At 40.0% G+C, this 238761-nt stretch overlaps 5 protein-coding genes across 13 annotated transcripts in view; 3 read left to right on the forward strand and 2 right to left on the reverse strand.

Annotated features, from left to right (window-relative positions):
• Positions 1–20169, forward strand: part of BLNK (B cell linker) — a 128700-nt gene extending 108531 nt beyond the window's left edge. For 3 of the 4 annotated variants that reach the window (XM_081954003.1, XM_081954000.1, XM_081954002.1), the window contains 13 exons: positions 295–320; positions 1184–1294; positions 2187–2229; positions 5050–5083; positions 6817–6889; positions 8769–8799; positions 11349–11391; positions 13690–13768; positions 15366–15397; positions 15975–16036; positions 16752–16835; positions 17759–17914; positions 19501–20169. In XM_081954003.1, the coding sequence (XP_081810129.1) occupies positions 295–320; positions 1184–1294; positions 2187–2229; positions 5050–5083; positions 6817–6889; positions 8769–8799; positions 11349–11391; positions 13690–13768; positions 15366–15397; positions 15975–16036; positions 16752–16835; positions 17759–17914; positions 19501–19620 (894 nt within the window). In that variant the 3' untranslated portion in view covers positions 19621–20169. The remainder of the gene's footprint in view (positions 1–294; positions 321–1183; positions 1295–2186; positions 2230–5049; positions 5084–6816; positions 6890–8768; positions 8800–11348; positions 11392–13689; positions 13769–15365; positions 15398–15974; positions 16037–16751; positions 16836–17758; positions 17915–19500) is intronic. The other variant, XM_081954001.1, reaches the window with a different exon arrangement.
• Positions 20170–20322: 153 nt separating this feature from the next.
• ZNF518A (zinc finger protein 518A) lies at positions 20323–33695 on the reverse strand. Of its 2 annotated transcripts, XM_081953995.1 has the most exons (4): positions 32746–33013; positions 32028–32213; positions 30284–30382; positions 20323–28248 (listed from the first exon to the last, which is right to left on the reverse strand). In XM_081953995.1, the coding sequence occupies exon 4, from the start codon at positions 28152–28154 to the stop codon at positions 23718–23720; it is 4437 nt and encodes a 1478-aa protein (XP_081810121.1). In that variant the 5' UTR covers positions 28155–28248; positions 30284–30382; positions 32028–32213; positions 32746–33013; the 3' UTR covers positions 20323–23717. The 2 variants fall into 2 exon arrangements, with proteins under 2 accessions (XP_081810121.1, XP_081810120.1); XM_081953994.1 differs by lacking the exons at positions 32028–32213; positions 32746–33013 and adding an exon at positions 33336–33695.
• Positions 33696–81096: 47401 nt separating this feature from the next.
• On the forward strand, positions 81097–100719 carry CCNJ (cyclin J). 2 transcript variants are annotated; one of them, XM_081955986.1, is made up of 6 exons: positions 81097–81349; positions 81881–81988; positions 89750–89960; positions 92716–93015; positions 93127–93286; positions 97953–100719. In XM_081955986.1, exons 2-6 carry the CDS (start codon positions 81920–81922, stop codon positions 98344–98346), a joined length of 1134 nt encoding a protein of 377 aa, XP_081812112.1. In that variant the 5' UTR covers positions 81097–81349; positions 81881–81919; the 3' UTR covers positions 98347–100719. The 2 variants fall into 2 exon arrangements, with proteins under 2 accessions (XP_081812112.1, XP_081812113.1); XM_081955987.1 differs by lacking the exon at positions 81881–81988 and having other exon boundaries at positions 81098–81349.
• A 7403-nt stretch (positions 100720–108122) lies between these two features.
• On the reverse strand, positions 108123–198747 carry CC2D2B (coiled-coil and C2 domain containing 2B). Its single transcript, XM_081954079.1, has 37 exons — positions 198385–198747; positions 188442–188502; positions 188170–188238; positions 186821–186887; positions 176979–177058; positions 176675–176752; positions 173362–173454; positions 171702–171879; positions 170690–170823; positions 170444–170569; positions 169549–169749; positions 168527–168624; positions 165379–165519; positions 164435–164498; positions 164172–164293; positions 163690–163774; positions 162218–162385; positions 160770–160917; positions 159713–159860; positions 156931–157069; positions 155780–155980; positions 154885–154977; positions 150837–150931; positions 150087–150257; positions 147607–147709; positions 145078–145187; positions 143118–143214; positions 142548–142646; positions 142245–142427; positions 141614–141817; positions 141268–141357; positions 129313–129426; positions 127412–127546; positions 125806–125928; positions 114254–114312; positions 112153–112330; positions 108123–108369 (listed from the first exon to the last, which is right to left on the reverse strand). Exons 2-37 carry the CDS (start codon positions 188487–188489, stop codon positions 108181–108183), a joined length of 4431 nt encoding a protein of 1476 aa, XP_081810205.1. The 5' UTR covers positions 188490–188502; positions 198385–198747; the 3' UTR covers positions 108123–108180.
• A 124-nt stretch (positions 198748–198871) lies between these two features.
• LOC309392590 (uncharacterized protein) lies at positions 198872–231887 on the forward strand. 4 transcript variants are annotated; one of them, XM_081953996.1, is made up of 12 exons: positions 198872–198997; positions 200017–200097; positions 210733–210808; positions 212693–212824; positions 215591–215714; positions 217177–217237; positions 217324–217370; positions 223623–223698; positions 224079–224180; positions 225484–226335; positions 229917–230012; positions 231167–231887. In XM_081953996.1, the coding sequence occupies exons 2-12, from the start codon at positions 200069–200071 to the stop codon at positions 231477–231479; spliced, it is 1908 nt and encodes a 635-aa protein (XP_081810122.1). In that variant the 5' UTR covers positions 198872–198997; positions 200017–200068; the 3' UTR covers positions 231480–231887. The 4 variants fall into 4 exon arrangements, with proteins under 4 accessions (XP_081810122.1, XP_081810125.1, XP_081810124.1 ...); XM_081953997.1 differs by lacking the exon at positions 198872–198997 and adding an exon at positions 199530–199823; XM_081953999.1 differs by lacking the exons at positions 229917–230012; positions 231167–231887 and adding an exon at positions 227900–229902.
• Positions 231888–238761: the final 6874 nt, after the last annotated feature.

Genomic DNA, 238761 nt, shown 5'->3' on the forward strand with positions numbered 1-238761 from the left:
TTAAATCTTACCTGTTTTGCAATAATAATTTAAAGAAAAATATGTGAAGAATATTTATTAGTTTTCTAGGGTAAAATATTAGTAGCAAAAGCTTGGCTCAGCAAATTTGACATGTTTATTTGATCTGCTTTTGAAATTCACTACAGAAGAGACATTATATTTCAGTTATATGAAGTACTTGTCGCAGTATCTCCTACAAAATTGACAAGAGCTGGCATTTTAGGGGAAATGTTCCTTAAGAAAATTAAAAACCTAATGCAATTTGTGAATACTAATTAATTCATTTTTTTCCAGCAGGAGTCATCACCTCCATTACTCAGGTAACTTACTGTTCGCTCTGAAATTACAGGTAAACGTTGCTACATAATAGAGGTTATTTCCCCAATTTATTTTCTCCTTTAAAAAAGTCTTAATCTAAGGTAGAGAATTGTAATTTTACGACACAGCAGAATTTTAGTACAATGATGTATTGCAAAATAGCTGATGTGAGGTCAAGCAAGAGGTAATTATGCTAGAATTCGAATATGGCTATAACCTTCTTTGATAAGCCCAGCTTTTTCCATGTGCTGCTTCTATGTCTCAGACTGCACATTGTGCATGTCATATTGAACACCTGATTCAAAATCTTCACACTGAAATTAGGTACTTTAATTCTACATAATCCCCCAGCAACTGATATTTGGAGAACTGTATGAGGCGGAGGCAGAATGAAGGAGAAACAGTGGCAGAGACTAGGGGGTGGAATCAAAAAAGGAATCAGCCTGGAGTCACTACGTGGGCACAAATTCACCAAATACAACTTCTCTTGAATTCCATTAATCCTTACATATCACCAGAAGATTGCTTACTGTTAGTTGACTAAAATCCTGTGCATAGGCATCAGCAATACATTAGTTTAATTGGAACTTAATGTGTGGCCTTGGATGTTTGCACTTCACATTAATCTAGTCAATTAATGTTTAGCACTATTTCAGCGTTAATGGATTAATGGAATTCAAGAGGGTTTGGACTTACTTTGTTTGTGACTCTAGGCTGATTCCTTTTTTGACTCCCCCCCCCCCGCCCCCCAGCTCTGCCATTCCTCCATCTACACAGAACTTTCAAACATCTGTGAGGAACATGATTTGGAAACGTAGTCTTGTGTGGAAAGTTTATTCGTTTTTGTTTTTTTTTTGTCCCTAAGGATATCCAAGCCGCTTCCTCCCAAACCAGCTTCGAGGCCATCTGGAGGACATTCTCATGAACGCAGCATACCTAAAGAACCCTTCGCATCAGATACATTTAAATCAGACAGGTTAGTTTTCAGTTTAAAAGAAGTTTCTCTAAGTTGCTAATGAATAGAATTCACGTTGAGCATTTAACGTGGTTTTGTGAGTAGCATTCTACTTTGACTAGAAAGTGCTCACTGGTGCCCTAAGCACTGACAAATCTTGGTGCCCGTCTCCTTTGTAATTATTGTACAAATCTTCATTGGTTTTTTTATTATTATTTCTCAACTTTGTGGTGCCCCCTTTGGGCCTGGTGCCCTAAGCATGTGCTTAGTCTGCTTAATAGTTAATACACCCCTGCTAGAAAGAGTCAGGTTTTTATACATTTTATACAGCCACCTGTGTAAGGAAGTTTGAATCCAATTTAAAATTTGGCCTCCTTGAAGAACAGATAGGACATTTTTTTTAAAAAAAAAAGCAACACTAGATCTCATGAAGCACATCTAAATAAATTATTTACCATAAGAAACTGCCACTTTTACTATAAGGAATCAAAATTATCTAGGCTTTACAAGCTGTGCTGATCTGGCATTGGTCTTTATCCAACTGAGAGACCAATCCAGTTTACAGTCCATGTACTTCCTCAATGTAGGGGATCACTAGAGCTGAAAGCACATTTGTAAAAGTAGAATAGCTTTCTGGACCTGATCTATTGATTATAGTTCTCATCAACCCTAGATAGAAACGTGCTGCAGTGGCTGCTGCTGCTGGGAGCTTTATTGTAGGAGATGGAATATATACTCTCCATCTTGGAAAGGCATCAGGTTTAGGAACTGAATTTAATATATCCCCTTTTTAGGTAACCCAGCTCAGTCCGCAGTGGAAAAATACCCCTCAAAGCAACCATTAGAAAGAAGTTTATTGCAGTTTTGTTTAAAGAAGAAAAATAAAGACTAAAATATTTTCTGTCCTTTCCAGAAACATTTTACCACTTCCAAGGCACCGTCCTTCTCCGAAAGCTGTAAGTATTTCACATACACGTTCATAATGCAGTATGAACAGTCTGGACTATTGTAACGTGTTCTAGATGGGTCTGCCCTTGAAAAGTATCCAAAAGCTTCAGTTGTTTTGGAATGTAACAGCCCACACAATTTTGAATACGCATGTAACCCCAGTTTTGCTGGAGCTGTAATGTACTTCTGGGTACATTTCAAGGTCCTGGTTATCACCTTTAGAGCACTGTGGGGCTTGGGGCCAGGCTGCTTGAAGGACCACCTCTCCCTCATTACATCCACTTAGCCCATCAGGATAGGAAGGCAGGGCATGTTGCAGGTCTCATATGGTAGGAATGTGTATCTGGTAGGACCATGGAAAAGGGCCTTCAAAGGTGGTGGGCCCTTTTCTATGGAACATCAGTTGCCCAGAGGTAGGATTGGCTCTTGACTTGCTGCTCTTCTGAAAGGCTCTGAAAATGTGGTTTGCTAGCAGGCCTGGGGACCATGAATGGAGATGATCGAGTGGTCAATTTGATTGTGTGGCTACAACCAGAGGGCAAGTAGGGTTTTTATGTTGTGGAATTTTAATATTGTAAGCCACCTGGAGTCACCTGTGTGTGAGTTGGGTAGCGATATGAAGTTGCTTAATAAATAAGTAATAAAGACACAGCGATATGAAGTTGCTTAATAAATAAGTAATAAAGACACAGCGAGTTTCCGCAGGTGGCATGGCATGGCAGAATAGACTAGACTAGACTAGACTAGACTAGACTAGACTAGACTAGACTAGACTAGACTAGAATAGAATAGAATAGAATAGAATAGAATAGAATAGAATAGAATAGAATAGAATAGCAGAGTTGGAAGCGACATTGGAGGTCTTCTAGTCCATGCTTATTTTGGAGCCATGACACGTTTAGCCCAAATTCCAGGATAATTACAGTTCCTTGTCTTGCTCATGCTAGATATATGCATACAAACCTTCTTTATAAATTTTATATACTTTTATTTATTTACACTTCTTCATATTTCTTAATCGCCCATCTCCCTCAGACACTTATGTCCTATGTCCAGATCTGGAATAGCTGCCATTTAGGGTTTATAGAAACTGAAATTCAAACCTACAACAAGCCATGCTTCAAAATCTGATTTCCGCAAAGCCATTACAGTGTTCATGCTGGATTAAACAGAAACCAGCGATCCTGCTTTAAATGTTTCCGAAATAGGGATTGGATGGCAGTATGGCCAAGCTCACTAATTGGGGCTTTTTATTTTGGTGCCATTTGAACACAGTGCTTAATAAAACAAATGTTTTTCTAGCTGACAATGGTTTTTTCTGTAGCATGTAAAGCTATTTTCCAGAGGATGTCACCCTTTCAGTTCAGCTCAAAAACTCTGAAAAGTATCATTCCCTACAGTAGTATATAGAGTAGTTTCGTTGAGAATTTTATTGGCTCCAAATTTTACCTTCCTTCGGATAATGCTGTGGGTCTCACTGAAGGTACATCACAAGGTTTCCCAACTTTGACAATCTTAAGATGAGCGGACTTCAATTCCCAGAATTCCCCAGCCAGCTTAAAATCAGACATTTCAGAGGATTCCTTGTCTTGAACTTCATAGACTTACATATGGCTGAGAGGGAATATGCCAAGGTAGTTGAAAAAACGATGGGTAATGTGTTGACTCTATCCAGGGCAGGAAGTGAGCTAACGAATCATAATGGGGAGCCAGCAGAAGCTTCTCACATTAAAATGAAAGGAACAAGTTTGGCAAGAGAAGGTGAATTCATTGAACTCACTGGGATGCTAGAGATTTGTAAGCAGATCAATCGCAAAGGCATGGAAGGATTCCCCAAAATGGGGCAAAGTCAGACAACCTGCTCATGCAGGAGATCCATAAATGTGCAAGCATTTCTGAAAGTTAAGCTTGTGTACATAAACTAACCTGCCAAGCAATTGGATCAATTAACTACCTCAACATTTCAAAGGTTTTAGTTTTAATATGAGAGGCAGTTTGGTCTAGTGGTTGAAGCACCAGGCTACAGAAGAGAAGCAACCTAGGAAAAATTTCCTAACAGTGAGAGCAACTCACCAATGGAATAGCTTGCTTTCAGAAGTTGTGGGTGCTCCATCACTAGAGGATTCAAAAAAAGACTGGACAAATCATTTTTTCTGAAATGGTATAGGGTCTCCTGCTCAAGAAGGGGGACTAGAAGACCTCCAAGGTTCCTTCCAACTCTATTATTCTATGTTCTGTAAATCAGGAGACTGTGGGGAATTCTAGTTCTACCATAGCCATGAAAGCCAGCTGGGTGCATCTTTCAACCTAACTCACATCACAAGGCTGTTGTTGTTGTTGTTGTGGGGAAAATAATAAATGGCAGGATACAAATAAATAAATATTGATGCTGCTGTTTGTTGATGTCTATGGAGATTCTCAGTAATCCAGGTCATGGTTGTCCCAAAGGAGCTTTTTTTTTTCAAGAGGCAACTGGGTTTTGGGGTTTTCTTTGAAGACATTTCACTTCTCATCCAAGAAGCTTTTTCAGCTCTGAAGAAATCCTTCCATTCCCCACCATCCTGTCAGAGCTGAAGAAGCTTCTTGGATGAGGAGCGAAACATCTTCAGAGAAAAATAAGAAAGTCCAGTTGCCTCTTGAAAAAAGCACCTTTGCTGGTTATTGATGTTTTTATTGATTTTGTATAGAACTATAACTCATTAATTTGATGATGACATCTTCATTAAGTCGTAGAATAAAAATAAATAAGTACCTTTGCAAGGTACTTAATACCTGGATTATCATTTGCCCAGACCTGTTAAATAATCTGAAAACTCTTTTAATTTCAGGATCCACAGGTCCTTGGAGCGCAAATGGATGGAAGTAAGAATATTCTGCCTTAAAGCCAAATGATTCTAAGATGACTGGGAGCACAAAAGATGCTTCCAAATAGCAGCGTTTCATGTTGACTTTATCATTTCATGTAATCCTGTGACTGTAGAAACAAAGCTGTTGCATCTGTCTATCAAAGCCCATTGATTTTGATGACAGGTCTTTCTGAGTTTTTCTAAGAATCGTTTAAGCTTTTCATTTTTGCTATAGTATTTTTTAACAGGTGAGGAACCTGTGGCCATCTGATGTTGTTGAACTACAATTCTCAGCTACCCTGATGAACATGATCAGTGATGAGAAACAACCATATGAAAATTGTACTCAACAACATCAGGAGAACAGTAGTTTCATGTTAGCTTCAAAAGCTGGTTTAATGTAGCACAGGGATGTCAAACTCAAGGCCCACGGGGTGCTTAGATCTGGCCCATGGGGCTGCCCTGAAAATAGCGAAGGACTGGCCCGTGGTGCCTCTGCCAGCAAAAACAGAGCCCAAGAGGCACACAACCCTCTCAGGCCCCGTTTTTGGCTGCAACAGCCTCCTGCAGCCCTCTGCCAGCAAAAAACAGGGCATTTGAGCATCAAAGAAGGGACAGGAAAGGAGAAAGAGGAAAGACAAAGAAAAAGAAGGAAAGATGAGAAGAGAGCAAGGAAGGAGAATGAATAGGGAAGGGGAAGGGAAGGCAGGGAGGGAGGGAGGGAGGGAGGAAGGAAGGATCGCTCTAGCCCAGTCTTGGTGCCCCCGACAGGAGTGATGTCAAGCTGGCCATGCCTATCCCATCCATGCCTGCCCACCTTGGCCCCCCAAGGTCAAACACAACCCTGATGCATCCCTGAACGAAATCGAGTTTGACACCCCTGATGTAGCAGATAAGAATATGTCAATTGTGGAATCTTTGCTTTGAATTTCACCTTTTCCACAAATATAACTTTAGATCAGTGTTTCTCAACCTTGGTAACTTGAAGATATGTTGATTTCAACTCCCAGAATTCCCTAGCAGCGTGCTGGCTGGGTAATTTTGGGTGCTGAAGTTCATATATCTTCAAGTTGCCAAAGTTGAGAAACGCTGCCTTCAACAAATCATTTTCTCCCTGTGCCTCTCCCTACCACGTTAAGGGAATAATAATGTGAAGTATTGCAATTGAGCCATTGCACAAATGACAAAATAATATGAAATGCTTGAAAGTTTCTGTATTTTTGATCCATAGTTGTAACTGTATATTGGATAATACACCAATTGTTTCCAGTAAATCCTGTATGATGGTATATGGTAAAACTTTGATTTTATCAAAGTTTTGCATTCAGTGGACTTTGGATACGACAATTAAATATTGCATTTGTACTGCTTCACAAAGCAATGTTTGTGCAGTTAATGTAAACTGGAATTGAATTGACGTTTGGCTTTAATAGACACAGCTTCTCCTCGCTTTGTCTATCAAATCAAATTTTTATTGTATGTTACGTTATCAAGATGCTGTAATAATTTTGAGCGTTAAGTTTGAATATTGTATGTGTTTTGAACTGGACTGGGCAAATCCTATGAAAAAGGAGATTCATACATATTCCTGATTTTTCCAATACAGCTTGGTCAGTGGATTTGCACAGTTTTGATTTTCAGTGGCTTTCTTATACTCAAAGCAATAGTAGCAGTATTCTAAACATTACAAACGTAACATTTTGTTCACCAACAGGTGCATTGAACTAACTACTCTGTTTGGATTTTTAGATAATGGCAGCAATAGTGCAGCAGAATTTAAAATTCCTTCTGTTAATGTTCCATCCCCATTTCCCAGGATCACGTAAGTGTTTTAAAAAAAATTATTCCTTCTCACTATAAAAACAGTTCTGGAGTTTTTGTAATCCTTAAATGAAGTATTTACCAGAAACAGTGTTCTGGGTTGCAATCATTTAATACACCATGTTATTGAAGTAGTTAATGGCTCTGATAGACTGGCAAGATGTAAAGAAACGTTTTGTATATTTTAAGCGCTCCTGAGAAGGCAGTGTGCAGGGTCTGTGATGTACATTTTTTAAAAAGGAGGTAGGACCTTGATCAAGTTTCATCATGTCTAACGTTGTTTTAATATTAATAATTCCTATCCTTTCTGGGACGGGTCTGTGGACTCCTTGGACTGATCTGATATCAGGGCCACCCCACGGTACAATGTCATCCTTTGGGAGGTGGGGAAGCCTAATAGAAGTATTGCTCAAATTTCAAAAAAAGTTGGCTTGTTTGAAAAACAGGCAAACGCTGCGATGGAGTTAGCCAGATAGACAACTAGCCAGACGTATCATTCCTCTGCTGTGTAAAGAGAGGCAAGGGGACTTCCTTACTCTAGGAACTGCCATTTTTTGCTCTGATGGCAGCTCAGTTGATTATTGTAGAGTCCTATTTGCTTGCAGGGAGGGACACCAGCATTCCTTGATCCGCCCCAGGATGCTGGGGTTGCCAGAAGGAAAGACAGTGACAGAACCAACTTGAAAATGGTTTGGAGAGATCCAGAAATGGAAATAGCAACAGCACTTAGACTTACAGTATATACCGCTTCACACTGTTTTACAGCCCTCTCTAAGCAGTTTACAGAGTTAGCATATTGACCCCCAACAATCCGGGCCCTCCTTTTTTACCAACCTCGGAAGAATGGATGGCTCAGTCAAACTTGAGCCGGTCAGGATTGAAGGAATCGAACTCCTGGCAGTGAGCAGAGTTAGCTTGCAACATTGCATTCTAACCACTACGCCACCATTAAGTGAATCGTGCAGCGATTAAGCAAACCTGGATTCCCCTGTTGACTTTGCTTTTGTTGGAAGCCAGCTGGGAAGATCGCAAATGGCAATTACTGACCCTGGGACACTGCAAATATATGCAGGTTGCCAAGCGCCCAGATTTTGATCATGTGACCGTGGGCACACTTGCAGCAATCATAAGTATGAGGACCAGTTGTAGGTCACTTTTTTTCAGCATCATTGTAGTTGCCAAATGACTGGTTTTAAGTCAAGGACTCTCTGCAGAAGAGAATCAAAGCCTAATGCATTCCCACAGATTGCACCAATAAAAACTATACACCCTGTGTTTATAAATTGTATGGTTGTCAGAGCTACCTAGGTTCACTTTATCATGCACTAGCCAATAACCCGCCATTGCCCAGGTATTTATTTATTGGGGGAAATGTCCGGACCAAACGTAATTTCTAATGTTGGAATTTCCCCCTTACCAGAGAGAGCTCCCTTGCGGAGTACTGTGAAAACGTTACCATGGCCACTCCACTGCGCTGCACGGTAGAAACCATTTTACAGCAGTACAGTATAAGCCATTTTAAGGCACAACAGGCTGCATCTTAACAGAACACACATCTCGAGGGGTTTTAGAGGTGTTTTATTCCCACAGTATTTGTTTCCAGAAAGTAAGTTACCTTGGCAACCTTCAGACGTAGACTTCAACTCCCAGAATTCCTCAGCCAGCTTTGTTGGCTAAGGAATTCTGGAAGTTGAAGTCCACAAGTCTTAAAGCTGCCAAGGTTGGAGACCCCTGGTTTAAAGACGTGCAGGAGAAGGACTTGTGTAAAGAAATATAGGCATCCAAACTTGGGTGCTCATAAATTGGATCATGAGAAAGAAGACTGCAAAGCAAAGGCAAGTTTAATAACACTCTTGCACCCCTACTTTTTTTTCTTACAGAAAAAAGCAAATAAATCCTGCAATACCGCCGGTGAGTTTGTGTTTTTAAAATCATCACCCTGAAGAGCCATTCTAAAAGTAACCTAAAATAATTAATTACATCTTCACCATCTTGTTCAAGCTATGTATCTATTTATATACAGTACGTGTGTGCATATATACATATATTTATTTTGCATTCTGTTGAATTACATTGATCATTTTGGGGGGTTTTTTTGTATTATTGGAAATGCATCAATCATTACAAAACGATCTGGAATTTTCAACGTTATCTAAAATATTTAGACGTAGCTCTGGGAAAAATGCAGGACTGAATCATAGGAAGCTTTATTTAATAAACACTGATTCAAGCATAGGGAATGAGCAGACATAGCGAAGGTGTCATAATGTACCCAAAATCTATATATATAAACATTACTTTTAATAGATGCCATCATTATCAACTTGAAACAAGGTAGATATTAAATGAGAGCAAAAAGAATTGGCAAGCGATGGCACAATTCTATTATAACAAATGTTTCAGATGAAATCTGGGAGCAACAGACCAGTAATGTCTGTTAATAGCAATAGCACTTAGACTTATATACTGCTTCATAGTGCTCTACAGCCCGCTCTAAGCACTTTCCAGAGTCAGCATATTTCCCCCAACAATCTGGGTTCTCATTTTACCCATCTTGGAAGGACGGAAGGTTGCGTCAACCTTGAGCCTGGTGAGATTTGATCTGCCAAACTGCTGGCAGCTGGTGATCAGCAGAAGTCGCCTGTAGTACAGCACTCTAACCACTGCTTCATTGTGGTCAGTTAGTATAAATTTGGATCAGTTGCAGCAAGATCATCCCAAGAGGTGTTGGATAGAAGAAACAAGCACTGCTTGCAATACTTGTTTCCAATGGTTCCCAATCTCCCATTTCTGTGATCAATATTCAGGATTACATATTGTTAAACATACTGACTTGATTAGAGCATTTTCTTTGTTACTCCACTACCTAGTGTAGTAGAGTTCTTCAATTTGCACATTTATATCTCTGTGTTGGCCTGTTAAAGATATTTCCTTAATATGGATTTTGACATTTTTTTTCCTGTGACCAGGACAAAAAGCTTTTTCAATATATTTCATTTCTGTTCATATTGAAGAATCAATTATAATCTTGATATTGGCAATTGCCAAACATTTAAATTGTTTTCTGTTTGGAAAGACACACGTAATGATTCAGAACGGATTCCACTGCTAACATAATAAGTATGCAAGGGCTAATAAGACAATTGCCCGGTACCCAAGCTATAATTTGCTACAATAAACATAAAATTCAGTACACTTTATTGTAAGAGTGCAAAGCAAAAGCAATAATTCTAAATGCATTAGCCTACTGGACCTATGCAGAGTTTAATTTCCAGATGTGATTCAAAGATGGCTACATAAAATATACAGATTGAATTTATTCAAGAAAAAACTCAAATTCAGAAATTGATTTGGTGCTTCAATTGCTTTTGTAAAGGAAATCAAAAGGGTGATCCAAATAATCAAAATAGTAGCCCTGACCAAATGAATGAAACCCCACCCCTATTCATGTGGTTAAATCAAATCGATTTAGAGTGACAGCTTGAAAGTGAATCTTCAGTGTTTTGAAATACAAATCAAAATGTCTCAAATGAAAACAAGTCAACATTTCAAACCAAATGAACAATTCCAATGACTTGTACATTCCTTCAATCTTGCCTAGCCCGATGCTCTCTGGATGGGTTGCATTTGAATTGCTCAGCTGGATACTAACTATGTTGACTAGGGATTTATGGACATTGATGATCTACCACAGGAGTGTCAAACTCAAGGCCTGGGGGGCGGATCCGACCCATGGGGTACTTAGATCTGGTCCATGGGGCCAAAGGAGTAGCCCGCAGTGCTTTCGCCAGTTAAAATAGGCTCCTGAGCTCTGTTTTTGGCTGCCACTGCCTCCCACAATCCTCTGCCAGTGACAACGGAGCTCCGTTTTCACTGGCAGAGGGTTGCGGGAGGCTATGGCAGTCAAAAACAGAGCTCGGGAGCCTGTTTTCACTGGCAGAGCGCTCAGGCTGCCACAGGTGTCCCCAACAGAAATGATGTCGAGCTGCCACACTCACCCTGGCCACACCCACTCCATCCCCCCAAGGTCAAACACAACCCTGATGCGGCCCTCAATGAAATTGAGTTTGACACTCCTGATCTACCACATTTTGAGACATCAGATTGAGAGAGGTTATTCTAATTTTTTTCAATATGATTGCCTACCATATCATCTTCAGTTTCCCATTAGTAAATGCAAATGAGATTACCTGTAAAATTAACTGCTTCTGCAGAAGAGCAAGTACTCAGCAACACTATTGAATGCAACATAAATTTATGCAATTTATGTATTTGGTTCTTCTGTCTCCATTAGTACTTGAACAATAAATATCTATTACACTACAATGAATTCGATTATTGGAAATGTTTAATATTGTGGTATGTTGCATCAGACATTCTTTCTGTTGATCATAAGTCTGAGAAAAAAAGTGTATAAATAAAACTTATTTACGTTTATTTGCTTTAATTCTATATTGTAGAAACCAAGCTTACCTGATAGAGACCACTTAAATATTGCTGGCGGTAAATCACTTTTTTTTTCCTTTTCAAAAGTTCTAATTTTACTGGCGGTTGCCACTTTTCCTATGGAGAATACTATTGTAGCAGTGGTAGAACTTATGAATTGCCTTACCAGTAACTTGCTTTTCCAATAAATAATACGTAGGAACAAGCAGTGAGTTGAAAGACAGCTTTATTGGGAATGTAGAGAAATGTTGCAAATACTGCATTGGCTAAAATAGTAAGACAAATAGACTCTCTGTCTTTCTACAGATAAATATTAATACCAACAGTGTGAGTAGAGGACCATATTCCTGGCCTCTTTAGATGCTTCTGATGAGCCTGTCAACCCTGAAGCAAGCCTGGCTAAGGCCATCTTGGAGGCTTCAGGGTTGCCACAAAGAAGAAGGGACAGAGAGGGGGAAAATAGATAGCTGGGGTCAAAACAAAAAGTTCTCCTGTGGGAACCAAGGACAACAGGAATGTCCTGGGGAGAGGAGGAGTGGAGTAACCAAGCAACCGGCTAACACCTCTATTGGACAGAGCCACTATATGAGATCAAATGCTGGCTTGACAGCATTCTGGGCCTGATTCAAAGGACTATTCCTTATGTTCTCAATTTAAGAACAAAGAAAACCTTTTTCACCTAGCCAGTAGCTATAATTTCTATCTGTTCCTCGACTTACATAATTCAGACCAAAATTTCTCTTGCTAATTAAGGCATTTGCTAAGTGAATTTTGCCCCATTTTATGACCTTTGTTGCTGCAGTTGTCAGGAGAATCACTGCAGTTGTTAAGTTAGTAACACGGTTGTTAAGTGAAGCTGGATTCCCCATTGACTTTGCTTCTTGGAAGATTGTAAAAGGTGATCCCATGACCCCAGGACACACACAACCGTCATAAATATGAGTCAGTTGACAAGTGCCTGATTTTTGAACAAATGACCATGGGGATGGTATAATGGTTGTAAGTGTGGAAAACAGTTATAAGTCACTTTTTCCAGGGAAGTTGTAACTTCAAACAGTCATTAAATGAACTGTTGTAAGTTGAGGACCTGTATATTTCCTGGAGTTGTTTAATTCATTGGGAATGAATTGTTTAATTTATTCCCACCTTTACAGTACAGAAAAGGAGGCTAGATTAATCAATAAAAATTAATTTAAGAGTAGGCTTATGTCTTTGACAAATTTCTGTTAGCCCCAGAAAACAGAGATTGTGGGATTTGCACTCCAGCCTGTTAGTGTATCACGGTCCAATTTTTGGTGAACTGCGGTGCTTGCAAAACACTAAAAGTCTGTTTAAATAACATTGCAATGTTTGTATATGCATTATTGTTTTCTAAAGATAACACATGTACATGTGTTCTGACAATTAATGAACAGAATGTAATGTAAGGAACAGTTCAGATAAGTCTACTAAACTTTATTTCGCAGGCCAAGTGGTATTATCAATGGATTCACACATAACCAAGCCAATTATGATTTATTCATTTGGCTGTACTTAGATAGTATAATGACTAACTATAGTGTATGATCAGGTCACTATCTACCGTATATTTCGGTGTACAAGACGCACCGGAGCGTAAGACGCACCAAGATTTTGAAGAGGTAAACTAAAAAGGGGGGGGTTGCACTCTGCAGGACTCCCAAACCCTCTGCACACCTCATTTTTTGTGAAAAATGGGACATGCAGAGAGTTTGAGAGGCCTGCAAAGTGCTCCGGGGGGGTGGGAATGAGCAAAAAACAGTCCGTTTTTCGCTCGTTTTTGCCCCCGCCCCCCAGGAGCACTTTGCAGGCCTCCCAAACCTCCGCACGTCCATTTTTGCAAAGGGGACGGGGTTTTGGGAGACCAAAAATGCTGCATTCAGTGTATAAGACGCACCCAGATTTTCACCCTCTTTTTGTGGGTGGGGGGGGGGAAAGGTGCATCTTATACTCTGAAAAATACGGTACCCTTTGAACAAAATTAGGTTGTGAGTTGTTGTTTTTTTAACTTGCCCTTGCTCTTTTAGCAATTATAGGAAAAATTTGCATAGTATCTTAATCCAGAGGTGTCTGCAGCTTACATAAACTTGACCTAATCTTCTAGCCCAGCTTTTTCAGGGGAATCCTATGATCAATGTACATGTATTATTTATATAGCGAGATATTTAGTCAATAGAGGATAGAATGGATCAGCAAACAACCTTGTATATAAGCAAGGGCAAGATCAACATCTGAGCCTAGAGTCATTGCTCTAGTACAAGTTGGAGTAGTTCCACCAAAGCTGGACTCATTTGTGAACCTAACTAATCAGGCTTCTCTATCCTTTGTCAAACATAGATAAACCTATACCTGCTGAACGCCGCCGGGGTTCCAGTCACGACATGCCTCTTCCACCCATCCCTTCCAGCGTTCAAAAGTAAACATCTGTCATTTGCTTTTAAAACAGCTTTGTTATTGCAGACCCTGATCAGGCGGTTCTAACTCTAAAGTAGGGATGCTCAAAAGAAGGTAAAAGTTGATAAAGAGGTGATGCTGTGGTATGTGGCACTAAGAAGCCTTTGATATTGCTTTAAGACAACATTAATGAAGCAAGTTCAATTTTATAGGAAACTAGCTGATAACCCGGCATTGCCCGGGTATCTATTTATCCGATTCCAGCCCTGATTTGTTGAAAATGTCCAGACCAAACATAATTTCTAATGTTGATTTTTTTTTTCCCTTACCAGAGGGATCCCCCTTGTGGAGTACTGTGAAGCCGTTACCATGGCAACTCCACTGCACTGTACAGTAGAAGCCATTTATGGCAGTATGATAGAAGCCATTTTAAGGCACAACAGGCTGTATCTTAACAGAACACACACCCAGAGTGGTGTTAGGGGTGTCTTACCCCCACAGTATTTTTTCCAGAGAGTAACTCATCTGTGTACCAAGTTGGTTGCAATCAAAAATGGAACTTGGTTATTTAGGATTTTATGCCCCGTGTAGAGTATCTCAATTTGTTTCTTCTATGAAATCATCATAAAATCAGTTACAAGTTGCCAGGAAGCTGGAAATATCATAACATCACAATCAAAGGTTCAGTTAGTCTTTATTATCAATTGTTGTTACAGAGTGGAACAGCTGGCTGTTTGGGGAACATCACTCTCTGCCCATCTTCAAATCCCTTTGGATAATTCACATTTGAGGTCATCAATTAAGCAAACAGATTGTTGAAGCATGCATTACAAGCCAACATAGGTTGGCTTTACACAACATGCTAAAATTAGAATAAAAAGGACCTGGGAAAGGACCTATGTTACTGCCTCTTCATATCTGACTCTAGGAGGCAGTGCTCATCTCTTGTTTCTTAGCCAAGGGAGCCAGTGTTATCCAGAGACATTTATGTGATCATGTGACCAGCATGACTAGATCAAGGCTCACAGAAAGCTGTGTCCTGCCCACTGAAGTGGTACTTATTTATCTACTCACGTTTGCTTGCTTTCAAACTGCTAGGTGGGGCAGGAGCTGGGGCAAGTAACAGGAGCTCATCCCCGTCATGCAGCATTTGGGTCTTGAACTCAGGATGTCAGTTTTCCAGCTGACAAGCTCAGTGTCTTTAACCACTGATCCACTGCACCTCCTTGGCATACAAATACAAGCACATATTTCCTAGGATAGCACAAATACCATGCAAGTCAACAAAAAAGCATAATTTATTTAAGGAATCACTGAAATATAGCAAGCATGCCTATACCAGATCTAAGGCATATTTCCAATCACTTTGCTATTGATAGCATATTCCTAAATTAAATCAAGCAAACAATAACATGGTCCAATGCAAGCTATGTGGACCCTAAATATATCTTGCTAGGGTAAGGTAAAGTAAGGATTTTTTTTTTACAAATCGTCAGACTCTTAACAATAAATGTTGGGTACCTTTTGTATTTTTTTCTTACATCACTGAATTCTGAGCAGATGCATTATGATATCTAATGCCATTTTTTATTTCTTTAATCTCCAACTCCAACCCCTAGGCCATTACCTCAGAAGCCGCCAATCTTGTCAAGTAAGTATTCTTACATTTGATTTAATTTTGGTGTGCAGTTAGTTCATTTTGATCAGGGTGGAAACCTTGCTGATAGCAAAATGTGTTTTATCAGGGAAACCTGGTTTACCCAAATATGGGACAGAGCATACTGCTTCGGCTTTCGCCCTTCAGCCCCAATCCAGGAGCTTTCGCAGGCAATTGCTTTCACAAAACAAACTATTTTTGTGTATATTTACCAACAAAGAAATGCAACGAAGAGACTACTATAGATCTATTTCAAGCTATTTAGCTCTCATCAGCTAGCCATACCCTTCTGGGATTTGAACCTGGGTTACTTACATATTAGGTAGTTGTATTAACCTCTAAGCCATGGGCTCTCCTAGCTTGCTGGTAGTTATTGCCATGACCTTCTCCTTATTTGGTTCTTGTCACTGATCTAGAAGGAAATAACTTATCCTAAGCAATCATATTCAACAGAAAACAAATATAACTAAAGAGTAGGAATGTAATGTTGCATCACAGGCTCTTTCATTAATAGTCTACATAGAAAGCCATTATATTCATGGTAGCTTACAAATAATATTCTCTTCCTTAGGATCTCCAGAACCTGCAAGCCACACTATACACACGCGAAGTAATAGCTTTCAAGCGGAACAGGTATAACGCTAGTATAAGTTTTTTTAAAGAATATGGGAGAGGGGACTAGATCAGTGGTGGGTTGCAGGGGGTACGCCCTGGTACGGGTGTAGCGGGGCCTGCCGGGAGCACCGGGTACTGTTCCGGTATGGTGCTCGGGAGGGCCCACCCACCCACCAGCCGTCCTTACCTGTACTTGAGCTCTTTGGTGCTTCTGCGCACGCACATGGAGCATACTGCGCAGCTGGAGCATCATGGAGGCATCTCAGGAGGTAAGGATGCATGTGTGCACGGCACGCATGTGCACGCATGCTGCACACATTCATGTGGTGGACGCCTGGCCCCGTTGCATTGTACCAGTTGCAACGGGATCCAGAACCCATCCCTGGGCTAGATGTCATCAAATTTTGATCACAATTTAATGAGCCATCCTTTGGATAATTCACAGGTCCTTCATAAATAAATAATAAATGCTCATTTCAATATTTTTCTATCAAAAGAACGTTTATAAAAAAAAATCACATTTACATTACAGATTTTGTGATTAAATCTATACAAAGGCAAATTTAATATTTACATATCTACACATTGTTCATAAATTCTTCACATCCTGTGAAGCACTTCCTGATTAATATGCAATTTATGAAATTTTATTTTTTTTCTTTAAAAAACAGCATAGGAAATCTTTGGTTTTGGGGATACATAGATAGCAGTGCCTTTTTTTTTTTTTTAACAGGATGCTGGCGTTCTTGGTCAAGCATGGTACATGGCTTCTAGTGATCGGAAAATAGCCGAGGAGGCATTACATAAATCAAACAAGGTAAAAAGTACTTCTTTGAAAATCACAGCTTCTAACAATTCTTCAGAAGCATAGGAGAGAATTTGAAACAAGAAGCATCATCAAACAGGCAGAAAGATACACATTCCTCTTTCCTCATACGATATTATTTGACTAACGCTGGACCTTTATTTCTGGCTGTTACAAAACAACTTCATGCACTTCTTAATAATGACAAGGAGTGTTCATTATGGCAAAAATTCACTGAAATATTATTAATATAAATGTGAGGGGACCAGAAAAGCATTGTTGCATAAGATTCAGCTAAGTGTACAGAAGAAGAAGAAAATGGTAGAATAAAGGAGACTAAATATTTGGGGACTACATATCCTTTAAGGAACAGGCTCGTTGTAAACTGGACTGTTTTAGTCATTATACAGGTGCAGTCCACAGAAATTATCCTAGCGTCCAGGCTGCTAGAACAGGGATGCTGTGGAATATTTTAAATTTGGACTACTTACCTACTTAACATTAGGTATTTCCTTAGACTTAAGGGCTCCATTAAAAAAATATTTGAAACAAAAGGTCACTGTGATTCAAGAAAAAATCCAATTTTGGGAACATCTGCTTTACTCTGAAAACTGTTTCTTGATTTAAAGCTTTAATGGAAAGAATTGTTTCTTCCCCCAGGTAGAAATAAGCTTTGTAACAGTAGAATCCCTGAACTCAATGCAGAAGGAATACAGTTCATATTCCTATATTAATTCTCTATGTACATCTAAAAAGATATATGGATCTTTTGTAGACACCGGAGTAGGCTGTGGGATTGTAAAAGTCAAAAATTCTAAAACCTTTTTCTTTTTATCAATTAAGATATCAGAAAAGAAAAAAAGGATTCAGAAAATTTAACTAACGATTTCTTCTCATTATTCCTTGAAATTCATACTTTTCACTCTTTTTTTCAGGATGGGTCTTTCTTAGTAAGGAAGAGTTCTGGACAAGATTCTAAGCAACCATATACACTGGTTGTATTTTATAACAAAAGAGTATATAACATTCCAATCCGATTTATTGAATCTAAAAGGCAATACGCTCTGGGTAGAGAAAAGACTGGTGAGGAGGTGGGTGATTTATTTTGGATTTTTATTCTAAATACATGCATGGGAATTTGGTTTACACTGCTTAGGAATATGTTGATCATAACAATGAACAGTAGCTTCTTTACAGGTAGAGAGATTTTAGTTCAAGCGAGTCTAATTAAAATGTGAATAGAATGTACCATTCTCTTTAACAATGAATGTTTTTTTATTAAAATTTCTCACTAGGAGCTTTTAGCGGTAGATATTCTTAAAGGGAGCAGAATTTAATCAGCACCAGACTACCTGTACCAAGGGTGTCAAACTCCATTGCGTCATGTGACATCACGTGACATATCGCATTTTGCGGAGCCAGGGTGGGCATAGCCTGCGTGTGATGCATCTGGCATGCAAGCCACCAATTTGACACCCCTGACCTATATGAAGGGATGTTCTTCAATTCCAAAGGGGGAAGTTTCTGGTTCTGATTTAATTTTAAAGAGTGGGACCTTGTAACAAAATATAGTTGCCTTTTTTATATTTTGGACAACTGTTTTCTTATCAAGCTCTTACCGTTGCCTTTGCTAATCTGCGGTAATTTCCAAAATGTATTGGGACCATAGCTTTTCACAACTTCAGAGTGCACTAAAGTTTTCACATACCTGGGACAAAATTTTGGAAGAGTGCTTTTATCCAAAGGGATAAAAACGGTACAGATCTTGCCTTTAAGACAATATAAATTACATAAATTCACCTGCTGTTCTGTAAAGCAGTTTTTGAATTGTAATTGTACACATTAATGTTGATCATTAAATGTTAATTCGAAAGTTACAATTACTGTTAAGAAACCTTCAGCCTGCTTTTGGAATAAAATATTTACTTCAGATTAATTTGTGTTTACTTGCACTTAAAGTGCCCCCGTTATATCAGTGAAATCTCAGTAATTGCTAAATTTGGTTCTATTGACTGCAATAACTCCATTCTTACACAAGACATTGAGTAGAGGGCAAGAGTGTAAAAAATCATAGGGGAGAATTAAGTTGTATGCATATGTGAGCATTTTGATTAGTACTTATGTGCAGAAAAAGAAAATACTATAGAACAGTTGAACAAGGAGTTTACTTTCCCTATTATCTTCCGCCAGGGTTACCTGAAACAGTTCTATATGGGTTATATTGCCTTAGCACCTACATGTCCCTTTATTTCACAAGAGGGCAGAAAATCCTACATGTCTCATTATTTAGACTTTGGTCTCAATTATGTTAAAGAGATGTAGTTAAGTTACTTTAGGATGCTAACATTAAACTATTTAACCATTCCATTTTAACAGTAATGACAAAATAAAGCCATATTTAGCACTAGGATTTTCTCTTTTAAAAAAACCAGGCCAGCCTTGAGAGAGGTACTACTTGCAGTTTAACTTACTCTACTCCTACTCTCCATTGGGAACAATTCACATACAAAAGGGCTAGAAAGTATTGAAATTAAAAGATGCAAATGCTGACTTCTCAAACAGAATTGTTTTGTTTAGAGCTATTGGAGTGGAAAAGAGCATTTAGATTTAAATTATGATTGTTGACTCATTCAGCAGGATTTGTGTCGAATAAACTATTTTTGTTTTCCAAATCCAGCACTTTGACAGTGTGGCAGAAATAATAGAGAATCATCAGCGGACTTCTCTTGTTCTCATTGACAGTCAAAACAATACAAAGGATTCCACCAGGCTAAAATTTATTGCTAGAGTTTTGTAACTGCACCAAGGAGCATCATGGAGTATCTTCGAGCCCTTTATTTTCCAAGGATTTGAGCATCTGAACAAACATGAACAACTATTGTTGGAAGAATTTTCTTCACGTTTTCCAGCAAGCACCATGCTATGACAAAGCTTGTTTATGAAGTGCTGCTGCAGTCAGAAAATGCCCAAAGCCTTTTTATATATAAAAGACGTTACAACCTCTGAATGCAAAAAAAAAAAAAAAATCTGTGGCAGACAAGATGTTTAAAATTATACCTGCAAGTGTTTACTTGTCCTGCTAAACTTTGTATTTTTCAAAGCTAGGGTGTCTGTATTCCATGTAACCAGCTAAAAGGAAGATTTTCATTCCTCTGACAGCCATCTAAAATAATCAGGATGTTTATTTAGTGTAATGGACTGGTACGTGTTTTACCTGTATTTGTTGAATCTATTGTCCAATTTTGATTTAAGTGTACATATATGGAAATAATTATGTATAATTTATCAAGATGCAGTTATGATCTGTAAGAACTTATCATTCTTGCACAGTAAATACTTAACTATATCTCAGCTATTGCATGTTTCTGCAAAATGTTTCGGGACTGTAAAATACTCTGGCCACATGAATTTATCAAACAAGTATTTAGTGTTTCTTGGGGGGGGGGGGATTATTTTTTTCCAGTAGATCCATCATGCATGGTTGTAATTTGCATTCAGCAAGATGTTATTTTTGAAGCTTTTGAGTACAAGAAATGGGAATCTGTATTTTATGACTCCTGGGAAATTTAAACTGGACAGTTAAGCTTTAAAACCTAGGTGCATATAATGTCCCATTAATTTTAATAAGGGTACATGCTGCATTCTACCATTTGTTTTTCTTGTAGTTCTTGCACAATTGCTAAAAAAGATTAACTATTTTAGTATCTCAGTCAAATAATACTTAGTCTTCAATTTATGAATGGAATTGGGAATAGAAATTTCAGTCAATAATTGAGTGTGATGGTTAAGCGAGTTATTACATGACTAGACCTGATCTTATGACCCTAGTCTTTAAGTACATCAGTCATTAAGAAAATCTGGTTACCCCAATTTATTTAGCTTGTCCAGAAGCCACCTGGGAAGGTTGCAGTCACAATCATGTGATTACAAGATGATGTAACTAACACAAATCAATTGCCAAGTGCCCAAATTACAATCACGTGACCATGGGAGGTGATGCAAAGTTTGTAACTTCACGGATGCTCATAAGTAACTTTTTCCAAGGCCAACTTCAAACTGTAATTAAACAACTGTAAGCTGAAGAGTACTTGCATTTTTTAAAAAAAATACTTATTTAATAACAGTAATAGTACTGGGCATACTAAGTGTAAACATTGATAGAATTTTAAATTTTTGTTCCCAAATAAGCAAAGTAGAATTTTACTGTTCACTCGTGGGAGATCTATATCCAGTTTCACTAAGTTTTATGGTTTACTTTTTTTTCTTTCCAAACAATACATTACAAAATGTTGCATTGAGATTCTAATTTAACTGGAACACAGTAAAATGATAATTAAACCCAGATTTCTTTTTAAAGATGGCAAAGACGGGTGTCCCTACAATTAGTTTGATATGCTTCAATAATTTAGCGGTAAAAGGAAACCAGGCAGCCATAGAACATAGTGACTGGACATTATGAAAGCTGACACCAGCCAGAGGACAGAACAACTCAGAGTAGCGCAAGATCAGAAGAGATGGAGAGACCTGGCCCCTAGAATTACTAAGAGTTGGACATGATTGAATGGATATCATCATTTCAACAATATCAGACTCTTATCTATTTCTGATTTTTGTCACAGGTTTGCAGCTGCCATCCAAATATATTTAAATTAACAATACATATTTATCCAGCACTCATTTCTGTCCCCTTTATTTAAAAAATTAGTAAAGAAATGGTATTGTTTCCTTGTCTCAGTACACATTTTTAGAGATTATTCCAGCTGAATACAACATCTTAAAAAGGAATACTACTTCATTGCATCAACACTTGGAAGAATCTGATTTTACCCAAAATGTTTAGAAAAAAATAAAATTTATTTTTGTGCCATATAACAGGATTAAAAATATCAGTATTACAAGAAAATGAGGGGCAAAAATACTCTGATCTTACATATTCAAGCAGTGTGATATGCAGCAGTACTTAAGCCATACATATGTGCATGTTTACATGCCTGGCAGCAGTCTTAGAAAATTTAATTTTTCAAACAAGTTGAAACTCGATCCAAATACATAGTTGAGCCCTCTGTCTAATGTTTTCTTTTTAAAAATAGAGAATGTAAGTGAAATGTCTAGATATGCAGGTGTTTAATTATCTTGATACAATTGCTCCTATTTAAAATAATATCAGTTGTTTAGTACCAGGAAAGTCAGGTCAAGTAACAAAACAACCAAGACTTTTACCAGCAAGTTAATTCCTTGACATTAATAAACACCTGTGCTTTATTCAAGGTTTAAATTATTCAATACAATTTTAGAGTAATATATCTATATAACAAATTTATTAACAAGAAATATGTGCAGGGGAAAATTTAAGAAGTAATCCTGAATTGTAATTCATTTCAAAAGACATCATTTTAATATCAAATTATTCACTTTCGTAAGAGAGGTTAATATATTATTTCTATAAACATACAGGTTAACAGCACCCAGCACCTGTTTGGACCTGACTTAAATCTCAAGTTGTTAGAAATTTTTAAGAAATATATATTCCCTTATCCATCATTTTACATGAGAAAGAAGGAACCATCTACATTATTGTTTAGTGTATTCTTCTCACTTGAAAGCTATGTGTAGCTAATACAAAGTTGAAACCTTTTTGTTTGGCAAGTCTGCACTACAGCAAAGATAATTTTCTATTATTTCTTACTGAGAGAAAGATTATGTTTCCAGGTAAAATTACCTAAACAGATCAGAATTAGGCAATGGCCATCCCCCTCCCCCCAAAAAAAGTTTGCAATCTGTAGGCCTTCGGAAATCTAGTAGATTGTCAGAAGCCCAAGATGATTTCTGAAATCATCTATGTATACTTTCAGTACAAAGGGGAAAAACTGCCTGACAAAATCTTCAATCAACGTGAGACAAATATTTTGTCTAAATAAGAAACTATGGTCCAAGCAAGAGATTCTTCAATGAAATTCAAATACTCTTCAACAGAAGTTTATGAAGCATCAATGTTTCAAATTCCGACTGATCATGTCTTAAAAGGAACTCTTTCCAAAATGTAACAGTGAAAATCACATTCTGCTTTCTACCATGACCATGATAAAACTATCTTTTACATGCATTTGGTTGCAAAATTATGAAATCAGATTTTTAATAAAATTTAATACCAATGTTGTAGGGATGACAAATTTGTTCACTTGGAATTCAGCAGTACTGTTATACAAACAGGGAATACATTTTTTTCAACAGTTATCTTCATCAGGCATAAACACAGTAATAAGTTTATTGATTTGTATGAAAAAATACTTCACTAAGAAAGTAGACAAACTGCACAGAAATAGTACAAGTGTCATGTGCATAGCAATATAGCTTAAAGCATTCACATATGGCTTTGTTTTAAAAGAAACTGTTAGGAGACCTGGTCCTATACAGACCTATGGTTATACAGTTGACAGAAAGTAAACTGCTTCACATCTTTTAGGCACTTGCTAACAACAGTGATCAATCCCTGGAAAAAAAATCTTTTAAAAGATCAAGGAAAAATACGGCAATAGCTGTGGATAGCTGAAAACCCTTTTAGTAGTGCATGCACAGAGCTGGAAAATACAATTCCTGTGCAAGATTTTGTAGCAAATAACCAAAGTACAAAAATATGTACACACTTTCATGTTTAAATATATACAAGAGAGAAAAGCCCTGAAATTCATTCTCCAATTACAAATATATACCATGATAGTAGTAACAAACACAAATTAAACTGCAATAGCAACTATTTAATTAAAATGTATACAGATTCATTTTAGGTGCTAACATGAAACTTGATTTAAAAAACATAATTTTAATGTGTTCCTGGATGCTATCAGCCAAAATAATTTGCAGTCAGAGGAACATGATTTTGTATTCTTTAATAAGTTATTCTAATGAATTCCAGTCTCGAGTGGCTTCCATTAGATGGCGTTGTCCATGCCCTACCCAATTGTCCTGATTGTCAAATATCCTCCCACAAAACCAGCAGCTAAATTTAGTTTTCAGCGTATTATCAGAGGTAGTTTTCACAATCTGATAATTATTTTTGCTAGTCTTCTTCAGTGTTAGTTTTAAAACAAATCTTTCTTTTACAGGACTTACAGGTTTTAGCATTTTGTGTTTTCTTCGAGTCAATTCATTAGTAATTAAGTACACACGGTTGCTATAATATGCTGGCTCCAGAAGAGCATCTATTGTTCTCTTCGATAGAGAGACCTTTAGAACATGTCCTTTAAACTTTGCAATAGTTTTCATAACATTTACAACTTCAGGAACATCAGCATCAGGGTGGTTTAGTACAACGACAGGCTGATTTCTCCGGGGGCATTTGACAAGTTGCTTAGAATGAAAAGGAAGTAAATTTAAAATCCTTATAGTATCTTTTGATGCTCTTGGTCTATAAGGGGTTTGAAACAAGGATTCAAATTCATTCACGTCTACTTGATTTTTTTCTTTGCACTTTCGATGCAATGTTTTCTTTCTAGGAGGTCCCTGAAAGTCATCATTAGTTTTCCGTTTCAAATTCTTATTCTTCTGTGAAACTGTAGCATTAGAAACTTTAGCATCATTTTGCTTTGAATGATGTTTAACCTTTGACATTTGTGTTGACATATTCTCTGTTGCTCTTTGATTTTCGAAACTGCTTCCTTTGTTAGTAGCTTCTTTTTGAGTTAAATCAGGTGGGATCTTTTGTGACCACGGCTTTCCACCTCTAGAGGAATGTACTAGTTCTACAGAGGAGCAAGAATCTTTTGAGTTCTCATTTGCTGAACAAGCATTTGCTGGCATCAATCTACCTGATAAGGATAAGGCATTGCTAGAAGAGTGAGCTGTATTTTTCTGATTTAGTGCAGGACTATTGCAACACTTCATATTGTTCAACTGCAAAGATGATAAAATGCTGCTAACTGGTTGGCATTTATCTGCAGCAGGAAAAGTCTTAATTTTCAAAAAAAGCTTTTGTTGCATTGCTCCGTGTTTCTTTGGTTCAGAACTTTGACTATAAGTAGGACCTTGAAAAATATTATGGTTTTGTACAAGAGATTTGTTCGATGACATACACTTAAGAAAAACTGCTTGTCTGCCATTGGGCAAAAGTGCATACACAGGTTGTTCCTGTCCAACCTCTGGCTGTTTTACTGACTTTGCACAAGCAGCTTTACTGCCTTGAAATCCAGCAAGTATTTTCATGGAAGAAAGTCTGCTCTCTGGATTTGTAATGTTGTGCTGATCATTTTGTGGAATGGCAATGGAGGAATCATCACTACAAGTATTAATACTAGAATTTCTTAGGCTTCTAGAATCATTTGATTGCAGGTCCTTGTCTGAGGAGACTGTCTTCATAGATGCAATTTTCTCTAAAACCTGAGAATTATTTTCAGTGACATTTGTAACTGTTCCAAGGGACCCCCTACCAAATGTCAAAATCATTCCAGGTCCTTTATTTAAAAGCAAAGATGCAGTTCTGGTTGCCTGATCATCTGATGAACTCATTTTTGGAGAAGGCCTTCCTGAAATAACTTGTAATCCTTGCTTGTGAGCAAGCTGCAAAGGTACAAAAAATCTTGATGGTGTTGATTGTAGTACTGTTTTTTTCTGTTCAGGAAAAAATGGACAAATTTTACTAGGGCCATGGATATTATAGCGCACCTTGTCTTTTGCCAACTGTTGCGTTATGATTGAATCCGTCTGAGTCTTAAGCAGCGCACCAACACTGGTTTTCCCCGACACTGAATTTATTGCTTCCGTTCTAAGAGGCAAAGGAATTTGTCCTCCGTTCAGGTATACACTTTCATTTGTTGTAGTGTTGTTCATATTCAGTTCTCTCTTAAATTTATCAGGAGAATCAGTTAAATTGAAACAAGATGATGAATCATTATGTGTAAATGTCCTACAATTTGTATATTTGTTTGAAAAAGATCTGTCATAATTAGTTTTAACATAGTTATTTGACTGAGCGATGGTTGGTCTTTTTAAGACATCTTGTAATGACTGGTTTATTTCAGGTGACAAATAGGTAGATGCCTGCTTACTTTGAAGGGAAAAAACCGATGTTATTTTGGGCATAAATGATGAACTTACACAATTAGCATCATTTTCTTGCTTGGAATTTTCAGCTACATGTTCCAACACTTGATTTACCTTAGTATTCAAATACAATTGTCCATCATGATTTCTTAACCAACACTGTTTGTCAATACTGTGAGTGGGTGGGCTGTCTGAGAATACTTGAGCATTATTACCACTTACAAAGCCATAAAGAGGCAGCAGTGGTTTTTTGTCTAAATTTAATTCTGTTACTGATTGTGAAAAACAAGGCATAGATTCATTTGTAGACTTGCTCTGCAGAGGATAAATTTTGTTGGAAGTAAATTCTTTTGATTTTTCCAAAATAGAATAATTATGGAAAGGCAATGATGCCTGACTGGAAAAATCTGGCGATGAACAATAGATATTATGGTGTTTATTATTGTTGTTTACTTCCCCATTCACTATTCTAAATTCTGGAGGAAAAGGTTTTTTCATGGGATCATAATGAAACATACGTGAACCAGGAGGGGATGAAACCTGGGAATCGGGGCCATGAGGTATACAATTTTTCCATGAAACTGGACTTCTAGTCTTGACCACCAAATCACAAGGAATTGAAGATGTTTCAGATTTCACCGGCAAATGGGTTGCACACTTTCCTACCACTACAATAGGTGGTGCAATGTTCTGTGACGCACTGCAGCATAACGTATTCTTACCTTCTTGTTTTATTTTTCCTGAAAACTGGTTACATGAAGATGATGCTGATAAGTGTACAGAATTATTCCTAGGCATTTGATTATTAATTTCATGAGATCTAGCAACTAAAGGTATATTACAGTTGTCAGCTGTCTCTTCTTGGCATTCAATTGAACCATCTTTAATCCCATCAAGCTTATTTCCTCCTGGCAAATTCTGTTTTTCTGTAGGTAGCAATTTTATTACTATATGTTGTTTTCCATCCACTGTTTTGAATCCCAAAAATTTAGCACTGTAGTTTGCAGGAACAGATATTTTATTATTTTTAACCATCAACACTGTAGGACCATGAACTGCTTTTTTCATCAATCCCCTTGTGGAACCTAGTCCACCTTCTGCTCTGTTGTGCTGAATTGCTGGTGATGATTTTGTTCCACTATAAACAAGCTTTTCATTTAAAATAATGTCATGTAGTTCTTTTACAGACTGACCTACTTCTTCAGATTTAGGCAGAGACTCTTTCAAGACTTTGAAAACATATTCATCCTCTTCTTCAGTTCTACAGCCATCAGTGGCAATTTTTTTACGTCTCCACAATTCTTTACTTGATGCACCAGTTTTGTACCTTTTCAAGATAAGTTTTAATCCTGTTGAATTCTTGACTCTTTTTTCGTTATCATCTGTATTCATTTTATCTTTTGCATAGAGACGGTCTTTGTGTAAGGTAATAATATGCTTTAAAAGATAGTTTTTCCGTGATGCCATGTAGTTGCAATACTGACAACTGAAAGGAAATGTGCCAGTGTGTGAAACAACATGCTTTTGAAACTCTTCTTCTGAAAAACTTACATGATGGCATTTCTCACAATTATACTGCATTTCATTATGCCTATGTATATGTTGAACAAAGGTGCCTACATCTTGGGTTGAAAATCTACATCTTTCACAATGAAAATTACCATTTGCACAATGTTGAGATGTGAAATGTTTTGTTAAGTCCAATAGAGTATATCGGTGATCATCATTACAGATTTCACATTTTACTAAGGTGCTACGATGCGTTCGGCGATGTTGGTTGAATGACTGAAAGTCATTAGCTGAAAAATTACACATTTCACAGGGGTACGATGGCAATTCTCCCTGATGTAACAATTGAAAATGTTTCTGTAGATCATTTGGGCTATATCTGATGTTGTTTTGGCATTTTGTACAACTGAAATTCAGTATTTTTGCTGTTTTCAAGCCTTCCTCATAATGTAATCCTGATTTGCTATGTGGAATATAAATCTCAGAATAATTTACACTGTTCCCATTCACACCCATTTGAATGAAAGATGCTTTTTCTTTACACTGAAATAATTTCATATATTTGTCAATTTCATGTTTAAAAATTATTTCATTTGGTATGTTTACCCTGGGCAATTCTATTTTCACCTTTTTTAGGCCATAGGCAACAATATCTGAAATTGTAGGTTCAAATGTAGGCTTTTCAATAGTAATATCAGATGTAGAAATGCACAGTCTATCTGACTCATCATCTTGTAATAAGTTGGTCTTCTGAATGCAAAAAAAATGTTCTTGCTCAGATGGCATTTTTTGTAATGTACTATTATTGCAATCTTCGTCTTTTAAAAGACTCTGAGCTGAATTATCACCAGAGTTCCACAATTTTCTTAACTTGGCATATCTGAAATAAAAACATCACATTAATTTGTAAAACTTCAACAGGAAAGCAAATGCCCACAGTCCCATTTTAGACACCATATAGTACTGGCAGTACAGTATGTTACAGGTGCTAAAAGGATATGGCTATAAAACTTGTTTCTTTAAAAAAAAAGACTTGTGTTGTTATTAATATGCTCTGAATTCTCTGGCTTCATCCTTTATGGCTATGTTTCAGGATACCAAAAATAATTTTTATCTACTGTTCACCATCCTACACTCACTGAGTCATTCATTGATTCTTTTTTAGATAATTGTTCTTCATGCTTATCATTGTATATCTTCTATTGATACAGTTACATCAAAAAATCATTGTCCAGTCACTACTATCATTCTTTACAAACAAGTTCAGGTCTGCCACTATCTTTTTCATCTAATGTCCCTGACCTTTTTCCTTTAACTTAATTTTAATTTTTTAAAAAACTAAAACAATCAAATAACTGATTAACCAGATAATCACAATGCCACTTTATTTCATGATGTAATGTAATAAATCCCTTGTTCTAAGATACAGAAAAGTAATCCTTATTTTGTTCCCCTTACTGTCCTGACTTCCTTCCTTTCATTCACTGACTGTATTACCTTTACCAATTTTTTTGCTTCTTAAAACCATTATTTAATAAGTTAATAATAAGACAATTAGCACAGACACTTCTCAGGGCTGTGTGCTATCTCCATTGCTCTTCTGTCTATACCAATGACTGCATCTCTAAGGATCCTTCTGTTCAAGTATTAAAGTTTGCAGATGATACAACTGTCATTGGTCTCATTAGAGGTGGTCAGGAGTCAGCATATAGACAGGGGGTTGAACAACTGGCCCTATGCAGCCAGAGCAATCTGAAGCCAAACATGCTTAAAACTTTAGAGCTGATAATGGGTTTTAGGATGAACTCTCCCATTCCACCATCTCTTACTATATTTGATAGTACAGTATCAACAGTAGAGTCCTTCGAGTTTTGGAGTTCTATAATCTCCAAGGATTTGAAATAGACACCTAACATTAGAACCATCATTAAAAAAAAGCACAACAAAGAATTTTCTTCCTATATCAACTCAGAAAGTTCAGACTGCTGAAGGAGGAGTCTATATTTGTTCTTCTATAATTGTCTGGTTTGGTACAGCAACTAAATAGAACAGGTAAAGACTTCAACAGATAGTTAGCACTGCAGAAAAAAACAACTGCAACCAGCTTGCCTTCCATAGAAGACCTGTAGATCGTGTGGGTCAGGTGGAGGGCTGAGAAAATAGCTGCAGACCCCTCACATCCTGGACAAATAAACTATTTTATTCCTGTTCCTGTTCTATTCTATTCCTCTCTTGCCATTTATTTTGCCTAGTGTTGCTTTTCATCAATGCCACATTCAAGAACTCCTTTCTCAAAACTTGTATTGTGGAAATCTTAGAACAGAAGTGTACAAATATTATCTTTAGTTATTTTAGTAACTTCCTCTACCACATTCAAAAACACAATTTAGTAGCAACTATTGTAGTCTCTAAGGGTCTCATGTACCCTTAGAGTCTCAGATCTTCTTTAATTTTAGTCTGTAAGCAATTTGTGGCAGGAATTATTAAATATCACTTTTTAATGTAATGTAAATAACAATCAATGACAGTAGGTCTAGTAAATTAATAAAAAAATTATGAACTAAAAATGCTACAGCTTTATTGTCTAGTATTGTCATCTACTATGAACAGGCACACAAATTATGATTTATAAGCCAGAATTCATATATAAAAAATTAAAATGTAACACTTAAAGCCAGGTGTGTTCAATCTGTGGCCCACAAGCCACATGTGACCCTGAACAGTTAGTAATGCAGCCCAAGATTTTAAATTTTTAACATGATGATGTGACATTAACTATATGTTTTACATGTGACCCAAGACTCTTAACTCAATGTGGCCCAGTCAAGCCAAAATGTTGGACACCCAACGTTTTAAGCTAAATCTTTCAAATCCCATTTTAACCTTTTAAAGTGTAACCAAGTTATAAAACTTACTCTTTAAGAAAAACTATGATGCCATTTCCAATAGCTTGCTCAAGAGGTGAATTTGAAAATCAAGATTCAAAAGATGTTGCATTCAATGTACAACGCATCCTAAAATAAAGAAAATATTATTTTTAAAACACAAAAGTACCAAAAGTTAGAATTTGAGTCATTAATATTTCAGATATGTCTCTCCTCAATTGGAACAAATTCTGATGTCATCTTACTATAAAAGTTGTCATTCTCTATAGTAAAAAAAACAGATACAAGAATGCTGAAAATAGTTACGCTAACTAGCCTTTTTAGTGCTGAATGAAATAGTTACATTAATTACTTTTTTTAGCCTGCATATGACTAACAATAATATTGCTTCCTTAAAAAGTCAAAACTTTTAGTAAAATTAACATTTAATTTAAAATCAGAATATCTTAAATGGTGCGTTTAGATTAGATAGTGTGCATAACAAAATGTGTCAGAATGAACAACAAAACTTATTATCTGAGCCAAAAAATTAACTGCAAAGACTGGATCACCCTGCAAGAATCAAAACTTTTAAAACAATTTTCGAAATTAGAACAATCTTGACATCCTTATACAAAGTAGAATCTAAATGCTAATTGAAAGAAAATATTTAATTTTGCAAAAAAAAATCCAAGACTTCAATGTTAGATGTAAAATAATTGATGAAAAGGAAGTGCTCAAGTCAACAATGGCAACAATGTATTATTAGTGTGAAATATACCCTGTTCAAAATTCAGCAAGGAGAAAATGTTTACAATTTTGAAACATAGCAAAATATTATTTGTGCCATCTATATCTTCCCTATGAGTTTACTTATAATAATGTCATTTTGGATGTTTTTATTATTATTTTAAACAAAAGCCTATGTTTTAGATTAAGCCTATAACACTAGCTTGAAATGGCAAAGTTACGGTGTAATACAAGTAATCTATGAAATTTACATCTTATAAATTATCAAGACAGAACATCCAGAACCTGTTATTTAATAAAATGGCTCAATGGCATCAGAAATAATAAACACTCTATTTTGCTATAAAAGCATTAAATCAACAATAAGCACAACTTTATTTATTCAATGATCTTTCAAGATGCACTACTATACATCATTCTGCCCTATAATGATGTAGTCATTAAATTCATCCTGCTTGCTTTAAAATTATTTCTAAGCAACAAATAATTATGGTGTTTGGGTAAAAATCTAATTCAAACAAAATAAGACAATATAACAGGCTTTTCAAGATTTTTGACTTGTTCTTTTTAACAAACAATTAAGGGTAATGCTGAAAAGCTCCAATATAAATTGAAGATCCTTCTACTCACAAAACACATGCTATTTATTTATTACATTTATACTACTCTGTAAACCCAGTGGTTTTACAGGAACAAACATATAAATCACTGAAACAAAACTCTGGTAGACTGTCTATTCAGTCTCAAGCCATCTACCATTGTAAGTTTACACGGTGAAGACAAAAAAGGTAATTCAGGAAGGCTTGAATAATGTATTTCAAATTTCATTTCCTAGATAAATTAAAACTTCTAGTGAAAATTCCTCTCTGTTCATCAAATAGCTTTTATTTGCTTCTTTCATCCCTAACAATCCTCAATGATCAGGAATCCAGGTACATTCATCCACCAGCACCATTGATTTTTTAAGATTTTCCTTTCCATCAGAACAGCATTATTCCTTTTGACAGAGGGTCAACAATAATCTCCACCATAATGCAAAACTCACCAGGTGGCAAAGTTTTCAGGGATTTTTTTTTTTTTTTGGTCTCTTCAATTTTCCTGTGGTTTTGTCACCTGCACATCCCCCCTCTCCATCTCTTTGCTCCTTTCTCTCACTGCTCTGATTACTGGACAAAAGCAGATGCCTGCTATTTGTCTTTGCTCATTTTTCTCTCCACACCTTTCTTTGTTCCTTAGGTGAGTGAGAATAAGACAACATTATTCTGCAATAAAGTACAATCCTACACCAAGAGATACACTTCTAATTAGACATCAGTTAAGACTGCCTCTACATCTTGTTCCTTTCACTAGCCTGAAAGATGGAGGAGAGAAATGATGGGTGTATGTATTTAATATAAAAGTTTACTTTTACGTGCCAGTGAATAGCATATCTATTTCTGAATGGCTAACTGCAAGAACAGTGGTCAAGTTAGTTCCCTTAGGCCTTCTAGAATTGGAAAAAGGGGAATTTTAGATTAAAACAAAATATGCATCCATGCACTTTGAAGTGCCATATTGTACATAGTCAACCACTTCACCTGCTGGGGAGGTTCCTTCTGAACTACTGTAAAACAAGTGTATGAATGTGTCTTGCAATTTAAGTGTGTTTATCTCCCACTCAGATGGTTTAAGGTGGGGGGGAGTCAACGATGTAGCAGGTGAAGAGCACCATTCAGGATAGTGGGGTGAGCACAAGGACGCCAAGGGATGCAGGAAAACCCTACCCCAAGTTGCTACAAAGATGTCCGGATAAAACCCATGTGAAGAAAGGAGAGCTTTTCTATGCCACACGCCAAGAGGCAGGTGAGCCTAAGCATGGATTGTGGATGCCCACATCTCTTTCTTTCTCTGGAGGACAACCTAGTCCTGGGGGTTCGCCCTCCAAGTGAGGGGTGGCCGCCCTCGCGCACATAAAAGTTCATATCGGCCGTTGTTGATGGCCGATCTTCCGCGCGGCCATGGCTGTCACAGCGCCCCGCCGCCTTCCTCAAACTCCCACCACGCGCCGCCAAAGCCCTTCCCAAGCCGTCCCCGCTTCCTGGGGTCAGAAACGGGGACGCGCCACCAACTTTCCCAACGGCGGTTGCGGGAGGGGATGGCGGAGCGTTGAGGACTATTTGATGCCTCAGCCCACAGCGAGAGGGCGGGTACCGGGGTCGCCCGTCTTGCGAAGAGCCCCTCTCTCTCGCTCCAACCGGGGGCGGCGGCGGCGGGTGGTAGTTGGGTGGGTGCCCCCCCTCCCCGTGGGGGCGCCCAGGGACACGCGCCACCCCCGCGCCCGCCAACCGCTCCGCTCGCTGGGCGCCTCGATTACCTCGCCCGTCTCCATACTCCGACGAGTCACTATTGGCGGCCATTACACTTTCCATCCGGGCACTGCGAGAATTGCCGAGCTCAGCAATGGAGGGAAGGGGTGGGGTGAGAGCGGCGGAGGGATCTGCGCCGCGCATGGGTCGGAAGGCGCCGAGGCCCGGACAAGTGTGCGGGGCCGCGGCCTGCCGTCCTTTCGCCTTTCTCTCTCTTTCCTTCCTGGCGCGGCGGCGGGGCCTTCTGCTGTTTCCCCGCGTCGGAAAAGCGGCCTGGAATGGGGTGGGGGCCGGTGTCGCGCGGCCGCTGCGCGGAGAGTTCCTAGGAAAGTCAAGAAGGCAGTTGGCGCTCATTGCCTTCCCCACCGAGTCCCTCCTCCCTCTCCCCTCCCCCCCGCTGGTGTTGGTTTGCGTGAGGGAAGAGCGGGCGCGCCAAGCTCCGGGGATGGCCGGAACACAACGCACGATGTAACTCAAGCACAAAAGTACCCTTCGCCCTGACAAGCCTTTCCCTCTCGGGGAAACGGCCTGAGGCGCTCTATGGGGACACAAAGACAAGACCCTTCCAAGAGGAAGCAAACAAGGCGCCCTTCGCCTTGTCTTTCCCCTCCATCAAGGAACAACGCCATCTTTCCTTTGGCTCATCAACCCGTAGCCATTGTCTTCAAAGCTGCTTTTGCCTGAGCGCCGGCCGTGCACACACTTGCCCTTCCTTCTTTCTGCGCAGAGCAGCGTCGTCTTTTCGTGCGAAGAAAGTAGGCCCTGTTGGGCTCTTCCAAAGCCCCGTCTCTCCTGACGGGTCAAATCTGCAAGCTTTTTCCTTGCTGGGAGATTTCATGGTCCGCAGCCTTTTTTTTTTTACCTGCAAGGCAAAGAAGGAAAGAAAATGGCCGGGGCCTCCCGTTTATGAGTCGGTGTCTTTAGATTTGGGGAGAGGAAGTAGGGCTGAAACAATGGCAAATGCATCGCAGGTAGAGCGCCTTTGTTTCAAAGCTGGATACAAAGCTGTGGGGTGGGGAATCCAAATAGGAAGGAGAGAAGTTGTCGGGGATCAACATTGGGAAGTGCAAAAGGATGTTGAAAGTTCAGAGCTTTGTAGTCGATCTTAACGTCAGTGCAGCCTTCAATATCGTCATTGGAAGACAAATCCATAAAGCTGGGGAGAATAACAAGGAAGGAAGCTATGAGACGAAGTCTTTGGGGTACATTGTGGTAGCTTAATAGACAAAGCAGTCAGAAGTTTCAGACAAAATGGTAAAATCGTCTTCAAGCTCATTGTTTCCCAACCTTGTCAATTTTAAGATGTCTGAACTTCAATTCTTCAGCCATCTTAAAAGTTGGGAAATGCTGTTCTAGTTCATTGCAAGAACAGATTTTCCAATTAATTAGGGCTGACATCAACATTCATCTAGTTCCACTTTCTTTTTCATCCTGGTTCTGTGTTCTAATTTTTTAAACCATATCTCATCTTAATACTCAAGGAAGAAGACTATTGGACACTCATTTGAAAGTTCAATAATCTACAATCATGTTTACCAAATTCTTTTCAGGAACCACATTTTAAAAAATTTATAATATGCATTATAAAATCTGCAACCTCTTCATGGTATATATAAATGTAATGCTAACTACATGATTTTTACAGGAATTCTGTTAGATTTAATGACACCTATTAATGATCTATGAATATGCATTTTTAAATCTAGATTGGCATCAGATACAAATTTTATGTAAGTTTTTATTTCACTATCTGAACAGATTAAATAAATTTTTGATCCTTTGTGTGTGTCTTCAAGATATATAAAATCACCATGTATGAAGCAAGTCTGAATTTAATCCAATAAAATGTCTTTCATGAACACCCCTATCATTAGGAAAAGCTGGGTATACAAATCAGGTAACACATCTCAGAGAATAACGAGTTAGAAATTCATTCAGCTGCAAAGTAAAGGTTCAATCCCCTGCTCAGAGCATGAACCCAAATTAAATATCCTATGCCTTCGACATGAAGGTCTCAGCAAAGAGGAGACCATTACTTTTTCTGTGTAATTGGTTGTCCTGTTAAAATTTCCTGTAACTGAAATCCACTGTTTCATGGCCAAACTCAGAAGCCCTAGAGAACAGAGTTTGATTTTCTGGGTGACACGCTTTCAAATACTTTTAAAGTGCTATTATATCTACCTATCCTCTCTCCTTTTTCAAGGCTAAGCATATCTCGTTCCTCCACCTCTTCATAGGAATTATTCTCTACTCTCCTATTATCCTTTTTACTCTTCTCCAAACCTGTTCCAATTATCTGGTGGTTGTCCAGAATTGGATATAATCCTTGAGATAGGATCTGACCAGGCAAGCATATTCCATATAAACTTCTATTGATACAACTTGAAATTTTATTTGCCTTTGCAGACACCTCACCTCAGTTTTGTATCTTCTGCAAGCTTAACAAGAATTGCCCTCACACATTTGTCCAAATCATTTTAGTAAAAGTATTGAAGAACAAAGGCCCCAGGACAGAACCTTGAAACAGTCTATTCAATAACTCATCCTGGTAAATGAGGAATAATTATTGAGTGCTCTTTCAATGCAATTTTTGAGCCAGCTATGTAGCCACTTAATTATCACGTCAACCATCTCGTGGCTTATTAATCAAAATGTCAAGGAGAATATCAAGTCAAGTTATATTTCCAACATTCCCTTGATCTATGAAGGGACATTAATAATGTTTTTTTAATTAAGTTATCTGGCAATATTTGTTTTGGACAAACCTTTCCTGATTTCTGGTAATAACTGTTTCCAATGTGCTTCCATACTGATGTGTTATGCTCTGCTCCAGAATCTTACCAGATTCAATGTGAGACTGATCCATTTGTCCTTAGAGTCTTCTTTCTTTCTTTTTTTTAAAAAATAGAGGCATTTGTTACTCACCAATGACAAGATACTTCACAAGTGCTATAGAATTTCTTACAAATAAAACAAGGGTATAGCCAAGCAATCAATCCTGCAATGCTATTCATTTCATCTAAAAAATGTAAGTATATTTTAAGTAAACATTCCCTGATCACGTTTATATCAAACTCATGTCTATTTTGTCTTTGCATTCATTCTCACCATTTTCTGAGGGAAAACATTATTTTTAGAAAAAACAGCAGTAGGCTATCTTGCTTTTTTTATTTTTTACTGTTGGCATTTTGTTTTCTTCATTAAAGGAAATGGAGATCAATTCCTTTCGAATTATAACTAATACATACTTAGGCTTCTCCTGCCAAACACTGATTTTAAAAAAAATATTTTTGTTTTACAGAAGTTCACTGTTACTTCAGATTCTGGGATGCTATGTTTTATAAACTTTTATTTGAGGAGGTTCTTAATTTACCTCTTAATACTCAATGCATATATGTTATTAATGTTCTACTGTTAACATTTCCTGATATTTCATTCTCTTTTTAGTATGTTAAAGACTGCACTTAAACACTTTTGATACTCTTCCATTGCTTCTCATTTGTTTATAATATTAAATGTATATAATCTATAGATAATATTTTATAATATTGGATTTATATAATTATAGATACTTTATAATATTAGATTTATATAAAACATTGATTGTGATAACAATAAACTTGAATTTGAACCTAAACATTAACGTTTTCAGATCTTTCCTCTGCAAATCTTCAACTAGCTTCCATTTTGTTTCCTTATGGCAGGGGTGTCCAAACTTGGCAACTTTAAGACTTGTGGACTTCAACTCCCAGAATTCCCCAGCCAGCTCTGCAATTCTGGGAGTTGAAGTCCACAAGTCTTAAAGTTGCCAAGTTTGGACACCCCTGCCTTATGGGAATGTAATTTGGTATTCCATTTTTAGAAATTCCCATCTGTAGCTCCTTTTCAATTTTCTTGCCATTCTACCACATATTATTCCTTAGGAATTTAATAAAAACCATTTTTATAAAATCTCAGAAATGCATTTAATTCTCAACTTTACCTTCAGTTAAGAGGTCTGGCATTGGGTGGTCATTTTCACTCAATATATTCTTTCTTCACTAATTTTTCCTTATAGATTAGTATCAAATCAAGGATAGCTGATTCTCTTGGCTTTCCCACCACTTTCTGACAGAGAAAGTTTTGAAAAGGACATTTTAGAAATTTCCTAGAGGAACCATGCTTAGCAGATACCAAGGACATTAAATCACTGAAACTTAATAACTTATTTGAAAGATTGTTGCTTTTGAAAACTATAATTCTCAAGTTCCCCCTAGCATTAGAGATAGCAACGGAAGTATTACTTCTGTCCATGCCTCTACGTATTTTATCCTGGATGAGTGAATATTTTTCACTCTTTTTTCTATAAACAAATTATATATCTCTGTTGCAGTATTCTAGTCATTGGAATCAATCATTGATACCTTGCTCAATAGTAGTAACTGTGAGAGGTATCTTGGAATCTTAGTGGACAACCATTTAAATATGAACCAGCAGTGTGCAGCAGCTACCAAAAAAGCCAACACAGTTGTAGGCTGCGTCAACAGAGGGATAGAATCAAGATCACGTGAAGTGTTAATACCACTTTATAATGCCTTGGTAAGGCCACACTTGGAATACTGCATTCAGTTTTGGTCGCCACAATGTAGAAAAGATGTTGAGACTCTAGAAAGAGTGCAGAGAAGAGCAACAATGATGATTAGGGGACTGGAGGCTAAAACATATGAAGAACGGTTGCAGGAACTGGGTATGTCTAGTTTAATGAAAAGAAGGACTAGGGGAGACATGATAGCAGTGTTCCAATATCTCAGGGGTTGCCACAAAGAAGAAGGAGTCAAGCTATTCTCCAAAGCACCTGAGGGTAGGACAAGAAGCAATGGGTGAAAACTAATCAAGGAGAGAAGCAACTTAGAACTGAGGAGAAATTTCCTGACAGTTAGAACAATTAATCAGTGGAACAACTTTTCTCCAGAAGTTGTGAATGCTCCAACACTGGAAGATTTTACGAAGAAGTTGGATAACCATTTGTCTGAAATGATGGAGGGTTTCCTGCCTAGGCAGGGGGTTGGACTAGAAGACCTCCAAGATCCCTTCCAACTCTGTTATTCTATTTTAATCCACTTAGTCTCTGTTACATCTTTTAAACCATACTTGACTTCCTTTCCTGTACCCCATAGATTCATCCTTTAGAACCTAGAACACCATATGCTACATCGCCTGATTTTTTTCTTCTTTACTCAGGGGAGTGAAGAATTTCATCCAGGGGTGGGTTGCTGCTGGTTTTACTACCGGTTTGCAACCCCTGCACGCGCCAGACGTGCGCTGCACGCACATGCGCTGTTCAATGTAAATTGTTCTTCAGACATGCGCAGAACAATTTATAGTGAACTGCTCACATGCAGTCACTAAAAACAAAATGGTGGTGGCTCAGGGGCAGTGAGGGAACCGGATCAGGGGCGTGGCAGGCCTGGGTCGCTGCCGGTTCTGAGACCCAGGCCTGAATTTTACTACCGATTCGGCCGAACCAGGAGCAACCCACCTCTGATTTCGTCCCATCTCCAATATTGAATTTTAGCTTTCAAACATAAAAGAAAGGATATTAGTTTTTATTGCACCAGAAAGGACATCTTCCTTCTGATTCAGATTTTGAGTCCTTACCAGAATTTCAGTAATTCAGCCCGAGTTTGTTTTTCCTTCATGATTTATGTTACTTTAAAATCATAAGTTTTATTGCTATTTCATGATTAGATTTCAAACTCTGTTAGTCTAGCCCAAAGTCTTGTGCACAAATGATTAAACTGTTTAATCATTTCTTTTGTAGAAGCAAAACTTTGATATATATCATAAACCAATTTTGCAATTTGTCCATTTGCAAGCCTTTTGTCAGACCCCATAAGAGAGGAAACTGCTGCAAAAACACAGAACCAAAGTCTATTTGTCAACCAGTTGAACGTATCTTTATGCTTATTTATGCCTTCCTTCCTCTTTATTTTTTTTACTGCATGCTTATTAAAAATATGCTAATGTTGCATACACAAAACTCTTTTTTTATTTCACATTAATTCTGAATAACTGCCATCTAATCTTTTTGACTTTGTAATAACTAGTGGAATACTTGATTAAACCTTCCGCATCATCCATAAACAGCTTTCAACAGGTAGAAGAATAACTTCTACCACCTTGCTTATTCATCCTTGTAGGAGGAATAAAAACTTAAGAAGAGCTGTGCTGAATCAGACCAAAGACTTGTTTAGTATTCCAAAGCAGACTTACTCAGATACTAGAAATGAAATAGAGAAAGTAAATTAATAATTACTCATAACCCTAACCTCCACACATCTTTCTAATCCCCTTTTATTTCCACTCCATTTTGTGGTAGCAGATTTCACAGTTTAACAATGTACTATATGAAAGAAATAATGTGAAAGAAGAGTATTTTTCCCTGCTTTTCCCAATGGAGCTCTACAGCATTTTGTTTATTTCCAAGATATTTCAACCTATGCTTCAAGCACAAATGCAACACATATCTGCAGTTTTTTAAAGCAACTGTTTCTTCCCCTGGGATATTTAGTAATTGTTACCTTTAAAAACTGCAGTGGTTATAAAGATAAAGGTTTCCCCTGTCTAGTCGTTTCCAACTTTAGAGGGTGGAGCTCATCTCCATTTCTTAGCTAGCATTGTCTGAAGACATTTCCCTGGTCATGTGGCCAGCATGACTACACCAAGGCACACAATGCTGTTACCTTCCCACTGAAGTGGTACCTATTTATCTACTCCCATTTCCATGCTTTCGAACTGCTAGGTGGACAAGAACTGGGGAAAATAACATGAGCTCACCTCGTTGTGCAGCACTCTGGTCTTAAACCCGAACTGTCAGCTTTCCAGCTGACAAGCTCGGTGTCTTTAATCACTGAGCCACCACACACCTACGTCCTGGTGGTTCTACAGAGTTGCAAACCAGTGTTACATTTGTACCACCATAACTTGAAACCTCTCTGAAAATGAATTATTTATAATCTATGTAACACTAAAATAGTCATTGTACCACATACCTCCAAATGTTATAGTTTGGTAATTATGAAATCAGTTGTTTTCTCTGCTTCCACATTCAATCATTTTACTGAACATTTATATAGAATGGGATTATTGACTTGTCCTGCATGATTTATGATCACTAGACTTGTTTTTCTATAAATCATATAAAACAAAAAACAGAATAAAGCAGGATACAGAAATTGAAAATATTTAATTTGCTTGTACCTTCATTGAATTGATACGTTCTAAAATGTATCAACATACCTATTTCATTTCTAGTCTTATATATAGTAACAAAAATGAAATTATGGATGTAACAATTGATTCATATGACAGCATCATGCCGTAACCTGGTTATAGGCCAAGCTAGTATAAGATAGAAAGATGTCCACAAATGATCATGCATTGAATCAGAATACATTTAGAAATTAGGTGTATTAAAGCAGGCAATACGTTTCTTAAATTAAGTTGATCAAATTAAGAAAATTTGTGGAATAACAAATGTAGCTTTACAAATCTGATAAAGTTGAATAAGGTCCAAAAAATCCCAAATGCCATACTAGTTTGTTAGATGTAACCACAGCACAAATTATTCATGATTTTATTGCAGAAAGTGTTACATAATTTCAACATTTTATTTTTTCCTTGAGCTTGTATTTATCATTTCCACTCCAATGATATTAAGACAGAGTGCTGTAATTTTTCACAGACCTTAGTTTTTGTCGCTATGGTCTTACTATTCTAACATACCAAAATATTCTTTATTACATTTTCCTGCAAATTGGATCTTCAGATCAGGGAGAAAATAATGTGTATGCAGTTGGTAATTCTTCAATAACCTTGTTCGTGACAGATTTCCTATTCCTTCAACTTGCTGGAAGGTAGTTCTGATCAGCGTATGGATCAATGTTTCTCAGCCTTGGCAACTTTTAAGATTTCTGGACTTCAACTCTCAGAATTCTCCAGCCACCCATGGCCTCTTAAAATTGCCAAAACTTCTATGGATGTTTGCTCTGCATTAAGACTCATTAACTGCACAAGGACCTACATCAATGTAAGCATGTTTTAGGTCAGGGGTGCCCAACCTTTTCTATACCCTGCAACTTTAAATTGCTTCTGATATATTCTCTCACCCCTTACAAAAATAAATATATAATTATGTATATACACTATAATTTTGAAACTTTTCAACCCAGGTTTTTGCACCCCCTGGAATATTGTCAGTAATCCTGGATACACCTTTACTTTGGAGTAACCTCAATTAAACTCAGGCTTACTGTACTTCTGAGTAGCTAAGTGTTTTCATTGCCTCTTGTGCATAGCCTGGCAAGCAACATGCAATATTTGTAGCAATTTAATTTACTTTTGAGGAATACACAGGATTCGTATAACAATAAAGACATATTGTGACTTGACAGTTCTGACAACTAAATGTTTATGATTTGTGTGAATCCAATATTTATGGTTTGTAAACCCCAGTTTATGGCTTAGCAGGTTGTGTCAATTCAAGCTGTAGCAGTTTATTTTTTTAAAAAAAAACCTGGTTAATCAAAACTTAGCTGTGTTCAGTGTGTGAAAAGAAGCAATTATGGCATATAGGCCTAATATTATCAGCAGCAGGGATGAAATGATGATACTAAAAGACAACGAATGCATCACATATCTTCTGAGTTTTCTGAAACCATGGGCAGATGTCTTGGCGCTTAACTCTGCATGATAAGATTAATCAACGAAATAATTTAAAAAGACATGTCCGCTGAAATGTGATTTTTTTTAAAAAAAATCCATTAATAAAGACTCAATACAACACCAAGTAATCATTTTCTAGAAGCAACAACAACTAGAAATAAACTTAAGGGGTATTGCTGTTACAAATAACAAGATGCTTATTTTATAATCATACAATACATTATTGTATTGTATGATTATAAAATATTACATTATACTGACACAGAACACTCCAGATGAGGAACTTAGGGAAATCATTAAGAAGAAAGTTTCGATCTCATGCAAGTACAACTCTATACTTTCATTAAAGCAGCGACATCTTTTTCCAGGCTAGAAAAAAGCTGAGTTTGAAAAAATCTGCCATGAGCCAGTTCATTAAACCACATGGAAACTGGAAAAATGTTCTAAGTTAAAACAAAAATGTTCATGCATGTTTTGAAGCATTCCTTCCAAATTATCTTCAAATGTTCATAGCCTCACTCTGCATCACAACCATTTTCAATCTATAGTCCCTCAAAATCTTAGAAGCCGATTGTCAAACATCTTCACCTGTATGACATTTCACTACTTCAACAGCATCTGGAATTACAATCCTAATTATAAAACAGCTGCAAACAGGCCATTTCTTTAGTTTCTGTTTTAAAAGTCAGTGTGAACTCTGAAACTGAATGGCTAAAATGTCAGCATTATTGCAATAGAGCAGAGGTGGGTTTTATGCCGGTTTGCCCCGGATTGGGCGAACTGATAGTGGCGGCGGCGGGAGGCTCCGCCTACTCACCCAAACACTTCTACGCAGGCGCATGAGCGAACCAGTAATGAAATAAATTGAAACCCACCCACTGCAACAGAAAACATTCACTGGAAAGGGCCAACTGCTTCAGGGTTGAAGGTTGGATGAGGCAAGAGTTGAGATCAGTGGAGAAAGGTGTCTCCAAGCTCAGCGTTTCCAAGGAGAATTCTAATTTTGATATGCTAGTTTTGATATGGAATCCCTGGGAATAATACTATTCCATTATTGAATAGTACTAAGATAATGGGCTCACAATCCACACTGATTTGAACTAATTCTTATCTGGAAATGTCCAGTAGGATTTTTTTTTTTAAAAAAATACCAGATTTGGTTAAAATGTAAAAGTAGGATCAGAGAAACCCAATTTGAACTCCTCTTTCAGCCACTGAAACTCATATGTGACTTTGGGCCAGCCATTCTGTTTTATCAAATGTCTATGAATAAACTGAGATTCCCATGTAAACTGCCTTGGGCTGAGGAAAAGAACGTAAATCAACACACTCTACAATGCAGAAATAGATTATGTAACAACAGGTAAGGTTAAAGTGAATTAAAACCAGTTCAAAATCTGCCACATTATTTAAAATAGTAAAATTGTGCAATATAAATTGAAAATTGTTTTCATTCCATGGTCTGCCTTCCTAAAAGAACAGGAATTACAGGTCCGTCAGCTAAACGTCTGTACTAAAACATAAAAGGTATACATGCATGTAAAGTGATCTACCACATTTATGAACTTATTTTGTCTATTTGCTATTTATATCCTGCCTTTTGTACAGAAGTTCAGGGCAATCTACATATTGCTCCCTCCACCTATTTTCTTTTTCTCCAGAACAGCAATCCACTGGAAAGAGTTGACTAGCTCAAAGTCATCCAGGGAACTTCTATGGTTGAAGGTGGCCTAGAACCTAGGTCTTTCCATTCTTAGTCCATTATCTTAAGCACTACATTACATTGCCTTTTCTACTTTGTTAGGAGTTTGAAGAGGTAAGGTTAAGCTCAAATGAGTTAAATCCTTACTTTTATGTAGAAGATGACTTTGATAGAAATATGGAAGAATAGTTACCCAGGCAAACAGGACTGAAACATTCTTTAAATCCTGGGGAGCAAGATAATATCCCTGATTCGCTGAGGTATAAGGAAGGGAAGTAGAGCATAGTAAGGCTTACAAGATTCTGTTATTACAGCATAACCTGTCTCACTAAAGTGCAGTTATAATCTTTGGATGGAAGTGATTCTCTGCTCTGATCTATAGTCTTCCTCCCATAATCAATAGTAGCTGTAACACTCCAATTTAAACCATCACGCCTCAGTAACACTATAGCAGTTTTTTAATGCCATCAAGAAGACAGACATCATTCTAAACCATGATTAAAATGGTTTATTGAATAAATCAAGGTCTGTTTAGATAAACCCAAACAAGCCACATTGTAGTGAACTCAGCATTTATAATTAAAATTCACAAGGAATTTACTATAATTTACTTGAAATATTTGATTAAAGGCTTCTATTTGGCGGTGTAGATTATAATGTTCATGAAATATAAATAGCAGTATGTATGAATTTCTGTACTGATCACCATACTCTGTGTGCGTGTATATACACATACACACACACACACACACACACACACACACACAAATACACAGAGAGAGAGAGAGAGAGATATTTTTAAAAATACTGTGGGAAATTTAAACTGAAACTTCCGTATGTCCTTTTTCTAAACCTGATAAAACAAAACAGAGATAGTGTTGCTACATTGTTCTCACGTTACTAATTTTATTGTGCTTTATAAAGGTTTTCTTTACTTAAACATTGGGTATTTCTAACAAAACACCATGTCAAAATACCACTGCTAGTATCTGTAGCTTATATCGGTAAGTAAAAGATAATTGTTGCTTCCTAGTCCCAATGGTTCTATAGCACATCTAAGAAGCTTCTTTGATACACCTTGATAAGATGAACAGGTACACCTGTTTTGCATGTGCTTTTCTCATAGATTCCTTCATTCCCTTGGTAGTCGTCAAATATATATTCTCAGTTGAATTAAATCTTGATCCAACCTCATATTTACAGATTGTGGTTACATTAGTAGGATACAGGAAACTGCACGATTCTTAACTGTAAAATGATCCCCCCCAATACTACCAAAAGGAAGAGTAGTTGGGAAGAATGAGGATAAACAAAAATCTTGTATAATATTCAGTATTCTTCATTGTCACCTTGATAACCTAGGTTTGCCAATTCTAAAGGATACCAAGGCTGGAATTTACCCTCCCCCAGTAAGTCTGTGCATAAGCTGAACAAATAATAACACCACAGGCTTAAAAATTGTTGATAAGAAAGACAAAAGTCCGGATAGTGGACATGGCAGTGCCTGGCGACAGCAAAATAGAAAAGAAGAATGGAGAAAATAACAAAATACCAAGACTTGTAAATAGAAATAGAACGTTTGTGGCAAAACAAAGGAAAGGTAGTGCCAATAGTAATAGGGAGTGCAATCCTAAAACAACTGGAGATTACTTGAACACAAATTCTTCGTTAGTCAATTGCAAACGGTGGTTGACTCAGAACAGCTTACATCCTGCAACACTGTAACGCTACTAAACATCTACACCTTTCTATCCCAGGTCCTTGGAAAGGACTTCTAGGTAGACAAAATACCAAATCCATTCTGAACATCTGGTTGACTGTGCATCAAACCATAATAAATAAAAATATACCATGGTAACCCCAACTGTAACATAGCAGTGTTCAATTAAATGTTTCTATTGACCTTTTAAACAAATTACATTGTCATATATCCTGTTTCCCTGAAAATAAGACCTGTCCCAAAAATAAGATGTAGCATGTTTTAACGTGTGAACCCTACCCCATTGCATCAGGCTGTTTGCACTGCTGTGGCCACGAGGCAAGGGGGGGTGGAGCAACATCACACAACTTGCACCGGTTTATCTCAGGGCCTCCGCAGCCAGACCATCCATGCTCCAACACCTACCGCACGGCAGCACCACCAAAAGCCATGTGCAATAGGAGCCCACGTGGTCACAGTGCCACATCTTGCTCGCAGCCGCAATGGAGCAAGAGGCAGAGTGGTGTGCTGCTGTTGGTGCCATGGTCGCCAGGTGAGGCATGTGTCAGGGTATGGATGGCCTGGCTGTGGGGATCCTGAGGTAAGCCAGTGCATGGTGTGTGGAGCAGCTCTGCCCTCTGCCTTGTGTTGTGGTCACGGTACCGGTGTGTTGCTCGGCCTCCTGCTCCCTTGTGATCATGAGCAAACAGAAGAGGGAGTTGCCACAAAGAAGAGGGAGTCAAACTATTCTCCAAGGCACCCAAGGGTAGAACAAGAAGCAATGGGTGGAAACTAATCAAGGAGAGAAGCAACTTAGAACTAAGGAGGAACTTCCTGACAGTTAGAACAATTAATCAGTGGAACAGCTTGCTTCCAGAAGTTGTGAATGCCCCAACACTGGAAGTCTTTAAGAAGATGTTGGATAGCCATCTGTCTGAAACGGTATAGGGTTTCCTGCCTAGGCAGGGGGTTGGACTAGAAGACCTCCAAGGTCCCTTCCAACTCTGCTATTGTATTGTATTGTAAGAAGTGGGCCAGTGGCCATGCAGGGTCTTGCTGGATGGGGCTGCTGGAGCTGCCTCTGCAAGGCAGGGCAGTTGTTGGGGCATGGTTGACCTGGCTGCAGGGGCTCTGAGGTCAGCTGGTGTGAGGCGCATGAGGCAGTTCCACCCCCTGCCTTGTGGCAGCGGCACTAGTGCACCCCATGAGCAAGCAGAAGAAGTAGACTTGTACATGGGATAAAATAAGACTCCCCCACTGTTCTAGCTGGGAGAACACGGGTAGACAGACAGGAGGCGAGCCAGGACTTCAAGCAGCTAACAGCTTTTATTATAACAGGTTGCCAAACGTGGCACTTCACGTTCATTTGCACGTCTCAGCTAACTGGCAACAGCTGAGCCCTGTTTGGCAGCTCTTTATATATGCCGCTGTCAAACAGGTAACCAATCAGCGACGAGCACAGCACCCTCTAGCGGAATGGACCAGAGGGAAAACTATAATACATAACACTCCTTCACACTTAGAATGCGCATGCGTAGTCTTTTAAGTAGCTTGGGCGGCGTCAAATCCGCCCTGACCTTCTTGGAGGAACTTCTACCCCAGCTTCTGGAGGTGCGTCCCTATGGGCCCAGACCCTTCCTCCTCCGACCCAGTCAACGCTGGAGACCCATGAGGAAGAACAGGTAAGTCTCTTGGATTCCCATTATTACCCTGCGACCGCTCGGGGGAGGTTACCCGGGACCTAGGTGTCTGCTCTAAGCTATCCGTGGTTTGCCTATAGGATAGGCCCTGCTGCTGTTCCGTCATGTTTGCTTTCCCATAGTGGGTGGCCAGCATAGTTCCTCGAATAGACAGGTGCATTTACTGAGAATCCCTTAAGGTGGCTGCGGGAGTCTAACGGTTTTACAGGGGCATATTCGGGGTGTAGCCTGGCCAGTGTGGTTCTAATGTGCTGACCCATTAATAATTCCGCCGGGCTTTTGTTTGTTGTGGAGCATGGGGTGGCATGTTGCCATAGCAAGAACTTATCTATATCTTCTTGCCAATTTTGGGCCCCAAACCTCGCTAATGCTTCTTTTGCTGTTCTCACCACGCGTTCCACCAAACCATTGGCCGCCGGGTTGAAGGAGGCTACGAAAGTGTGTCTGACCCCTAGTCTGGCAAAGAAAGAGCCTAGCAAAGCTGCAGTAAATTGGGGCCCATTGTCAGAAATGACCAGATCAGGTAACCCGTGGGTCGCAAACACCCTTCTTAATACCTTGATAATGGCTGGGGCAGTGGTGGAAGATAGTAATGCAATTTCAACCCACTTAGAATAGGCATCAACAATAACCATAAATGTTTGGCCCTTCACTGGGCCAGCCAAGTCCATATGAACCCTGGACCAGGAGCCTTTGGCTGTTCCCAATTCTGGATGGGGGCTCGGGGACAGGCAGGTCAGGACTCCTGGCACTGTGAACAGCGCGACACCCACCGCACAATGTCCTGGTCCATGCCCGGCCACCAAGCATAGCTCCGGCCCAGTGACTTCATCCAGACTATGCCCGGGTGGCCGTCGTGAAGAGTCAACAGCACCACTTCTCGCAGGGATGATCACTCGACCACCCCACAGGAGGCAACCTTGCTGCGATGAGAGTTCGTGCTGCCTGGTGGAGAAAGGTTGCTACTCGGTGCCCAGTGGCTTAGAGGGCCATCCTCGTACAGTCCAACCCAGCACTTTGGCGAGTAGCTTGTCTCGGCTCTTGTGTGCGGCCACATCAGCTGCTGTAATTGGTAGCTGCATCTCGTCGATCAGCAAAACCTCGGAGGCAGGAGCTGGGTCTTTTACTGTGATGGGCAAAGGGCATCTGCTCAACGCGTTGGCATGGCAAATATGTTTTCCGGGCTGGTAGTGCAATGTATAGTTGTAAGCAGCCAGGAACACAGTCCACCTTGTGAATCTGGGAGACAGAATTTGGGGTGTCTGTCTGTCCCCGGCGATGATGCCCAGCAGGAGCTTGTGATCCGTCACTATGTGGAAGTGACGGCCGTATAGATAAGAATGAAAACGTTTCACCCCAGCCACTATAGCTAAAGCTTCCCAATCTAGCTGGCTATAGTTCCTTTCAGGGGAGGACAAGGTGCGAGAAAAAAAGTGCAACTGGAGCCTCCCTGCCCGACGGCAGCCAGTGGCTTAGAACTGCTCCGACCCCATAGGGAGACGCGTCACAAGTCAATACAACTGGGAGTGATTTGTCGTACTGGAGCAGGACACTCTCAGATGTCAGAAAGTTTTTTACAGTCTCAAATGCCGTGGCTTCACTCTTGCCCCAGACCCACTTCGCCGAGCGGTCTAGCAGTCTGTGGAGTGGTTCCACAACGGAAGCCTTGTGCAGGAGGAATATATTGTAAAAGTTCAGGAGGCCTAGGAAGGCTTGCAGCTCGGCTTTTGTGGTAGGCGTAGGGGCTTGATTAATGGCCAGCACTTTGTCGGGGGTAGGATGAATGCCATTGCGGTCAATTAAAAATCCCAAAAATTCGACCTGTGGCACCACAATCTTGCACTTGGTAGTTTTGAGTTTCAACCCCACACTTCGAAAACGACGAAGCACGGTACGCAAGCGGGCCAGGAGGTTGGTCAGGGAGTGGGCTGATACCAGGATGTCGTCAAAATAAGGTACGACGCCTGGTATACCCTGTAAAAGCCTTTCCATTAAGTTTTGGAAAAGTCCAGGTGCCACACTGACTCCAAATGGGAGCCGTTTGCACTTGAACGCGCCCCTATGCGTGACAATCGTTTGGGCTTCAGCAGTTGCCTCATCCACAGGCAACTGCTGATATGCTTGGGCGAGGTCTAGCTTCGCAAATATGGTTCCCTGACCCAGAGAGTGCAGCAGATGCTGCACTACGAGCACAGGGTATGCGCTCTGCTGCAAGGCATGGTTCAAAGTGCATTTAAAGTCAGCGCAGAGGCGCACAGACCCGTCGCTCTTCACTGGGGTCACGATTGGGGTTTCCCAACGGGCATGGTCTATTGGCTCTAACACCCCTTGAGCCAGCAGCTTATCAATTTCTGCGTCCACCTTGGGTTTTAACGCAAAAGGTACCCTACACGGTTTCAGCCGTCGTGGTGGAACCTGGGGGTCAAGGTTAAAAGAAATGGGAGTACCTGTGTACTTCCCCAGACCTTCCCCGAAAACTTCAGGAAATTCCTTAATGAGCATGTCCAAATATGGAGTGCTCTGAATTTGGTCAATTCCTGTAATGGCCAGTCCTAGGGCTTCAAACCACTCTAACCCAAGCAAGCTTGGCCGGGGGTCTTTTACCACAATGAGAGGCAACCTTTTGCTATATTGTTTAAAGACCACCCTACAAAAATACTTCCCCAGTACAGGAATGGGTTTCCCCTGGAAATCCCTCAATTTTAAGAGACATGGCGTTAAGCTGGTTGGGATATGGCAGTCACAATCCTTTTAATTGTTGCCCAAGATATAATAGAGACAGCTGAGCCTGTGTCAGTCTCCATTTGGCAGGGTCTGCCTTCCAATTTAACCGTGAGGAATATTTTTCCTCTCGGACTGTGGATAATCTGATCCACTTTAGCCTCTTCCCTGTCTTCCTGAACAGAAAAACAGGAATCCCTTTTTCTGAAATTCTGGGGTCTGCCTGATCTGAAAGGTTTCCTGACATACTGACTGCTGCCTTGCGAGTTGCCTTCCAACGCGCTCACACAGGGCACAGCAGCCCTGCAGACCTTCGCTAAATGGCCACTCTTCCCACAAAGGAGGCATGTTGTATTTTTAAAATGGCACTCCGCTCTGTCATGCCTACCCCCGCACCTGGGGCAGTTTGTTTTGGGGAGACTCTTACCCTGCTGACCTCTGGCTTGCTCCACCTTCAAGCGATGTACATCATCGTTTCCGTCAGCCCCGTCCTCATCGAAAATGAGGGAAAATTCAGCTCTGTGACTTAGCTCAGCTTAGTGACTTTTCAACAGCTCTGCCTGGGCTCCTCCTCTGTGGATCCCACCTTCGTCACCAATGTTCTAGCTGGGAGAACGCGGGTGGACAGACAGGAGGCGAGCCAGGACTTCAAGCAGCTAACAGCTTTTATTATAACAGGTTGCCAAACGCGGCACTTCACAATTTGCACGTCTCAGCTAACTGGCAACAGCTGAGCCCTGTTTGGCAGCTCTTTATATATGCCGGCTGTCAAACAGGTAACCAATCAGTGATGAGCACAGCGCCTTTAGCGGAACGGAACAGAGGGAAAACTATAATACATAACACCCCCCAAAAAAACTAAGCCCTGGTGCTTATTTTGGGGCCCAAAAGAATATAAGACCCAGCCTTATTTTGGGGGAAACATGGATAGATGTCAACTTAAGTATTTATTTAGTAAATTTATAAGCCACCCATCAGGCTTAAAGGTGACTTGTATTGAAGACTTTGGCTTACGTTCAGACAGATAATGCAATCCCTATTTTGTTCAGGTTAACCCAAGGATTTATGTTATCCTTGATGTTTTAGAACTGTTACTATACTAGTAATTGATTGTTTTACTTCTACAATAACTACAAATAGTGGCTTGTTAGGGTTAGGGTTCTATATGTATTACTCTAAATCTCATTTGAATGCTAAAGCATTTATTCACAGTTTATCCTACATAGGACAGGAGTGATGCACAGTAATTGGAAAGATACATAGCTTAAAACTTCATTTATTTTCATTATTTTTCTATGTCTTAGTTAAATGTAACTTTAGTATAGAATTTTAGTGAGTTTTTAGATGAGTGGCATTAGCTTGCTATAGCCCAGTGATGGCGAACCTATGGCACGCGTGCCACAAGTGGCATGTGGAGCCATTTGTCAGGGCACGCGAGGCGCTGCCCTGTCAGCTGGCCAGCATGCATGCGCGCACTGGCCAGCTGAGTTCACCTTTTTAAAAGCCATTTTTCGCCTTCCCCAGGCTCCAGAGGCTTTATAAGAGCCTGGGGAGGGCGAAAAGAGCCTCCCCCGCCCCCCCGGAGGCTTCAGGGACCGTCCCTGAAGCCTTCGGAACGCTTAAAACCACCCTCCGAGCAAACCGGAAGTGACTTCCGGGTTGCTCGGAGGGTGGTTTTAAGCATTCCGAAGGCTTCAGGGACCGTCCGGAGGCTTCCCTGAAGCCTTTGGAGCGCTTAAAATGACCCACCGAGCAACCCGGAAGTCACTTCCGGTTTGCTCGGAGGGTGGTTTTAAGCGTTCCGAAGGCTTCAGGGAAGCCTCCGGACGGTCCCTGAAGCCTCCGGAAGGCCTCCGGGGGGGTGGGGGAGGCTCTTTTCACCCTCCCCAGGCTCCTATAAAGCCTCTGGAGCCTGGGGAGGGCAAAAAAGCATGTAAAAATGGGGGGGTCACGCGTTGTGTGCGCATGCGCACTGGGGGGGGTCGCGCGTTGTATTATGGGTGCGGCACACCCGCACACGACCCCCCTGCGCTCCCCCACTTGTGGCACGCGAGCCAAAAAAGGTTCCCCATCACTGCTATAGCCTTTGGGGAGGTTGTATTATCTATTGTTCTTCAATTGTTGCAGTTCTACTATCTCCGTGTCATCTTGGCTATTCTGTGAATTATCCTAACTTGTAGGGAGCCCATCACATTGGGAAAAGTTGGGTTCCATACTGTTAATCATTCTTTATTTTTAAGAACAGTTGGCGTTAGATAACTTTTCTCCTAAAGATTGCATTTGCTGATATTAAGAGCTCCCAAACGAAGCATTTTTACCAAAACATAGTGGGAATTTAATTCAGAGACCGAGACTTGCAGTCCTGCACTACAGCTTCAGTTAGCTAGTGACCAGGATGTCTGAGGTTGCTAGGACTAGAATCCAACAACTAATAAAAGAATTGCCGGTTCCTCATTCCGTTTCTGGTTAAACATAAAATGGCTCCCAATCATAAACATCCAGAACAAGGCACAATAATGTCATGCGTGCCATGATGTCATTGTGATGAACAGTTAACATCACTTCCATCTTGCCCACCTACAGACACCCATGGTGAGAGCAATCTGTAGAATCTGACAGTTTCATCAGAAGAATGAAATGTCTATCACAACATCCCAATTCAAGCTTTACCCCATATTTATCTGCGTGCAATGTCATAATGCATATAGAATAAGGTTGGACTTTGTGTTTCCTCATGCAACATTTGTTTCAAGGGTGGGCTGCTATGGGGTTCGGGAGAACCTGTAGCTAACGTTATGGTCGGTTCAGAGAACCTCCCAAACCCACCCCTGGATGGCCCTTCCCACCCCGCCCCTCCCAGGAGTTTCTACACAGACCGTTTTGGATGTGAGGTTAGTGCAGGATTCATGCGGAGGTTCAGGGGGGTGGGAAAAGGGGCCTCCTGAAAGTTCCAGACCCTTTCCAGCCTCCGGAGCCCAGGGGAGACAGTTTTCGCCCTCCTAGAAGCTCAAGGAAAGTCTCCAGAGCCTGGGGAAGGAGAAACCCCACCCACCCAGCAACCAAGCAGAGAACCCTTTGCTGAAATTTTTGAAGCCCACCTCTGATTTGTTTGGTTATTCATCTTCCTTTGTTTTCTTGGTGGATGCCTTTTTCTGGAATAGCTCTTGTCATACCATGTATAACAAATGAAAAAAATGTAATTTGTTTGTTGACAGAATGGAAAGAACTTCAATATAAAAAGCCTCATCTATTCACCTATCATAAATTTCATACATTCTTGTCAAAAACTTTAGGGAATTGCATTCCTTAGCTTCTGCAAAATTTTATTTCCAGAATAATCTTCAGAAAGCCAACACAAATAAATCATTTTATATTTGCATTTGTATTGCAGATGTATTTTGGAAATTTTCTGTTTATCCTGGTATAGAGACCAACCATTCACATATCAGATCAGGTTTCTCAAAGTGTGAGGTATAACTCCTTGGGAGGTACAGACATCTCAAAGGGAGGTGTGAACTTTTATCGTAATTACTTTGTTACAAAAATTCCACCTTTTCCAAAATTTCATAGTATTGTTTTCATTGTTCATTCATTTTGGTATTTGGATTTTTAGAAGTGTCTACATTAAGAAGATGCTACAGGGCTCACAAAAAGTTTAGGAACCGTGGTTTAGATCAAATTGTTCTCTACCATTCCTGTTTTACTAATTGCTCAAATCGAATTTGAATTTGAATCTAGAAACAAAATGCTGATTTCCTTATTTATTATATTTATCATGCATATTTGGTTTCAAAGATTTCAAGTTTAAATCTTTATTCCTCACCAAAACTATTTCTGAATCTCACTTGTGGTCTGTGAATATACTTCGAAATCAGCCTGATTTACTCCTGGTTTACTACCACATGTTAAATCCAAATTGGTTTTCAGAGGCGTTGATAAACAAATAATGGATGCCTATCATTGTCTCTAGTTCGGCCCTAATATAAAACAGCTTCTAGAATAAAGTATTCAAATTATCCATGGATAATACAGTTAATGGGTGGACTTGAACCAGCATTATTCCTGTCATAGTCCAACACCTTAGCTGTCCTGTGTTTCCGCAAGACATTTTGTAGTTATTTTAAAAACAGAAAGAAATTGATAAACATGGTTGCATTTGTATAACCTCCAGTCCATCTAGAAAATTCATTCAGTCCTGAGTTTGGGGCAGACTATAATGCTGTTTGCAAGTTGATTATGCCTTCCACTAGCTAAGGCTGACTATATTTGACTATGTTTTGCAATGGCAAAACATAGCTTCATCAAAATAGGAGGAAAATATTATGCTGCTCCTAAGGGAGAATCTTTCAGGATTTACAACAGCCTTCCCTAAGACTGGTTGGGGGTTAGGGGAATTGAAGCTAACTATAGCTGTGAGGACCCTGTTTTATGGCTTAGCATGCTGTGTAAACTGAATTAGCAATGGATTATTCAACAAATCAAATTATAAATTAGAGAAAGGTAAATTTAATCCAAATGCAAAGATGCTAAATGTCAGCAATTAGTATAAACAGGTGAGACTTAACTAGAAAGGAAAATATACGCTGTTCCTTAATTTTCATGCTAACAAAACATGTTTTATTTGATACTCATTACTACCCCTGGTACCTCCACATTGAGCTTCAATCCTCAGTCAATGCAGTTGCCATGCTTAAAATGACTTTTTAGAAAATTCAACTCTAATATATCAAATTCAATCATTATAAATGGATTCATATGGAAAGGAGGCACAATGGCTCAGTGGTTAAAGACGCTGAACTTATCAGCTGGAAAGCTGACAGTCTGGGTTCAAGACCTGTGCGACAAAGTGAGCTCCCATTACTTGACCCAACTCCTGAAAACATGCAAATGCAAATAGATAAATAGGTACCACTATGGTGAAAAACTAGCAGCATTCTGTGCTCCTTGTTTTAGGACAACACTGGCTCCCTCAGCTAAGAAATGGAGATGAGCAACACCCCTTAGAGTTGGACATGATTAGACAGGGGAAACCTTTTTATTTACCTTTTCATATGGAAGCGGAGTTAATAAACAATTACTGCACACCAGAACTAGACACAAGGACAGTTTTTTCCCCGAATACCATCACTCTGCTAAACAACTAATCCCCACAACACTGTCAAATTATCTACTAAAACTGTACTACTGTTATTCTTCTTTTCCTTCCTAGTTCCTATCTCTTTCCTAGTACCTATCTCTTTCCACTTATGACAGTAACCATGTTGCTTGTGTCTTTAAAATGTATATTGTTGTATTTGTTTCCTAGTATAACTAGATTGCTTACTAGTAACCTATGACTTTCACTAAGTGTTGTATCTTATGGTTCTTGATGAATGTATTCTATTTTAGTTTTCTTCATGTACACAGAGTATATTGCACCAAAGACAAATTCCTTGTGTGTCCAATCACACTTGGCCAATAAAGAATTCTATTCTATTCTATTCTAGTCGAAATATTCTTCTTGAATTGTGAATTGAGAGTACAAGGGGTGGTATGGTTTTTGAAATTCTGGAAGCAACAGTTTTTGATGAATTTCTACTTTTAAATTCTACTTCTAAAAAGAACACGGTGGTTTAGGTCAGGGGTGTCAAACTCACGGCCTGCAGGCTGGATGCATCACGCACTGGCCACGCCCATCCCCATTTTAGCAAGGGGAGGGGGGAGTCATGATACGTCATGTGACTACGTGACAACACAAATTTGACATCCCTGGTTTAGGTGATACATTATAAAATAGAGCCAGTCTGGCTAACAGTCATGGTACCAGGCTAGAAACCAGAAGTTGTGAGTTATTCTCTCTCAGCTCAAGTCAACGCACAGGATTGTTGTAGGGAAAATAGGAAGGGGGGAAAGTATTAGGTATGTTTGCGGCCTTGAGTTATTTGTATAATAAAGACAGCATATAAATAATACATTTAAAAAAGCAGTTACAAGCAATGAATGCAACACTGAAGTGTTACAACAAGAAAGCAAGCCTCTCTTCCATCTCTTGGAATCTAGGAACCTATGAAATCCTTTGATTTCTGTAAGATTTGGGACAGCAATTCTAAACGTAGTTATGTGAGTAGTAAAGATTGTGACGCAATAAATTTCATCATCTGTTTTTAATGCTTTCATTCTGTATTTGTATAACTCCCTAAGGGAGACGGACAGTTCCAAAATCTGATAAATAAAATAAAAAATAAGTCCTAGTTTCCTCATTCTTATGTCGGTGGATCTTCCTACACTTGTGCACAGCCATTAAACCAAGTCTTTACCTTTCTTTCCAAGGATCCTGAGGCAAATAATCCTCACCGACAGGAACCATGACTAAAATAAGCAACTGCCGCATTGAATACTTGTTTTGCCAAGATAGAGCAGAGGTGACATCACTAATTTAAAGTAAGATCCTACAGGAACGAAACTTTAGAATCCCATTGTTGTTCCCTTGTCAAAAAAAGGCCACAGCCCCTCTTCTCGATTACAAAAGCTCTGAGGGGGCAGGTGGTTGTGTGCTGGTTAATTGTGCCCCCAGGCTTTCAGATTTTCCTGCCTAATGACAGCAGATCAATTACTTCTACGCAGCTTTAATTTCAAAACAGGCTAAATAAAGTTATTTTCTGGGTGATTCCGTCAAACATATTAACCAGGCTATTGGGTGGGGGGGGGGCTGTTATGTTAGATCTTTTTCTCGCCTGGCTTTTTAAGGTGCTGTTCCACAACTTCTGCATTCAATGTGTTGCAGGCAAGAGCATATCAGTGCACATGGGTGTGCATCAGGATTGTTAGGCTTGCAGGTTTACAGCTATCCGCCACTCTTGCAATTGTTAGGATTGTTGGAAACTTTTGAATATAAAATTTTCTGAGGATAAAATTACACATCTTGACATTAATACTACTACTGTATTTCCCCGAAAATAAGACAGGGTCTTATTTTCTTTTGAGCCCCAAAATAAGCGCTTGGCCTTATTTTCTTATTAAGTCTTATTATTTCTGAGGTGCAGGAGGCTCTTTAACCTTGGCCCACCGATCAACTGATCCAGAGAGGGCCGGAGGTTGTGTCTCTGTTTCTGGCACATTCTTGCCAGCCTTAGCGTCACTGGGCCTGCCCCTCTTTTTGCAGCTGCCACTAAGAGAAGCGGAACGGTGGCTAGGGTTTGCGGGAGCGGGCTCCGAGAGGCCATTCTGTGTGGCTGGCAGGTGCATGCAGGGTGTGTATTCCCCCCCCCCCCCCAGAAATGGCAGGAACTGACTGCGCATACGTTTAAATATTTTAGGGAAGGGCTTATTTGGGGGGGAGGGCTTATTTTAGCGCATGCGCTCAAAAGCCCGATTGGGCTTATTATCCGGGGAGGGCTTATTTTTGGGGAAACAGGGTAGGTGTCAGGCTGCATGGAGTTGTACGAGCAGCAGTTTTTTCAACAATTATATATAATTGTGTACAAGAATAATCACAAATTTAAATGCTCTCCTGACTTCTTTTTGCGGCTGACAATGTGGCATATGTAAAAAACACTGTGCAAGCCTACTCAACACAAGGAAGATTAACAGCTCCAGCTCCTAATTTCTTCTGGAAAAAGCTATCTCTTCAAAAGGATTTACCATGAGTTTAGGCTCCCTAGAGTAACAGACATTTGATGTATAATATACCAAACAATGAGACTAATATATGTAAATGAGAAGATGAGTGGAAATGTTTGAAATAGCTGAAGCAAGGACAAGAGCATCTTATCATGGAGACCTTGAAAAGCCACTATAAATACCAAAACCAACTCAGGTCTCCGCAGAAGCCAAGTAAATGTCAGGGCTGAGAAAGACATGTGAATGAAACTTGAGCTAAATGGATTCCCAAACTGTTATGAGAAGCTGGAATTTATCTGGAATGGACAAGGACACTGTAACCGAGTCCATCCGCCTTTCTTCTGGAAATTCTCTTCTTCTCTTCCCTCCCACCATTTCAAGCATTTTAGGCTTTTCCATAATATAATAATATTTTTCCAGATAATAAGTTAATAAAGAAATGGCTGACCTATGTATCAGAACCTGCTAACCAAGACAGAAAAAAAAATCTGAACTATTTTCTCCAATTTTATTACTCTTACTTTGGGCAAGCTACTCTGGGTGATGATGTAGGAACAATGAACTGAGGATGTACTTATATTTCCTTTTGCAATTGAAATGTATCCATGCAAAAACCATCTGACTCACTTCTCTACATATATAGGGGAGGCTCCCTTTTGCTGTGTATGATCAGCTGAAGGCAACTCAGCCATGGGTCAAGAATTTTAGTTTGGATTCATGCAAAAGTGACAAGATAAATTGTGATAATGGAATTAAGGTGACATATAGTACAAAAAACAGGGACGCAGTGGCTCAGTGGCTAAGACGCTGAGCTTGTCAATCAGAAAGTCAGCAATTCAGCGGTTCGAATCCCTAATGCAGCATAATGGGGTGAGCTCCCGTTACTTTTCCCAGATTCTGCCAACCAAACAATTTGAAAACACGTAAAAATGCAAGTAGAAAAATAGGGACCACTTTGATGGGAAGGTAACAGCATTCTGTGCGCCTTCGGTGTTTAGTCATGCCGGTCATATGACCACAGAGAATGTCTTTGGACAGCGCTGGCTCTTCGGCTTAGAAACGGAGATGTGCACCGCCCCCTAGAGCCGGAAATGACTAGTACGCATGTGTAGGGGAAACTGTACCTTTACAGTACAAAAAATTATCCTTCTTCCTTTTTACAGCTTTGGGGGTTGGAAGGGAAGAGAACATTTGTGCAAAATTCTACTTAACATCTCTCCGAAATGAAGTAATCGTGTTTTAAGAAATTGTTCATAAGAAGTAAGCTACTATTGAGTGAGTTAATGGGATCAGGTATGCTAAGAACTTGAATTCCAAACCAAAGAGCACTAAAACTCATGTAGAACTAACTTTGCCATTGTTGTTCAGTGAACGTACAGTAATGAAAATTGGATAGGTCACCGGATAATACAAAGGATGTCCTCTGAACTAACACTGCAAGGAAGACATGTGGATATGCACTATGATACTGGGCCAGTTCCAAGCTTTTGTAATTTTTTTTCCTTGCAGGTAAGACTGAAAAGAGAACACATCATGCAGAGGCAGAAGAGAATATTGGAAAAAAGGCTATTGAAAGAGAAGCCTATAGAACACAAATTGGTTGGATATCGTCAATAATGAGAAAAACCTGCTCTTCTAAGAAATGAAAGAAACAATTACTGACAGACAATCCTAGCAAAATTACGTCCATCAGGTCAAAGAATTAGAAGCAACTGAATGACTGAACAACAATGGCTGAGAAGAAAATTGGAGGAGATTGGGCTGCAGAATCTAGACTACCTCCAGATGCCATCCAAAATTTAGAATTGCCTGTATCTCCTTGCTACTATCTAGTGGCCATCTGGATTTTTGCAGTCCAGATAGAGTAGCCTTTTAGAAGAAGGAAAAACAGATTACTAATGAGCAGACTCTAAATCTATTAAAGGTAAAGGTTCCCCTCGCACATGCGTGCTAGTAGTTCCCGACTCTGGGGGGGTGCTCATCTCCGTTTCTAAGCCGAAGAGCTGGCGCTGTCCAAAGACGTCTCCGTGGTCATGTGGCCGGCATGACTAAACGCTGAAGGTGCACGGAACGCTGTTACCTTTCCACCAAAGGTGGTTCCTATTTTTCTACTTCCACTTTTACGTGCTTTAAAACTGCTAAGTTGGCAGAAGCTGGGACGAGTAACGGCTCATTCTGTTACGTGGCACTAGGGATTCGAGCTGCCAAACTATCGACCTTTCTGATCGACAAGCTCAGTGTCTTAGCCACTGAGCCATCGCGTCCCATCTAAATCTATTAGCGATGCCCAAAGAGTGCTCTACTCTTGGCTTTCATTCATTCATGTGAGGAATAGTAGTGGCAGTTTTTTTAAAAAAAAAATATTGGAGTATAAAACACTAACTTCACAAGTTTTCCAAAGTACAGGTAGTCCTCAACTTACAACCACAATTGACTCCAATAGCATGAACCCGGGTCCCTGCAACCATCATAAATATAAGTCAGTTGTCAAGGGTTGGATTTTTGATCATGTGACCATGGGGATGCTGCAATGGTTATAAGTATGAAAAACAGTCATAAGTCACTTTTTTCAATGCCATTTAACTTTGAATGGTCACTAAAGGAACTGCCGTAAGTCGAGGACTACCTGTACTTTCATAAGGCACAAATATTATATTTCCCAAGTTACGAAAAGAAAGAAAACGCTTTATAATAACCATTTTTTGCTGCAATCGGAGATGGGAAATCAGGACATTTAAAGATCTCACCTCCAAAACTACTTAAGCTCACAAATGAAACATTGAAAAGAATCTTCCTAACACAAAAGATTAACTCTGAAGGTTTGTCCACTGCCAGCTCTCATAAAAATTAAAAGCAATGAAGCAAATCTTCGATACCATAAAAATGTGATCGTTGCATATTGATCCTAGCAGAATTTAAATCCTTCAGTGCTAAAACTTTACCTTCATTTCAACTATGGCTGCAGTTCCTCATCTTCAGTAACAGTTATACAGGTATGCCAAAAACATTTCTCTTTTAAAAATATCCCCGCTTTTGACTGATCCTCGGAAAACTAAGAAAACGTTGCCCTCCTAAATAAAATAATGTGGTAGAAATGTGATACTGTGTTTTCCTGAAAATAAGACAGGGTCTTATTTTCTTTTGAACCCTGAAATAAGCATTTGGCCTTATTTTCAGGGATGTCTTATTATTTTTGAGGTGCAGGAGGAGGTGAGTGTGGCTACCTCATGGCTGCTGCTCTGTTGGAATATTTTTGGGGAGGACTTATTTTCAGGGGATGGCTTATTTTAGTGCATGCACTCAAAAGTCCGATTGGGCTTATTATCCGGGGAGGTCTTATTTTTGGGGAAATAGGGTAAAATATCATTGGTACAGAATATAAATGATACTGCATTACACCATACATTACATTTTTGCACAGCCCTGCATCTTTCATAGCCTATCCTTCCTCGATCGCACTAGCTTTCACACCACATTTTGTGCAGATTGCTTTGCCATATTCCAGTTAATTTAACAATAAAAAAATAGTCTTATAATTTAGGAAAGAACAAGGTATTCTAAATGTAAGCAGAGAAAAAGCACTCATTAATGTACATTAAAAGGATACACAGGTATGAACATGAAGTGCTGGTAATTCAATAATAAACAATGTTTATCATTTAATTATTTAATTGCTGTAAAAAATTAATGCTTTTACCTATCAGAATGGGGGGGGGGAATCAACCTTTAAAACATACCTTTAAAACATACACCACATAATCGTCCAATTTACTCCTGAATCTTTTTAGTAATATATGTTCTTTGTACACTTTCCAAAAGTTTACTTCAAAGTCAATACCATTCTGGAAACATTTTTTAAGGATAATTAGGAAAAAGCATTAACATGCTTCTTTGTAGAATCATCTTCCCCATCTAATGTGCCCTCCATACATGCTGGGTTTTCAACTTCCAAATTTCAGGCTATGAGTTAACCTTTGCGAGATTTGTAGTTCTAACATGCCTGGAAATCATCAGGTTTAAAAAAAATGTTTCTTTTTTTGCCTGCTCCCGGTGTTAAAAATCTCAGACCCAAAAACTTTTCCCCTGCCCTGGGCATAATCATTTATGCAATATCCGTATGGTGATTATGACATAGGTATATGGATTGTAGAGGCAGCTTTGAACTATTAGTCAATAACCTTAATTTTAACCCATTTTTGGCAAAATCACAAGACACTTAAATAAGCCGATATAATTGATTGGTGTATAAAATTCTAATTCTGATGATTATAAAAGAAAACTAAAGCCACATTAATTTCTGTTTCACCAGTTTGCAACTACTTGAAAAAGGTGCTACTTTATTAATTCTATTGCCATAGATCTCCCAGAAGCATGAAGACAACATAAATCTCGCTGCCGTTTGTGTGCCTGTAAGCATTTCTTTTTTCTATGGGTATGCTTGTGTTCAAGAACAATTTCATTCTTCCCTCCTTCAACCCTCCCTTTGCCAGTCTTGGTTATAAACCTGATTTAGCAGTATTCAGATTCATTTTATAATTCCATTTTACAGCATTGGGGAAAGACAGTTTAAATATCCTGTTAGCTTTTGGGAAGATCTCATGCACACGTGTATTTTTTTAAAAAAATCTTAAATCCAGTTAGGCAAATAATTCATCTCCAAACTGGTGGTCTCAGAACTAGCCTGGGCAAATGGTAACTTTCCATTTCTGAAGTATACCAGAATGGAGTTACCAATCTTGTACAATGTGCAGAGTCCTCCACAGGATCTGATGCTTTTCAAAATGATACAAACTTCATCTCTTTTCTACGTGTTTTCATCATATTTCTTCTCTTGGCCAATTCCCTGCAGATGCATCTGCTTTTAGGTGCCCCTAGATGTCGTGGAAACTCTACTGGAACCTAGTTCCTGATTTGTAAGAAGTCCCAATTTGACAACCATAATCTATCAAGTTGGAGACTAAGATTGTTTCAATTACAAGCATGGCAGCAATGAAGTTTAAACCTTGCATCCTTAGCACAGAAGTTTTTTTCTGTAAATAGTTTGTACGACCCAAGAGACAGACAGACAGACAAAGAGCATCTTTGAATTAGTATTGAATCCTGGTGATTGTCCTATATAGTTTTCTTCGTAAAGTTTCAAAAGGCTTTTCCCCTTGCCTCCTTCCTAGGGGCTTGAGAGAGTGACTCCCCAAGGTCACCAGCTGATCTAGAACTCATGGTCTAGACTAAAAGGATTAGAACCTGTTACTAGGAACACAGAAAAACAATCCCTCAACACTGTCAAACTATTCACTAAGTATTCACTACTATTACTATTAGTCTTCTCATCGTTCCTATCACCCATCTCCTCCCACTTTGACTGCATGACTGTAACTTCTTGCTTGTATCCTTATGATTTATATTGATATTGTTTCCTGATTGCTTATTTGTACCCTATGACTATCATTAAGTGTTGTACCTTATGATTCTTGACAAATGTATCTCTTCTTTTTATGTACACTGCGAGCATATGCACCAAAGACAAATTCCTTGTGTGTCCAATCACACTTGGCCAATAAAGAATTTTATTCTGTTCTGTTCTGTTCTATTCTATACTGAGAATATGCTGAAGCTGATGGAATAGTTTCGTAATACATTTTGATAACTTTAGATAATTTTGATAACTGAAGTGGCCCCCCAACTTACTTTTAAATAGCACATAAAAATAGGGGATATATAAGAAATAAATCCAAGCTGGCAGGAATAGCCAACACTCCAGAAGACAGGCTTAAAATACAGAAGGAGCTTGACAAACGTGAACATTGGGCACTATCTAATAAAATGAAATTCAATGGTGAAGAGTAAGGTTCTACATTTAGGCAACAAAAACGAAATGCACAGGTACAGTATAGGTGGTACCTTGCTCAATAGTAGTAACTGTGAGATGGATCTTGGAGTCCTAGTGGACGACCATTTAAATATGAGCCAGCAGTGTGCAGCAGCTGCCAAAAAAGCCAACACAGTTCTAGGCTGCATCAACAGAGGGATAGAATCAAGATCACGTGAAGTATTAATACCACTTTATAATGCCTTGGTAAGGCCACACCTGGAATACTGCATTCAGTTTTGGTAGCCATGATGTAGACAAGATGTGGATACTCTAGAAAAAGTGCAGAGAAGAGCAACAAAGATGATTAGGGGACTGGAAACTAAAACATATGACGAACAGTTGCAGGAACTGGGTATGTCTAGTCTAGTGAAAAGAACTAGGGGAGACATGAGAGCAGTGTTCCAATATCTCAGGGGTTGCCACAAAGAAGAGGGAGTCAAACTATTCTCCAAAACACCTGAGGGCAGAACAAGAAGCAATGGGTGGAAACTAATCAAGGAGAGAAACAACTTAGAACTGAGGAGAAATTTACTGACAATTAGAACAATTAATCAGTGGAACAGCTTGCCTCCAGAAGTTGTGAATGCCCCAACACTGAAAGTCTTTAAGATGTTGGATAGTCATTTGTCTGAAACGGAATAGGGTTTCTTGCCTAGGCAGGGGGTTGGACTAGAAGACCTCCAAGGTCCCTTCCAACTCTGCTATTGTATTGTATTGTATTAAATCTGAAATACCCCCCCTCAGTAGCATATTAACCCAAAGACCTAAATTATGTACTATAAATGTCCTTATTAAGTGGTGTTGGAAGAAATGTCCTTTTGGGTTCGGCTCCAAGGGGGGGGAAAGACACTGGAGACATGGAGGCTGCTTGGAAAGATGGTTTAATGATGGACAGGACCACATGGCTTGAGTCTTGAACCGAAAAGGTGATCACATGCTTCCAGATGTTGGGTGAAGAAGAAAAGAGAGGACAAGATGCTGAAAGTTCCTGGCTTTATACTCTCTGTTCGGTCCACCTCTCTGTTTCCTGTTCCTGTGTAGAAAATGTATTCTGAACGGTTGTCAGACTCCCATGGAGCCATGCAGGGGCAACTCTCTAGGCTGTGTTTTGAGTCTCAAGTTTGGTTTGAGTTCTCAGATGCCATGTGGTGAGTTGGGTAAAGGGCTAATACTATCATGTCTTAATCCCATCACCCTGGATCTGAAGGGGAGAACTCTTCATTATGTAGAATAGGCTGTCTTGGGCATCTTAATGGCCCATTGACAAAGGGGGATGGGCAGGAAGCTGCAGGGAGCTACTTTGTCTTTAAAACATGTTTCTCCCTTTCCTATGCAGGGAAATATAATATTCTGCCTTTTCAATATTTCCTAGGATATTTCATTCTTCTAGGAGAGGGATGGGTTTTAACTTCCTACAGTATTTAAATATTAAGGTACCTATTATTTAAAACCAAATGTTTCATCTTGTCTTTATGATTAAATTTTCCTAAAAGAAGTAACTTTCCAATCAGGAGAATACAATAGTTTAAACAAATTTTGAGGAAAGTAACTTCTTAGAGAACATGAAGAAAAGAAGACAGGGTTAAAAGAAGCAGAATTCCCAAATGATCTTTCTCAAGCCATCCTCTTTGCCATGAACTCTAAGCATGCTCTGAAGTCCAAGTACTTACTCAAACATCTACTGGTTAACTTACTTCGTCATGCTTTATGGATTTTGCTTGGGATTCTGTCCATGTTCATACTACTTCCCCTTCGTTTCCCTTTATCCTGCTTTTCACTGATGAAAGAAATATCCTTCTGGGTTCAGCTCCAAGTGGGGAAAAAGACACTGGAGACATGGAGGCTGCTTGGAAAGATGGTTTTAATGGTGGACAGGACCACATGGCTTGAGTCCTGAACAGAAAAGGTGATCACATGCTTCAATGTTGGGGAGAAGAAGAGAAGGGAAGACTGAGATGCTGAAAGTCCCTGGTTTTATGCCCTCTCTGGCCTTTGATCTTGAGCCTGTATTCTGATTGGTTGTCAGACTTCCATGGAGCCTTGCAGGGGCAACGTCTAGGCTGCGTTTTGAATCCAGGTTTGGTTGAGTTCTCAGATTCCATGTGGTGAGTTGGGTAAAGGGCCAATATTATCATGCCTTAATCCCATCCTCCTGGAGCTGAAGGGGAGAACTCTTTATTATGTAAAGGTGGCTAGGCCACCTTAATGGCCCATTGACAAAGTGGGTGGAGGCAGGAAGCTACAAGGAGCTATTCTCTCTTTAAACATGTTTCTTCCTTTTCACATCCAGGGAAATGTAATATTCTGCCTTTTCAATATTTCCTAGGATATTTCATTTTTCTGGGAGAGGGCTGGGTGATAACTTTCCACACCACCATAAACTCCTTTGTATATTTAGAGATTTGATGACATGGTTACCCGGTTACCCCTTTAGATTTTCAGGATGTTTAAAGGTTTTTGAACTTTGGATAGAGGTTCCTCTCTTTTCTAGAGTTGAGTCAAAGACAGAAATCCTTGGTTCTAAGCGCAAGAACTCCTAAACCAGGTAAATTAAGCAGTAGCAGAAAATTCAGACTATCATGCATTTCTGTTGCTAAAGAAATCAAGGCACTTTTATTTACACACATACACCAGGACATAACTTCCCCTTTTTTTCTTGAAAACAACTAGAATCCTCATTCTAAAACAAACATGCATTGGTAATCACAGATTAGTATGTATTATATACATATTATTACATACAGAAAAGAAGGCATTTATTTCCAAAATCTGTTTTTCTCCAACTGCTGAAGCAATGTACCAGAGGGGAGAAAAAAACCTCAATGGCAAAAATTTTATCATAAAGCAATTCACTGGTGGCTCCAGACAGCTGAAGTACAGTTCCCATCATCCCAAATCAAATGACTATTAGCAAGAATTGGTAAGACTTTTTTTTTTTTTGCTATAAAGTGATCTGTTATGCTTAGAGTCCTGATTTTAAAAAAAACTGAGTTGCCTTGGCAAGCCAGCATTTATGCTAATCATAGGTTGTGCAAAAAATTGTGGAAAAGTACAAAGCAGTTGGTTCCCTTACAGCTATGTATATAGGAAGGGGCGGGAGAGAGGTGGGAGTTATAAAGTTAAATTATTTAACGATTCACTGATTAATTAACCCCTACCAATAAAGAAATTCCCAGTGAGCTAGACAGCTCAGCCACATAGTTCATTTCCAATTCAAATGACAACATTTTAACATGAAGCACACACTATTTTATAAAATGGTTATTTTAAGCAGTGTTGCAGGGCTCATATACATTGCTTCCAAACAACCCTTAGGGGTTCTCCATTCTCCTATCAATCTTTGTATTCACACCTATTCCCTGGAATGTTTGATTCCTATACCTAGGTTGCCCATCTTAGCACAAGCTTGAAGCTTCCTTTTTTCCTGCCACAGTTTTGGGCTCACAGAATAATTCTTATTCCAGATAGATAAAGACACATAAAGGATGAGTTGGGTGGCCTTATAAATCTTATAAATGAATAGAATCCATTCCAAGTTCTTCTCAATTTGCAAACATTGTCTCTCTGTATAGATACCATTCATCAGACTAGAACTTTGTCTAATATCTGTAATGTGCCATTTAACGTATGTGTACATAGTTTCCATGATATAGCAAGTTTTCATATTGTTCAAACAACATACTACTTCCCAAACAGAGTTTATTTCTGGATTCTAACTTTAATCAAGCCAATGAATGCATTCTATCAGATGTTGCAGTATTTAACCAAATCATCATTTTAAATAGCAAGCCAGGTTTGGAGGTTCAACATAAACTGCAGACAAAACTTAGGCCCTTTCAATTAAAGAAATAAATAAAATTTGCATCCCATTAGGCAGAGTGTACTTTAAAAGGTCAAAATGTCAGCCATGATCACACCCCAAAGACACCCGGCCATTGGGCTTCAGGTATAATTTGCAGCACAGTTAAGAATTGTATTTGGCTTATCCCTAGTATGTTGCAATGTGAGTCAGGACAAAAATGACATTTGCCTTGATTGTAAAAGTCTAAAATTAAATTTCATGATGTTTGAAAACATTCCAACGTATACTGTATGTTTCTCTGTACATCAGCAGGTCTGATCTTAGAACCTGAAGATCAATCCTACTTTTGACTTACAAGGTTGACCATGATTGTTAGGTGGATTGGGAAGTTGATTAAACATTCTAGGAGAAGGCTGTGGCAAACCACTTCAGTATTGTTGCACAAATCCCACAAAAACCTGCCTGAATGCAATTCCCATGTACCCAATTTGTCTAGAGGTATGATGGTGAACCTATGGCATCCGTGCCACAGATGGCACGAAGAGCCCTCTCTGCAGGCATTCCAGCCTTCACCACGCTCAACTCCACCATGCATGCATGCGCGCTGGCCAGCTGGTTCTTGGGTCTCTGCCGCCCATGCGTGGGGGTAAGGGCATATGCGGGAGACATACGCACATGGGCGGGAGCGGGGCGCATACATGGGGACTCTCATGTGCATGCGAGGGGGCAGGGGGCACACAGGGGTCACACATGCATGTGGGGAGGTGCATGGGAGGTTGCGCGCACATTGCATTATGGGTGTGCACGCACACTTTCTCACACACATGCGCGCCTTCGGCACTCAGCACCGAAAAGGTGAACCATCACTGGTCTAGAGGATGTCTTATTTTTTTAACTCTTTTATATTAAACATTACATCTGGCAAAAAAAATTGCAGACCTTTATATAATGGTTGAATATTATTTGGAGGCCATATATTGTGTACACCTTCCCTAGAGGAAGTACAAATGCCCAAGGTGACTGGTCCAAGTCACTCAGCTGGCTGAGTACCTAAGACAGAACTGTAAGACCTAAGGCAGAATGTAAACTTAGTCTTAGTTAAATACTATGTAAATAATAGTATTTATCTAGGATTAAGTTTACATCCTGCCTTAGGTCTTACAGTTCTGTCTTAGGTACAAAGCCAGCTGAATGTCTTGGGCCAGTCACTTTCAGTCCTAGGAAGGAGCCAGGGGCAAACCACTTGTGAAAAAACTTGCCAAGAAAACTTCAGAAAATTGTCCAGGCCAGGCCTGTCAAACTGGCGGCCCACGGGCCAGAAGCATCCTGTGTAGGCCACACCCATCCTGGCTCCGCAAAGGCATACGTCCTGATACATCCCATGACACAATTGAGTTTGACACCCATGGTCCAAGCAATCTCCAAGAATTGGAGAGGGGTAAAAAGTTACATCCATGTGAAAGTTCTATGCCCCAAAATTATAATAAAAGGGTATTTTGAGAGATACAGGGAATTACACATTTCAGTGATTCTGCTTGTGAATTTGTCATAAGTAGTTTAAGAACTAGAACAACTAGCACTGTTGCAATTAATTTCTGTTCATTTGCACTAAATTGAAATTCTAGCATATCCACACAGGAGAGAGACATGTTTGCCCCAAATAATTCAATTAATGAATAGAGGCAATAGGCCAGGGGTGTCCAAACTTGGGAACTTTAAGACTTGTGGACTTCAACTCTCAGAATTCTGGGAGTTGAAGTCCACAAGTCTTAAAGTTCCCAAGTTTGGACACCCCTGCAATAGGCTAATATTTTCTTTCAGCATCAATATTCTTCAGCCCTCCAACCACAAGAGAGCTGATTGTAAGCCATCATTATCAATGTAATATTCCTCCACTTCCTTACCCTTCACTTGATTCAAGTAACATATTAAGACAGGATTTGCATTGCATATTAAATCAAAATGTTTGCTTCCTTGTAACTTAATGTGTTGCCTGATTTTAACCTCCAGAGTTTATAAATCATGGTTTATAGTTTAATATAAACTCTGCCACTATGAGTTATCCTATAAACGATTGTTAAATGCTGCATAATACATGATGGCTTAAGATGTGCTATAATCTTATTTGGTAAAGGAAACAGTATTTTCTTATTTATTTCATGCATGTAAACAGAGATATTTTACTTTCATGCATTTATTTTTCCTCTTCCACAACAACTTCCTCTAAGAACCTGCCAAAAACAAAATTGAAGGGAGCCAAACTGAACAATCTTGGCTGAGTTTGCATGTCTAATTTTTAAGTCTTTCATCGTTGTTCTGGGGAATACAGGAAGTATTTTGTTGCCCAACAAAATTGCTAATGAAACTTGAACAAAGCCGCGTGACGTTTCCAAAGCCAACCAAGCTATCTAATCATTGATCCTGGTGGTCCCTCTAGAGGTAGGGAAAGGTTTCAGCATTTCAATAAGTATGTATGTATGTATGTATGTATGTATGGTCACTGCAGTTTTAAGGAAGAGCTCACTGCTTCCATATAACTTTTAAGAAGCAGGATGCAGATTTGCTGGGGGGCGGGGGACAGGAAATATCAACTTGAAATAGTTCACCTTGCTTGATAACGGCTGCAAAAGCTCTACTGAGACAACCAAAATGACAGCTATTAAGGCTAACAAGGCATGCACTTATTCCACTCATAGGATTTATACAAGTATATCCATGGAGAAGTCAAGGAATTCCAACCCACCTGTTACACTACAGGTCACACACACACATTTACACACAGCCCCAGGGCTGTCTGCTGCAATTTAACAGCCCCTGCAATCTTCTCCAATTGTGTTTGTAAGAGTGTTTGTAAGTACTACAATTGCGGGAAAAACTCTCTGTGTGATGCCCTGCCATTTTGGGTGGTGCTTTATATTGAGCTACAGAGGAACAAGCGGAGGCTAATTCAATGGCAACTTCTTTATTTAACATTAACAAGTAAACTAACAGCTTAGAACAGGGGTGTCCAAACTTGGGAACTTTAAGACTTGTGGACTTCAACTCCCAGAATTCCCCAGCCAGCCATGCTGGCTGGGGAATTCTGGGAGTTGAAGTCCACAAGTCTTAAAGTTCCCAAGTTTGGACACCCCTGGCTTAGAACAAGGCTTTTCCTGTCTGACAGCTATTTATACCCCAGCTGTCAGACAGGTAACCAATCAGGTGCTTGTGATTTTTCTGCCCAGCTGGCAGGTGCGCCAGAACCAATAGGAATCGTTTCCATTTTGATTGAAGCCACGTGTTTGTAACCGCGAGGACTCAACAGATGGGAAGGATATGAAACTTGGCGTCCACTCTCTAATGCCCTTAACACAATTTTAAAAATCAAAGAAACAATAAAAGAGAATATTTGTTATTTGAATAATAAATGAATGAATGTTCAATGAATATTTGAATAATGATGTTACCTAGTTTGGGTAATGAAACATCTGCAAGGAAACAACTAAGCTCAGAGACCACCAAGGACCCCTCATTAAAAAACAATCAACCAACTTTCTCAAAAACTCCTGGGGGGAAAAAAAGTTTAGCCCAGTTCTGCCCAGTTTAGGACATGACCCTGTTTGTTGCTGTCCTTGGGATCCCCACCACCACTACCCCCGAATTGCCAACTTTCATTAAAGGGGCCTCCTTTACAGCACAGATTTTGTAGTGTTTACCACAATCAAAATACCAGCTTGAGTAACTCAGTAAATTCTAGATAAACTTCCAAAGTGTAATACTAAGAAAGTTACTTGATTCTCTGATATTTTATTTTTTACTTTTTTTTCCCTACATTCTGTTTTTATTATCTGTAAACCTCCTAGAATCACAGACAGAGGTGGTTGCTCCCAGTTCAGCCGAACCGGTAGTGGTTTTTTGGCCTGGGTCACAGAACCGGCAGCTCCCCAGGCTGTCCGTGCCCCCGAACTGGTTTCCTGGTCCCTGCTGCCATTGCCAGTATGTTGTTTTGTAGCGCACGCGTGCCCAGTTCCCTGTAAAATGTTCTGTGCATGCGAAGCACGTGCAAAGCAAACCGGTAATAAAATTGGGAGCAACCCACCTCTGCTGTGAGGGAGTAGGTGACTATATAAATTATCTAAAATAAAATAAAATAAATACTTCTAATGTTTTAAGTACTGTAACCACCTTCACTTTGTCTTGGGTAACAGGGCCTGCCCATTTGAAAAAAACTGTCCAGCATTGCTTCTGATGTATCTAGGCCCCTTTCTTACAACAGTATCTGTTAGATATTTGCATAAACTGCTGTAGTCTCCACTCAGGTCCGCCACTAGGGCGGGAACAAGGGGTTGTTCTGATTGGACGGGAGGTCTGCCAGATCCCTATAAAAGGGGAGTTGCATGACCCCATAGCAAGCTGGATCACTACTACGACTAAATAAAGAGCTGTTGTTGTCACTATCGTCTGGAGTCTGTTCTCTCGTTGCCCGAATCCAACAGTATCCATCTTTTAAATGAGCCCTGAAGTCTCATTTAGGGGTAGATAGTTTGGGGCTTGGAGGGTGGGGGAAGGATTGTATCATGTCTTTAATGTTTAACTCCTTGGAATTTCTTTTTTATAGAATTGAATGTTGTTTTTAAAATTGTATGCCACCTAGAATTGGGATAAGTTGTTTATAAAGTTGACAAATAAATGGGATGCATAGAAATTTAACTGACGGCCCCATTGGCATCCTTAAGAAGTTTTGGGCAACAGTGACCTGTAAAGCAGCAGCACAAGGTCAAAAGGAGGAAAGTTTCAAAGGCGAACGGGTATCTCAGTTGCCCCATTCTGAATAGCAGAAGGATAAGCCTAGCCCCTAGCACACAAGATATCGGATTGAATCCCTTCCCTCCGTTCATCAAAGACCCATGGAGTTAAAATTCAGAACCTCCTGGGTAAGCCATACACTGTTCATTTCTACATGGCAATTAAGAAGATAGGAAATTGTTCTGGCTTTTAGACAGTTCCTAAAGATGTCTACAAGAGAGACATCCTTCAGATGAGCCAAATCTCTAGGAATCCTGGCTTTCATTTTGAAAGCAAGAGTCTGATAATTCTAGAAGCTGAAGAGAATATTTGCCCACTTCTTTTCTAGGGATTTTTCCCCTGTTCTTTTGTGTCTTCAACTAGTGAATGAACTGAATTCAGTGAGAAATGTATCGGGTGTGTGTGTGTGAAGCTGAGTAATTTATTAAGTACTAGAGGAGTTTGTGGTATGTACAATTTTGTGAAACTTCTTCTCCAGTAACATCGTATTGCTAACTAAGGCATACAAAACCTTTGCCAGACCAATTCTCAACTACAGCTCGTCTGCCTGGAATCCACACTGTATATCAGACATTAGTACAATTGAGCAAGTCCAGAGATACTTCACAAGAAGTGTACTCCACTCCTCTACTCACAATAGAATCCCTTATGCCACCAGGCTCGAAATTTTGGGTTTGGACAATCTGGAACTGCACCGCCTGTGATATAAGCACAGTACACAAAATTGTCTGTTACAATGTCTTACCTGACAATGCTTTCGTCAGCTTCAACTTTAATAATACACGAGCAAGCAATCGATACAAACTCGAAGTAAACCGTTCCAAACTTGATTGCAGAAAATATGACTTCAGCAACAGAATGGTCCACGCCTGGAATGCTCTACCTGACTCCATTGTTACATCCTCTAACCCTCACAGCTTCAACTGTAAACTGTCTGCCGTGGACCTCACCCCATTCCTAAGAGGTCCGTAAATGGGGCATGCATAAGCGCACCAGCGTGCCTACCGTCTCTGTCCTGCTGTCCCCATTTATTTGTATTCATTTCTTTCGTTCATGTCCATGATTATATTTATACCTGCTATCTTGTACGTGTTTGACAAACCAACAAATAATATCAATACAATATAATCAGTTGAGATAATAGGGCATGTGCTTGTTCAGAGAGCAATTTTTACCTGTACTGTAGTATTGAAGAGCCCTGTTGAGGAGAAAGTCCCTTGAATGCTTCTTAGAAAGCAGCGCCACAGGTTACACTGCCAGCTGAATGGATGTACTGAACATACTTGAAGAAAGACGGGAGAAAGTATCCACTAGATTCATATTCTGGTTTTCCCTTCATGAAGGTTTCCAGACAGCTACCAGTAATAAAATAAAATAAAGATACAGATACAGATCCTCTTAAGGGGACCTATGTGAGCCAAAGCACCGAAAAGAGTAAGAAAGCGCAAAGCAAAGGGATTGATGGATGAGATAATAAAAAGAAATACAGCTTTATGCAACACCATTCACTACATCTTTCCATGTCTTTCTATCTTTGCAAACCATCTTTGCTTCCATTATACCTATATGCCACTTCCTACATTGTCCTTTATTCTTTAAGGTTCTCCTTGCTCTCTTCCAGGATCTCATCAAGTCCATCCAATCATAACTTTCTTCTTTTTCTTTCTAGCCATTCACACTTTCTTTGTGTAAATGAATTGTTATCGATTCCATAATACTAACATACCTTAATGTACTTTCATGCTGGTCAATTCATTTTATTCATTCATTCATTCAGCACCCATTCAAACTTGAGCCACCTACTTGTTTTGCCAGGTATATTTCTTATGTAGCCCTTTCCATTACATTCAACTTACGGTATTTTTATATTTTACTAGCATATCCACAAGTTATTTCCCAATAACATAATGGGCAGAAGCAGGCTTATACATAGTCATTTTTAAATCTTTCAACAAATTCTTCACAAAAGCACATATACTACATGCTACCTTTTTTCCAGCACTTGAACATTTTAAATATTTTCCATTCATTTTTTGATGTAAATATTCTACAAAGGTATATAAATTAATCTCATTTGGTCTTGGTTTATTTCTGTCATTTATGTGTAATTTACAGTCATTCACTCCATTTTTCCTGTCATGTGTAACTGTTTTGGGTTTTGATGCGTGAATTTTTCGATCTGTACTTCTATCTTGCAATCTCTGCAAATCATTTGAATTCTCCATCAACAACATGGCATTGTCACATCCAAAGTGCATGCACATTCAGATCTCCAACCAGCATTACCATAAACATTCCTGATTTTATTTATATATATATATATATATATATATATATATATATATATATATATATATATATATATATATATATATATATATATATATATATATATATATATATATATATATATATATATATATATATATATATATATATATATATATATATATATATATATATATATATATATATATATATATAATTTGTTTTCGTAGATTTTCACGGGTGTAGGTATGCTGGTTTTGTTGTATTCGGGTCTTTTCCCGTGTAAAGTTGAGATTGTCTTTGCAACGTTTCGGCAGGATCACACCTGCCATCTTCAAGCTGTGGGCTTTTTACATACACACACACACACACACACATATATACACAATATATTAAACAACCTGGGAGACACCACAAATCCTGAATCGTAATCTTTTTATTACAATTCTGTCAACTATCTCCTCAGACCCGATTACCGGTCATCTTTTTTCTGCTTCTCTTTTGCTGCCTTTCCTTTAGATAAGAAAATAGTGGCATTTTTTCAGTTATCAGAAATAGACAGTCTTCAAGAAATGTTAAACAAGTTATTATCCCACAAGCAAAGAACTCACGTAAAAAGATGTTTTAATTTGTCCCAGGACACAATTTTGAAAGCTTGTTAATTTGGGGGGCTTGGTATAGGAACATTTTGCTTCATGGAAGTACTGTGCTCTCAATTCACTTTAAAACACTCACCATCCACCCACCCCTCAAAGAAAAAACCCCAAATCAAGGGGAAATTATATTGTAGAAAATTAGGCATTTTGCTACAAAATTTAATAGTTCAATTTCAGGATGTTTTTCTAGTCTTATTGAAAGAATGAGAAATAAGCTGCAAGCATTGAAATGAAATACCCCACTTCTGCAAATTCTTTGCACCCACAGGGCATGCGTTTTTAAGCTCTTTTATTAATGTGCCAGAGTAAATGGTTGTCCAGAAACAAATTAATGTGACAAGCTGAATGTCTACAAAAATTTAAGACAGGTTTGGGGATAAAGCTGCAGTGCTAAGTGTGCATTTGTACTATTCATCACTACATACCTGTTCATTTTTCTTAATTGGGTGGGAATAAGAGGTGGGTGGACTTAGATCTTTTGCAGGTGCACAGGGGTTTGTGACTTATGACTCATTTGACACACACACCCTTCCTACAAACATGGTGTAATAATTTTCATATTGGGTTTGGGGAAATTGTCTATTTCTTTTGAAACACCACTATTGGAAAGAGTCCCATGTTTAGAATAAGAAGTCTCCATCTGAAAAATGTAAGGTGGCAGCAGGAAGACTATAAAGCTACAAGAGAGAGGTTCTTAGTACTTAAGACTAATTTGATCCTATGGCAAGTTTGTCTTTGTTTGTCAGATGGGCGCCAGCTCCTAAAAAATGTTGTGATGCTCTTCCAATGCCCCTGGGTACTCTTCTTAAAGTTCACGGGCCTCTGCCAGTGTTTAAGTGTGGTAAGAGTGCTCATATTCTCATGGCAACAATGAGAAGATTGCTTCAGATGATGTTTTTGATAGGTCTGTAGCTAGCAGCAATTTTCACCAAGATCTCTAACTTCTTCACCATGGAGCAGCTCTGCTAGGTTCTTGTGGAAGATCTGGAGTCAAGAGATCCATGAAGTCATGGGGGGGGGGGGAAGACATTACAGATAGATTCCAATGTAGATTCCAATGTGAATCTACACATTGGGGGTTTAGTGAAGAGAAGTCTATTTCTGCAAAACAAGTTGAATAGAAAAGGCAATTGCTACTGCCTTGTTTTCTGGTGACCTTCTGCATTATTAGGCTTAATCTCCACCCTTCTCTTCCAATGTAGGTCAAAAACTGTTCAACTAGACAGAGACACAGCACAATCTTCTTGCGCAAAGGGTAGCCAGATCATTTAAATAAACTTGCAGAACCAGACTGAGTTGTACTGAAAGGGGGAGCTCAGAAGGACCTTGATAGCATGCATACTCAAAGAAATGTTAAAGAGTTCATTTCATCCAAAATCTGCCTTGCACCAATCTCTAGCTCAGTTTTGAACCATTCCATATTACGTAGCAATTTATTATTGGCTAGGTTCATATAACACATGGAACAACACATTAGCCAATTATCTTAGTGTAATATGTGATGAGCTCCAAACGATTTGGTTAGATTATGGCTCAGTGTGTCATGAAAATTGAGAAAACTGGATCAGTAACTTACATCTTGCTCCTGTTGTGTTTAAGTGGGACAAATAGACACACCCATCATTTTGGATGTGATGACTTGTACATATATCCAGGGGAATATCATAACCTCAAGATATGATAGGCTGGGAAAGAAATCATTTATGTAATAATGATTTACTGAAAACTAAATTATCTGAGGTTGTCAATCGTTAATAAATAGGATTTTGTGCATTCAAAATAGCAATATAGATGTTAACAAAAACATGTTTTGCAATATTAATATTAAGGTATAATCAAATGTTCAGTTTTTCCTTTTGCAAGCTCTAAGAATCTGTTGAAATGGTCCTTTCTGGATCAAAACTTTGAATGTATAGTCTCTTATATAGCAAACCTATGCAAGAAAAGATGAAATTCTCAAAAACAAAGCATCATACCACTAGCATTTTTTTGTACTCAAGAAGAATCCCAACAGATATAGTACAACCTAGCCAATAAAGAAATTTCTTTGGCAAGGGGAACATATGTATGACAAAAGACCAAAAAACTATACCTGTCCTGTATTCATATATTTGGATCATAATAAAGCTACTATATTTCTGGATTGCACAGTAATTGCAATTCTTTTCCCTAGGTGAAAATCAAACTGAAGATGTGAAAAATAACATATTTTGGATGTGTCTTGTATTTTCTGTGGTTTTATATAAATTCATCAGCAATAATTGCAATACATAAATTTCACAAAATCAGGAAATGTTTAGAAACACTGAAATATATTTTAAATGCCTATTTCTACTTTTCAGGTCCATAATGGGGATGGGGGGTGGATTCAGTTATGAGTTGACACCACTGAAAAGATTCCCTCTATTTGGATGTTCATCCTCTTTCATTTGAAGGGAAAAACTCAAGAGGAAAATCTTATGAGTCATGTAGATCAGAGGGGTCAAACCTGCAGCCCGCAGGCCGGATGTGTCATGCGCAGGCCACACCCACCTCAGCTCTGCAAATGGGAAAACTTCATGAAACGCCATAGGATGGCAACGTGGCGCAGCAAATTTGATCTCTGTGATGTAAGAGATCAATATGTGATGTAAGAGATAAATAAAGAGAATAGATCAGGGGTGTCAAACTCAAGTTGTCATGTTGTCCTCATGTGACGTATCACGACTTTTTCTCCTTTGCTAAAATGGGTGGGCGTGGCCAACACATGAGACTCATCCAGCCCATGGGCCGCAAGTTTGACACCGCTGGAATAGATGCTTCTTCAGGAAATGTGGGTTCTAGTTATTTAGGATTTTGAAAATTAAACTTCACACTCTGAATTGGGCCTACAAAAGGTTAGCACTCATTGCAGAGAATAAAATATTGTATAATGTGATTCATAGTAAAGAGAAGAATCTCCCAAGACATTTCCTTTGTCAGTCTCAAACCTGGAAAGTGAAAAGAGATAAAAAGAATGTTAGATCGCTAACTCTAGAATTCCACCTGGTTTAGGGCACTCACGTTTTAAATTAATCTCCCCCAATGCAATGTTTATTAAAGCCTACTCCAGAAAAGTAAGAATAAATAGCTTTAGCGAAGGTAGATTCCTTTCCCAGAATCCAAAGTTGAATGAATTTTACCTTTGGTGCACATAGTGAGAATAAGATGTCCAACCAACATGTGCAGAATATGCAGGCATCCCAACTCAAACGGAACACAACATGGAATTAGCATTAGATTCATGCAAATACAAAACTATAATTGTTTCCCCCCAAAAAAGAAGTATACTTCAACAATGTCTAAAAAGTAAATGTAAAAAAGCTACATCACCCTCAACTTCCTCTAATTCTTAGTTGTCACCTGCCTTTGGCTGAGCCCCAAGTGAATTTTTGCTGGCAAGATAGGCGTTCCTTCCCATTCCTTAGATCAGGGGTGTCCAAACTTGGGAACTTTAAGACTTGTGGACTTCGTTCATTGGAATTCCATGCTGGCTGGGGAATTCTGGGAATTGGAAGTCCACAAGTCTTAAAGTTCCCAAGTTTGAACACCCCTGCCTTAAGACCATTTGCTAAGGACAGCTTAGCAAACCTCCCGTTTCTGTAAGTCAGAGTTTCTAAACCTTGGCAACCATAGACATGTGGGTTTCAACTCCAAAAATTCCCCAGCCAGCATGCAAGCAACTGCTGTAAGCAATGCTTCCACAGACATCACTTTAAAAGAAAATATGTTCCACCCATTCACACCCATAGATGTTTTTATATCCTCTGTGAATACACAAACTTTGAGATGGCATGCTGACAAGATAACTCTTTTTCTGTAATGTGAGAATATGCTGAGATTCTTAAAAACTGTAGCACAGGTAGTATTGCAGCTACTCATATCTCTCATCCCTGGTCCAATTTAGCTTTAAGAACTTTATTAGCTGTCCCTCTTCTTAAAGTACATCCTATTAATTTGGGGGATCGTAAAATAAGCAGGGTTTGACAACATTTTTAAAGATAGCTTAAGTAATGGCCTCAGCTGCCTTTAGTTTCAAACTTCTAGCATTAAAGAAAATTATCCTCTTGAGAGGGGGGGCACGGCTCCACCTGGGGGCAGGGAGGAGGGAGCAATATTGAAAAGGCTCAGGTCGCAAAAATAAAAATATCTGAAATATTATTGTAATTGTTGATATACTAGAAAGTGACAAAGAAAGAGATGATTGAACATGTTGTTGACATAAAGTAAGAATTCTGTTTATGCTATCCTTTACATGTTATTTTTAAAATTGTAAAAGTGTGAGATTTGGGGGGATTCCTATTGCCAACATGGGAGCTACTAAAATTTTCTATGTACCCTATTACCTTTTCCCTATAAATGTTTTTAAAACCAATAAAACTTTTTACAAAAAAAAAAAAAGAAAAAAGAAAATTATTCTCAAGCAGTTTCGCCCTGTTAAAAGACTAAGGCAAAATCAATGCAGTTACGTGGCTAGTTTTATTTGCAAAATGAAGACTGACCTGCAAGAAACTCAAGAGAAATTGGATCATACTCGGTCAAAATAATTGCTGACAGGAACATTAATTTCAGGGCTAAAAGCAGGATGAATCATTTTGATAAGTGCTGTAGTACTTTCCTAGGCACCACCATTCCACTGAAAATCAGCCCCTCCCAACCACAGCTGTTGCCTGTTTTAAACAAATGCAAAACCTTCAATGACGTGCTTAAAATAACATGACTTATTTCTTAGAAGCTTTGTTGTTTGCAACCCAAAAGATAGAGCTACCACATATGAACTACAGGATATAGTAGTATCCTATATAAGCACTAGCTGGTAGTAAAGAGATAGGATTTATTATATCTGCCTGCTGCCATTTGTTGGTTAGGTAGATTTTTGAAGCCCAGATAAAGTGGCCCTAGAACTTTCCAATGGTGTGATACGTTCCTGAAGATTCCTGGACCCCTCCTATCTTTCATAGCATGGAAAAACATCAGAAAAGGCTCATCCTGTGTACACAGATCTTATTCATTGGAATTTATATACTGTATAAGAAAATATATCCAAAACTTCCAACTTTACAAAACTGAATGAATGGATCAGAATACCACACATGTGTATTTGAACAGGCCAGGATGGGAATCACAACCTACTAACCTATGCTAAAAATCTCCTCGCCCATCCCTATGAGCAAAGCATGAAAGATCCATCTGCTTGCATCATCTGAAAAAAATGTGCAAACCAATTATTTCCACCCTAATTCCCATTTTATTCATCGCTTGCTTATGGCCTGAATTGCCAAAGACGTGCCCAAGTCACATTTAACTGAGAAATCCCACTTTAGTAAATAAGGTTTATCCAAGTAGCATGGACAGTTATCTTTAGAGTAAAGCCCATTAAGGCAGATTTTGTAATCTTCAGAAAACTGTGCTATACAGGCAAAGCATTATGCTATAGCAGAGACAGAGAGATGCTTATCTACAGGAGAAAGTTCCATTCCATTCCACTGGATTCACTCTCAATAGATATGCATCAAATTGAATCCCAATTATCCTTATTGCACGGCGCAGTCTTTAAAAACTGTTTTTATTGGGCAATGCACCCTGTTTTCCGACTGTAATTAAATACCGCAAAATAAATACGTCTTGCATAGTTTATGTCTAGTCTAGAGAGCAACTCTTGTCAAAGATTAAATGCTCCACAATGAAGCCCATCTTCCGAAGGTTGGGGGGGGGGGGGATGATCACGATGTTTCTGGCATTGAAGGAACCAGGCGAGCGATCTCTCCGGCTATTTTCACGATCCCCGCGTCTTTCGGATTCCCGATCCCTGCCTCTTACACGAGCAAGGTGCAAGAGAAAGTTACTTTGGAAACTTTCCTAAAACTTTTAAGGCGAAAGAGAAGTGGCTCAAAACTCATCGGTCTGTCAACTCAGGGGCCGCCCAAGCTATACCGTGTCCTGGTCCCTTTTTTTAAGGCAGCCGCCTTTCGCAACACACACACATACACACACACACACCCCAAAGCCCCCTTGCACAAAACCCGACCACGTGACGCCACCTCGGCCGTCCTTCTGTGTCTCTCTCTCTCTCTCTTTCCCTAAGTCGGAGCGGCTACGGCAATTCAACGGGTCCAAAACTTCCTCGCGTGTAGCGAGAAAAGGGGGGGTGCAAGACGAAGCGGCGGGGGAGGGGGGAGGGCCCCGTGGACGCCGCGCGCCGATTGGAGAGGGCGGCTGGAGCGGAGTTGTAAGGCGAGAGGGGATTGGCGGAGGCGCGGCCGCATGTGCCTGGCTCCCTGTCTTTGTATATACGGGCTCGCTCGCCGAGCTCTTTTAACAATGGGCCGGAGGGGCCGCTCCAGCGGACGGGGCTGGTAAGGCGAAAGCTCCCCTCCCGGGGTTGGGGGAGGATGCCGCGCCTCTGCTGCCTTTAACCGACATGTCGGGGGAGATGCTGGAGGCGGTTCTCTCGTCCGGGCCGCTGTAAAGAGCAGAAGCGGAGCTGCGAAACTCCTCCGGTAAGCTCGACGACGGCCGGAACGGCGCAGGGGGAAGAGGGAGAAGCGCCCGTCCGGAGTAGCCGAGGCCGGGGAGGGAGGGAGGGAGGGAAAGCGTGTCTGGCCCTTTGTTGTCGCTTCTGGCCCGGGTTTCCCCTTCTCTGCCGGGAGAAGTTGGAAGTTGTTGCGGGACAGGCTCGATCGGGGAGCCCTGGACGAGAGCCGCCCTGTCCCTGTCTCTCTTGCTTGGCAAGATCCAGAGTCCGCCGGGCTCCTGCTGTCCCCGGGGAGACCTTCGGGGGAGATCGGTCTAGTGCTTCCCGATGCCGCCTCTTGGAGAGAAGCAGCAAGGAGTGGAATCAGCTGGGGCGCAACCCCGGCCGGCCTCCTCCTCCCTCGAGAGGAAGGTCTGAGACGCCGGCTGGGGCGGGAGGAATTCCTGCCGGCGGCATAACTAACTGAGCGAGGTTGCTTTGCCCGGGAGTTTTGCGGCCCATCGATGAGTTCAGAACCGGGCGCGGCTTCCCCCCTCCTTTTTTTTTTGCCCCGCAGGCTCCCCGGCTCTGATCCCCTGCCGCCTCATCCCGTCCCATGGAGCTGGAGGGGCAGTGGTGGAAAGGACAGCTGGCTGCCGACATCCACCAAGCTCTTCGCTACAAGGTAAGTCGGACGGGTCGCCCCCGCGGCTTCAACGCCCCGATCTTTGGAGTCGGCGGACGGCCGGAAGAGGCAGATCGGGGGCGCTCTGGGTTCAAGTTTTTGCTTTTACGGATGTTCTCTCTGCCCTCCTCCCTTCGAAGCCAAGAAGGTCTGGGGTCTTGATCAGCTGTGGAACGAAAGCCCCTTCCCCCCAAAACTCTCTGGCCTTTCTACTCACCCAGCTCTTGAATTTGTTCAGTTCCCCCCCCCCCTTTGAATCTTATAATTAATCTTTGCGCTCACAATTGGGGAAACTGAGGCAGAATCAGTGGTGGGATTCAAAGAATTTAACAGCCAGTTCTGTGCCCTAATGATTTCTTCCAAGAACCAGTTCACCAAACTGCTCAGAAAGTTAACCACCGGTTCTCCCAAAGTGGTGCGAACTGGCTGAACCCCCCCACTGGAGAAGCTCTAGATTCCAGTCATCATTCTTCAGTAGGATTTGCTTCTGGAGCTTTATCCAGGCCTTGGAAGTGATACTACTGACATTTCCCAGGACTTCAGGGCATGGCCATTGCTTGTGGGTTTCAGTCAGGAGAAGAAAACTGGCTGTGAATCCTGTAAGCGTTTGTGTAGGATCTGGCCAGACAATGCCCTGAAGTGAATAGATCTTCTCAGTCAGCAGCCGAACCCACTGATTTCAACCGTGGAAATGTGTAGTTTTGTGGGTGCCAATTTCCTTTCTCTCCTGTAATCCAGTCCTCTGCTCCCTGCCCTAAAGTGCAGATACGGAGATTGGTGTGGGAGCATTGTTCCTTTAGGAGAAGAACAATTAACCGATTCCGCTTTGGGCCTACTGAAGTTTTGATTTTCAGTGAGAACCAAAATAAAGATCCCCTTTTTGCTCTGGGGTTTGTTCAGGCAGGCATAATAAAATGAAATGGTTCTCCCAAGTTGCAGGATGTTTGTGTCTGGGAGTCGAATTTTATACATTATTACTGAAACAGCTTTTCCAAAACCTGTAGAAGAAAAAGGGGATTTTAAAAGTTCATTCAGGTCCTTCTGCTTTATATCTGATTTTTTTTTCCTAATCTAAAGGCAGTCAACAAGTAACCTTAATCACCAAGTAACCCATCTAGGTATTTGTGAGAGAAGGTAGCTTATTTCCAAATCCTGCTGCGTCTCTCATTTGTCTATTGCAAATGCTTCTCTGCCACTTCAGTCACCTGACTCTAAGTGGCTTACGGCATAATGCAGAATGAATTACAATAAATCAACATTTATCAGACGCTGTCATAATACTGCCAATGCAAGTTCAAGATACTTACAATAATACCAACACCATAAAACCACAACCTAAACACATTTCTTCTTTATTTGAAACATTTGGTCAGGCAGGAAAAAAATTCTGGTCAGTATCCCTGAGGTTTTCTAGGTTGACTGACAGCCCCAGATTGGGTTGCTGAAGATAGTTTCCTGGGGCCATGGCTTAGCAACCTAAAAAAATGACGACAATGTCATAGATGTTGGGTTACAGGAACAACTGTCGGAGAACAGTTGAAGGGACCTCAGCAGCTGATTGCTGCTTTGCATCTTAGTTGGAAATTGCTGCTTTTATTTAGGTCTCTTTCCCTGCGGCCAGAGTTAGATTCAAAAGATCAGCTGAAATAACATTTATTGCTCTGCAGATGTCTGTAAGAATGCTCAGGTTTACCCAGCCCTGAAGAATCTATGGAAGTTTGACGTAGTTTTTTTTTTTCCCCTTTAGGAAATACTAGGCTCAGGAGCAAACACTGCATCAAATTATCATAGCTTGTATCTTTCTGCATTGCATTGATCCAGTTAATTAGGGTTTATTCAATGAACCATAATCAAGTGATTTGCAACAAAGTGTTTACCAGGCAGTCATTTTTGTCTAGTCTTATAAATCAGTGGCCCCCCAACCTTTTGGGCACCAGGGACCGGTTCCGTGAAGAGTGGTTTTTCCTGCAGACCAGAGTGGGATGTGATTTTATGGGCTGCTTGCCTCCCACGGATGGGATTTGCTTGTTTATGTGGCCCAGTTATGTGGCAGGATGTGGATCAGTTGGGAACCCCTGTTATGAATGTTTGATTATCAGTTTCCGAAGAGACTTCGGGATTTTTTAAAAGGCTCCTGGTGGATATTCAACAGGTGCAGCTTCTTGTCACTGTACTGTAATGATAAAGAAAGATGATTAGTTAGGTTCGTTCTTTGAACATAATTTTTTTTAGAGCAAGCATGATAGAATAACTGAGTATAATGTACTGATTCAGTTCTCTTAGTCATGTAAATGCTTGAGACTTTGATAATTCTTTGAAATGTGGTGTTGTCTGATCATTAATATGCTGCAGTAATTATCTCTCTGGTATAAAAAGACTTTTCATCCATGTGATTTTAGTTCCCATTGAGGAAGGGAACATATTCAGGTTTTACCTTGATCATAAGCTTGTGTAACTCAGAATGAAATCTTCCCAAACTCAGTGGAAGAAAATTGTCAGTAAACTTAAACCGGTAACTTTTAACCTGTTTATAATCTTTTTATTTATGATCATATTTTCAGAATCTGTGAGTTAGTGCTTAGCTAGAGCATGGTTTTTATTTGGTGATGTTTAATATGTTAGCTTGGAGATTGTGTGGTTTGTAAATCATGATTTGTGGCTTAACAGGGAGAGAGATTACTTAGCCTCAAAAGCCATGACTTAACAAATCATGATTTAATTTACTGTATGGAGGCAGTTAATAAAAAAAACACGCAAGCTTTTGCTTTTAGACCACCTCCTTGGCTGTATTTGTATCACAAACTTAATTACCCCCTAATATGCAAACGTAGTGGCTTTAAAGTTCAGTAGGTTATTGAATTTAGAAAAAACAAGTTAATTCCCTTACCAATTAAATCGTGGTATAGAAATAGACAATGTAAATGTCTGTCCTTTTAAAATTAAACCAATGTATATTCCTGAATTTTTTAGCAAAAGTTGTTTGTGAACCTGTCCATTAGTATTTAGTTTTCTGCTATCCCATTAGTTGGAAGGTTTGGTTGATCTCGTAACTTAATGTACAACTCTGACCTGAGAAATTTAGTTCCACCCTTCTGTATTGTTGTTTGTTAAATTGATAGGATTATTTGAACAGGCAGAATGTTCTGATTTCTTTATTTGTAGAGTTATCTTTTGTTCATTTTCTTATCTCTTATTATTATTATTTCCTGACACTGGTTGACCATTTTGAATTATTCACCAGGGCAGTTATTTATTTCAGTTGGTTGAATAAGCTGTGGCTGTTGCTGAGGTTCATATAAAATATTAAGCCATATGATTTGCCAACTATAATGGATGGGTTTTGGTCCAAGTATGCTTAACAAATCCAAAAGCTGGGCTTGTTTTTCAAATGCATGTTGCCTGAACCACGAATGCTTTCAGCTTGATGTGCATATCTGGTGATTCCCAATGAAGTGAAGTTACAAGGGGTTTTCATTAAGCTTCTTTCATGGAATTGTACCAGGAGTCCAGACAATGTTAGAAGAGAATATTTCTACCTCAAGATTGAACTGTGGGGTCCTTGGTACATTTGATGATGTTGCTGAGTTTGGTAATAAAATATTTGCAAAAAAAAAAACCCAATCAAAATCAGAAAGCACCAAGGACACCACAGTGTTATTCTCCTTTTCCAACTCTTGTTTGCTCCACATTTTTTTTTGTCTATCATAGAAGAACAACAAAAATAAGACACAAAATGGCCCAAAATATCTTCTTATTAATGACATCGGCAGCTAAATATGCTGCAGCACTCAGAATCTTCCTTTGGCTTATTGCGATTGTAGCAATACCAAGTGTTCATCTTGGGTCTTTTTCTGGATTAATGATCCACTGATAGGTGATACCTGATGGCATTGATGATTGATAGTTCCAATATACTTCCCGTCTAACAGATGTAGATGTCTCTGAAGTATGAAGTGCCTTCAAGTCAAGCAACACTCAGAGAAGGTTCACGGTTTCTATTACTGCTACTGTGATTCATGTTAAACTGCTCCATCCTGTTTTACCAACTGTTAAGTGGAACTTAAGTATGTTACTTTTTTCATTGCAGGGAAATAGTGTGAATACATATAAGAGCAGAAAGGCCTTTGGTAGACTGTCTAACAAGGTAGAATAGATAGAACCGTCTATCCCTTTCCATGCCTAATAATTAATTGCTTATGTTCTGGAATCATTCACAGTAGATGTAAGTTGTCTTATACCCAGGTACTACAGTAAATAAAACTGAACTTTAAGGTAGTTTGTGATGGTCGTGATGGAGAAAGCAGAAAATGTTTACTATCACCAATTTTACTAATATTAGATTTAGACTTAGAATAACTTTATTTAAATAACGCGGTGGCTCAGTGGCTAAGACACTGAGCTTGTCGATCAGAAAGGTCAACAGTTCGGCGGTTCGAATCCCTAGCGCCACGTAATGGAATGAGGTCCCGTTACTTGTCCCAGCTTCTGCCAACCTAGCATTTCGAAAGGACGTAAAAAATGCAAGTAGAAAAATAGGAACCACCTTTGGTGGGGAGGTAACAGCATTGCGTGCACCTTTGGCGTTTAATCATGCCAGCCACATGACCACAGAGACGTCTTCGGACAGTACTGGCTCTTCGGCTTAGAAACAGAGATGAGCACCACCCATTAGAGTCGGGAACGACTAGCACATATGTCCGAGGGGAACCTTTACCTTTGCTGTTTTTGTCACTTTGAATGTACACTAATCAGCATGCATTAAAATCATTGCATTAAATAAAAATTGATGTGATGTATTAAGCTGTGGTATGATTTCTTTGATTTTGAGTTAATGAGATAGGTGAGCTCAGCTACTGTGATTTTGCAATAGATTTCTTGCTAGCATTGTTTGTGAATCTGACCATTTGTAATAGTATGACTTGGTGCAAGGGGTGAATTTAGGATTATGGGATGGAAAATCAGGTATCAGAAGATTAATCTGCCTTCTGTCTTTTTCTTCTGTAGCAATGTTTCCCAACTGTGGCACTTTTAAGATGTGCGGACTTCAGGTCCCATAATTCCCCACCCAGCCATGCCACACATTTTAAAGTCCGCACATCTTAAAGTTGTCATAGCAGACTTCTTTCGTTTCCTGTTAGCTCTGATTGGCCTTTGGAAGGGGAAAGGCTGGTATCGATATTATCTTCCCTGGTTGGACTAATAACCAACCGGGCACAGGGAGACATTTTGAAGAATTTGCTCGTGTTTTTTCATTCGAGATTTTTTTTTTTAAGTTGAAAAATGTGCTTCTCATTATATTCAGTTCTGTCTTAAATTCAGTTCTATCATAAATTAAAATAGATTATTAGCAAGGAGGTTGTATTATCCCAGCTCACAGGTTTAGCATTGATAGAAAAAGAAATGAATGTGCTTTATGCAAGCAAAAACAAATGTATACAGCAAGTGAGAGACATCAAAGGCAACTGATGATTTGTCAGGCCCACTAGGTAGGCCAAACCAGAAGATCAACTCCACAACAAGACTGAAACTATAGTTTATTGAGATACACTATAACAGTGATGGCGAACCTATGGCACGTGTGCCACAGGTGGCACACGGAGCCATTTGTCAGGGCACGCAAGGCGCTGCCCTGTCAGCTGGCCAGCACGCATGTGCGCGCTGGCCAGCTGAGTTCACCTTTTTTTAAAGCCATTTTTCTCCCTCCTCAGGCTCCAGAGCCTTTATAGGAGCCTGGGGAGGGCAAAAAGAGTCTCCCCCCCCCCCCCAGAAGCCCTCATGAGCTTCCCTGAAGCCTCCGGAGTGCAAAAAACTGGCCCTACGGGCAAATCAGAAGTTCGGGAACGGACTTTCAGTTTGCTCGGAGGTTCTTTTTGACTGCTCCAGAACTTCAGGGAAGCGTCCTGAAGGTCCCTCAAGTCTCCGGAGCGCTCAAAACGACCCTCCGAGCAAACCGGAACTCACTTCCGGTTTGCTCGGAGGTTTGTTTTGACTGCTCTGGAGGCTTCAGGGAAGCATCCTGAAGTTCCCTCAAGCCTCCGGAGGGCTTCCAGGGTGCGGGGGAGGCTGTTTTCGCCCTCCCCAGGCTCCTATAAAGCTTCTGGAGCTTGGGGAGGGCAAAAAAAGCATGGAAAAAATGGGGGGACGTGCCTATAGTGCGTGCATGCGCACTGGGGGTCGCACATTGCATTATGGGTGCGGCACTCCCGCACACGACCCCCCTGCGCTCCCCCCACTTATGGCACGTGAGCCAAAAAAGGTTCGCCATCACTGCACTATAATAATGACATCTTGCAAAACTGATTGTACTTGAACTCCCTCCTTCCTTGTATCTCAGTTAATCAGCGCTGTTTGTTTGGCTCTCTTTGATATTGCCTTGCTTCCCAGGACTCAACGAATGTTTTAGTCCTCATTCCCAGGATAATACTTTTTTGTAATCCCCCGCCCCAGGACTAGAACTTCCAAAACTTTAATAAATTTCAGAAAAATATAAAATACCAAAAGGCAAAACTGTCAAGACCACTTCACTTTTCCTCGGTACAACTGTTGGCCATTTATTTCTCAGACAATATTTCAAATTTGGTAACGGCTAGCATTGTCTTCTAGTTAATTGTATGCTTTCTTCAAGGAATTTTCCCCTTGGGGTGTCAAACTGAATTTCATTGAGGGACACATAAGGCTTGTGTTTGACCTCGGGGGGAGGGGGCGAGTGGGCATGGCTGGGGTGGGCGTGGGCAGCTTGGCATCCTGCAGCCCTCTGCCAGTGAAAATGGAGCCCGGGATGGCCCAAGCTCTGACTGGCAGAGGCACCGCCGGAAAGTCCTCCACTGTTTCCAGGGCAGCCCTGTGGCCCAGATCTAAGCACTCCGCAGGCCGGATGCTGCCCGCGAGCCTTGAGTTTGACACCCCTGGGTTAGAGTGTCTTAGTTTAGATCATATAGATCTGAATCTATATCTGATTCAGATCATATAGATCTGAATCTATATCTGATTCAGATCATATTGATCTGAATCAGATCGATGCCATTTTACATTTCACCATTTTGCTGTAGCTCAGTGGGGAACTGAGATATGTAGATATTATTACCCTGTACTTAGTGTCTCCATCCCCTTCTCTGCCCCAAGATGGAAGTGCCGATGCCGACAACAACCGTTTCAGTTGCCTATCCCACGTGGTTATTGCCTGTGTGATAAAAACAATAGGTTAAGGGAAACTCAGCCCTGAGCAGCAATAGCAACTATGCCCAAAGATGAATGCCAAAATCCTTACCTTCCTGCAATTTTTTCCCCCAACTGTTTTGTGGATTTAATGTCTGGGCTGCACCTGTTGTTCATAAGATTGAAGGAGGGATTGCAGTGCAAATTCTGGGAATGAGAGCTATAAAATTCTTTGTGTCCGTTTTTTAAAATGTAAGGGTAAACGACGATTCTTAGGAACCCGAATTCCAAAATGATCTTAAATCTGCTCGGGGAATCTGTTGGGGTGTAGAGCCTGTTCGTCAGTTATCCTGAATGCTTTTGACAGGGCAGTTGCGGAATATATTTGAAGGTTTTCGACACGGTTGTGTATGTTTTGTTTCTCTTGTTTTTGTATTGCGCTGTCTCTTTTGAAGTTTGTAATGGATGTGAGACGCCCGGTGTCACTTATGTAAGACGGGCAACTATGCAAACTGAAGGAACGAAAGACATGTAGTTTGGATGTAATTGCTCTCGGTGCCAGTTTCTCCACAGCAGTTTTAAACAGGCTGTTTACTCTCTCCTTAGGAGCTGAAGCTACCCTCTTACAAAGGCCAGTCTCCCCAGTTAAATCTGAGAAGGTATTTTGCAGACTTGATTGCCATTGTGAGCAACCGGTTTCGTCTCTGTCCTGCTGCCCGACACCTGGCCGTTTACCTGTTGGACCTCTTTATGGACCGTTATGACATCTCCATTCAACAGCTGCACGTGGTGGCTCTTTCCTGCTTGCTTTTAGCGAGTAAGTTCAAAGCAAGAAGCTCAACAGGTAGAAATTGCCTTACCCAGACTGGAAACCAAATTGTTGAATTGCAAAAATGGTTGGGAATTCAATACTAAACCGGCCGTCCTGTGACCCCATCACAGATCCCAGAAACCTGAGGATTTTTTTTTTTTCATTTGCTAAGCTGCAGCGCTTTCTGAAAAAAGAAAAAATGGATTCTGTAAATTTCAGGGGCGATTTTTGCACGGCTTCTGTCACAACAAACTTTACCTTTGTGCTTTTGAAAACAAAATATGATGCTGCCCGAACTGGGAACTTATTGTCTTTCATACACGAATGGTATCTTCTACTCTTCCCGATCCATCACTGCAACCTTACAATATTTTGTAACAGCTATTATATCCCTGATATGATCAGTTTAAAGCCGTGATGGTGAACCTATGGCACGCGTGCCACAGGTGGCATGCAGAGCGCCTCTCTGTGGGCACGTCAGCCATTGCCCCAGCCCTGCTCTACTGTGCATGCGTGCACGACTCCCCCCTCCGGCCCCATTTTGGGCCTGAAAAGCCTCTTGCACCAACCTGGAAGCAAAACAGGGGCCGGGGGGAGGGGCTCATGTGCAGGGCGGTGCATGTGCAGTGGCCGCTTGCATTGCACTTTGGGGATTGGGGCACGCACGCATGCATTTGTGCGCATTTTGGGCACTCAGCACCAAAAAGGTTAACCATCACTGGTTTGAAGTGTTTCGTTTCTCAAATCCATAGAAAGGCGCAGGATATTGAAGAATTGGAGAGAATGTAAAAAAAAAAAAAAAAGCTAAGCTAAGGGAGCAAATCATGCAACTTGTGGGTTGCTGAAAGCTCTCACTCCAGCATTCTTTTGGGTCCCTCAAAATCATTGCCATCAAAAATAAAGAGCACTCTTTGTATATTTGAGCCTCAGAGGTTTAAGGACTGAAAGTTCAGGTGCCCATTTTAGCTCGTAAAGCTCCTGATACGCACACCCCTTCAAAATAATGGGCCCAGCCATCAACCACTTTTGGAATGCAGTCCTAGATACCACAGAAAAGTGGATTAACCTGGAAAGTGATGGAAATTGCAGCCACGTTAATAGGTGTGCACTTTGTTTTGACTTAACTTAGTTTATTGTGCTTTAAAGAGCAGGCCCTGCAGCTTAGCTTTATCTATGAACTCAGTCAATTGCGGGCAATCCACAAACCAAGATTAATTCAACCCTATCCTGGCGTGTTGGGTGGATCCAGTCAATGAGCAGCATGACGGCGTGGTTCTTATTCTGCACCTGTTTCTGAACCACCAACTGAAAGCTAAACTGCCCGGATCAAACATTGGGCAAATTGATTTCACAATAAGTCCAGTGGCCCTTGTAAAACAGTTGACGTTTTCAAAAATTAGCAGAATAAATCTAAAAAAAACCTCTTGTTTTAGTCTTGAAAATATGAAGATATATCAATTTAGCCTACTTTTGGGGAAAAAAAAAAAAAGGGTGGGGGATTGCTTCCCCCGTAATGAGGAGCTCTGACGAACCGGATCTGATCCTTGAAAGGTTCCTGCTGCCAAGCCTTGAATGAGAAAATAATTTGAAAGGTTGCTGCCAATCTGGCATCCCAGATCTTTCATTAGAGATGATAGCCGTGCATTAGAGCGAAATGAGCCCAGCTGTACTACCAACCACCTGTGCAATCATAGTGTACTTTTTGACCAAAAGCAATGTCGGGTTTAACAACTAGAGTGAGTTGTCAGTGTCCTACCACAATGAGGACAACAATTTCCATTGCTAAGCCAAGGGTTGTTAAGAGAGTCATGTCCAACTTTATGAGCCTTTTTTTGTTTGTTTGTTTGTTTGTTAAGCAGCTCTGACTTTTCCCATTAACTTATCTTGCTGTAAGCTGGCTGGGAAAGTCATATGACCCTGAGATGCAGCAAACCGTTGTAAATAAATGCCAGTTACCAGGTGCCCGAATTTTGATCCTGTGACTGTGGGGGTGCTGTAGTGGTCATAAGTACAAGGAATAGTCATAAATCACTTTTTTAGGGTCATTATAATTTTCACCGGTCCCTAAACAAATGGTGGTAAATTGAGGACTATCTATAACTGTGATGGCACGCAGAGCCCTCTCTTTGGCCCAGCCCAGCTCTATCGCGCATGCCCTCAGGTCTGTCACTGGCCAGCTGGTCTTCTGGTCTCTGCTGCGCATGCACGGGGCCAGGCCTTCCCTGATCTCCGCAGTTTCCTCCCCCCCCAGCGCGCCCTACTTTTCTCCCCCCAGTGCATCCTAGCTTTCTCCTGCATTTTTGCTGCCTGCGCCTTCCCCGATCTTCGCAGGCTCCACCCTCCGCAGTTGCTTCTCCGTGCCAGGAATGGAGGAGAAAGCTAGGGCGCGCTGGGGGGAGAAACTGCAAAGATTGGGAAAGGCAAAGGAGGCAGGAATGGAGGAGAAAGCTAGGGCGCGCTGGGGGGAGAAACTGTAGCGATCGTGAGGCCCCCCCCGTGCCCCATTTTGGGCATGAAAAGCCGCCTGCATCAAGCTGGAAGCAAAATGGGCCAGGGGAGGGGTAAATGTGCAGGGGGGGGGCATGCGTGCATTCATGTGCATTTTGGGCATTCAGCACCAAAAGGGTTAACCATCACTGATCTATAGTAACTGAACCTTCTTCAGGGAGGGAAATCTCCTTTCACAACATACAGGGTTTTTTTTTTAAAAAAAATATTTCTTGTGTTCTTAATGGTATATCACCCCTTTTATGTCCCTCAGGTAAATTTGAAGACAAGGAAGACAGTGTGCCTAAGCTTGAACAGCTGAACAGCTTGGGGTGTATGACCAACATGAGCCTGGTCCTAACCAAGCAGAATTTGCTGCACATGGAGCTGCTCTTGCTAGAAACTTTCCAGTGGAACCTCTGCCTGCCCACAGCTGCTCATTTCATAGACTACTATCTCTCGATCGCCGTTCATGAATCAGACCTCCATGACGGATGGCCGATGGTTTGCTTGGAAAAGACCAAATTGTACATGGCCAAATATGCCGACTACTTTCTGGAAGTATCCCTGCAAGGTGCATTTTGTATGGTTTCATTCAAACTCCCCATGGTTACTCAGCTGCGAGAGGAGGAGGAGGGGGTGGGGTGCCTATGTGTAACTTAATCATAATCCTCTGTCTCTCCAGATCATGCCTTTTTAAATTATGCCCCTTCGTTAGTGGCTGCTGCCTGCGTTGCTTCCTCAAGGATTATCTTGCGTCTTTCGCCAACGTGGCCAGTGCGACTCCATCGCCTGACAGCATATTCCTGGGATTTTCTGTTGCCGTGTATTGAGCGACTATTGGTGTAAGTATTTGGAACGGTTTTTCCTCACTTAATAGGGTAAGACAGACAGTCCTCAGTTTACAATGGGGAAGCTGCGGTTAATGACCATTAATGAGCTGTGGTGGCAGAGTGGTTGGAATGCAGTACTGCGGGATCCTCCTGCCGACTGCCAGCAATTCAGCAGTTCGAATCTCACCAGGCTCAAGGTTGACTCAGCCTTCCATCCTTCCGAGGTCAGTAAAATGAGGAGCCAGATTGTTGGGGGAAAAGAAGCTGACTCTGTCAACTGCTTAGAGGGGGCTGTAAAAACATTGTGAAGCGGCATATAAGTCTAAGTGCGATTGCCTTCAGAAGTTGTGGGAGCGTCATCTCTGCAAGCTTTCAAGAAGAGACTGGATGCCATCTGTCAGAAATGGTATAGGGCAGTAATAGCTAACCTTTTCGTCATCATGTGCCGAAAGCATGCATGCACACATAATGCAATGCATGCACAACCCCCTTGCCCCGACCCCCGTACTTATGCACTTGACCCTCCCCTGCGTGTGCCCTGCACATGCACACGCGAACCCTGTGCTTCCCTTGCACATGCACAGGTAACCCCATTTGCATTTCACTCCAACGCATGCGCGTGCGCCCGCCATATGCACCCCACACATGCGTGCACGTCTCCCGCATATGCGCACACCCCACGCATGTGCGGAAAAGACCCGAAAACCAGCTGGCTGGTGGGAGAAACACACACATGTGCAGTGGAGCTGAGCTGGGGCGACGGCTTGCATGCCCGCAGAGCGGGCTGCGTGCCATAGGTTCACCATCACGGGCGTAGGGTCTCCTGCTTGAGTGGGGGGTTGGACTAGATGATCTACAAGGTCCCTCCCAACTTTGTTAATCTGCTGTAGCTATTGAAAGTTAAAACAGCACTGAAAGTGACTTGCATCCGTTTTTCCCTCTTACTACCGTTGCAACATCCTCATGGGTCACATGGTCTAAATTAGATGCTTGGCCACTGACATGTACTTATGACGGTTGCAGTGTCCTGGGATCGTGTGATCCCCTTAGTGTGACCCCCCCCCCCCCGACCAACAAAGTCAATGGGTAAGCTAGATTCACTTAACACCTGTGTTACGAATTTAACAACAAGAACCATGGCAAGGAAGAGGTAAATTATGGGGCATAATTGTCTGGCTTAGCGATGGAAATTTGGGTCTCAACTGTAGTCGTATGTTGAGGACCATTATTTTAATGAAGTGCAGTCTGAGGGCTGAGAGTTCAGGTTTTGTTTCAACAGAAATAGCTCTTGAGTTTTCAAGTTGGAAAGCTGATGACAAACTCCCGACGCTGTTGCGTTTCAGTCTTGAATGCATTCTTAACGCCAACATCTGCCGGTTAAGACACATTTCTCTAATTGTCCCTCTCTTTTATCCAGGGAATTCTGCAGGTATGCAAAAGGAGGCCAAGAGAGCAGGCCCAACTGAACAATTGCCCATTAAAAAATGAGCAGAGCCACAATTAGAGTGTTGGGTCTGCCATTTTGGCTTTTTTTTTATTTAAAAAAAAAACATACCCCGAAGATACTACTGCTTTAGTCTCAAATAAAATCAAATGCTTGCATAATGTAATATTTTACCCACAGTAAAGTTACAGTTTTTTTCAACACATCGCAATTATCTGTGAGGAAGGTCCTCTTACGTATGGGGACGAAAATAAAAGATGCTGTTGAAAACAAAGGCGTGGGAGAAAGGTTCAGATGCCTGCCTGAGCTGATAATTGTCAAGTATGGAAGCCTTTGAAGATCTGCTCTTACTTAGGAAGAACTGTTTTACTAATAGATTCAATAGATGTATAGGATCCAAAAAGACTGTCCTTTTTCCTTTGGGGTTGTGTTATTTCTTTCCCTTGTTTCAGTGTTTCCCAACCATACCCATTTTAAGATGTCAGAAGTTCAATTTCCACAATACTCCAACCAGCAAAAAGTGGTGTGTATGTTTTTCCTAGATGTGTAGAGTAGAACAGAACGGCATAGAACCTTGGAGGTCTTCTAGTCCAGGGGTGTCCAAACTTGGGAACTTTAAGACTTGTGGACTTCAACTCCCAGAATTCCCCAGCCAGCCATGCTGGCTGGGGAATTCTGGGAGTTGAAGTCCACAAGTCTTAAAGTTCCCAAGTTTGGACACCCCTGTTCTAGTCCAAACCCCTGCTCAAGCAAGAGACCCTATACCATTTCAGACAAATGGTTGTCCAGCCTCTTCTTAAAAGCCTTCAGTGATGGAGAACCCACAACTTCTGAAGGCAAGCTGTTCCACTGGATAATTGTTCTCACTGTTAGAAAGGTTTTCCTTAATTCCAGGTTGCTTCTCTCCTCGATTAACTTCCATCTATTGTTTCTTGTCTTGCCTTCTGGTCAGTGGTGGGTTTCAAATTTTTTTAGAACCTATTCTGTGGGTGTGGCCTATTTTGTGGGCGTGGCTTGGCAGTCATGTGACCGGGCGTGTATGGCCAACTTGACATCACTCATGCACACTCAGTCACATGACCCACCCCCAAGCCATGTGGCAAAAAAATTTGGGACTCCTATGAAAGGGGGGGGGGAGAGAGGGGAAAACCTCCCAAAAATCGACAACTGGAGGATTAAGGGCCGATATTAGGGAGATCGGAGGAAGCAAGACAGAGGGGAATCCAGTAGAAAGCTATTGCACGCTGGGGAAAGAACCTTGGGAGATCAGAGGTGGCAAGACAGAGGGGAATCCAGTAGAAAGCTATCACACGCTGGGGAAAGAACCTTGGGAGATCGGAGGTGGCAAGACAGAGGGGAATCCAGTAGAAAGCTATCACACGCTGGGGAAAGAACCTTGGGAGATCGGAGGAGGCAAGACAGAGGGGAATCCAGTAGAAAGCTATCGCACGCTGGGGAAAGAACCTTGGGAGATCGGAGGTGGCAAGACAGAGGGGAATCCAGTAGAAAGCTATCGCACGCTGGGGAAAGAACCTTGGGAGATCGGAGGAGGCAAGACAGAGGGAAATCCAGTAGAAAGCTATCGCAGGTTGGGGAAAGAACCTTGGGAGATCGGAGGAGGCAAGACAGAGGGAAATCCAGTAGAAAGCTATCGCACGCTGGGGAAAGAACCTTGGGAGATCGGAGGAGGCAAGACAGAGGGAAATCCAGTAGAAAGCTATCGCACGCTGGGGAAAGAACCTTGGGAGATCGGAGGAGGCAAGACAGAGGGAAATCCAGTAGAAAGCTATCGCACGCTGGGGAAAGAACCTTGGGAGATCGGAGGAGGCAAGACGGGGAAATCCAGTAGAAAGCTATCGCACACTGGGGAAAGAACCTTGGGAGATCGGAGGAGGCAAGACAGAGGGAAATCCAGTAGAAAGCTATCGCACGCTGGGGAAAGAACCTTGGGAGATCGGAGGAGGTAAGACAGAGGGAAATCCAGTAGAAAGCTATCGCACGCTGGGGAAAGAACCTTGGGAGATCAGAGGTGGCAAGACAGAGGGAAATCCAGTAGAAAGCTATCGCACGCTGGGGAAAGAACCTTGGGAGATCAGAGGTGGCAAGACAGAGGGAAATCCAGTAGAAAGCTATCGCACGCTGGGGAAAGAACCTTGGGAGATCGGAGGAGGCAAGACAGAGGGAAATCCAGTAGAAAGCTATCGCACGCTGGGGAAAGAACCTTGGGAGATCGGAGGAGGTAAGACAGAGGGAAATCCAGTAGAAAGCTATCGCACGCTGGGGAAAGAACCTTGGGAGATCGGAGGAGGCAAGACAGAGGGAAATCCAGTAGAAAGCTATCGCACGCTGGGGAAAGTACCTTGGGAGATCGGAGGAGGCAAGACAGAGGGAAATCCAGTAGAAAGCTATTGCAGGTTGGGGAAAGAACTTTGGGAGATCGGAGGACAGAGGGGAATCCAGGAGAAAACTCCTGAGCTTGCCGCTGCTGTCTGGTGGATTGTGCCGCTGGACTTCTCCATGCTTCTCAGTTCACCACCTCCACTCCCAGGTATTGGACTTGACACTGAATTAGGCTAGGATAGTGCGGACGGGCGGGCGGGGGTGGAGCGAGCGACATGGCCGGGGCAGGCGTTCCGGAAGTTACTTCCGGGTCCGCCGGTCAAACCTCCTCTCACCGGATTGGTAACTTTCACCATCGGGTTCTTCTGAGCCGGTGTGAACCGGCAGAAACACACCACTGCTTCTGGTGCTTTGGGGAATAAGTTGACTTGCGACAGCCGCTCAAATACTGGAATATAACCATCATGTCACCTCAGTAGTTCTTTTGTCTAGAATAGCCATACCCAAATACTGCAACCATTCTTCATATGTTTTAATCTCCAGGCCTTTAATCATCTGAGTTGCTCTTCTCTGCACTTTTTCCAGAGTGTCAGCATAGTTTTTGTGATGGGGTGACCAAAACTGGATGCAGTATTCTAGGTGTGGCCTTACTAAGATTTTATTTCGATGGATGGATGGATGGATGGATGGATGGATGGATGGATGGATGGAGGTTTTATTTCTTGTAGCAGAAATGCTTACATTGAATCAAGAAGAACTGTTGGCCCATACCCATCAAGCATGAATGAAAAAAAATAATCCTCTCCTTGTACATGGTTTTGGATGAACTATAGATTTCATCCAGTGTGGTCAAACAGAAAATAATCTTTTTTTTTTTTCATTTTAATATTCTAGGGCCCATGATAATGATGTAAAAGAAGCCAACAAGCAAAAAGGACAACATAGCTCTCAACCACCCCATAACACTTTATTTCAAACAACCAGCCTACCCACACAGCAGCACATACCCCATTATATTCAAGCGCATCAGACTTCTCTACCCTATCTTCAAACAGCACCGCAACAAAACTGCCAGCCCATTATGCCAAGCAGTCATACCTCAGCCTACCCAATGCAGACTTGCCCAGTTGGTTTACAAGGTGGTGTTCAGGCTCAAAGTCATATGCAGACTTCTGGAATGTCACTAGCCGTCCCTATAGAGGTGAAGCCATGTTTAAACGTCTCCTACAATCGAACCTACCAGATTGCTGGACGTTACCCTTGTATTACTCCATGCTTTGAGAGGTGACGTCTGTGTGACCAGTGTTAAATAAATAATAAGAGGACAATTTGGGGTCCTTCTAAACCTGGGAAATGGCTGGAAGAGAACACCATATTTTTCTCCCAAAGGTAGCTCGTTGCAGAAGCTGCAAGTACAAGAATGTGCCTACTTGCAGAATAATGGAGAAAGATGGAAAAAAATATTTCTGCCACACTGTAGTTCTACAGGCTGAACTTAAAACATATCCTTAAAAGCCTGTTGAGAGACACCTGTCCTGTCTGCAGGTTTTGTCTTCCTGAAAAGATGAAAGATTATACGTGATGTTGATGACACTGCTGCGTTTACTTAGCTCTGTGCAGTATTGAGTAAGATACCGAACCGTGAAAGTCCACTAAGTGCCATTGCTTTCCAGAAGATGGAGAGGCTAGTAAGAGAAGAGGCCTTCTTCATCTAATGAGCAGCTCAATTCTTTGAAATGACCCATGGATGAGAACTTGTATTTCAGTGGCCTTGGATTAATGTTCTTCAATCTTCTACTTCAAGTATTCTTGTTTTCACTGAAGCTACGTAGAGATAAATTATCATGCCAACTCAGGGAATAATCAAAAGTTACTGTGATACAGGATATATATCATTTAAATGGTTACCTCGGGTTCTGTTCCTCAGGGTAATTGTATTAGTAAATACCAAAGGGAGTCGAGATGTTGATCCAAGTACTCCCTTCACCTAAATGTGCTTTGCAATGAGACAGGGAAAAATAGGCAGGTTGTATTTAAATGAAGCCAGTACTATACCATAAAAAATGGAGTTTTGTTTGCAGTTTACCCTACTTTATGCAACCAACTATTTGTGTCCAAAAAGTTTTGGTGTTTTTTTTTCTTCATTGTATTGATTTCTGGCTTCCAGGTACAATTGAAATGCTTACAAGAAATAAAGCCTTATTTATGTTGGCCAGAGAGCAGAATGAGAAATGGAAGTTCTCAGACTCTTACAGCACAACTGTATTTCCATATTTCTATTTCTTTGGCCACATCAGCTGCAATTCAGGTATTTTTATAATGTGAGCTAAGCAGTCGTAATAAGGGTGCTACATATGATCATCAGAAGTGTCTTTAAGTCCTTAGAGTCTATCCTTACCCAAACCAGAATTATTTGAATTAATAGGCAGTAAAGAATTTTGAGTATCTTCTTGCCAGCATTTAAGATTTGAGGAGTGACTAATTTGATATACTTCTCTCCAGTGGTGTGCGATCCAAGTATTTAGAGATGGCTGAGAATGAAGATGATAAGTAGATGGAGAACCTGAAGATAGACAGACCTTCCCTAATGAAAAAGAGATCATCCTAAATAGTTCTCATTTAAAGGGAAAATGGCCTTAAAATGGCTCTCTGTGAGCTGATCATGCTATGAGGAAATATTCTTTAATTTGGAGGAGAAGCTATCCTCCGTAGTAATTATTTTATGCCATAATGTGTTTTGTGTGTGTGTGTGTCCTTATAAAAATGAGGAATTTTAAGGGAAAGAAGTAAAGCTTTCTGAAAACATTTTATGTACTGGGGAAATGCTACTTCCTTCCTAAGCATATTTTATTATTACTGTATTTGCATGTCTGAGGGGGGGGGGGGAATGGATTAGGTAACAGAATTGTCTGAGGTATCTTCTTACATGATGTCATTTCTCACAATTTCACTTCATGTGGGAATGAAGGACTGCAAAATACATCAGAAAAGGAATGATACTTATCTCAAATTGCAATACTGCTCATACAACTCTCCATACTTTTAACTACCTCAATACTATGTTGAATGTACAATTTTGTGGAGATCCATGACTTGAAATAACAAGCACATTGTTCCTAAAATTCTTATGCGTCCTTCAATGTCAGTCCTCCATAAATGAGACAACGAGCAGACATCTGAAAATTATCTTTCAAGCCCTTTACACTCAAACCATTAGTTAATAATTAACACTGGAATTGCTGTGGGAGAGTTAATTTGTCTAGTCAAACCAGCAAAACTCACCTAAAACAAATGATCTTATTTAAGATATTTAAGTAATTAGACTTCTTGCTAAAAAAAAAATGACCCTCTATAAGTTTCTAGATTTGTGGCTCACTACTTTTTTAATTTATTATTTAGCCTTTTGAGTTTGTTGTTATAGATTAATATTGGCAATAGAATATGCACTGTGCGACATTTCCTATTTTCTTATACGTATTTGACCAACCTCCACTGAATCGACACACTGCTGAAAATTGCTACTGCAGGAATTAAAATGTGTGTCGTCAAGAAAGAACTACACATTGGGGAAAAAATGAGTGCCATGCACTCTTTTAAAAAATAAAGTTAGTTTTGCGTAACTTGTGTGTGTGCTTTGAATAAAGTTACATTCATAATGATAGTGATACTGTAATGCATTCCAAGTTTATTTTTGACTAATACAACAGACATGAAAGAAAACGAAAAGTATTTTTTAAGTATTTATTAAAAATCTGAATTTTCTTACTTCATTACTAACCTTGTCTGGAAAGACAACAGAAAGAAAGAATGGAAAATGATTACTACTGTGAACAATACTGAATCCATATATATGTTCTGTAGAATATGGAAAAATGGTTTATTTTAATTATATCAGGCAATACTATTTGCACAGTTACATGCAAGAAGTCACAGAAAACCCATCCCTCTTTTTGAGCAAAGTCCATATCACGTTGTGCACAGATAACATTACACAACAGAAAATAGTATGACGCCTCGTCTTCAAAAATCAGTTCCGTAGTTGGTGCATTCTACCTTAGAATTTAATTCTAATTAAAACTATAGATAAATGCAAGCACCTAATAGTAGGTATCTGAAAAGGAATCATTCAGGTATGAAAATTATGCTCCAGCAATGTTCAAAGCACCACTTTCAAAGGATTTGTTTAGCTCAGAGAGGTATGTTCAGTAATGTTGGCATTGGATCATTTGGGATTAAAAATCTAGATACAAGGGAGATATTTTAACCACCAATGATTATTGGCCAGCCAATCAAAGGAGAGGGCTAACATTTTACAGTTAATGCACCCTATTTGGCAACCTCCATTTAGGTATACTGGTTTAAAAACTACATAAACCATCTTTTCATGATCCCATAATCTCTTGCAGGGTAGAGTCTGGGCAACTGAATGTAGCTAGCAGAGTGTTTAATGGCTGGATGTCCTTCCTGTTGCCAATGCAGAGTTTTGTTCAGCAGATATATTCTCATTGTGCCCAGAGAGAAAAATATCTGCCGCCACATAGGATCAAACTCACAGCCTCCTGATTGTGAGGCAAGAGCTCCACCTCTAGGGCAGTGTACCACTCTGTTTAAAAACTACATAAATTGTATTTTTAAAATATCTCAATTGGGCAGGGGATTGACTAGAAGATTTCCAAGGTACCTTCTACCCTTATATTAAATGCTCCGTTTATGTGAACTGAACCTCTTGGTACTACATGCTACTAGATGGCCATATCTGAGTTTGTTACACATTTTTCTTTTCATGAACAGTTCATTACAATAATTGCAATTATGCTGCTTAGCGGTGCCAAGATGCCTTTTACCCCCCCCCCCCCCAAAAAAAAGGCACTTTTTTTGCAGTGGCCAGGCACATATGCAGAATTAGATCTAAGAGAATTTTCTGGATTCTCATCAGACAGAAAAAATCTTGATTACATAACAGCAAAATCAATCCTGGCACATTTAACACTAAGAAATAAATCATGCCTTGAATGAATGGTCCAAGCAGTATCATGAAGCATTCTTAAGAAACCATAATCAAAATATTGTTGGTTGATGCAAAAATTATAGTGATTTGTAAATTTTATATCATTTATAAACTCATTGGGAAGGATTCAGAAATGTAGATTATTGAATCCTCTTGGAAGTGATTGTAATGTTCAGCATTCATGGTATTACCTAGTTTGAATATATTGTGTGTAAATTCTGAGCTTTCACTTCCTTAGTGCTACTCAGAGGAATTTAATAGTTTAAAGGATTTAATGTTATATCTTGGACCTTAACTGTATAATATTATAATTTGGGAAAACGAACCAAAGTGCATTATAAAACTAAACCCAGATTACCCATAGTTTGCCCATGGTGTGACTGTATCCAATAAATTGACTTTAAATTTAAACATAAACTCCATTTCAATATGAGATGGGCAGCAAATAAATTTAATAAATAGATTAAAAATAAATAAGGAAAAGGAATGCTCATGAACTTAGTGATCATTTATAATTTAACTTATTTATTAAGTATGAAACTTGCTTAGCACTGCATTTGAATAAGATTATGGTGCTGAAATTACTGTTAGATTAAGTTCACTACAATGCTAGGGTTTGTTTTGTTTGTTTGTTTTATTGGATTTTTATGCCGTCCTTCTCCCAAAGGACTCAGGGCGGCGTACAACATTAAAAAACACACATCCCGAAAGTTAAAAAGAAATTAAATACATATCCAAAAAACAAACCCAATTTATAGGACAATACATTTAAAAAATGAGATAAAATTAAAATTAACAGGCCAGGCCGGCTTGCTGGAAAAGTCAACTTTTTTTTTGTAAAGAAATTTTATTGGTTTTACAGAAAATTTCAGGAAAGGGGATAGTGGATAAAGTTACAAATTTTGACAGCTACATTATGCAGGAAATGGCACTCCCCCCAATTCTCATAGCTTTCACTTATTAATACATTAAGTATTCACTACTTAGCAATATTTTGACAGCATATTTTTACCTTATATCTTCAAATAATTTCAATCTATTTTATATCAAATAGAAAAAATTCTCTGTATTAGCAATTGCATTATTTTTCTAATTCACTTTTGTGATCTAAGTTTTCTCGGTGTTGCCTCTTCTCCCCCCCCCCCCCAGCAAGGCCCCGGCACCTCCCGTGTCCTGTGTATCCTGTGTGGTGTCATCAGTTTTATCTAGGAGCACTTTGTTTTTTTCCATGAAGACCTCCGCCTCCATGGTTGTGTTAATTCTAACTCTAGTGTCCTCCCAAAATATCAACATACCTTCTGGGAGAAGCCATCTGAACCAAACCCCTTTCTGGTATAATTTCTTCGCTAAAAATGAATATTTTTTTCTTTTAACTCTAACTTTCTTTGGGATTTGTTTCAGGATGGCTATCTCTCTATCCTTGTATTTTAACACTTGCCCCCTTTGTGCACTCAGAATCTCATCTCTTGTAGTCTTTCTAAAGAATTTAATGTGAACCTCCCTTGGAACATTGTGTGTTCTAGCGTAAGCAGAATTGACTCTATAGACCAGGTCAATATCCCATCCCAGCTGTTGTCTGTCTTTTTTAATATATTCAGCCAATAACTTTGTCATAATTTCCCTCAAATCTTCATCATCAGCCTCAATTACATTTTGAAATCTAAGGAACAAAGACATTCTTTCAAACTCCATTTTTATCTGATGGTTCTCAAGTTCTTGATTTCCTTCTGGACTCCCCTCACCTCCCCCCTCATCTCGGCCGTCTCCTCCTCCAAAACTTCCAGTCTTTGCGCATTTTGAGCCGTTCGATTTTGATTTTCTCTGAGCTGTTCGTTCATTTCTTTTAGTTGGTTCTTCAATTCCTCCTGCCCCTTTAAGATCTTTTGTAGCATCTGTTGGGTTAGATCCTCCTCCGGGGGCTTGGGTTGTAACAGAGATATTAGTGTCTGTTGCCCGCTGGGGCTGGATGTTGAAGATGTAGGGGCAGAACCCACATAGCCTGGTTTCCCAGGTGGTGGTCTTTTCGGTGCCATTTTAATAAGGAAAGCTCAGAGATGTCTGTGTCAATACAATAAAAAGGCAGCTGTAAAGGTGGGTAGCCAAGAGAGATCGCGAGGCAGGCAGTCCAGGCAAATAGAGACCTTTTCTATAGTTCAAATCCAGATAGTAAAATCCACTGTTCCAAGTCCAAGGTATTGTATATCAAGAAATATCTCTAAGTGTCACGGCGACAAAGACAAAATGCCAGCAGTTTCTGTGGGTGGAGTCAAATTTCAAAGCACAAGAAGACAACGGAAGTGTGCCATCTTGCCTTGCCAGGACCGGATCAGAAGGCAACAAACCAAAAGTTTGTAAAGTTTTCACAAAAGTCAAATCATCACCTCATTTTCACAATTGCAGCAAAGTATTCATCTGCTGTTTGCTATGAGTGTGATTTCATTCCAAAGCTCTCTTCACACCTCCTCCGGGGGTAGAGAGCAATTTAAAGCCGCTTTTCCAAGTGGGGGGAATCCCTCTCCCTCCAGTCACACTTCCCAAGAGCAGATTGAACGTTTTAAAAAGCTGGCAATCCTTTTTTTTTTCAGTCTGAAAAGGGAACGGGGGGGATTTCCACCTCACCACATTGCAGCTGCAGCCTTCAAATTGTCGAATACGTCCAGCTGCCTCGACGCGAAAGCGGGAACTCGTGCCTCCCCTTTTGCCTCCTGGTGCCTAGGGCAATGCAGGGAGCCCCCCTGTGGCTGCCGCCGACACTGGGGACCCCCCGCTAGCCGCCCCCTGTGCCCCCCCCGATTAAGGGGGAGCCCACCAAGAGCGCATGGGGCGAGCAAAGCGCATCCGTCGCGATCCACAGCCAGAACCAGAAGTCGGAAAAGCCAACTTTTTAGGGCGCATCAGAAGGACCGGAGGTCAGGGATTATGCGAAGCTCCGGGGGCAGCTCATTCCAGAGGGAAGGCGCTCCCACAGAGAAGGCTCTCCCCCTGGGGGTCACCAACCGACACTGTCTGGCGACGGCACCCTGAGGAGGCCAACTCTGTGGGATCGTACTGGACAGTGGGATGCTACTGGTGGCACTAGGTGGTCTCGCAGGTACCCTGGGCCTAAGCCATGGAGCGCTTTAAAGGTCATAATTAATACCTTGAATCCCACCCGAAAAACAACCGGCAACCAGTGCAGGCCGCCTAAAAGGGGTGTAACATGTGAGCACCTAGGTACCCCCATGATAACCCACGCGGCCGCATTCTGGACCAGCTGCAGCCTCCGGGTGCTCTTCAAGGGCAACCCCATGTAGAGAGCGTTGCAGTAGTCCAGGCGAGAAAGGACGAGGGCATGAGTGACTGTGCACAGAGCATCCCGATCCAGGAAGGGGCGCAACTGACGTATCAGGCGAACCTGGTAAAAGGACTCCCTGGTCACGGCCGTCAGGTGTTCTTCTAAACTAAGCCGCATATCCAGGAGGACTCCCAGATTGCGAGCCTTCTCTGAGGGGGCTAAAATTTCTCCCCCTATCATCAAAGATGGAACAAGATGCACAAATCGGGATGACGGAAACCACAGCCACTCAGTCTTGGAGGGATTGAGCTTGAGCCTGTTCCTCCCCATCCAGATCCGCACAACCTCCAGGCATCGGGACATCACGTCGAGGGCATCGTTTGGGTGGTTTGGGGTAGAGATGAAAAGTTGGGTATCATCAGCATATTGATGATACCGTACCCCAAAACCACGGATGATCTCGCCCAGCGGTTTCATATATATGTTGAACAGGAGGGCTGAGAGAACCGACCCCTGGGGCACCCCACAAGTACGTGCCTGGGGGTCGATTTCTGCCCTCCAGTCAACACAAACTGCGACCGATCCGACAGGTAGGAGATCCACCGTAAAATGGTGCCCCCCACTCCCAACCCCCCGAGTCATCGCAGTAGGATACCATGGTCGATGGTATCGAAAGCCGCGGAGAGTCTAATAGGACCAGGACAGAGGAGCAGCCCCTGTCCCGGACCCCCCAGAGATCATCGACCAACGCGATCAATGCCGTCTCCGTGCTGTACCCGGGCCTGAAACCCGACTGAAATGGATCCAGGTAGACAGCTTCATCCAGGTACTGGGGAAGCTGACGTGCTACCACACTCTAGACAACCTTTGCTACAAAGCGAAGGTTGGAGACCAGACGATAGTTGGCTAAAGAAGCTGGGTCCAGGGAAGGCTTCTTAAGGAGGGGCCTCACCACCGCCTCCTTCAAGGCAGTGGGAAAGCATCCCTCTCTCAATGAAGCGTTGGTAATCGCCTGGAGCCAGCCTCGTGTCACCTCCCGGGAAGCCAAAACTAACCAAGAGGGACACGGGTCCAGCACACAATTGGCAGCACTGAGTCTCCCCATAATCCTGTCCATGCCTTCAGGGGTCACAATGTCAAACTCATCCCAGATTGTCTCCTCAAGATTCATCCCCATCGGCTCGCCCGAATCTACCCAGTCAGAGTCCAAGCCTGTCCGGATCTGAGCGATTTTATCCTGCAGATACTGAACAAATTCTTCAGCCCTACCCTGCAAGGGTCTTCCCCAGTTCCTTGGTTAAGTAAGGAGTGGGTCACCCTAAACAGGGCGGCTGGGCGGTTATCTGCGGACGCGATAAGAGCGGAAAAATGTTGCCGTTTTGCAGCTTCTATCGCCACTAAGTAGGATTTAATATGAATTCTTACTAGTGTTCGATCAGATTCGGACCGGCTGGCCCTCCAGCCAATCTCTAGGCGTCTTTTCCGGCGTTTCATCTCCCGGAGCTCCTCGGTAAACCAGGGAGCCACCCGGGATCGACACCGGGTCAGAGGCCGCAAAGGCACAAAGCGATCCAAGGCCCCAGCGGCCGCCCTATCCCAGGCTTCCACTAGGGCTTCGGTCGAGTTGTGAGCAAGGGATTCAGGAAAAGTCCAAAGCTCCATCAGGAACCTTTCAGGGTTAGGGGAAATATTTAATGAAAATACAGCCAGCTACCAACTCCTTCCATTTTGCGCTCTGATCTCCACTAATATAATAAGAACATACACTATCAATTGTCTGTGTTATGCATACTTCATGAATCACTATATGTGATACCCCTTTTATATGATTTATCTATTTTAATATTATAAAGCTTATAAAGCTTAAGATGAAAAACCTGTTATCGAGCATTTTACAGAGCCAATATAGTATGCCTCTGTAATCAAACTATGACTTACTGTGTCCATCAAACCTAAAATCACATTCCTGAAACTGGAACTTGTAAAGAAATTTTGTCATTGATTTAAAATGTTTGGTTTTTCAAAAACTAAAATTGCCATTTAGCATCCAGATGACATAGTAAGCCTCAAGTGGTGTCACAAACAAAAGAGAATATCAAATGTTGGGACATTCGGTGCAACAGATTTCATTTTATTCTTACAAAGATAAACTGTATTTCCATAGCGAAACCTGATGAACTTTCATAAGACTTTTTTTTTAAATGGTTGGCTGAGCCCATATATAGGAGATTATTTATGTGGATATGTGTGATGCCACAGATGTGATGTTTTTCAGGTTTTATAGTTTTATAGTTTGTGTGTTATTATTTTTGACTTGTTCTTTGTTGCCCAGAATTGTATAACAAGTGAGCAGCCAGATGACTGAAAGTTTGTGAAGGCATTTGTATTCTCCTATAATGAAATGGGTTCTGAATTTGTTTGGATCCAGAAGTTAAGCAGAGTTGGGCCCAGTGAATAGTAGGGTGACCGGCCAGGAGGAAATTCAAGGCTGTAGAATGGGAATTGAAGAATTATTCTAGAATACAGTAATGGCATTTTTTTATAGACTGTTCCCCAAATCACTACATGGATGTTTTACAAGACGAATTTACAAAAAGACACAAAACTTTTAGATGTTAAACTCCAAATAAATTTTAGTAGACTTTTTTCACAGAAGCAAAAATAAAATAAATCTATTACTTTAGAAGAATGAAAGAATCAAACAGCAAACAGGTTTTTTTTTAAAAAAACAATGTTTTTGACTAGTCTCTTATCTACAACAAAAACAATTCAAAAACCACAAATACCAATTTCACAGATGCACTGAGTAATTCCTGAAGAGGTTTGACAGTTACTGCTACTTACTGATGACAAACCAAAGATACTAAGTAGATCCAAACAGATAAAATCCTATTTGGATAAGGATGAATATACACAGCAAGAGCAAATTCTGTATAGGGAATTTCTGAAGAATGAATTCCTGTCTGATAAACTGCCTCAGTTATTGACGGGATATCTAGGTATGGCATCTGTAAAGGAAATCCTGTAACCTACCAAAAAAAAAAAAGAATTTTAAATACATGTTTAAACAGCATCAAATCTAAATAGTTACATAAAAAAGCTCAAACAACACGCAATGAATGCAGGGTGAAGAGCAAAAGAGAGAGCTCACAGAACCCTCTACTACACCTGTTACCAGCTGTTTGGGATCCTTTTTAACTCCATATTTGAAAGAAATCAAAGAACTGGTGAAAGCATCTCGTCTCTTTGACAAGGCCTGGTAATGTCAGAACCCTCCAATAATGCTTGAAAGTAAGCTATAGAAGCTGGGAATCATATCTATCCTGGATATTAGAGGGTTATAAGAATGAGATCTGACAGGTCTTAATGAACTTTGGCTATAAATCATGTAAGAATTAGAAACGGATGAAAGATATAGCAGACTGGTCCAAAAATTACAGGAAGGTGTAAAGTCGTCAAAGTCCTAGAGATTGAGGACAGGACATTATTCACTGTCTTTCTTTGGTACCATGAAATAACATGAGTGTTTAACTTGTATATCTTGTTTAAAATATGTTAATTTGTCTGTCTTGTTCAAAAGTTGTAAAAGAACAGTGTATTAAAAAAGATACATTATATCTTATATAATATATCTCATATTATATATAAGATATATTATCACACACAAAAGATTGTTTGAAGGGTTCAAATAATCAAGTACAACCCCAGCTGGAAATAAATCTGGAGTAAGTAGACTGGCTTTGCAGGAGTTGCCAAGTCGATTGTTTTTCTGCTGGTTTCAGGATATCTTTTAATTCCTGATTCCAAAAGTAGGAATCAGTCAATGAAATAGAAGATGATGATAGGACAAGGATGTGTCCTGGTACAAGAGTTGGAAACCCAAACAATGGCCAAGAACCAGAGTTGTCTGCATTATGGGATGATTAGAAGACATGAAAAAATATTCAGGGCAAATACGTTAAATCACCAGGTGAGCAGAAAATTCCCGAGAAGCAAGTGATCCAGAGTAGAAGAAATAGATCCTCTTAGGCTTCCCAAATTCAACTTAATTTGCAACGTTTACATTTTTTTATCAAGTAGGTTGATAGTGTTATTCCATTTTGTGAAGATTATGAGCAACTATGGGGTTTACCATTCATGATTGAATTGCCGAGAGCAATTACCACACCTGTGTCTGAGAAACAGATGCCCATAGGCATTTAGAGATGGTGGATGCATGCACTAATTCTAGAACTAGATAATAAGATGTGTGGGATGTGCTATCATTTGATCAATATATTTAAAAAAAATACTCAGAAGCTATTTGCAAATATCAGTGGAGATTCTCAGTCATCCAGATTACTATGATCTCAGAGGTGTTTTTTTCAAAAGGCAACGAGACTTGTTTTTCCCTTGAGGAAGAAAAAAAACCATTTTGTTTCTCATCCAAGAAGCTTCATCAGTTCTGATACCCCCTCCCCATCAGAATTGATGAAGCTTCTTGGATGAGAAGCAAAACATTTTATTCTTCCTCAAAGAAAAAAACCAGTCCAGTTGCCTTTTGAAAAAGCAGCTTTAAGACGACTATTTGCAAATAGTACTTTGTGCTGAACAGAGTAATTGAGGGAACTCACAATGTTTAACATTGCAAATGGTTCTAAATCGCTGATATGACGGATAGGAATAGGAAAAGACTAAATGCATCCATGCTGAAATGACTGGTCTAAATAGCTCTCTACTATAGTCAAAGAAGTATTGACGGTGAGTAAAACATAAGGAAAATCCTTTCATTAAAATCCATAACACCAACGCCTTAAAATGCAATATTGGCCTTAACCCTGTTTTCTCACAAGGAAATACTCAGAATATAATTTATGTAGAACAGACTTGGTTTGATTACATCCTTCTTCAGACATTATCTACCCTGCATTCTGAAGAGACTTCAGAATGCAGGGTAGATAAGGCTAGAGATTGGCAAAGAAGATACAGGGAGGAACATTGAACTCTTATTGCATGACCAATTTGACATTAGTGATGTTGGAACTGACATTAATGAAACAAACAGACACATTGCTACTAGAACTAAATAATAGCATTTATTGTATCAACTCACACTCCGAAACTGCAGATGAATCTGAAATTCTTGGTATCATGGCAGAGACTATTTACTGTCACAGAAGATATATGAAAGTAGAATATTTGTAGTTGAGCCTCATGGAAAAAATGGTATAAGCTACAATACTGATCATATATGTACGTAATGTTATTTCACAGTGTAATACTTTTTTGCAAGGAGTAATAAAATGTTATATCAATGGAGCAAGAAGGCCACTAATCATCATAGCACCTGTCTCCCCCAATAGGGTAGTTGGATGCAATAGGAAGCTGGCAATGATATCAATCGCCTAACAAGGCAGTGGGATGACTCCTAAAGAGAACAAGGCTGAGAAAAGATTGGAGAAATTACTGGCTAATCATTCAATAAACTCACTATCTCAGAAACATAATTGTGTTAACTTTTGTATGTATAGTATAACTAGTTGGATGAAGGAGATATCAGTTTATTAGACCCAAGAACTGATTATGATGTAAATAGAATGAAAAGGGATCCTACTTCCTATGGAGTAAGAGGAATCTAGTTATTAATGCAAAATGATACTGTTCCGTCTTCTGGGGAAATGTCTTCCTTTACAAGTGTTTCAAGGAACAAAGAAATGATAACTGATTTCCCTTATGTTACTGGGAGTATCTGGAAGATAGTGAGATGGTTTAATAAGGATTCTGCCATATCAACTTCTTATGATTGAAAGACTGTGGAAAGTAACAGTTGTTTTCAAGTAGCTGAACTTGAGACCTGGCATCACCTGAAATAATATTAAATAACCAAGACATACAGTAGTTGAAAAGAAAGTAGCTTCTTAGAAAACTAGAGTGGACCAAATTATTTTTTCATGACTCTTTTATCAAACACTAGCAGCCTAGATAAATTTCCAGCTAAATGTTCTTCTTTCATATATGAAACCATTGGATAAGAATAATTTTATGCCATGTTTTTCTAAAAGGGTTGATATCATACCCAGGGCAAATTCACCAGGGACAAAGAAAATAGTGAAGGGAGTTGATGATAGAAGAAAAGAACAGATAGTGACAATCATCTACATTAAATTATTATTCTAATGGCCTGGAAGGGGGGGTTAATTCAAAAATTGCTTAGAATTAAACCAGCATATCTATTGTAAGTCTGTAAGTTCATGCTTTCTACCACTACTATTCATACAGGGATAGATAGAGAATACTGTCAAACACAGGAACCATACTTTTGTGTTAAGTTGTGCCATGCCTTGAAGTGATTAACCAGTGTTCATATTGCTACTCTTTGGGTAACAAAATACTCTAAGGAATAGCCTGAAGCTTATCCTTGGCTTTCTCAATAAAAAAACTTATGAAGGCACCTACCCAAGGACTTCATATGGATAATTATATTTTTTTATGGCTCTGTCTTATCCTTATCTTACTGTGCTGGTTTATCTTATATAGTAATTTGGTATCTGGTTTTACCTCTTACATCTTCTGTTTCTTTGGCCTCATTATCCCAACTAAGAATCTCAGAGCTCAGTTAGTAATTACTTTTTGTTAATGACTGACCACTAACAACCAGGATCCAAATTCTACTTATAGAATGTGCTTCCATGTGTATAAAGCAAAATGTGCTTCCATGTGTATAAAGCAAACAATATTTTTTCCAAGGGTAGCCCTTCATATCTTATGAAATGTTATTTGGCAGATGCCCTCTCCCCAAATGAATAGTTCAGTAACAGTAACAAAACACTAACCCAGTAAAGCTCTTGAAAAGCCTCCAAATAACTTTCTTCTTTTTCTTTGGTTATGTGTCCATTTCTAAGCTCAAGCTTAGGAAGAATTTGTCTTAAAACACTAGTACACTGTCGATGCCATCGAGTTGGAAGATGAGATCGCCATTCCATTATTTTATTTTTTAATGTTTTTTCAATTCTGTTTTTCAAAAAAAAAAAAACCAAGAGGATGTTTATTATTATAGTTACTATACTGTTAATTTACCCACTAGTTAAAAAAACTCAAATACTGCTTTGTGTGAAGAGTCTTTATAATCATGAAACTTTTAAACTACTTTGTGTCCATTTCCTGATGTAATCATGTTTTGAACACAGTATACAATTTGGGAAGGATGTTAATTTTGTTAAGAAAAATTACAGAGTTAGAACAGCTACAGAACAAACTGGTATAGTAAAACACACTGAATGGTGAAAAAATACTGAAAAGGAAATGTTGCTAATATTGTATGCATTGTTTCTAAAATAGCACTGATAGTGCTGCAATTAATAAAAACAAAAGGCTGAAAATTAAACTTATTCTAGGTTTTTTATGACCAGCAGATAGAAAGCAGAAAGAAACCAGTATTGGGAGATGGTAAGCAACTGTAATGCAATAAAACATGCATGTACAATAGTTCTGCTTGATGAGACATAGACTTCACAATTTTAGAGAAGTAGACTTAATGTTAAGTGCCTTTAAACACTGATTATTACTTGTAAGTGCCTTCACTTTTTTTGTTAACCATCTTGTTCATGAAGCTTGAGGAATGTTGGGGATGGAAAGTGCAATCTAAAAAGAGTATGGATTCCTTTTGGAATTTGCAATGGGAGGAAGATCATCTTACTTTAATAGTATATATCATTATTACAGTCAAAGACCAGCAATAGACATTACTTTTTACAGTAGATCATCTTACTTAAAAAAAAACTTTTGTAGCAGTATGATGGCTGTCCATCTTCCGCTAACTCTGTAGCAAGCATAAATCTTCCCACATGATAAACAGATCCAGAAAACCCTGCAGGAATGTCCAACCTTGGCAACTTTAAGACTGTGGACTTCAATTCCCAGAATTATTTAGCCAGGTATGCTAGCTGGAGAATCCTGGGAGTTGATGTCCTCAGGTTTTAAAGTTGCCAGGATTAGACACACCTGAGCAGTATTGGCAAATGAATTGAAAACATGAGATTCAGAGTATAATGGATTTTAAAATATCTATCTATCATCTATAGACTCTAATGGACTCAAACATATGCAAAGTCACAAAAGGATTCTTCACTTTATCAGTAGGAAAAACTTTTGCAACAGAAGTCAATTGTTAGATGTGATGTTAGAGCCAATGACAAATGAACAGGTGCAAGTATTTCTTATGTAACTATGGAGAAGGTCTGAGTTAAAGTAAAGAAATTATTAGATGAAAGACATTTAAACAAAGTAGGGTGAAGCTGATTACAAATGTTTTTTATACTTTTGTATTACATCTTAATGATTACATATTTTATATAAAATATATTGATTTTACACAATTTGATAATTTATGAGGTTATTCAATTAATTGAAGTATATTAATATTTTGCCTCAGCTGAAAAGGGCATAAATAATTATTTTAAAAACACCATTGGGATAATGTCAGCTTTAAAATTTCAGCTAACCTTTTAGAGAGGAAACCAAGGAGATTATTAATGTATAATTCACTTATTGCCAATCATGTTTTTACATTTATAAATTTGATTATTTTTAGCATTTTTGGGATTGCCTAAAATTGCAAAATGGTTATGTATTGATTAAAACATCTATTAAATAATTTGGTGCATTAGCAGCATAAAAATCTCCCAGATCTTTATTATATTACAGACTGTTTTGGATGATTCTAAGATTATTTTTTTATATAAATAATGAAAGTGTCACTATGGTTGACACTATTTGCAAGAATAAATACATAATTTGACACTTTTCCTAAACAATAATAACGGATATCCAACCCAGTAGCAATTGGTTCCAAAACATTTTTTTTAAATGATCAAAATAATATGTAGTTTGGCAGAGTCCCTCAACTTTATAAATGTTATTAATTAAAGTAATTACCTATTTTGTAATTCATCTACCAAACTTCCATCCGTTGCAACATAAAATATTTTTTCTGGCTGAAACAGAACAAAAAAGCAATTGCACAACCATGGAACATTCAAATGCAAGATAACCAGGATTTTGACAGATATTCTAAGGAAATGGTTTTTCAATTCTGAAAAATGTATGTTTGGAAGATGCTATTCTTGTATTTGGTAACATCACAGATACACACTTGTCCCATTACCTAAAACTCTCACAACTTCTGCTTTACTCTGAATGCTGCTAAGTCTTCATATTCCTTTTACCTTACTATCTCTTCCCTCACATATAGAAAGGAAATTAGAATTTTATTCAGTTCTTCACTTCCAAGGTTTAGGTTCCCGACAGGCTGATTTATTTATTATTTATTCATTAAATTTAAATGTTGCCCATTTCACAGTCAAGTGACTCTGGGCTGATTACAACATCAAAGTAATATAAAGTATTTAAGCATTAAAATATTTAAAATATGACTATTAAATGACTATGTTCTGATGCTGTGATTTAGGCAAAAACATGCTAAATCCTAACATTCCATTCATTCTCCCAGTAAGTGGAGACATCATCCAGACATGGGTTATTCCAGCCAGCATCCAATAGGACTGGGTCTACCAAATTGATAAGTCCCTCCGTGCTAGCCTCTCCTGCTTAGACTCAGTCCGTTTCCTTGGACTGGCTGTGTCTGGTGATCTCTCCAACAGTTTTTTTGTTGCAAAGTTGGATAAATTGGTAAATTTGTTTTAATTCGATATATTGGCTATTCTAAATTATAAATTTTATAATTCACCGTTTGGTGCGGAGGTTTGTAGGGCGAGACTTGTTCCCTGGCCCTAGCGGCTTTCTGAGGATATTTGGCCCATGGGTTCTTCCCTCTGGCCCTTCCTTGCCGCTTACGCACCTCGCGTCATTCCAGGGGCATTTCATTCATGTTGCTGGGGTTTCTGGCTCCTTTGCGGCTTCTTGGCCTTTAGCCAAAAAATTTCCTAACAGCAGCTGTCGTCTACAGACAACAGCCACCGCTGCCGCCGCCTCACTGCTGCCCGAGTTGCGCCAAAATTGCTATTGGGAGCCGCTGCTTCCCTTATCATCTTTTTGGGCTCTGGCTGCTTTGTTTGTCGCGCTAGCAATTTTGCAGCCTTGAAACGGCCAGGTGGTCTTAGCGAACTAGCCGGCATTGCAGGTTCGCATTTCTAGTCTCTCAGAGGACTCGAAGGTTCCAGGTGACCATCTTGGACAAGAATTTCAGTAGGAAAGTTCCAGTGGCCATTTTGAGACATCAAAAAGATCTGTCCGCCATTTCGACAGCATCGCATGAGGCTGTGAGTAGTATGGCTTCCATTGCCTCAGATACTGTGGTTTCTGCTTCCCCTCAGGATTTTCCACCTTCCTCTATACCACCTACGGGGCCCGGGGAATCAGCATCCAGGAAAAGGGTGAGTAGTGTAAGGGACGATGCCCCCAGACCTGCCAAGGTTCATGCCCAGGAGAAGGTTCCCTCCAAAGGGCAAGAAGGTCCTCCGGCCTCAGGGCCATGTAAAGCCAAGGCCAAGTCACACCATTGTGAAGGGCCTACAGAGGCTCAATTGATTCCTGCACCCAGGCCTCAAAGCCCTCCTGAGGAACTGTCCACTGACACAGATGGGGAAAATTCCCCACCTGCCTCCCCATTGCAGCCTGTGAACTGGGTGGTTGTCCCTGAGGAAAATGGATCTGAAAGGGAAATGAGTCTAACCCCTGATCTAGATGTTGATTCCCCTAGCCCAAGGGGGTTTCCTTGCTATCCTTCTGATATGGCAGACATTATAGCAGCTGCCATAGAAAGGGGCATTGCTACAACATCATGCTGATGTGGCTTCTACCTCCAAGGTGTCTAAATCCTCCAAGAAGGCAAAACCTTCCAGCGCAGAGGCGGTACCTAATGACTCTTTCTCAGGCTTCTGTTTTAGAGGGTGATGAACAGGTTTCCAGGGATTCTGACCTCTCTGGTGATGAGGATCTTATGCCTGCCCTTTCCTCATTGGTAGGACTGTTTAAACCAGTTTATATTTGTTCCCTTCTTTTTAAGGCGAATAAAGTATCTGCCATTCCTGACTCCAAGCCATCTTCCACGACGGATCAGGACAAGACTGACACAACTGATCCTCTTTTTTCCAGGCCTACGGTGGAAAAGCATGTGGTCCCTTCACCTAAACTCTTTCTGGAGGTAGTCCAGAATCAATGGGCTGCTCCAGGGTCTGGGCCTCTTCCTTCAGCCTTGGATAAACAACTGTATAATGTGAGTCCCGAGATATCCAAGTTGCTGGAGGTCCCTTCCATCGACCCTCCAGTGGTGGCACTTTCTGCTCCCAATGCTGCCACTGCGGCTTCTGAAGATGCTCTCCGCCCGGAGGACAAAAGATTTGATCAGACCTTGGTCAAGGGGCACCAGGCCTCTGCATGGGCGGTGCGGGCTGCTTCTTCTGCTTCTTTCTTTAACAGGGCAGCCTTGTGTTGGCTAAAGCAACTTCAAGAGAGACTTCCTCCTTCTGAAATGAGATCCCACCAGGATCTAAACAAACTTAAGGCCGCAATGGAATACTCTGCGGATGCCTCTTTGGTTGCAGCCTGTTTCACCTCCAAGGCCATAACCTGTTCCATGTCCACTCGACAGCTGTTATGGTTAAAACAATGGCAGGTGGAAGCCAGAGCAAAATAGAGACTTGCATCTTCACCTTTTTCTGCTGACCGTCTATTTGGGCCTCCGCTTGAACCTCTTCTCATTGAGTCCATAGATAAAAGAAAGGTTCTGCCTTCTGCTACTTGAAAATCTGATAATAAAACATCTTTTCTTTCTTCCACAGGCAGCCCTTTTGGAACCAGGACGGGGGTTTCCATTACTCCTGTCCGCAACGTCAGGCACCCCCCAGACAGGGATCATCTTCTTATGATAGATCTGCAAGAACAACCAGTGTTTCTCCTACAGCAAGCCCTACAAGGGAAATTCCAACTGACCATTCAGAAAACAGAAGTGACTCATTGAGTTCCCTTCCTATTGGAGGTCGCTTGTCGGCCTTTGCCGATCGTTGGGATATCATCACCAACGATGCGTGGATTCAACACACAATCAGATTGGGATTGGCTCTAGAGTTCCTCTCCACCACCACCCCGCAGTATTTCATCATGTTTCCAGTCTCCAAAGGCACCATCAAAAAAAGGTTGGTGGAAAAAGCTATCCAGATCTTCTTCAGATTCAGGCCATAGAGGAGGTGCCTCCCAACCAACAGGGACATGGGTTTTACTCCCGTCTCTTCATAGTGCCGAAGTCTTCGGGGGGTTGGAGAGCAATTCTCAACCTCAAATTTCTAAACAAATTTGTAGTTTACTGAGGGTTCACGATGCATTCCCTGCAATCCATATTGGAGAGTGTTCGCCCAAACGATCTCCTCTCCTTGGTGGATCTCACGGAAGCATCCTGTTCAGGGATCCTCAGGGAGTAGTCCTCACCACCGATGCAAGTCTCCTGGGCTGGGGTGCTCACATTCACGATCAAGTAGCTCAGGGGCTCTAGTTCAAATCCGATCTAAAGAACAGTATAAACTGGTTAGAGCTGCGGGCAGTGTATCCCCACTATTCCACTTCAGGGACATAGTCACCAATGTGCACATCCTCGACCTCATGGACAATACCACCACCAAGGCGCATATAAACAGGAAGGGGGGAAGGAGGTCAAAGAATCTAATGACTTCATCATTCCAGTTAGTGGCATGGGCAGAGGAAATATCTATCCCTTCAGAACATATCTCAGGCATCCACAATCTGCAGGCGAACAGTCTCAGCCGCATGCACATTGATCCGGCGGAGTGGTACCTTCATCACAGGATCTTCGGGCAAATAACGGAGAGATACGGTCTCCCAATTCTGGATCTGTTTGCAATGCAGAACAACCATCAACTCCCCAGGTACTTCACGTGTTACGCAACTACGGGAGTGGAGGGAACCAACACTCTAAGTGCAGATGGCCTCGGGGTCTTCTATATGTGTTCCCTCCAATTCCTCTGATTCAGCGCATCATTTGAAAAATGCTGATGGAGGAGGTAAAACTGATTCTTATACTGTGTTTCTGCAAAAATAAGACAGGGTCTTATTTTCTTTTGCCCCACGAAATATGCCTTGGGCTTATTATAGGGGAAGGGCTTATTATTTTCTGGGGCAGGCGAGAAGTAAGGCACGCCTTTTACCTTTCCAAGTCCGTCGCGTTCCTCACCATTGTGTTCAGGGAAGTCGCTGGTAAAAAAAAAAAACCCTTCTCGCGAGTTCAATCAAACTTCTTGAACTTGCAAGAGGTTTTTTTTTTTACCAGAGCTTCCCTGGACACAATGGTGAGGACCGCGATGGACCTGGAAAGGTAAGAGGCGCGCCTCGTGGCCCAACACTGCCCACCTCGCTCCAATGGTAAAGGCAGCCTGCCTGGTTCCCTTCCCCGCCGCCCCTTTAGCGAGGGGTGGCAGGTGGGGGGGAAAGCGAGGTGCGCCTCTTACCTGTTCTAACCAACTGCGTTCCTCGCCCTTTCGTCCAGTGAATCCCCTTGTAAAAAAAAACCTCATGAGTTAAACTCACAAGGTTTTTTTTACAAGGGGCTTCAATGGGCGAAAGGGCGAGGAACATGAAGAAGCTGTCAGTCTCTGGTAGCTCTAGGATACGTGTCTCGCTTCTCCCCTCCCCACCTCGCTAAAGGGACGTCGAGGAAGGGAAGAAACCAGGCAGCCATTACCATTGATGGTAGGGTGGGAGTTGGCAGGCCAGCAACATGCCTCAAACCCCATTCCCTCCCGAGCAAAAAGATCATCTCCCACCAAGCCCCAGTGATAAGGGCTGCCTGGCTGCTTCCCTTCCCCAATCTCCCTTTAGTGAGGGGTAGCAGTGGGGACAGAAGCGAGACACGTGTCTTAGTGCTACCAGAGATTGACAGCTCCGCTGGGTTCCTTGCAGTTTCATCCAGGGAAACCCCATGTAAAAAAAACCTCATGAATTCAACTTGCAAGGTTTTTTTTACAAGGAGCTTCCCTGGACAAAAGAACGCAGCGGAGCTGTCAATCTCCAGTAGCTCTAGGACTCGAGTCTGGCGCCTTCCCCCCCCCCCCACCTGCCACTTTCCTCTACATCGGTAAACGTTGCTACAAATGAGTCTTTGTGAGACTCCAAACAAATGATAAAATGTGGGGAGGAAATGAAGGCAGAGGGAAGAGATAGGAACAGGAAAGGGAGAGAATGGGGGGAGGGAAAGGAAGGGAAAGGACAGCTTTCATACCCTGTGGCAGAAATATAGATGGACATGGCACCCCTTTGGTAAATGGTGGTTTGAGCCCTTTGTCCCAAGAACACCGCTGTTTCGTCCATTGCAATAATGTTCGATAGCTGGTACTTGGCAAAGTCAACACCATCAACAAATGACTTGAAAGCCATAACCCGTTTCACCAGTTCACTATCTTCCAGCCTGAACAGTGAGGTAGATCTCCTCAGAGAAAGTTCATGTCACTGAAAGAAGTTATTCAGCCAATGTTTAGAGGCTTTAAATTGTTCCTGTGGAATTTGTAACTGTGGTGCCATTTCAAGGGCAAATGCTTGAATATCAGCCCTGCGTACAACCAAAGCCTTTGCTCCCCTATCAACGATCCATTCAGAGATGATGTCTTCAAGTTCTGGAAATAATGGTTGCCTACCGGATCCACACTTGTGCTTCTTGCCATTTCCCTCCTGCACCTGTTGGCTGAGGTTACCATATTCCACTCTCCATCTTCGGACCATACGAAGATCCAACATCTTCTCCTTGCAGAAAGCTGCCAGATTCTTGCCCTGAGAATCCTCCACGATTCCTTTCTTAAATTCCACAGAGTAGCTCTTTCTTTTTGAACTCATCTTGTCTGGAGGTCAAAACAAAAGCCATTTTAGATCATTAAAACCATTAATGCAAAACCCTGGGGGTCTGGTGGTTGGGATTAGGCATTGTGGTTTTGCTATGTGTGGGTTCAGGGTTTGCGATTGTGGTTACCCTTTGTGTGGGTTGGGTTCAGGGTTTGAGACTAGTTTCCCTGTGTGTGACAAATCAGTGTCTTTCCCTCCCTTCCTCCCTCTTCTGTTGCTCTCTCTTTCCTCTGCCTTCCTTTCCCTCCCCCCATTCTCTCCCTTTCCTGTTTCTTTCTGTCCTTTGCCTTCCTTTCCCTTTCTTCCTCCCCCCACTCTCTCCCTTTCCTGTTTCTTTCTCTGTCCTTTGCCTTCCATTCCCTTCCTTTTCCTCCCCCCATTCTCTTCCTTTCCTGTTTCTTTCTGTTCTTTGCCTTCCTTTCCCTTTCTTCCGCCCCCACTCTCTCCCTTTCCTGTTTCTTTCTCTGTCCTTTGCCTTCCTTTCCTTTTCTTCCCCCCATTTTCTTCCTTTCCTGTTTCTTTCTGTCCTCTGCCTTCCTTTCCCTCCCCACATTCTCTTCCTTTCCTGTTTCTTTCTCTGTCCTCTGCCTTCCTTTCCCTCCCCCATTCTCTTCCTTTCCTGTTTCTTTCTCTGTCCTCTGCCTTCCTTTCCCTCCCCCATTCTCTTCCTTTCCTGTTTCTTTCTCTGTCCTCTGCCTTCCTTTCCCTCCCCCATTCTCTTCCCTTCCTGTTTCTTTCTCTGTCCTTTGCCTTCCTTTCCTTTTCTTCCCCCCATTTTCTTCCTTTCCTGTTTCTTTCTGTCCTCTGCCTTCCTTTCCCTCCCCACATTCTCTTCCTTTCCTGTTTCTTTCTCTGTCCTCTGCCTTCCTTTCCCTCCCCCATTCTCTTCCTTTCCTGTTTCTTTCTCTGTCCTCTGCCTTCCTTTCCCTCCCCCATTCTCTTCCTTTCCTGTTTCTTTCTCTGTCCTCTGCCTTCCTTTCCCTCCCCCATTCTCTTCCTTTCCTGTTTCTTTCTCTGTCCTCTGCCTTCCTTTCCCTCCCCCATTCTCTTCCCTTCCTGTTTCTTTCTCTGTCTTTTGCCTTCCTTTCCCTCCCCCCATTCTCTTCCCTTCCTGTTTCTTTCTCTGTCTTTTGCCTTCCTTTCCCTCCCCCATTCTCTTCCCTTCCTGTTTCTTTCTCTGTCCTCTGCCTTCCTTTCCCTCCCCACATTCTCTTCCTTTCCTGTTTCTTTCTCTGTCCTCTGCCTTCCTTTCCCTCCCCCATTCTCTTCCTTTCCTGTTTCTTTCTCTGTCCTCTGCCTTCCTTTCCCTCCCCCATTCTCTTCCTTTCCTGTTTCTTTCTCTGTCCTCTGCCTTCCTTTCCCTCCCCCATTCTCTTCCCTTCCTGTTTCTTTCTCTGTCTTTTGCCTTCCTTTCCCTCCCCCCATTCTCTTCCCTTCCTGTTTCTTTCTCTGTCTTTTGCCTTCCTTTCCCTCCCCCATTCTCTTCCCTTCCTGTTTCTTTCTCTGTCCTCTGCCTTCCTTTCCCTCCCCCATTCTCTTCCCTTCCTGTTTCTTTCTCTGTCTTTTGCCTTCCTTTCCCTCCCCCCATTCTCTTCCTTTCCTGTTTCTTTCTCTGTCCTCTGCCTTCCTTTCCCTTCCTTTCCCTCCCCCCATTCTCTTCCTTTCCTCTTTCTTTCTCTTTCCTATGCCTTTGTTTCCTCCCCCCATTCTATCATTTGTTTGGAGTCTCACAAAGACTCATTTGTAGCAATGTTTACCGATGTAGAGGAGGGTGGCAGGTGGGGGGGGGTAGACACCAGGCGCGCATCCTAGAGCTATCGGAGATTGACAGCTCCACTGCGTTCTTTCGTCCAGGGAAGCTCCTTGTAAAAAAAAAACCTTGCAAGTTGAACTCATGGTTTTTTTTACATGGGGCTTCCCTGGATGAAACTGCAAGGAACGCAGCGGAGCTGTCAATCTCTGGTAGCACTAAGACACGCGTCTCACTTCTCCACGCACTGCTATCCCTCACTAAAGGGAGGTTGGGGAAGGGAAGCAGCCAGGCAGCTGTTATCATTGGGTCTTGGTGGGAGGTGTTCTTTTTGCTCGGGAGGGAATGGGATGCAAGAGGGAACAGGTGGGGGAGGGGTGATCACATTGCTGCCCTCTTTTTGCGCTGGGCTCTTTTTTTCATGGGAGGGTGCGCGAAGCACTTTGCTTCATCTGCCGCTCTTTTTGTGGCAGGCTCTTTTTGCGTGGGAGGGAATGGTGTGCGAAGTGCGTTGGGCTCTTTTTGCACGGGAGGGAACAGGAGTTTTTTGAAGCGCATTGCTTGCGCTGCTGCTCTTTTTGCGCAGGCTCTTTTTGTGCGGGAGGGAACGGTGGACTCTTTTTGCACAGAAAGGAATGGGTTTTTTGAAGTGCATTGCTTGCGCTGCCGCTCTTTTTGTGGTGGGCCCTCTTTTTGCCCAGCAAACTGTACCGGTAGGTACGGCAAGGGCTGTGGGGTGCATGGGGCATGTCCCCCCTTTCCCCACTCGGGTCTTGCTTCCTCACCTTGGTTGTTTGCATGCAAAGCAACCAATGGTAATGCCGGGGACTGGTTGCACATGCGCTTAAATAGTTGGGGGCGGCCTTATTTTCAGGGGAGGGGCTTATTATGGTGCATGCTCTGAAAAGCCCGATTGGGCTTATTAGCAGGGCATGTCTTATTTTCGGGGAAACATGGTAGCGCCCCACTGGCCCCGCAGGCCTTGGTTTGCGGACGTGATCAATCTGTCGGTGGGCCCTCAGTGGCAGCTTCCTCAAATCGACTCTCTGCTTCTACAAGGGTCCTTCCGGCACCCTGATCTAGCCTGGCTTCATCTAACCGCTTGGAAATTGAGAGGGAGGCTTTGACAGCAGCTGATCTCTCGGATGAGGTAATACAAACGATCCAGGCTGCCAGGCGTGCGTCCACTAATTGCATTTACGATGCCACTTGGACTCAATTCTCTTCCTGGTGTCAGCTTCAAAGCATTTCACCTTTGCAGGCCTCCATACCTAATGTGCTTGACAAGGGACTGTCCCCAAATACGCTATGGCGTCAGGTGGCGGCTTTGTCCTCAGTTCTGTCCATCGATGCTTCTAAACCACTCTCACATCAGTCTCTTACTCGCCGTTTTCTTCGTGACGTTACCAATCTCAAGCTTCCCACTATACATAGGTTTCCTTCTTGGGACATTGCCAAAGTCTTGGACGCATTAACAGCGTCCAAGACCCTTTTGAGCCTCTACATTCGGCATCTCTGTACCATCTAACAATAAAGGTTGTTTTTCTTGTTGCAGTCACTACAGCCAGGTGGGTTTCCGAACTAGCAGCACTGTCCATCAGACAGGATTTATGCATATTTCACCCGGACAGGGTTGTTCTCCGCCTGGACCCAACCTTTATACCTAAGGTAAATTCAGTATTTCATAAAGCACAGGAATTGGTGCTTCCTGACTTTTGCCCCAATCGACTGGAATGCAAATGGCACTGCCTCGATGTGCGTCGGGCTTTGCGTGTATACATCAAGCACACTGCAGAATTCCAATGTTCCGAGGTTTTCTTTGTCCGTTTCCAACCTGGAGGTAAGAAAGGGTCCATGGCTTCTTCTACAGACATTGGATGTTGGGTTCACTCAGCGATTTCCAGAGCCTACATAGCTCGCTCTATTCCAGTTCCACAACAAATCACGGCACACTCCACACGCAGCGCTGCCACCTCAGCTGCCTGGTCCTCTCAGGCTCCCTTGGAGGAGATCTGCAGGGCAGCCACATGGACAACGCCATCACCGTTCATCTGCCACTACAGGCTAGACAGATAAGTGTCGGCAGATGCAGCCTTCAGACGGCGAGTATTGCAGCAGGTGGTGGCCCACCAAGATTCGTAAGTCCTCACTCTGTTCCCACCCATGGGACAGATTAGGCTTTGGTATGTCTCATGTCTGGATGATGTCTCCACCAACTAGGTCACCTGATACGCCCCTTATCCAAATGGTGGAGACATCATCCAGCCCCACCCTATGAGTGTTGTTTGGACTAATTTTGTGTTTTGCATTGACAAGATCACATAAATTCTCGGAGATTTGGCACAGCAGTCTACCTTTATTCTTCCTTCGTCTAAGCTGGAGAGGCTAGCATGGAGAGCAGGACTTATCAATTTGGTAGACCTAGTCCTATTGGACACTGGCTGGAATAACCCATGTCTGGATGATGTCTCCACCATTCAGAGAAGGGGTGTATCAGGTGAGTAACCAATGCCCATTTCATTTCAGTCTCTCTCTCAGAAGTGATAATCAGTTGTATCTTCTCCACTGATCAGATAGTATTTGAGGGATATGGAAAATAGATTTTCTGGGCTACTGCTATTAAATCCTCCTATCAGCCTGAGTTTAATTGAGTCAATAATGTAACATTTGAGGAATTGCTGCTAGGAGCAAAGCCTCTCCTCAAACAGAATGAAGGAAGGAGGGTAGAAACAGCTCTCTGGTTGCAACTGAGAATTAGCATGAGTTGGAGAGCAAGATGGTTTCCCAAGCCTCACATAAATATCATCTGATGGACATGTCCCTTAACTCATCTCACAGTGGTATACTTTGTCTCCAATGGAACTGGTAAGAAATAATAGTTTATTTCACAGATTATTGATTTTGCATTTTTTCCTAGGTTTCTTGACATTTTCCCATTTTCATCCTGTAACCTTATACCTTTCACTAACAAATAAATAAACCCTATTTTAATATTAGAACACTTTGTAGGTATAGGTATCTCACAGGCTTTCTCCATGACTTCTTGCTTTTGACCTTGTTTTACTGTATTCTTGTTTTACTACATTCAAGAAAATAAACAGCAGAACTGTTCCACATTTAAGAGTATAGATAAATAAGCAACAGAGGCAGTAAAACTGATAAGAAAACCTTCGATGTGATTAGATATACTATGTACATATTGTCCAAAATCTGTGCTAAATGTGTTTCTAAAGGTGCTTTAAAAAATGACATACTGTAGCTGGCCATATCTGCCATTTGCATTTCTAGAAGCAGCAGTATGATTCTATGTATGTATCAGTGGTGGGTTGTAGGCGGTACGCTACGGTACGGGTGTACTGGAGCCTGCCCAGAGCACTGGATACCATTCCGGTATGGTGCTCCGGAGGGCCCACCCGCCTGCCCAAGCTCCTTACCTGTCTTTTAAGGCTTCCTTGCTTCCGCGCGCACGCATGGCGCGTACAGCGCCTGTGCAATGCTCTGCGGAGCAGCTGAAGCATCGCGGAGGCACTAAGACACATGCGTGCACTGTGTGCGTCCATGTAGATGCCGCCGGGCCCCTTTCCAACCGTACCAGTTGGAACAGGATCTGGAACCCACCACTGATATGTATGTATGTAGCAGTATGTTAGGATAGATAAAGATGGAATATTTCATTAAATGGTAAACAAATTTATCTGATTTTACCCTGAATTGGAGTGGCTAGCAATATCATTATACTAATTTCTTAGTCTACATTCCTTATATCTATCTCTTTCCACAGACATCCTTTTTTTAAGGAAAGTATTCCCCCACACCTAACTCAAATGTAAAAATTCAATTGCAAATTATAATTTGTAGATACTGAAATGTTTCTTACCTGCACAGTTTGTGTTTTTGAATTCTGGAAATTGTAAGGAAGTAATTGTTTCCAAAAGCTTTCCTTTGAAATGTCAAAACTGGTGCACATTGGTGAATTGTTTTGTTGAATGTTAAACCAGACCTATAAAATGTTATTTTAAAAATGACTTACAAAATATATTTTTATATTTTTATAAAACTAACTCTATCTAAAAACATAAGTTTAATATGTTAAATCATTATTTTAAAATAATAGAACATTTTTCATTTGCCACATTTTTAATTTGTAAGAAATTATCGAGAAAGTTGTAATTTGAGTTGAATCTTTATCAGAGGTCTAAAAATATAAATGTCTTATTCCTCCTATATTAATTTATATTCATTATACTGTGTTTCACTTATATAGTAAATTTATTCCTTCACAAGGTACAAACCACTTGGTGTTATCTCATGCAATAGTTTTCCTTGCACATAAATGTAGTTGTAATGTATAATTTAAACATATACATTTTACTAATATCAGCAAAATATGTAGAAATAAAATACGAAAAAAAATATTTCAGTTTAACAGCATCATATTCAGAAAGAGTAACTTACTTATTTTTTAAAAAGAATACTAACGTTCACATTTTAGCTATATTCAAAAATAGTTTTTATTTGCTCAAGAATATTACTAATATTACTAATTATATGTACACAAGTATTGTTTATTTTTGAGTCCTCTGTGAGTTTCTTATGCTAAGACATTAAAACAAATGTCATATAAAATAGATAATTAAAACATGTGCTTCTTGTTCAATCTTTTTCTTCTGAATAAGAGTAACTATAATTTTATATGACATACAAGAAAGTGATTAACCCTTTCCTCCCCATTTTCTCATGTAAAATTTGTTTCAGAAATTTTTGTTTGTAGTAATATCAGTTCAGGAGGTTTGGCATTAGAGAATAGTGCTGGGGAAAATTTCTTAGTTCACTTCTAATTGAGACCTTCTAAAAGAAAATGTACACGTTTGTCATGTTTTAGAAGAATTTACTTTATAATATTTGTTCAATGTAACCAAGTTTGACTTCTAACAACAGAAGGCTGGATCTCTTTAGCCAATGATGTGATGGAAAAATGGTTTTCTGATTCTTAGATTTTCATTATATGTACTGTACATTCCATGTTGTACTTTATATGTACATTTCATCATAGAGCAATAACAAAGCTTTTAAGATTGCAAAATACAGAAAGCTTTTAACTTTTATCTTTTTCTAAATTTAATTATTTTTTGTGACAACCAAAAAAACAAACAATTACTTCAGCTACAAATCTTCACACTTGCTAAAAGCTTAGAGAAATGAAACTCTTCCAGCTAAAGCAAGAGAGCATAGAAACAACTGAACGTGTTTGGAGGTTGAACAGAGAGAGCTGTCCAAGAAATTTTTAATTAGAAACAATGGGATAGCAGTCTGTTTGCTTACATTAGATTTTTTTAAATTACAGAGGTATCAGAAATGTTCAGTATAACTCATCTCTCCCTCCCATCACATTAATTATAATACTATAATCATGGAATGTCCAACCACTTGGATAAATTAGGATTATATATAGATTATGAACCCATTTTATTATAAATACTTACATTTTCCCAATTGATTAAGCAATCAACACTCTGTAGGGGGCAAAATGCATCAAACTGCTTATAGCAGTGGCCGCTCAGGGGATTCCACAGAAAATATTCTTCATTTTCTTGTGTTGCAACATAAGCTACTTTCCCCTGTTAGCAAAATGTTTGTTCATTCCAAATACAAAATAAATAATTTTATACTTAATTATATTTTCTAATTAATGAATCATTCATGTAGCATTGTTTTGAAAAAAAATCCTTACGTACATTAATATAAATATCTGATTTAAGTTTTAGAACGAGAACACTGACATATGTAAGATAGAAATAGAACACCTATAGCTCTCCAAATATTAATTTCAACACACAACAAACTAACTATCATGGTGCAGTTTCATTTCCCGTTTCCCATCTTTAGCCATTCTAGTTCAAGATTATTGAATGTAATTATTTCTCTTTTCTATTGAAATAGGAAGCATATGAAATAATTTGTTCTGAAATAAATCCTTAATATTTATGATGGAGTTGTCTTAAATCTGAAATTAAATAAAAAGAATCAACCGAACGTGCAAATCGGTGTAAATTGAAATTGTGTTGGTACAATATGCATGCAAGTAATTGTTCCCTCAACTATTTTGGGCAAATTATTTTTTAAAACTGCAGCAAATATGTAATTGTTATTCAACTTCCCAAATGTATTCTTTTTTTCTATGCAACTGTTTCCAGTACAATATTTCTGTGCACTATTTCTTTTTATTATAGTATAATATTAGTAAATATTAGAATATAAAATATAAATGATAATAGTGGGGAAATGGGAGGGATGATAAGGGGAAATAAAGAGGTGTAGGGTAAATAGATAAAAAGAAAAAAAGAACTTTTCAGCATAGTAGTACGAACATAATACCATTATAGTCTCAACTTTTTACTTTGCATACTCAGTATATACTACTAGCCATTTCTATAAAAAAGAAAATTTGTCTGATCAGTAAATCCCAATCATGCTAGTGACAGAAAATGATGTTGACATGGCCCAATACTGGGTGAATGTCATTTAATTTTAATTCTATTCATTGTACATACTTTTTACAGGTGCTATATTTCTTTGAGTTATTTTATACCATTTTACTTGCGTAGTGTCGAATGTTAAAGAAAGGTTCCCCTGTACAGCCATGCCCGACTCTAAGAGGCAGCGCTCATTTCCATTTCTTAGCTGATGGAGACAGTATTGTCCGACAACATTTCCATGGATATATGGCCAACATGACTAAATGCCGAGGCATACAGAACACTGTTGCCTTCCCACCAAAGTGTTACCTATGAATATATTTGCATTTGCCTGCTTTCGAGCTGCTAGGTAGGCAGAAGCTGGGGCAAGTCACGGAGGCTCACCCCATCGTGCAGCACTATATCTATAATTTGAAGATACTTCTGACATGAATAAAGTAAGAAGTAAATCCCAAAGTCAAAATTTCATTTTCCTGCACCTCAAGCATAAAATCCTTTCCAGATGGAAACAAAGTTGGATGTATTCTTCTCTTTGATTAAAGTGGTTAATTTGGTGATCTCCACAAGTTCCATCAGTTTATCTAATCATTCTTCCATTGTGGAAGTTAATTAATTAATTAATTAATTTCCATTTTGGCTTTGTGCACTATCCCTGAGCAAGAAGCACTGCATATTCACATAAGCTAGTGAATACTAATGAATCAAGACCAATTCAGTTTGAAAAGAAACTCATCAAAGCATTTTTAAAAGCACCCATGGCTTAAGTTGCTTGATTTAACATATGGGCTAATGCTTTTCCTCATATAAGAATCTCAATCTTCTTTACAATTTCACTCATTGTGTAGTTTAGAATATCCGAGAAGCATAGTTTTAATTATTTTGCTAATTCAAAAATATTTTGCTCTTACTTCTAACACAGATGTTCCTAATAATACCCAGGCTTTTTTCCCAATGTACAGAAGATAATTACACAGAAGCACTGCGTGTTCTTCTTTATTACCAACACCCAATTCGATGCAATGCTAGAAACAAAAAAATAGTTACTTTAATGTAAGTTCATCTTCATACATAATTGTTATTATTATGAAGTTTAGAAGCAGCAAGATATTTCAGGTAGTCATACATTATTCAAAAAGTAAAAAAGAAATTATACCCCAACAGCCCCAGTTCCATGTTAATTGTTTCTTCTATATTTCAAGATTCAGAAGCTGAAAGGAGTTTAAAATAGGTATATAATAAGCATTTGCTGAGATCATATCAGGAGGAGCTGAAGTTGTTTAATTATCAGCAATGAATGAATCTCCCCCCATTAATTTAATTATTCTAGCACTTACTTAGCAACCTGGTAAAGAAGATGCTATAAAATATGGTCAAGCAATGATATCATACAGGTATCGACCATAGTGTTAAACAGTGTGAAAATAATGATTTACAACTGACCTTCACAGTTATGACCATGACTATAACAACCAATGTTCTTGTGGTCACATCATCAAAATTCAGGCATTTAGCAGCTGACAGGAATTTACAATTGTTACAGCATCCCAGGGTAACATGGCCACCATTTATATGTACTTAAATAGAAAGCAATCTCCCAGTCTATTAATGAACTGACGAGCAGCATTTGAAAAAGTTCCCTAAATAAAGTGCAGATAAGTATCATAAGGGTAACTTCTGCTCAGCTTCATTAGAGAGAGGATGAGTTCTTGATATCCTCAATACATTATGGAAGGGAGGGGGGAAGGTGAGTGCATGTGAGACTCACAACAAGTATAGCAATAAAACCCTGCATCCCAGGCATTTAATCCCATTACCTGGAAGTTACTAAAACAAAATTTACAAAATCAGTAAATTATTATTATTATTTGTTAAATTACACCTTTTATGCAGTTCAATTCATGAAGTGAGTGACTCTGAGCAGCTTGCCTCTGTTGTTTGCTTGCAGACAAACAATAAATAATATGTGCACAGACAACAGGATTACTGCAAAATACTGATATAGAATATCAATATATGTGAATACTTCATGCTTAAATTCTAGGCTTTTTCTAGATTGGATCTGACTTCGTCTTGTTGTTCAACATATTGCATATTGAGTACTTTCTCCAATCTGGTATTAGATGGAGATTACTCTTTCCAATATTTACACAAATTCATTATTTATGAACATTACTAAAACGCTGGTGAATAATTTAAGCATGGAGAAAAGAACTCAATGGAGAAGGCTTTGAATTGCATCTAATATGCAAAAAAAATGATAATAAAGAAGTTAGATTGGCATGTGAATTCATCTGGAGGACTGTCAAAAGTAAGGAAATCTTTGGTCTGTAGGCTACCAGGAAGATATGGAGTCCTTAATCCTAAACTATCTTTATCTGATAAATTGATTCCCACCCACCCCAAATTCAATATTGATCTCCAATCTCTATTCTTAGGAATAATGAAGAATATTGAACAGGATACTACATATACTTGATACAAAATAACTCCTTGGTGGCCTGCAACAAATATTGATGTCTGTGCTATTTAAAGACAGCATTCTTTCCAGAAATACCTTGAAGAAAAGTTGGAAATACTTTGAAGACACCAAATTTAAACTATCCTTTTGGTTGCAAAACACTCCCTGATCTGTTACTGAGCACCCTCACTGATGCATCAATTATTTATAAGTCTATACTGGTAGGTGACTGGCATTATGCCTGTTGTTTTTCATATTATACAATATTTTCAGTGAGGAAGACACTGTGTCTTTATTGAAAACTTCCATTTTACTGCTGCTTAAATTGTCTCCTTTGCAAGATTGTAAATGCTTTATTTTTGAAAGATCTATATCCTGGCCATTTACAAAGGATGTCTTTAAAAAATCTAACAAAGAAAGAAATGAAGATTTTGAACTAAAAGCCATATCCAGAATAAACTGGATATGTTTGAACTAGCATTAGTCACAAAAGCTGAATCATAACTCACTTATTATCCATTGTCAAAACTAAGTGTGATCAAAGGCCTTTCTTTGTGTAGATCTCCGGTCAAGATTAACAAAGTTCTTCCTATTATGGAAGAAATAGCACTATTGAGAAAACCTTGGATGAGAAGTGAAAAATCTTCAAGGAAAAACAAAGTCCAGTTGCCTTTTGAAAAAGCACCTTTGGGATATTGAGAAAATCCTAATAACCACAACAGAAACCTCATATTCCTTTCTAACAATAGCCTCTCTTTCATTTGAATTCTTCAAATTCTTTTATGACAACCTTATTTTTGAATACAATATTGAAAATGGGTAATACTGATATAATTGTTTCCCAACAATTATGGGAAAGAGCTTCCCAACTGAATTTTGTATAAGAAGAAATAATATTCCCTTTTGGTTAAATTAAAACGGAAAAAAACCTCACTTACAATGGGATAAATTGTAATTTTTACTTTCAAAGAGCAAAGAATCAGATTTGACTATTCAAAAGGCAAGGAATGTTTTTAGAAAGATATAAAGAAGAATTGGAGGAAACAGAAATAGAAATCATAGAAAGAATTTCACAGCAGTCACAACAGACGCAATGGGAATTGGAAAAAGATGATACTGAAATAGGTACTACAGATTTGGAGTTTTCTAACTTTTTTAACTAATTATGGATTGCAATTGTTTTACATGGAATATAAATGAAGCAAATGCTCTTCAAAAAAAGAATATATATATATATTATTTGAAAAAAAATTAAAGCAATTTGCCTAGAAGAGAATAATAACAATAAAAAGATATAAAATATTTGACCTATAAAACTTTGAGTGAAGAATTTATTTCAGCAGATATTAAAAAGAGAAATGGAGTTGCTTTGTACATTAATCCTCAACTGAACACACAATTTGTATTAACTGATTAACATAGCAGGTTTGTTGGAGTAGAAGTTATATAGCATTAAAACAATAATTCTGGGATTTATGCTTAATTTATCTTCATTCATAGATTAATGGAGTGGTTTTCTTCAACAGGATAAGACTTCTGAAAAAATATTAAATTATTGAGGATAAATTACCATATTTTTTAAAATTTGATGGACAATTGTGGTTGGTTGATGAATGAAGATGAAAGAAACATAGTTTTAAAAAGTACAGTTACTTTTCAGAAAGACACAAATGTTTTTCAAGAACAGATATGATTTACCCTTCAGGTGATTTGACTGTTGAAATTTCATAAATTTTAATAGATTTTATCAGAGTTTTTCAGATCCTAACTGATTTACAAAAGAAAATTCTTTTTCTTTCATATGAAAGGAGATGGGCAGTACAGAAACGTGAAATATAAATAATTAAAAATATACAAAAATGAAATGTTTTTGCAGAAAAATAATATTGCTAAGGACTGCAAAAACAAATTAAAATATTTTTTAAAAATAATTGAAATGATACGTGTTAGATACTTGCTTTAACTACAGTGGTTTCCACCAAGGTCCTCTGTTCCAGCGGGAACAGACGTTTAATCCTATTGGTCGAAGGGTCTGACAGCTCCCTATAAAAGGGCTGCTGTCAGACTCAACCTTCGCTGAATTGTTCTTACTTGTTGTACTTTAATAAAGAGTTGTTGTTGCCTTTTAGCCTTCTGTGCCTTTCCATTACCCGATCTAACACTGGCGACGAAGGTGGGATTGGAAGGCAACTAGGCGAACCAAAAAGAGCATAGCAATCCAGCAAGTACATCCAACCCGGAGCTCAGCGCGGATTCGAGCAACCATTTTTGAGCGGCAAACTCAAAATGCCCTCAGAACACAAAATGGCCATGCACACCCCACCGACTCCGTATGACCCAGTCACCGAGCACTGGGACTCGTATATGCTACGGTTTGACTGTTTCCTCGAGGCCAACAACCTCATGGGCCTTTCTGAAGGCCGCAAGAAGAACATGTTCCTCGGATACTGTGGCCGGGAAGTGTTCAAAACGGTGAAAGACCTATCTGAACCAATGCCGCTACAATCGGTCGCTTGGTCCGTGCTCCAGCAGACGCTGAGGACCCACTATGCCCCCAAGCCGTTCAAGCACGTTTGCTGGCATGAGTTTAACATCAGAAACCAGAAGGAGGGTGAATCGATCAATGAGTATATTGCAGCACTACGAAAAGCCGCAGCATACTGCGAGTTCCGAGACCTGGACGAACTCATTCTTGACCGCATAATTTGCGGCATGCAGGACATTAACTTACAGAAGAGGTTACTCTCTAAATCTAACCTCACTCTGCAGATTGCCTTGGACAAAACCAGGGCGTCCGAATCGGCCATCAAATCCACTGAAATTCTGCAGCGCCAAAGCACTCCACAAGACGCGCGAAAGAGTACACATGTACATCACATGGCTGCAGAGGCCAAGAGCTCAGAAGGCGAGGAAGATGACAGTTGCCGCATGCGCAGTAGCCGCACCCAGCTGGCGCGCAAATTCAAACCGTGTCTCCTGCCTTTTGCTAGCTGCGGAGGAGACCATGCCAGATCGGCTTGCCATTTCCGCGACACTACCTGCCAGCACTGCGAGCGAATGGGGCACATCGCCAAGGTGTGCCGGAGCGAATTCCCTGCTACTACCTGGCAGCCAAGAAGCACACCAAACCGCCAGCAGAGGCCCAACCAAGGGGCCTGGCAGAAGCCACCACGGCACTCTGAGGGCGACACTAGAGTCACCTATCATACGTCAATCGGCCAAGTCCACACTAGGCGGCAAAAAAAGCTGAAGGTCACAGTCCTCATCGAGGACTCTCCATGTGAGATGGAGATCGACACTGGGTCATCACTGACCATCATGCCATGGTCTACCCTCAAGCAGGCTATACCTAGCCTGAAGAAACAACATCTACGCACCCCTGACATCCGCCTAGGCGATTACTAGGGAAACAGGGTCCCCATCGTGGGCCAAGGCATCTTCCGGGTGAAATTCAAGCATTTCAGTGGCCAAATCCCAGTGATGATCATCATCAGCAACCTGCAGAGCCTCCTGGGGCTTGACTGGTTCGAAACCCTGGGCCTAGAAGTGACCGGTATCAATGTCTTGAAAGACAATGGCGCTGAAGCCATTTTTAAGGAGTTCGAGGATGTCTTTGGCACCGGTCTGGGTAAGTATGTGGGGACTCCAATCTCCTTTAATTTGGACCCCAATATAGCCCCCATAAGGCTAAAACCCAGGAGAGTACCTTTTGCCCCAAAAGTGATAGGGAAATTGACAAGCTTGTAGGCCAGGGAATCCTAGAGCTGGTTGATCACGCACACTGGGAGACCCCTTTAGTGACACCTGTCAAATCTGACTACAAATGCACAATCAATAAAGCATTGCAACAAAGGGCTTACCCTGTACCCATTGTATAGCATCTACTACATTCTTTAGGCCCAGGAAAAATTTTCGCTAAATTGGGCATGGCGCAGGCATACCAACAATTGCCTGTAGATGGCGCTACGGCGGAGGCCCCAACAATTATGACACAGAGGGATGCATTCAAATGTCACTCCCTGCAATTCGGTGTTAGGACTGTTCCAAAGCGTCATGGAACAGCTTTTGCAGGGGATTCCAGGAGTTGTCCCCATCTTGGTATCGGCTACAAATGAGGCACAACTTTTCAAATGTTTGTGAACAGTTTTGACTAGAATTAGAGACAAAGGCCTCTGTCTCAAAAAAGAAAAATGCCAAATTAACGTGCCAAGGATTGAATTCTTAGGGTGCCTAATCGGGATTCACCCGACCACCCAAAAAATCCAAGCAATCCAGGATGCCCCTACACCTCGCAATCAAACCAAGCTGCAGGCGTTCCTCGATCTTCTTAATTTCTACAGCATCTTTCTGAAACAGAAAGCCACCGTTGCTGAGCTCTTACACCGTCTCCTGGCTAAGAACATGAAGTGGTCCTGGGGCAGACCTGAGGCTGCCGCATTTGCCACAGTAAAAAGACTCTTGTCGGCGGACTCCTTTCTGGTACAATACAGTCAGACCCGGCTGTTGGTGCAACGCTTACCTGCGACGCTTCTCCATTCGGCGCCGTCCTCAGCAACCGCATGCCCAATGGAACCAAGGCTCCCATAGCCTTTTAGTATAGGACCTTGTCCGCTGCCAAGCGGAACTACAGCCAGCTGGTCCATGAGGCTTTGGCTGAAGTGGCCGGAGTAAAGAGGTTCCATGAGTACCTATATGGCCATGATTTCAAACTAATTACGCACCACAAGCCGCTACTGGGTTTGCTGGCTGGGGACCGACGTACCCCAGTGTTGTTATCACTGCGGATAACCAGATGGACCACCTTCCTGGCTGCCTACTCCTACCATCTCATCCACCGATGCTTTGAGCTGCTGCCCGTTGCCTGAACTTCTCGCTGACCCTACCCCCGATACACCAGTCCTCCTCATTGACTGCCTTGAGACTGGTCCTGTCTCATCCAGTGACATTGCCCGTCACTCTGCAAAGGACTCCACCATCAAACAAATTTTGAACTGGGTGTGGAGAGGGTGGCCCAAGGGGCCTGTTGGGACTGATTTCAAAATGTATTTTAGCAAACGTGATGAGTTATCTGTTGTAAATGGCTGGTTACTGTGGGGGGACCGGGTAGTTGTTTCACTCAAACTGCACATTGAAGTATTAGAGACTTTACACGTTGGGCATCCTGGAATTGTCAGGATGAAGTCTTTGGCTAGGAGTTACATGTGGTGGCCTAACATGGACAGGGAGATTGAAGAATGGGTGGCTACATGCACACTGTGCCAGGAGTCCAGACCAGCTCCCCCAGAGGCACCTGCTAAGGAGTGGGAGCGTCCTCAAGCACCATGGTCTAGGGCGCACATTGACTTTGCTGGCCCAGTTCATGGCCAGACATTCCTCATAGTTGTGGATGCCTACTCGAAATGGCTAGAGGTAGTCCTGATGACCTCCACCACAGCAGAAGCAGTCATCAAGGTACTATGGAGACTTTTCTCCATGCACGGCCTGCCCGATGTCCTGGTCTCTGACAACGGGTCCCAATTCACGGCCATGCAATTTGAGACCTTCCTAGCAGCTCAGGGAATCAGGCATGCCCTGGTCGCACCATTTCATCTGGCCTCCAATGGTCAGGCGGAGAGAATGGTGAGATCTGCAAAAGAGGCCCTCACTAGGATGGGCCCGGGAGATTGGCAAACACGGGTTGACCACTATTTGTTAATTCAGCATATCACACCCAGTGCCACTACAGGGAGAAGCCCCTCCAAGCTTCTCATGGGTTGCTGGCTAAGGTCCCACTTAGACCGGCTACACCCAAACTATTCTGTCGCATCGCCCCCAGACTCCACAAGCAAATTTGGAACTTTAGCGTAGGGGATTCAGTTTACGCCCACAACTACGCCGGGGGAACTCTGTGGATTCCTGCCTCAGTGATAGGCATCACCGGGCCTCATTCTTATCTTGTAGAGCTTGGGGACGGTCGGAATTGGAGAAGGCACATTGACCAACTCCATGGCCGCCTCTCCAACTCCACTCTTAGACAACCAGAGGTAACTCCTGCACGAGTTAGCTAAAGCCCTACCCAAACAGAGCAATCACTCACTCCTTCCACAGCCAGCTCAAGCCTGAGGGTACCGGGAAATTTATCTGGTTATATTGCAGGCCCGCAGTGAGCTCCAAGCGAACCAGCTCTAGAAGCTCCAGCCGTGGCCTGTGAAAGGTTCCAGGAGCTTCCACCAAGCAGAGCTCTGGAGCAAACAGGTCCATCTGACCTGTCCAAAGAACACCCTCCAACTGAACTGCGCAGGTCTGGCAGAGCCACCCAAAAGCCCACCTACCTGCATGAATACGTAACGAGTAGGATTATCCCATCCAAGAGGGGAGGGGTGTTAGATACTTGCTTTAACTACAGTGGTTTCCACCAAGGTCCTCTGTTCCGGTGGAAAAAGACATTTAATCCTATTGGTCGAGGGGTCTGACAGCTCCCTATAAAAGGGCTGCTGTCAGACTCAACCTTCGCTGGATTGTTCTTACTTGTACTTTAATAAAGAGCTGTTGTTGCCTTTTAGCCTTTTGTGCCTTTCCATTACCCAATCTAACAATACGGATTTGACAATTTACTTGGGATGAAAGTAAAATCTTTATTAGAGGTTATTTGATGCAATATAATTCTGAATTTAAGAAGAGGCAAAAGAAAGTGCAAAATATTTTGTATGACAGAAAAAGAAAAGAATAATTAAGGATTGTCGATGTTAACAATAAGAGAAATGGAAATAGAATTGAACTACACAAAGCAAAGAAACTTTGAATTTGGAAATAAACCAGGGAGATGGCTGGTTTATAAATTGTGAAGAGAAAGTGAAAAGAAAATGATATTGAAATTACAAGAGAGAGATACCATATTAACAGATAAGGTTTCCATATAAATATTTAGACAATAATATTATTACAAATATTTGTACCGTATTTATACAAATATTATATAATAATATTATTCTAATTTTTATTCAGGACATGATAGTCCAATGGAGAAAATATATGAATATCTTTGAAAATAACATTTACCCTGGATTACAGAAGAACAAAAGCAAATGATGAATGGACCTATAATGCTAACTAATTTTTCAAAAGCAATTAAAAAGAGTAAACCTGGAAAGCTGCTTGGATCAGATGATCTATCAAGTTTGTGTTATAAGTACTTTGAGGATGAATTTTTACAACATTTACAAATGGTTTATATTCTACAGCAGTGGTTCCCAAACTTTTTCAGTCCATCGCCCCCTTGGTGCTACAAACTGATCCTCAGTGCCCCCCCCCCACTCAGTGGTGGAATTCATTTTTTTTTTACTACCGGTGGGCAAGGCTGAGGGGTCATGTGACTGGGCTGTTTGCACGACGGAAGGAAGATAGTAACAGTAAAATTCAAAACTGTAACAATTAATTGCACATTTATTCAAAATCCAATTTAAAAAACTTTTTAGTTAATGTTAATTCAACAAGATTGTTGAACATGATCCAGTGATACCAGGTTTTCAAAATCTGATAGTCATTTATCAAGAACCTTAGTAACTAGTAACTTAGTAAACTCAGTAAAATTTAGTAACTACTTCACTGTTCAGTAAATTCTTAATGTGATAGATGGGCTTGATGAAGTGATACCAGATTCCCAATGTCTGGTTTTAAGTCACTTAGCAGAGTGCAATGTTTCCCAACTGTGGCAACTTGAAGATGTCTGGACTTCAACTCCCAAATTCACCCGCCAGGGAATATGGCTGGGGAAATCTGGGAGTTGAAGTCAGACATTTTCAAGTTGCCAAGGTTGAGAGACACTGCTCTAAAAGCATCAGAACTGTTTTCCTCTCCTCTCCTATTACAGTATCAGGAGCCTTTTCGGTGGCATTAACCACTGCTCTAGTTTCCAGTAGTTTTGGGTGATAGTTTGTCTTAAAAGACACTTAAAAGAGCGGTCGGTTTCCTACCAGTTTGCCCCTGGAGTTCATGCAAAACTTGTTTCGTCGTCACCCATGTCAAAATTCCCTTTGGCCCCACTTCCCCCTTCCCACCCAAGGAACACCACCCACCATCCCTTTTTTGTGTCGCCGGAGGATTTTAGTTGCCACATGCACATATGGGGATCCCCAGGTCCCGGGATCGCCTTTGTGTGCCCGCAGAAAAGAGGGTTCCCTGCCTGCAGAACTGGATACTGCCACCCTTGGCACACAGCACGCGGATCGATGGAGCGTGCGCCGACTGACTGGCTACCTCGAGGAATGTGCTGTGTGCAAGAGGCCAGAAGCAACCATTTGACAGGATTTATTCTTCGCATTTCTATTCTTCGCATTTCTAAATGGGGAGGGGGGAGGATTGAAGCAGCCCATGTCTGCGGTGGGCTCAGGGAGCATGCATGTTCTGAGCCGTGGTGCTTGGTCCGGAGAGGGGGGGGAAAGCCCTGAGCGGCGTGTGCCTAGCCACCGCGTGGGAGCGGCTCGCTGTCTTCCTATTTAGTTGTTTCGACTCCCTCCCCCTCCTCTGCTCGGTTGCGCGCTCTCTGTTTTTCCTCTCTCTCTCTCTCTCTTTTGCTGGGTGGTGGTTGAGGCTGCTGGTAGTTAGGATCGATTCTGCTGTTGCTTAAGTCGCCACGGCGGACAGCAGCAGCAACGAGAAGCAGCAGTGGTAGTATCAAGTAGATCAACGAAGAAAGGGAATTTATGGCAGGCTGGCCAGCTAAAGCTGTAGGCTCAGCGTGGCTCCTTCTCTGCCGCCTGTGTCCCCCCCTTACCTCTTAGCGCCCCCCTAAGTCATCCTACCGCCCCTTTGGGAACCACTGTTCTACAGGAAGGAAAGGGTGGAAAGAGGGGAAAGATGCCAGAGACTTGGAAAGAGTTAATATAACAGTTAAACCTAAAAAGGGACAAGATCGGTTTTTTACGATGATTTAAGTTGAAGATTGAAGATGATTTTGCAAGATTTTATTCATGAGGATCAATTTGAGTTTTTACCTAGAAGACAGTTGCAAGATAATGTTAAAACCATGTTGGACATTTTGAAATATTTGAATGTACTTACTGAAAAACAAGAAAAAACAGGAATAGATGGATGGGAGAATTACTTCAAGCAATTGATTAAAATTCCATCTCTTTTCTAAAATGAATACTTGATAAGAATTTTGTGCTGGGAAGAAAACTATTCAGAAAATGACAAAGCAATTGCTAGAAATATAGTACCGGTATTTTGTAATCTGTGAGGAAGTAATTTGAAGCCTTGTTTTTAATTATAATTTTTCTAATCTAATAAGGTTTGATGTAGAAGAACTTTAATATGCTCCCTATAATGATGTGTGAAGTCCAGATGATTATCTTTGCTATATTTCCAGAAACCTCTACCCTCTCTGGGGAGGGATGTTGGCTCTCTGCTATTAAGACTTAGCAATAGAGAAAAGAAAGAACTAATATTTTGATGTCAGATAGAGAAAATGCCCTGACATTGGGAGGACTTGGTTCCATAGCCAATTATTTTTTTCCACTCTTCTGGGTTTGGGTGGATTCTTCCTCATCTGAGAACCTTCTGGGCTTTCTTGCTCCTCAGCACTAGATACAGTGCACACAAAGCTTTAAAGAACTTGTTCTTCATCAAAAGAGAAAAATGGTTTTAAGGATAGAAAGAATGCTAAGAAGATAGAGGTAGGTGTTAACTGTATGAAACATGAGAAGAAAAGCTAGTGAGCTATGGGTGATATATCCTATCTCAGAATAAGACAGAAACAAATCTGGAAACAGTGCTCTTTATTAGGGTGTCAGTTTCTACTTCTTTTTGTATTATTGCATATCAGAGTAAGTGAGAACAATTTCTAAGAATATCTTCCCCTCTGCAGAAAAACTCATTCCTGGCATTTTATCATTCAAGTTAACTATTTTTTGTAAACTGATAAAGCAGCATGACATTTAAGTCTTTCACCAGATCACAAGTACCACATCAGTCATTTTTTTTTCTTTTCCTAGCTCCACTCTTGGATCAAACTGGTTTTTTTATCATTCAACTCTATAACTTAGAGTTAAATTCAGAATAGAACAAACAACATTACAATTAACAAAACAGCAACAAAATCAAAAATGATTTGCCAGTCTATATGAAAAATAACACATTATTAAAGTCCCATTAAACAATTATGAGATGTAGTGGCAGCAAATTCATCAGTTTTAATTTTTAATATGGTAAATATTCATAAATATAATCTATATAAACAAAAAGTCTTTTGGGGTCCTCCATAATTTTTAAAAGTGTGAAGAAGTCCTAAGCGAAAAAAGTATAAGAACAACACATTTATATCTCACCTCCATATAAATACTTTAGAGGCTATCATTGCAAATTACATAAAAATAAAACCATTTTTTAAAAATCAGCAGAGCAGTATTACTATGAAATTTGGCATTACCTCTGATGTCATCCACACATCAACATCATTATTTTCATCCACTGTATCTGCTATACAAGGAATTAAAGATACGAATCGTGATATAAGGTCCTAGAAAATAAATAAGGTGAAATCCAGTCAGCAGGAAATCAAATCAGTAAATCTGTCTGATTTGTTTTATTTGGAATTACAATATCCATTAATTATTTATTCATTGTATTATACTTTTTATATTCATTAAGAAATGTAAAGAAATAGTTCTAATTGGAATACCAGAAAAATCTAGAGAGAAATAATAATTTGAAATGCCTCAAAGCCATATTTAATTAAATCAGAACGTTTTTATTTAATAATAAATCATACTCACAGAAGTTGAATTGGGATCTTTTGGATACATATCTAGCAATAATTGTGGTGGATTCAAAGGGCTAATGTACTTAGTTACTAAAATATTCCTTCCCTGATTGTTAAAAACTGAGGTCATTATTCTTCTCTTTGGAAACACTGCTTTCCATGTTTGCTTAAAAATATATGCTCTTTGCAATGGTGTTTCTGCTTCATGATCTGCAAACTAAAGACATATTCAGAATTAAGTCTCAACTTACAACCACTTAAACATATGAAGCTATGATGAACCTTCCTATGACCTCATTTCAAAGTTACAACAGCCATAAACACCCTCATAGTCACGTGGTTAAATTTTGTGTGCTTGGCTCACTTTACAGCTGTTTGCAGCATCTCAATATTTTTTGTCAGTTTTCTGGCATTAACTTCCAGTTTCCAGCCAAAAAAAATGCCCATTGGGTAAAATAAATTTGCTTAACAACCAGACTGTTTGCTAAATGGCTGCCATATCACGTATGCTTCAATATACAACCAAAATGCCTTATGACCATAATTTGGGGTTTAATTATGGTCATAAATTGAGGAGTATTTATAATTGGAAAAATATTTTGAAAATATCTTATATACCAAACAAGATAATTACAAATGCCTACCGTATCTAGATCTAAATTATTTTCAGCAGAGGATAACTGAGGTTCAATAGTGGCAAAGATGGTTAAAAAGCTATATTCTTTCAGGTTCTGCCCAAAACATTCTTCTTTAGGGGGTACATATGTCTTACTCCAAGTATATCCAAGTACAACAGGTGGCATATCTATCTGAAATGTTCCACAGATCTGAGAACACATACATTTTAAAAATACATATAATAAAGTCACAGTAAACATCTGATGGGATGGCTGCTTAGCAGGGATTATACTGACAAGTTTAAAACTATATTTCTTGTTTTCCATTACCTTAGATTGTTCAAGCAGAGCAGAGAAAGGAAACACAATTGATCCAAGCCAGTTTTTTCTTATGTAAGAATGACCACTGCAACTATTTGGGCAAGCATCCTAGTTAAATACATAACTTGGATTAATATTTTGTATTTAGATTAATGCATGTATCTATATATAAGATAGAGAATGCAAGATAGCATATGTGCATTTTAAAAATACAGAATTGTTTTCAAAAGTAGTCCCATATATAATATTAAAATAATCTAACTGGAAGTGACAAGAGTGAATCATATTGGCCAAGTCAGTATGCTCCATCAATAGTTAGTTGGTTAACTAATCGAAGTGGAAGAAATACATCAAGAACATAATGAGGTGGAGCATTCTGAACAGCGTTTATGCATAACATCCTCTTTTCTTAAACAATATAATAAGAAATATTACAATTATATTCTGGACTTAATGATAACTTTCAATTTGTTAATCAAAATGAAAAAAACTACTGATTCTGATTTCTTACACTTATTTACAAATCAGTCTATGATTCCTTATTTAAAAGTTTATTCTTTTTTCAAATACACAATTTACCTCATGCTTTTCAATCACAAATTCATCAAAAATGCTAATATTTATGTTGTCTTTTATTTTAGATAGACCTAAAAAGGTATAATCATGTGCTGGAGAGCTGAAACAAAAAACAAATATTTGAAATGAAATAAAAAAAGTACTATTTTTTCTACTTTAAACATATACAAATAAAAAATAATGTTAAAATATTCACGATTAAATAGTAATGCTATTTAAACTATATACTGTGCTGTACAAACTCTAAATCTTCTGTACAATTGCTTACATATGTTTCCATTTGAAACTCTGAAATCACTTCTAGATTTAGAAAATATTAAGTCTCATACATAAACATTTAATGGACTATTCATATCTGTTACTTTTGAATTTATCATTTGTGTGAATTTCAATAATTTGCATAATTATAAAATTGACTAAATGGCATCATTTGCAATAACATTTTAGTTTAATAAAGATAATCTTGAATCAATGATCTACTGTTTTAATTGACTCTCAGTTTAAGGATATAGCACAATTACATAATGAGGAAAATGATAAACTGATGCCAATAATACAAGTCTAGATTCAGATTACATCAAATATAATGAACATACTGTTCCCTGAATAATCTGTTAAAGTGAGGTTTTCCTGTTTTTTTCTTTATACAGCAAACCCCGCATAACATTCAGGTAATAAATAATAAGGTGACCAACTGTCCTCCTTTAGGGAGGACAGTCCTTCTTTTGTAAGTTCTGTCCTCCCTCGAAAAGTGTCCTCCTACATGTCCTCCTTTTCGATATTTGAAGACTAATCTGTTGCGCGTTATGTGACGTATTTGTATTTGACATGACAATTCGTCAAGACTCGGTATAGTGCGGTATAAGACGTGATTAGGAGACGCATGCGCTCCGCACGGGAGACCTTGAGAGAGAGAGCCGCGTGCAAGTGGCTTTGTTTACTTCTTACCGAAACACAACACGGCACATACACACGCAGTAGACTCACGGCACGTCGGCAATTAAATGACTCACAGTAATTATTTCTTTCTCAGTGAATATTCAATTATACAGAGGTAAGTACAATTCACGTTTTATTAAACAGTTTTTAATGGTGTTTTTTTTACTTCATCGCAAGTATATTGAACAGATATTGAAGCTTGTGTTGAATTTTTATCTAAAGAAATGCTAGACATTAAAATAGATGACAATTATCTCTTTGAAGAAATTAGAAGACTGAATGTATATTTAAATTCTGAAAAATTAATACAATGGGAAAATCAACATGTTGAAATTGATAAAAGATGGGTGGATATTTTCAGCCATTTCAAAAATGAACATATTCCATGTGAACATTTATTTATACTTGTTCAATTTACGTTGTGCTGCCCTGGAACTAATACAGCAGTTGAAAGAGTTTTTTTCAATTGCCAATGATTTTTCGACAAGTGAGAAATCGAGATTGAATGTTGATACTCCAGCTGCAGCACTTGCCGTAAAATTCAATATGAAGGATATTTTTTATTCAGATATTTCCAATATATTGTTAGAAGATGATACATTGACAAAAATATTAACTCAATGGAAAAGTACTCAATTTAATAATAATTAACAGGCATGAAAGCATAATTACAATATAAAATGTTGCAAATGTTTTTATTATGCATATATCATATTTTAGTGTATTATTGTTGCAATGAATAAAATATTTCTTTTATTTACGATATATTTTTTCCAATTTATTTGTCCTCCTTTTCATTGTAAAACAGTTGGTCACCTTATAAATAAGAAATCATTGTTTTGGATCATGTTTCACTATATGCAGATAATGTACAACTAAAGTCCAATGCAATGTCTAAGAAAATGGAACTGGTTGCAGTGCAAGAAGTATTTGGACACAGAGGAGACATGGAATTTTTACTGAGTAATTTAAATGCCACATTCTTACTAAAACAAACTTTATTAAAGTTGAAATGTTAACTCACTTAAAATCAACTTGAAGTTCTTCATTCCAGCATGGATGAGAGCCATCTGCGGTGCTAGTCTGATAAACTGTTTTCTGAAATGTAACTTCTACAAAAGGATGCACTGTCACCTAAAACAGAGCAAATGTTATACCTTATTAAAATGGAAAGGAAGAACAGTTAGTAAAGTTACATAACCTCTTTCTCTTCTCACTGTGGACAGTACAAAAAGCAGTTATTACTTAAACACAGTACTATTCTGTTTCTACTTATGCTAAAACAATTTGCAAAATATGGTAAGGTATAGAAAGAATGCAAAGTGCCGCTTCCAGTGTTCTTTCCAATCTCTTAAACAGAATCACTTACAGTGTAACTGGGAAGGAGGAGGGAGAAGGATTTACAATGAAGCAGTTAACCAACATTCCAAGTCACTGCCTCTTATATCAGAGAATGCACTTGGGGGGGGGGGGGAGTGTTCTTCATAACCCTGGATCTGATCTGCCCATTTTCACACTGAAGACTTCTTTTGCTTTCTCTCCCCACCACACACACACACACACACACACAAACACACACACACACACACACACAACTTCAATGCAGTTCTGTTTTTAGATAAATATTGTCCTAATGAAGAGACAAGTTGCAAAAATTCATGAGCCCCTTTCCCTAACTTTAATAATGCAATGGGTTAGTCTAGATAACAAGTTAATACTTTGTTCATATTCTTCTCATAAGAATAACTCTTTGAGGGGAGGTTTAAACTCAAAGAGTGCCTGGCCCAAAGTCACCCACTTGGTCTTGATGCCTAAGGGAGGGTGAGAACCACAGTCTTTAATTTCTAATCAATACATGCCCCAAGTAGTGTATTATGTCATATGCATTCAGTGACGTGCGGTGAGGTTTATGGCTGGTGAGGCTGGTGACGTCATCAGGAAGGCGGGGAATGGGACCACATGTGCTGGAGGCTCAGGCTGCCTCAGCCTCCAGCACACGTGATCCCATTCCCCACCTTCCTGAGCGTGCTCCGCTGGCTCGCGCTCCGCAGTCCTCGAAAGCGACTGGGGAACGACGAGAACCTTCCTGCCTCTGCTGGACTTTGCGCGCTCCTCGCAACTGCATATTGCAGTCGCGAGGAGCGCGCAAAGTCCAGCAGAGGCAGGAAGGTTCTCGTCGTTCCCCAGTCGCTTTCGTGCCTTCGTCATCCGGGAGCGCCGACAACATTTCTGCCTCCGCCCTCCGCAGCTCCCGGGCGCGCCCGGACGGATGTATATAATATTATAATATCATATATATATATATATATATATATATATATATATATATATGTGTGTGTGTGTGTGTGTGTGTGTGTGTGTGTGTGTGTGTGTGTGTGTGTGTGTGTGTGTGTGTGTGTGTGTAGTATATAATATTATATACTATTATTTCATGTCCGCACGTCCCTGTATGCATTCAAGGATTGTTCTTCTCATTTAAATTTATTTCTAATTCATCAAATTAATTTTCACTTTGACAGTTTAAGTCAGTTTTCCTTAAATTCTCACAGTTCAATTATAAAGTGAATACTTTCTCTTTTAATACAGGGATCAGTGCTCAGATTTTCTTGCTACTTTGGTCTGTCCATGTCACAATTTCCAGATATTTTCAGTGCTTTCCCCATCAATTATTATCAGTTATATTAATTTCATTTTTCATGCATATATAGTTATGCTCTACAAGACAATAAAATACAATATTAAAAATTAATAAACAATAAACTACAATTCAGTTGAAATTAACAACTAGAAAGTATATGGGGGGGCTCATAATATTTAAATAATCATTAAAGCATGTTTGCAAATATTTATAGATAAAATAGAAAAGTTTAAGTGTAAAAACTTCATACAAGTGCTTTGTAGGTAACCCAGGATTCTGACACCCAAACCTGAGTAAATATTATAGCCACATGTTTTTATATAGAAAATAAAATAAGAATAAAAGTTCACCCTGGTCTTGCTGTAAAAACACTGTTACATTATCCAAGTTAAAATACATTTTTAAAAATTCCCTAGAGCTTTCATTAAAATCTTAATACTTAATCCAGGTCCAAACTTCACATTTTCTAACCACAAATTTCATTTTCTTCTAAGTCTTTTACATTTTGCATTTCCTTAAGACATGTAAAGGAACTAACTTCACATCTTCTGGTGAGATGGCATTAATAAAAACTATCCAGTTAAGGATATTCCTTTATGTTCCTTGACGTTATATTTTTGCTGCCTGCTTCCAAAACCCACGCCTCCATAATGAAAACATTAAAATCCCACTACTGAATTACATGCACATTAGCAAACTAATCCAAGAGTCTGAAAACAGAAAAGGGTTAGGATAAAGTAAAGGGTCTTTATTTATTCAAAGTAATATTTTAAATCAACTGGCTGTTTTGCCAAGTGTCAAAGTAATGACAGGGTGTCTAGGAAATTGGTTCTTTTACACACACACACACACACACATACACACACAGAGAGAGAAAAATGGAACATATTTTAAAAGAAAAAAATTCATAATTACCTCAGAGAGGAGATCAGCAGCATAGGCTGAATTACCTAATGCAATATGTCTGCCTCGGGACATACGATTTGGTAAGTACGATGGTGAATAAGTAACTGCAACCCTAACAATGTTAAAAGAAAATATTATTTATATTTCAGCCAGTTTTTCTCATTAAAATGCACCACAACCCCCATTTATTGATGCATAATAATACGTTGACTGTTAATCTAAAGAAAATCTGAGTAAAAGTTGTAACTCAAATTTGCTGATACAAGGCAATGCAGTAGGGGGGCATGATAAAATATAAAATATAAGTTGGCATGACATTACTTTTAGAAAAGTCTAATCAAAAGAGTCATCTCAGCAAACTTTTCATTTTCATTTTGTTGCTTAACATGGATATTGCTAATAGACTGCTTCTATTGCTATCAATCAAAGATTATTTTCCACTATAACTTGTTTTTCTCTTAACGCATTGTACCAATAAATCATATAGAAATTTCAGGAAATAGAGGAATTATATAAATGCAAACTATTACCTAGATACTCTCCCCTGTAAACAAAGCTACGAGAAATGCATCACATATTCATTCCAAAGAAACTTTTATTGTAACATGATTTATATTCTTATGCTTCCATTTCATATATTTTCTCATGATTAGAGATTGCATAAGAATCATTTATTTAGGGCTAATAAATGCATTAATGACCAAATTATCTGATACAAGTTTTCTTTCTAGTCTAGAAAAAAAAGTAGTAGTATTCTCTTTGAGTGTGCAAATAGGGTTCCTGCCCAAATTATAGAAGTTTTCTGAATGAAGTTTAGCTCTAGCTCAGAACCTGCATGTGGGACAACACAAATAAATTTGTGTAGAGAAGGTTGCTGGATGCAGTCAGACATATCCGCCAAAACAATATAGACAATACGGAAAAGAGGAGTGAGCATAAATAGGTTTGCTCATTCATTCATTCATTCCTCTCTCGGTGCAAAGGAGCTGGTAACTGGACAGTAGTGTAGTAAGTGCTATTTTTCTGCTTATATGTGTTTCCTATTTCAAAATAACAGGAAACTTCTGAAATTAATTTTAATACTCAGAAAGTGTTATGGAAATTGCAAAAAAAGGATGTGAAGACCATGTTAGTTCTGAGATGACAATTTGAATACTACAGCTGTAGAGAAATTGCATGATAATGAGTAATTCAGGGGAAGGTAAATGAGGAATCAGTTGAATAATGTGGGGGATAAGTAAAATATGGGGTAGTAGCACTGGAGGAAATGAAATGAAAAGTTTATTCAAGCCAAGGTTCTCAACATTGATAATTATTTGTGTTTGACTGCTTGGAAGGCAGGACAACAAGGACAACTAGGCTGAAAAACAGTTTCTTTCCCAGGGCAGTATGAGATAATAAGGATAGGACCCTGAATTATTTGGGTAAATTAGATGAGGTTATTTGAGGAACCTGATAGACTCCATCTTGAATATCTGACCAGCAAGTAAGCTTTCCTGGACAATCACAGGTTGGAGCATAATCTGAAAGTTATAGTGACCTGATCAAAAATAACCTGATCCCTCCTTTTGTAACAGGGAGTAACAGGACATGTTTTGTAGGAAGCCGGTAATGAACTTATTGTTTAGTTTGGGAAAGCGAGGTCCTTTAGGTCTTCTGAACACGTATGCTTTCGGACCATTTGGGGAATTTACTTTGCACTTGTATTTTTTGCATGCACTTGTATTTTTTGTATCCAAGTTATGACGCATATGATACGTCATTTTGTGCATTTAAGGTGCGCCTATGCACCTTGTAGGGATTCTCATTTGCTTGGGAATCCACCTGCGCAGGTGTAATCAAATGGTTGCTTTCTGTTGACCATAGCCTCCTTGACCATTTTTTGGTATGAAGAAATTATATCTGGGATATTTTTCTATTGGATTCTACTGTATAGTGCCATACTAATGCAATATCAGATTTTCAATTCAATAGTATATAATGTGAAGGATGTGTATTGTGTTTTATTTTTATAGTTATAATGTAGACTGAAGATGGCATTTAATTTCGTTGTACGAGGTACAATGACAATAAAGTAGTTAAGTTAACTTAAAAGCACTACAATTTCTAACTATCTTGTTTCCCTGAAAATAAGATCTCCCCAGATAATAAGCCCAATTGGGCTTTTGAGCGCATGCGCTAAAATAAACCGCCTCCTGAAAATAAGCCCTCCCTGAAAATATTGCAATACAGCAGCAGCCATGAAGTGACCACACTCACCGCCTCCTGCACCTCAAAAATATTAAGACCTCCCCGAAAATAAGACCAAGCGCTTATTTCGGGGGTCAAAAGAAAATAAGACCCTGTCTTATTTTCAGGGAAACACAGTATCTAGATAATCTGCAGCTATCGTAGATTACTGTATTATTGTTTTACTATAGCATCAATGAACAGTCTGTATTTTACTATATTACTAAAACTTGTTTGCATTAATTGAATGTTGCACCTACTTAGATGTTGGTGCCTTTCTTGCAGGAATATTGTATGCTCTCAATATTCTGATAAGAAGTTTAACATCTCCATCTGAGACTGCCTGGGCTGCAACCTTTCGTCTCTCTTTCCTTTGTGGTTTCAAATGTCTTCTGCGTTCACTTAGCTTGAAAATTGCATTACTCAATTGGCTAGAACAAATGAAGAAATAAAGAAGTTATTTTGATCAGACCGAAAAAGTCAAGCTGATGGCGGCAGCACTGTAATCAAAGCTCTTTTGTATTTGTTTTGACATCACATGCACATACAAAGGATGGGGATGACAATCACACTGCTGCAACTGTCTTGACTCTCTCCCAATGGTTGCTGCTGAATCCAATTCATGTGGAAGCCCTTATGTGTACCCAAAGGATTTTCATTATTGCAGTTTACCTGCTAATAACAGGCTGTTCATTGATGTCATCGTGCAAATGATACTATAGCAGGGGATGCCATTTACCACTTCTCAGATCTTGAAATATATCCACAATTGGTTTTATAAAACAATTTTATTTCATATATTTTATACTATTTACCAGATGCCACAAAGCATATCATGTTGTAAAACTGTATTGTTCTAGTGTTTCAATAATAAACGAGATCTTTCAGACTATTTTTTTAACCTTTCAGTTTCATGTAGTAAGAAGTTTTTTTAGAATTTTACATTGTTCATATTAAGCATCTGTACCCACCTTGGGCCATTTTAAAATAAGTTGTTTAAAATTATCTACCTCATTGATAAAATTTCTTCATAATCACTCACAAGATCTGATAAATTAAATTTGTGCCTAATGGTCAAAATTTGTTTTGCAACTTGATTTCGCATCTAAAAAAAACATAGTAAAAAAAAAAGTATAAGTTCTTTGTAAAATTTAATCAACATGAGTTTAAGCCAGAAACAAAATTTATTTAGCTGTTGAGGGCTCCTTGGTGCTCTCTCAGCTTGGTTGTTTTCTTGCAGATGTTTCATTACCCAAACTAAATAACATCATTAGTGCTATTACTACTAGCACTGATGATGTTACCAAGTTTCAGTAATGAAATGTCTGCAAAAAAACAAACAAGCTCAGAGACCCTGAATTACAAATGTTGTCCTTTATTAGTATTTAGATGTTGTTCAGTGGTGGGTTTCAAATAATTTAATATCCGGTTCTCTGCTCTAATGACCAGATGAGTAGGAGGGGCTCAGTGGTCATGTGACTGACTGGGCATGGCCAACTCAACATCAGTCACATCGATGGGTGCTTCGCCTTAGCTGTTACAATGTAATAAGGGTTAACCAGAGAGGCAGTTTCGGTAAGCAGGGCAATAAAGATTAAGCTAGAAACAACACTAGAATGTTTCCTTCCTGCCTTCCTTAAGGGATTAGCCCTGTAAAGTGGGGAAAAAACAAAATGAGATTTCTTCCAACAACTGATTTTCTGAACTGCTTAGAAAGTTAACAACCAGTTCTCCCCAATAGGTGCAAATGGGCTGAATCCCACTACTGATGTTGCTAATGCTTTGGAAGTGCCAGCAGAAATAAATACATTTAGAGTGAATTATCTAGTACAGGCATTGCTTGAAGCAGATAGAAGGTTAGAGGGTTGAGTTAGCATTTTATTGCTAGGTAAAAGGTGCATGTTGCTCTTGGGGATCAAACCATACCCACTGTATAACGACATCAGAATTACTAACTTTTGTCCATGTCTAATCAGATCCCAAATAAGGAAACATATGATTTTTAGAACAAAAAGTATTTGCTTTTAGGGGGAGATATAAATTTTATTTCATTATATTTGTTAGCAAAATCCTTCTGTATTAAATTATGTCAGAAATTAAATGTGAGAGCAAGAATAACCACTTGAAAGCAGGATTTTGTTCAATTTACTCATGCACCCTTTCTGCTCTTAAAAGTAGACCTCAAAGTAGGCTTTTTATTTATTATATTTATTAAAATTAAATTAATAAAATAAAGTAACATCTCATTAGAAGCAATAATTTGCTACAATTTCCATTTTCCAGAACATTCCATCCAACATAGACTGAATGTTGGAAAAGCAAAGTAAGATAAGAAATAAATTTCAATACAAATTAAAAGGTAAAGGTTCCCCTCGCACATATGTGCTAGTTGTTCCGGACTCTAGGGGCAGTGCTCATCTCCGTTTCAAAGCTGAAGAGCCAGCGCTTCCCAAAAACGTCTCCATGGTCATGTGGCCGCCATGACTAAATGCCGAAGGTGCACGAAACACTGTTACCTTCCCAACAAAGTGGTTCCTATTTTTCTACTTGCATTTTTACATGCTTTCGAACTGCTAGGTTGGCAGAAGCTGGGACAAGTAATGGGAGCTTAGTCTGTTATGCGGTGCTAGGGATTCGAACTGCCAACCTTTCTGATCGACAAGCTCAGGGTCTTAGCCACTGAGCCACCGTGTCCCTCAATACAAATTATATTGTGCTTTATTTTTTATTCAGTACAATACAATTTGTACTGAAATTTAGAAATGGAGAAATTATTGTGTTGGGCCAGCACAGCTGGATTAATTCTTATGTGCAAGATAATTGCTTGAGGTAAAGAAACCAAAACATTTTATTATATGTAAGATATAATAAGATATAATAAGTCTGTATCTAGTCCTAATTGGAACATGCAGTTCTGTGGAAGGTGTGTGATTGTATTAAAATACCCAAGTTCAAGTGAGAGTCTACTCAATAGTATATTTAACATATAGTGTAACAAGTATTTTGTACAGTTAAGCATGGTTCTGTCCTTTTCCTACTTCTTTTTAATCTGTATATTTATGATACAAATTTTCAAAGAAGGAAAATGAAATCTATTGGCTTTAAATAATGATTGTGATACAATCATTATTTAAAGCACACCATAATGTCTGAATAGAGTTCTATCAGCTTGGATCCGATACTGTTTTAAATGTTATTTAATAATTAACTATGAGAAGAGTAAGTTCTAATGTTTGGACCTTAGTTGGTTTATTTTTGTCACCTTCAGTGAGATGGCTTATCCATTAGAAAAGGCATAAAGAAAAGACTGATCAGATATTTAATTTTTAAAAAATTGACATACTAATTTCATCTACATCTTGCTTCTTTAAAATTAGTTATGGAGTGTGAGGGGGAAGTTACTGACTTATGTGGATTATTAGAATTTTAAATAATTGGATTAAGGTAATAGAGTTTCCCTCTTTTCTATAATTTAAACTTTTTTAAAGAAAGAAACAGATACTACTTGTTCTCCTTTTAGTTATCTAAATTTGTTAACTATTTAGCTTTATCATATTTCTGCAGATTATTTTCAGTTACTGAATAATTTGACTCATTATCATTTTTAAAATCTAGCATTTATGTCATATCTCCACCAGTGGATCTCAGTACATTTGCCTATTTAAAAAATTGCCCCCTCTCATATTTAACATGGGGGAAAAACACATTTGGAGAAATAATTAAACCTATTCTTCAAACTGGTTTGGTTGTATTAAGAATGCAGTGAATGACCTCTGCTGTTCTAGATGGGTAATTTTTGAAAATAGCAGATAACTTTCTGGAATACATGTCCCTTAACCTTGACTGTTTGGGACTTATTAATGCTTTGCTTTCACTTGCAGATTATAGTGACAAAGTTTACAGAGGTCTAATTAAAAAGCATATTAACTTTAAACAAAAATATAATAGTATGTATTTTGACTATCCTTTTATTTTTAGGTAAAAACTAAATGTACCATTTTAAACCTAATGTGTTTATAGAAACATAATTTCTCTTATGGGTTTATGTAATATGTCGTCTATTATCAATGGCTGACATAATAAAGTTATAGTACTAAATTAAAGCAAAAAATGTGAGTCTTTATATGAATAGGAATTAATTCTTACTTGCTACACAAGATTTAAACGAATGTATTTCATACTGTTCAATATTCAGCTTTTGTATTAACAATATAACTGCAATGCATTACTTTAAGCAATTTTTATGTTGATATAGCAATGTTACTTATTTTATTTTTGGTCCACATGAATTATATATGGATTTAAACCATGGCTCTCTGAGAAACTATCTGTATTTTGTTGTTGATGTTATTACAGCAATTATATCCTAAGCAGCATATACTTCAGAAAAATATACATATGTAACATTAGAAGATTCTTTCTATAGATGGACAATTGAAAGCATGCTGTCATATCGTATTACTCTTGTGGTTTGGAAGTGTTACTGTTTCAGGCTGTGCAGAGATGGGTGAGGAGGCAGAAAATATTATTCAATGTTCACTTCCTTCTATGCAGGACATAGCTTATAAGAGTTGCTTAACCAGGGTCTGCAATATTGTCAGGGACACTACACAACCTATCCATGACCAGTTTTCTTTGTTACCTTCTGAGAGGAGGCTTCATGCTATCCGAAGCAGAACAACTAGATTCTGTAATAGCTTTGTACCATATAGTATCAACCTTGCCAACTCTCAAGATTCTTTTTTCTGCTATGTATTCAGAATGGACTGGTGTGTGTGTGTGTGTGTTGTGTGTGTGTGTTTTCTGTGTGTGTGTGTGTGTAGCATATGTATATGTGTGTGCATGTATGTGTATGGTTATATTTTCTTTTGAGAGCGGGCATTAGAATTTAATTTTTTAATGTGTGCCAGTATGTTCACAGAAAAAAGTGACAATAAAGGTTAGCTTATCTTAAGACAACTGTCCTTAGGTTTGATACAAATGGAATACTACATTATTTTATTTTCAATGCAGAGGTTTCCAACCATTCATTTTCTAATATATTAAAAACTATCATACCATCCTAACAAAGTTGGCAGAACTATTTCTTTGTGCAGAAATAGGATCCATATCTGTCATAAACGTCTCCATTTCCAATTGGCCTCCATGTTCCTGAAAGAAGAAATAGATTGTTTTTATCAATTAAAAGGAACACTAGGCTGTTCAGCCAAATAAAATATAGCATCTAGATCACTATATTTATATTCTACCTTCTTGAAAGATATAGATTGTTGTGGTCTTAAGTAACAATTATTTAGCATTTAGAGTAGTACTTTCAATTCATTTCATACAGTGATAGCTACTATAGAAATCTAATATTTTAGTACCTCAATTTATGCTGGTATATAATTTAAGTATTTGAAAATGTTCCACTACTTGTTAATCATATAACTCTTATGACACTTCTTAATGTGAGAATTGAATATAGAATGAATAAATAGTGTAACTAATGCATGCAAGGTGTAGGAAAAAAAACTAGCAAAAGCAACCTATGTTGATCCATGAGAAAAACTGAATTTGTAAAAAGCTAAGCCCTGGGTCTATCGATTACAGAGTCACTTCAGGGAATTGTGTTGCCATTAAATGGAGTTATTTTCCATTACCTTCTTCTGTTTTCTCCCCCAACGCCCCAATCTAGTTGCTTACTTATCACTGTGATTCTTTTAAATGCTCAGTTGTATATGTGTTATTGCATCTGTACAAAGCCATTATCAGAAACCCTCCAAAGAAGCTTAGTTGGGGCTCCCAAGTGTGGCTCCCTCCAAAGAAGCTTGGGTGTGGCTCACTGCTTTAGCCATCACGGGGAACCAGGCCAACATCAACTAGCATAAGCATTGGAAGAGGTGAAAGTAGAACATTGTGTGAATGCACAATGTAAAATTAAACTTCAATATTTGTTCTTAAAGTAAAATACCTGAAAAATTGTGTCTGGAATTTCTTTGTCAAAGAGAGGAATTTGCTGAAAACAGTAGAAGCCCAACTGTCCTAAATTCCTAAGCTGTAACAGCCGGAAACGTTTGCAATTTTCAATATGTTCTGCAATAGCAAGGTTAAATTCTTGCAGTAGTTTAAGGCGAAAGTGTTTTGAATCGCTTTTCTCCTGAGATTGTGCATACTATTAGAAAATAATAAATATAAGTTGGGATAATTTCGGTAAATCAACCAATAAATAAAAAAACTTTACTGCTATGAACATTGTTCACATGCTGAAGAGGAGAAAATATAATGAAATCTGCAAAGATTTTGCCACTAAAGAAGCATAAGGAGAGCTAACTGTGTTGGAAAAACAAAGTTATTCAGAAAATAATTGACTTTTTTCTTTATGTATGTATATGCATGTATAGAAACAGTAGAACTATTGCTAAATGCTATGAACACTTTTGTTTAGTCAGCATCTAAACATAGCATCTAACATCTGCTACATTTTAGGATTATACTGTTTCTGTTTAAAGAACCATGTACTGTAACTATTATAGTGAATAGATATCTATAATTCAAATACGTATTTATCCTTCCATTTAATTAATTTTATAGTCACCTAATCAATGAACTAATAACTACACATATTTTGAGTGTCAATTCCACAAGTCACATTATATGTACAAATGTTTCCACACCAGTCCTGTGTCTATTGTCATTCAATTTCAATTGGTAACTAAAATGTCCTGTATTATGAGAAAAAGAAAAACTCTCCTTTTGCATCTGCTCACACTGTAAGGCTTTGTTTTGTCAAATGTCTATAAACTGAACTTGTACTCTCATGTTTGTTAAAGAGGAATCAAAGCTACAATGAAACAAGTTGGATAAAAGGATAAAAGACGGTTCTAAACTTGGTTCTTGTAAAATTAATAAATAAGCTATAGGCTCATGTAGGGTTAAAAGGGAACAACACATACACACTTTTTACTTATCAAAAATTATTACAACATCCTATTTTAGTTTCTTGATCAGTGTTTCTAAGTCTTTAAATTTATTATTTAGAATAAAAACATTGTATTGTTTAACATTTATTACACAGTTTCTTTCAGAGAACTCGGAACTTCATTACAGAAATTCCACCATTACCATAATTAACTCAAACAAATCTGAGTAGTAAGGATCATTTGGATCAATATTTATGTCTTTTGCCCAGTCAATTAATTTTTGGATATCAGAATGCCACCAAATTCCTGTCCCTTTTCCTGAACTGATGTTCCTTGGTACACTAAAACAAAAACAAAAAAACTTAATGTGAAATAACAGTCTCATTATGATGCCACAATAGGAAAAAAGAAACCTGAAAGAATATAGACTTATTTTAACAGTTTAAAATAGTAACTCCATATGAACCTCAAGATGTATTCCAGCACTTTAAATCATACACTCAGAGCTACTAATTTAAGGGTGTAGAAACAAGCCATAAATTATAAGAGTGTGGAAAAGACCCTTAAAAGAAGTCAATGGAGTTATACACCTGAAATGTAGGCTACTAGGAGCAATATTGTGCTGCATCTAAAAGAATGTAAGAAAGTAACCATTTCTGGGAATAAAAGTACGTATGTTCCTCTTAGTTTTGGGCAAGATCTAAATTTATGGTTAGTTTAGGAAAATTTTGTAGCAATCATAGCTATGACAACAAGCTGAACATGTACATTGCATTAGGAATATTAGTCTGTTCTCATTCTGAGGAGAAGCTCTGATCTAGACTCTGGTATAGATCCAAAGTAGGAAAATCTCATGTCAGGCCCAGTTTAAGGACCAAGGACCAATGGCCCTCCAATGATGGCTATTAAGTATAGAGCAAATTAACATATGACATGCTTACAATTAGCCATCCATGATAAATATCTAGTTAATTATCTGGAGACAGGTCGTTATGCCATCACAAGATTAGTAAGACATGTCATTTATGACCAGCATCTATGCAATACAAAAACTTAATGCTAACATTTTCTCACTTTCCCAGCAAAATCTGAAGTGCCAACCACTCATTCAGTGATGCTTTGAATTTACAATGGCACTGAAAATAGGGACTTACAACCAATGTTCCTTCTAATTTTTTTCAGTGTGTGCGGAAAAGTATGGTGTTTTAGCGGCACATTTTCATGCCTGAGCACCTGAATTTTTTTAGCCATAATTGCCATCAGAACAGATGTTGGGGAGGGGGGCAAGGAGGAAAAGGGTTCAATCCCTCTCCCTCAGACCCTCAGGAAGGAAGGAAGGGAAGGGAAGGGGAGGGAAAGGAAAGGAAATGGGAAAGAAGAAAAGGAAAGGATGAAGAAAGGAGGGGAAGGGAAGGGAAAAGAAAAAAAGAAGAGAAAGGGAAATAAGGAAAGGAAAGGAAAAGAGAAAGGAAAAGAAAAGAGAAAGGAAAGGAAAAAGGGAAGGAAAAGGAAAGGAAAAGGAAAGGAAAAGGAAAGGAAAAGGAAAGGAAAAGGAAAGGAAAAGGAAAAGGAAAGGAAAAGGAAAGGAAAAGGAAAGGAAAAGGAAAGGAAAAGGAAAGGAAAAGGAAAGGAAAAGGAAAGGAAAAGGAAAGGAAAAGGAAAGGAAAAGGAAAGGAAAAGGAAAGGAAAAGGAAAGGAAAGGAAGATAGAAGAAGGACAGAAAGGGAAAGGAAAGAGTGGAATGGGTTGGTACTGCTCAAAAATCAAGTCTCAAGATCCCATGGATCCCTTTGGCTCAGGCAGTCCAACTCCATGCTGCTTCCCTCTCTCCGCAAAGTGAAGGGATCGCAGAAAGGCTGCTGAGCCCAGAACGGGCCTTCAGATGACACAATGCCTGAGAAACGCGGGATGTGCAGAGAAATGCAGGCTACAACCAGCAAATCGCGTTTTCCCAGGAACCGACGAAGCCCCAGAGAACCAATGGGAATTCTCCCTTCTGCAGCATCATTGGTCTCCGGGCAGAGTCTTCCTTGACTTCGCCCGCTGAAGGAGAGAGTTCGGTGCAGAGAGAGGAAGGAGGGAGGGGGAATATTTTAAGTCATATTTTAAGACATTAAAAAACACTGTGCGGCAGTTGGAAACTGCTGTGTGGCGTTTTCTTGTTATATATGTGGCCGCCCAGCCGCACAGCTTAGAGGGATCATTGCTTACAACTGGTTCTTGAAGTCACATGATTGTGATTCAGGTGCTTGTCAAACCATGCACATTCACAATGATTGCAATGGCCCATGGTCATGTGATCACTATTTACAAAGTCAGTGAGGAAGCTGGCAAGAAGTTTCAGTCACATGACATCAATTTAACAATCTGCAGTGATCTGATTAATGACTGCAACTAGAACTGGCATTGTAAATCAGTGCGATAATGTAACATCACATTTAGTGACTGCTTAATAACTTGTTTAATAACAGACTTGCCAGTCCCTATTGTGGTTGGTGACTATCTGTATTTACATCCATTTCATGCTTCCTCCATGCCTATTTAATTGGACTGGGTCATGAGAAGGTATGAGTTTTCAGAATTCCAATACAATTAATAATAATAAAATGCTTCTGGGAATTGGGTGGGTGGGTAGGAAACTTGTAGAAATAGGCTGTGCTAAGCCAAAGCCTGAATTTGTAACTACTTCAAACTGGAGTGCAGAGGTAACACAGATATATGCAATTAGATTAGCATCATTCTATCAGCCTAGATTCAAGATTATAATTCACATGATTACTGAGGCAAAAGCAAAAATAGGTATTTCCTCAATTTATGAAAATACACAATTTATTTCTAGGAAGACTTAGAACTCATAGGTTCTTTGCAAGACAAGGAAAAGAGATGCATGGCATGGTAGTTTGTGCATTGCAGGGAAAAATAGATTGTATAGATATTTTTTTTTACAAAAGCAAACAGTGAAACTAATACATAAATATCATCACCTGTTGGAGGAAATAAATGCATGTTGAATAGTAGGAGCCAAAGGAATTTCCTTGTCATTAACTGTCCAAGATAAAGAATATATTAATTTTCCTGATGTCATAATACATAATTCTTCTGTTTGATTTTCACCAAAGAAAAAAGGAACATCTACAGTATAAACATAACCAAAACAAACATTATTGCAACACCAGACTTTTATTTCACTTTAAATGCCACATATTCTTTGGTTTATGTAAGTTTTAGATGCTAACTTCTGAAACTAACCAATAGACTGCTCACTTGCTAATGACAAATCTTTGGAGCTTAAAATTAGGGTCAAATTAGTCACAATAAAATAGATCTGGCTGATAAAAATGGGTATATGAGCATCTGCTTTTAAATGGTTTAGAAAAACAAAGACCTTTCATCTCACCAATCATAGCCTTTTAGTCTATTCCCATGTGTATTTGAAATATACTTCAGGTAGCAATGAAAACATGAGGACCACTAATTTACTAAGGTTTCTTCTTGGCACAAATGATTATTTGAGATATATTACTAAAAATAATGGTAGTACAAAACCCCAAATCATTTCAAAAGAAGGGCTTTGAAAATAATTTTAAATAATTTAGAAAAAATGTGCTACATTTGGAAAGAGTTACAAGCATTTTCTAAAAAAATGTATCTGAACCCAAAGATATTATGCTTGTCTCCAGCCTTAGCATGTTTCCAGCAATGCCAGCCTTTCAGGGAAGCTTCTTCTTCTTTACAGTTCTCCATTGCATGACATGGTCATTCTAGGAAACAGTACAAAGCACTGTAAGAAGCCCAAAGTCACTGTGAATGAACAAGTTATTTTTACCAATAAAAGAAAGAGAAGGGAAACCTCAGAGGCATCTTTTTCAAAATTATACTTAATCCTTCTCTACCTCTAAATTTAACACCAAATACTTCTTTCGTTTTGCATTTAAAATTTGGAGAGAGAAAAATCACAGTGAAACTGAAAATCTGCCTTGTAAAAACATACATTGAAACAGTAAGTAATTTGAAGAAGTATTAATTACTGTAGTAACTTACTGCTTCCCACTGCTCCATCTGAAGGTTTAACTTGTTGTTCACAGCTAAACTCTACTTCATCCAAAACATCCTTGCTTTTCAAAATACAGTTATTAGGAAGAGGTAAGTACACTTTGGCCAGCAACATGTTTTTATTTGACTCCATAATCTACAAAATAATATATCATATAATATAAAACCATCTGTATCAAATAAGAATTGATATTAATTAAACAAAGTATAAAGAAGAAAAAGCCACAATAAAAATATTTTATATAGATAACATGTAAGGTTAATATTATAAATATATGTATCTAGATCTAAAAGGATTTTCCCCCCATGGGTTGCCTCTACATAAGCAGAACTAATTCAGTATAACTAGTAAGTTTCTGGAAAGATCAAGGTGCCCATCTTCCCACTGCTGAGTAGCTTTGGGTCATTTGTTCTCCCTCATTACAACCTAGGTCATGGAGTGGTTGTTGTTGTGAAGAATAACATTAGACAAGATTGCCATGTATACTGACTTCAGTTCTAAAAAAAATAGAACAGACAAAAAAACCCAAAATAGAATCCAATTAATAATAAATAAATAATATCTAGGGCCAGTCAGTTTTTCAGACAGAGGGCAGCATTGCATGATTTTACACTATAGTGAAGGTACAATGTTGTTATAAATACTAAAAAAAATGTAAAAAAAATCAATGTTTTGAAATCAAGTCTTAACAAAAAAAATACACAGGACATAGCTACCTCATGAAATTCTTCCCTTTTTGGGGGTATTATATTTAATTTTGTAGATTGGTGGATACCATATAAAGAGACCACTGATATTGTAATGTCAATCTACAATGCCCATTTGCAAAAGAAGTGGTGTAATCTCCTGGAATGTATAAGTTACTGATCGCAGCACATTACAGGTAGTCCTCAACTTATGACCACAATTGAACCCAACATTTATATTGTTAAGTGAGAAATTTGTTAAGTGCCCCATTTTATGACTTTTCTTGTTAAGGGAATCACTTCAGTTGTTAAATTAGTAACACGGATGTTAAGTGAATCTGGTTTCCCCAATGATTTTGCTTGTCAGAAGGTGATAACATGACTCCAGGACACTGCAACAATCATAAATGTGAATCGGTTGTCAAGTATCCAAATGTAAATCGTGTGACCATGAGGATGCTGCAACAGTCATAAGTGTGAAAAAATTGTCATAAGTAATTTTTTCTGTGCTGTTGTAACTTTGAACAGCCACTAGGCAAACGGTTGTAAGTCGAGGACTACCTGTAGTATTTCAAACATTATGGAGGACACAGTAAGCGTGTCAACTACATGCTTATCCTGAAATAAAATAGTTAAATATAAAAATTCCCCTCAAAATAATAGGAACAGAACAACATTCAATTAGATGAAGGTTTTGTAAAGAGAAGATTATTAGATTTCAGATGCAACATTCACATCTGCATAGATACCTCTAGCTGAAGGGATTCAGACCAGTTTAAAATCTGAATTATAAAATGTTGTTGGAATATAACTTTAAAATCATCACGAAGAGAAAACTCTGGAGTGCAAGAGACCAATTTATTATTGTAATATATTTTAATAAAATATTTCTCCATTTTGACCTTTTCTCTTCTGTTCTGTTCTTCACTAAAAATGAACAAATTAAAGTTAATATTTTATTTAACCATACTGTCACACAAAAGAAACTACACATAAATTTTTGCAGAAAAAAAATGAAGTGTGCATTTATAGGTAGTCCTTGGCTTAGGACCACAATTGAGCCCAAAATTTATGTTGCTAATAAGAAATTTGTTAAGTGAGCTTTGCCCCATTTTATGACTCTTCTTGCCACATTTGTTAAGCCAACCACTGCAGTTGTTAAATTAGTAACATGGTTATTAAGTGAATCTGGCTTCCCCATTGATTTTGCTTGTCAGATGGTTGCAAAAAGGGATCATAAATATGAACTAGTTGTCAAGATTTTGAATGTAAATCATATGACCATGGGGATGCTGCAACAGACATAAGTGTGAAAAATCATCATGTCACTTTGTTCAGTGCCATTGTAACTTTGAATTGTCACTAAGTGAACTGTTGTAAATTGAGGACTATCTTTGCTAGACTGAGGTTCTGATCATTAAAACAATGTGTAGAATGTTAATGTTACAATGTATTCCAAATAAAAATTATAATTAAGGTTGAAATTTTCAGTTTGAATTTCAACCCAATTTTGCCCAGGGACACTTTGGTCATTCTATTGGACTTTCTGTACCCAGGCAATGTGATTTAGTTAACATTCCTGGTTTTGATACATGTAGTCCTCAGATTATGACAGCAGTTGGGACCAGGATTGCCATCACTAACTGATGCAGTTGAAAAGTACAATATCATGTGACTGCATTGTTTAGTGATGCAATCCTGAGCAATCCCAGTTGTTATTGTAATCCCAAGACACGTGGTTCATTAAGCGGAAAGAGGTGAGAATCCCAGGTAAAGGGCTGCAGCAAGGGGGTGGAAGGTTGCCACAGGAGAAGGCTTGGGAGGGCCAGCAGAAGCTGCAGGTGAGTAGAGAACTTACCCTGATGGGAGAAAAAGCAGAAATGACTTACTTGAGTGACTTGCAACCTTCCCTGCCAAATTCCCCCTTATTTATGAGAAGTTGGCACAGAAGGTTGCAATCAAGTGACCATGGGGGCAGTATTGCAGGCAATTTCTTCTGACTTCCAGCAGTTCGATTCTCATTGGTTCAAGGTTGGCTCAGCCTTCTATCCTTCCAAGGTTAGTAAAATTTCTATAAACCACTTAGAGAGGGCTATAAAGGACTGTGAAATGGTATATAAATCTAATTGCTATTGCTATATCCATGTTTTTCAATGTTGCTGTCACTTTGAACAGTCACTGAACAAATGGATATAAGCCAAAAGCTAGCTGAACTATTAACCACAGTCTTCTTCTGGAGAGCTTGAATGAACTTCAGTTGGACTGCTCTGAGTTCTACCAGAAGGCAATACCAAGAAAGGCCTATTCTATAGAAGATTGCAAAGTAAGGTGGGGTACAGGGAGTAAAAGCCATTTTATTTAAAGATACCAAAATATATCTGCAATTTTTTAAAAAAAATAGCCATTGAGAAGTGAAACAAATATTAATCATACTCAGAATCAACGTTGCCTATACACAATAGAGAAATGTTAGATTGAACAAGAAAGAAATAGATGAAGATAGGGATAAATGTGAGGTTAGGCATTTTTTGTTTATGTATGTTTAAACAATAGAATGAGGATTACTTAAATGTGATAAATGTGATAGGCATTACCAATATTGTTACTCTGTACACACACAATATGGATGTATATTTTTAAAAAATTAAATAAAAATATAATTTACAAAAAGTGAAACAAAGTGGGGGAAAATGTGGAACTCACAGTGGGCATAATTTTGATGGTGTTATTTCCGATATAAAGGTCATATGAGGGATGAAAAATGTTTTCTTTCCTTCTCTAAGGTCTGTGACAGATTGAGAGGTACAAAAAGAGTCCAAAGAATCCTAAAATTCAATATTAATATTTTGATTATAATCAATATTCTCTCAAAAGATAATATCTGCATTTTTTTTTCAAAAGCATTTTATAAAAATTTCTACACAGGTTTACTGATTTCACATCATTTTATTTTTTCCTTTTTTTACCTCTTTTTCATCATCTTCTGATATTTTGGCTAGATAGTCATCCAATTCAGAATTATGCATTTGCCTTGAATATGAAAATATATGAAAAATAAACAATAGACATTCAGGAGTACAGAGTTAACAAAAATGTCCAAGTTATACATTACTTCCCACCCCTCATTTTTAGGAAGGAAGGAGAATACAATTAACAATAGAAAAGTGGGGATAGTCTTTTCACTGTCCTTGATACCCATTGTAAAAAACTGCAGCTTCTATAAAATTCTGTGTGCCACATCATATTCTAGCAATAAATAATTGCATTTTCCAGTAATGTTTCAGAACCCCCAAATTCAACTCTCTGTGTCCTGTTCATAAGTATAATTTAATGCAAAAATGAAGTATTTATCATTTAGTGATAGTTTTAATTTTTAGTATTTTACTTGACCTTTTACCTCCCCTGTGAGTTCGAGTAGCCCAAAGCAACCCAATTAGTTGGACAATTAGTTGGACTCTCCCTAATTCTTGTCCATCATCTTAAATAGCACCACTTTGGCTCTATCAGTTCTCTCAATCTTTCTACTGTGTATCTGGGAAGGGCACTTAAAACTTAAGAATATTTGGTTAAAATTGGATCTAAATCAACATACTATAATTAACATTAATTATGGCTTATAAAATTTAATTATGAAACAAGCCATACATTTAGATTAAGCCATAATATTCAGAAACACCTTCAATATTCAAATATTATATGAATAAAAATTAGCAGCCATTTATATTCCGTTTCTATTGAGCTTTCCAGAAATTACTCTTTGTATCAGGCCAAATACAGATTTTATGTCTTCTAGGCTTCTTCTATGTTAATGTTAAAGATACATATTTTTTCCAAGATTGCCATGCTATTACTTTTTATAGAGAATTAATATACAAATTCTAATTGCATTATGATTGCCTTATACATCTACCTTTGAAATTGAATCTTTATAGTTGTACTGGCAAAGCTTTGTTGTCTGCGTAAAGTCTTCATCTGTTTCCACACTTTCAGCATATTTTGTATTAAAGAATAATCACGCTGTTGTTCCTTGTCATATAATATTTTAGTATTTCTTTTTTAGAATGAACATAGGGAAGAAAATTACAGTGAGAATTCTACTTTTTAAAGTCACGATAAAAGCTAAACATTAATTTCTCCTTCTTGGAATGCAAATACACTGAAAACCTTTTCTTATATACTTATGCAAAGTACAGGTGGCCCTCAGCTTATGATCACAATTGAGTTCAAAATGTATGTTGTTAAGTAAGAATTTGTTAAGTGAGTTTTGCCCCATTTTATGACATTTGTTGCCATAGTTGTTAAGTGAATCACTGCAGTTGATGTTAGTAACCTGCTTGTTAAGTGAATCTGGCTTCCCCATTGAATTTGCTTGTCAGAAAGTTGCAAAAGGTCATGGCCCCGGGATCCAGCAATGATCATAAATATGAATCAGTTGCCATGCTTCTGAATTTTGATCATATGATCCTGGGAATGCTGGAAAGCTTGTAACTGTGAAAAATGGTTCTAAGTCACTTTTTTCAGTGCCGTTGTAACTTTGAACAGTCACTAAATAACTGTTGTAAGTCGAGGACTACCTGTATAAGTGTCTTCTTGTGAAAACAGAGATACATCACAAAAAATAAAAGATTATCTGAGACATTTTTAAAAATCACTATTGTTTAATGAAGATCTTGAATTTCCATCACACTTACATTTTCAACATTCGAATACAGATCATGAGGTTTATTTAATATTAAAATTAATATTAGAATAGAATAGAATAACTAGTGCGACTTCCAGGAAAGTAACGGTGGATTGAAAGTCATGGCAATGGAATGATGGCAAAAGGATCAGCACTTCAAAATTCCTCTTTGGATAGAAAAAAATAGAATAGAAAAATAGAATAACAGAGTTGGAAGGGACCTTGGAGGTCTTCTAACAGCATGGGAGGGAGAGAGAAATGCAATCCAAGTAATAAGTCAGTATTAGGGGAAAATGTTAAATCACTTTCATTGATGCCAATAGTTGTTTAGTGACTGCATTATTTAGCAATCATTCATAGTTACAGAGATGATGAAAAAATAAATTGCAACTAATTCTCTCATTTACGACCTTTGCGGGTCTGTAAAGCAAAGGAAAGCTGAAGTACAATCATAAAACTTTGATGTTTCACTTAGCAACTACTTTGCTTAACAATAAAGTTGCCAGTCCCAATTGTGGTCACTAAACAAGGACTACCTGTACTGTGTTCCCAATCATCTTCCCTTTCCCCTCCATGTACTGATTTGTCCTTTTGATGACCAACCTACCTTTAATGGGAAAAATAATCAGAAAACTTTAAACTGGTTGTTTTTACTTTTACTAGTAACCTGTGGTTTCAGATATGTCCTTACCATATTCTTCAATATCTCAAACAATAGCATAGCTTGTAATGTAATCAAACATTCTTAAAAATTCAGAGAAATATTCAGATATATGTCTATACTGAAAGTAGCCTACAGTATACTGAAGTGTATAATACAGTCAAATATCAGGAGTTCACCAAAGGAAATATTTTATGTTTTGTATTATGTCATAAAATGCTTTATGATATGGAGCACGGTGGCTCCCATGATTAGAACGCTTTTCTGACAATTGGCAGCCTTGTGTTCAGGACCCGGTTGCTGCTGCATGGCGGGGTGGGTTTCCCATCACTTGCTCAAACTCTTCCTAACTCAGCAGTTCTAAAGCAGTGACCACAAGTAGATAGATGGATACCACTATTAAGCAGGGGACCATGTGTGGCTTGGAACAATAAAATAGGCAGAGTCCAAATTCTCTCTCTAAATAACACATTTATTCAGTGCTGAACAAAGGTGGGTCCTCCCATAACTGGAAGAACCCCAAATGCATTTTGAAGCAAGCATATATACCGTATTTTTGGAGTATAAGACGCAAACCTCCCAAAAATGGCCTGGTTTTTTTTTTCAAAAAAGGGCATGAATAGCCCTTGGGAGGCTTGAAGAGTGTTCTGGAGGGGGGATGAGCAAAAAATGGCTCGTTTTTCACGAAAACGGGCCCGTTTTTTGTTTTAAAAAGGGCATTAGGAAGCTTATAGAGTGTTCCTGAGGGCTGGGGGGGGGGGCAAAATTGAGCAAAGAACAGGCTGTTTTTTGCTCATTTCTGCCCTCTCCAGCCTCCAGGAGCTCTCTGAAAGCCTTCTACAAGCTATGCACGGCCATTTTGGTGAAGGGGCAGGGTTTCAGGAAGCAAAAAATGCTGCATTTGGTGTATAAGATGCACCCAGATTTTCAGCCTCTTTTTTTGAGGGAAAAAGGTACGTCTTATACTCTGAAAAATACGGTAGGTGCCTTAGTTTCACTTAAGTACATAACAGAAGCACAGCTCATAGTAGATAAAGTACAGAAGTTACAAAAATACTTGTGCACACATCCTATGGTTATGATCATATGTTCAGCTGTAAGTTTGTGGTTTCTTTATCAAAGTTTCCAAAACTCCAAAGCCTGAATTATATTTCTGTCATTTCAACATAATAATCATTAGATTAATCTTCAGAATTATCAGAATCTTTAGATCAATCTTCAGAATTATCAGAATCTTTAGATCAATCTTCAGAATTATCAGAATCCCAATCAACACTTTGGTGGGCAACTTAATGGGGACATGAAATCAGCCCCCAACTGGCTGTCCCCCAGGCAATGGGGATTTCACTGGTTGATCCTTTCATTACATAAGTGCTTTGGTGCTTCTGATATGGGAAAAATGCTTTATGATGATTTTTATGTCATAAAAAGTTTTATAAAATTTGTAAACTTCCCGATTCCACAAGAGTCATAGGCTGTGAATTTTAGATGTATTCTGTAAGTTAGCCCATTCGAGGTACCTTCGTTGAAAATGTTTTAACCTATTGTTTTGCCCATTAAAGATTACAGACATAAGAGTTTTTAATAGTATATAGATTTCAGGGACTGCAGAAATAACAATAAAGCAAATAAAATAAATAATACCATTAATAACAACAATAAAAACAAAATAACATATATGCAGCATGATTGAAATATTCCAGGATAACAAGATACCTTATTTGTGATCTGTAATCCTTTACAGTATTTGTATTCAACTGGCCTGTTTTTAAATTTGTTTCTGCTAGTTTTATTGCACTTATTAAGGCTTTTAGCTATAATAAAAATAATTTATAATTGGTTAATTGTTATTAGTGAATTAGCATTAACATGTAGAAAAAGTAGTTTGTAAAAAATGATGCATATATTTATAGTGGAAAATGTCTATATATTTTGCAGCCATGATATAATAACAGAAAATAAAAAGAAATGGAATTTGTCATCACAATGTTTTAAAAGAGATATGTACAGTGTAAATATTTCTATTATCATAAATTGACTACAGTTTTATACGTCCTATTACAGGCAATCCTTGACTTAACAATTGTAATTAAGCAATCCAATTTCAGTTGTAAGCTGTAACAGTCATCAAGCAAATCACCACATGATTTCACCTGATTTTAGCTTTTTTGTGGCAGTTGTTAAATGAATGTGGCAGTCATAAATCAAATGCAGTGGTTTTTAAATGAATGTTGCAGTTGTTAAGTGAATCCATTGTTCGCTATGGGGCGCTTTGCCAGAAACCAGAAGTAAACATTGGTTTCCAGTGAAACATTGTGACTGCAGAATGTTACAAAGGGCTGTAAATTTGGGCTGGTTCCCAAGTGCCCTAAATAAATATGTAGCATGAATGCAATTCATGCATTCAATCCAATTTTTTTTTAACAAAAACAGTTCAAAGGCTGACAGGGAGTGGGTGGAAATAACAATTCCCCACATATTTCTAGGAAATATATTTTAGACTCTTTTGAATGTTAATTTGACATAAATTTATTGTCTCACCTATGTTGGAATATTGTAAGCAATATGGAAATAGAGCTCTAATCAAGTCAGTTTCAAAATCAATATGTACGGATATTATGACAATATATATTAAAGTTAGGGATATCTCTAGTTTTCAAATTGAGACAATCTGGTCATTTAACCAACATCCTTTCAAACAACATTATAACTAAAATATAACTAAAGTATTCTCTTACTTTTTCAGAAAGCAAGTTAGTAACATTTTGCTCTTGTCTTTTCTGAAAACATTCATAAATATCAATCAATTTAACAGCCAACACTTGCTCACAGTTAAAAAGAGAATGATGACTGAAGACAATACTTGATATGTTAAGATCTAGTGGATACATTTTACAGTCATCAAACTTGGTAGAATTTTCCAACTCTGGTTGCGTTGCCTATTTTGTGGGGTGAAAAACACAAAATTTTCTTTTAAAGAAAGAAATTTTGAACAACGATGCAGACAGTACTTCTATGTATGCACATTTTTATAGCAGGCTCTGTAAATGAATACAAAGTGAGAAAAACCTGTTTGGCCTGATAGATAAAACTTTTTATGAATCAACATAGAAAATTATGTTTTTATCACACCATTTCAATTTTAAGAAATATTTCAACCTTAACTATTAGATATGAGACTGGGCCAAATACTAGGTTTTTGTATGAATAAACAGCAATGTGTGACAAATCCATGGGTGTGATAGGGTACATTTATGTCCCCTAAAACATTTGATACAAAAACCAAAGCTGAAAGGCCTGAATAGGCAGCTGGGTTTAAAAACTAATTCAAAATGAGCAGAGATCTCTTAGATATTTGCAGCTTGCTCATTCATGTCTCCTTCAAAGCAAATGGAAAGTGATGAAGCAATTATATCATAGCATCTCCACCTATCTTATGAAATTCCAAATGCTAGTACAGCCCTTGCATAAGTAACACCCCCTCCACAAATTGTTATTTAATTATGGTGAAAAAACAACTAAAATGTACTGTCAGTGTTCCTGAATGTATGTAACACTTCTAGCAATACAAACAGAATGCTATCCAATGAAATATATCCCTTTGTGAAGTAGTGTGAAAGAATAAAAACAAACCTTTCTGTATATTGTCTTTAATTCTGTGACAGTCTTAACAGGGAAAGACACTACGTGATGGCTTGATTGCTTGATCGGAGAAGGTAATGATATTATTTCCCCACTTTCTTCAAACCAGCCTTTTACCTTGATAAAGATGATTGAAAAGCATAAAGAAAATCAAGCAAACCAACAAACATAATTTTTAAAAAAAACAAATTGTTTAGAAAGTAGTTCTTTAAAAAAACGCAAAATCATTATATTTACCCCTTCTCGCTGAAGGCGATTCTCCATTTTGTAGTACATCTTCCTAGGAATATAAGGCTTTCTTGGAATGTAAAATCCTTCCTCTTCTAGGAGTCGTGGCGACATATTGATTGGTAGCTTACAGCTATGTGTAACTGAGAATAATTAAGATGACTTCAAGAATGATGTATACTTATTTAGAGATTGCAATGCTAATTAGTTTTCTTCCTTTTACTGGTTATATACTGAGAAAAGAGGTATAAATAATTATAATATTCCACAAATCATTTATACACCCATATTAATCTGCTACAGATGATATTCATAATAAAGTTAATTGCTAGTAAAACTTTACTTTCTTCAACTTTTGCTCTTCTAAGCTTCTTACTGCTCTCATATAGTTATGGAAAGATTAAGGAAATCTGAAATGTCATAACACAGATTATGTACAACAATAATGTACCTACCAGTTATGACATGTCCTTATCTTGTCTCTTAAAGGCTAGACTGAATATGCTACCAAGATTTATCAGAAGTATCATTTTTTATATTTACCCACTTTTTTAAAAAAAACACTTTTTAAAAAAGGATAACATTTTCCCCTTGACCCATAGAATGGAAACAAAAACAACTATAGAAGCCTCATCCCAGCTCCAGCTCAAAGGATTTATGCACAATGTTCTTAAAACTTTATTTTGGTACTCGTTTGATATTCTCTTGTCCTTTCAGGCCTAATCAGAACAGATTCATCAATTTTTTTAAATAAAAAGTTTTTTTTATTATGGAGGTGGAGCACCTCTTTGACATGGTGCCATTGTGCCATTTTTTGCAGCATAAAATTCTTCCCTAGCATTTACAAACAGTTTTATGATGAATTGTACATCAGTATAGATAGGTTTAGCAAAAATGCAAACTACATTAAATTCTGCACAGGATAACAGTTCTGTCCTGAATCAGCAGATAGACATAATATTTATATTTATGTCTATAAAATCAGTATCAAAGTTACACTATCTTTGGAAAGTTATATCACCTGGTGACGTGCTTGGAATAAAGAGTTGGTTCCACCCCTTTTCCTTGTCCACTTTATTGAAATTACAGGCAGGAGATTTGACTTCAAGTAATTCTGTCAACATTTCTTTCTCATGGACAAGCAGTGGAGTTTGCTCATTTAAGCTGCAGATGTTTTGAAGGTAGCCATCTGTTGATTTCTATTGTTCATCATGAAGAAAAACAATGTTAAATAATACATTTGAGAATAATTGAATACAAACTAAAATGAAACATATTTCAACTTAATTCTTTGAAGTGATATAGGTAATTCCTAGAAAATAATCACTATGTTCATATATGAAATCCAATCTGAATGAAAAGCAATGATATCTATTGTTTTCAATTTCCATGTATCTTCAAAGTTTGGATGGAAGTTTTTTTAATCATTTGGAGTAGATGTTGAGAACAAACAGAATTCCAGTGGGACAATAGTGGATTCTACTTATGTAGATAGTAAATAGAGGGATATCTTTATTAGAAACACAAAAAGGTGTCAAAAGAGACACATTGTTACCCTCAAAATATGGGTAGTAGAAAGGCTATAAATATAAATATTTTAAATATACAAATTTGATAATTTGGTTTTTGATTTTTCAATAGTATTAACAAAAATTATCCTATTTGAAATAATTTAAGATAATTATTTGATAATTTCTGTTGAATTTTATTATATCATTTAACTTGACAAATTTCAACAAATATGCATCAATGACCTATCTTCAGGACAGAAATAAACAATTTCCCAGTGTTCATATTTCTGTTTTTTAAATGTAATTCTTGAATACTTCAAATTGTGTAACTCATTTAAAATAACTTCTTTAACAATTCAATAACTTATTAAACTAATGATGCAATCCAATATACATCTAGGGAGCACACTAGATATAAAAATGTTTTGGACTGAAACAATCTGGCTCTGGAACATTCTATTTTTTGCTTTGAACAGGCCTATGTGTACAATGTGGAATTACTTTATGAACTAGAAGTTGATTATTTGCAATCAGAAGTGGTCCAGGTATTAGACACAGAAACACACTTCAAGTAGTATATGGCATTCTTCTTTTACAACAGCTTCCTACTTCTGCAAGGGGCTATTCAGATCCTATCTAAAAAAGAATACTCATAGTTCAATATAATTTATTAGTTCTCATTAGGAGCCAGTAAGAGGATGAAAATGATACACACTTTCTGCACTGAACAATTAAAACCAATGGTTGTTACTTTTTCAATTTTTAAAAATTATTTTGAAAAAAACAATGCAGCAATTTTTAAAGACTGAAAAAAGGCAGGATATAAAAAATCTTATTACTTCAAATCCAGTTGCAAATGCACTGTTTTTACACATAAAAACATAACGTAATTACATATAAGTACATATTACTTCCATGATTATAGTGAAAGATTTCCAACAAACTTTTGAAGACTTACCATATGAGCAAAAAGAAAAATAATAATAAAATAATATTTATTTGATGTGTGTATACATTCTGAGACATTAAAATAACATTTCAATATTGTTTATTTCATTAAAAACAGTAATGAAATATATAGCACTATATCTTACCTATTTATTAGAAAGAACTACAAGCCACTCAAATAAAAGAAGAAAAAGACAATTTATATGTAGAGAATAATAATACCTGTCCAACATTTGTATCAAGTTCTTTCATATTGGAGTGCTCTTCAAAAGTTGATGTAAAAAATTCAAAACCCACATCTAAGAGTACTTCATTCTAAAAGTGATAATAGAACAGATAGCTGAATAACTGTTGATAGATCGTACCAGCCATAGAGCAACCTTTTATTTTCTTCTAAAATATAGTCTCCTTTATTTGTCCTCATATTCTTTTAAAGTAACAGTAATGGCTCAAATATTATGCTTTATTTTACAATAGCAACCATCCAATCCTCAGGGAAACATTGTTATGTTTAAAAGATGCATAGGTTCCCCCTTAACTAAAACTATGTAATTTGTTCATATACTGTGTTTCCCCAAAAATATGACATGTCCTGAAAATAAGGCCATGCCAGATTTTTGGGGTGGGCAAAAATATATGGCCTCCCCTGAAAATAAGTCCATTGGACAACCTCCCCACCAGCCAGGCAGAGCGCCACTCACCGACCTGGCGGTATCCCAAAGGCACCAAGCCGTTGGAGCCGGGGGGAACAGGCACTTGTGCGCCTTGGAGCCTTTGGGATATTATTATTGGGGGGCTTATTGTTTTGGAGTGCAGGAAGCAGTGGTCACCTCATGGCTACTGTGTTGCACTGCTGCGACAGCACAACACAGACATTCGCACCTGAGGTTGTGCCCGTGTCCTCCGTCCCCATCCCAGGCTCTTCAGGAGCCCACTCGCAAGAGAGCAGCCACTCGGCAACTCCCCCGTCCAGCTGGGAAAAGTGCCACACACTACCCCAGAGGTGCTGCCAAATCTTCTGGGAGCCAGTGCAGAGAGTCTTCCAGCAGTGGCCGCTTTGGCAGTGCTCTTCACCCTCTATGGTTGTGGCCCAGCTCCTGGAAGACTCTCTGCCCTCGCTCCCAGAAGACTTGGCAGCAGACTCCTGGGGTTTGGAAGCTGCGGAAGAAGCTATCCACAGTGCTGGTGGTGGAGGCAGCCCTAGCCCTGCAGGGAGAACTGGCCCAGGTGGTGGTGAGGCTGGGAGGCACACGAATAGGGGTGGAACAGGAACTCATACAAGCCCCCTCTCCAGCTGGGCAGAGCACCATTCACCAACCAAGTGGTATCCTGAAGGTGCCAAGCTGCTAGAGTGCCTGTTCCCCTCAGCTGCCATGGCTTAGTGCCTTCGGGATACCACTGGGGCACTGAGTGGCGCTCTGTCAGGCTGGAGAAGGGCGCTCTGAGTGGCGCTCTGTCCGGCTGCTCTCTTGTGAGCGGGTCCCGAAGAGCCTGGCACAGGGACAGGAGGACATGGGCACAACCTCAGGGGTGAACAGCTCTGTTGCGCTGTCGCAGCAGGGCAACACAGCAGCCATGAGGTGACCACACTTGCTACCTTTTGCACCCCCAAAACAATAAGCCCCCCCAATAATAAGGCCAAGGCCATATTTCAGGGTTCAAAAGAAAATAAGACCCCATCTTATTTTCAGGGCAACATGGTACATTTGTTAATTAAACAACAGGCACAAAGGTAAGATCTGCCCAAATTATCCTATACTGCTAATCTTCATCATTCATTCCAAAATCTACATAAACGCTGAGATTATACATTTTGAAATAGCATCTTGATCTATTTCCCCCTTTTTAACAATTCTGGGAATATATAATGAAAAAAATATATAAACATGCTGGCAGGCAATGCTTTGATAAGGTTTAGATCATGGTTGTCAAACTTGCGGTGTCATGTTGCCATCATGTGATATTTCACAACATTTTTCCCCTTCACGGAGCTAGGGTGGGTGTGGCCTGCATGTGACACATCTGGCCCGTGGGTCGCCAGTTTGACACCCCTGGTTTAGATTAACATAAAATAGCAACTCCATAATAATATGTTTATGTTCACATGGCAAAAAAATAATAATCTGAATTTATAATCTGAGAAAATATCTAAGTATGTATAGCCTGCTACATTCACGCTGATTCAAAAAAGGAAATTATTATTTAAATTGCATAAAATACTATTTAAAACTAAAAATCCATTTTAAATTAATACATGAAATATTTCATTAACCACTCAGTTATCATTTGAAACATTAATGAATTCATAACAAAAGGATTCCAATTTAATACTGAGAATAATTGATGTAACTTTCTGGCAAATTCGACTAGTGATCAGGTCAACACAAAATTGTTCACAAAAAATAATTGTGCCCATTTTCTGATATTCCTGACATATGTAGCTATAGAAACTAACTAAATATTTATTTCACAGTATTCATTTGCGTGCTTGTTGGTAAGGTTTGCTGGAAAATACAGTGGTTACTAATTGCCTATTTTCTATGGCATCATCAGTTCTAGGAATGATTCATACTATTTATTGTTTCAAGTCTGGCAATCAAAATTTAGATACGTTCATAATACTTGTTGAAATAAAAGAATGGGGATATGTCAGCAAGTTAGTTCTGTTGCTATCAATTTTTTGCAATTTAACCTTTCATTGTTATATTTGACAGATTGAAATCCATATTTAGCTTTCCGCTGACATAATTTCAAAGGGCCTTTCCTGTTTTTTATTGTTGACTTTCCAGATATAGATCATTTTTATTTTATTAAGCTTTCTGTATCCTCCCTGATACTTGTACCACTAATTTTAAAATAAATATAAATATGAAAAATTGAAACATGAAACTGAATAGAATTTTGCTAGAAAACATTTTTTCAAAAACTAGATCAGATTTTAAAAGGAAGGAAAACAATTGAAAAGATTATGTTTTTTAAAGTTAAAAGGAATAGACCCATTAGGATCAACTAGAAGTTCTCCTAGATTCAAGCTTCCTATTGTCTGGGGAAAAAAATCCTCCAATGTGCAACTTTTCTTTTTCTTCCCACCAACAATCAAATAAAGAAATACATAATCTGCAGCTATTTCCTAACCAAGATTCAATCATAAAACTCAAGTACAGGTAAATATGTGCAATTCATTTGCTTTCATTTTTTCTTTATGTACCATAGTTGCAACCTTGTTATTATTTTCTCTGGCCATTGAAAGCTCTGAAAAAAGATAAACAAATCTCTTGTGTATGCTCTATTTCTAATCCTGTTACAAGATTACAGATATGTTTGCACAGTTTATATAGAACTTTAACTTTAAAATTTAATAATATTCAGTAAAATATTAAAAATTAAGAAGGAATAATTTTTTAAATTTATGTTAGGCAGTACCGCCTGAATTACAGTTGTACAAAATTGTGCTTTTCTCTTTATTAATATCCTGAAACTGAATCAAACTATAGTTCATTACTCTTGGGAATCTTTTTCACAAAAGTTTTGTTACCTCAGCATTTATTTCTTGATTGTTTTGAAATTCTGCAGCAGAATTTTGTTTGTGAGAAAAATCTTTTTCCTGCGTAGCCTAAAATAAATATTATGCTCTATTTAGTATATTACTTTTAACATACACATTAACAACTAAAATCACATACAAATTACACATCACATAACCACTTTTTTTCTGGGACACTTCAAGTGATGTTGAAGGTGAATATTTTACATTAGATTATCCTTTTTTCCTTTCATAGAAACATAAATCAATATTCTGTATTTTTTTCATTTAGTTAGAAACCAATTAAAACTATCACCTTGACAGTTTTCAGCTTTTCTTTTACTCTGTCCCGTAATGCTTCAGTTAATGTATCTTGTTCTTCTACTTCAGCCACAACTAGAATCAAGAAAGCATATATTTTTAGAATGCAATTTGTGCCAGAATTATTTCACTGTCCCTGTAGTATATACTGTAGATCTAACAGTAAAATATGTTACTATATTTTTGTTTTGTTTTTCAGCCTGTTAAATGGTTGCGTTATGCATATGAACCACATACAGAGACATACACTTAGCAAAATTCCAAATGAAAGCATATTTAATAGGATTGTGCTCTGATTCAGCCTTCAACCTGACATCTAGATAGCCTTATCTCTGATTCAAAATCGTTATGGTATTCTACTTCTAATATTTTGAGATCATGAGTTTGTGTGATCAGCCTGCTGGAAAAGAGAGGATGCTGTGTTTTGCACCCAAAAATAGGGCAAGGTTTTTAAATAATAATTTCTGACTCTTACCCATATTGTTGGGGAGGAAAGGGAATATTGGACTCAGGGATCAACCAGCATATGTACAAATCAAATTGAGCTCTATAACATAAGAACCCAATTCAGTTTTTGGGACAAGTAATACTTTGAGGTGGATAGAGATTTCAATAATTGTCCATAACTGATTCTGCTCCAATTACACTTCATTAGTGTTGGCTTATTGAAGGAAGTTAAATCCCACAGCTCTCCTAGAAAAAATGAAATATCCTGGGAAATATTGAAAAGGCAGAATATTATATTTCCCTGCATAGGAAAGGGAGAGAAACATGTCTTTAGGCACGAAACAAACTCACTCTTAATAGCCCCCACTTTCTCAATGGGCCATTAGGGGCCCTGAACAAGTCTGCTCTACATAACAAAGATAGGATTAGCCTTCTACAGAAACTCATCACATGGCATCTGGGAAAAAGCAATGCTCAAATGACAGCCTAAAGAGTTGCCCCTGAATAACCCCATGGGAGTCTGACAACTAATCAGAATACATTTCTTACACAGGAACAGGAAATAGAGAGGTGGGGCCGAACAGAGAGTATAAAGCCAGGAACTTTCAGCATCTTGTTCTCTTTTCTTCTTCACTCAACATTTTGAAGAACGTGATCACCTTTTCTGTTCAGGACCTCAAACCATGTGGTCCTGTCCACCATTAAAGCATCTCTCCAAAAAGCCTGCATGTTTCCAGTGTCTTTTTCTCCACTTGGAACTGAACCCAGAAGGACATTTCTTCCAACATTACTATACTTTGTTAGGCAATGTTGCCCAATAATGTGTTTTAGTTCTATTCAGTGGCCTTCTGTCTTTCAAGAATCATTTAGAAGTCATTGTGCTAGAGCTACTAAAGAGAGACAAGCAGAAGTGGAAACAGTGAGGGGGAAAATATCTGTGGCTAATCATGGAAAAGAGTCACATTTCCTGCCCCTGAAATTAAATAGCAAGTATTTGGCACTGTTATCTTGCATCCAAAGAAAGAATGCAAAATTCTGGAACACGCAAAGAGTATACAGTCTGACAGTAACAGAAGGAGCTATACCATTTCATTATCAATCAGACAATACCTTCTTCCATGAATGGATAATTTATATACAGTATCAAAGTATATTTTTCTGGGAAAATAATCCATCATCTTACTCAGTTAACCAATGTGTTGTAAACTTTTTAAAAAGATGGCATAACACAGTGTTTAGGTGGGGAATGACCGTTGTCTTACCTGAACGGTCATTCTCGGGGCGCTGCGGGAGAGTCCAAGGAAGGGTTAACACAGCCTGTTTGCCCAAGGATTGAGTAGATTTTTCCCCTCTGGTCACGCCTCCTTTGCCTCTTCAGGATCAGTTTTAAAAACGAGGTCTTGTCCGACGAAGACGCCCTCAGCTCGCACCTGTGTACAAAGATAGTCTCGGTGCTATCCAACAACCCTGGGCGGGTCTTGGACTCTCCCGCAGCGCCCCGAGAACAACCGTTCAGGTAAGACAACGGTCATTCTCCAGTGCGCTGCTTGGAGAGTCCAAGGAAGGGACATGCCCAAGCTATTGTGTCTCAGGGCGGGAAGAAGTAGCATTGTCCGGAGCCTCAATAACCTTCTGCAACACTCTTCGTTCAAAGGAGGCTTCGGCAGAGGCAAAGGAATCGATCTTGTAGTTTCTAATAAAAGCTGTGGGTGACGCCCACGTGGCCGCTCTACAGATGTCCAGAATAGATGCCTGAGTCGCCCAGGCCGCTGTTGTGGCCGCACTTCTGGTGGAGTGGGCCGTTACACGTGCTGGAACCGGCCTGCCCTGGAGGTCATATGTCATCTTAATGCAAGCCCGCAGCCATCGTCCGATGGTTGATGATGATACTTTGCGACCCAGCGTGCCCGGTTGAAAAGACACAAAGAAAGCCTCAGAGTGTCTAATGTCCTTAGTCCATTTTAGGTAAAGGCAAACAGCCCTTCGCACGTCCAATTTGTGCCACCTGCGCTCCTTGGAGTGTTGAGGGCTGGGACAGAAATTCGGGAGAATCACCTCCTGAGATCTATGAAAGTGGGAATTTACCTTCGGCAAGAAGGCTGGATCCAGACGCAAGATGACCCTGCCTGGATGGATGATGCACAGCTCCTCTCTGACCGAGAAGGCAGCAATCTCAGACACCCTTCTGGCTGAAGTGATCGCTATGAGGAAAGCAGTTTTAAGAGTCAGATGTCATAGAGAAACCTTCCTCAAAGGTTCAAAGGGAGCAGCCGTTAATGCCTGTAAGACAAAAGGTAAGTTCCAGGTCGGGTACCTATGTACCACCTGAGGTCGTATGTTGGAGGCTCCCTTCAAGAAACTCTTGACCTGAGGATGGTGACTCAGGGACGGAGAATGATGTCTAGACAGGATGGTGGACAACGCAGCAACCTGACGCCGGAGGGTAGCCGGAGCCAGGCCCTTGTCCAAACCCTCCTGAAGGAAGTCCAATAACTGTGGGATGGATGCCCCAACACTGTCAATGTCCCGTTGTCTGCACCAAGTAGAAAATGCAGACCAAGTCGCCTCATAAATGCGAGTTGTAGCCGGACGTCTGGAAGCTTGAATGGTCTGGATGACCTTGTCTGAGAGGCTTTGATCTTTCAGGAGCTGCCCCTCAAGCACCAGATGGCTAATTGCAACCACTGGGGCTCCGGATGGTTGATGGCCCCCTGATGCAAGGAATCTGGTCTGGGGGAATTTTCCACAGTTTCTCCACGGACAGATCGACCAGATCTGCGAACCAGGATCTCCTGGGCCAGTGTGGAGCCACCAGGATGAGCTCCGCCCCCTCCCTTAGCAGCTTATTGATCACCTGCGGAATTAGAGGGAGGGGCGGAAACGATTAAAGTAGGCCCGAAGGCCAGTTGGTCCTCAGGGCATCCGTCCCCTCTGCTTGCGTCGACTTGTAGCGGGAGAAGAACTGCTGGAGTTGCGTGTTTGCCGCCGTGGCAAACAAGTCGACCTGTGGAAGGCCGAACCGTCTTACCACCTGGGCGAACAAGTCCGGATGTAGTTGCCACTCCGAGTTGTCCATGGTCTGACGACTCAACCAATCCGCACTCACGTTGCTGGTGCCGGAGATGTGATCCGCTCTCAGCGACGCTAAGTGGATCTCCGCCCATCGACCCAGGGCTTCTGCCTCTGACATGAGCCTTCTGGAGTGGGTACCACCCTGTCGGTTCACATGGGCCTTTGTGGCCACATTGTCGGTAAGCAGCAGAACGTGGTGACCCCTTAGCTGAATTGCAAATCTCCTCAGCGCAAGACGGGCTGCCCTGAGCTCCAGCCAATTGATGCTCTCTGGGCTGCCTCCATGCTTGACCACCTGCCTTGCGCCAACTGTCCCTGGCAATGCGCTCCCCAACCGTACAGACTGGCATCGGTCGTTGCCACAATTCTGTCGGGTTCCCTGAATAGACAACCCTTCTCCACCGCCCGTGACTGCCACCAACTCAGAGAACGTGTCACCTTCGGTGGAATACAGACCTTCCTGGTGGAGTTGCTGATCTTTGCTCTTTGCATTGGAAGCAAGAACCATTGCAGCTCCCTTGCATGGAGACGTGCCCAGGGAACTATGTTGAGGCAGGAAATCATGATCCCTAACAGTTGGGATAGCTGCACTATCTGCCAGGCCTTGTTCCTGCGACACAACCGGATTCTGCTCCTGAGGTTGCGGAGCCTTTCCGGGGACAGAGACACCTGGCATGAGACTGAATCGATTATGGCGCCCAGGTGTTGGATGCATGTAGCAGGGTTCATGTTGCTTTTTTCCACATTTACAGAAAACCCGTGGTCCTGCAAGGTGCGAACTGTGATGTTTACATCTCTCACCGCTTGTGGACGAGTTCTCGAGTGAATGATGATGTCGTCCAAATAGCACTCCAGACGGACGGGAAGCTTGAGCAGGTGGGCCGCCACAGCCGCAAGAAGCTTCGTGAACGTTCTGGGTGCAGAAGAAAGTCCGAACGGAAGAGCCCTGTACTGGAAGTGCTTTCCGTTGTAGTACAGTCGCAGGAACTTTCTGTGGGAGGGATGAATGGGCACATGCAGATACGCCTCCTTGAGATCGATGGAGGTGAGCAGATCTCCTTGTCGTATGCAGCTTAGGATCGACTGAAGGGACTGCATTTTGAAGCACTTGTAGGCCAGATGTCTGTTCAGGTGCTTCAGATCTAATATGGCCCTCCACCCCCCTGAGCTTTTGGGAACCAGGAAGAGAATGGAATAGAACCCCCTCCCTTCCTGTTCCGGGGGAACTGGCTCTATTGCGTTGATTTGCAGAAGATGATCTATTTCTGCCTGCATGAGTGACCTTTTTACGGGGTTCTTGGCTAGGGGACAGCGAACAAAGGTTCGCGGAGGGAAAGACAGGAACTCCAAGGTTAGCCCCCTCCTTATGGTGTTTAAAATCCACCTGTCCGTGGTTATTTCCTCCCAACGGTCTGCATAGAATTGCAGGCGGCCCCCGATGGGAGGAGAATCCAGGCGGTCACTTCCCACGTCTAAATTGACGGTTGTGGGAGCCCCCACGAAAGGGCTTCCGAAAGGAACCCTGATTGAATTGCCTGCCCTTGTTGGCAAAACTGTTTCACTCCTGAGACCTGTCAGTAGATTGGTTGTATGGCCTCTGGTAAGGGTAAGATGAAGTGGAGGCCTGGGCGCTGTCTTGCGCCCGAAAGGCCTGCTTTCTGAATGCACCCGGGCCCTTCTTGTCAGATTTCTTGAAGGTGGACGGAAGGATCTTCCTCTTGTCCTTCGTCTCAATCAAGAACTTCTCTAGGGAATCCCCAAAGAGAGTACCCCCCTTGAATGGAGCTGAAGCTAACTTCCATTTCGCCTTCATATCCGCCTGCCAGTGCCGTAGCCATAGCAGGCGGCGAGAAGTGACATTGGACGCTAGCGCCCTGGAGGCGAACTTCGCTGCATGCAGGGAGGCATCAGCGGAATATTCTACGGCCGTAATGATCTTGTTAAGATCATGTCGCCAACGAGATGCTTCAGATGGAGGCTGAGATCTGAGTTGGCGCAGCCACAGCAAGGAAGCCCTCGTAAAAAACGAAGCAGAGGTGGAGGCCTTGATCGCCCAGGCGGCCGCCTGATGCAACTTGAGACAGGCCTTTTTGGATCTCTTATCTTCTGCCTTTAATCCAGTGCTTCTCAATTATTTTCTGTCATGCCCCCCCTAGGAAGAAGAAAACATTTCGCGCCCCCCCCCCGCGCGACTGTAAATAGTATCATTTGTCTATAAAATTGTTATAAGTACACCTCTGCATAACATAGCACACCGGTCTTTCCTCGTCTCCCACCGTAGTCACATGCTTTCTTTCCTCTTTCCCTCTTACTTGTCTATCCTTCCTTCCACCCTCCCTTCCTCCTTCCCTTCCTTCCTGCCTCCCTTCCAGTTCCCTCCTTCCTCTTTCCCCCTGCCTGCCTGCCTTCTTTCCCTCCTGCTTATCTATGCTTCCTTCCTTCCTTGCACCTCCCTCCCTTCTGCCTGCCTGCCTTCTTTCCTCTTTCCCTATCCTCCTATCCTTCCTTTCTCCCTCCCTCCTTCCCTGCCTCCCTTCCAGTTCCATTCTTCCCTCCTTCCTTCTGCCTCCTTCCTGCCTGCTTGCCTTCTTTCCTCTTTCCCTCCGGTGTCTGCTTTTCTTTCCTTCCTTCCACCTCCCTTCTGCCCTTCTTCCCTCCCTCCCTGCCAGCAGCTCCTCCAGCATCCCAGCTGGAAGCAGCAGCACAACAGTCGCCGTTACCAGGGGCGAAGGGGTGGCGGTGGCAAGATCGGGCGACCGCCGCCCCTTTGTCCCTTCCCCAACAGCGGCTGTTGCGGTGGAGCTTCCAGACAGAATGCTGGCGGTAGAGCTGCTGGCGGGGAGGCGAGCTACGCGGTGGCGAAGACGGGCGGTCCCATGCTTCCCTCCCTCCCACCCCCACCCGAGCAGGCTTCTTGCACAGCTCCAGCCCGCGGCTCCAATGAAAATCCACAGTCCGAAGTGCTGCCACTTCCAGGCGGCATATATTATGCCTCGCCCACGCCTTCGCCGCCGTTGCACCCAGATGGAAAGGGAGCCTTCGCGCCCCCCTTTACGGAGCCTCGCGCCCCCCCAGGGGGGCGCGCCCCACTATTTGAGAACCGCTGCTTTAATCCCTCTAAGAGGTCGGCAGGAAGATTGGAGTTGGAGGTCAGAGAGACCACCGGGGCATCTACCTCTGGCATTTTCAAAACGTCCTCTAATTTTGGTTCTAGGGGGTACAATGTTTTGTCTGCGCCACTGGGGTTGGCCAGAATGCCTGGCTGCGCCCATTGACGCTGGATAACCTCCATGAACATGTCAGGGACTGGAACTAGTTCAGGGTCCGGGGTGGTTTCACTGAACAGCCCTGCCATGAGATCCTGAGCTGCAGAGGGAACTGCCTTGTCCTTAGGCTTGGCGCCAAGCTCGGTAGAAGCTCTGGCCTTGTGTAAAATAGCCTTGAACAAGGATGGCTTGAAGAGGCCCGTAAAGGAAGGCTTGTCTGGGGGCATGTCCTCATCCTCCGAAAGTGCAAATTCATCCGCGGCCTCCTCCTCCCACGCAGACACCTCCGTGGTAACAGAAGTGCCCGGGGAATCAAGGGTGCGGGCTCTGTTCTCCCCGGGGGGACGAGCAGCCTTAGAGGCCTTTGCACTTTTGCCTTCCTGTAGCCTCATGGCCTCCACCACCCCCTGGGAGATGGCCTGCGTAATGAGCTCCCTCATTTCAGCTGACATAGCTGGGCCCTTGTCCTCCACAGGTCTGGATTTGGAACAGGCCTGAGCCTTGCCACCCTTAGAAGGATCCCTGTGATCCTCTGCATGGAAACAACACTGGAATGAGGGGAGATCCTCCCTCACTGAAGAGCTAGGAGAATCTGGGTAACCCAGGGAGGCTGCAGGGGATCCTGAGATCGAATCCCTGTCACAGAAGGAAGGAGACCTATCCTCTATATCATCCACCTGCTCTTCCTCCCTCTGATTGAGTGGAGAAGGAACAGGCCCAGCCTCACAAGGCAAAGAACTGAGGGGAATCTGGGGTCTAGCAGATTTTTCTCTAAGAGACCCCTGCCCCTTGTCCCCGTGGATCTTGGGGGCCTTGCTCCCAGCTGAAGAATGGGAAGACTTCCCCCCTGTGCCCTTATTTCCCTTTCTCCCTTGGCCTGAGAGAACTGGCCTACTGCGCTTTGCAGATGGCCCTGCCAGCTCCTCCCTTCGCTCCAAACCTTCGTCAGCCATCTGAAGGGGTTGGCTTGAATAGAAGAGGTCGCTGCTGAGGGAAGGGCAATGGACGCTGGCCCAACGGCTCCAAAGCGTCTGCAGATCTTGCTAGGAGGCTGGATCTGGCACCAGGACACTCCTTGCTGCTCCCTCTATCGTTGAGAGGGACTTTAGGCCTGCCGGAGACCCAGTCAGGCCCTTGCAATCCTCAGCGGCGATCTGTGATGAGGCGGAGAGGCTCTGGGAACTGCTCTTGCTAGCCGGTAACTATTGGAGCAATAAAATGGCCGCTGCGCTTTTCGCGCGCCAAAAAACGCAGCCCAGGATGCAGCTGTCCTTCTATTGGCTGCAGTTAAAAAGCGCGCCAATGCAACGCTTTCCAAAATGGCCACCGCGCTCTCCTGATCGACTACAGACGCCGCCTGAGGAAGCAAGGGTTTTTTAAGAAACCCTCCTCAAAACGGCCAGGGACGAACGGGGGATTGCCCTCATCCCTGCGCTTGCCAGCTGACGCCGGACGAGCGGCCTCGCTCGTTCCACCAGCTGTGACTAGGACCAGCTGGGGAACACGATCGCTGCCTCAGCCTTCTAGTAAATTTTAAAAGAACCTTTACACCTTTCTCAAGAAAAAACCTGAATCATAGAAAAAAATTGGGGAAAAATCCTAACACTATACTAACTGTTCCTTAAAAAAGGGAAAAAATATACTGGGGAACTCAGCCTATCTGCTCAAAAACTGAGAGCTCCCCAAAACTAGTCCTATCGGGCGGACTGAGTTTTTAAAACTGATCCTGAAGAGGCAAAGGAGGCGTGACCAGAGGGGGAAAATCTACTCAGTCCTTGGGCAAACAGGCTGTGTTAACCCTTCCTTGGACTCTCCAAGCAGCGCACTGGAGAATTATATTTTTGCTTCACTTTCCCCTCAGTAAAATTTCTCAAGAGGAGCTCTTTCACATATGCAAATTAGAAAAAATGAGGTTAACAACATGTTCAAAGGCCCTAGTAATTTAGGTTAAGAATGGAAAAGCACAAAGTCACAAACCACATTAACTCTGCATTAACTCTGCAGCTGACAATGTCTCTTAAATTTCTAGAGAATTAGAATGAGATTAGGTTTTCGGTGATCATTCTTTTTCAAAAGCTATGCTTCTGTTCATAAATTCTTTAGAAGGCTGGATTACTGGCCAAGGTGCAATGATACTGATTAATTACAGTACAACAAATTAAACAATTCACAAATAAGTTTTCACAAAAAAGTGTATGGAAAGAAAAAAAAACTACAGAATCAAAAAGTAACTTTCTAAAAGTGCAAAGGTATTGCATAATTTCTTTAAACAGTTACCACCACATTCCAATAGGAGGTCCAGCAGAAAAAGGGCAGGCTCATGACTTCTTTGTGGAAAAGGTGAGAAAGCAGGGGGAGGGCATCTGTAGACATACATGGGTTGGGGAAGTAGGAATCACTTAGATCATGGGTGTCAAACTCGCTGCGTCACATTGATGTCATGTGATGTATCACAACTTTTTTGCCTTCGTGGAGCTGGAATGGTTGTGGCCTGCGCATGACATATTAGTTTGACATCCCTGACTTAGATGATGTTTCATTACCCTCAACATATGCCCAAATTACCCCTTTGAGTATAGTTTAAAACCTCCACTTTAAGAATTATTGTGCTAAGCAGTAAAGCTAGATAGAGCAGCAATACTGAGAAAACAGTGCTTTTTCAGTCTTATTTGACAAAAATGCATTCACAATTAATTTTTGAAATTGTAGATACAGGAATAACAAAATATTACAAATTACTTTAATGTTATAGTTAATATTGAAATATTTCTACATTGTTAAGAGTGGACCACTGTACTGTGATATTTGAACGTTTTTGTTTTTCAAAGGGCATCTTTTTTTCATTCTGATATTTTCTAATAAGGTATTAAATTGAGAAGTCAAGACAGGATATCTTCCCAGGAATTTTTTTTAATATTGAAAAGTATGCATAAAAGCATAAAATGAAATAAAGATCCTGTGAAATAATGATAAAATGAAATAATAAAACTCAATTTAAGGCACACTAAATGTTTCCAAATTTCATATCCACTCAAATAAAACATTTAATTACCTTTCTGTGGAGTTTGTTCTTGTGTTTCAATTTGTATTCTTTCATCATATAGGTTATCCTCAGTTTGCTAAATTGAATAAGAAAAATTGCTAATAAACTATAAAAACTACATTCCCATATGGCTGATTGATTGATTTAATAAATTTATATCCCATCTTTCTTCCAGGACAGATATTTGCAAAACATTTTATTTTCCAGGTTTTTCCATTTAAATCCTCTTATTTCCCACAATAAGAAGCTGACCAGATTCAAAAATTATCAATGGAAAACAATTATTTTTGACCATTTTCATTATACACTATGGTTACTTGTTTTATAGATCTCTGTCATGTCTCCTTTAATTTATGTATCTCATATTACAACATTTCCTCAGCTTGAACATTTTGGTTGCTCTTTTTTGCCTCTTTTTTATAATACAGTTATCAAAGTTCAGCAACCCAAATTGTGCATTGTGGGGTTACACTGTGTATTTAAAAAAGGCATTATAGTATTGGCAGTTTTATTTTCCATTCCTTTAGTTACTAACATTTTTTCAACAATTGCCACAACCGGTCACTGACCTCAGTTTCCATTCATTTATATCTGAATTACATTTTTCCTTGAATTACATTTGCCATTTTAACAAGTAATATTTAGTATTTTTATTTGATATACTCTTATACCTGTGCAGTACATGCAGAAAACAATAGAAATCAACAAGATAGTATAACAAATATTTATCTCCTCTAATGTTATATTACTTGTAATTATTTACGTATGCTTTTTTGTTTTTTATATTTCAGGGTAGGTTATGGTCTCCTGCAAATTGGCTACCTGCTAATTCCTAAATTAAGCCGTATCAGTCCCACTATGTACCATATCCTATGGGAAATCTACACAGTTGCTCTAGAACACAAGTGTCAAACTCGTGGTGTCACTTTGCCATCACATGATGTTTTGTGACATTTTTCCCCTCCAAGGAGCTGGGTTGGCATGGCCTACGCATGACGCATTTGGCCATGGGCTGCCAGTTGACACCCCTGCTCTAGCATAAAAGTTATCCATTGTTGTTCCTCCCTGCTTCCTGTTTTTAACTATTCTACACCTGGAAGAAACCTAAATATAACCTGTACTGTTTTTGTTGTTTTGTGATTAACTTCAGGGTACAAATTGGTGTATATTTAATTTAATACTTTTTAAATAATCTTTTCTTTAGTTCAAATCAGTTTTTCCTGAAAATATACAAATAAAAAGTGACATTGAACAGAAAAAGTTGTCAACATAGAGGCATTTTCTAAAAAGCAATTTCTGAAGAATATCCAGAATTCTAAAGAATATACTATATTCTATTTTAATATGGACAAAAGTACCTGATTTCTAATATTTTCTTTAGGTAAAGAATTGTTTTTCTTTGCAAGTCTTTCCTGAACTTTCTCTTTCTGAAAAAAGAAAGGAAATTGTTATAAAAGTTTATCTGTAAGGATACAAAGCCACTTTAAAAAATAACCCTAGACAATGGATATAATCACATGCTTATTAGTCTCAATATTTAATATAACAAATTATCTAAAGAACAATTTTATTTAATCATTAATACATCAGTTAGAAAATAATGTATTTAAAAATATTTTTCATAACTTGCCTCACTCTTTTTATCTAGCAATGCCTCCAAATCTTCATCAGAATCCATTTATGTTAATTCACTGAAAAATATAAATTATTAAATATAATATAAACTACATTATAAAATATATGTATATCATATCAACATAATTTCAGCTTGACAATCAGTAAAAAATAATATACAATTACTTTAATCAAAATAAATTTGTTGGGACTATGTCCATGGCTTTTTAATATACTTATGTTTTAGCATATTTCTCTGATTGCACATAAAGTTATTGAAGCGTTCATTGAAGATAGCTTGTACTTATGTGGAACTGTGCTATGATATGTCTCATGTTACATCATTGCTATCCAACATTCAATCTTGTTTTAAACCTTGAAAGCTGTAAATTTTACAACTGTTTTTGCATTTCCTTTATATGTAATAATTTAAAGATAAATTTATCAGACTTAGCTTTTCCTGAAAAAGGTATAGATTTAAGTTCCATGTTTTCAATAACATTTATCTAATGAACCGGATAAATTGGAGGCATGAAGATATTAGAAGTGCCAGAAAAAAAGGTAGCAAATAAAATCTTCAATACTACAATTGTACCAGGATCTACATGAATCCAAATCATTTTATGAATGTGACAGCTGTCAACACATTTAAGACAACATAACTTTAAAGATGTTGATTAGAAAATGTAAGTACTATAGAAACCAGGTTTATATAAAGATGTATTGTGCAAAAATAAAATAAACAAGTACAGCTAATTTATAATATTTGTGAGAATAGTTTTGTGAATTATCAGCCCATTCTTCCCATAAAATGCATGTATACAATATCACAAAGATGATATGTATATGTTGTATGCAAGGACACAACTTAGTACTGACAAAATATTCGTTTGCTTTGAGTACCAAATTTAAGTACCAAATTAAAAAAAAAAAGAACAGAATTATCTGTGGTTGAACATACTACTCTCCCTAAATCACCTAATGACAGGAGGCTAGAGAATGAGTTTCCACTGCATCTCTGAGGTTTCTATGAAAAGCTTTTACAGAAGAAATCTAATAACTGCATTCTTTAAACAGAGCGCATTTGTTAAACAAGTTGTATATAATAATCTCATAGTTAGACATTATACATAAAATTGGTCAAAATCCAATAGGCTAATGTATATCAGAAGTCTGTACATAAAAAGAAGCATCCAGAATAGCCTGAATGAGAGATTTTAGCTACAAAAATTATTGAAAGTATTACACAGAAAGTCTTGTAGAAGTCTGAAGATTCTGTTAATAGATTTCTCCAGAAAGATCTGAATTTAAGTCAGCTCCCCACAGACAAAATCTAATATTTAGCAGGTTATGAAGTAAGATGTGTGGATTCCATTTCCAGAATTCTCCAGCCATCCATGCTGCATCTGTTGCATTTGGTTTTCACTAGTTCAACTTTGATCTAGCCCAATGTTGGTTAACCTTTTTGGTGCTGAGTGCCCAAAGTATGCACACGCGAATGGAGTGTGCATGTCCAAATCCCCCAAATGCAGTGCGGGCACCCCTGTGCATGCACCCCACCTGGTGCATGTACGTGCATCCGTTGTGCATGCTCCTTAGCCCTCCATGCATGCACCCCCCCGTGCCCCATTTTAGCTTCCAGGCTGGTGCAGGCTTTCCAGGCCCAAAATGGGGCGTGGGGGGGGGGCTTGCATGGTGCCCCTGTGCCCCATTTTGGGCCTGGAAAACCTCCTGCACCAACCTGGAATCCAAAATGGGGCACGGGGGGGTGTAGAACGACTTGGTAAAGAGGCTGTGGCAGCAGGCTGTGCAGGGCAGCAAAGAGGTTGCAGGTGTAGTCTATTTGCACCGGCAAAGAGGCTGAGGCTGCAGGCCTTTTGCACAGTGGTGGCAGCAGGCTAGTGTCTTGTGGCAGAGTCATGCCCAGCTGCACCAACAAAGGTAAACCCCCAAAATGCAAGCATCCCCGTGCATGCACTGTCTCCCACGCATGCATCCCATTCCCCGTGCATGCACCCGATCCCCTGTGCATGCGCCCTGCCCCCACGCATGCATGGCAGAGACCCAAAGACCACCTGGATGGCAGGAGGTACACGTGCATGCACGGTGCAGCTGGGCTGGAGCAACTGCTGATGTGCCCAGAGAGCGAGCTCTACATGTCACTTGGAGCACGTGTGCCCTAGCTTCGCCATTACGGATCTAGCCCCTGTAAGGTTTTTGCCTGTTGCTGCTGTTATATATGTTTCTCTCTTCTGGATGTCTGTCATCTGTTTCTTAATTTTTATTGTTCCTTGCTCTGAAAGTGTATGCTACCAAGTCATTTGAAGTTGGCTGACCACTAAAATAATGAATAAACCAATCAACCAATCAATAACATATGGAAGGTTCTTTTCAAGACAGACTCTATTGTTCTTCTCTCAAGATAGCCAGACTAACTCTTGTTATAACAGAGGATTAGCCATTGCCTGCCTCCATCCAAATCAATTCACTTTAACTGGGTCATCAGCTTAATTGGGCATTGTCTATTTGCATCCAATTCATGTTAAAGATGCAAGGTATTACAAATTAGTTCATCAATATTTAAGATCCCTTTCTCTTGTTGGAAGAAATGTCCATCTGGGTTCAGTTCCAAGTGGGGAGAAAGACACTGGAAACACGGGGACTGCTTGGAAAGATGGTTTAATGGTGGACAGGACCACATGGGTTTTTGGGGTCCTGGGCAAAATGAGCTCCTGGGTGAGAGAGATATATATTTATATTCTCTCTTGGGCCCAGAGGTGGGCTACTGCCAGTTCGGACTGGTTCAGGAGAACCAGTAGTTCTGACCAGCCTCTGGGACCAACCCACCTACCCCAGCGCTATCCCATCCTATATAATTGCCTTCTTTGAAGCTGCGTGCATGTGCGGTAGACGCGTGAGCAAGTGAAGCAAGCATGTGTGCATGCCCTCTCACATTTGCGGTTCTGGGCGAACCAGTTGTTACAGTGACGCCCACTTCTGCTTGGGCCCCGCCTTAAGAGCTTCCTGTTGCTATGTAAGGGCAGGTATCCTGATTGGTTGTCAGACTCCCATGGGGCAATGCAGGGGTAACTTTGTATATGGTCTTGAGTCCCAGGCTTGGTTGAATCTTGCTGGGTGATGATGTAATGAAGAGGGTTTTGGGCAATTCCTATTATGGCTGAGGGCTAATCCTACCTTTCTTGGGTGATGCTATTTACTTATGAATAGACATAGCTATCTCTTTATATCTTAAGTTCTGATATCTGCTGTGGGCTATTGAGGAGGATAGGGGTTATTAAGAGTGAGTCTGCTTCCTGTCTAAAAACAAGTTTCTCCATTTCTCATCCAGGGAAATATAATATTCTGCCTTTTTAATATTTCCTAGAAAGACCGTTGGCTTACTTGAACGGTCGTTCTCTGGGCGCTGCGGGAGAGTCCAAGCAAGCATGGGTTAACACAGCCTAACTGCCCTAGGACTGACTGAGTTTTTTCCTTGACCACGCCCCCTTTGTCTCTGGCAGGTCAGTTTTAAAAACGAAAGGTTCAATAGGACGTCTTCAACCAGTCTCTGCAGAGTTTTAGATCTGGATCCTCGAACCCTGGGTGGGTTTGGACTCTCCCGCAGCGCCCAGAGAACGACCGTTCAGGTAAGCCAACGGTCTTTCTCCTGTGCGCTGCTTGGAGAGTCCAAGCATGGGACATACCCAAGCTATCGTGTCCCAGGGCGGGCAGAGTCATTGTCCTTTGTAGCCTCCACAACCCTCTGTAATATACGTCTTCCAAAGGAGGCTTCTGCCGAGGCAAAGATATCGATCTTATAGTTCTTGATGAACGCCGTGGGCGAGGCCCACGTGGCCGCTCTACAAATGTCTATGATAGACGCCTGGGTCGCCCAAGCAGCTGAAGTTGCAGCGCTCCTCGTTGAGTGCGCGGTTACTCTTCGTGGTGCAATCTTGCCTTGTGTCTCATAGGCTAGCTTGATGCAAGCCCTCAGCCAACGTCCAATTGTGTGGGACGAAACCTTGCGACCAAGGGACCCAGGGTGGAAGGAGACAAATAGGGATTCGGAACGCCGAAATTCCCTTGATCGTTTGATGTAAATTTTGACTGTCCTTCTTACATCTAATTTATGCCAGACTTTTTCCTTCTGATGTACTGGATTTGGACAAAAATTAGGAAGGATCACTTCCTGGGCTCTATGAAACTGAGTATTCATCTTTGGGATGAAAGATGGATCAAGTCTCAGAATGATTCTGTCAGTATGAATAATGCAAAGGTCCTCCCTCACAGACAGCGCAGCCAATTCAGAAATTCTGCGAGCCGATGTTATAGCTATGAGGAAGGCCGTCTTAATAGTCAGATGATGGAGGCTTGCCTTCCTGAGAGGTTCGAAGGGAGCCCCCGTTAAGGCCTTCAGGACATATGGCAAATCCCAGGAGGGATATCGATGAACCACCTGAGGAGAGATGTTCATCGCCCCCTTGAGGAAGCTCTTTACTTGTGGGTGCTGACTAAGTGATCTAGCAGATTTACAGGTAAGAATGGTGGATAGTGCCGCCACCTGCCTCTTGAGCGTATTGGGCGCGAGACCTTTGTCCAGACCCTCTTGGAGAAACTCCAGCAAATTTGGCACTGAAGCCGAAATGTCCTGCACACCCTTGCCCTGACACCAAGATGAAAAAGCGTTCCACGTATATTCGTATATCCTAGTAGTGGAAGGTCTCCTGGACGCTTGAATAGTTCTGATGACCTTGTCTGAAAATCTCTGCTTCCTCAGGAGGTCCCCCTCAAGCGCCAAACGGCTAGTTGTAGCCACTGTGGATCTGGATGCTTGATGTGACCCTGGCTGAGGGAGATCTGCTCCTGAGGAATCCTCCACGGACTTTGGATGGAGAGGCTGACAAGGTCCGCGTACCAGGACCTCCTGGGCCAGTGAGGGGCCACTAGGATTAGATCGGCCTTTTCTGACAGTAATTTGGTCACTACTTGGGGTATGAGAGGGAGCGGTGGAAACGCGTACAGGAGTCCTGAGGGCCAAGTGCTCCTCAGCGCATCCGTCCCCTCCGCTAAGGGCGAATGGTATCGAGTGAAGAAGCGGGGCAGATGTGTGTTGGTGCTTGTTGCAAACAGGTCTACTTGCGGTTTGCCGAACTTCTCCACGATCTGAGAGAAGATGTCCGGATGCAGCCGCCATTCTGAGTGGTCTATCGTCTGCCGACTCAGCCAATCCGCTTCTTGGTTGCTCGTCCCCGATATGTGGTCCGCTGCTATGGACGCCAGATGTCGCTCCGCCCATCTGCACAATAGTTCCGCCTCCTGCATGAGATTTTTGGAGTGCGTGCCTCCCTGCCTGTTGATGTGGGCCTTTGTGGCAACATTGTCTGTTAACAACAGTACATGATGACCCACAATCTGAGAAGCAAAATGATGTAGAGCGAGGCGAGCGGCCCTCAGTTCTAGCCAGTTTATGCTGTGGGCCGCCTCCCTCTGTGTCCATTTTCCTTGCGCAAGATGTCCCTGGCAGTGCGCTCCCCATCCCTGTAGGCTGGCATCTGTTGTTACAACCAGCCTTTCGGGCTCCTTGAAGAGGCACCCTTTCCTGACCGCCGCTGTGCTCCACCAATGCAGGGAGCGAAGTACTTTTGGCGGTAGTTTCACGCGTCTTAACGAGTTGCTGTCCCTTGATCTCTGCATTGGCAGAAGGAACCATTGCAGCTCCCTTGCGTGAAGCCGTGCCCAGGGAACTACCTTTAGGCAGGAGATCATGATGCCCAGGAGCTGGGATAGTTGTAAAATCGGCACTGACCTGGGACCTTTGCATAGACGAAGTTTGTTCTGAAGATTCGCCATCCTGTCTGGAGACAGAAATACCTGGCAGGAGACGGAGTCGATTATGGCGCCAAGATGTTGGATTCGGGTGGTCGGTTCTAGGTGACTCTTCTGCAGGTTCACTGAAAACCCGTGGTGTTGTAGAGTCCGTATGGTCACCTGGACGTCCCTTCGGGCCTGATTCTGATTGGAAGAATGAATTATTATGTCGTCTAGATAACACTCTAGCCGAATTGGTCGATTTCGGAGGTGGGCCGCCACCACTGCCAAGATTTTGGTGAAGGTCCTGGGGGCAGACGAGAGGCCGAATGGGAGGGCCCTGTATTGATAATGCCTCCCGTCGTAGTGGAACCTCAGGAACCTTCTGTGGGCAGGGTGAATGGGGACATGGAGGTAAGCTTCCTTCAAATCTATCGATGTGAGGAGATCTCCCTGTCGAGTGCAAGCCAGGATGGAGTGGAGGGACTGCATCTTGAACCTTTTGTATGCCAGATGCTGATTTAGGCACTTTAGATCCAAGATGGCCCTCCACCCCCCTGAGTTCTTTGGGACTAGAAAGAGGATGGAATAATATCCTCGTTTTTCCTGTTCTTTGGGAACCTGTTCTATGGCCCTGATTTCGAGCAGATGGAGGTTCTCCTTCTGCATGAGGTCTTTCTTTTGGGGATTCTTGGGGATGGGACAACGAATAAATTTTTGTTGAGGGAAGGATAAGAATTCCAGCACCAGGCCCCTCCTGATCGTGTTGAGGACCCAAGTGTCCGAAGTTATCTCCTCCCACCTGTCGGCATATATTTGGAGCCGACCTCCTATGGGAGGATTCCTGTGGTGGTCACTTCCCCCTACGAAACTGTCGGGAATTGGATCCCCCACGAAATGGCTTCCGAAAGGAATGCTGTTGTTGCTGCCTTCCCCTGGACCCGTAATTTGTCCTGTCCTGTCCCCTGTCACCTGTCTGGGGAAATGGCCTCTGATAAGAAGAATTAGAGCCGGAAGCTTGAGAGTTATCCTGCGCTCTAAAGGGCTGTCTCCTGAATGAACCTGAACCCTTACGTTCGGCTTTCTTCAGGGTGGCCGGGAGAATTTTGCGTTTGTCCTTTGTTTCTATGACAAACTTCTCCAAGGCCTCTCCGAAGAATTGCCCTCCCTTAAATGGGGCAGAAGCAAGCTTCCATTTGGCCTTCATATCAGCCTGCCAGTGGCGGAGCCACAGCAGGCGACGTGATGTCACATTGGACGCCAAGGCCCTAGATGCGAATTTGGCCGCATTAAGGGAGGCATCTGCTGAGTACTCTACGGGGGTTATTATCTTATTAATGTCATGCCGCCATCTAGAACCTGCTGATGGAGGTTTGGACCTGAGTTGTCTTAGCCAGAGAAGAGAAGCCCTGGTGAAGAATGATGCCGAGGTGGATGCTCTAATGGCCCAGGCAGCCGCCTGGTGCGTCTTGTGGCACGCTTTTTCTGAGCGTTTGTCCTCGGCCTTGAGTCCCTCGAGTAAATCTGCTGGAAGATTAGAAGTAGAAGTTAGAGAGACCACCGGGGCATCCACCTCAGGCAACTTCAGCACCTCATCCATTTTGTCTTCTACAGCGTAAAGGGATTTGTCCCCCCCGCTGGGATTGGACAGGGTACCAGGTTGGACCCACTGCCTTTGGACTACGTCCAGGAATAAGTCCGGAACAGGGATCAGTTCCTGGGTTGGTGAAGGTTCCTGGAATAAACCTTCCTTGTGATCCTTAGAGGGAGGGGGGGTGGCTGAGGCACTCTTGGGAGTGGGCCCAAGTTCAGTGGCTGCTATGGCCTTGTGAAGGATGGATTTAAACAGGGATGGTTTGAATAACCCTGTAAAGGCCGGTTTATCAGGAGGAAGATCCTCATCCTCCGACAATTCGAAATCCTCTATTTCCCCCTCCTCCAACCCCGTGTCTTCCGTGGCAATAGATGTGCCAGGCGAAGCAGGGGCTTGGTCTCCTGAAGGAGCAGGGGTTACCCTGGGCTTAGGATTGCCAGAAGAACCAGTTTCCTTCTGTTTGAGACCATCAGCTATTCCTTGGGAGATGGCTTTGGCTATGACCTCCTTCATCTCAGCAGATAATGCGGGACCCTTGTCCTCTTTTGGGCGTCCCCTGGAGCCCTTGGAGGTTCTCCTTTCCTCCCTCTGGAATACATCTTGGTATGGTTCCAATTCCTCCCTAACAGAAGAACTGGAGGAGTCTGGATAGCCCCATGAGGCATCTGGGGAGGAGTCCCTTGAAATCCCCCCAGTTGATGGAGGTGAGCCATCTTGGTGGTGAGCGTCCTGATCCTGAACCTTCCCTTGGGGAGAATGGGGCCTTGGCCATGCCTCCTCTTGATCTGGGGACCGGCTAGTTTTCTGGGCCTGCGAGGTATGGCCTCTACGGGTTCCCTCCTTGCTGGTGGATAAATCCCCTGAGGCTCGGGAAGGGGATCTGCTGGGATTGCCTCTCCCTCCCTTGTTTCCCTTGGGGGGGGGCTCCACCCTGGGCCTCTTGGAAGAGGGCCCAGCCTGCACCTCCAAACCTTCGTCTGCCATTGTTCTTCAAAAGTCACAGGAAGGCTGGATGGGTCTGGAGGACACCGCTAGGACGAGCCAGACGGCCACAAAACGTCCGCGGCAGCTGCAATAGGCAAGGGAAGCCCGCCGGCGAAATCCCTGCCTTGAAATACTAGACGGCTGTTTTCGAGACGTTCGGCCTTGCCGGAGCCCCGGACAAGGCCTCTCAGTCGCTAAGCGTTGCTGCTGCTGCTGTTACTGACGAGGTCTGACTGCGAGGTTGTAATTGCTGCCGTTTGAATCTTGAGGCAATTTGGTGCTCTAAAATGGCCACCGCTGCGCGCGCAGCCTCCGTAACCAAGGTGACCCTCTCCGAAGTGGAGAAAAGGGCGCGAAAGGTTTAAAATGGCCGCCGCTATTGCCGGGCAGAATTAGGAAGCCGAAAGGGTCCGAAAAGGGCTTCCGCGGCTTAATAGAAGAGATCTGCCAGCGCCGAACAGCTGGTCGTCTCTCGTAGCGATTCCGCTCGCCGGCTGGAGCCGGACAAGCCTCAAGCCTACCTCGCTTAGCTTACAAGCAGCAGATGATGAAAATCAAACCTCCTGAGCTGTCAAGAAATGCTTTGGCTGATGTCAAAATGAAATGGTCAGGAATTTCTTTAAATGCTGATGTGGGGAGTCCAAGCAAAAAGCCTAAACTGGGGAACTCCCCTGCAACAGTCCTATCGGGCGGACTGAGTTTTTAAAACTGACCTGCCAGAGGCAAAGGGGGCGTGGTCAAGGAAAAAACTCAGTCAGTCCTAGGGCAGTTAGGCTGTGTTAACCCATGCTTGCTTGGACTCTCCAAGCAGCGCACAGGAGAATATTTCATTCTAAGAGGAGGAAGGAGAGGGAAGGAGGGGTGGATGCTAAATTCCTACGCTCTTACATTCCTGCCCCGATGTTAAAATCAGCTAGCAGGACATATTTGTATGCCCCATCTGTGGCATTTCAATTATTAAGCCCTCCCCCAGGAGAGCTATACCTATATCTATATGATACCAACAGCAATGTTGATTACATTGATGCCAATTTCAATCTAACTCGTTAAAAAAAATAGGCGGCAGGAGGTTGTGTCACTGAAGTAGGTTAGTTGTTTTGATTGAATTCTACCTTGAAAGCTATAATACAAATATATATTTCTATAATATATACATAGAAATCTTCAATTTGGCTTTTTGCTACGGTAATATACTGTACAACCACTATCAATATTCTACAATATTCTTGAGTACTTTATTTTGCTTCATAGGAAAAAGAAATCCTTTTCCAAAAAAATTTCTAGTTTGAAATATCCCAGACATAACACATGTAGTGTAGTAAGAAGCAAATTGGATTGAAAATATACCCGGCAGATTAAATAAACATTAGTTATGAATTGTACTACATAGTCTGAAGCAAAGACTGCAGTAAACCATTGTATACTTTAGGTATTAAACTGTCTTTGAGGAAAAGAGCTGCAAAGCTCTTCTCAAAACATTTATCAGGAGAAGTGTGCCATTATTTTAAAAGCACTCCTTTTAAAGGCGAACTTGTTTATTTTTTGTTTACCTTGTCTGGCCCCAATTTATTACCTTTCTGGATTTTGTCAAAACACTTAATGTGTACAAGAAACAGTATTTCCCCAAATGCGCAGTTTTCTGTCGAAATAACTGCATGCAATGGTGAAAAGAGATGAAAAGTTACAATTTCCCCTCAGAAACAGGGACGATTTCTTTTCTGCTGCCCTGTATCCCAATAGCCAGCATTGCTGTCTGCCTCTTGCCGAGCTTAAGCGAAACTAAAATTGAGTCGGTTTCTAGTTTTTTTCTCCTCACATCATCTTTGCCTACATAAATAAAGGGGGTGGGTGGGGGAGGAACCGCTTCCCCAAAAGCTAAAAGTCCCCTTCTCAGGTAGCTCCCACCCGCTTTGACGTTGAGCATGCGCATGAACTCTCCTCCACCTGAAGGGGGCGATGCCGACGCAGGCCAGAACAAAGCAGATTTTTTTTCCCTGACTCGAACCTCGTCCCGCGCCGACTCGAGAACCGGGCATGCGTAGAGAACTCGCCGTCGTTAAAATGCCAATACGCGTGCGCTTATACCGGGCTGACGTTAGAGGCGCCTGCGCAGTTCAAAAAGCATCGTGAGGGCTTTCGGTTGCCGGCCCGGCTGCCTTTGTTTGCAAACAAACTTCTGCCTGAGGGTACGAGATGCCAAGTTTCCTAACCGCCCGCGGCCTTCATTCCGCTCCTGGTTCTTCGCGAAGCTGCGGTTCGGTAGCTTCAATGCCCCCCAAATTTCGGGAGTCGAAAGCTGCCCGCCGCCTTGACAGTGATGGGCCAAAGCCATCCTCTGCGAAGAAGCTGTTGGGACTTTAGGGTGTCCCTGGCGCCACCGCAACGGGAGGGCTGCTGTAAGGTCTCGCCGTCTCTTCAGGCTGGCGTTGGAAGTCGGCTGCCCGGCGTGCAATTTTGCTGCGCCAGCGGCGGGAGACAGGCCTGATGCTCTTCCCTGCTCTTCCGCTCTCCCAATTGTACTTGTGTACTTGTCAAGCCGTAGGACACCTGCCCCCCTCATGGCTTGACCCCGTCGCTCTTGTCTCCCCATCCCGTCGGCTGCTTGGCCCATGAGGCCAAATCAAAGAGGTAGTAGAAGGCCCTCTTGGTTGCTGGGCCTGGTTTGCAGAAGTCCCCCCCCCACCCGCAAAAGAAATGGCTGCTTTAAGATGGCGGACCATCTCCCATAATTCTCCAGCTAGCTGGCTTGGGAATTCTGGCAGTTAACAGACTAACAGGGTTGGAAGGGACCTTGGAGGTCTTCTAGTCCAACCTCCCCTCCCTGCTCAAGCAGGAAACCAAATCTAACTGGCCAAGTTTGGGAGGGAAAAAACACTGCTTTAAAACAAAAAGGGCTGGTTCATTCAAAGGAATTTTAAAGCATCCTTGCTGCTGTATTACTTTTCTCTGTTTTGCGCCTTTCCAACTATGCCAACCATGAAAGAAGGATCTTGCAGATGCTAAGCAGCAATGGTGAGAAAAGGTTTGGCCTTGGCCTTTGTTTCAAAAGCTGAGCCTGGTTCTGTTTTTCAAAAGGAGACTTGGGTTTCTCAAAACAAAGCTGCCTGAAACCACATCTAATGTGGTCCTTCAGGGCGATCCTGTAAGACTTCAAGAAAGAGATTGGCACCGTGTTAACTGCGCGGTTCTCTCTCATTTGCTGCAGTGCTGCCCATTTTCTCTGCTGGCTCCTGCTCTTTTCCGTTCCAGCATTGAGCATGGTAAAGAAGAATACTATCCCTAATGGGTAAGTATCACATAAGTACTGCCTAGCCTTAGAGAGATAAAAGGGGAGAGGGCTCTGACAGCCCCACCTGCTTCTCTCTTGCCTCAACAGCAGCTTTGTAATCTACTGCAAGACAAGGTGAGTATGATAACAGGAGCATGCAGGTTACCATCCCCCAGGTAAGTATTTTATCCCACATTTTATAGTGCTCCATCAGCCTTCAGTATCTCCTATTCCTCCTGTATCCTCAACTTTGGACTTGGAATAAATTAACTCTATAATCACAGTTATGTCAATGGCATGGCATAGAAGGTTGATATCAAGATTACTTCAGTAGAATCACATGATACCATGGAACGGCTCGGGTTTATTACATGCTATTCAGTTTACCTTGGATTAAACAAGAGTGCTTTCTGTAATTTCATAGAACTGGTCTTAACTTGGACATGTGATTTAGTTTTCTTTTTGCAAGATTTTTGTCCCAGTGGCAATTACCCTATATTTTATTAATGTCTGATAGTGTTAATTTAGCCTGCAAATATATTGCATTATTTCTGTTCTTCTGACATGCAAAATACATGAATACATTTTAAGCTTAATAAACATGCTTTACTGAAAAAGATGTTTAATGAACTTGCTAGTGTGACTATCTTCAATCTTCACTGAATTTTTGCCGGAAATGACATTAAACGACAAAACATAAGTGATATTATCAAGCAGTATTACTTCAAATTAGTTCTATTACTTCCTGAAGCAAAAACTTGTTATTAAGTTTTATTGCTTAATTATTTCCTGCTTGTCCTCTACTGCCTTCTTACCTTGTTCATTATTATCAATGTTGCTAGTGTTATTTAATTGATTTTTATTAATAATGCAGATTTTTTTTAAAATCTCAGTATGGTAATATTGAAGGTTGAAAGCCACATTATTTTCTGAATCAGTTTGAACAGTCAATTAACTGCTGAAAAGTTACTTAGTAATTAAAATGGATATAAACTGATCATCTTAATAGTCCCAACATTTAGTAAAATGTTGAATTGGGAGTAATAGCTTAACATGAAAATAAATATTGCAAAAACTATTAGCCAAAAATATAAATAAGAAAAAAGTGTAAGATTAGTATTTGCTATGCTATTTATTACATTTCAAGGTGACCAGATTCTAAAAAGATTCTGAGCAGTTTATAACTTTAAAAGAACACATGATATTTAAAATGTGGTCTGTAAAACCACCTAAATAAAAACCAAAACATTGCCATGGGTTTCACAAATACTATAGCCCTGGGAACAGATCTAGGTTTTCAGAGACTTACAGAACTTTTGAAGAATAGAAGCTAGATGTAGCATTGTGCGAATTCTACTCCAGTGGACAGGAACTGTGACAAAGAAAGCCTGGTTCCTTGTTCCCACAAGTTGGCAACATCTTATTTAAGAGAGCCATATTACACCCAGTCTGCCTGATTGCATTGAATTGGCAGGAACAGAGAAAGGCACTCCCTCAAATAACCAGGCCCTATTCCATGAACGGTTTTATAAATGACAACCAGCACTTTGAATTGCACCTGGAAGTCAACTGGTAATCAATGAAGTTTGTGAAGCAGTGATGACATGGGAAGAATGCAAGAAGGCTATTATTTGCCTGTACCATTGCATTTTTAACCAGATAAAGCTTCTGGATGGTCTTCAAGGACAGTTCCATGTAGCCTGCATTGCAGTGGTGATCATGAGATAATAAGACATGAGTAACTTTCTGAAGAGCTTCACAGTTAAGGCAAGGAGGGTGCAGCTATTGCATTAGATGAACCTATACAATTATCCTCCTAGTCATAGCCATTGCAGGCTTTTTCAGTAGTAGCTTGCAAGTCTAGGAGCCTCCCCCCCCCCCCAAATTGCATGCTAGTCTCAAATGGGGGAATGCAACCTAAGACCAAAGATGAAAATGCCCCAAACCATGGGGGCCTAAATAGCCCCAGCCACTCAGTGAGATGAGGATCAAGTCTCAAACTGTTCCTCATTATTGAGATCCAAACAGTTTCCCGAGAGTGGTTAGTACAGTGACAACTTCATACATGCAGTCCAGATTGAAGCTAGGAAAGACTGCTATGGAAGGATGTAAACTCTACAACACAGTTCTTATAACTCATACAGCCCAGTGCAAGAGGATACCGTGATTGACAGATCAAGAAGCACAAGGATGACACTTACCTTCATTTCAGCTCTGCTAAACATCATCAACAAGTGCAATCAATACTGTTTAATACTCTCCTCTGGCCTGAAATCTGATTAGAGTGGGTCCAGATAATCTGCTTCCTCCAGACTTTCTACAACTGCTTCTGATCGCCTTTTTAACAACCTTCATCACAAAGGGAAGGTTGGAAGGTGGATGGTAACTGTCCACAATGTAAAGTCCAGCAATGGCTCCCTGAGAAGGGGTATATCCTCTGCCTCCTTCAACACTAGAGATACCATCACCGTCATCAGAGAGACTAATATCATTGCATGACCATGACTATAGGTTACATCCCATCTTAACTCAGGAAGAATCTAGATTAAAAAAACAGGTTTCTGAATTCACAATCTGGAGGACTTTGTCAGGAGACACAAAATTAGGGCATGTAACATCACATCTCTAAATCAGGTAACGCTAGGGTTAAGGTTTACATATATCTGTTTAAGTGAATCAGAATGGCATTATCTGTAGATAGCATGAATACTTGTCACCATAGCTCCTGATGTTCCTGGGATGTGTCTTTCCCAGTAAATAATGGATCACTCTAGTCAAGGCAGGCATCTGTAAACACAAAACGGACAGAGAAATATTGGTTTGCCTCCCTCACCCAAATATGGGCTGTTAATCATGTTTAGTGCAATTAGAACTTTGTTTGCCTCCACCATCTCTCTGGCACGTCATCTTCAGAGTTCCTAAGGAATCAAAGTACACCCCGGCATCACCACTCGGGCTACAAAGAAGCTATGGGTGCAAGGCCTCATTCACTGGGCTATTATTCCAGGCTGCAACCAAGACTTTGGCTGAGCTGCCTACAGGATCTTCAAGGAAAATCCCAAGCTACTCTGTAATCAGAATCCATCCAGTCAACCTGGATGCATCACTGAACAGGCCCTTATCAACCTGGAGTGATTGGCACAGTGAGCAAGAGGGCAACCATAGAGTAATCAGTCATTGCCAATGGACCGATAGTAATATCCTCCAACACTAGATCATAATTGCCCAAGACAAAAACCAACTAATGTACAATCCCCACTATTAGTCAGGCCTCACATACTTAGGTTTGATGCATCATAGCTTGCAAGCCAAGAGCTCTTAAACCACTCTGGATTCAGTGTCTCCAAGGAGATGAGCTAAAATCCCTGACAATTATCAACCTCAGGGACTCCATCCCAATCCCAGCAATGGAATACAGCAACTCAAGCAAAGATGATGATGTGCAGCAACCAGGGCTGTTCAGTAACAGTAATTTCTGAAAGCCTTAACTTCAACCAGAAATTCTCCCATTTGGTCATTCGTAGAGCAGAGCCTCAAGAGTACCCTCAACAACTTGTGGGTAATAATAGTCACCCTTCCCTGGGGACTCCGTTGATGCAAAACCTAAAATCACAATGAATATATTAACCAAAAGGTAATAACCTCTTCTGGGCCCACCCAGGTCTTGATAATATAAACCACGTTGGTGCCCTCACCCACAATAAGATTATGGATGAGGGCAGATTAAGTATGGTAACTTGTTCAAAAATAATAGCTGTGATGGTTACTATTGTACATTGATCTATACATGAGTTCTGCATGGTAATAATTATAACGGGTCAAATTAAGCTCAGTATACATTGCTGATATTCATATGTATCATTTTAGTGCATATTGAAGCTTGGAAATCATTACTGTTTGAGATTTGTGGTAGCAGCATTTAAAGAGTTAAATTCAGTTGTCTTTTATTTATATTAATCTCATACTTAGCTGTTCTCTATATTTCTAGTAGATATGTGCAAATAATAGCACATTAGTAAAAATACACATTGAGTACATAAAATTTTGATGCTATTTTAAAATATATATTTATTTGGTCTTCTGTGAATTGGGTAAATCAGACATTAGTATGCTTTGAATTTTTGATAGTGGATTATTTTCTTAGATTTTAGGATCTCTTGCAAAAGGATTATTTTGTCAAAAGCCAATCTTATAAAACATTTCTATAAATGCAGAGGCATTTGCTTGAAGAAGTACTTACGTCAGTTTCTTTTTAAATTTGCTTTTTTGCAACCAATTCCAAAATATCCTGTGAAAATAAAAATTTAATTATTTCAAATATCTGGCTTTGTTATATAACATGTTTTTATTGTTTGGCATCGTTATATGAGTTTTTTATGTTAATGATCTGCTATCATTATATGAGGTGCTAATTGTTTTATGAACCACCATTGTTTTGTTGTCATTTTATATAACAACCACACATAAAATCAAATACATACACATTTTGTCAGACCACCCTTCAATCCTGGAATTTAACTAGCTTCAAGGCTTTGCCTTATTTGTATTTCTGACTTGAGTGTCCAATAAAAATTTTTAATTGTTCTATGTGTTTCTTTATTTCACCAATCAGCTATAGTTAATCAGTTATGAACACCTGGGGTAAATGTTTATAAGCACATATGAAAAATAAGAGTATTAAAGTATTTTAAATAATAACTTTTTGACAGATAATACAGTAGAACCTCTGGTCACGAACACTTCTGAACATGGCCAAATCGGGTTCCGACCAAAAAATTCACAATTTTTTTGACAGCCAATTTCCCCTTCCACACCATGTTTTGGGGAAGCGCCAAATTTCCAAAATTAGATTCAGGTCATGACGAAATCAGTTTGCGACCAAATTTATGGAACAAATTATGGTTGTGACCAGAGGTTCTACTGTAGGTTGTGTGAATCCTTTCACCATAGTTATAATAGGAAAATATCAAAGCAAAATTGAGAATCATGTTTTTTTTAAAGGAATAAACGATTTCACATTCTTTTTTTCAAGTACTACTGACAAAATACATCTTCAGTGATTTTTTTGAAAATTAGCAAATTAGTTTTTGAATATAACAGCAGAACTGATCTCATCAGATAAAAATTTAAGACCCAGATGCACAAAGCCTAGCTCTTGACTCCTAAAATGGTCTATCACTTGGCAATTTTTGCTGCTATCAAAAAGGAAGGACCTCATTTAGCAACCTTCCTCCACCCCTTATTCGAGAAACAGGGATTCCAAAACCTTTGGGGGGGGTTTTCTGGCAATTTAAAAAGAAAATAATTAGGGGAAAATAAATTATATAGTACCTTTTTTCATAGCTGTGAACTGCTCATTTGCTCCCTCTTTCTGAGAGAATGGCACAGAATTTTTTAAAGAATTAAACATTAATTGAAAGTATTTTATTAAACATTGGACACATGCAAAACAGTAGTGGAAGAGGTAACATTTTCAAAAATATACTGCATTTTAAATGGATCTCCAACAGGAAAACAAAAAAATATGGGACAAGCAAGAAGATGATACTGGTTGTTCCAATTTGGAGACAACTTTGATGTAAAGTCAGAGGTGGGTTGCTCCCAGTTCAGCCTGGTTCAGCTGAACCGGTGGTGATGGTGGCGGGAAGCTGCCCACCCGCCCGGACGCTTCTGTGCATGTGTAGAAGCGTTGTGCACACAAGTGAACCGGTGGTAAACCGGCTAGCAACCCACCACTGTATAAAGTGGTTCCATGTTGCATGATGAATTTCTTTTAATGATATTAGATATCAGAGACAATAAAGTTTAAATAGCAATGTACCGTCAAAAAAAGGTAATCTCTACAATTTCTAGTTAAACATCTTCCTTATTCCTTAAACACAAATAGATCACTACAGCAAATGTTTCTGGTTTGCTTTCCTGGATTTTCCAGATTTATTTAGTTTACAACCTGGAATCAGAGGCATAAAACATTTTTTTACTTAACATTGATACCCAGTATTATTTGAGTCATTTTTCAAAGTGGGGGTGGCATGTAAATGTAATAAATAATATATTTCTGATATATTTCTGGTTAGAAGATAAAAAAACTAGCCAACGAACCCAGATTAGCCCTGATTCCGATAAGTCCTATTGGAAACAAGCAGTAACAAGAAATAACCAAGTTAATAAACACAACAAAGAGATGAGGGGCACTATACAGAAAAAACCTCAAATAGCTTGAAAACTACAATATTTTTGTTAACTATTTTTACCATAGACAATCTAATTCTTCATGCTGCTCTGTAGTTAAAATTTAGAACACGATTTTTATTCCATATTAAATACTTTTACATATTCTACTTTGGATCAATGGTATAGTGATGAAAAACAAATTAGTCCATTAAATTTAATATACAGAATACCATGTCATTTCCTTCTACATCTTTTAACATTATATCTTATTACTTATTTGTGTTGTTTCTGTTTTGATTGGAGGATAAAATAATTGCAAAGCTTAAGCAGCTATGTATAAGTGAATAATGTACTCCATTTTATAAACATTCTCATCCAAAAATAAAAATGTATAATATGATTAAAACCTGAAGAATACATTGAATTTTAATCATATCAAGGATCGGATATATATTGTTGGTATTCAGCAATCTAAATGAACTGTTACTTCAACCACTCAATGTTTTAGTGAGCCAGTTACTAAGTTCTTATGAGATTATTACAGCAATTTTGTAAGGGAAGGAGTGACAGAATCTGGGTGAGGAGTTAAAAGAGGGGTTAGCCTAGAACAGGGCTGTCAAACTCCTGGCCAGCAGGCTGGATGCGTCACGCGCTTGCCACACCCATGCCCATTTTAACAAAGGGGAAAAGTCCCGATACATCACGTTACCATTGTAACAACGTGAGTTTGACATCCCTGGCCTAGAATCTACAGAGCTACAAGCAAGCTGAGTCCAAACCCCTTGAATTCAGTTGACCCTTATCTTACTCCTAGCAAGTTCTAACCCTTAGTTGAGAATGGCAAGGGAAAATTTTTCAACTGCGTCTTACTATGTTGAAAGTTTCCAGATGTTTAAATGTTTATGTTCTATTTTCCAGTACTCAATTAAATTTCAATTTAAAATCAAAACAATTGTTATTATTATTTAACAAAGAACTGCAACTGATAGATTTGCTTTCCTTTTTTGTAAATAGCTATCCATTAGAGTTATTACAATGCATTTATGATGAGTCTGCCTTGAAAATAATACAGAAATTTCAGTTACTGTAAAATACGTCTATTGTTATCTTGAAATCATGTAATGATTCAATAAATCAGTGTCTCGTTATTTCCGGTCTGTTTGGACACCCAGTTAAACATTCTGATTAAATATTTGGAATCAAGTGAGCAACGGAATCATCTCCTTTCATATGTATCTAATAAAACAGAACCAAGTTCACTAAGATCTTTGACGCCACTATTCAGTGGGCCTCTTTTCTTTTTCCTTCTATGCAGCATGTTCTGTTGCTGGTGCCTCCAATTTAATTGACAGTGCCCCTCAGGCTCAAATATAACCAGACTAAATTTGTGTTGTATCCCAGAGCCAAAAAAAGTGAATTAAAATTGTTTTGCCCCCTCTCTCCCTAAAGTTACATCAGTACATCTTTGGTAGCATCCCAAGCAGAAGAATGACTTCTGCAGATATGCTTACTTTGAACTTTTAAGTAATCTTTCTGATTAAAATCCGTATGAAATTATTGTTTTTTAAATAGAATTCCATCATTGCTGTATTTTATCAACTGCTACCCGAGTCTAACTTTTTTCCCCTTGTTCTCTTTAATTTGCTAGGTTTACTGGGAAGCATATAAATATATAAATATAGCATATAAATATCCTCATAATTAATCAAAACAAGCACTATAGAGATTTTTGTGGGTTTTGAAAACAATCTGTAAACTAGAGGAACTAGTTACTTTTGTTAAAAGCAACATTTATGAAGGCTGAAAACCTGCTTAGATGGGTTGGTCCATCACCTCAGCCGCTTTCCCATAGGGGGGTTAGTGGAAGGATCTCTGAAGAAGAGGAAAACAAGCCAACTGGCACCACTACTGGAAATTGGTTCAGGTGTTTCCCAGGGAATTAGCATCAAGATCCCTAAGGGAAAGTTCCCTGAAAATATTTTTTTAAAAAGAATTCTTAGACCCACAAAAACATTCCAGAAACTTGTTCAGCTGAAATATTTTTTGCCTCACCTACAACTTCAAATGTCCTAGAAATATATTAATTACAAAAGAATGGACAAAAATTCATGAAAATTTTCATATATACAGGTAGTCCTCACAACAGCAGTTTGTTTAGTGACTTCAAAGTTACACCACTACTGAAAAAGTGACTTATAACCATTTTTCACATTTACGACCAATGCAGCATCCTCATGATCATATGATCAAAATTCAGAGACTTGGCAAGTAACTCATATTTATGATGATTGCAGTGTCCCAGGATCATGTGATCCCCTTTTGCGACCACCTGACAAGAAAAGCCAATAGGGAAGGCAGAATCACTTAACCATGTTACTAATTTAACAACTGCAGTGATCCACTTAACAATTGTGGCAAAGAAGTTAATAAAATGGGCCAAAATTTACTTAAATGTTTCGCTTAGCAACAGAAAATTGGGCTCAATTGTGGTTGTAAGTTGAAAACTACCTGTACATTCTGAGATGTCTAGCTCATAATCTTGATCAATCCACAGTCATTCCAGCCATAACCAGTAGAGTTTCTAATTCCAAATTAATTATCTCCGGATATTAGTTTCCAGGCAGATTGGTGCTTTTATTTAAAAATTCACTATTTGTGTTATGCGTATGCGATATTGCAGGATTTCCATATATCTTGATAAAAAAACATTTTGCAGTATTATGTTAGTTTGTGGCTGCTGCATAAGAGCTCAGTTTGCAATAAACATGCTAGAACAGAATGATTCTTCATTTGATAATACATGTTTTAATAGGTTTCTAAATTGACTAATATAACTTCTTGCAGTTTCAAATTTTATAAATGTTTAATGTAATAATAGTTTAGACATCAGAAGATAATCTTTTTCAGAAAAGAAGTTGTTATGTGTAATATGTTAAATAATTTCTGCAAATCATTCTGTATTTCCTGAAGTTTAATTTAAAGAATGAAATGTACAATATACATATACGTTTCTTAAAATGTATTTAAAATAAGGAGCATCTCCATTCTGTTGAATCCAATGCTAACAAATGTTATATTAGGTTCCACTCCTGGAACATATTTCCTTTTATTGCCTTTGTCCCCATAAAAACCAAAAGAAATGTAAAATCTGTAAATGCAAATGCCACATTCTGAGTTGTGTTTTTGTTGCAAATTAATTTTGTGTATATGTACACCGGGACCACACTTTTCTGAGGAACACTCTTCATGAAATATATGGGCCAGGTGTAGAAGTTGAGACCAGGCACAAATATCTTGTCTTCATTTAAATTGAATGTAATTGTTGTATATTTAATCTTTTCCCTGATTTGTCCCATTAAAAATTTGAAGTTGGCAGAATTCTTGGTGGGGCTCTGGAAACATTAGCCAAGATTTAGGAGGGCTGCTTGTAGGCCCTGGATCTTAGATTGTGTATCTCTGTTATATATCAAGCAAAACATTAAGGACAAATAATCTTACAGTACTCTAAATGGGGCTGAATTTGGTGGAGTTCACAAGTGGTTAGATCATGTATCATTAGATCCAGTGCATTCTTCTATTTACAAAGATAAATAGACCATACACCTATGCTTCCAAAGGTTGATATACGAACCTCACTAGTTTATATCATGGTCAAACTACCGTTTTCCCCCGAAAATATGATTACCCAAAAAAGAAGCCCAACCTGATTTTCATGCATGCGCCTAATATAAGCCATATCCCAAAAATAAGTCCTAGTTAAGTCCCACTCAACGTCTGGTTGTATGAGGTGGGATGAGGCACGTGTAAAATTAAGCTGGGGTGGGGGAGGTGGAGCTACCCCATGGGCCCCGCTCCTGCTTAACTTAGAACCACCACAGCTAGGCCTCCCATACCCCGACATCTGTTGCACTGCTGCCTGACTTCTGCGACCACTCGCAGCCAGACGCCACATGGCTTGTTGCGCAGTCCATACAAGCTGTCTCTGAACTGTAAAGCTATCTCCAAACTGTTTTTCAGCTGATTAAAACAGTTTCAACCTGAAAACTTAAAAAAGACCATAGTATGTTACAGAAGTTGAGAATTGTTATTTGGAGTGAAACTCCTTTTGCCCAGCATAATAGCATTGAGGAGGAGGATTATTTAAACATTTTTGCATACTGGCAAAGAGTATGAAAAAGAGTGTATATAAGGCCCCGAAAGCTTGGCAACATTAGACAGAAATGCATGTAGATTATTATTTTTTTAAAAAAATACCAGTGTTAGCAGAAAATCATTTTGATTAGAGACTTAAGAGGTGGATGAACCCAGCTTCCAGTTCAGTATAGCTTCTATAGATTCAGACTCCCAAGTTCTCTTCCCATGAGTGATTATTTCAGTAATATGAATTGCTGTATCAGAGCAGTACTGTTTTGTATAAAGCATTGCAGTCATATTTTTTTTAACATTTCTACATTTAAAGGTGTCTTTTCTTTTTATTAGATGGAGGAATGTATCACCAATTGGAAAACCTATACCAGGAACTCGATTCATTGCTTTTAAAGTACCCTTAAAAGGGGTATGTATAACGCTCTTTCTATGAACATATATTAACTACAAAAGAAAATCAGTAAAGTGAGGTTCATTTTATATAATCAGTGTTTGACTATAAATAGAATCTGTGCAATAATACAGATTCAGTTTTAAAGAGATGTTTCAGAGTACACTGGCCAAAAATATAGCACCCTTGTAGTTAGTTTGAATTTCTGGACAGCTGACTATTAATCTTCCCTTCAGAGGATAAGAGCCTTTCGTGTACTATTAAATAAGACCAATTATATGTTTTCACACAGTGATAGCATGGTTGGCATTTACTTTAATGAGGGAATTATATAGTCACTCAGTTTTTAAAAATCTAAAAGCTTACAAGTACTTGTACACTGTACTTGTACTTTTGATACTCTTTGGCACTAAATAGCTAATCTTCAATTCCATAATTGCACATTTTTCTGTGATCAATTTCATTCAGAATATTGCACAAAATTTCCCCTAATTTACCTCATGGTTCTTCCATTATTGTCTTTCACTGAAACGTAACATGCAACTGTCACCACGCTGTCATCAAACAATGGATTTATATTTTCAAATACACCCATAACAACCTCAGTGACATCAATTCATATTTTTCACATACATTATAAACCTTTCCATTAATAATTAAACCTGTACTTTCATGCATATATTCATCAACTTCACTTCAACATTTCAACATCAGGCTACTTTTATTTAGATCTTACTGCAATCTTCCCCATTTTATTTTTACAAACATATATTTATTTTTCTTTTTTCTTTCATTTAGTTTGTGTGTATGTATGTATGTATCAGTGGTGGGTTACAGGTGGTACCCCCCTGTAGTGGCGTACCAGAGCCTGCCCGGAGCACTGGATACCGTTCCGGTACAGTGCTCCAGAGGGCCTGCCCGCCTGCCTGAGCTTCTTACCGGTCTTAAGTCTTTGGCGCTTCCGTACATGGCGCATACAACACCTGCTCGATGCTCCACTGAGCAGGTAGGACATCACGGAGGCGCTAAAACGCATGCGCTCATTGCAAGCATCCATGTGGACACCGCCGGGCCCGTTCCAACCGTACCGGTTGGAACAGGATCCGGAACCCACCACTGGTATGTATACACACACACACACACCGATACACATATTCTGTACATTTACTACTCTTATATTTTTATTAATGTAACTTAGCCTTTGCTTGCTCATTAAAGCTAATGAAGAGGTTCACATATGAATTAATTTGAAAACATAATGGGTAGAACAGACATTTTTTTCCAATTTAGGTAGCACTGTTCCTAGTTCTACTATGGATGGTGTTCCTCAAAAATGGAAGAAAAGGTATTTCTGTTTGCCATATATTTATATGCCACCCATCTTACTGTTGAAGCAACTTTGTATCTGATAAATAGTAATTATATCTAAGGATATACAGAGTTTTAAATTGTGAAATATACTTCAAAAAGATGGAAATGCAAAGGTAAAAGATATTTACTTCACAATTACTCCACCTAGACACTGCTTCCCTATTCCTCTTTAGAACAACAAGTAAGTTCACTTATTCATGGTTAATTCAGAATCATGGCTTTGGACAAATGCTTTCAGAGTCTATGCATTTGTTCATTCCGAAGATGTAGAATATGAAATATTTATTTTTGTTATCTCTATACAGTATCACCCTCTAGTAAAAGAGAGTAAAAAGAAAAACAACTTCAGTCCTTTAGCTGTACTATTTATTTTTAAATAAATTATCTATTTACTTAGAAACTACTTAATTGTTCTGAATGCTTGTCTTTTGTTTTGAGTTTGACTATTTTTTAGAAAAATTAATGAGTCAGATTTTTCTATATGCATAAGAATATCTTTCCATACTGTACTTTCTTTTTTTCTCCACCTAGGCAATCAATCATCGACTTACACCAACACAAAAGTTTACACCTAAAGATCTCATTGCTGCAGTGAAAGATTTCAATACGGAGCTTGGTTTAATCATTGATTTAACATATACAACAAGATACTATGATATCAAGGTAATAGTAAATTAGTATATGCTGGGGATAATAAAAACATTTTTTTTCAATACCGATTTAGAAATAGGTTGAGTTGTTACGGAATTTTCAGTCTTCAGCGTGAGAAGAACTGTTCTATAATAAAGGCAACGCTTCACTGGAAATGAACCCACTGGACTGTTCATCAAGAGAAAGTTAATAGGCATGAGAGAGAGAGCAGGTATTCTTTATAGCAGGGGTCCCCAGCCCATGGCCCGGGGCCGGTCTGAAGCCCATTGGGAACTGGGCTACACAAGCGGGTGAGTTCATGAAGCTCTATTTACGCAAGTGGCAGGCAGGTGCATGAAACTATGTTGTCACCGCTGCCAATCCATAAAACCAGAAAGGTTAGGGAACATTGCTCTATATAGCATCCCCAATTTTTTGGAATGGTCTTCTCCAAGAAGTATGTGCAGCACCTACCCTGTTGCAGCTCTTTAGAACAAATATAGTTATTTTATTTCCAAGTTACTTTGAGCCCACATGGCTGACTCTGGATGCTTATCTTGGTTTATGACTTAGCCTTTCTTTTGTGGTTAATTTTTATTTTTATATTAATTGAGTTATTTCCTATGTTTTTCTATTTACTTGATGTGGTGAATGACTCAAAGTCCTTTCAATTTGGGGTAGGTTATAAGTAGCATAGGAAAAAAAAGGAAGTTAAAAAGGAAGGGAAGGAGGGATTCCATTATGCGAGTTAATGGTGTCATGACATTCTTGTTGAATATGTTTTGAAAAGTACAATAAGGTACATCCTTGGGAACCTAGAGTTCAGTATATGATATAAATTGAAGAGAAAGATAGATTCACTAGGATTTCAGAATAAAAAAAATGTAATGTTAGATTTGCATATGCAGAACTGGAACTACTGTAGCGAGAGATGCAGATCATTCCACTCTGCGTCATGTAACTTTCCTAGAAGCTGGAAGAAATACAAATTGAAGTACAAATCATGGAGCAGAAAATGGCCAATACTTCACAAACAACAAAGGTAGTGCTATATGGTAGTCCTTCACTTAGGACCACAATTGAGCCCAAAACTTACAAAATTAAGTTGTTAAGTGAGTTTTGCCCCATTTTCGTGCACAGTTAAGTGAATCACTGCAATTGTTAACTTAGAACACAGTCATTAAGTGAATCTAATTTCTCGCTTCGTTAGAAGGTCGCAAAAGGTGATCACATGACCCTGGGACACTGCAACAGTCATAAATATGAGCCAGTTGCCAAGCATCCAAATTTTGATCATGTGACCATGGGGATGGTGCAATGATCATAAGTGTGAAAAATGGACATAAATCACTTTTTTTCATTGCTGTTGTAACTTTGAACGGTCACTAAATGAGTTGTAAGTCAAGAACTATCTGTATAGGCTTCTATTGTGAATATGGAAGTATCTGCTGAGTGCATAAATTTGTATTTACAGTAAGGAATTATTCTCAAATGCTAGCTCATCTAGTATATCAATATATTACTATGCATTTTGAAGAACTAAAAATCTTAAAATGTATTCTACTCTTTTTAAATGAAAGTGTTTCTCATAGTTCCTTTGCAATGGAACATTAGAATTAAGCATTTGGTTACTTTAGTGGAATATTGATTGACAGGGAGATTGGCAGCACAATCCTACGTGTGACTACTCTGAAATTAGTCCCACTGCATTCAGTAGAATCTGGTAAAACAGTATAGAAGTCTTCTCACAAAGATTTATCAAAATATTCATTGATTTTAAATCAAACTTAGCTGCTTGATTCCATATATAATTCAAAATGCTGGTTATCACCTTTGAAGCCTACATGGTTTGAGATTGGATAACCTGAGGGACCATCTTTCCCCAAGGGTTTCTACCTGTCCAATCCAATCCAACGGATTGGGCATGCTGCAGATCCTATCAGCCAGAGTGTTGACTAGCGGGAACTGGAAGACAGCCTTTTTCTGCTGTCGCCCCTGCTTTATGGAATACTCTCCCCTTGGAGATTAGAATGGTCCCAACACTGTTGGCTTTTCACAAAACTTTAAAATCTTGGCTATGTAACTGGGCCTGGGGTTTGGAAACCGTTAAGGGCCCTATTACTTGGCTTTACTATGAGTTGATCAAACATCACAGCTGCTGTTTGTACTTATTTATTTTACAGATGTTTTCATTATTATTGTGTGTTTGAATTGTTTACATTATTTTATAATTTTAGAATTGTAAGCCATCCCAGAGTCACTTAGCTGAGTTGGGCCAAGAAACTTAATAAACAAACAAACAAGGATAATTTAAAGATTGCAGACATCCTTTCCAATCGTCATGGAGGCACTTGCGCAATAAAATATCTATTTTTAAGTAACCTCATAAAATGTTACTACTAAAAAAAATGTTAAAAGTATTTTCAAGTGACATCAGAGTGTGATCATGATAACACTTTTAAAACCAATAAACTAGTCATGCTGTTACATGCCACAATACAATAATTTGGCTTTATTCACAGAATATTTACCAGAATTCCTGTTAAATTTTTCAATGTAGCGAGGAAGAAAAAATTGTAAAGATCTCCATCACAGAAGTTACATTCAGTTCTGTGTTTGGAGGTCAACTTGTACTAACACAAGCTGAAATTGTGGCAACGTACAAAAATAAGATTGTTCACTTAATGCCATTATGCACTTAATTTCTTTTAAAAATGAATATTAAAATATTTGCTGAAAAATATATTTAGTAATCAGTAACTATATTAACTATAGTATTGTTCATCTTTTCATTGCTAGGATTTGCCCAAAAGTATGGAGTATAAGAAACTTTTTACTGTAGGACTTGAAGTCCCAGATGATCCTACTATTCTACAGTTTAAAAAATGGGTCAGAAAATTCCTATGGGAAAATGCAGACAATGGTAAATAATCATTTTTATCATTTCATACTAGAGATCCAGAACAATTGGAAGTTGTGTATTTCTTTAGATTCCAACCATCATATAGGAATAATTATCCTTATATACACATACTGGATGACAACCTGTTGCCCAGGTATTAATTTATCCTAATCCTGTATTAGACAGGAAAAGGAATGAATTATATCTATAGTGTCGCTTGGCTCTCCCCCCTGCCCTCGGCGCATACGTGCACGACATTTTAGGCTCCATTTTGGGCCTAGTATGCCTCCCTGCAGCCTCCTGGGAGTATAAACAGGCCGTGGGGAGGCTCGTGCTGCTCCCCCCACCCTGCACTTGGCAGGCAGAGACTTAGAAATCAGCTGGCCAGCGGGATGCGAGTGCACATGCACAGTGGAACTGAGCAGGGCTCTGCTTGCCACCTGCATGCCAGGACAGACGGACACACACACACACACACACCAAGGGGTGTTAGGGGTGTCTTACCCCCACAGTATTTTTCTCCAGTGAGTAAGTCATCTGTGTACCAAGTTTGGTTGAAATTGCTCAAGGCATTCCAGAGTTATGCTGGAAAATACACACACACACATTTATATAGAGAGATTATTCTAATTAAACACCAACCATAGCCTGAGGTAGGTTTCTACATTCTACACAAAAGATGGAATGGGATGTCTTGCACCCACACTTGGTAATGAAAGAATGCTACTTTCTACATAATATACAAGTAGTTGTCAACTTACGACCTGACAATTACAGTTGTAAATCATAAAGTGGGTCATCACATGACCAAACAATGTATGGCTTTTTTTTCTTTTTTTTTCTTTTTTTTTGCAGTGGTCTTTAAGCAAACATGGCAGTTGTAAAGCTAACATTGTGGACGTTAAGCAAGCCCATTGTATTCTATGGGATGGTTTTTGCCAGTAACCAAGAGTAACACCAGCTTCTGGCAAAATTGTCATAAACATGGAGTGGTTCAAATGGCCATAAATGCGGGCCAGTTGCCAAATGCCCAAAATGTGATCACATGATTGCAAGTTTTAAGTAGCTTTTGTGGTATCCATTGTAATTTTGAATAGTCGTTAAGTCAAAGGCTACCCAAACTGCATGTGGATCAACAAAGCTGTCATCTCTGGTGTCAAATTTAATAGCATAAAACACCTGTAAACCAAAGAAAAAGCTGGCTTAAAATTTAGACCACCCCTCTCATAATCTAAGAAGTGTTTAGCTCTATCAGTTTTGCCTCTTCTTGATCACACTTAGCAGGAGCCTTGCACATGCAGCAGAGGTCGTACAACCTACTCCTGAATCCCCATTTTTTTCCAGTTCTGAATCAAAGTTTCAGAGAAATGTAATTTCACGAATCCACTAAAGAGCAATATTCTTTTTTTAAAGCCCTATTTTGTATCATGCATTAACATTATATGTTTGCATTGTTAAATTTTCATTTTGCTTTTTCCAATAGAGAAACTCATTGGAGTACACTGTACTAATGGAATCAATAGAGCAGGTTACCTTATATGCAGGTAAGTGTCACAGCAAACATTCAATAATTATTATTTTCACTCCAATGAAAGTTGGGTATGCCATAATTGTATTTATGTTCCTTTAGATATCTTATTGATGTTGAAGGTTGGGATCCAGAAACAGCAATCCAAGGTAATTGCGTGCCTTTTTCACAGAATCCCAGGTTATGCAATATTGTTTGGTTGAATTAGCTGTTGTAACCGAGATTCAAAAAATCACTTCCCAAAGTATCACATGTGAACTGAAGAGTTTTTTCCACTGCTTTCGCTTTCAGGTTCATATCACAAAAATGAACTTCATGGAATTCCAGCAGGAAATTGAAAATGGAAATGCCCTCCCTTCCTATATGTACAAAAGCACATCTATAACAAAAGGATAAATGTTTCATATAATTTCTTTAGGTAGTCGGTTGTGTTTAGTGACAATCAATATTAAGTACAATCTTAGCTTGTGCTTAAGTAGAAAAAATACTTTTTGGGAGGATGAGCTGCACAGAGTCTAGGTCCTGATTTGCTAACCTCAGCTGACAGGAACATTTATATGAGAAGCATCCTTTCTCCTGTGCGCTGCTTGGAGAGTCCAAGCATGGGTTAACACAGTCTAACTGCCCTAGGATTGAGTGAGTTTTTTCTTGACCACGCCTCCCTTTGCCTCTTGCAAGTCAGTTTAAAAACTCAGTCCGCCCGTTTGGACTGTAGCCAGGGAGCTCCTCAGTCTTAGAGCAGTTAAACTGGACTCCCCATAACAAGCACAGAAGAAAAGTTAAACAGACACGTCTGTTGAAGGTTTTTTCCCTTTTTGTCAAGATTCATTATGTGACACGCTGGCTGAGAGGTCTGCCGAGACACCCATCGCCTGCTGGGCGTAAGCAGAGCGCACGGGGGTGAGCAGCTTGTCCGGCGAGCTCAAGGGGTGGCGGGAGGCTTCCTGTCTGTAATTGTCCCCCAACAGCTGCATTCCTCTGGTCGTGAGGAGCATTGGAGCTCTCCGCCGCCGCTGGCGGCGGCTTTTTGCCCGGCAACAGCGGCAGCCATTTTAAAGAGACTTTGAGCGCTTTTCGCCACAAGCCCAGCCGTTTCAAAGGGGAAGGCTGCGCACACAGCGGTGGCCATTTTACGGCACCAGGCAGCATTCTGAGAGACCGGAGCCGCGAGGAGGACGTCTTTCAGGCCCTCAACAGCAGCAGCGAAGCTGCCGAAGCGTGGGCCTTGTCCAGAAAGCCGGCGAGGTCTGCCTTGGGAAGCCAATTAAGTTTCTAGAGGCGGCCAGGGCCCTCCTCAAAGCGGAGCAGGCTAGATCTCCCCCCCAACGGGGGTAAGGGGAGCAAGGGTGGCTCTAAGAGGGCATCCCCAGGGCCCTCAGGGTGCGCTGACAAGCCCAAGGAGGGGCCGGCAGGCAAAAGGCCCCACAACCCCACAGGCATGATAGGTCTCCCAATCATGCGGAGCCATTGCCAGAGCCAACCCCAGTCCAGAGGGTGAAGGGGGAATCCAGCTCCCCTCAAGGGGACAGGTCACCCCTATCGGTTGGGGAGATTTCTAGGGAATCTTCTCCTGATGCTTCCGGGGGGTACCCCAACTCTCCCAGCTCATCCATCAGGGAGAAATTGGAACCCTTTCAGGGCATACTCCCTGAGGAGGAGGGTAACAATTTAAGGGGGGGCAGGAGGCATTCTGCCCCATCTTTATCCCGCCCCAGAGAGGACAAGGCCCCGGCCCTGTCGGCAGACATGAGGGAGGTGATTGCTCAGGCCATCTCTCAGGGCATCGCCGAGGGCATAAAGCAAAAGGAGGCCCGAGTCACTGGCACGCCCAAGCCTAGGCCTCCCACGGCACAGGCAAGGGACCAGGCTCCACCCTCTCCAGGCACCTCAGTGGCTACTGAGGAGTCTGTCTGGGAAGAAGGAGAGATTGATGACTTTGAGTTATCAGAGGACGAGGATCTCCCTCCAGATAAACAGGCCTTCACAGTGTTGTTCAAACCCTCTCTATTCAAATCTATACTCCACAAGGCCAAAGCGGCCACTGATTTGGATTCCACCCCAAAGGGTGCTGCCGTCCCTCTGCCGTCTACTAAGGACCATAAGGAGGGCTTGTTTAAAGAACCTGCCCCTACCGTTGATCTAATTCCAGTGCCAGATTTATTCATGGACGTAGTCCAAAGACAGTGGGTCCAGCCAGGTACCCTCACCAACTCTAGCAGTGGAGATAAGTCTCTCTACGCTGTAGAAAGTAGAATGGAGGAGCTGCTAAAATTGCCAGAGGTGGATGCCCCGGTGGTCTCATTGACTTCCAATTCAAACTTACCAGCTGACCTTCTGGAGGGTCTCAAGGCCGAAGACAAGAGATCCGAGAAGGCGTGTCACAAAACACACCAGGCGGCTGCCTGGGCCATCAGGGCATCCACCTCTGCCTCTTTTTTCACTAGGGCATCCCTCCTCTGGCTGCGCCAACTGAGATCCAAACCTCCTTCTGGGGGATCTCGGTGGAAACATGACATCAATAAAATAATTACCGCAGTTGAATACTCAGCGAATGCCTCTTTAAATGCGGCAAAGTTCGCATCCAGGGCACTGGCATCCAATGTCACATCCCGTCGCCTGCTGTGGCTCCGCCACTGGCAGGCAGACATGAAGGTGAAGTGGAAGCTCACTTCCGCCCCTTCAAGGGAGGCCAGCTATTTGGGGAGGCCCTGGATAAGTTTGTCATCGAAACAAAGGACAAACGGAAGGTCCTCCTGGCCACCCTCGAAGAACGAGGTAAGGGCTCAGGTTCCTTTAGGAAGCAATCATTTCGAGCGCAGGAGCCTCCTCAGGCGTCCACCTCTTCTATCTATCGGAGACACTACACCCAGATTGGAGATAGGGGCCAGGATAGAAATTCCTATGGGTCACGGGGGAGGCAACAACAACAACAGCATTCCTTACGGAAGCCCTTTCGTGGCAGAACAAACTCCCGCCAATTCCGATGAGGGAAGTGACCATCAAAGGATTCCTCCCATAGGGGGTCGGCTCCAGTTATATGCCGACAGGTGGGAGGAGATAACATCAGACTCGTGGGTCCTCAACACAATCAGGAGGGACCTAGTCTTAGATTTCCTGTCCTTTCCCCCAAGGACATTCATTCGTTGTCTGACTCCCAAGAACCCCCTGAAAAGGGACCTCATGCAGAGGCAGATCCTCTATCTTTGTCAAATAAGGGCCATAGAGCCAGTGCCAAAGGATCAGAAAAGGCAAGGATTCTATTCCATTCTTTTCCTGGTTCCAAAGGCCTCAGGGGGGTGGAGAGCCATCTTGGATCTGAAGCGTTTGAATCAGTATCTGGCCTACAAACGATTCAAGATGCAGTCTCTCCACTCCATCCTGGACTGTATAAGACAGGGAGATCTGCTCACCTCCATAGATTTGAGGGAGGCCTACCTGCACATTCCCATTCATGCAGCGCACAGGAGGTTTCTGAGATTCCATTACGATGGGAGGCACTACTCTGCCTTTCGGCCTTTCGTCTGCACCCAGAACCTTCACGAAGATTCTGGCAGTGGTGACGGCCAATTCGTCTAGAGTGCTACCTAGACAATATCATCATTCACTCCTCAAGCTGCGACCAGGCCCGACGGGACGTTCAGGTGACCATAAGGGCCCTTCAGCGCCACGGGTTCTCGGTGAACCGGAAGAAGAGCCATCTTGAGCCGACCACCCGCATCCAGCACCTCGGCACCATAATAGACTCTACCTCTTGCCAGGTGTTCCTGTCGCCAGACAGACAAAAAAACGTCCGCAGCAGAGTGCATCTATGCCGACGGTCCAGGTCAGTGGCGATCATCAAACTCTCTCAACTCCTCGGCATCATGATACCATGCCTGAAGGTGGGCCCCTGGGCATGGCTCCATGCCAGGGAACTACAGTGGTTCCTCCTCCCGATGAAGAGGGCGAAGGCCAACAACTCACCGCAGCGTGTTCGGTTACCACCAAAAGTGATCCGCTCCCTACATTGGTGGCGGTCAACGGCTGTACAGAAGGGTTGCCTATTCAAAGAACCCGAAAGAATCGTGGTGACAACAGATGCCAGCCTGCAAAGATGAGGGGCACACTGCCAAGGCCAGCTCGCTCAGGGCAAATGGAACCAGAGAGAAGCCGCTCACAGCATAAACTGGCTAGAACTGAGAGCGGGCCGACTTGCCCTACGCCAGTTTGCATCTTAGATTATGGGCCATCATGTACTGTTACTAACAGACAACGTGGCAACGAAGGCCCACATAAACAGGCAAGGCGGCACGCACTCCAGGAGTCTCATGCTGAAGGCGGAGTCCCTGGCAGATGGGCGGAACGCCACCTGGTGCCCATAAGAGCAGACCACATATCAGGGACCAACAACCAGGAAGCAGATTGGCTGAGTCGGCAGACAATCGACCATTCCAAGTGGCAGCTGCACCCGGACCTGTTCAAGCAGATTGTGAGGAGATTCGGGAAAACGCAAGTGGACCTCTTTGCCACTCACACCAACACACATCTGCCCCGTTTCTTTTCAAGATACCACTCTCCTCTGGCAGAGGGGACGGATGCACTGAGGTGCAAATGGCCCTCAGGACTTCTATACGCATTTCCTCCCCTTCCACTCATCCCACAGATTGTGGCCAAGCTGTTGGCGGAGGAGGCAGAGATAATACTAGTAGCGCCTCACTGGCCCAGGAAGTCCTGGTACGCAGACCTTGTCAGTCTCTCCACTCAGAAGCCATGGAGAATTCCTCAGAGCAAATCTCCCTCAGCCAGGGGGCCATATCTCATCCAGACCCCCAGTGGCTACAACTAGCCGTCTGGCACGTGAGGGGAACTCCTGAGGAAACAGAGAATCTCTGACAAGGTCATCCAAACTCTACAGGCGTCCAGAAGGCCTTCCACTACTAGGATATACGAAGCCACATGGACCACCTTTTCTGACTGGTGCCAGAGGCATAATATAAGTGACATCTCTGCTTCCGTCCCTCAATTACTTGATTTTCTCCAGGAGGGACTGGACAGAGGACTTGCGCCCAACACACTCCGGCGTCAGGTCGCGGCCCTATCATCGTTCATCTAGACCTTGGAGCCAACATCCACAAATCAAGAGCTTCCTGAGGGGCGCAGTGAAGATCTGCCTTCAGGTAGTTCATCGTTACCCGTCTTAGAACCTGCCGTTCGTCCTAAGAGCTCTAACGGGGGCGCCCTTCAAGCCTATGCAGCAGGCTAGTCTCCATCACTTGACAATAAAGACTGCCTTCCTAGTCGCCATCACCTCGGCACGCAGAATTTCAGGACTGGCTGCGCTTTCAGTCAGGGAGGATCTGTGTATTATGCACCCTGACAGGGTCATATTGAGACTTGATCCCACCTTCATTTCAAAAATAAACACTCACTTCCACAGATCTCAGGAAGTGATTCTTCCCAATTTCTGCCGCAAACCTGCCCATCCTAAGGAGAAGGCCTGGCATAAATTGGACGTAAGGAGGGCAGTCCATATTTACGTCAAGAGAACCTAGGATTTTCGACGCTCTGAGTCGTTTTTTGTTTCATTCCATCCTGGGTCGCTGGGACGCAAGGCATCATCCCACACGATTGGGCGTTGGCTGCTGGCCTCCATCAAGCTCGCCTACGAACATCAGGGCAAAGTTGCACCGCGACGGGTGACAACGCACTCAACGAGGAGTGCCGCTACCTCAGCAGCATGGGCGACCCAGGCGTCTATCGTTGACATTTGTAGAGCGGCCACGTGGTCATCACCCACGGCCTTTATTAAAAATTACAAGATTGAAAATTTGCCTCAGCCGAAGCCTCTTTTGGACAAAGGATTTTGCAAAAGGTTGCAGAGGCTACGGACAATCTGGACTCTTCCCGCCCTGGGACACAATAGCTTGGGTATGTCCCATGCTTGGACTCTCCAAGCAGCGCACAGGAGAAAGACCGTTGGCTTACCTGAACGGTCGTTCTCTGGGCGCTGCGGGAGAGTCCAACCCCGCCCAGGGTCAGTTGACGGGACAGGACTATGGTCTTGGAAGATTTGAGGAACGGGCGTCCTGTATGGCGATTTCTTCATTTTTAAACTGACTTGCAAGAGGCAAAGGGAGGCGTGGTCAAGAAAAAACTCACTCAATCCTAGGGCAGTTAGACTGTGTTAACCCATGCTTGGAGTCTCCCGCAGCGCCCAGAGAATGACCGTTCAGGTAAGCCAACGGTCTTTTGCTGTTGTGGTTCTGAAAGAATGATTTCTATATCAGGGTATTATCAAAATTTTAAAAAAACCAAGTCAGATTCTAGAATTATGTGCTATTATTGAACTTTTCCTCAATAGCTTGTCCATTTTTCATTAAGAGCCCTGTTTCACATAACTCATGTTCTTGCCATCTGTTTAGCTTTTGGAGAAGCACGTGGTCACCATATGGATGGTCATATATATCTGACAGATCTTAAAACTCACCCAATGAGAAGGTGAGTCTCGTCCTGTTCTTGTAGAATATGTTCCTTTTCTGTTCTGACACATTTTAAATAAGCTTCAGTGTTTATTTTTTTCTGAAATTGATCACAAAAGGTAGAATAATCATTGCCTTTTAAAACATTCTATAAATAGACCCCAAATTGAGAAGGTGGAAAACAAATGGTGAATCCTAAAAGATTTAGGTAGTTGCTATGTACAGCCATTTCAGGGAGAGATTATAGAAAAGTATCCTATAATCATTAGATTTATGCTTTACATCCTGCTGAGAACTTCTCCCTTCTTTCACTAGATTAAGTGTAATCACACTATTTTTGTCTGTTTTCATTGTATCCTCAGCAGAAAATGTGTTATATTCTCTTTTGAAATTCCTTAGCAACCTGGGGATGAATATGTGGGATGCTGATGGAGATATTGTGCCACCGCCAGATGATATAGACGGACATATGGATCGATTTCCAAATGAAGAATATGCTAGGTAACTGCCAAAAATGTATTTGTCTTCATGTGGTAGGAGAATTGTATAAATCTTACTTGTATAATTCCACATACTTTATTCAACCCTAAGGGAACAATTATTTTTGAACATGTTAAAAATATTAATGTACTCATTGTCAAACTTTATTTCGTATTTTCACATTGCTATTAGTAGTGCAGAAAATTGTAAGCAGGCAATCAAGAATAAACTTCATTCCTCCATTTTTTGCAGTTTTCTTTTGGTTAGCTGGAATCCTTACTGACAACTCACCAGCCTTCTTGCTGTCTCAACCTCAGCAGGAAAGTGAGGTTTTCATAGCCAAGTTAAAGTGCTTTGCAGGGGAGTAGAATCAGACCCTATACATAAGTGTATTTACATGTACCATATGGGTCAGAGAAGATGTTCATTAAGGGCAAATTAAATTCTAAACGATTTTGATAAATTTACATTTGTCTTACAATACAATACAATAGTAGAGTTGGAAGGGACCTTGGAGGTCTTCTAGTCCAACCCCCTGCCTAGGCAGGAAACCCTATACCAGCGATGGCGAACCTTTTTTGGCTTGCGTGCCACAAGTGGGGGGAACACAGGGGGGTCGTGTGCGGGCGTGCCACACCCATAATGCAACACGCGATCCCCCAGTGCGCATGCACGCACAACGCCCCCCCCCCCCCATTTTTACATGCTTTTTTCGCCCTCCCAGGCTCCAGAGGCTTTATAGGAGCCTGGGGAGGACGAAAAGAGCCTCCCCCCCAAGGCCCTCCGGAGGCTTCAGGGACCATCCGGAGGCTTCCCTGAAGCCTTCGGAACGCTTAAAACCACCCTCTGAGCAAACCAGAAGTGACTTCCCGGTTGCTCAGAGGGTCATTTTAAGCGTTCCGAAGGCTTCAGGGAAGCCTCCGGATGGTCCCTGACGCCTCCGGGGGGGCGCGGGGGGGCTCTTTTTGCCCTCCCCAGGCTCCTATAAAGCCTCTGGAGCCTGGGGAAGGCGAAAAAATAGCTTTTAAAAAGGTGAACTCAGCTGGCCAGCGTGAGCATGCGCACTGGCCAGCTGACAGGGCAGCGCCTCGCGTGCCCTGACAAATGGCTCCGCGTGCCACTTGTGGCACACGTGCCATAGGTTCGCCATCACTGCCCTATACCGTTTCAGACAAATAGCTATCCAACATCTTCTTAAAGACTTCCAGTGTTGGGGCATTCACAACTTCTGGAGGCAAGCTGTCTTTTTAGAATTTTTTTTTGTTAGTGTATATTATCGCTTGATTTTCTTTAAAAATAATACTTACATTTTTTTTCCTAACAGGCCTGGTAAAAGACTAAGAGTTTATGATCATGGCCCCAATGACTTACCGGAACAGATTCGATTGAGAGAGTTTGATTTTATTAATAAGGGTCCTGGGCAACGTCGGAAACCATATCATGATCACCAGTTTCATGATGACATGCAGCCACCCCTGCCACAAATAAGACAAAGGCATTTCCCTGACAACCAGTTTCATGATGACTGCCAAGAAGAAATGGAGATTAAAGATTTAAAATTTAGTACAAGAGAACCAGGGCACAGATTTCAACCTTTTGAAGACCACCAGCTTGATTATGACTTTCCAGGAAATGTACCAGGTGGAGACATTAATATGAACCATAGTCAAATTCATAGACATTTTGCTGACATTCCTTCTTATAAACATAGACCGACAGAGAGCCAGCTCAATGGAGGCCGAGGAGAAAGACAAAGACCATTTTACAATCGACAGCCTATTGATGATTTTCAGCCATCCTTGCAGGACAAAAACCAGTTGTTCCTGAACAAGAGACCTGTGGAAAGACTAAGACTGTTTCAGAACTGTCCTGTTCGTGATTATGTCCACTCACCAGTGGGAGATTTTGAGTATGTGACTAGGGGATGTGGACAAAGAATGATACCTTTCCTTGACCAGCAGCATCACAGTGAATTACGAAGGAAATTGTCATTAGAAGATTTTGATGATGAAGATTCCAATAGAAGTAGACCATTCCTTGATAATCAGTCATACTGTGATTTTAGTGAGAAGTCACAGCTGAAAGATTTCCAAAACGGGGGACCTGAACAAAGGCTGAATTCTTTTAATGATCATTCAACTCACATTAATGAGCCATATGAGGACTATTCTGAAAGGTGAGAAGAATTATTGATTAGCTTCAATAATATTATATTATTTGTTCATTTTTTCTTTAACTAACAAAACTGAAGATCATATAAATCAATAAAACAGGCATTGTTGCCTTTTAATTTGTTACTAATAGTTTGAATTATGTGTTATACAAAACCAGATGCAATTTTTAAAATGCATTTCTGTAAATCCATTCATACTAGCCAGTTTACATTTTTAATATATGATTATATTAATGGAACTGGCAACCATCAGTTGCCAAGTATTTGAATTTGATCACTTGATCATAGGGATGCTGCAATGGTCATAACTATGGAAAACGGTCATGTCACTTTTTTCTGTACCATTGTAACTTTGAACAGTCACTAAATGAACTATTGTAAGTCAAGGACTACCTGTATACTGTAGATCAGGGGTGTCAAACTCACATCACGGTGGCATCCCATGACGTATCAGGACTTTTCCCTTTCGCTAAATGGTGTGGGTGTGGCCAGTGTGTGATGCATCCGGCCCGCGACTTTGACACCCCTTCTGTAGGTGCTTTCAACTTAGAATGGAAGACTAAATATAAATACTGTGAATTTTAAATTAAATGAAAGAAAGAAAAAGTATAGGTTGGGTATCTGTGAGAACAGATTTGCATTATTCTGATAGTAGACTTGAATGAATGGGTGGGAATAAAACAATAGAATATAGAAACAGTGATTGGTCTTTTTGGATATCCACAAATTAATGAAAATGGTGGCTTAGTATCTCTTTTGTTAAATATCTCTTTGCTTAATATGTAAGCATAAACCCTTTCATATATACAATACAATACAATTGCAGAGTTGGAAGGGACCTTGGAGGTCTTCTAATCCAACCCCCTGCCTAGGCACGAAACCCGATACCGTTCCAAATATACAAATAAAAATGCAGGAGAGACCATTAGATGGTAGGATGAAGAAAGACTTTGGGAGGAAGTGGATATGAAAGACAAGGAAAAATTAAACAAACTAGAATGGAGTAAAACAACTACAAAACGAGAACATATGAATCTTGTATTTTAAAATAAATTATACGTGAAAGGGGTATTGCTACAAAATGATGAAAATGTTGTTTAGTGTACATGTAGAAAAAAAGATTGTCATTAAGAATGTAGTTAAATTCAAAGAATAATTGTTTTGAAAGAGAGTGAATAAGGTTAAACTAGGATCTTGCACACCAGGGTAGAATTAAAAATAAAAGTCATGGAATTGGTGGGAGTGAAACTGAAACAAGACTCTTACAAGGAATACTGTATTTTGGAGTTTTGTATGATAATGATACATCAAAAATGAAATTGAAACAATTGCTTTAAGTCAATATTCAAGAAAGGAGAATGAAAGGGGAAAATGTTGTGAGATTGTTGGAAACCCAGTATAGATGGTAGCAAAAGAACAGGAGTCTAGCACCTTTTCTGGTTAACAAATTTTATTGAAAGCATAAACTTGTATGAGCTGCAGCTCTCTTTATCAGATGTATGGAGTGACTACAATGATGTCGGATTTATTTGGTGGTGCTGTTTTAATTCTCTTTTTTTTTCCTTAGTCACTTTGAGGTCTGCTACGGAAAGTTCTGGGAAGTTAAAATACTTTGATATTACTTTAGCTTTGTTTTGAGTTTTGATGTCAAATTAATTATTTTGTGTAAAGATTGTTCTAATAAAATCCAGAGGAACATTTCTGGAAGATGATGGCATATGGTATGGATAGGAGAGATACAGATGGCATAACTCAAGAAATGTTTAAATATGAATGGGCTTTGCTTACAAAACCAACTGTGCCTGGGAACTGGTTTCATTCTAGTATCCTGCCAGAGGTTTGAACCCTGCTGTCCTTTAAATGAGCCAGAAAGTCTTGGCTCTTTTCCCAGACTTTGGGCAAAGGTGGGATGTGGCTTCCCTGTGTGAAGAGTTTTGTGTCTGATCTATGTTCATCTTTCTTTTTTGTTGTCTGGTGTTATTCTTTTTTCTTCGTGCACCACCAGAATCACTGGAGTGCAAGTTACAAAATCTAAATGATTTATAAACAAATAACAAAATGAAATGTAAGAATAAATTCAATACTTAGCACAAACTTCAGCATCAAGCAGAGAATAAGAAGGGATGTGTTATGTCTCTTTGGTTGTGTCACATATTCATGGATTTATAAGGAACGCTTGTAATGATGCAGAGATGTGCTAATTGGGAACACGAATTATGAGAATTTTTATATGAAGAAAATGCCTTGAGATCCTGTATAATTTGTAGCTAATGATAGGTAAATAGTATGATGCAACAAGATGTATCTAAAAATTAAGGTATTAAATACCAAGTTTGTTTTGGAACGAATGACTGCAAACTATATCTAAATGTGGAAAAAATGCAGGTAGATGAATTTGTAACCTTTGCTAGAATGTTTTGTAAAGATAGAGAAATGGAGAAATTTTAAGACATGCAATTACTAGTAGAAAAGTGATAGGCACTGTGTTCTCTGTTATGAAAATATTTACTGAAAACTGTCTAAAACAAGAAATGTAAATGCAATGAGAATAAGTTACTAAAGTTACATGATAAAACTTGAACAGGAATGAATGGGGACTGAATGAATGTGGATTGACTACTAAATTGAATTACCAGTATGAAAAAAAACATATTAAGGAAGTTTGATCGTATGGAAGGAATGAATTGTGAGCAAAATATATGAAAGAAGAATGAACCAGTCACGGAATAAGTTGTGTTGGATGAAATTAATGATATTTCGTTAAAGGTGGGAAGTTTATTAATTTGATTTTTCTCCTGGGCGTAGTACTTTATAAGTAACTCGGCAGCATACATACATACATACATACATACATACATACATACATACATACATACATCTTCCTCTTCCTATTTTCTCCACAACCCTGTTGGACTGAAAGACTGACTGTCTCAAAGTCAGCCACACAACTTTCATGCTTAAAGTGGGACTATTGTTTCTCATTACTTCTAGCCAATGCCTTAACCACTACACCAAACTGGCTTTCTAGATCAAAGTTTAAAGAATAAATGACAGTGTATAAAGCTGTATATAAATATTATGGAAGCAAATAAGTCTAGAGATCTAAGATGATATTGGCATAAATTAGAGGTACTAACTTTCCTTTTCATTTCTTATCTCATTTCTTTGCCTTGTATTTTCTTACTTCCCAACCACAACTACAGTGATTCACTTAACAACTGTGGCAAGAAAGGTCATAAAATGGGGCAAAACTGTCTCACTTAGCAACAGAAATTTTGGACTCAATTGTGGTTGTAAATTGTGGATTACCTGTATAGTATCACACCTATTTTTTCTTCATTACATAAATTCTTTAAGAATTTATTCCTTTTGGGTCCTTGGCTTTCTCTAAGCTTGATGGTCTACTTGCAGAAATGTCATTGCCCAAGTAGGTAACATAATCAAAGCTAGTGAATGTGGGATATGCTCCCTTTTTATAGAGTAGTTTCTCAGCCAGTGTGGTGGAGATGTGATTTTTTTTCCCTTGGTAGTTTATTGATTACAGTATTATATTCTGCTGAAAAGGTTTATTCTTTTCCTTTCAGAAGCTATCATTTTCCTTCTCATGAGTACTACACAGAATCTCCCTTACTTCGGAAAGATTATGGCTCTGATAAAGATAATTATAGTAGAACTTGCAGGTAAAATTGTGATTGTCATAGGAGTTCATACAAAATGTATTATTGTTTTGGTTCACAAACTAATTAAAATTGGTTCCAGGTATGCTATTCAAAGACCTAATGTAGCCCAGTCCTGAAAAATGACATACATTGTATGATCATAAAACTATATAGTTTTTCAACTTTAACAGGAAGACAGTCTTTTAAGAATACGATATACATCATTTGAAAGACTTATTTCTGGTTGTATGAAAACCTTAGCTAACATTCAACTGTTGAGTTCCGTTTTGACGTATTCTTAATTTAATCTGAGAATGCAATATTTATTCCTAAAAGAGGTGTGATCACTAAAAATGCATAACCCCATAACTTAAATTCTAGCAATACAGTCATATTCATATTGGCATTTCATAATTAGTACTTCCCATTCAATTTTTGCAGAGGTCACTAAGCAAATCATCATGTGAATCTGGGATCATTAAGTCAATCCATTTTTCACTATGGGCCAGTTTTGCTGAAAGTAGGAATTAAACACTTTTTTTTTAGCAAAAAGTTGCAAATTCCAGCCATGTGACATTGAGATGCTGCAAATGGCCATAAATGCAGGCTGGTTGCCAAGCACCCAAATACAGTTATGTGAGTTGGGGGGGGGGGGGGGGACTGTCAGAATTTAAGAACCGGATCATAACTAACTAACTCTTGGAACAGTCACTAAACAACTGGTTGAAAATTGAGGAATACTTGTAATCGACAGTTCTGTGTGAGTAGATTTAAGGGATGTTTTCCAAGACATACTGTATATGAAGCATGTCCCATGTTATTAAAAAGATTAAGAATCCTTCTAGAGAGGATACTGGGCAAATTGGAATCTTTCCATACTTGAGCATCTGTCCCATCACATATTTCAGTAAAACAGCTTGAAATTAGAAAGCCAATGGCAAAGGACTATCATACAGAACCTGTAATTAGTATAATTTGAAAAAAAGGCATTTTTTTACATTTATTCTGAAAGATTCTTTCTCTAAAGAATATTCAGTGAAATCATGTACATTCTGATATGTTTCTTTGAATTCGCTATTTGTTGTTTCAATAAAGTAAAACCAATGTTTGTATGTCTCCTTGCTACAAATTACTTTGCTCATAACATTTGATTAATAATTGTTCTCATGTTATAGATCTGATTGCCCTGACGATTACAGGAAAATCCATCCTTCGGAGGTAATTAACAGAAGAGGAAAAGCTAGATTTGTTCCATATTCTTCTCACCCAGCCCTTCACTCTTCATCTTCACATCAGGAGCTGAGTTCAATCTCATTGCGCAGTGGAAGGGAATATCAGTGTGAAATTAAGAGAGAGATGAGCCAGGGGAAAAGATTACCAGTTGTAACAATTGATTATAATTATGGCTTGCCTTTAGACTATGCTTCTGAAGAGGAACACAGAGCTCATTATTATTCACATGCAACAGAGCACTACACTTTGAAATAAATTGGATGTGTACTTGCATGCATTATTTTATAAACAACTTCCTGTATATTGACAAAATTACTTCTGAAGTTTTGTCATGATAGCTTCACTATCATTCAACTTTACAAAAAGTATCTGTAACAAGTCTAGTTCTGTTTTTTCATATTTAAATGATAAATAATTGGCGAAAACAATGCCTTTTATGTAAAATCAAAGTAGGTTCTCACTCATGAGATTAAACAACCATAACCACGAATAACTGCAAATTGTTCTCCCTCCTTTGCTCAACCTGACATGTATGAAATGTTTCAGCTAAAATGTAAGAAAACAATTGGATTACTGATTTTGATAGAATGTTACTCTAAAAATAAAGTAGGCTTTGAAAGGAATGAAAAATATATAAAGATTAAAAAAATCAGTTCTAGTTAATGTGGCTTATTCTTTTGATAATCTAGTTTTTTCAATATTTCCTTTGGAAAATGTGCATGTAAATATTGTTTCAGGCGGAAAAAACTGTCACACTAGAAAAGACAATAAACTTGAGATTTGTGTTCAGTTATTATACCTATATTATATCAAGAAGATTTCACTTTTTAGTTGAGGGACCAGATCATTAGAAATCAGCTCCTTCCTTCCTTCCTTCCTCCACTCCACTCCACTCCACTCCATATACCCCTGGCCCGTGCATGCTTTTACAACATTCTGAATTGCTGAATTCAGAGTTTACTTTTCAGTTTTTAAGCACAGTAAAAATAACATATTGCCATTCTATTTTCTCAGGAGATGATAAATTAATTAGTTTCTTGGATATTAGGAAAAAAAGTATCTCAATATCATATTTCACACCCCAGGTACAAGTAGGGTGCATATGGAATATGTTATTTGAAATGTCAAAGACCTGCATCAGCTCTGCTCTGCAAATATTATTCTACAGGGGCACTGTTTATTCCCCCTGCACTACAAGGGCATTCAACTCAAGGGTGGGCACAATTATTATTTAGTTCTTATTTGCATCCATATTCTTATTTTGCCCCTTTGGAAAGAATTCAAATTTAGGACTGTAATTCAAGTCCCATAATGCATCTCAAATGTGATCCTACGTCACAATGCTGGAATCACCACGCAAATTCAGGGCCTTAGTACACATTTTCACATATCAGGTTTAAACTGTTCTTTTCCTTAGCAGGTCTAACTTCCTAGGTTCTTTCTGATAATTTTGTCTCCTCATGAAACAAGACAATGCGTGAAAAAACTGAACACTTAAGTTTTTAATTCAAATGCTTACAGTAGGAACAGGTAGTCCTAGACTTACGATCACAATTGAGCCCAGAATTTATATTGCTAAGTGAGAAATTTGTTAAGTGAGTTTTGCTCCATTTTATGACTTTTCTTGCCACCTTTGTTAAGTGAATCACTGCAGTTGTTAAGTTAGTAACACGGTTGTTAAGCAAATCTGATTTTCCCATTGACTTTGCTTGTCAGAAGGTCACAAAAGGTGATCACATGACTTTGGGACACTGCAACTGTGATAAACATGAACCAGTTTTCAAACATTTGTATGTAAATCACGTGATTATGGAGAAGCTGTAAAGGTAAGTGAAAAATCGTCATAAGTCCCTTTTTTCAGTGCTGTTGTAATTTTGAATGGTCACTAAATGAACTGTTGTAAGTCAAGGACTACCTATAATCAACCAATGTTTCAGTTTATGTTTGGTTTAAATCAACCAATTGATTTAAGGACATCGATGTTTCTTTCTGCAGATGCACTTCAAAGTAGCCTTTGCTCTTCTTTTCAGACTAGCCCCACAAGGAGGAATAGACCAAAAAATCAGTTCTCCAGGAAAGCTAAAACTACTTTTATTGAGTAGTTATAATAGCAGAACGTTGCAAGTCTCAAGAATTTAGAGAGGCATTGGTCTGAGCCCTTTCCAAATATCTGATGTGACAAATTTAAAATATGTTTTGTCATCTTGGCAATGGAGCTGGTATAATTCCATCCAGATAACCGTCTTTGCTTTCTACAATATCTAAAACAAACTATTGTCCCCAGACTAAGGAGGCTCTGTTTTGTGTGTTCCCATCAGCTATTTTAGAGGGGAAATACATTCAAATGTAGATAATGTATGCAGAGAAGTCATTAAAATCATCAAACATCTTATTCGGTTTTATTATATTTGCTCTTATCTCCACATATAACCAAATTCCATGGTCATTTTGATCACTGGGGTTTTTTTTAATGGTTATTTTCAGACTCAATGACCATTTCTTTAAATGTGGCCAAATTTTGTCATGTAACGTGCTTGGCTAATGAATTAATATTACTGTACTTTATGCAAAATATTTTATAGATTGCTCATTGACCATAATAAAGAATCTCCTTACAGACACACAAACTGAAGACAATTGCGTTGACTACCCCAGTATTTCAAAGTACATAGAAAAATGTGAAATACTTGAAAATTCAATTAGGGCTTTCTTTATTCCTGAATATTTCCAAGATTTATGTCATAGAATTTGGAAAACAAATAAAGCTAAAATATTTGTCTTAATAGAGCTTAGTTCACCATAAATCCTAAATAAGAGAAGTAGCATTTAAAATTATGAGAGCTTTATAAGTTGCCCACTAAAATAGGCTAAACATTAAAAGAGAGGAGGCATTTTTCTATGGTTTTAACTGGTTAGTCAAGTCATTAGCATGGCATTCATCAGAGGCTCCAACATCTTGGGAGTGAGTTGAACTTAGAGCAACTGGCCCAAAGCAGGGGTGAAATCCAGCAGGTTCTGGAGAACCTGTAGCGGAAATTTTGAGTAGTTTGGAGAACCAGTGAATACCACCTCTAGCTAACCCCAGAGTGGGGTGGGAATGGAGATTTTGCAATATCCTTCCTCTGGAGTGGGGTGGGAATGGAGATTTTGCAGTATCCTTCCTCTGGAGTGGGGTGGGAATGGAGATTTTGCAGTATCCTTCCCCTGCCACGCCCACAGAACCGGTAGTTTTAAAAAAAAATGAATTTCACTACTGGCCCAAAGTCATCCTGCTGGCTTTCATGCATTAGAAAAGGCTAGAACTAACGATCTCTTGTTTTCCACCCCAGCCTTAACTGCTGCACCAAAATGGCTCTCTTAATTTGTTAGATTTATAGCTCATTTTCAGAGGGTGTGCATAATGTTCCCCTACCCATTCTTCCCCGATATAAACAATTGGTTTGAGACAAAAGGACCCACTGTATTTCCTTGGCTGAGGCTGGACTTGATCCTAGATCTCTCTATTATTCCATCACTGGTCTCCCATTATTGTTTAGCAAAGTCTGTGTTCCAGTTGCCTCAGATTCAGAAAAGCAGCTTTGCCACATGCCTGGAAGATTATTATCCTACATAGTCAAGAGGTCCGTAATATTCATTTGAGGAGGCTATCTATATTTTGATTATATATATAATCTGTGCTGATAAATAAATAAATAAATAAAGGGAAGCAATATGCTCCCTCCCATATTTGAGCATACCAGGTGCTTTGACATCACACACACACACACACACACACACACAATATATGTATGTATGTATGTATGTATATGTATATATATGCTTCTCTTTGGCTCATACACTTAAAAGCCATTCTCACAGACAGTAAGCAAAGCACAATTTAAAGTGTGAGTATGTTTTATGTAAGTACTATTCATGCACAAAAAGCTGGGACAGCTTTTCCATGAAGCCTGGATCCGCCCCATGTGAACAAAAGATTAAAAAAGTGAACATGCCTTTGTCATCAGGCAGATAAGAAATAAACTCGACTGCTGAATAAACAGGATCAGAGATTACACATCTAATTCAGCTCTTTCCCAAAGCTGTTGTTTTCAAAAAGAGAAAATAAAATGACAGAAATGAACTTGCAGCATAGATTAAATAAACATTCTAGATTAATATAATTCACTGAAGCAACATCAAGCTATAGGGTTGGGTTGATTCTGTTTGAATAATTAAAATTAGTCGCTCTTGTTTTTGTTATAACATCCTCTCTGTGCCATGTGTTCAAGTCACAGATGTCAACTTGCTTGTGAACACTTCCGTATGAGGGATCACTTTCCATTCTATAACTGAATTTATTTTTGATTTAGAAACTTCTAAATTAAAAGGGAAATTAGTGCGCTGGAAAAACCTTGTGAGTAATCCATTTTCCATGAATGTTTCTGGGCCTCATCTATAGAGTCCAGGAATTCCTAGGAAATATAAAAGGTAGAAGGACGCTCTTTTTTCTATTTTTCTACTTAGGAAAAAAAAATACAGTGGAACTGAAACAGTAGAAAATATTCTGGGAAGTCCTAACAGGTAAAACTGAGCAATCTCATTTTCTTTTGCAAGCAAAAGGGTTGGGTTTTTTTGCCTAAACATATCCAGTACAGAAAACGCATAATGCAGTATGTGATTTCAATCCAAAAAGAAAGTGGATAACTTTGTCTTTGTGGAGAGGGAAGGTGAGATCAAAAGACACGTCATGACATTGCCATGTGATCTTGGTGACTAATCTGACATCAGGACTCAGGAATTAAAGGACAGAGTTTGAGTGATGGCATCAATATAGGCACGGCATTGTTTCTTCATCACTGTGATTATCTGAGAACGTCTATTGGCAAAGTTTAAAAAGTGCCAAAAAGAAAAAGGCCAAAATTTCATCAGAGTTATTTGATGGTGTAGGAAGTTAGCACCCATCCCTCCCTCTTCTAGAAAAATGAAATATTTTAGGAAATATGAAAAGGCAGAACCTTATATTTCCCTGGATGAGAAAAGGAAAGACATGTTTTTAAAGACAAAGCAGCTCCCTGTAGCTTCCTGCCCCCTCCTCCACCTTTGTCAATGGGCCATTAAGGCCTGAGCCAGTCTATTCTACATAACAAAGGTAGGATTAACCCAATACCCATCTCACCACATGGCATCTCGGAAGATAACATCAGCCAGCAAGGCAAACAAACTTGGGTCTCTGGACAGCCTACAAAATTAGCTAAGACCCTCTGCCCCTGGGAGTCTGACAACCAAGAGTACATTTCTTACACAGGGACAGGAACAGGAACTGGGGTCCAGGAGAGGGTATAAAACTCAGGGACACTCAGCATCTCGCCCCCTTTTCTTCTTCACCCAACATCTGGAATCATGTGATCCCCCTTTTCACCCAGGAGCTCCAAGCCGTGTCATCCTGTCCACCATTAAACCATCTTTCCAAGCAACCTCCATGTTTCCAGTGTCTTTTTCCCCACTTGGAACTGAACCCAGAAGGACATTTCTTCCAACAATGCTATACGCCATAATGAAAGGCAGGTTTACTTATTATGACAACGCATAACGTGTGTTTGGTTTCACCTTGGCAAACTGAGCCATACTGGTTTGTAAATCTTGGTTCATCACTTAGCATGATTGTTTGAAGCCAACCTACCATTGTTTTTGGACACCGTACCATGGCTCAGTGGTTAAAGCCGCTGAGCTTGTCAGTTGGGGAGCCGAGAGCCTGGATTCGATGCCCGAGCTCCATGCAAGAGGGTGAACTCCCATTTCTTGCGCCAGCTCCTGCCCACCTAGCAGTTCGAAAGCATACAAATGTGAGTAGATTAACAGGTACCGCTTTGGTGGGAAGGTAAGAGCATTCTGTGCACCTTTGGCATATGGCCATACTGGACATACTGAACATGGAAATTGTCTTTTGGCAATGCTGACTCTCTTGGCAAATAAAAAGAGATGAGCACCATGTCCTGGCGCCATGATGGCGAACCTGTGGCACGCAGAGCCATTTGCTAGGGCACGCGAGGTGCTGCCCTGTCAGTTGGTCAGCACGCATGCGTGCATTGGCCAGCTGACTTTGGCCTTCTTTTGAGGCTGTTTTTCGTGAAAAACCAGCCCTACAGGCAAAACGGAAGTTCAGGAACAGACTTCCCTATGGACAAACCGGAAGTCACCATTCCCATACTTCATGGGTTCCCCGTAGGTCCGTTTTTCGCTCTCTGGAGTCTTCAGGGAAGCTCCTTAGGCCTCCGGAGGGCGTCGGGGGGGTGAGGGGGTGGGGAGGCTGTTTTTGCCCTCCTCAGGCTCCTAGAAAGCCTCGATTGACACTTGTGGAAAAATCGTATATAATCTCCAAATATAAATGAGCAACAGTGTAATGGGTGAATTGTGCAGTTGGTGTTATTGTTGTGTATGTGTTTAATATTTGAAACAATAGTGAATTGGTGTAGTTCAAACTAGAGGTAAGGATGGTAACTTTTTGAAGGAAAGGTTAAATTATCAATTTTAGTTAGAAAGTGGAAGATGACACAGATTTTCTTCAGTACTATTTTGTTTGTGGTGAATTGAACTATTAAAGATAGGTTTCTAATTAATAATGGTTTTTTTGCCAGCTTCTATACTAGTTTAAGTTTTTGCATATGGAAGTTTAAATATTACATGTACATTAAAATGATGAATTGATAGTAGGCCATGGCATTCCCCACTTCACAAAGGATAATATTTAATATTTAATGGTTCAGGCAATGAGAATGCAAATACATTAGTGACTCTACAGAAACTTCTTAATGATTAACCATTAAACTTTAGGTTCTATTACTTTAAAATTAGGTCAAACATTTCAATGATGCACATCTGGACTACCTAGTAAAGTCTGTCCGCTTTCCATTTCTGAAACTCCTGTGTACAGTATTAGTATGCCTACAGTAGTGAATGACCCAGAAAAATAGATTTGTATGAAAAGTTGAGTTTGAGGCATGGGAACAGAATATTAAAGAAGCACAAGAAAAATAAGCAAGGCAATTCCCAACTACAAACAACTGGCAATTTAACAGTAGGATTCATACATTCCAGAGAAATTGTAGTTTGTATCTTACTGCACTGTGTGAACCCATGGAATTAGCAACAAATCCATGTTTTTGCCTAGCAGAGCTGTCAAAGACTACCAGATGGCAGCAAATGGATGACTGCAATGTACTGGTTGCAATTCAGATGAGCTAGCTCCTTTTGCTCAGTTGCAAATCCAATTCATGAGATTTATACATAATTCAGCATAACGTGCAACCCAAGGACCCTATCTCGTGTAAGCTCCCATTCAATTAACCATGGATCGGCTGTGCAAATGCAGACATGATCTGGTGCGGGTACTTTTCAAATACAGCTTTTTCGAGTCCCTCTTGGAAGGCATCCTTTGCATTGGATCATTCAGATTTGGAGAAAGTAGCCCAGAAGTGTTTCTAAATTGCACGGTTTGTACTGCGCTGTCCCTTTTTTAAAAAATGGATCTCATTAGCTTGCTATATAAAATTGCAGATGA

Source organism: Natrix helvetica (assembly GCF_964273705.1).
Source record: "Natrix helvetica genome assembly, chromosome: 5".
Classification (NCBI taxonomy): domain Eukaryota; kingdom Metazoa; phylum Chordata; class Lepidosauria; order Squamata; family Natricidae; genus Natrix; species Natrix helvetica.

Coding starts and splice junctions, on each gene's coding strand:
- ZNF518A (XM_081953994.1), bottom strand. CDS start 28,154: ATGCCATCTGAGCAAGAACATTTTTTTTGCATTCAGAAGACCAACTTA.
- CCNJ (XM_081955986.1), top strand. CDS start 81,920: ATGGAGCTGGAGGGGCAGTGGTGGAAAGGACAGCTGGCTGCCGACATC. Junction 81,989..89,749: donor ACCAAGCTCTTCGCTACAAG/GTAAGTCGGACG, acceptor CTCTCTCCTTAG/GAGCTGAAGCTACCCTCTTA. Junction 93,016..93,126: donor TCTGGAAGTATCCCTGCAAG/GTGCATTTTGTA, acceptor CTGTCTCTCCAG/ATCATGCCTTTTTAAATTAT.
- CC2D2B (XM_081954079.1), bottom strand. CDS start 188,489: ATGGATTCTGATGAAGATTTGGAGGCATTGCTAGATAAAAAGAGTGAG. Junction 165,520..168,526: donor GATTACAGATCACAAATAAG/GTATCTTGTTAT, acceptor ATTCTAAAAAAG/AAATACTAAAATATTATATG. Junction 150,258..150,836: donor GAAGAAATTTTATCAATGAG/GTAGATAATTTT, acceptor CATTTGTTCTAG/CCAATTGAGTAATGCAATTT.
- LOC309392590 (XM_081953996.1), top strand. CDS start 200,069: ATGGTAAAGAAGAATACTATCCCTAATGG. Junction 215,715..217,176: donor ATGGGAAAATGCAGACAATG/GTAAATAATCAT, acceptor TTTTTCCAATAG/AGAAACTCATTGGAGTACAC. Junction 223,699..224,078: donor AAAACTCACCCAATGAGAAG/GTGAGTCTCGTC, acceptor GAAATTCCTTAG/CAACCTGGGGATGAATATGT.